The sequence below is a fragment of the Ambystoma mexicanum genome, chromosome 2p (assembly GCF_040938575.1).
Source record: "Ambystoma mexicanum isolate Mex_15411 chromosome 2p, UKY_AmexF1_1, whole genome shotgun sequence".
NCBI lineage: Eukaryota > Metazoa > Chordata > Amphibia > Caudata > Ambystomatidae > Ambystoma > Ambystoma mexicanum.
In genome coordinates this window covers 318,936,907-319,225,264 of record NC_090923.1, presented here as the reverse complement: position 1 = coordinate 319,225,264, position 288,358 = coordinate 318,936,907, and positions in this window count along the sequence as shown.

Below are 288,358 nucleotides of genomic sequence, written 5' to 3'. Positions count from 1 at the left end.
AACTAAACCCATCCAAGACTGAATTTGTCCTCATCCGTCCGACCGCTAAAAAACAACTTGTCCAGCAATGGTTCAATAATATGTGCCTAGAAGGATTTGATCGACAACTCTCTGACTCAGCAAAATCCTTAGGCTTCACCATTGACAGCAGCATTCCAGAAAGATGTATCCAAGAAGGCCCAAAGATCCTGGTTCAGACTCACCATCTTTTACAAAATCAAACCCTTCATCCGACCACAGGGCTTCCACATTGGTGGGGGAAATGCCATCTTGATGGGGCTTCCAGTTGCTCACTTGGCTTCTTCAAAAGCAGTCCACCATGCTGCATCACATTTTATTACGGGTGCATGGAAATTTGACTGAATCACCCCCATCCTACGCAAACAACATTGGCTTCTCCTCCATGATAGGATACTGTTCAAGAGTGCATGTATCATCTAAAAAGAAATCGGCTAAGCTCCACATGTCGGGTGACACATGCTTCTTGTGCGGCAAATTGACCAACTGGCTTGAATCACAACTCATCCACAAAGAAAGGACCTTCAAACAATCCTTCTCTTGTCACATACCCACTCAATGCTGGTATCGGTTCAGAATGCCTCAAAACATGGCTCTTCAACAACACCTGACCAAGAACTGATTCCAATGGACATACTTACAGACGCACAAAAAATTAACTCACAGTACTGCGTTAATTTTAAAAGAGGACAGTCCAAATGCTTTCTACCTGCTTTCTGAACAACGCTCTGTTGCGCTTAATGTAGGTCTGCATTTTAAACAATACAATAAAATGAAAATAAGGATAAAACTTCCACGGGGCACAACTAAGTCTCTGGTAGTATTGCCATGCTTTGTAGATTGAAAACATTCTGTCAAACCTCCATCTATTTGGACATTAATATCTTGCCTTCAAGCACCACCCATGTGGGTGACCATTTCCTAGATGGCACTCTGGCGTCCTAACAACTTCATGCAAAGGACCCAATAGTTACCGCACTCCCTTGATCAGACCATAGTCTGTTGAAAAGAAAACATTGGAATCTGAAGAGGTCTCATAACCCCACCCACATAACTGCCCAGACCCAAATGCAAGTTAAACCAATGAAGATGGCCTCTCCTAATTGAATGGCAGCAACCTTAAATGGTGCTCCTGAATTTTCAGTCTGACCTGTGTACCAGCTCTGTCCTCCATGAAGAACTCATTAGGATACTGGAAATCCTGCCTTTAATTAATAAGAAGCTCAAATCCTCTTTTAAAAAAAAGCACGGTTATGACTCTGAGCGGGTGCTAAGAACTAATTGAGTCTTAGAGTGACCATGTCAGAAAACAAAAAATTCAGTGCGTAAAGGACCTTGTTAGAGACAATTGAAAGGGTGCTATGCCATTTATTTATTTCTTTTATTTATTTAGCATTTGTAGAGCGCGCCTAACCCATGGGTATCTGGGCACTGGACAAGCATTTACAGACAGTTAAATAGCATGGAAGTGAACGAGTAAGGAAATACAATTTACTGTAAAGGCAAGGAAATATAGAGGCTGGGTACCACAAAAGGAAATACACCAAACATGGGCTATAAAAGATTCACAGGTCTTTTATTCTACTGATCAGTTACAAAGAAACAGAAATTCTGATAGCTATCTGGCTCTCAATACATCACAATGAGTACCAGCCCTTCAGAGTGAGGAGTGAGAGTGCTGGACATCTGGACATTTGCATATTCATACAATTCAGTAATAATGTCCAGCCCCTCTACAAGTTAATAATCTATAGTCTACAGTTCGTGCCGAGTTCACTTATGGCTCATACGACAACATGCACATGAATTACATTGGTTTGCATTTCGAAGAAGTTACAATGGCAAAGTGTATTCCTGGATTTAGCAGTAAGCCTTAGCACATATCCCATTCCAATGTAGTTCTGCCAGTGTCCACGTTCAACATTTGCATTACATTGTCCTTAGTGTGTATTTGTGGATGAGGCTTGTTAGTGCAGACAATCCTTAGACCACAAGTCATGCTTGGGACAAGGTCTCATTACCTAGTCTAAACATTCGGTCCTCAGACAGTCTAACCATTAACTAGGCTCAAAAGTCGGGAAGGCTTGGTTACAAGTTGGAAACACAGTCCACCATTTTAGAACACAGACTCACATATGAACATAAATCAAAATGGCGGATGATCCTAAAATGGCGGCAAAGTCGATCTATAATCGGAACTTTCCAACATGGTTTTCTTCGCAGAGCGACTGGGCTTAGGCCAATATATATGAAAAAGAGGCACAATATAATTTCCCGTTTATCATTACAGTTTACAGTATTTACAGAAATGTACAGGGTATTTACAATGTGCAGTAAACAATGTGTTGTTTAGGATCTGGTGGTGCTACCGTTTGCAGGTAAGGGGCCCGTTTTTGAGTTTACTGCGCAATGATAAGTAAGAGGGGCAGATCTGATGCCTAGAGGTAAGGTGTTCTATTCTTTTGCAGCAGGTACTGGAAAACTAAATCTCCCAGCCTTGGTTCTTTTGGATTTGGGTACCGTGAGGAGGATTGCTGTTGAGGCGTGTGTGAGTTTCATTGTTTCTGTAGGTGTAAACAGGTTGGTGAGGTATTTAGGGGCCGTGTTAATAAGGCATTTGTGAGTTGTAGCCAACGTTTTGAATCTGATTCTGTCCTGCATCAGCAGCCAGTGAGCTTTGCATCTCGTTTCTGAGATATGCTCTCTCCTGGGGATATTTAGGGTAGCTTGAAGGGTGTTGTTTTGTGTGACTTGGTGTTTTTTGATATTGCTGGTTGATGTGCCAGCCAAGAGGATGTTGCAGTAATCAAGTTTGGATAGTATGAGGGCTCTCGCTAGGGTTATACAGCTATCCGGTGTTAGGCAAGGTCTGCATGTGTTGATGAGCTTGGCTGTATAGGCTGCTGATAAGATAGTTGTGTTGACTTGTCTTGACAGGGTAAGTGATGAGTCCAGATTCACACCTAAGGTTTTGACCTCTTTCGAAACAGTGATGGTGTACCCATCAATTGTGAAGGTTTTGTATTTCAGGTCAAGTTTTTTTAGGCAAGATTGTTTGCCAACTAGCAGAAGCTCAGTTTTGTCGTCGTTTAAGCAGAGTTCATGCTGGGCCATCCAGATTTTGATAATCTGGTAAATGTTGTTGAGTATGGCGGAATCTTTGTCATAGTTTCCTGTGAGGTCCAGTAGGATCTGCGCATCGTCGGCATAGTTGATGTAGGACACTCTGAGTTCACCTAAGTGGTCGAACAAGGGCTTAGAAAAGATGTTGTAGAGAGTGGGTGACACTCAGGGTCCTTGGGGCACTCCACATAGAACTGGGACTGGGGCAGCATTAGCTATGTTAGAGAGGACTCTCATTGTGCGTTCTGAGAGGAAGGATTCTATCCAAGCAATGGCTTACAGGGAGAATTGGGCATCATCACCAAAAAGTGGACAACATTCCTACACCACACCATTGAACAAGCCACCAACACCTCTGCAGAGATCTTTATGATCTGCCATTAACTCAAATCCTCTTTAGAATGTGGTTACTCCCCTGTCACCTCTCAATCACTGAGTATCGCACCTCTCTGTTCCTATGTGAACAAATTGGCTCCCCTTCACAGCACACATTCATTTCAAGCTGATCCTCATCATTCACAAAGTCTTTCTCAATGCCCTTTCAGCTCGATCCCACTCCTCTCTCACCCTCTGCACATAGATATGTCTACTGTGTATGACATTCCTGTATTCTATTTTATCATTGTTCTCTGCACGTGTTGCCTAATCTTGACTGTGTTGTCCCCTCCCAGTGTCCCATTGCCTCCATACTTTTGTGTCCTAAGCCCATCCTTGGCTTGTGCAGAAGCCATGTGATTTGTGACACGTGGGAGCGGTGTCATCAAACTAGCAAAGAGCTGAGTGGCTTTACGCTCGGCAGTTAATTGCCACTGCAACTCGGACTGCTGTGTCTCATTGCTGTGCACGCTGCGTAACATGCCGTGGGCCTCCCTCACACGGCCCTTCACCATAGGGGCCCGGTAACACTGGACCCAGCCCCATAACACATACTATATCTGTCTAATGAATCTACTGCTGCTACTCTAGTACAATGTTAATGCATTCTGAAATGGGAATCTCTAGCTATATATATGTGCTCATGTACAGGGCTTCTTGTTGCAGCTCTCCTTGTTTTCTCAATAAATACAAATATAACACCTCTAAGGCTATTCAAATTAGTTTAATTTAGGTGTGATCTAACATATTTCCAAACTGTCAAGTGCTAACGATATTTAAATTTTAGCTTCTGTAAACATTTCCATTTTTGTAAAGTTGCTTGCTTGTCAAAGATTGTAATGATTGAGATGTCTATTAGCAATCTTTACTGCTCATTTGGTTGATGCACTGTTGCCAATTCGGACCCAGCATGGCTACAACGGTCTTGAATGTATGTTACATGGTTTGCTTTCACAGCAAGCATGCTCAGACTGGCCCACATGCCAAACCGGCAATCACTGAGGGATCATCCGGAAATGCATATATGGGAACATTTTCTGTGCCAATATGGGCCAATTTAATGCGTATTTACAGTGTCCATCACCTAGTTTTGACCACTGTTTCTCGCTAAAAGTGAAGAATTGCACATTTTCCCAAAATTGCCCTACAAGGTACTACTCAAAAAATGTGTCATGAAAAGTTACAAATTGCGATTCAGAATGTGGGGCTGTTTTTGAGTGCTGCAGAAGATATGCAGTATGGCCCCACCTTGTCAGGAGAACTTCCCACATGAACTACTTAAAGATCTCAAAAAGCAAGAACCTGAAACTCGCGAACAACTCGTCATCTCAGATTCTGACTGAGTAAAGGGGCCAGGGATCAATGGCCTAAGGGCTAGTGTGGGCCAGTTTGTAGGCCAACGTGATCCTGTTTCATAAATCACTGCACTGTGCAGCTGCTATGATTGACCGCTGTTACTGACCATTTGTGCTTGAAAAAGTAAAATGTTTATTAGATGCCCCTTAGCTAGTACTCAAACAACTTCTAAAGCAAAAGTAAAAAACTGTCATATGCCATTGTGGGCTACTTGTTGGCCTCTTTTATGTCTTAATCTCTGCTTGTGCGACTACCAAGAATTTGAATTAAATCCATGTGCCAGATTCTCAAAACTTTTTTGCGCCAAACTTCCCAAAGGGCATCTAAATTAACAAATAGTTTATATGCCTGTTATTTCCCCTTTTAACATTTACTCAAATAAGGGGGTGTTCCTGGGCATTTTAAAGTGCATCCTGAACGGGATGTAACTTAAAATGGCCAGAAATAAGGGCCATTTCCCTGCACCTATTCAGTACTAGTGCAGGGGGAGGAGCAAGTCATGGCAGTGTTATTTCTGAAATTACTGCGGCTCTCATGCTAGTTGGGGAAATGCAATTGTTTCTCTATCATTTCTCTGAGATGGGCCCTTTAATAACACCTCTCAGTAAAATGTGCTACCAGCAACCATTTGGTTGCTGGGAGCTTGTCATACACTTAAACTAATGTGTGCAAAGGGGATGGACCGTCCGTCTTTGAGTATTGGTCAGTCCATCCTAAAATGCTCAGGTCATACAGGAAAGCGTCCACACTCAGAACCCTACTTTGTCCACCATACATGTCAGAGATATCTAGGAAAAAAAAAACAATTGGTTAAAAACAAGTAAACCACAGTGATTCTTTAGCTGTGAGTCCTGTTTGATGTACCTGTTTGCTATGAATACCCATGTACTAGATCTCAATGAACTGGGACGGTGTTACATCAATCAATTTATCAATTGTCGCACAGAATGTGTTGTTTATTGCATTATTTGTGTTTGAAAACTTGTGTACATTGGGAGTACTAAAAGAGAACTTAGAACGTGAATCTGTAAACATCTCTGTATGCTGGTGTGGGATGTCCTAACCCACTAGTCTATGCCCTGCAACATCATTGTGCGTTGTTTGCATCAGAAACAACAGGACGGCCGCCAAAAAGATCTATGCGCCAAAAATCTTTGAAAAAGGCGCAGGAAAACCTGAAAAATAGGCCGCCAATCCATTTTGCCTATGTCAGTGGTAACACAGGAGACCACTGCCAAAACCTATCATTGGGCTGACCACAGAGTAAAATGAAACTACTTGAAAAAACAGTGCTGCATTGCAAGGGAAACCCAGAACTGCTTTAAAAATCTGTTTTTCCTTGGCTGTGGAAAGTGCAAAAATCATGGTGCCCAAACATCACAAAAGATCCAACATCGTTGTTGGGTGTTAAACATCACTTTATTTAAAGAACCCCCATAAGCACAAGGTCAGGAGAAACACCTTTCATCATAAAAAATATCCACATTCAAAACGTGCTTGCATGGGAAAAATATGTCAGAGATGGGCGCAGTACCGCCGCTCGCCTGTGTCAGAATCTGTCATTGACTTAAACTGTCATTTAAACTTGTACATTAAAATCAAAGTGTGGAAAAGAAGAGACTTCCTAACAAAAACAATATAGGTTGTACAATTCAATCTCTATGGGCTTTAAATGCGGCGGCAGCGCTATTACCACTGCATTTAAGGGTCCGCCAGATCATGGCTTTTGGGGATTTCCCCCCAGCTCTGAGCTGGGGGAAATCCACGGCAGAATTGTCGATTTTCGGTGCAATTACCGCCGTGGGAAATCTGCCGGCGGTAATAGCGCAAATTTTCCCCATTGGGCCCAATGGGGAATGAGGAATTCTCGAATAATAGCTAATAGCGCCGGAGGTTTGGCGGTAGGGCTATTAGCGCCGGCGCTAATAGCGCTGGCGTTACCGCCCAACTCATGATGAGGCCCTATGTTTTAGAAAGGCTGGAATTAAGATATTTGTGGCTATATTTGTTACAAATGTTAATTGTATTTTAGAAAAAGACTATTTTAAACATTGTTTTAAAAGTGAGTTAAAGCCAGCCACACTGAGCTTCAAAGACATTCCACAACTTCTCCCAAACAAAGGAATCTCCCCCACTGCTATCTGCTGAGGAACTGGCAGGGACCTGCTAATGGAAGTGGGAGGGGATGTTGGCCTGTTGCTCTGACCAGAGACAAAAGACTCCCTTGACTGAAAGGAGATGCTAATTCGGGCGTCAACAGAAACCAGCTGCTGGCAGGAAGAGGCTCAGGTTGCCCTTGGCTCAGCCAAACCTTGGAGGCGGGGCTAGACTGAATTGTGCATCTGGAACGGAAGAGAATATATTTCTGAGAAAAAGACTCACAGAAACTGTGCCAAACGGGGAAAAATCTGGAATGTATAGGTTGCTAAAATAAAAATGTTGCTCACAAGTAGAAACTACTCTGGAATTTGTGCGATGTTAAGAGACTGAACCACAAAAATGTTGATATTGTAGCAATTGTAATAGTGCTAGTAATATGAACATTTACAGGAGTATTCCCAGATGTTATACGCATGTATGTGGAAAAATGTGTACAGATCTGACACTGGGTAACCAACAAAAAGCGCAAAAAACTGTCAATTGTGAACCGAAACTCTTAAGAAGATGGGACTTGGACAGATACATACTTTATTAAATTGGGAATGTAAATATGTATTATTAGCAAGTTGGTGATATTGTAGATATGCTTTCTATGAAAATAGATTTTCTGTGTAGAAACAGAGGGAAGTTTTTTTCCCTGGACCATAAATACAGCGTCATCAGGACACATCATGACACTCTGGTTGCTTCTAAAATCAGGAGAGAGGGAATACTTTGACCAATCCATTTCCTAGAGGGTGGGCTTATGATAATCAGCCTATCCACCCCCTTGGGAAATACATAAATAGGGACTGTTGAGGACCTAGAGACACACACACATTCACCCATCAACTGATCTACTGGAGAAGCGCTCTGCAGGAAGAACCCAGATCCAGACTCCAGAACTCTGAAAGCAGAAGGCCCAAATCCAAAGCTGAACCCTTCTCAGCTGGCCTTTAAAATCTTGCAACCTGATTTTAACCCCAAACTTCCCAGGGGCACAACAAATTGAACAGCCGGGCTGTGCTGTTTTTCTGCTTCTTGCCATGAACCTTTGCTAGAACCCAGAGATCCAAACCAGTAGAGCAGAGCTGTAACCCAGAACAAACCCGTCTGATCAAGTCCAAGAGGCCGTGAAGAGACCAGAGTGCCTTGCTGAGTGAAGAACCAAGCGCCGGAAGCCTGTCTGGTGGCTAGCAGATTCCAGTCCAAAACCCTTTGACCAGATCCTGACGGGCCTATTCCAAAACCATAGTTGTGAGTATTTAGCATACAATTATCCATAGCCAATCTCTTATCCTTAAGTAATCCCATCCAACCCATTCCAACATATCCAGACTGCATTGTAGAATCTCTTTTGTCTGTCCTGAATCCTTCTCTCATCTATATAGTCCTGTGATAATTGTAGTGATAATCATCTTTGCGCTAATATATATTTGCTGAAGAAAGGCAAGTGTCACAGCGGGCAAAGATCAGACAGAGGCGCCTCTGGACTGGTGGCTGTACCGTTGGTATCTCGCATCTTCATAGCTCCTTAGTGTAAAGCCAATCCTTGTTTATAATCTTCAAAAGCGCATCTTTCATTTGAAATCTTGACTCTTTTTGATAAAAATCGACCTTTACTAAAACCTTCAGAACGAAAATTAAGTGTCGAATTGAAGCTAACCGCATGTCAACTCCTTATAGTTTTGCCGCAATCGCGCTTAACACGCGCGGAAAAGTTTGCTCCGATTCTGCATTTTGCTCAATTTCACCACGTGTAAAATAGCTATTTCTTTGCATTCAACCTCTGAATTGAGTTTCCAACCTGCTAGTTTTTCAATCATCATTGCCAGTATTTACCTGAAGCTACCCAAAGCAGCTTCCACTAGTTATGAATCCAATTTACCGAATTAAAGTCATTTTTCAGTGTTTTTCCCATTCATTACAAGCCACATTCAAAAGCATTTGACCTGTTTTGAAATCATTCCTGTTTCTTCTGCTTGCTGGGGGAATTGGGATTGAAACTGCATTTGTTGAGATTGTTTATTCCTGAAACATGTTTCCTCTCCTTCCATCTCTTGCATTTTAGGGGGGATTGAGTAGTATCAGGGGGGAAGAGTGATTACATTGCATTTGATTGAACACACAAAAGTATTATTTCTGTGCTGCCTTAATTTCCTATCATTGCATTTGACTGAACTCACACAAAGTTTTATTCTATGCTACATTATTCTTCTCATCCATACTTCTACTGATTAAAGAGATTGTTGATTATTGTAATATCACCCATTGCTGATCATTGTATAAATATTGATAGTGTGATATTTAGATATTGTTCATATTCATAAAAGTGTGATATATATATATATTGCCCAATTCATCAAATACATCTTTTAACTTTGCAAAACAACCTACTTCTTGGTTCAGTGAGACCGGGGGGGATTCAAAAAGAGGGGTGTGATATAAGGGTGATATAAGGGTACATCATTCAGAAATAAAATAACTTTAGACATAAAAATATACAATTAAGGGTTCCAGCTGGGCATCACACGCTAGGCATTGACTTAGGTGGTGTGCTGGGTTGAAACCACTTACAGATTGGGGGCTCGTTCGGGATTTCTGAATTAGATATACCACTTGTGACAGCTTAATACAGTGTGCTAACTGACAGGGTACATAAATCCTGTTGGGCTACCACGCTGTGTTACACTGTGAAAAGCACCCCTCAAAAGGGAATGCTCTAAGGAAACGGTCTGTTTTGCAAAAATAAAATAAAACTTCTGTAAGTCAGGAAGGACATTAATATTTCCAGAATGGTGACATTGGTAGAGATCAACATGGCGAGAGAACACCTATTGCATAAGTTATTTGTGAGAGATGAATGGACAGAGCAGGATCAGAATGTGTGGTTGCAGGCAATCCCACAACAGATCACTGCAACAGGGTTAGATATATGGCAAGATAGGGTCCCTTACATATGGCCCTGAGTGAACTATATATGGCCCCTAAGGCAAAGGAAGAACAAAACAAGATTTCCAAAATAGCAGCATATCTATACTTATATATTGTAGCCATACAGGATAAATGTGCTGAAGGCCAAGGTCTGGCAAGTAAGCAACTGCAGGCGTTAGGAAAGGCCCAAACTGACCTGGACTCTTCTGAGCAGAGGCTACAGAGGAGCCAGGAGTCAAAAAATGAAAGTAGGCAATATATAGTCAAAATAAAAGAAGACATGGGTATCCTGCAGCAGGAAAAAGCAGAAAAGGATACCAGAATTCTGGCCTTGCAGAAGGAGTACCAAGAAAGTTTGGACTCTCTATGCAGAGCGAGAAAAAGCTGGAGCAACAAATAAACTTTAACAGTGCATGCGCAGAGCAGGTAGTCACCCTGCAAAACCAATTAGATAGAGAGAAAGAGGAGAGCAATACATTGATTTTGAAAGACCTGGATACCCAGGCAGAATTTGATGAAGAGCGCCAGAAAGCTGGTGCATTTCAAAGACAGAGGGACGACCTGGCGGCACAGAGGCAGGCTCTTGCTCAGGAAAGGGACACCTTAGGCCAGGAAGTCTCATAAAAAAGAAACTGGAAGAAAATCACCTGGCCCTTCAGGGACTGGGTGACCTCCAAAAATACCATCAGAAATGGTTAGTGCATACCAGGAGGGTGGAAGAGGCTCTGGCAAGGAAGGAACAGGCTAATACGGACAGGACTCAGGAGGTAAGCCTCCTGCAGCAAATACTGGTCCAGTACACAAAAACAACCCAGAAAGCACAGAGAGAAAATGAGGCTCTCTGTGAGAACAATGACAGGCTCCACAGACAGGTAGCCATGCAAGAGAGACTGATAGAGACTAGTAAGGCCTTCATTGAGGAACAGAAAGCTCAGGTTCTTGCATGGCAACAGGGAGCAGGGGCTGATAGAGATGAGGTTCGCTGGGAAAGGGAAACACCTTAGCATAACATCAGGAAGGCTAGTACCAGAGGCCTTCATCTCTACCAATCCCTGGACTCTGCCACCCCCATGTCCACTGGCGCATATGTGCCCAGGGCCACGGGGATGGCAGATTTCAATCCAATCAGAAATATGAGGCTCTCAGGAATGGATGGGCGGGCATCTGGGTATGGGTACCCAAGTACTATGGAATTTAGTGGGGAACTCCAGGAGAGTAGGCCCACTAAGGGCATCCTGAAAACCTCTGCCCAGCTAGGACAGTGGGGGGGTACCCATCAAATCCTGGGAGCAAGGAGGAATCAGAAGAGACCTCTGAGCGACGCAGGACACAGGAGACTAGGTCCCCACATTCTGCCAGCCATTCCCAGGCTCGCAGAATCTGGGAGAACCTAGAAGACCAGACGGGCACCTCTGGCAGCAGTGCCTCTGAGTCAGAGGAGGAGTGGACCAGGGTTACCCGAACCGAGAAGGCCAATAAGGCAAAAAGGGCCTTGCTTAAGGACCCCTTAAAGCAAATCAAAGCGATAAGAAGCGTCATCACGTATTATCATAAGTACGCTAAGTATTCTGTTTGGGAGCACTTAGAGCTCTTTGAGCAGATGATGGAAACTTTCGATTTGAAGGACAGCAGTAGCTGTATTCAATATGTGAAATGGACGTTCTCACCAGAATACTCCAGCTTCTTTGTGGGGCTGGAGGACCAAAATCATTCTAGATGGTCCACCTATAGGGCGACCATCTTGAAGCATTTTTCTGTACATAGAAATCATCAGGAGGCTCGCAAGGCAGCCTACAACTTGCAATGTGGGGAGGATCAGGGCCCACAAGAATTTGTACAGGAATTAAAGCATGCCTTTGCGGAGACCACCAGAAGGGTGCGCACGGACAGCAAAGAATTTGTCAACACTTTTTTCCACACTCTACCAAAGTACATCATGACCCAGCTAGTGAGAGATTTTCATGAGAAAAGATCACTAGACTGGGTCATTGAACAGGCCACCCGAATTTATGAGGTGCAAAAGCCCATAGAAAACAAGAATAATCCTGAAAGCCCTAAACCAACCAACACCCCTGCTGCTGCTAAGGTGGCAGAGGTGAAGGTTGCTCCATTTTAGATTTGGAGGTGGGGGGGGGCTAAAAACCTGCCTGCACAAAATCAGAGCAATCCCAAGCCCAGAAGGCCCTCGGGCCAGTCACCGATAGGGAGCCAAGGAGGTAGTCCCACAAATGGGATCCCTCACTCCCCTGACTATATAAATCCCCGCTATAAGGGGAACTGACCCATCCTGGGTTATGTGTGGACTCTTCCAGCCCAAGGGGGGGGATCCAACCAAGCACCAGCTAACTCAGGGAACTTCCCTCCTCACTTCCCACAGGAGGGCAGAAATTCCCCAAATCCTGGACAGAATTTTTTCCCCAGGCAACCCAATCCGGGAGAGGGAAGGCCAAGGGTGGAGGGGTACCCAACTTTTCCAAACCCAGGGTATTTTCAGAGAAGGGATGGCTACCCTTCCCGGGATCAGCCCAGGGGAGACAACAGAACTCCTTATCAACTTGAGCGGATGTCACAGCTAGAGCGCCAGGTCCAAAACATGGCACAGGATCTGGGTCGCATGCTGAGGTTTCAACAGAACCCTTAGATGAGCATGCCGACGCAGAATGCCTCATAATCCGGACCTGGTGCTCCAGAGCAATGACGGGGGAAGAACCCCGACAACCCACCGGTTCCCAGGGAGGATGCACAAGGGGTGTAAAGCCTTGGAGGAAGCTTCCTTCCCCACTTGTAGAAAGCCCCTGGAAACCCAGGAACTGAAACCAAAATATCCTACCCCTGAAAGTCTGCCACCCAAGGAGCAGAGGGAGAGTAGGAGAAACAAAGAACCCAAACAGACCCATTTTGTGGAGGAGGTACAAATCTTCCAATTTGAAGGAGAGGGATCCTCAGAGGATCCTGGGAAAAGGATCTTCTCCTTCAGAGATGAGGGAACTCCTCCCAAAGAAAAATGGGTCCCAAAGGATTCAAATCCAAACTGGGGAGATTTGGGGACTGAGCTAGCGCCGCCCATCATCAAACCCCAGAACCAACAGCATCAAAATCCCCTGGTTCAAACCCATCTTGGTGACTGCCTCCAAAAATGTTGGGGGCAGCCCAGCACCAGAACTAGGGGAACCCAAAACGTCTCCCATATCTAGTTACCACCTTTTCCTTTCAGATTCCCACAACTCCCCACAGAATTCTGCCCAAATCTCTTCTCTCTCAGTGTCCAAAACTAAAAAACGAACCCACCAGTTGTCCAAAAATGTACATTATCTGTGCCCCCTTGCGGAGAAGGAGGGAAGGTTCTATGCCACGGTACAAATACAGGGGCAAGGTACAATTTTGGCACTGGTGGACACTGGATCCCAAGCTACCCTTCTGTCCAAAAAGGCCTTTGATCAACTGAATTCGGGAATGGGGGAGAAATACCAAATTCCTCTCACCCCTCTTCCTGGACAACTTCAGAACTTTGACAGAAAGGAAATTCCCATTGAGAGGACTACAGATTTGGACATTAAAATTGAATTGAGCAACACCAGGTGAAGCACCCGGTCATAGTTGTAACTCCAGAGGGCACCACTTGTTTACTAGGGAATGACCTCCTGCAAAGGTTGTAAACAAGGTCCTCTGGACCCAGACTAGCAGACCAATCAAACAAAAAAAGAGTGTCAACGATGTTAGTTTAAACAGCACCTGCCACATGGTTGAACAAAAATCTGACCAAGTAGAATTTCACTTCGAGAACAATCAAATCCCAGACGTGACAGTAATAGCAATAGGACAACAAACTGGTGATGTGGGGGTCCTCTCTATTTCTGAAAATCAACCTTCCTTTCAGTTTAAGGTGGTATTCCACACTGGAAGGAAACACTCTGAAATGCTTTACCAATCCACAATCAGACATTCCCACTCCTATAGTCCAGAAAGTTGAGAAATCAGCTCAGAGCCTGGCTGATATTCAGCAAATTGGAGAGCAATTGTTCATCCCTCTTCAGTCAAATGAAGGGAAGGACTCTGTTCTCGCCCGAGTGTGTGTGAACAACGGTAAGAGCTTCATCAGTGAAGCAATGTTCTGCCAACTCCCAAAGGATCCAGCCATTCCCACATTCAAACTGATAGACAAATGGGAAATGGATCTGTAAACACCCAATTCCAAACATCTCCTGCCAAGCAGGTGTATGCTCAAAATCTCCATAGGCAAGAAGAGCATAGTCCATAATTGTTGGGTCATGCGAGACGTCACTGCCGCCTTTTACTTAGGCAGTGACATTCTCAATCGCTTTGCCATTAGTTTGAACCTAATAAACTTCAAAGCTTGGTCCCGATTAGCAGATAATCCCATGGGCTTTGATGATCCAGAGAAAGCATTTAGGTCACCTCAATTGCTTCCTTATGCAGTTGAAATTCAGATTGGAGAGGAAGTCACCATCCCAGAGAGGACCCGACAATTCTCCCTGGAAGTGAAAGTTAAAAGAGGACAGAAATTGAAAAACCCTGATGCCTATGTTCATCTAAATGCTTCTCTCCAACAGCAAGGGTTGGGGGTAAACCCAACACCACTAGTCAATATATAACATGACACCATTCCAATAGAGGTGGATAACAGTGACTTAAAGAGTATCAGTCTGGCCACAGGCACCATTATTGGAATGGCAGTTGATGACCAACATTTTTCCATAGATTTAGGAAATGAACTGTTAGGACCAATCTCCAAGGACTGTTTTGACAGTGACAGTGATAACATCACAACACCAGACAGGATCTTTACCCGGCATTGAGGGAACGTCCCGGTGTACACTTCCTGCCCTTATGGTAAGGAAAATGTGACTTGTGACTTCAGGAGGGATGAATTGATTTTACAGGTCCGCATGGACTGCCTTCCCCACCTAAAGCCACCAGTCCAAATCAGCACTTTGACCAGGGACTTCTCCACCCAGCTGGAGGAGGCCGCTGAGATAGCAAAACCAGAAGTCTTTCCAGGCTTCATGCAGATGGTTGAAGAGAGAGTCAACCTAGCTGATGCCTGTGAGATTCTGGAGCAGGGGCAAAAATTGAAACAAGTTTTCTTGGATTTTCAAGATCAATTTGCGGTGGACTCATATGACTGTGGTCGCACCGACATCCACACAACAACAATTCCCACGGACCCTGGCATGACTCCAGTGTTTGTGAAGCAATATCACTTGCCTCTCGCATTTATGGAGTCCCTTACTGAAATAATTAAGAACCTTGAGTCCCGTGGGATAATCCGTCCAGTCTACAGCACCTTCAATAATCCGGTGCTGGGATATTGAAGCCAAACGGCCAGTGGAGACTCTGCGCCGACCTGTCATGATTCCTGCCCCTCATGTCCCCAGCCCTCCAAGATGTCAGGCTGGAGGCAGGCCACAATCACCTACATGGCCCTCAAGGGCCTCTCCATCCCTCCAAAGACCCACTTGGAGTCAGACTTGGCGCTTATGGCACCAGACTCACTCACTCCCATAGGATAACATTGGGGATTGGACTTGCAGTGCATTGATGGGGACAAGATGGGTGCCCCCACATATTTCGGTTCCCAAAACTGCATCTGCGGTCTAGTCTTTTGGGTGTGGTTCAGCCCAGAGGCACCTGGGATACCCAGAGACTATTTAAGCCACACCCAGGCTGAGAAACATGCTTTGCGTTTTCTGCGCCTGCAGCGTGACACTAACCATGTTCGGATCGGTCTCCAGTAGGCCTGCATCTTTCTTCTGCGCTCAGCTCCTGCAAGATCAAGAACACCATTAGGAAAAGCCCTACCTTGCGGCGCTTCTGCCCATCAGTCATCGCTCCTTCTGTTCTGCGGGCATCTTCGGCGGTGTCATTCATATCCCAGCACGCCGCTTCCTAAGGAAAAGGGAAAAGAACAGAAAAAAGGCATTAGTAAGCATTCTGCAAATCTTCTCTTATTTTTAAATACTGTACGAGCTTCAAATGCTTACCTGAATCCCAGCCGCTCTGGGGGAACTCTGTCTCCGGAACTTCTCATCCATCTGCAAGAGGGAAAAGACACTCCAGGTTAGCGTGGAAACATCTAGAGGCGCCGCATACCACGCTTACCCACCGCATTTGTTCTTCATAACCGGCATCCATGCTGAAAACATCGCAGCACCTAAAAGACAAAGAAAAATAACTCAGTTCAATGCAAATACGAAAGGGGTGCATCGCGCATCGCGCTCTCACGCACCTTCAGCACTACTCATCTCAGCAGCACGCTGCCATCCCCGGACGCCGGCCATCATCTAAGGAAGGAAAGGAACAAAGTTAGAGAACTGTTCAAAAGACTCATTATACTTACCTGTCGGACTCTTGCCAGTGAAGTAACTAGGCAGCAACGAGCTTGCATCGATCAACGCGCCCCTCGGCTGAAGGGAGGATGGAGAGCACACTATCCAAGAAAACAAGGTGAGCTGAGGATCAAAGGGAAGGGTTGGACCCCGGGGAAGAAGGGGTTCAAGCACACAGAGACAATATGGAGTTAAACTCTACCAATCCTGTGTTTCAGGCCCAGTGTCCAGTCGAATAGCCTCCTGGGAAGGGTTTGAGGTCGTAAGACGTCAGAACAGGCTGAGTGACGCCCCGTGGATACCAGGTGAGCGTTACACGACCTTAGGGAGCTCAACAAACAGGTCCATACTTCCTGATGGCCTCTTCCCTACATTGAGCAAGGGCTGGCCCAGATCCAGGGGTCACAGGTATTCACTGCAATAGACCTGACCAATGGATACTGGACTGTACCTGTCAGTATGGAGGACCAATACAAGCTGACCTTTACCTTTGGGGGGCAGCAGTACACATGGACCCGGACTCCCTTCGGATACATAAACTCCAGCAACTAATTCAACATTTTTCTACATAAGGCCATGCCCGACGAGGGTGAAAGGGGTAACCTGGCCAATGTAGATGATGTTCCCATCAAAAGCTCGACTGTGGAGGAACACATAGTGGAGATCCGTATGTTCTGACCCAGTTGAGGGCAGCCGGAGCAAAACTTTCCTTTCAAAAGGCACAGTGGTGTAGAACCTGTGTAAATTTCTTGGGGCATGAGATTACTCCTCAGGGTCTCTGTCCCCAGGAAAAGAAAGTGAAAGCACTCCAGAAATTAAAAGACCCCACAACTCTGCGGGAAATAAGGAGCCTCCTTGGACTGACTAATTACAGTACAAAGTTCATTGAGGACTACGCAGAGATCACAAGACCCCTGATTCATCTTTTGAAGGGAGGGTCAAGTGGGAATGGGGTCCAGAACAAGCCGAGGCAGTAAGACAGCTCAAAAGCAGCCTCTCACAAGTGCCTTGCCTAGCTTACCCTGTCAGAAACTAGGAGTTCTTCTTGGAGACAGGGTTCTCAAATACATGCTTGACTGCAGTATTATACCAAAAGCATGACAAGGTCAATAAAGTATTCTCCTATGCGAGCAAAACTTTATCCTCTGTGGACGAAAAATTCAACGATTGTGAGAAGGCACTCCTGGCAACGGTGTGGGCATTGAAGAATTACTGCCCGTTTATCCAGGGGCAACACATCATAGTTGAGACTCCACACCAGCCTCTGCAATATCTCCAAAGTGACAGAATCTGGGCCGGAAATGTGAGTAATTCCCGAATTACTTCCTGGATTCTGTCAATGCAAGGCTTTCCTGTGGAGGTCAGATATGGCCAAAACAAGAAGAGTCCCCTCGCGCAAGGTCTGGCTTACTTGCATGATTGTGCCAGAGAAAACTGTCTCAAGGACGAGAGTCTAAAATTAAGGACAACATGGAGGCATACCTCAATTCCCCAGACCAGGTCTTTGAAGAAGACAAGTGTGAGGGAATGCCGACTGTCTATGTGGATGGATGCTCTTACTATGTTGACAACAACGGGGAAAAAGAACTTGTGACTGGCGTAGGGAATGCATGGGTGAAGAGACCCCAGAACCCTTCGCTGGGTACAAGATTGGCCCCCGAAGTAGTCAAGTGGCAGAGTTGATGGCTGTGCATCAAGCCATCCTCACTGCTGTCCAACATCAACTCCACAAACTGGTCATAATCACAGATTCAGATTATGTACGGAACGGGTTTGTGGAGCACCTGGTTAACTGGAAAACCAGAGGCATGTTCTGTGCTAACAACAAACCATTGAAACATGGGAAATTAATTCAAAATATTGATGATCTGGTCACCTCGAATGGGATGACCATCTACTGGTAGAGGGACCAGACAAAACTGGAAATGACTTAGCTAATCAGCTGGCCAAAACCAGAGCCATCCAAGGGGATCTACTTGAGATTGAGTCCCTGTTGGGGGAGATCCAGGTCACTGCTATCACTAGGCCCCAGACAAATGCTCACAATGAATTCTCAACTGCACAATGGAGTAAGGAGACCCCAGATGCTGATTTGATTGCGGCTCAAAAAGGGGATCCAATAATTGGTAAGTTTTATCAACACATTGAGGACCTAGAGAACTTTCCCCTGATGGATACCAATTACATTGGGAAAGAGGACCTCAGAGTGTTGATGAAATGTCCAAAAATGTTCCGAATCCAAGACGGTTTGTTGGTAAGGAGATCCCTAGCTGGCCATGATCAGTGTGTGGTCCCTACCTCATTCCGAAGCCTGATGTTAATTCACGCCCATGATGCGGCCACAGCCGGTCATAGGGGGTTTCATACAACACTTGAAATCTTGAGATGTTGCATACTGGCCACACATGGGGCAGGACTTCAACCAATACTTGAAGGGGTGTCTTGTGTGTGCACAATTACAGCCAACATCCCTCACACACCGTGCGTCTCCCCAAAAGAGGGGGATGACACTGCCATGGTCAGATTTGCAAGTCGATTATATCGGACCTGTGATTCGCTCCTCTAGGGGGAACAAGTACATGTTGACTGTGACATGCTTGTTTACTAAATGGGTGGAATGTCTCCCGGCCTCAAACTGCAAGGCAGAAACAGCAGCTGCCCTGATGATCAACCACATCTTTTCGTGTTTTGGACTACCCCAAAGGAGCGAGTCAGACCGAGGGAGCCATTTCACCAGCGAAGTAATGACAAAGATATGGGAGATACTTGGCATCAAAAGGAATTTACACATTGCTTACCGGCAAGCCTCTAGTGGTTCAGTTGAGAGATACAACAAGACAATTGTGAGCATATTAAAAAAGTTTGTGGCAGATTCTGGGCCAAGTTGGGATATTCGATTACCTCTTGTCCTAATGGCCATCAGATCTACCCCTTCATCTGCAACTAAAATGTCACTGTTTGAGCCGATGACTGGACGTAAAATGGTGCTTCCACAGCATCTGCTCTACAGAACCCAAGAGCAGACATTGATCAATGCCTCCACAACTCATGAGTATGTTGAAAATCTAAGAAAACACCTTCAACATGCTTTTGCCTATGCTGAGCGAAATCTAGAGAGATCTGCAGACGGCATGGAGACCCACTATGACTTAAAGACTACCAGAAAAGAATACAATGTAGGAGACCACGCCAAACAGCGCACATTTTTGCCTAACTGGAGGGGTCCTTTTGAAATTGTAGGCAAAATCTCACCAGTCGCCTACAAAATAAGCATCCCCAAAGGAAGTTTGGCAGAGGGGAAGATACGTGGGTCCATATTAACCAACTAAAGTGTTGCCATCCTCGGCACACTCTGGAGGAGTCTTAAGGAACCCCAGAGGGGGTCACTCCAGCTCCCTAGAATTCCAAATATAAAATATTCCATGTATCATCAATAACTTACAATAGAAAAATGTGTCCTGATTTATCAAAATGTATGTGTCCCTCCCACTACATTAATAGTGGTGGGGAAATGTCTACAAATAGATTTTTGCTTTGTCACCATAGTTTTAATTGGAAGCCATGGAGACTAACCAAGGAGGACCACCCAGGGACCGGAAGCAAAGATCCAAGGGGCCCGGGGTATCGCTCCATACCCACATCAGGACTTGGCGAGGAGAACTGGTCGATCCACCCCTGATGGAGGAAAAGATGATGAACTTTGCCATTTTTGGAACCAAAGGAAAAGAGACAGATCATCCCAGTCTTGAGACTTTCCATTGATGGAAAATCAATGCCAAATCGCAAGGGGGGGCTTGTGGGATGTCCTAACCCACTAGTCTATGACACGCATCATCATCGTGCGCTGTTTGCATCAGAAACAACAGGATGGCCGCCAAAAAGATCTATGCACCAAAAATCTTTGAAAAATGCGCAGGAAAACCTGAAAAATAGGCCGCCAATCCCTTTTGCCTATGTCAGTGATAACACAGGAGACCACTACCAAAACCTATTATTGGGCTGACCACAGAGCAAAATGAAACTACTTGAAAAAAGTTGAAAAAAGCAGTGCTGCATTGCAAGGGAAACCCAGAACTGCTTTAAAAATCCGTTTTTCTTTGGCTGTGGAAAGTGCAAAAACAACAAAAGATTCAACATCCTTGTTGGGTGTTAAACATCAGTTTATTTAAAGAACCCCCATAAGGTCAGGAGAAACACCTTTCATCATAAAAAAAACCACATTCAAAAGGTGCTTGCATGGGAAAAATATGTCAGAGATGGGCGCAGTACCGCCGCTCGCCTGTGTCAGAAACTGTCATTTACTTAAACTGTCATTTAAACTTGTACATTAAAATCAAAGTGTGGAAAAGAAGAGACTTCCAATCAACAACGATATAGATTGTACAATTCAATCTCTATGTTTTAGAAAGGCTGGAATTAAGAGATTTGTGGCTATATTTGTTAAAAATGTTAATTGTATTTTAGAAAAACACTATTTTAGACATTGTTTTAAAAGTGAGTTAAAGCCAGCCACACTGAGCTTCAAAGACATTCCACAACTTCTCCCAACCAAAGGAATCTTCCCCCCTGCTATCTGCTCAGGAACTGGCAAGGACCTGTTAATGGAAGTGGGAGGGGATGTAGCCTGTTGCTCTGACCAGAGACAAAAGACTCCCTTGACTGAAAGGAAATGCTAATTCGGGTGTCAACAGAAACCAGCTGCTGGCAGGAAGATGCACAGGTTGCCCTTGGCTCAGCCAAACCTTGGAGGCGGGGCTAGACCGAATTGTGTATCTGGAACTGAATAAAATATATTTTGGAGTAAAAGACTCATAGAAAACTGTGCCAAACTGGTAAAAATCTGGAATTTATAGGTTGTTAAAATGAAAATGTTGCTCACAAGTAGAAACTACTCTGGAATTTGTGCGATATTCAGCGACTGAACCACAAAAATGTTGATATTGTAGCAATTGTGATAATGCTAGGAATATGAAAATTTACAGGAGTATGCCCAGATGTTATGCGCATGTATGTGGAAAAATGAACTTACACACACACATTCACCCATCATCTGATCTACTGGCGAAGCGCTCTGCAGGAAGAACCCAGATCCAGACTCCAGAACTCTGAAAGCAGAAGGCCCAAATCCAAAGCTGAACCCTTCTCAGCTGGCCTTTAAAATCTTGCAACCTGATTTTAATCCTAGACCTCCCAGGGGCACAACAAATTGAACAGCCGGGCTTCTTTCTGCTTCTTGCCAAGAACCTTTGCTAGAACCCAGAGATCCAAACCAGTAGAGCAGAGCTATAACCCAGAACCAACCTGTCAGATCCAGTCCAAGAGGCCATGCAGAGACAAGAGAGCCTTGCTGAGTACAGAACCAAGCGCCTGAATCCTGTCCGGTGGCTAGCAGATTCCAGTCCAAAACCCTTTGACCAGATCCTGACGGGCCTATTCCAAAACCATAGTTGTGAGTATTTAGCATAGAATTGTCCATAGCCAATCTCTTATCCTTAAATAATCCCATCCAACCCATTCCAACATATCCAGACTGCATTGTAGAATCTCTTTTTTCTGTCCTGAATCCTTCGCTCATCTATATAGTCCTGTGATAATCATCTTTGCGCTAATATATATTTGCTGAAGAAAGGCAAGTGTCGCAGCGGGCAAAGATCAGACAGAGGCGTCTCTGGACTGGTGGCTGTACCATTGGTATCTCGCATCTTCATAGCCCCTTAGTGTAAAGCCAATCCTTGTTTGTAATCTTCAAAAGTGCATCTTTCATTTGAAATCTTGACTATTTTTGAGAAAAATCGACCTTTACTAAAACCTTCATAACCTCTGAACCGTACATGCTAGGAATGAAATTTAAGTGTCAAATTGAAGCTATCATCCTCAGCTTTCAACACCTTATAGTTTTGCCACAATCACGCTTAACGCGCGCAGAAAAGTTTGCCGCGATTCTGCATTTTGCTCGATTTCACCACATGTAAAATAGCTATTTCTTTGCCTTCAACCTCTGAATTTAGTTTCAAAAATGCTAGTTATTCAATCATCATTGTTAGTGTTTACCTGAAGCTATACAAAGCAGCTTCCACTAGTTCTGAATCCAATTTAGTGAATTAAAGTCATTTTTCAGTGTTTTTCCTATTCATTACAAGCCACATTCAAAAGCATTTGACCTGTTTTGAAATCATTCTTGTTTCTCTCTGCTTCCTGGAGAAATTGGGATTGAAATTGCATTCGTTGAGATTGTTTATTCCTGAAACCTGTGTTCTCTCCTTCGATCTCTTCATCTTGCATATTAGGGGGGGATTTAGTAGTATCAGGTGGAAGGGTGATTACATTGCATTTGATTGAACACACAAAAGTATTATTTCTGTGCTGCCTTAATGTCCTATTATTGCATTTGACTGAACCTACACAAAGTTTTATTCTATGCTACATTATTCTTCTCATCCATACTCCTACTGATTAAAAAGATTGTTGATTATTGTAATATCACCCAATGCTGATCATTGTATAAATATTAATAGTGTGATATCTAGATATTGTTCAAATTTATAAAATTGTGATATATCTATATTGTTCAAATTCATAAAATAAATCTTTTAACTTTGCAACACAACCTACTTCTTGGTTCAGTGAGACTGGGGGGGGGATTCAAAGAGAGGGGCATGATATAAGGGTACATCATTCATAAATAAAAGAAATTTAGATATAAAAATATACAATTAAGGGTTCCAGTTGGGCATCACACGCTAGGCATTGACTTAGGTGGTGTGCTGGGTTGAAACCACTTACACTGGGGAGTCAGGGTTCCAAATGCCCCTTGGCCAGGCAATGGCAAGAAAAACACCAGCTTGACAAAAAGGACAACATTAGATTTGTTGGGTTGGAGACTGTGTCATGCAGCATCTGAGGAGGTGAATATGAACTTAAACTCAGACAACAAGAAGTGAGACTCATATGCAAACACTGGAGTGTGACCACAGGGATCAATACAGATCATGAATTAGATGTGTTTTTGTAATCTCGCACTAACTGTGGTGCACCATGTTCAGTACATTTGATACCATCTGTATTTCTCTCATCTTTGTTCAAGAATGATGTCACTAACTAGTAGATATTGTTGAAGAGGAGTGAAGATAATCAGCACAGAATCGGGCTATATTACTGATTCCCTTAAGACTTGTAGCCGTTGCCCAATGTAGCAATTTTAATAATAGGTTATCAGTACAGTGCTATTTGTATGTGTTCTGTAGCTCCCCTAACTGTTGAAGGGATATACATCCCTTTCTTATATGCAAATCTATCAGTGATTCTTTTAGTGTGCAGGCTCTGCCTGGGGTTGGCAAATGGAGGCATTTTGCCTGCAAGAATAATACTTAGAGATATGGACTATGGAGACTATCCCTGTCCATGCAATGTGGTCCACTGCCATACATGGTTGCCTTATATTTAGATGTTGACCTTTGGAGCCATCAAATGGTCAATTGTCTATAGAGGGTCATCAGACTGAGTCCCAGTGTACATTGAGATTGGGCCCTGGACTTACAGTTAGCTATAGGGGGCTCTTTTAATGTAAATGTTTCTCTGATTGCTCTTCTGCTAAATGCTTAGATGTTTATAAATTGACTTCTTGATGCTACCAAATGGTTATATATTTACAACAGCGTCATCGGACTGAGCCTCATATTATACTAGGATCGGGTCTCACACATAACGTTAGCTCAAAGGTGTTATTTTAATGGAAAAGGTTCTTAGATCGCTTTCATTCTAAATGAACTATTTACATATACTGTCCCTCAAGACATGTGGCTGCTGGTTTTATATAGTAAAGACGTTAATTCACACGTCTGTACATGCCCTTATCAGGCCCCCTCGCAGAATTGTTGATATTACCTTGCACTGGTCAACAGACAAGTTATGAGTATTGGCAGTGTTGCTGTGGATCATAATTGAAGAAGGACACTGGACTGCATAATACGTTCAGAGACCGCTGTGATAGACGTGAGCCCTTTGTTTACATAGTGACACTCACATGTAGGATAAACACGCTGCTAAAATGGCAGCTGAAGGCTCACCATAACGGTGAAGGGCAGCCATGCACGGCTGGAAACGGCTGTAGCTAGGTAACAGTATCTGCCCTTGCAAGTGATTGTTTACCTTTATCTGGAGCGTGGCCCCTGTGCCCTAACTAGATTCTTCCTGTCCTTCTCTTCCAGATAACTCATAAGTAACTCTCATCCGGACCTTGATATTGACATGTCACATACAGGTATAGCGTGCTATGTTTTGGACACTTGATCCACTCTTCATTAGAAAGTGTTTCCCTTTTCACACTAACTGGGTATTTCCATATCTTCGTCCATTTCGGATACTTTACTTTGAAATTTACTTATCTTCAGTGGGGAACGGCCCAGCACACAAGGTGCCTTTAATTAAACGGAACTTGGGAGTTCGATTGCGAGCGACTTTTTACTATTTAATAGCGACGCCAATTAGACGTCATTGATGCATTGGGTTAGGAGGCTCCCCTTTTTGTGTAAAAATGTTGGCATAAAATTGCCATGTTTTATTGGACTTTTATATACTGACTGATTTCCTGTTAATTGTCCACTTAATCTCTTGCACTCCTATACTCGAATTCATGTGCTGACTTGAAACTTTTCCAATGTTATTTTAGAATGTCATAAATGAACATACTGTTGGCTGTGTTGTAATTTAATTTGAATTACTACTTTGGCCTCTATGACTTGAGATTTTCTTTTTCGATTGATGTTGTTTTTGCTAATGTAAAAGTGCTATTTGAAATGCATGTACACCCTGGAAAAAGACTCAGAGGGTCGAAACACTTGATGCCTTTTTGAAAATTCTGTAAACTTCTTGGAACAAAAATACCTAATAAATTAGCTGGCCTTTCAAAAACCTCTTTGCGTAAATACATTTGTGTTAATATTTAGGGGCCGATTCATGGAAATGTGCACAGAAAACCTGCAAGAGCCACATGCCGAGAAGGACAATAAGAAATGCGCACCCCGCATATTCATGGAATTTACTGCGCAAAGTAACCCTATTCCCATGTCGCATGTTGTGTCCAGCCCGCCCTCACACACCCACATGCGAAGCTAAAACAACCAGAACAGCTACCTTTGCTACCTTTGCATGCTCCCCTTGGTGTGAATACACACATCCTTTAAACAGTGTGTGGGGTCTACTGCATGCAGGCCTGCATCTCGGTGACCCTGCGCAGGGTCCCCCATAACTGTTGCCGGCACTTCGACAACATGCGTATGAAAAATCGTAATTTGGTCTAAACTTGGAAAATCTGCGTGCAAACCCCCCGTAAACCGTTCCTGCACCCTGCCACACTTCTGACATGCACCCCTAAGTTAGATCAGAACCCTGTTTGCATACAAGCACCCCTAAATCCGACATGCAAACCCACCTCTGCGCTGCGAATCCTATGTGCAAGTGTACTTACGCCTGCCTTCTGGAGGCGTAGTGATCGAGGCTGTGCCGGTGTCTCCATGAATATGTGTCGTTTGGTGCAAATGTGGGCCTCTGCCTTCGGGCCGTCACGTGTAACGCCCTTTTTAGTGCATGTTCTTCCCCATTTTCTGAGTTTCGCCCCCTTCCCAGCTCTCTGCGCAAGCCATGCCCACACTCTGCATGGTGTCTCCCACAAGGCTCCCGAAGGCTTGCACAGACTTTCCCGGCCTGCGCGACCTCCACACAAGACCCAAAACAATCCCGTGCAGTTGTTTCAGTTGAACGCAGATTTGCATGCAATTTGGCGCGCAAGTCACACATTTCCATGCAAATAATTCCATGAATCGGGTCCTTAATTGGTTTTAACCATAGTCAGCTCAAGCTCAATTGTTTCCAAGGATATTTCGCACTATCACCTTTGTGAATAAGGTGACCTGAGCATTTCGGAAAATAGCGCTAATGAAAATTAGGGCCTTCTCGGCACTATTTCCATTTGCGCTATTATTTGAGAATCTGGTCCATGACCTAAATAGCTTCAAAGTGTGCTTTCAGACCTAAACATCAGCATCGAAAGCGTGAACCGCTCATGACATGGTGCCTTCTACCAGCGCCCTTCATAATTTCTTATAAGTGCTGAATATTCGAAACGTGAGATACCTTGCACTGTATTTTCTATCCCTTACTTTGCTGAATAATTCCTAAAAATCGTGTTTTTCTTTGTTAAAAACGAATGTTACTTGAACAAAACCATGTTTCTCTTGAATATATTACTCCATAGTGCTCTCTGCAAGATGCATTAAATGATTTGTATGGAGCTCAGCTATGTTAACACCTCCCACTGAGACATTATTGTACAGTAAATGCTGTGTACTCAGTGCTTTATTGCTAAAATATAAAGCACGCTTGTTAATGCTTGCGATATAGATTTTCAGTTAAAAATAAAAATGCAGCATGTGTTTGACTTGAATGGCAGTCATCAAATTTCCAGCAGAGAGTGGGAAAAGGCGAGAAGTAAGAAATTCAACAGCTGCTAAACTCTGCGAAGTAAAAAGGCTCTTGGCAATTTTCAAGCAGGCACAAAGGCATGAAAACAATAGCGCCGCTGCTAGCTGATTGGGAATAGAATTGCACCCTAGATGGTTGATTGAGAGACGAGGTGCACCCTTCACCTTAAAAACTATGACAACTTGCATACAAATCTTAAACCTTTGGCTTGAAAAAATGAAAAAGAGAAAGTATAAATATAAATATATATACACAGATCGCTGGGCCTGAGCAAAAGCATGGTGAATGCAAATGTGAAATAATTATCTGCTACCCATCTATAGGACATTTCAATGTACTATTAAAATCCTTACTTGATCGCTGTAAATTAGCATAGTACTTGCAGCATCAAACCTACGGGTGCGATGAACTCCTCCCAGCCAATTGCAGCTAGAAACGAATGCAGCCCTCTATCTTCCGTGTTCCCGCCGTTTTTCCCAGGACATGACACTAACCATTGATAGTAACAGAACTCTTGATGTGGGAAATTATGTTTGGTCGGTCATTCAGATGGACCAAATCTGCAGTGAGTTTAGGTGTTCTGAGGCGGATTTGTGAGCCCTATAAAAGTACCAGCTCACTTCAATTTTCTCTTCATGGATTTTGTAGAGGAGAGGACGGGCAAACCCCAACTTGTGTTTGAGAGGAGTTTTACCAGTGCCTTAGATTTAATGCCTTTTGATCTGCATTGCTTCCTTTTGCCTGCTTGGGTGTTTGTTAGGCCCCAATATTAGTTTGGGCTATTAGGTGTCCCTTGCGTTGAGTACAGATAGGGAGGCATGGCATATGAGGAGGGACACACAGCTTGTAGGTGTGTTTTGTTATTTGTCCACCCATTGACTGCCCATGGTCATGCTTATCCCTATGGCCATGCCCACCCGGTTCCTGCCACTCCCCACCCAAAACAGCTCATCTGAACTCTTTGAGCTCGCTTTATTGAAGCCTTCCCATCAAACTTTATGCTCGAAAGGCCAGACAGTGTTTTTTCAAAGTAGTTTTATAATAGTTAGTTGGCCTCATTGCAAGTTTGCCTTAAACATTAAAAGTGCTGGTAACAATGTTTACCAGCACTTCTAATGTAACAGCAAATAATAAGTAGGTGGAAACACCTTTGCCAGTAATACCAGCGATGGATACCGAACCTTCTTGTATTACCAGCACATCGGTGATACTGGCAAGGTATGAGTATGGATTTGCCAGTAATACCAGCAATAATTAGCTGGTAATAAAAATCTCAGGCAGAGATACCAACACCTCTGAGCAGCCAGTAAATGGACACAGGTAATGTTGAAAAGGCCAAAGTTGCACCCAATGCACACAGGCAGACTGTTAAAGGGCCATACCTTCCCAAAGCACACTTACCAACACAACCATGCTGCTACTCATTGCTGGGAACATGGACCTGGAGCGGCTATCTGCTGAGATTCAGCTGCTCGGGCTGGAGAACCAGCAGTAGCTGCAGGAGGCCAGGGAGAGATATTTTTACAGCGATAGTGATGTTAGGGATGAAAGATCACTGGCCATGGCCCGTGACTTGATTGCTATCCAGGTCTCCAATCGATGCAGTAACCAGGACAGACGCTTTTTAGCTTTAAAGAGATGAAGGGGCGGTCTCCTCAGGCCATGTTGCCCTATAAAAGAGCCAAAGTTAGAGGTCACTTAGAGAAACGGTCCTGCCCATTCCTTGTTTTGAAGCTAAGCAGGATGAGCCCCACTTTGAAGCTAAACAGGGTCAGTCCTGGTTACTGTATGGATGGCAAACAGTTCACACTCCTGAATGTTGTGTGCTTTCTTAGTTTTAAATAGCTCATAACACACAGCATCCATATTATTCTTTTTTAAACCATGCTACTGTCAGTCCTTGATATGTGTGCACTCAGAGACAATTGTTTTGCCTTTTGCTGAATTGCATTCTGTTATTTGTAGTCTCACAGTGAAGGTGGGGGGGATAATGCCACAATTGTACACTTTTCCCTAACATAGTTCTGTAAGGATTTATGTATTTGAGTGACACTAGGGTATGTGTACTTTTCAAGTTAGCTTTATGAAGCAGAGTATTGTTGAAAGCCAGACACGGGGGTGAGGAGGGGAAATGATGAGAGGGCAAGTAAGTCATGAGTATTTGCCCACGATGCGGCCAGAGAGTTCACAATCCTGGACACTGGTGCAGTTATTTTCCCATGATTGTGGCTGCTTTTCAGGACACCAGTAAAGGAAACTGACCCACAAGGCCAAAAGCACTTGTTTCATATTGGCATTTTGTTTTCCATGGAATATTGCATTACAGATTGCTGGGATTAAAAGGTGAGCACCTTTTATACCTTGCCAGCATATTTATTGGAAGATTTCCTCTCTCAGTTTATTTTTTGGTATTCATTACTTTTTTTTAAAAAAAAGTGTCTTCCGCACTTTCTTGTAAGGAGAAGAACAACATTTGTATATTTCACTTTAAAATATATGGTCATTTACTGTGCATATATTCATGGGTGCCAGCTTTTGATTTTCGCTATGGGGACAAACGTACCTGGGCATATGTTATTTTTGCAGGTGATATTCTGTGCTGCTTTAATGTGGTTAGTTGGGGTTGTGCGATGTATCACAACAGTCACCAAAAGTCCAGCCATAAAACAAGGGGCTTGTAACATGCTGCTTAACCAAAGTATGTGATCCTCTGCAAATATTGTAATCTCACTGGGCATTGTCTTAAAACATTGTGACTTCTCAAAGCCTGCAATCTTTTATACATAATAAAAAAAAAAGATATGTTTACAGCTACAGTGGGTTTCTCACCCATGCAGTAATTGTGACCGACCCTGCTTAGCTTCAAACAGAGGAAGCGGCCATTCACCTCATGCTGTGTCACCTAATAAATAAGCCCACCTTATAAGACCACTTAGAGCAGCATGGCCTGAGAGGGCCGGATCCTTCCTCGCTTTGCAGCTGGGCATATGTTATTCTTGCAGCTGGTTATTTTCTTCCCTTTTCATGGTGCTTAAATGTGGTTAGTTTGGGCTGTGCAATGTTTAACAACAGTCACCAAGAAAACAGCCATAAAACATGGGGCTTGTAGCACGCTGCTTAACCAAAGTGTGTGATCCTTGGCAAATAATGTAATCGCACAGGGCATTAACTAAAATAATTGGAACTTCTCAAGGCCTGCAATCTTTTATACATAATAGAAAACATAGATATGTTTAAAGCTAGAGTGACATTAGGGGTGAAAAATCATTTGTGACCCGTAATAATTGATGTCATCAGTGATGTGATCTGTGATGTCATCATTATGGTCATAGGCTGCACAACAGGGGCATGAAGTTACTTTGGCTTTAGCTGAATTTCAGGGGTTTTGTTGCATTAAGTTATCACCTTAACGTCCCTGCAACTAAAGTGTTTTCCTTGAATATAGATATATAGAAGAATCAGCCCAACAGAGTGGTTATAAACATATAAAAAGGATTCTTCTTTATTGAAATATATTTAAAAAACCAACAGGTTTCGCCCTACACAGAGGCCTTTCTGTTAGGTGCACTATGATCTCACATATTGGCCTTCCTTAATGATTGTTAAGGGGAAATTGGCAATATGTCATGGTATAACCTTTCGGCCATCTTTTAAAATAAATTGCCATCTATGAAGTTTGAATACACATGTTCCTACATTATCATGCATTTATGTTTGGACCTATTGCTCTCCAACATATTGAGAAAGTGACCATTATGAATGTACTAATTTCTATACCACAGCTTCATAACATGTTGTTATTTGATTGGTTTGATAGGTATAAGTAGAAATTAAAATAATATAAATATTTATATGTTCACTGAACAACGTTTAGTTTGGAAGAAATTAAGCTGATCAATAAATTATAACAAACCTTTGAAATTCAGGGAAAAACTTTAGTTGCATGGATGTTAAGGTGAAAATGTAATGCAACAAACCCCTGAAATTCAGCAGACAATTCAGGTAAAGCCGCCTTAACTTCTTGCCCCACCGACATCATTAATTACAACATGTATGATATCACTGATTACATCACTGGTGGCATAACTGATGACATCACTGGTGATATCACTAATTCTATCATATATAACATTGCTGATTAGATATGATCTTTCCCATTTTGTAATGGCTTGGCAGGTGAAGAACGATGGTTGGAAGGGTTGCCCAGAGCAATGCCAGAGATTAAGATTCATTTAAAACCCCACCAGCCATCACCTTTTTGTTTTGCTAAATTCACCCTGAGTGGGATGGTAAGTCCAGACGTTGGTCCCGTGCCTTCTGGGCCTAGAGACCCAAGCCATTCCTCACTGGGAATCATTGTAGTGCCAAGTAACTCATTACATTGCTAAATATGAACAAGTGTTTACTTCAAAGTCAAGAGAATATAAGTGTGAATAAACAGAGAATCATTAAAGTACTGAGCTAACTCATTACATTACTAATCATGAGCAAGAATTAACTTCAAAGTCATGAGAATATGAGTGTGAAGAAAGATAGAACCATTATAGGACTGAGCTAACTCGCAACAGTACTAAAATTTGAAAAGAGTTAACTTCCAAGACAAAAGGATGTAATTAGGGAATAAGCCCCTCACATGCGGCTCATTACCACATAATGTAATGCCCCCGGGGCCCATAGTACAGGCCCGAGTGGAGCCAGGGCCTTGACGAAGGCCCTGGGGGTATTGCCTTAAGTGGTAATGGCCCGCAGGCGAGGGGCTTATGGCTATTAGTATCCCGGCCTGTTAGAACGGGGGTACTAAGGGCATTTCGGAACAGAACAAAAAATGGCAAAAAGAATGGCTGAAGGGGAAGGGAAGACAAAGTCTGTTTACTATTTCCATGGCGGCCATTCAAAAAATATGTAAAAAGTCAACGAAAATAATGGCTGCCATGGAAAGAAAGAAGGGACTATGTGTAGGTCCTTCTTCCTCATGATGGCCTCTCGCAGATCGGGAGCCATCCAGGGGATCTCTTGAAATGGACAGAAAAGAAGGTAAGTGGGGGGGATGGTGGGGAGGGAATTCTGTGTCTTGGAGTGTGGGGGGTAGGAGAAAGACTTATCTGATTGCACGGTGAGGGTAGATGGCGGCCGCCCACCCTGAGGAGGCTCAGGGCAGCAGGATTACTGTGTGGTAACAGCCTGCATTCTAAGCCTCCCCATTGGTTGGGAGGTCACCATACCCTCCTCGCTGGGTACTAATACACATGAAGAGAGAATCGCTATAACAATGAGTTATTCATCACAGTACTAAATATGAAAAAGAGATCACTTTCTTCTTTATAAAATGTATAGAAGAAGCTCCAACAACATCAGCAGAGGAATGGTGGTCTATACTACGAAAATGAAAAAGAAAACTGACTGACAATAGCAGCTATTACATTTTAAAAATAAATCCTTGGGAATCATTGACAAGAGGGACAAATGGAAGCCTCTTAAAACCTCTAAAAGATTTAAGTAAATTGCTAAAGGTTTTAAATAAACAAAAATGCAATTAAAAAAAAAAGAGACAACTTTGAAACCTGAGGGATATCAAGATTTTGGAGTAAAACAGAAGCCTGATCAGACACAGTAACTGGTTAGTGAAAGAAGTAACAGACCGTTAACTTGTAAACCAAATAGATTGTAAGTGGTTTCAACCCAGCACTCCACCTAAGTCAATACCTAGCATGGAATGCCCAGCTGGAACCCTTAATTATATATTTTCATGTCTAAAGTTCTTTTATTTCTGAATGATGTACCCTTATATCACGCTCCTCTCTTTGAATTCCCCCCCCCCCGGTCTCACTGAACCAAGAAGTAGGTTGTTTTGCAAAGTTAAAAGATTTATTTGATGAATTGAACAATATATATATATCACACTTTTATGAATATGAACAATATCTAAATATCACACTTTTAATATTTATACAGTGATCAGCAACGGGTGATATTACAATAATCAACAATCTCTTTAATCAATGGGAGTATGGATGAGAAGAAAAATGTAGCATAGAATAAACTTTGTGTGGGTTCAATGAAATGCAAGGATAGGAAATTAATGCAGCACAGAAATAATACTTTTGTGTGTTCAATCAAATGCAATGTAATCACTCTTTCCCCCTGATACTACTCAATCCCCCTTAATATGCAATATAGAGATGGAAGGAGAGAAAACAGGTTTCAGGAATAAACACTCTTAACAAAGGCAGTTTCAATCCCAATTCCCCCCCAGCAAGCTTAGAGAAAAACAGGAATGATTTCAAAACAGGTCGAATGCTTTTGAATGTGGCCTGAAATTAATGGAAAAATGCTAAAAATTGATTTAATTCTCTAAATGGGATTCACAACTAGTGGGAGCCGCTTTGGATAGTTCCAGGTAGACACTAGCAATGATGATTGGATAACTATGGTTATAGGTTAAAGGATCGAGAAAAATGGGTCGAATGGTCAAAGGATCGACTCAAAAGTACCGAAAACAAAAGGATCGAATTTTTATTTTATTTTTTAACATTTTTTTTTTGGGGGGGGGGAATCCAACCATTATTTTTACCTATCCGAAAACCCAAAAAATATATAATTAAAAAAAAATGTGTCCTTTTGTTTTCGGCCCTATTGTGTCGACCCTTTTGCATTCAATCCTTTTTCATTCGATGATTTAACTTGACAGCAATAACTATCAGGTTGGAAATGGAATTCAGAGGTTGGATGCAAAGAAAAGATGTTTTATATGGGATGAAATTGAGCCAAATGCAGAATCGCGGCAAACATTTCCGCGCACGTTAAACGCGATTGCAGCAAAACTATAAAAAATGCTTTGGATCAGTTTGAAAGCTGAGGACGTTAGCTTCGATTTGACACTTAAATTTCGTTCCCAGCATGTACGGTTCAGAAGCTATGAAGGTTTTAGTAAAGGTCGATTTTTCTCAAAAAGAGTCAAGATTTCAAATGGAAGATGTGCTTTGGAATATTACAAACAAGGATTGACTTTCCACTGAGGGGCTATGAAGATGTGAGATACCAACGATACAGCCACCAGTCCAGAGGCGCCTCTGTCTGATCTTTGCCCGCTGCGACACTTGCCTTTCTTCAGCAAATATATATTAGCACAAAGATAATTTATCACTACAATTATCACAGGATTATATAGATGAGAGAAGGATTCAGGATAGACAAAAAATATTCTACAATGCAGTCTAGATATGTTGGAATGGGTTGGATAGGATTACTTAAGGATAAGAGATTGGCTATGGACAATTCTATGCTAAATACTCACAACTATGGTTTTGGAATATGCCCATCACGGATCTGGTCAACGGGTTCTGTACTGGAATTCTGCTAGCCACCGGACAGGATTCAGGTGCTTAGTTTGGCTATCAGCACGGCACTCTGTCTCTGCACGGTCCTCTGGACTGGATCTGATGGGTTGGTTCTGGGTTACAGCTCCTCTCTACTGGTTTGGATCTCTGGGTTCTAGTAAGGGTTCTTGGCAAGAACCGCAAAACAGCACAGCCCTGCTGTTGAATTTGTTAGACCCCTTGGAAGTTTGGGGTTAAAATCAAGTTGTAAGATTTTAAAGGCCAGCTGAGAAGGGTTCAGCTTTGGAATGGGCCTTCTGCTTTCAGAGTTCTGTAGTCTGGATCTGGGTTCTTCCTGCAGAGCGCTTCGCCAGTAAATCAGTTGATGGGTGAATGTGCGTGTCTCTCTAGGTCCTCAGCAGTCCCTATTTATGTATTTCCCATAGGGGTGAATAGGTTGATTATACTATGCCCACCCACTAGGAAAATGATTGGTCAAAGTATTCCCTCTCTCCTGATTTGAGAAGGAAACAGAGTGTTATGATGAGTCATGATGATGCTGTGTTTATGGTCCAGGGAAAAAACCGCCCCTTTGTTTTTACACAGAAAATCTATTTTTCATATAAAGCATATTTACAATATCACCAACTTGATAATAATGCATATTTACATCCCAAAAGTCCCATCTTCTTGAGAGTTTTGGTTCACAAATGACAGTCTTTCACGCTTTTGGTTGGTTACTCAGTGTCAGATCTGTACACATGTTTCTCCATACATGCCCATGACATCTGGTGATACTCCTGTGAAGTTTCATATTTTTAGCATTATTACAACTGCTACAAAGTCAACATTTTGATAGTTCTGTCTCTGAATATCGCACAAATTCCAGAGTAATTTTAAAACGTGAGCAGAAATTTCTTTTTAACAACACTATATTTACAGATTTTTACCAATTTTGTTCAGTTTTCTATGAGTCTTTTTCAAAAAGATATTTTCTCCAGTCTCAGATACACATTTTCAGTCTAGCCCCGCCTCCAGCGGTTTGGCTGGGCCAGAGCAGTCCCAGGCTTTTTCCTGCCAGCAGTTGTTTTCTGTCGACACCCAAATTAGCATTTCCTTTCAGTCAAGGGAGTCTTTTGTTTATTGTCAGAGCAACAGGCCAAAGTCCCCTCCCACTTCCTTTCACACCTCCCTGCTAGTTCCTCAGCAGAGAGCAGGGGGGAAGATTCCTTTGTTTGGCAGAAACTGTGGAATGTCTTTGAAGCTCAGTGTGGCTGGCTTGAACTTACTTTTAAAACAATGTTTAAAATAGTCTTTTTTTAAAATACAATTTACATTTTTACTCATATAGCCACACATCTCTTAATTCCAGCCTTTTTAAAACATAGAGATTGAATTGTCACCCTATATTGCTTTTGATAGGAAGTCTCTTCTTTTCCATACTTTGATTTTAATGCACAAGTTTTAAAATGACAGGTTAAGTAAATGACAGTTTCTGACACAGGCGAGCGGTGATACTGCGCCCATATCTGACATATTTTTCCAATGCAAGCATCTTTGAATGTGGATTTTCTTCTGATAAAATATGTTTCTGCTGCCATTGTGCTTAGGTGAATTCTTTAAATTAAGTGATGTTTAACACCCAACAAGGATGTTGGATCTTTTGTGATGTTTGGGAACCATGATTTTTGTACTTTCCAAAGCCAAGAAAAAAAGGATTTTTAAAGCAGTTCTGGGTTTCCTTTGCAATGCAGCGCTGCTATTTCATGTAGTTTCATTTTACTCTGTGGGCAATCCAGTGATAGGTTTTGGCAGTGGTCTCCTGTGTTATCACTGACATAAAGCTTTTCGGCGGCCATTCTGATGTTTCTGATGCAAGCAGCGCACAGTGATGTTGCAGGGCATAGACTAGTGGGTTAAAACATCCCACAAGCCCCCCTCTTGCGATTTGGCGTTGACCGTCCATCAATGGGAAGTTGCAAGACTGGGATGTCAGTCTCTTTTCTTTTGGTTCCAAAATGGCAAAGTTCATCATCTTTTCTTCCATCAGGGTGGATCGACCAGTTATCCTCGCCCAGTCCTAATGTGAGTATTGAGCGATACTCCCTTGGATCTTTGCTCCCGGGCCCTGGGTGGTCCTCCTTGGTCTTAGTCTCCATGGTTTCCAATCCTAGGATGACAAAGCAAAAGCATATTTGTAGACATTTCCCCACTACTTTTAATGTAGTGGGGTGGACACATACATTTTGATAATCAGGACACATTCGTCGATTGTAAGTTATTAACTTTATATGGAATTTTTTATAGTTGGAATTCTAGGGAACTGGAGTGACCCCCTCTGGGGTTCCAGAAGACTCCTCCAGTTGCTGCAGAGTGTGCCTCGGATGGCAACACTTTAGTTGGTTAATATGGACCCACTTATATTCCCCCTCTGCCAAACTGCCTTTGGGGATGCAGATTTTGTAGGCGACTGGTGACATTTTGTCTACAATTTCAAAAGGTCCCCTCCAGCTATGCAAACATTTGCACTGTTTGGCTTGGTTCCTTTGGAAATTGTATAAATAGACCCGGTCTCCTACATTGTATTCTTTTCTAGTAGTCTTTAAGTCATAGTGGGTCTTCATGCTGTCTGCAGATCTCTCAAATTTTACTGAGCATAGGCAAAAGCATGTTGAAGGTGTTTTCTTAGATTTTCAAAATACTCATGAGTTGTGGGGGCATTGATCAATGTCTGCTCTTGGGTTCTGTAGCGCAGATGCTGGGGAAGCACTATCCTGCGTCCAGTCATCAGCTCAAATGGTGACATTTTAGTTGCAGATGAAGGGGTAGATCTGATGGCCATTAGGACAAGAGGTAATCGGATATCCCAACCTGGCCCAGAATCTGGCACAAACCTTTTTAATATGCTCACAATTGTTTTGCTATATCTTTCTACTGCACCACTAGAGGCTTGCCGGTAAGCAATGTGTAGCTTCCCTTTGACCCCAAGTATCTCCCACATCTTTGTCATTACTTCACTAGTGAAATGGCTACCTCGATCTGACTCGATCCTTTGGGGTAGTCCAAAATGCGAAAATATGTGGTTGATCATCAGGGCAGCTGCTGTTTCTGCCTTGCAATTTGGGGCCGGGAGACATTCCACCCATTTAGTAAACAAGCATGTCATGGTCAACATGTACTTGTTCCCCTAGAGGAGCGAATCACGGGCCCGATATAGTCGACTTATAAATCTGACCAAGGCAATGTCATCCCCCTCTATTGGAGAGGCGCACGGTGTGTGAGGGATGTTGGCTGAAATTGTGCACACACAAGACAGCCCTTCAAGTATTGGTCCAGGTCCTGCCCCATATGTGGCCAGTATGCAACCTCTCTTAAGACTTCAAGTGTTGTATGAAACCCCCTATGACCGGCTGTGGCCGCATCATGGGCGTGACTTAACATCAGGCTTCGGAATGAGGTAGGGACCACCCACTGATCATGGCAAGCTAGGGATCTCCTCACCAACAAACCGTCTTGGATTCAGAACATTTTTGGACATTTCATCAACACTCTGAGGTCCTCTTTCCCTATGCAATCGGTATCCGTCAGGGGAAAGTTCTCAGGGTCCTCAATGTGTTGCTAAAACTTACCAATTATTGGATCCCCTTTTTGAGCCGTTATCAAATCAGCATCTGGGGTCTCCTTACTCCATTGTGCAGTTGAGAGTTCATTGTGAGCATTCGTCTGGCACCTAGTGATAGCAGTGATCTCGATTTGCCCCAACAGGGACTCGATCTCAAGTAGATCCCCTGGATGGCTCCGGTTTTGGCCACCTGATCAGCTAATTCATTTCCAGTTTTGTCTGGTCCCTCTACTTTAGAATGACCCTTAATCTTTTTCCAGTAGATGGTCATCCCATTTGAGGTGACCAGATCATCAATGTTTTGAATTATTTTCCCATGTTTCAAGGGTTTATTATTAGCACATAACATGCCTCTGGTTTTCCAGTTAAGCAGGTGCTCCACGAACCCGTTCCGTACATAATCCGAATCTGTGATTATGACCAGTTCGTGGAGTTGATGTTGGACAGCAGTGAGGATGGCTTGATGCACAGCCATCAACTCTGCCACTTGACTACTTCGGAAACCAATATTGAACCCAGCGGAGGGTTCTGGGGTCTCATTCACCCATGCATAACCTACGCCGGCCACAAGTTCTTTTTCCCTGTTGTTGTTAACATGGTAAGAGCCTTCATCCACAGAGACAGTGGACATTCCCTCACACATGTCTTCTTCAAAGACTTTGTGTGGGCAATTGAGGTATGCCTCCATGTTATCCTTGATTTTTAGACTTTCGTCCTTGAGAAAGTTTTCTCTGGCACAATCATGCAAGTCAGCCACACCTTGCCCGAGGGGACTCTTCTTGTTTTGGCCATATCTGACCTCCACAGGAAAGCCTTGCCTTGACAGAATCCAGAAAGTAATTCGGGAATTACTCACATTTCCGGCCCGGATTCTGTCAATTTGGAGATATTGCAGAGGCTGGTGTGGAGTCTCCACTATGATGTGTTCCCCCTGGATAAACGGGCGGTAATTCGTCAATGCCCACACCGTTGCCAGAAGTGCCTTCTCACAATCGTTGAATTTTTCCTCCTCAGAGGATAAAGTTTTACTTGCATAGAAAATTACTTTATTGACCTTGTCATGCGTTTGATATAATACTGCAGTCAGCATGTATTAGAGAGCCCTGTCTCCAAGAAGAACTTCTTGTTTTTGACAGTGTAAGCTAGGCAAGGCTCTTGTGAGAGGCTTCTTTTGAGTTGTCCTACTGCCTCGGCTTGTTCTGGACCCCACACGCACTTGACCCCCTCTTCAAAAGATGAATCAGGGGTCTTGTGATCTCTGCGTAGTCCTCAATGAACTTTATACTGTATTTAGTCAGTCCAAGGAGGCTCCTTAGTTCCCGCAGAGTCGTGTGGTCTTTCATTTTCTGGAATGCTTCCACTTTCTTTTCCTGGGGACAGAGACCCTGAGGAGTAATCTCATGCCCCAAGAAATTGACACGGATTCTACACCACTGTGCCTTTTGAAAGTAAAGTTTTGCCCCAGCTGCCCTTAACTGGGTCTGAACATACGGGTCTCCGCTATGTGTTCCTCTACAGTTGAGCTTTTGATAGGAATATCATCTACATAAGCTAGGTTACCCCTCTCACCCAGGTCGGGCATGGCCTTATGTAGAAATTTGTTGAATTCATTGCCGGAGTTGATGTATCCGAAGGGAGTCCGGGTCCATGTGTACTGCTGCCCCCGGAAGGTAAAGGTCAGCTTCGATTTGTCCTCCCTACTGACAGGTACAGTCCAGTACCCATTGGTCAGGTCTATTGCAGTGAATCCCTGTGACCCCTGGATCTGGGCCAGCCCTTGGTCAATGGAGGGAAGAGGTCATCGGGAAGTATGGACCCGTTTGTTGAGCTCCCTAAGGTCAGCGCAGAGTCTCCACTGGCCGTTTGGCTTCAAAATCCCCAGCACCGGATTATTGAAAGTTCTGTGGACTGGATGGATTATCCCACGGGACTCAAGGTTCTTAATTATGTCAGTAAGGGACTCCATTGATGAGAGAGGAAAGCGATATTGCTTCACAAACACTGGAGTCATGCCAGTGTCCGTGGGAATTGTTGTTGTGTGGATGTCGGTGCGACCACAGTCATATGAGTCCACCGCAAAGAGATCTTGTTTCAATTTTGCTTCTGCTCCAGAGTCTCATAGGCATCAGCTAGGTTGACTCTCTCTTCAAACGTCTGCCTGAAACCTGGAAAGACTTCTGGTTTTGCTATCTCAGCGGCCTCCTCCAGCTAGGTGGGGAAGTGCTGATTTGGACCGGTGGCTTCAGGTGGGGAAGGCAGTCCTCGAGGCCTTGGAAAATCACCTCATCCCTCCTGAAGTCACAGGTCACATCTTCCTTAGCATAAGTGCAGGAAGTGTACACAAGGAAGTTCCCCCCATAAAGGGTAAAGATCCTCTCTGGTGTTGTGATGTCATCACTATCACTGTCAATACAGTCCTTGGGGATTGGTCCTAACAGTTCATTGCCTAAATCTTTGGCAAAATGTCGGTCATCAACCGCCATTCCAATAATGGTGCCTGCGGCTAGAGTGATACTCTTTAAGTCACTGTTATCCACCTCTATTGGAATGGTATCATGTTCTATGTTGACCCTTGCTGTTGGAGAGAAGCATTTAGATGAATATAGGCATCAGGGTTTTTCAATTTCTGTCCTCTTTTCACTTTCACTTCCAGGGAGAATTGTCGGGTCCTTCCTGGGATGGTGGTTTCCTCTCCAATCTGAATTTCAACTGCATAAGGCTGCAATTGAGCTGACCTAAATGCTTTCTCTGGACCATCAAAGCCCATGGGAGTACCCGCTAATCGGGACCAAGCTTTGAAGTTTATTAGGTCCAAACTAATGGCAAAGCGATTGAGAATGACACTGCCTAAGTAAAAGGTGGCAGTGACGTCTCGCACGTCCCAACAATTATGGACTATGCTCTTGTTGCCTATGGAGATTTTGAGCATACACCTGCTTGGCAGGAGATGTTTGGAATTAGGTGTTTCCAGATCCATTTCCCATTTGTCTATGAGTTTTAATTTGGGAATAGCTGGATCTTTTGGGAGTTGGCGAAACATGGCTTCGCTGATGAAACTCTTACCGTTGTTCACACACACTCGGGCGAGAATAGAGTCCTTCCCTTCATTTAACTGAACAGGGATGAACAACTGCTATCCAATTTTCTGAATATCAGCCTGGCCCTGAGCTGATTTCTCATCTTTCTGGACTATAGGAGTGGGAATGTCTGATCGTGGATTGGTAAAGAATTTCAGAGTGTTTCCTTCCAGTGTGGAATGCCACCTTAAACTGGAAGGAAGGTTGATTTTCAGAAATAGAGAGGACCCCCCATCACCAGTTTGTTGTCCTACTGCTATTACTGTCACGTCTGGAATTTGATTATTCTGGAAGTGAAATTCTACTTGGTCAGGTTTTTGTTCAACCATGTGGCAGGTGCCGTTTAAACTAACATGGTTGACACTCTGTTTTAATTTTATGGGTAGGTTGGTCTGTGTCCAGAGGACCTTGTTTACGCAATCTATTAGGGGTGACAACCTTTGCAGGAGGTTATTCCCTAGTAAACAAGGGTTGCCCTCTGGAGTTACAACTATGACCGGGTGCTTCACCTTGTGTCACCCAATTTTAATGTCCAAATCTGCACTCCCCTCGACGGGACTTTCCTTCCCGTCAAAGTTCTGAAGTTGTCCAGGAAGAAGGGTGAGAGGAATTTGGTAATTCTCCCCCCTTCCTGAATTCAGTTGATCAAAGGCCTTTTTGGACAGAAGGGTAGCTTGGGATCCAGTGTCCACCAGTGCCAAAATTGTACCCTGCCCCTGGATTTGTACCGGGGCATAGAATCTTCCCTCCTTCTCCGCAAGGGGGCACAGATAATGTTCATTTTTGGACAACTGGTGGGTTAGTTTTCTAGTTTTGGACACTGATAGAGAAGAGATTTGGGCAGAATTCTGTGGGGAGTCTTGGGAATCTGAAAAGAAAAGGTGACAACTAGATATGGGAGAAGTTCTGGGTTCCCCTGGTTCCGGTTCTGGGCCACCCCCCCCTTTTTGGAGGCAGCCACCAGGATGGGTTTGAACCAGGGGATTTTCATGTTGTTGGTTCTGGGGTTGGATAATGGGCGGCGCTAGCTCAGTCCCCACATCCACCCAGTCTGGATTTGAATCCTTTGGGACCCATTTTTTTTTGGGAGGAGTTCCCCCATCTCTGAAGGAGAAGATCCTTTTCCCTGGATCCTCTGAAGAGCCCTCTCCTTCAAATTGGAAGATGTGTACCTCCTCCTCAAAATGGGTCTTTATGGGTTCTTTGTTTCTCCTACCCCCGCTCTGCTCCTTGGGTGGCAGACTTTCAGGGCAGGAGATTTTGGTTCTGGTTCCTGGGTTTCCAGGGGCTTTTTACAAGTGGGGAAGGAAGCTTCTTCCAAGGCTTTACACCCCCCTTCCCCTTGTGCCTCCTCCCTGGGAACCGGTGGGTTGTCAGGGTTCTGCCCCGTCATTGCTCTGGAGCACCAGGTCCGGAGTTTCGGGCATTCTGAGCTGGCATGCTCATCTGAGGGTTCTGTTGAGCCCTCAGCATGCGACCCAGATCCTGTGCCATGTTTTGGACCTGGCACTCTAGCTGTGAAACCCGCTCAGGCTGATAAGGGGATCTCATTTCTCCCATGGGCTGATCCCGGGAAGGGTAGCTATCCCTTCTCTGATAATACCCCGGGTTTGGAAGATTTGGGACCCCTCCACCCTTGGCCTCCCCTCTCCCGGTTTGGGTTGTCTGGGCTCAGGAAAGTGGGGAAAGAAGGATGGATTGTTCGGGGGTTGAAAGTTTTGTGGGTACCTCGGGAAAAAGTTCTGTCCAGGATTTGGGGAATTTCTGCCCTCCTGGGGGAAGTGAGGAGGGAAGTTCCCTGGGTTAGCTGGTGCTTGGTTGGATCCCCCCCTTGGGCTGGAGGAGTCCATACATAACCCAGGATGGGTCAGTTCCCCTTGTAGCGGGGACTTATATAGTAAGGGGAGTGAGGGATCCCATTTGTGGGACTACCTCCTTGGCTCCCTGTCTGTGACTGGCCCAAGGGCATTCTGGGCTTGGGATTGCTCTGATTTTGTGCAGGAAGGTTTTTAGGCCCTCCCATCTCCAAATCTAAAATGGGGGCAACCTTCACCTCTGCCACCTTAGCAGCAGCAGGGGTGTTGGTTGGTTTGGGGCTTTTAGGATTATTCTAGCTTTCTATGGGCTTTTGCACCTCGTAATTTCGGTTGGCCTGTTCAATGACCCAGTCTAGTGATCTTTTCTCATGAAAATCTCTCACTAGCTGAGTCCTGATGAACTTTGGTAGAGCGTGGAAAAAAGTATTGACAAATTCTTTGCTGTCCGTGCGCACCCTTCTGTTGGTCTGCGCAAAGGCACACTTTAATTCCTGCACAAATTCTTGTGGGACCTGATCCTCCCCACATTGTAAGTTGTAGGCTGCCTTGCGAGCCTCCTGAGGATCTCTATGTAAAGAAAAATGCTTCAAGATGGCCGCCCTATAGGTGGACCATCTAAAATGATTTTGGTCCTCCAGCCCCGCAAAGAAGCTGGAATAATCTGGTGAGAGGTCCATTTCACATACTGAATACAGCTACTGCTGTCCTTCAGATGGAAAGTTTCCATCATCTGCCCAAAGAGCTCTAAGTGCTCCCAAACAGAATACTTAGTGTTCTTATAATAAGGCATGACAACGCTCCTTATCGCCTTGATTTGCTTTAAGGGGTCCTTAAGCAAGTCCCTTTTTGCCTTATTGGCCTTCTTGGTTCGGGTAACCCAGGTCCATTCCTCCTCTGACTCAGAGGCACTGCTCCCAGAGGTGACCATCTGGTCTTCTAGGTTTTCCTGGATTCTGCGAGCCCGGGAATGGCTGGCAGAATGTGGGGACCTAGTCTCCTGTGTCCTGGGGCGCTCAGAGGAGTCTTCTGATTCCTCCTTGCTCCTAGGATTTGATGGGTACCCCCCACTGTCCTAGCTGGGCAGAGGTTTTCAGGATGCCCTTAGTGGGCCTACTCTCATGGAGTTCCCCACTACATTTCACAGTACTTGGGTACCCACACCCATATGCCCGCCCATCCATTCCTGCGAGGTGCTGGTCTATGATCCCCATATTTCTGATTGGATTGAAATCTGCCATCCCCGTGGCCCTGGGCTCATGTGCGCCAGTGGACATGGGGGTGGCCGAGTCCAGGGATTGGAAGAGGTGAAGGCCTCTGGTACTAGGGTTCCTGAGGTTATGCTCAGGTGTTTCCCTTTCCCAGCGAACCTCATCTCCATCAGCCACTGCTCCCTGTTGCCATGCAAGAACCTGAGCTTTCTGTTCCTTAATCAAGGCCTTACTAGTCTCTATCAATCTCTCTTGCATGTCTACCTGTCTGTGGAGCCTGTCATTGTTCTCACAGAGAGCCTCATTTTCTCTCTGTGCTTCCTGGGTGGTTTTTGAGTACTGGGCCAGTCTTTGCTGCAGGAGGGTTACCTCCTGAGTCCTGTCCATACTGGCCTGGTCCTTCCTTGCCAGAGCATCTTCCACCCTCCTGGTGTGCTCTAACAATTTTTGATGGTCTTTTTGGTGGACACCCAGTCCCTGGAGGGCCAGGTGATTTTCTTCCAGTTTCTCTTTTAAATGACAGACTTCCTGGCCTAAGGTGTCCCTTTCCTGAGCAAGAGCCTGCCTTTGTGCTGCCAGGTCGTCCCTCTGTCTTTGAAGCGCACCAGCTTTCTGGCGCTCTTCATCAAATTCTGCCTGGGTGTCCAGGTCTTTCAAAATCAATTTATTGCTCTCCTCTTTCTCTCTATCTAATTGGTTTTGCAGGGTGACTACCTGTTCTGCGCATGCCCTGTTAAAGTTTATTTGTTGCTCCAGCTTTTTCTGGCTCTGCGGTAGAGAGTCCAAACTTTCTTGGTACTCCTTCTGCAAGACCAGAATTCTGGTATCCTGTTCTGCCTTTTCCTGCTGCAGGATACCCATATCCTCTTTTATTTTGATTATATACTGCCTACTTTCATTTTTGGACTCTTGGCTCCCCTGTAGCCTCTGCTCAGCAGAGTCCAGATCATTTTGGGCCTTTCCTAATGCCAGCAGTTGCTTACTTGGAAGATCTTGGCTTTCAGCATATTTATCCTGTATGACTCTAATATATAGGAATAGATATGCCGCTATGTTGGCAATCTTGTTTTGTTCTTCGTTTTCCTTATGGGCCATATATAGTTCACTCAGGGCCATATGTAAGGGACCCTGATCTTGCCATGTATCTAATCCTGTTGCAGTGATCTGTTCTGTGATTACCTGCAACCACACATTCTGATCCTGCTCTGTCTATTCACCTCTCACAAATAACTTATGCAAAAGGTGTTCTCTAGCCATATTGATCTCTACCAATGTCGCCATTATGGAAATATTGATTTCCTTCCTGACTTACAGAAGGTTGAGGGGTGCTTTTCACAGTGTAACACAGCGTGGTAGCCCAACAGGATTTATGTACCCTGTCAGTTAGCACACTGTATTAAGCTGTCACAAGTGGTATATTTTATCCAGAAATCCTGCTACGAGCCCCCAATCCTGTAAGTGGTTTCAACCGAGCACTCCACCTAAGTCAATGCCTAGCAATGGATGCCCAGCTGGAACCCTTAATTATATATTTTTATGTCTAAAGTTCTTTTATTTCTGAATGATGTACCCTTATATCACGCCCCTCTCTTTGAATCCCCCCCCCGGTCTCACTGAACCAAGAAGTAGGTTGTTTTGCAAAGTTAAAAGATTTATTTGATGAATTGAACAATATACATATATCACACTTTTATGAATATGAACAATATCTAAATATCACACTCTTCATATGTATAAAATGATCAGCAATGGGTGATATTACAATAATCAACAATCTCTTTAATCAATAGGAGTATGGATGAGAAGAATAATGTAGCATAGAATAAACTTTGTGTGGGTTCAATGAAATGCAAGGATAGGAAATTAATGCAGCACAGAAATAATACTTTTGTGTGTTCAATCAAATGCAATGTAATCACTCTTTCCCTTGATACTACTCAATCCCCCTAATATGCAATAAAGAGATGGAAGGGGAGAAAACAGGTTTCAGGAATAAACACTCTTAACAAAGGCAGTTTCAATCCCAATTCCCCCCAGCAAGTTTAGAGAAAAACAGGAATGATTTCAAAACAGGTCGAATGCTTTTGAATGTGGCCTGTAATGAATGGGAAAATGTTAAAAATGGATTTAATTCTCTAGATGGGATTCACAACTAGTGGGAGCCGCTTTGGATAGTTCCAGGTAGACACTAGCAATGATGATTGGATAACTATCAGGTTGGAAACTGAATTCAGAGGTTGAATGCAAAGAAAAGCTGTTTTATATGGGATGAAATTGAACCAAATGCAGAATCGCGCCAAACTTTTCCACGCAGGTTAAGCATGATGGCGGCAAAACTATAAGAAATGCTTTGGATTTGTTTGAAAGCTGAGGATGTTAGCTTCAATTTGACATGTACATTTCGTTCATAACGGTTCAGAAGCTATGAAGGTTTTGGTAAAGGTCAATTTTTCTCAAAAAGAGTCAAGATTTCAAATGGAAGATGCGCTTTGGAATATTACAAACAAGGATTGCCTTTACACTAAGGGGCTATGAATATGCGAGATACCAACGGTACAGCCACCAATCCAGAGGCGCCTCTGTCTGATCTTTGCCCGCTGCAACACGTGCAAATATATATTAGCGCAAAGATGATTTATCACTACAATTATCACAGGATTATATGGATGAGAGAAGGATTCAGGATAGACAAAAGAGATTCTACAATGCAGTCTAGATATGTTGGAATGGGTTGGATAGGATTACTTAAGGATAAGAGATTGGCTATGGACAATTCTATGCTAAATACTCACAACTATGGTTTTGGAATAGGCCCGTCAGGGATCTGGTCAAAGGGTTCTGGACTGGAATTCTGCTAGCCACCGGACAGGATTCATGCGCTTAGTTCGGCTCTCACCACGGCACTCTGTCTCTACACGGCCCTCTGGACTGGATCTGATGGGTTGGTTCTGGGTTACAGCTCTGCTCTACTGGTTTGGATCTCTGGGTTCTAGCAAGGGTTCTTGGCAAGAACCAGAAAAACAGCACAGCCGGGCTGTTGAATTTGTTATACCCCTTGGAAGTTTGGGATTAAAATAGAGTTGTAAGAATTTGAAGGCCAGCTGAGAAGGGTTCAGCTTTGGAATGGGCCTTCTGCTTTCAGAGTTCTGGAGTCTGGATCTGGGTTCTTCCTGCAGAGCGCTTCGCCAGTAAATCAGTTGATGGGTGAATGTGTGTGTCTCTCTAGGTCCTCAGCAGTCCCTATTTATGTATTACCAAAAGGGGTGCATTAGCTGATTATACTATGCCCTCTCACTAGGAAACTGATTGCTCAAAGTATTCCCTCTCTCCTGATTTGAGAAGGAAACAGAGTGTCAGGATGAGTCATGATGATGCTGTGTTTATGGTCCAGGGAAAAAACCTCCCCTTGGTTTTTATACAGAAAATCTATTTTTCATATAAAGCATATTTACAATATCACCAACTTGCTAATAATACATATTTACATCCCAAATTAAATAAGGCACGTATCTGTCCAAATCGCATCTTCTTGAGAGTTTCAGTTCACAAATGACAGTTTTTCGCGCTTTTGGTTGGTTACCCAGTGTCAGATCTGTACACATTTTTCTCCATACATGCGCATGACATCTGGGCATACTCCTGTGAAGTTTCATATTTTCAGCATTATCACAACTCCTACAAAGTCAACATTTTGATAGTTCTGTCTCTGAATATCGCACAAATTCTAGAGTAATTTCAAAACATGAGCATAAATTTCATTTACAGATTTTTACCAATTTTGTTCAGTTTTCTATGAGTCTTTTTCAAAAAGATATTTTCTCCAGTCTCAGATACTCAGTCAAGGGAGTCTTTTGTTTCTTGTCAGAGCAACAGACCAAAGTTCCCTTCCACTCCCTTTCACACCTCCCTGCCAGTACCTCTGCAGAGAGCAGGGGGGAAGATTCCTTTGTTTGGGAGAAACTGTGGAATGTCTTTGAAGCTCACTGTGGCTGGCTTTAACTTACTTTTAAAACAATGTTTAAAATACTCTTTTTCTAAAATACAATTTGCATTTTTACAAATATAGCCACAAATCTCGTAATTCCAGCCTTTTTAAAACAGAGAGATTGACAGGCCAATTCATGGAATTAATGTGCGCTGAAATTTTCGTGCAAAAGCGTGCGAATCGCAGTGCAAGTGCGAAAAATCGCAGCAAAACCCACGCACAGCGATTCCTGGAAGTCTGTGCACGTGTAAATCCCTGAATGTGCGCTAAAATTCCACGTCTCCAAACAGCGTGCACTAAGCGCACAGCGAAAGCCCACATAGCGCATCGCACACAACAAAAGTAGGCGGAACAGGGGGGTAACACGCGGAATGGGGAACAACGCATGAAAATGTGGGCGTCATGGGGGAAGTACAGGAGGCAAAGGCACGGAACGCCCACATGCGCGTCTACAACACGTATTCATAGAATCGAACGGGGCTCATGCGTGCGCCAAAAAAGACGTGCCAATCCAGAAACACGTACGCCAGCAGGAAGCAGGCGTATGTGGACCCGCACAGCATAAAAGTGCACACAAACAACAAACAAGCTCAGACGCCAAGATGAATATACCATTCCTATCAGCAGTGGTCGTGGGATACCGCAGGAGGAGGAGGAGGATAGTCAAGCCCAGAATTTTTACACCCAGAACCAGCCTTTTTGGGATGCCTGATGACCAGGTGTATGGGAGGTACAGGTTTCCACCTCACATAATACTCGAACTGGTGAGTGGTGAGTGAGTGGGAGGATGACCTCACATCACCCACCCTGTGCTCCCAAGCACTCAGCCCCCTGGAGAAGGTCCTCAATGTACTGCACTTCTTGGCCACTGGATCATTTCAGCGGACAAGTGCTATAGTGGGGGGGGTGTTACAGGCCACGCAGTCACGCTGCCTACACCATGTGTTGACCATCATGACTGCACGCCCATCAGTCCGCAGGCACATATACCTGCCCAGAACACCTGCAGAAAGGCATGCTGCCATCCAGGATTTCTACGGGGTGGCACAATTTTCCAAAGTGCTAGGTGCCATTGATTGCACCCATGTGGCTCTACGTCCCCCCAGGGCATCTGAGCACATCTATAGAAACCGCAAGCACTAGCATTCCATCAACGTGCAGGTAGTATGTGATGCCAAGGGAATCATCACCTCAGTATATGCCAACTATTCAGGGTCCACCCACGACAGTTTCATTTACAGAATGTCAACCCTAAACCGGGACCTAGAAGCTGGGCGGCATGGCGATACATGGCTGCTTGGTGAGTATGAATGCCACTGCACATGCATGCATGTCAGATACTGAGTAATGTCACAACCCCACTAATGATACCCATCACCACCTCCCCAGGGGACAGTGCCTACCCTCTGAGCACCCACATGATGACGCCAATTCGGAAACCCACCACGCCACCCGAGGTAAGATACAACACAGCCCATATTGCAACCTGGGGCATAGTGGAGCGCACATTCGGAGTGCTCAAGTCACGCTTTTGCTCCCTTGTCCGTTCTGGTGGGCAGCTGTTATACGCTCCCCCAGTAGTGTGCAGGATCATAGTGGCAGCATGTGTCCTGCACAACGTTGCAACACGCTGGGGCCTGCCGGTGGACATGGTGGTGCCCCCACATCCCCAACCACATGCACGCCCGCTGCGCATGGGAGGGGAAAGGGCACGTGGTGAGGCAGCCCGTACGCAGCTGGTGGCTAATTACTTCACATAAAATCACACCCTTGTGGAGTGCACACAGCCCAGGCACATACCAGCTGACAATCAATGATGATGACATAAGGGACAGTCAACTGTCACAACCATACCAGCCTGAGATTGGTCACCTGGAAGTGTTACATTGTGTGCATCCCTACCTACCCTAACACCACCAATACTGTGTCATCAAAAGACATACATCTATGCTGCTAAATTCATTACCCCCTTGCTATATACAACATGAGAACAGCGCCATTTCACCCAACCCCTCCCCAGCTCCACCACCAAACGCACCATGGCATGTTATGCAATGTGAAAGCAAACTAAGCAATGCACAAGACCTGACACAAGTGTCACAAAGTACACTATCCCTAATGGAAACTGCCCACACACAATATGCTCCCAGTAATGTATAACAGCACACATTACCAAATACTTACCACCAACAGAATACTGCAACACACCATGTAAAATGCAAAAACATGACAGTACTAAGTTCAAGTAGTGGTAGTCTTACAACCGGAATATGCCAGCACATCGACCCCTTCCAACTGTAGAGTGTTGCTGCCACGCAAATGTTTCAGTGTACTGCATACAACATGAACTGCATCTGCAAAGTAGATGGCCTTGTGAAGACATGAGGAAGGAACCTGCGAATTAGGAGGAAGACATGGATGCACAAGCATATATCAATACACCATGCAGTGTACAATACAACAACAATATCTACTAGGGGTGTCTACACAGTATTGACTACAGACTGCCCACACAGCTCATGGGAGCCCAACGTCACTGTGTAATTCACTGTCACTTGGTCACACCCTTTGCAAGACCATGGAAATGGGAGGCAGGAGGGGTGTGTGTCTCACGAACCCAAGCATCTAACCCAAACTCAGGACAAGCCTGCATGTGCCCAGCCGGAATACAGTGGATGCCCACGGGAGCCACACAAGGCAACACACTGTAAAAAAAAAATCAAAAATCAAAAAAGGCCACGTGGGGGCATGCAAAGGGGGGTGGGGGAGGCCACCCAGGAGGTTCGAGGACAGGGTGCACACCAACACCCACCTGCGTGGATGTTGCGAGAAAAAAAATACCTCCTTGGGCTCATGGCCTGCACGGCTATGCCACTGTGGGAGAACTGCTGTCGGTCTGCTCACCCTCTGCTGCTGCATCAGGAGGTGGTGGCACTATGGGAGGCAGCCCACGTAAAGCCCTGGTATGGTCCTCCATGGCAGCAAGCATGCGATTCTGGAAGGTCTGATTCTGGGGGATTAAAGTGCAGAGATCTCCATGCAGCACCTCACGGGTTGCCTGCATTTCTGCACGCATGGCCTTGCGTGATGCTCGGATCTCCTCACGTGTTGCATGCAGCTCAGCTGAGAGCAAACGTGTGAGCTGCTCCAGCTGCTGTTCTGCCCTTAAATTACTAAAAGCCTCAAGTTCAACCAGAGTCTGCCTGAGGTTATGTAGTTCTACCCTCAGGGCTTCCCTGTGGCCCTGGGACTCTATTGATATGGATTCACGCAGAGTCTCCAGTTCCACCCGTCGGTCCCTGTTGGACGCCAACATGTCTTCCCTGTGTGATTGGCAAATGGAGTCTGTTGCCTGCTGTTGTTGCTCCATCTGCCTTTCAGGGGGGATAATGGAAGTGGCCACCCTCTCCATTGCCTGAGCTATCATTTCTACTGATGCTGCCTGTTGGGTTGCCATACCGTACATGGAGTTTTCCCATACAGTATTGCCTGGTGGCACACGGCCATCGCGTCGATGGGTACCACACCTGTTTGGGGCAAGGGGATCTGTACCTTGCTGTGCTGACACTGCCTGAGGCTGCAGGACTGCATTCCCCCTCTGATCTGCTGGCCCAGGAACAGGATCAGATGCTGTGGAGTGTGACCCTGCATCCGTAACCGCCAAAGGCGGACCTACCAACACTGACATCCCCATAGAGGGTTCTACCCCTGGTGCAGGTGGGTTTGACAGAACAGAATCCCTGCCAGAAACGCTTACCTGCGACGGCACATAAGTTTCATCATCCGATTCAGCACCTGAATAGAAGTCTGGGGAGGTGCACCCAGATATACCCCTGGACAGTATGGTCTGCAGTAACATTGGGTTTTTACCCACCACCACACCACATCCCCCACTGGTGCCCGGTCGTGCCTGAAATTCCTCCTGGGTCTGCACCATCGCCCAACCTCAACAGCATCAAGTGCGTCATCACCTGCAAAAACACGAAAGACAACAAATGGAAACAGGCATGAGCACCATAGCACACACATAGGCCGTGACAAGCAAGAGATCCAGTACATGATTTACACATGCCCCACATGACTATAACCCTGCCATGCATGCACTGTCAAAGAGTTGGAAGTGGAGTCAAATAGGCAGACACTGGGGAGAGCAAGATGGAAAAGCAACACATTTGCAGCATCTTGGGTAGCACTGGCATCACACATCAGGCTGTGAGTGGCATATCCAATACACATACATGACACATGCCACCACACAGATGTCATTTAGCATACCCACGGTAAATTACAAAACTACAGCAATATGTCAGTGAATGAGTACTGTCAAACATCCATGCCACATCGACATGATGCGAAGATTAATGCTGAATAGTGTTGATAAATATGCATGTGCCACACACTGAAACACATCCAGTGTCCAATAATACAGTAATTGTGGGCTGACAATGGTTGGTCACTTTAACATTACAGGAAACATCTGTCATGTTCCACATGCAAACAGGCCCTAATAAAAAATGTCTGCAGCCCAATACTCCATCGGCCTGAAAGGTGTAATCATTAACATAACCAGGTAAAAATAGTGGCCCATTGTGGGCTGTACAATGACCGAAGCATATCATATATGTTGCAAAAGGGCAGAAAAATGCGTAGTAAAAATGGTAGAGTGGAAAAAATCAGGCTGAATGAACACTTACAAAATCTGAACAATGTAGTTGCAAGATGACAGTTCAAGGTAAAGTGCACTAATGTGGGCCTAATTGGCAACTGTGGGCAGAAGCGATACAGTCATACCCAACTCCAAGGCACGTGAATGTATGGGAGGAAGCAAATGGGTGACCCATAACACTCAGGCGTACACACCCTCACCTGGCACTCAATCAGAACCCGTCACCCAAACAACATCCACATGGATTACACACACACGCATGGGCACTCACCGGACAATGCGTCATAATCAGGTAGATCTCCCACACCTTGGATCTGTTCCTCTGTGATGAAGGTCCCAGCAACAGACTCATGTTCAGTGAGTTTGTTGTCCTCTTGTGGAGGCCCAACGCCAGTCACTAGGGTTGCGGCATGATTTGAGGCCAACTTGTTCTTTGCTCTGCGTTTCAGGTCATTCCACCGCTTGTAGCAATCATCAGCTGTGCGCCTCACAAATCCAAGGGCACTTATGCGGTCCGCGATGGTCTGTCAGTGTCCCCTACGTTGACCAGGTGTGGTCTTGCACCCTGCAGTCACCAACATTTCACAGCTGTGTGCCGACACATAGGTCACAAGTGCATCAAGTTCGGGGTCATTAAAGCTAGGCTTGCTTGACGTGCCGGACTGTGTAGCCGTGTCTGGGGTCTCAGCCTGTAGTGCCAGAGCACCCTTCTTCCTCTTCTTCAAAGGTGGAGCAGAGCCTGAGTGGCCTGCGCTGCTCTGGTCAATAGGGGCAGAAGCGCAGGTTTACTGGGTACTGGGAGTGTGCGAATGCACAATGACCATATGTTAAGCGGAAACCTGTGCAGTTCCCTCTGGGACCACTGCAAAAGATTTAGGCCTACATGTGTTTGGCAGTAAACCCACTTGGTAGCAGTCTGTACCACACAGATCAACTTGGTAGCTGTGGCTGAGCAGTCGGACTTCCCTCAAGAAGAGTAAGGCAGTATGTGGAGTATACAAAATAGGGCAATTTACACAGTAGAACAAGCAGACACGGAACAGAGCTTGGGTGTAAAGATCTATAGTTATTTATTTATAAAAACACATCTATGAAAAACACACTGGCACTAATACGGCAAACAACTTCAATTACAATTACTATAAGTATATCACTCCTCTAACAATAGTTGGACAAGTCTAGGTTCAACTGCACCACTTATTTGCAGACAGAGGTGAATGCTTTAACCTAAATGGCACTCTAATATTCGTTAGAACGGGAGAGAAAAGGCAGGGTATGAAACCAACTCGGTACCAACTCTTTTACGAAGCAAATGCAAGGCAAGTAAGGCAGGGTCTACTGTGGATCACAAAGTTCAGAGGCCAGGCCCACTCGGAGAGAGGCAAGGCGATATGTCCCAAAAAAAGTATCACAGTGGAAATGCACTTCGAGTCTTTGTAGCAAATTGTCACAGAAAGGTTGGACCAGTTTAGAACAAAAAGTTAAGAAGGTCTGGAGGCAACCCGATGGAGAGGCAAGGATTAAGACACCTCACGCTCACCAGCACCAGGGAAGCCAGGCGGACACGGTACCTTGTATGTGGAGAGACAGCTCCGGCGGGGGCAGTTGTACCTGGTGGAGGATGCCAGTTGGGGCTTTGCCAAGAGATGAGATGATCTCGTTGTCGAAGGAAAGTTGAAGATCATTGCACCACCAGGGAAGAGACCAGCCGCGGAGTGCTCCGTCACAAGGCACCACCTTTTGGTCGTGGGATGGGCTAGTGGCTATCCGGTTGCCGGGGTGCTCAGCACGTGCAATTCGACCACTACTCCCTGGAAGCGAAGAAAAAGCAAAGGGACTGGTTGTTCCCACCAGTCAGGGGAAGAAGACTCTCCAGCCGGGAGATCTCCTCTGTCGTTGGGAAGTGGTGAGTCGGTTCAGCAGGGCTCCACCGGAGGTGTCGTCGTTGCAGGTCGGCTCAGCTTTACCCTCGTCGGATTCTTAGGTCCTGTGGTGACTTCTGAAGATCCAGTCCCAAAAGCCCTGCTTTTATGCAGCAAACCCCCATTCATTCAGCGTAGCTGTCAATCAAAGCATGCTAAGTGGTGAGCGGGGTGGCTCGCCACTTGGGCCAATCACACCAGAGTGCGACTTGAGTTGGCAAGGCAACTCAGTCCAGGGTGCCTAAACCCCCTCCCACACCCCCTGTGGTACCCAGACAGAATGGCACCACTTTGGAGGGCTTCTGTGTAGAAGCCCGCCAAAAGTGGAACAAAGGGCTCAACCTTTGGTTCGGAGTTACAGAGGTGAACACAGAGGCCATTTTACAAACCGAGTTCTGGCAGAAAATACCGACTGGTAGATTTATTTAAGACAAATAAACCGGCTGTATGTTAGAGACTAACGGAAAAAAGTATTAGCCTCCAACAATGGGAAGAATCCCATAGAGTTATATTCGGGGTCGAATATAACAAGTAGTTTCCACTGCCACCAGCCAAAACTCGACGAGGGGGGACGGGACAGTGCCCCCTCGAATAACAGACCCAGGGGTAATCAAATTACTCCTACTAGTACGTCCACAATAGGATGGTTTGTACTAGTTCTGTTAGTAAATTTAGGTCTAGCAAAGCCAATGGTGACTTTACATGCCCTGGGAGACAGTAGTCAGTCCCAGGGTATGGAGTCTATGGTGGGGATCCTCTAGGACGCCCCAGTGTTACGGCACGGAGGGTGCGGTGTAACACACATAGCAAAACACATGAGACCCTATGGAGTAAAAGACCCCATAGCCCATGGAACACATTGACATTCACAGGAATCAACCACATTCATGTCCAAGAGTGGGAGAAAAGAGTCTCACTCTTGGCAGGATGGAAAAAACAAACTCCAGAAATCCAGCAAAGCTGCTGGGGGACTCACTAGGCTAGGAAATTCAGCCTAAACAGAGAATTCTCCCTAACACCATAGGTCTTGGTGCAGGCATTGGCTGAAGTGTGATGTTGGCAGGAGCAACGTCAGTTTGATGGACCAGGACCGACACTGTCCCGGCTGGGAGACTCAGAGCTGGGGTGGATAGAGCTGCAGCTGCCCCTGCAGCCTCCCCACCCTGCCTACATGGGGCAGCAGATGACATTGCTGCCCCAGATCCACGTGACCTGGTGACACCAACTTGCACCGGCACACGTGGCTTAGACTTGCTGACCTGGAAGTCAGCCTGGGAGTCATCCTGTGCCGGGTCAGGTGCCACAATGGGCTGGTCCAACAAGGGCTGAGCTCGGATGGTGTCAGCCACGTTTCCCTCAACCATGGGGGGGCATGGGTGTCCCTGATTGGTCCTCCACACATGGGGGTCTAGGGGCACCCTGCAAATCATGGCCACGTCCCCTACCGCGCCCACCATGCCCACCTTTTGGAGGTCGGCCATCTTTGCCTCCCTTACCGCTTGGTCGCCCCCCAACCATGGCACTGATGTTGTTGTGCGTATGGGAGTTGCAGTAAACAATTGTCCTGGGCAATTGGGGGTGAAAGGGGTAGGGTACTAGATGGAATTCGTACCCTAGTGCTCTAACAAGGCTGTCTGTGACCCTGGGGGAAGATGACGGGTCACGCAACACACAGGCACCCCAAAAACAAAAAGTAACGTGCACGCAACCACTCGTAGACCACGTGCGTGGAAAAATGAACCCGCACTACGCTGTGGAACCCAGAAACACAAAAATAAGCGTACGCATGTTAAACACAGCCTACAATGACCTCTGAAGGGGTACGCGACACACGGGGCAAGCACTTTTGGTAAATGCGTGCGCGCCTCACCGTCTGCCTGGAAAAAGAATGTGAAAAAAACGCACGTGTGCGTGTAGGCAACACCCCTGCCAAAAGAAGAACTGTACGCTGTCTGAGGAGACAGGACAAAAGAAGAAGTGAACACTGTTTGAGGAAACAGGCCCAAAAATTAAAGAACGCTGTCAGAGGTAACAGGGAGTACGAACTTGAAACGCTGTGAAGTAATCGCGTGTGAACCGACAAGAAGTACAGAATCAACCCACTCGCTCTCCACGAAAAGCACGTACAAGGGAATGAGGCCCTACACATACCTTTAAAGCGGCCCACACGTACAGCGTCACTTACGCGTGTACGCGCAAAGGCCCTTTCCTCCAATTACACAAGCTGACACTCAGACGTGCAGTTTTTGGACGTGTACGATGAACATGCACCCGTGTTGATGGAAACGGCCATGCGCGTCACATCACTTATGTGCGTAGGCCCTTTCCTTGGATTACACGCATTCACACGCAGACGTGCAGTTTTTTCACGCGTGCTGAACCACTATGCCCACGTCACGAGGGAAACGCCCGCGCGAGTCATGTCACAGAAGAGCTTACGCGCTAAGGGCTTTTGGTCCAATGAAAGCGCGTATGTGTGCTGATGCGCTTACGCGCGAAGGGCCTTTCCTCGAATTGCACGCTGACGTGTATGATTTTCACGTGCCAAATCACTCCATATCAAGCTGGCCACGCAACAACACACGGAAGACCACGCTCCTGCCCAGAAGGCCAAATTACTGCCCCCCAGAGCCCCGAGCACGCTCCCACCTGCCATCTGCTGCTGCCTAACTGCCTGCTACCCACGTGCCCTGCTATTTGCTGCCAGCACGTCAGCCAGGGGTGCAGTTGCTGTGACCACCCCTGCTGGAACCGAAGACTCCCGACTGGGATACCATCGCTCGACAGCCCAGCCCCAGGACCCAGTTACCCACCCACTCCTGCCTCTGGGGTTGCCATGTCAGGCACAACACCATCTGGCACCACTTGCAACCCCCAGCCAGAGAAGCAGAGGGCCACCATCTTCAGCGCCAGGGAAGTTGGTGTCCTGGTGGAGCAAGTCCTGGGGCAGTATGATGCCCTCTTTGGAAGTTCGCGCGCCGACAATGAAGGATGGACCAGGATCTGAATGGACATCGTGACTGCCATCAACGCGGAGGGGGTGGCAGTCCGCGACTTACAACATGTCAAGAAGCACTGGGAGGACTTCCGGTCCAGGACCCTCAACAAGGCCCGGCGCCTCTTGTAGGCAGCGGATGCCAAGGGGTGCCGGGGCCACCTGTCCGACCACCAAATGAGGGTCCTGGAACACATATGCCCAGCGCTCCACATCCAGGTCCTTGAGAGGCAGACCCGTCTGGAGTCAAGCGGTAAGTGTAGATGCATACTGATTGGACGCTGTGCGTGTGGTGGTGTGCCAGTAGTGTGCAGGTTGCACATGTGTTTTCATAGGGCCATGTAGGGATGTGTATGAACAGGGGCGTGAGGCTGCCACATGTGAGTCCTCTTGGATGTGAGATACATCGATGATGTATGTGTCGGTAAGCATGCTGTGCAAATGCAGGTGTTTGAATTTCTGTGTATGTACGTTGGCATGGTTGTGGTGTCACACATGAATGGTGGTTCCTGCTGCATGTATCTGCACTGTGTGCATGTGCATGTGTGTGTATTTGACAAGTGTGCAACTGTGATGCAACTGTGATGCAACATGGATGCACGTGACACTGATATGTAGAAGGCTGAATGCCAGATGTGACATGTATGGTGATCGCATCACTGCGACAGTTGGAGGAGATGTAGACATGCATGTAAGTGTGGTGGCGTGTGTGCATGTCTAGTGCACTCCCTGTGCTTCATGTGATGTCAGGCTCACCTTCGGCTGTTCATGCTGTTGTATGTGTATGGATGTTGCTGCCTGGTGGAATATTGCTGTGGAAAGGCTCATGTGTGTGAGTTGAAATGACATGTGTGTGGTGGAGTGTGATGCCATGTCTGAAGTTTGATACTGCCACTCATGTGCAACTGTCATGTGTGTATCAGTCCATTGTACAGTGCCCTGATGTCTGTGTTTTATCTCTCCCCGTCAACTGATGAAGAGGGCGGAGAGGGTGCTGTGGAGCACAGCGGCAGGGATCGCACCACCAGTGGGAGACGCAAGGCCCGGCTCCCCTCCCAGATTGTCATCTCGTCGGGGAGTGAGGAGTCTGGTGCCGCGTCCCAGGCTGCAGCTGCCGAGGGTAGGTCCAAGAGGCGGAGATCGGAGGTGGGCTCCTCGGCAGCAGAAGGGGCAGCTGCGACCCCACAGGCTCCAATGGAGGAAGATGGCACGGAGTCATCCATGTTGGTGGGGGGTTTGGTGGAGGAGGAGGCCGTGGAAGGGACACACACGGGTTCTGGAGGTGGGAATTCCACTGGTGCTAGTGGTGCAGTGCAGGGGCAGGAGGCAGTACAGGCCGCCGCGGAGATGCCTGTGTGCAATCCTGTCCCTGATCCTGTCATTGCATCATCTGGCACCAGCAGGGATGCCTACGTCCAGACCTGTTTTCAGGGAGGGGATGAGCACACAACAACTGGCCTTCCTCTCCCTGCGGACGTGGCTATCCGGGACCATGTTGAGCCTGTCCTGGCCGGTATAGCGTTGCGTCAACGGGGCATGCGAGGTGACCTGCGGTCTTTTCGTGAAGAGACTGCACGTCATCTTGGCTGCCTCTTTGACCACGTTGACCTTCTGGGACGGGTCACCGGTGCTGGATTCCTCCGTGTGCTGGACCTTCTTGCGACCCCCTCCTCACCTGAACCCCCCTACGCGCCAGTCACCCTCCATGCCATCTTCCCACCCATGTATCACCTGGGTACCTTGTGGAGCTGCCTCTGACACAGCGGCCAGGCTGGTGGAGGACACATGCCTGCCACAGTCGGGAGTCGGACTCCAGCAGGGATGGCCACCACGACAACTGCACCCCAGCCGGAGGAGGACGTGCAGGCAGCAAGAGCCAGGGCGCAGGCACATGCACAGCAGCAGCAGCAATATGGTGGGAGCAATGATGGCTTGGGGCCTTCAACATCGGAGGGGCAGGCATCGGCCAGAGGGCAGGAGGACCCAGGATTCCAAGTTTCTTCCATGTGGCAGCGGTTGGGCCACGCCATAGATGTGGAGCAGCAGTGGGCTGAAGAGGCACGGCTCACAATGGTCAGGGCGGAGAACTCCATGTGGAGGGCAATGAGGTGGGCCAAGTGCCTCGAGGCAATTCGCAGGGAGTTGGAGGTGAACATGTCGTCGTCCCTGCGAACCCTCAGGGCCATGGAAGAGGACCGCCTCCAGGACGTTGAGCGGCAGTTCAATGATGCCCAGGCCCGGGACATCAAAAAGTGAGCCGTCACACTAGCCCGCTGCCATTGTAAATAGTTAGATAGTGTTAGGTTTCCTTTCTGTTTTTGTTTATTTTGTGTCGCTTGGACAATGCACCAAATTTTTGTATATAGTTCTTTATTAGGTACTGTTTTTTGTAGGTTTCATTTCATTTATTAGTCTCATGGACCCTGGATTACATTCATGTTGTGTTCAATACATTTTTGTTTCATACTTCGATGTGTGGTATTCTCTCATTGGTTTCATGCATGTCATGATATGGGTTTTCACATTCACTTGCACCCATTGTGTGTGTGTGACGGACATGTGTTCATGTACATACTTGCCATTCGGGTTGTATTATGTAATGGCCATTTCTCTGTGGGTGGATGCAATACTTGGTTGGGATCTTTTGGCTGGGGTGGCGTGGGGTGTGATGTGGATGGCCATGAGGCCCATGATTGAGGATCGTCATGACGTGGGTGCTGGGGGACATGAGTGGGGGCCTGCTGGCAGGTGCCCCTGACTGCTGGGGGGTGGGGGTGCTGGGGGACATGAGTGGAGGACTGCTGGCAGGTGCCCCTGACTGCTGGGGGGTGGGGGTGCTGGGGGACATGTGTGGGACATGAGTGGAGGCCTGCTGGCAGGTGCCCCTGACTGCTGGGGGGTGGGGGTCCTGGGGGACATGAGTGGGGGCCTGCTGGCAGGTGCCCCTCACTGCTGGGGGGTTGGGGTGCTGGGGGACATGAGTGGAGGCCTGCTGGCAGGTGCCCCTCACTGCTGGGGTTTGGGGTGCTGGGGGACATGAGTGGAGGCCTGCTGGCAGGTGACCCTGACTGCTGAGGGGTGAGGGTGCTGGGGGACATGTGTGGGACATGAGTGGGGGCCTGCTGGAAGGTTCCCCTCACTGCTGGGAGGTGGGGGTGCTGGGGGACATGGGTGGGACATGAGAGGAGGCCTGCTGGCAGGTGCCCCTGGCTGCTGGGGTGTGGGGGTGCTAGGGGACATCTATGGGACATGAGTGGGGGCCTGCTGGCAGGTGCCCCTCACTGCAGGGGTGTGGGGGTGCTGGGGGACATGAGTGGTGGCCTGCTGGCAGGTGCCCCTGACTGCTGAGGGGTGGGGGTGCTGGGGGACATGTGTGGGACATGAGTGGGGGCCTGCTGGCAGGTGCCCCTCACTGCTGTGAGGTGGGGATGCTGGGGGACATGAGTGGGACATGAGAGGAGGCCTGCTGGCAGGTGCCCCTGGCTGCTGGGGGGTGGGGGTGCTTGGGGACATGAGTGGGGGCCTGCTGGCAGGTGCCCCTCACTGCTGGGGGGTGGAGGGGTTGGGGGACATGAGTGGAGGCCTGCTGGCAGGTGTCCCTGACTGCTGGGGTGGGGGTGCTGGGGGACATATGTGGGACATGAGTGGGGGCCTGCTGGCAGGTGCCCCTCACTGCTGGGGGGTGGGGGTGCTGGGGGACATGAGTGGAGGACTGCTGGCAGGTGCCCCTGACTGCTGGGGGGTGGGGGTGCTGGGGGACATGTATGGGACATGAATGGAGGCCTGCTGGCAGGTGCCCCTGACTGCTGGGGGGTGGGGGTCCTGGGGGACATGAGTGGGGGCCTGCTGGCAGGTGCCCCTCACTGCTGGGGGGTTGGGGTGCTGGGGGACATGAGTGGAGGCCTGCTGGCAGGTGCCCCTCACTGCTGGGGGGTTGGGGTGCTGGGGGACATGAGTGGAGGCCTGCTGGCAGGTGCCCCTGACTGCTGAGGGGTGAGGGTGCTGGGGGACATGTGTGGGACATGAGTGGGGGCCTGCTGGCAGGTTCCCCTCACTGCTGGGAGGTGGCGGTGCTGGGGGACATGGGTGGGACATGAGAGGAGGCCTGCTGGCAGGTGCCCCTGGCTGCTGGGGTGTGGGGGTGCTGGGGGACATCTGTGGGACATGAGTGGGGGCCTGCTGGCAGGTGCCCCTCACTGCAGGGGTGTGGGGGTGCTGGGGGACATGAGTGGTGGCCTGCTGACAGGTGCCCCCGACTGCTGAGGGGTGGGGGTGCTGGGGGACATGTGTGGGACATGAGTGGGGGCCTGCTGGCAGGTGCCCCTCACTGCTGTGAGGTGGGGATGCTGGGGGACATGAGTGGGACATGAGAGGAGGCCTGCTGGCAGGTGCCCCTGGCTGCTGGGGGGTGGGGGTGCTTGGGGACATGAGTGGGGGCCTGCTGGCAGGTGCCCCTCACTGCTGGGGGGTGGAGGGGTTGGGGGACATGAGTGGAGGCCTGCTGGCAGGTGTCCCTGACTGCTGGGGTGGGGGTGCTGGGGGACATATGTGGGACATGAGTGGGGGCCTGCTGGCAGGTGCCCCTCACTGCTGGGGGTTAGGGGTGCTGGGGGACATGAGTGGAGGCCTGCTGCCAGGTGCCCCTGACTGCTGGGGGGTTGGGGTGCTGGGGGACATGTGTGGGACATGAGTGGAGGCCTGCTGGCAGGTGTCCCTGACTGCTGGGGGGGTGGGTGCTGGGGGACATGAGTGGGGGCCTGCTGGCAGGTGCCTTTGACTGCTGGGGGTTGGGGGTGCTGGGGGACATGTGTGGGACATGAGTGGGGGCCTGCTGGCAGGTGCCCCTCACTGCTGGGGGATGGGGTGCTGGGGGACATGAGTGGAGGCCTGCTGGCAGGTGCCTTTGACTGCTGGGGGTTGGGGGTGCTGGGGGACATGTGTGGGACATGAGTGGGGGCCTGCTGGCAGGTGCCACTCACTGCTGGGGGGTGGGGGTACTGGGGGACATGAGTGGAGACCTGCTGGCAGGTGCCACTGACTGCTGGGGGGTAGGGGTGCTCGGGACATGTGTGGTGTTATACAAACAAGGAACTGACCATATCCCATCAAAAATATTACTCTTTTTACACACACTGTTTTTCGTGTGGTGCTCTACGAACAAAGGCTGAAAACTAGTACGCCTATAAAACAATAAATGTTGGACCCAAATGCTCTGGATATCTAATTAATTTGATATCTCAGGCTACCCTGGAGCATCGAGTGTTACTACCTTGGAGCAAAAGAAAATATATAGAAAAAATATAGAAAAAACTGCTGTGATAGCTTAGTGGCTATTTTTAATTGTACAGTTGTTGTTTAACAAATAAACATGATCTCCCAAAGGAGCATTTACAAAAAAATGGTACTTTCAAAAATCGAAACCATGAACATTAAAATGCACAGTGAATTACATCAAATACTATGGAACATACATTCTGGTATTTGACAAGAAATAAACATTTTCAAACCAAAAAACCATCCACACAATGTGTGATTGAATCCACAGCCTATATGATGAGTTGAAAAAACAAAATGAAGAAAATAAAACAACAAAAAGAAAAATCCTAACACATCCTGATTTTGTGTGATAGGGCAAAGCAACCAAATGCGACCCCCACCAGAGTCTGATGTATTGGTGGCCTCGGCCAAAGGACCGATTGTAAAGTCCTCGGGTTTGGAGCCCAGGGCATGTGTGGTTCCAAACTAATGCCAGAGGTCAGGTCCTCCTGATGACTTGGAGGGTCAGCTGGTGAGAGTTTATCAAGAGACCAATCCTAGGTCAACGTCGGTGGTTATATTCCTGCTGATTTGAAAAATGGGCCGTATAGCAATTACGTGTCCAATAAGACGTTTCGGCGGGCAGTGAAGGCTACCTTCATCTGGACCTGCGGATGTCGCTCTACATGGGAAAACAGAGCAAAGGAAAGAAATCAGAAGGGTAATTGCTATACGGCCCATTTTTCAAATCAGCAGGAATATAACCACCGACGTTGACCTAGGATTGGTCTCTTGATAAACTCTCACCAGCTGACCCTCCAAGTCATCAGGAGGACCTGACCTCTGGCATTAGTTTGGAACCACACATGCCCTGGGCTCCAAACCCGAGGACTTTACAATCGGTCCTTTGGCCGAGGCCACCAATACATCAGACTCTGGTGGGGGTCGCATTTGGTTGCTTTGCCCTATCACACAAAATCAGGATGTGTTAGGATTTTTCTTTTTGTTGTTTTATTTTCTTCATTTTGTTTTTTCAACTCATCATATAGGCTGTGGATTCAATCACACATTGTGTGGATGGTTTTTTGGTTTGAAAATGTTTATTTCTTGTCAAATACCAGAATGTATGTTCCATAGTATTTGATGTAATTCACTGTGCATTTTAATGTTCATGGTTTCGATTTTTGAAAGTACCATTTTTTTGTAAATGCTCCTTTGGGAGATCATGTTTATTTGTTAAACAACAACTGTACAATTAAAAATAGCCACTAAGCTATCACAGCAGTTTTTTCTATATTTTTTCTATATATTTTCTTTTGCTCCAAGGTAGTAACACTCGATGCTCCAGGGTAGCCTGAGATATCAAATTAATTAGATATCCAGAGCATTTGGGTCCAACATTTATTGTTTTATAGGCGTACTAGTTTTCAGCCTTTGTTCGTAGAGCACCACACGAAAAAACAGTGTGTGTAAAAAGAGTAATATTTTTGATGGGATATGGTCAGTTCCTTGTTTGTATGACAGCAGTTTTGATGCCCTTAACCTGACCTTCCCAACACTTAGGGTTTTCCCTCCAGTTTACTTACTCGGGACATGTGTGGGACATGAGTGGAGGCCTGCTGGCAGATGCCCCTCACTGCTGGGGGGTGGGGGTGCTGGGGGACATGGGTGGAGGCTTGCTGGCAGGTGCCCCTGACTGCTGGGGGGTGGGGGTGCTGGGGGACATGTGTGGGACATGAGTGGGAGCCTGCTGGCAGGTGCCCCTCACTTATGGGGGTGGGGGTGCTGGGGGACATGAGTGGAAGCCTGCTGGCAGGTGCCCCTGACTGTTGGGGGGTGAGGGTGCTGGGGGACATGTGTGGGACATGAGTGGAGGCCTGCTGGCAGGTGCCCCTGACTGCTGGGGGTGGGGGTGCTGGGGGACATGAGTGGGGCCTGCTGGCAGGTGCCCCTCACTGCTGGGGGGTGGGGGTGCTGGGCGACATGAGTGGAGGCCTGCTGGAAGGTGCCCCTCACTGCTGGGTTATGGGGGTGCTTGGGGACATGAGTGGACGCCTGCTGGCAGGTGCCCCTGACTGCTGGGGGGTGGGGGTCCTGGGGGACATGTGTGGGGGCCTGCTGGCAGGTGCCCCTCACTGCTGGGGGGTGGGGGTACTGGGGGACATGAGTGGAGGCCTGCTGGCAGGTGCCTCTGACTGCTGGGGTGTGGGGGTGCTGGGGGACATGTGTGGGACATGAGTGGAGGCCTACTGGCAGGTGCCCCTGACTGCTGGGGGGTGGAGGTGCTGGGGGACATGTGTGGGACATGAGTGAGGGCCTGCTGGCAGGTGCCCCTCACTGCTGGGGGGTGGGGGTGCTGGGGGACATGAGTTGGTGATCACTAGTGCAAGTTGACATGTGGCTTGGCTGGGGGGCATGCCCATGGTGGATGGGCTGCCTGCGCAACATGACCAGGGGTGCAGGGTAGTCCCCTGTGGTGTGGGCTGCCTGCAGGGGCCGTGGAGGGTGTAGAGGGAACACCTGGGAGGACCCACACTGCCAATTCACGTTTAGGACTCCCCACGCACTCCCGAAATTCACGTACCCCGCTCTGACAGCAAAATCGCATGTGAAACTTCCTGCGAAGCCCAGTTATTCACGTACCCCACTCGCACAGGGCCAATCGCGTGTGAAAATTCCTGCGCACCCCAGGAATACACGTACCCCACTCGCACAGGGCCTATCGCATGTGAAACTTCCCGCTCACCTCAGGAATACATGGACCCCACTTGCACAGGACATTTCGCGTGTGAAACTTCCCGCGCACCCCCTAAATACACGTTCCCTTCTCCAATCGCGTGTGAAACTTCCCGCGCACCCCAGGAATACACATACCCCACTCGCACAGGGCATTTCGCGTGTGAAACTTCCCGCGCACCCCCGAAATACACGTTCCCTGTTCCAATTGCGTGTGAAACTTCCCGCGCACCCCAGGAATACACATACCCCACTCGCACAGTGCCTATCGCGTGTGAAACTTCCCCCGCACCCGAGGAATACACGTACCCCACTCGCACAGGGCCTATCGCGTGTGAAACTTCCCGTGCACCCCATGAATACACGTACCCCACTCGCACAGGGTATTTCGCGTGTGGAACTTCCCGCGCACCCCGAAATACAAGTTCCCCACTCCAATCACGTGTGAAACTTCCCGCTCACCCCAGGAATACACGTACCCCACTCACACAGGGCCTATCGTGTGTGAAACTTCCCGCGCACCCCAGGAATACACATACTCCACTCGCACAGGGCATTTCGCGTGTGAAACTTCCCGCGAACCCCTGTTATACACGTACCCCGCTCCAATCACGTGTGACACTCCCCGTGCAGCCGGGTACGTGTATTCAGAGGGGTGCGCGGGGAGTTTTAGAGGCGTTTTCGTGGTTGGGGCCTGTACGCCACGTGCGGGAGTTGTGCGCTGTGCATGGCGCACGGGGAGGGGTTGGGGCGTAACTGGCGCTGCTGCAGGATCTCTGCGCCACTCTGCGCCACGGCTGGTTTTGGAAGCTAAAATCCATGAATGCGCTGTGCGCGGAAATGGATTTTAGCGCACGCGGCTGGCGCAGAAATTCGCAGGCGCACACTGTGCGCCAGCCGGGTGCGCCTTTTTGTGCGCTGAATTCTATGAATTACCCCCTGAATGTCACCCTATATTGCTTTTGATAGGAAGTCTCTTCTTTTCCATACTTTGATTTTAATGTATAAGTTTTAAACTGACAGGTTAAGTAAATGACAGTTTCTGACACAGGCGAGCGGCGGTACTGTGCCCATATCTGGCATATTTTTCCAATGCAAGCATCTTTGAATGTGGATTTTCTTCTAATAAAATATGTTTCTGCTGCCATTGTGCTTAGGTGAATTCTTTAAATAAAGTGATGTTTAACACCCAACAAGGATGTTGGATCTTTTGTGATGTTTGGGAACCATGATTTTTGCACTTTCCACAGCCAAGGAAAACAGATTCTTAAAGCAGTTCTGGGTTTCCTTTGCAATGCAGCGTTGCTTTTTCAAGTAGTTTCATTGTACTCTGTGGGCAGCCCAATGATAGGTTTTGGCAGTGGTCTCCTGTGTTATCACTGACATAGGCAAAATGGATTGGTGGCCTATTTTTCAGGTTTTCCTGCGCACTTCTCAGATTTCTAGCGCATATAAGGCTTTTTGGCGGCCATTATGATGTTTCTGATGCAAGCCGCGCACAGTGATGTTGCAGGGCATAGACTAGTGGGTTAAAACATCCCACAAGATACAAAGTTCATGAACAAAGAGAAAAGTACAAACAGAGATTGGCCATTAAGAAAGAAAATCAGTGTCAAGGAATACACTGGGAAAGGGGAAATATAAAGAGTTATCCTTTACAAGAAAACTATGGTGATAAGGAGAAAAAAGGATGCAATCCTGACATTAAAGACAGAAGTCAGATATTAAAATTAAAAGGTGGAGCCAAAGAGAATTCAAGACAAAGAGGGAACATTCAGCATGCCCCTTGTGGAGATGAAGACATTGATATCAAAATGATACCCCAAAGACGTGTCTGTGATAGCGCCTCTCCTTCTCCAATTCCACTACTGCATACCTTTAAATAATTTTTAAAAATCTAGCAACATTTCTGTGTCCTTCCCTTAGATAGTTTATTCATTTTCTTTTGCCAAAATGAAAATATCCTGTGCTCCCAGTCTAAAATCTCTGTACACACCTTGAACACATCATCTATGACTTCAGCCCATCCCACGGCCCTATACCGTGCAGGTGAGAACTGCTAGTCACTTAGGCAACCATACCGCCCTTATCCCAGGAAAGTACAGCAGGATTTGGACACAATCTGAGCTAAAGATGCCAACAGTAATAAAACTAACGTTGCAACAATACATGTGCATGCATTAGCCACAAAGCAAATGTGCACTCAACATGAAAAACATATACATAAGGTAACATATGCATTTATACAGGAAGAATATTTACAAAGCATCCATAAGACATGAATAATACTAACATAGGTTCAGTCATTTGAGGTTGTAGATCCTCCGTGCCGATTTATTACTTGGCCTCCGCAGAGACAGCAATATGGTTACCAATGTGGTACTACATGTAATAGTGAATGTAGGAAAAGAAAAACAAAGTAACTATTGAATACATTGATGAACGCAGTGTTTGAAAGATAAATGATGTCCTGCAGAATGGAATGGAGAAAATGGTTCTGGCTGGTAAAGAGTCCAGAAGGAGTAGGAATATTGTGTTCCCGTCTAACAGAGTACATTAACTGTATGGAGAGTGCACACCACATTAGCATACGACATATCTGAGTCTGAAACTCTGCCAAGGAGTTAGTAGGTCGATGGTCACACCTAGCCTAATGGACGAAGTAAAGGGCCATCCAGCCTTAAACCTATATCTTTGAGCACATGAGGACTCTATTGGGCATGAGATGGCTGTAGCTAAGCTTAAGGCATCATTAGGTATATGATACTTCTTCACGGGCATATCAAACAACATGTATCCAGTCTTGACTACAATATACGAATATTAATGATGCATGGGTCTGTGACGGGCCTTAATGTTCTTCAGGCAACATCTGGCTAGATTATGTGAGTACATGTGCCCCTTCCCTCATCTCTCCTCTCCACACTCAACCCTTCACTGGCTCTTCTTCCCACACGGCCACCTTTCTCCGTGCCATCCCCAATTACAGCTGCTTCCTACCCATGTAGCCTGTACATCTTCTCTGTGCTGCCTAAACCATATTTCTCTTACAGCAAATTCGCCATACCCCTCCTGCCCTTATCCGTGCCCCTTCCCCTTTCTTGCACCCCTCTCGTTGCCTTTCCTGCGTCCTGCTCTGCTTTGCTGCCTATGCTCCGCCAGAGTCTTCCTTCTGCTGTGCTGTTCTCTCTGTGTTCTTACCGCTGCATCGCTTCTGCTGCTGACTGATTCACACAGGTAAGTGCTCTGCAATACAAAAGCCCACGTTATTGCCTATGACAATGTGTTATTCCGTATTGTGTTATGATACAGCTACTTTATCCGTTTCACATATTTGGCACACTATTTAGAATGAGTTTCTTATTGACAGTGACTGCGTTGATATTATCAACCATAGTTTTAATTTATTTATTTATTTGCATTTTTAAAGCTCACACAGACCGGGGGCATCGAGGCGCTGATACAGAATTTGCAACAAGTTGTTGTTGTCTTAGTTGCATATGCATAATGCGCATAATATCCAGAGGTTTCTAAGCGTGGATCCAGGGATCGAACCTGTGTTGCTTCATGTCGTCTTGCTTCCAAGGCGAGCACGTTGCCACTGAGCTATCCTGCCGGATTATAACAAATAGATAACTAACACAGGAACTATTCAGCGTCTAAAATGTAATGCATTAACAATACATGCGACATGAAAGATAAAAAGGAGCCGTGGGGGCAATACTGAAAGATTTTTTATTCTACTGCTCGTTAAAGTAATCCATGTTCATCCTCTTATCCGAGTGAATGTGAACACCGTGATGCATTGTACGTTTTGACAGTACTAATTCCACAACTGAAGTGACATGTGTCTCAAAGCAGTGCTCTTGATGGTTTATTTATGGACCTGCCCTCTTGTCTACTTGATAAGACGTCCTGAATATGTTTTAATGCGCCCAGTGCGTGTTTCAAAAGTCCAAAGCATACTCTCATCAAAAACATCACAGAACTGCAAGAGTTCCACTGAAAATCAAGGAATATTGAAAAGGCATTTACGGCAGCAGCTTCAGGCTGTCTCCAAGAGAACTGCATCAAAATCATTCCATTAAGGATGTCCTGCGAAGCAGAGAGCAGCTGAAAGCATGTTACTGTGGTTCTTTTCCCAAGTGGGAATTCAAAATCCTTTCTAAAACATCTCAAGAACGATGTAAGATGGAACAATGACAGGGAAGTCAAATTGTGAATGGCTTGCTGCAGGAGACCTGGAAACAGAACGCCATCTTGGATTCACATTTTAAAAGGAAGTGTGTATTATCTACCAGGCTTGAAAAACAGGCACACGAAGAGTTGGAAACTGAGAGCCCACTCAGCAAACCATCACCATGTGTGTGTCCAGTGCTTCTCTTCATACTTTCAAATACTTATTTCACTAGGAATATTTTAGAGATCCTTTCAATGCACACTGTATATTTCAAACTAAAGATTTTTCTGGTTGTAAAAACCATCAAGAGATGCAGAGCAGACAGCCTCTAACGTAACGTTTAGTTTGTATTCTGAAGACCCGCTCAGAAAGCCTGAACTTGAAGCCAATCAGGATATGTCAGTAGCATGTTGGAGAAGCTCATATGCAAATGTGATTAGCAAAGATTTTCTCAAAGGAATCCCTGAGATGCTGCAGACATCTCCAGGTGCACTCAAGTTACAGGCATTATAAATTAGGCACGAGGAAGCAGGTGCAAATCTGAGATGCTCACGCACATCTCATGGTTTGCTCCGGTGCAATTCTTTGAGCATCGGGTCCACTATATAATGGATTACCAATGATCATGGGCGCAAAGTTATAAACATTTTCAGAAAATGTAAAACCACACAGATCTTAAAACTATAACCTGAGGTTTAATAAGAATGCCCTTACCTCGTGACACACATAAATCATGTAAAAACGATTTGGAAACATTTGTGAATCGTCTGACTTCCAAAAATTTGACGTTAGAAAAATAAATAATATAAGAGATCAGACAGATATGTGTGTCTTTTGTAGCCCCAGTGCTGTATCAAAAACGAACAACTTATTACATATATAAAAGGCAGATAAGCAGTAATAAAATTGATATAGCATACTTTTGCGCTTTCATTAATGCGATAAACAGCGTTAACACAATCAGCATATCTGATATTTACGAAATTCCTGAGACATCATGTAACAGCTTGTATTTTAGTAAAATTATTTTATTTTTATTTATTTATTGTGTGCTTTGGTTACACAGCTGAACCTTTTACACAGACAATAAACAGTGGAGTCGGCTGCAGAGTCTTTTGTTGTGCGAAGGAGAAGGAGAAGGTTCTATTGACTTTGCTGCTGACTTTCAACTTCTCACTGAGAATTGTATCCAGTCCTATTTTTATCTCTATCATCACCGACTTCAAAATACCCAGCTACCCGCAGAGCGGGCCGCGGAGCGGGCCACAGAGTCTTTTGGTGTGAGAAGGAGAAGGAGAAGGTTCTATTGACTTTGCTGCTGACTTTCAACTTCTCACTGAGAATTGTATCCAGTCCTATTTTTATCTCTATCATCACCCACTTCAAAATACCCAGCTACCCGTGGAGCCGGCCGCGGAGTCGGCTGCAGAGTCTTTTGGTGTGCGAAGGAGAAGGAGAAGGTTCTATTGACTTTGCTGCTGACTTTCAACTTCTTACTGGGAATTGTATCCAGTCCTATTTTTATCTCTATCATCACCCACTTCAAAATACCCAGCTACCCGCGGAGCGGGCCGCGGAGTCGGCTGCAGAGTCTTTTGGTGTGCGAAGGAGAAGGAGAAGGTTCTATTGACTTTGCTGCTGACTTTCAACTTCTCACTGAGAATTGGATCCAGTCCTATTTTTATCTCTATCATCAACCACTTCAAAATACCCAGCTACCCGCGGAGCGAGCCGCAGAGTCGGCTGCAGAGTCTTTTGGTGTGCGAAGGAGAAGGAAAAGGTTCTATTGACTTTGCTGCTGACTTTCAACTTCTCACTGAGAATTGTATCCAGTCCTATTTTTATCTCTATCATCACCCACTTCAAAATACCCAGCTACCCACGGAGCGGGCCGCAGAGTCGGCTGCAGAGTCTTTTGGTGTGTGAAGGAGAATGAGAAGGTTCTATTGACTTTGCTGCTGACTTTCAACTTTTCACTGAGAATTGTATCCAGTCCTATTTTTATCTCTATCATCACCCACTTCAAAATACCCAGCTACTCGCGGAGCGGGCCGCGGAGTCGGCTGCAGAGTCTTTTGGTCTTTGGGCTCTGCGGGCTCTGCGGCACCGCTCCCACATCCCCCTTGCCTGAATCGTGTCTGCTCGCATAATCCTCAGCCTCCTCAGCTCACCCGTTCTGCTTCCTGACAGTCACACCTACAAGCGGATACTGATAAGAGTTTCAATGAGCAGCTTTGAACCCTCCACTGGTGAGTGATGCCCCCTGCTCACCTGCTCATCATCTGCTATGCAACGCAGCCCCCAGCTCCTCCCGCTCACCCCCTCCCTCCGCTCTGTAACTAGTTCAGACGCGAGTGAGGCAAGGGTCCCGCTCGCGCTGTTTACCGGCATCCTAACACACTGGTGACGTGTGCCGCCTCTGTTCGCCCTCCCTTTCTACTCTGCAAGCCCTGCTTTCATTGACCTCTTGGGGCTGCCTGTCCCTCGCTGCCTCTGGCCGCCGAACTGCCTGGTCCCAACGATGCTCCTCCTACCTGCAACCCGCTGGCTTTACTTACTAGACTCCTAGAACTGGGAAGCACGTCGCACCCCCGGCTCAAGCTTTCGGTGCCTCCACATACGGGTTGTAGGAGGCTGCCCCTCCTACAACCCGTATGGGATCGCCCAATAAACATCTGAGGCTCGAGACAAGACTCCCACTTCTTGAGACTGACGCTGATTTCCTCTCATCTCCCTCTGCTCGCAGACTCAGGACCCGAGCGGACAACCCCCAGCAACCTCCACCTGTCTGTCTATCCTGATTACTGCAACAACCTGACTCTCTCTACACGACCTCGTAGCTCGAGTGCAGCTACATTTTACTAGGCTTCTACCACCGCCCGTCACAGAAACTTGTACAACCTAAGCACGCTCTAGCAACAAGCTAATCTCCATCAAGTATTGACAACAGTATTCTATTAGCCTTTAACACCACGTGCTAGCTGAACTTTAGCCCCATTATTTTAAACAGATACGAAGCACCCAAAGCACCTGTCAACCTCTACCTAAACCTGCTGCCTTACAAGGAAGGTCTCCTAGACCACTCAGACCTTCTTAAAACGAAACCTACCTCAACTTGCAACTCCTTCTCTGCAACCTTAGAAAGAGACTGAAAGGACCTCCTCTGAATCTCGTGTACCGCTTCCTGCCGTGACACCTCTACACACTTCCGCAGGACATCACTGCGGCTTAAATCTTGGACCAACCCACCAACGCTGATCGCCATTTGGAACAGAATCAGCTTCAAAAGACTGCCAGGAGACCGAAAGGGCTTGTCCATTGGATCCTGTCATACTTCCAAACGACATAGACTCAGCAGACACCCCGGCTGGAGACCGAAGGGTACTTTCCTTGGATCCAGTCCTCATCGGAGAACTCTCCCCTGCAGAATGTTGAAATACCGAAAGGTCTCCCGGGAGACCTAAAGGGCTTGACCCTTGGATCCTGACAACGCAGAAATAGCATACAACTGGACTGGAGGCCGAAAGGGTAACCCCCCTGGATCTACCCCACACCGGAGAACTCTCCCCTGAGCAGTAAACCATTGTATAAAGGATTTGCAAGAGACTGAAAGGGTTTGACCCTTGGATCTTGCCATGCCCCCAGCAGAGAACATTCCCTTGCTATACCCAAAGCCGCAAACAAAAGTATACGATCTACTTCAACAATCGTAAAGCGAAAAAAGAGCTAACCTAATCTGGAGTAACAGTGATATTTGTACCTGAATCTGACGAAAATAACAAGCACCTCTGGTAACTGTGAAACACATAGAAAACACAACCAAACTAGCGACGAAATACTAGATCAAACTACAAACTCAAACAAACGGAATCCAGCTCTCCGTTCCTGCCTTACACACAAAGAAGTGAGCAGTTTACAGGGACCCACCATCTACCGAATACCATGTCATCAAGTCGTGCCACCAAAACCACATTGCATGGCGGTCCCAAGACAAGACTAAGATGCAAACAAAATTCTGCCACCGCATATCAAGTAGACTCCTCGCAACTAACCTTGGAGCAGACTTTATTAAGACCGTTCAAAAACAAAAGTAAAGTTTTCTAGACACCCGAACGCTTCTAGACACCCAAGAGTCAAACCTCCCGGATCTCTCCTCCACCTCACCCTCTAAACAGAACGCCGCTCAAACACTGCTTGAACAACCTATCCTCTCCACCGGAAGCAGAGCCTCCTCCACCTCACCCTCCAAACAGAACGCAGCTCAAACACTGCTTGAACAACCTATCCTCTCCACCGGAAGCGGAGCCACCTCTGAGGAGACCCACGAGACCCGCATTCAAATGCACACCCAGATCCACACCCCCGCAGAACGGAATCACCAGGAAAATCCTTCCCCACACAGAACGGAGCAAAGTCCGACCATGGACTCACAGAGATCAAAGCAAAGTCCACACAGGGACCCACAAAGAAATAAACAAACTCCCACCAATGAACCAACAGCAGTAATAACTGATCCACAATCAACTACCACGATGGATCCCCAGGAAATATATAGTATGACCTCTCGACCAACAGATAAACCTCCAAAGCAGTTAGTATTCACTGAGACCCAATAACAACGTTTAGCCATTCCGTCCGATCGCACCATGAAACCAGAAGTAAGAGCTCTAACACAAGTATTCGGAAGGCAAAATAAAGAAGTACTAACCAACAATAGCGAAAACCGGATACAACATATGTAAACTGTACCCACAAAGAAAGAAAAGGCCAGATTTGCCAAACTCTCCTGGCTACAAACTCATAACTCTCTCAAAATCTCACAAACTATAGCAACCGAACCTACTCTTGAAGCTACAAACTTCGCAAGACTATCAATGGACATTACTGAAATTGAGTCAATCATGACCAACATTTAAAAAAGGAAGGACCTATTTGGTATCTCAATTGGCAAACAGCAACCGAACATAACATCTACCCCTTGCATAAAACCCTCGAACAATGACAACCCATCACAGTCCCACGTCAAAACTGAGAAAAGAAACTCCAACCTCGCACCACAACCAACAATGGCATACTTCACTTATGACTCAGAAGAAACGTTCAACACCCCAAAAACCCAATACTGAAGAAACTGTCAAAAAACAAGATTACAAATATCCCACCGGAAAATACACTCCAGAATGACTGTAATTATACGAGGCTACCAACGAACATGCAAGACTTGCAAAATATGCTAATCACAGTGCTATCGCAATCAATGATACCAATTCTCAAGCTCCAAGAAAACATGAAAGAAAACATCTGTGATCAAGCAACTCTACTAGCCATGACCCACACAAGACAAAGCTACATAGAAAATTTCATCACTAACATCGAAAAACACCTAAATATAGAAGCAGAGCAGTCAATTTGCTGGCAGCAAAGACTGTCTGAACTTGCAAGAAGCGATTGGCAAGAAAAATCTCACTTCACATCAGAAGTACTTGCCCTCCTAAAGGCGCATAATCAACAACAAGCACTTAAAGACTCACCTCAAGTTATTGACCTACCTAGACCACCTCTTCTAATCCCGCATTTGGCCCAACATACGACAACGCCGCCTTTACATACTCAAAGATGCCCCCCGATCGAAACCATCGAGAACTTTTCCATAGTTCAACCTACACCCATCAATGCTCTGAACAACCTGTTGACAGATTCATACCAAATCTTTTCACATTCGAAGAAAACACATGATAATAAACCACAATTGCTAAAAAAACAAAACAAGAAGCAAACGGGATCCAGAGCTTTTCTACGCACAGTGAAAAAATCAGACGAACAAAAAGCTCCTCTTAAGTAAACCTTACAAAAATCCCCGGTACCCCCCAGCCCCGGCGCGCAAAAATGAAAAATCCCACCGGACCATATACCAGAAATCGTTGAAGCAAATAGCATACCCCACGAGATATCTCAGATTGACGAAGATCTACTCAGTCTAACCACTCATGAAGATCCACAAACAACAGGGCACACCATGCCACAAATTCCGGCGTCGGCCACAAGTTTCATAATCATAGATGAATACTGCCCAGAATCCCCATCTTCCCAAGGGAATACCTATGAAGATATCTCGGACTCTCCCTTGAGCGTCACAACAGTAGACGAAACACAATCTGACCAATTAACTTATGACCAATATCCGTCAACACTATGGGATCAACTTCTAACAGCGAAATGGAAGAGTCTTGCATCCACCCATCATTCATAAATCCGCTACAGCAAAAACAATTGCACATAATCTGCATAGAAAATACATGGGAGCGAGGAGTTCTGCTTATTATAAACAGAACTAATGTGTTACGCCTGTTCCGAGTGATTCCGCAACTCAAATTACTAGTCAAGACATCAAATTGGTAACATTTAAAGACGAACTGCACCTGGATAAAATCTACATGGAGCTGGAACATCCAACTACGCTAGAACTAATACTCACAATGCATACCCAACTAAGAAAGCTGGGTTTCTCTTGCCAGTCAACCATGGAAAACATCTCAACCAGTAGATGGCCCCCTTACATCAAGACAACCAGTGAAAGCTCTGTAATACCCCAAGAGGCGAATGCAGATCCCAAGATAGGATTTCAACATCTTGAACGACCGACCAGCTGCGACCGGCCATTTAAAAGATACTATGATACAGATTTATCATATGCAAGAAATTCCTCTACATGTAGCTCATAACCATTAATCAATTCTGATTCTACATGGTCATTGTGCTCATGGAACACCAGAGGCAACTCACATCTCTTCAATAACTCTCCACGTGGATTTGATAACATGCAAATCATATGCCTACAGAAAGTGGCTTAGTGCAACACCTGCTTGCGAGGAATTTCTTACTCTTCTAAACCCAGCAATAACAAAAAATCAAGGAAGACTGGCTTCTGGTCTCTTAACCCTGATTAAGATCAATCCATACTGGACCATACTCAGGACAGAAAACATCAATCCCTGGATACAAATCACCACAATACAAACCACAGGAATACAGACTATGCCCCAAATAAATCTACTACCTAAAAGAGACGGGATCATACTCATAATACTGAACCTCTACTGGAACCCAGAGGCCATCACAAATGAAACTTTCATTGACGGGGTATTCTTGGCAATCGACAGACTTGCCACCAACCATCAATTAATTGAACTGATAATATGCAGAGACCTACATTTTCATCTATACGATCAAGAAGACTCCCATATAAACTAAAAGAAGTTATCAGTTCCAGCTAGAAGATGGATGAAAGAAATCTCCAATCGGAATCTCAAATTGCTCAACCATGCCACTGACAACTCAAACCAATTAATCCCAACATGGTCAAGAGGCAACTCCACTGCGATAATTGATTATATATTTATGTCACAGAACTTACATAGTCTAATAACAAAAGTAGAAACAATGCTCTCTGACAAAAGTGACCATAACCAACTGATCATACATGGCTCTGGAACACCAAGACTTATTAAGCCTTCCCCGCAATGCGCTCTGGAACTGATCAGCGCTTCAACAAGACTACGCATTTCGCATCAAGCAATGTCCACACTACCGACGACCTTCCAAAATACCAACCTGAAAGATCAAGACAAACTCAATTATCAATGGATATTGCTGCCTTTTCAAAAGCCAGGTCAGTCTCGACCCCAGACCCACCACGAACATGCCTACAACCAGGAAACGTCGGAAAGGAAAAAACAACTAGCAAAAGCTCTACGACAACTGAACAAAGACAAAACCAATGAAAACAGTGTTATGGCAAAACAATTTAAACAAAAATACTCAAATTGGTGGAAATCCCATAAGAGACTCCAACAGCAATTAGACGCAGAATCTATCCTGAACACCTACAAATCGCACAACACGAGAGAATTATGGAATCTACTCAACAACAACTCGCAGAACCAACCAAATTAACGGCTAATGTCTCCCAGGAAACTTCGACTCTTCACAAGTAGCCAGCAGCATCAGCCTTATCAAATCAAAATGGCATGTCATTGCAGACTACGACGATTTTCTCCAAATGATTAAAAACCTGAACACATCAAGAGCACCTGGACCTGATGTACTACCAATGCCACCATCAAAGACGATCCTCCCGTGTGGGCAAACCTGATGTGCAAACTGATAACTCGGATTAACGATATTAACCAAATCCCGAACTCATGGAAAACCGCAATTATCGTCCCAATACACAAGCAAGAACCACGAGAAGACCCAGTGAATTTTCGCCTGATCGCCCTCCTCGATCCCTTGGGGAAACTATTAGCATCCATTCTTCTAAAACAGCTAACCAAGTGGGTGACAGAAATAGGCAGATTTTGTGCCAGACAAACGGGCTTCACCAAGAATGTGGGAACCAACATCAACCTCATTTTACTAAACTTAATCAAGTATAAGGCTATCAAAAGCCATACCACAGTGCACACTGCCTTCATAGTCCTACATATGGCCTTTGACGCAATATCCAGAGACAAACTTTGGTCCAAACTGAGAACATGGGAGTACCCTACAACCATCTTGGAGCCAATTATACTTCTATATTCTGAAACGTCAATCAAAATCAGACTGTCGAAAGAAGGCGCCACCACAAACTCCATCCCGACAGTAAATGGCTTAAAGCAAGGATGCCCACTTGCCGCAAACCTCTACAATCTCTTTACTGCTGACATCGAAAAAAGTATAACAAGTAATCAGACAAATCCGCCTAAAATAAATTCCATCCCTGTTCCAATTATGCTTTACGCCGATGACATCATCCTTCCTGACAAAACACCATCAGGACTCCAAACAGCCTTGACAGCACTGAGCAAATACATGTCTGTGAACGAACTTGCCATCAACACCGGAAAAACAAAGACAATGACGTTAGCCAAGATCCCATATAAGAAGCAAAAACAGTCTACATTCATACTAGACGGAACACGACTAGAAAACGTCACCTCTTTCAAATACCTGGGTGTTCAGATAAACCAATCAAATCCAGAAGAACAATGGCTAGATAAAATAGAACAAAAAGTGCAATCACTAGCACGACAACGTTGTCTGATACACCACAAATATGGCAAATTCTCCTTTAAATCTATCGTGACATTCTACAGACAAAAATTCATCCCAATCGTCACCTATGGGTCGGAAGCAATACTCAATGCTAAATCAACAAACTGGATGAAGTTTGAGTCCATCTTCTGGCGAAAAATCTTACACCACCATCATTTCCGATGCCAAGAATCATGTATGAGATGGTAACTCAATCATTAGCATCCATTCTACTGTGGAAACAACTTGACATTTTGCGGAAACTCCTCACAGACGAAAAACTCCAGCCATTCAAATCTTGAGACACCATCCTAACACCCTAAATAACACAGTACTTCAAAAATGGATGCAGGATATCCGACAGGAAATGGCAAACAAGGACATTTCACAAGATCTTCTAACGATGCACCCTCAACATGCCAAAATCAACCTCCAACTTAATGATTGGATAAAAACCATACCAAAAAAAATAACTACGAGCAGAATCTGAACTGTACGGCAGATACCCGGAAAATACATGAGCTACCCAAATATCTCGTGCTCTTTCCAGATGCATCTATAAGATCAACTTTCCTCAGAATACGTCTGAATACGCTCCCAACAAGATCACACCTCGCCATCATCAAGCAGATCCCAGTCAAGGACCAATGTTGTCGCTTTTGTGATGCCCAAAAATCCATTGAAACCTTATTCCACCTTGTAATGAAATGACCTTCCCTTTCTATCCAAAGGAAACAATTCGGTGCCTTCTTCGAATTCTCTGAACAACAGATGACTACAGAAGAAAGATGGTCTACATTCCTAAGTGGGCAGAACAACAAATACACTTACACAATAACCCTATTTCTTCAAGCCATTCTGGACCTTAACAAATGAAATGATATTTTTTTTTCTCTCTCTTTTTTCTTCTAATCTCAACCCTGTTTTAAGTATCTCTATACAATGAAAAACTTTACAAATAAACTATATCATTTTATATTAAAAAAAAAACAGTGAAAAATGCATTCAATGCATTACAATTTAATTACAAACAGATAATACAAATCCTAAAGACAATTCATAAAGATTAACGACCCAATACAAAAAACAGACTAAATTGCGTGCTGAAATCAGTCAAAACCATTTCAACAAATTCTAAAAGGGCGATTAGCAATGGCATGTCATTAGTGTTTAAAATACGAAATCACAACTGATACATCCCAGTCACTTCACGAAAATGCATAAATCTATTCAACTTCACGTAGCGGAGATCCACAAGTGCGGGACACTCTATGTCTAAGAGTCTCAGTATCAAGACCTCAATGATGACATAACTTTTGGTCGGCAGGAAGCTTCTGCTAATGCCTAACACGTCCAATGACGGTAACAAGCTCAGTTTTAATCTTAGAACTTTAGCTCTAAAATCCAGTGATGGATGTTTGATCAAATAGGGATTAATGACATTACAATTGTTTACATTCCATTTAAAATGATCATTAAAACATCGATGTCGTAAAATCTCCCTTGTCTTAATCTGTTCATGTCTATTAAGTTTTAACTTCACTTTGTTGGGATTAGAACTAAGATTTTCAGAGAAGGGCTCTATCCTTTCTATCAGAGCTTTGCACTTGCATTTCTACTTCAAAAGAGGCTTACTTGTTCCTCCACCCATTTCAATTCCCAATTTCACATAAAGATCGACTGAAGGGGAGATAGTACTGAGGCATAGAGTTGTAACTCCTTCCACTCCACAAACATTCCCAGAGGTAGTAAGCCTAGTCCATATCTAATACCTATCATGGACACCAAGCTCGGAAGGTGCTGCACTTTTCTCCACAGGAGTGCCTCTAGCTTAGACCAAGGAATGTCCCCAGAAGTGGTCTCAGCACCAAAAATTAGTTTAGATACCACTTGCTGGCAGTTTAATCATTGGCAAAACTGAATACCTTCCAAATTTGCAATCAAACTGTATCAACTGGGAGGCCGATGCTAGCAATATTGTTATTTTCTCCCTATACATTGCCAGTTTGGTCTTGCCCCAATGAATACAGCTTCCCAGGTATTTAAAATCATTTGCCACCTCCAGGACTTGATTTAAAATACTCGATTTAAAAGATTTCCTTTTGGCTTCACCTGTGTTGAGGATCAATATTTTTGATTTTACAATGTATATGTTATGATCCAAGTTGACTAAATAGACATTAATACCGTCTAATGCCAGCTGCAAGTCAATTGGAATCAAATCGAAGATAATGGTATCATCTGCATGATTCAGATCCTGAATTTTTGTATGCCCAAACGAGACGAGTTAATAAGTTGTAGATCCCAGCAAGAGCACATGTCTTTAATGTAAAAATTAAACAGAAAGGGAGCCAGGATGGAGGCTTGGTGGGCCCCCAGTTTGTGCCAATTCATTGCATGCATATCCCTTATTTGTCCAGCCTAACCTTTATTTTCGTGTGCCTATGCAGAGCCCCTAGGATGCAAATATGAGAGGCTGAAAAGCCACAACTAAACATCTTTTTCCATAGGATAGCTCTGTTTACTCAGTCGAACACTTTACTACCGTCTAGGAACGCAAGATACAAGGACTTTTTCCGCACCCTTGCTTGCCTTTGCAACAATGAAACCACAAGATTATTCAGACCTGTTACCACTCCTATATTAAACTCAGCTTGATAAGGGTCCGCATTTCCAGATTTCATACCCTAACTTTGAACTTTGACAGGTGCATTTTGGCAAAAATGTGTTGCATCCAACAGCTAAATAGGTCTATAATTTTACATAAATACAGTTTTGAGAAACAAGGCTGAGAGGATTTTTGCCCACAGGAGCACATCCAATTTTAATGTCATTGTTGATAGCCCATTGAGCCCTGTTGCATTTGATTTTTTACTTCGATTAATCAGGGCAATTATATTGTCCAATCCCAATGTATTGCACCACGCCAGCTTGACCACTCATAATACGTAATATCCATCAGTAGAAGTGTAAAGCTCCTCGAAATGCGCAACCCAGATCTTCTTAGCTATTGCCTGTGCTTGCAAAAAGAACTCTACTCCTCGTGATTTAATCAAAAATCCAAAACATATCTGAATGAGTCCCGGAAAGACAGCACAACATCTAATCAGAATCCTTAATCCACATTAAGACTTTATGTATTTGCAGCTAGTTTTTAAATTTCAATTTCATGTTCCTTGTCTCAGCAAAAGGGAGAGGTTTTCTAATTTGTAGCATTCTTATATTCCTACACAAAGCTTTCTTGAGATTCTGCGCCTCGACATCAAAAGCATGTTTGTGTGAGAGAAAGTGAACCCCTTTTAACAGAAGCCTTGAGGATGTTAACTCACCCAAAGTAGTATTAATTGCATGCTCAAATTCCAGGGGGTCACATAAAAATGTTTTGGTGTTGTAATAGTGACTCTCAATTAAACTATGAAATGGGCCAACTATTTTATGACACCACCTCACACTCTGGTCTCTAGGATTAATTGAGACCTTCAAATGAGCAACTGGTCTTAATGTCAAGCTCTTTATTGGTACCACATACATCAACACTAAATGATCACTTAGGGCTGAGCGAAAAATCCTCAAGGCACTACCCTTAGCTTGCAGAGATGACAAGGCAAATATATAGTCCAGGATCGACCTTCATTGCCTATTGTACCATGGAATATTTTGGGGAACATCACGCTGGATTATGCCACTAAGGGGGACTTAATCCCATGTCGCAAATTGATGCGTAATCAAAAGACCATTTGTTCTCTATTTGCTTATGACATCCAGCCTATCAATTTTCAAATACCATTTATTGTTCAAACATTCAGATTTGTAATCACCTACTACAATTGTATAGGCTCCCTCTTCAGTGGTCTCACCAAGCATTAAAAATGAGAAATCTGCTAAAAGTTCATCCAAGACAACACTACTGAGATTAAAATACATATTAAACAGTAAGTATTTTTGCCATATCTTCAATTCAGGATCTTCTCATGTTAGCCGAGTCAACAGCACATCAGATCTCGCATTTTCTATTTGTCTCCCACTGTGAGCAGCCCATCCTATGGTCAGCTCTTCAAACCCTGCTTGGCACTAATAGCATATATTTTGTACCCTTTGATTTTGGGAGCATCTAAGATAAGAGTTTCCTGCAAACAGATAATGGTATAAGCTCCCATAATGTCCTTACCTTCAATAATATTTACATATGCTCTTGAATTCCAAGATAGTAAATGCACTTGAGAAGCTCATGCATCCTGGACAATATATGCTGATAATCTCTGCAAGAAGTCTACAATCTTATGCCAGCCATAGCTAACTTTTCTTTTTGGAATGTCATTACTTACTTTTCTGCTTGACTACGGGAAACAACCTGACTTGAGAGCCTTATCATCAGATGTTTGGCAGGTTCCTCCTCTAGAAACTTTACCCTACAGGACCTGCTGGGGGGATTATGAGACTCTGACCCAAGCTTCCAAAAACACTTTGTAACCCAAGGATGGTAAAGCTTTGCCTTCGGGCAGGATAGCATTCTTGATACTCTTTGTAGGTGTGCAAACATTAACCAGATCAACACATTAATCATAGACAAAATTAACCAGCTGAATATCTCTTGAGTTTACTAACCATAAGCTTGGACTTTCAGAAAAGAGCGATAGAATATGTTTACGATTAAGGGGATTTTTCCCAATTTTTCAAAACGACAGCTCAGATATAATTAGTAATACTCGTCCTCTTCCTTAACTCTCACCTTCCCCCCAACTTATATAGCCTCATTCAAATTAGTCCTTCCAGAACCACATTTGATATCATTAGAGCGCAGGGTATTTCTTGGTGGACTGTGACCCCATGGATGTTTTTTTCTGATTAAGAGCCATTCTCTTTTCCTTCATTGACCTAAATATTGGGAAGATCTGCTGTGGGTCTTCCCTCATTTTAAATGGATCAGCTGTAGGAATTAACACCCTCTTGGGCTGTGAGCTGAGGGGATAATCAAGATTACATTTTCCCTTACCCTTATCCACTTTAACCCGGCTTACATCCACATTCATCTCCCTGTGCTCTTCTTAACATTGATTGTGTATCACTACAGCACTCAAACTTGAGTACACCAAAATATTACTCATTTCTAAAGATCCCTCTTCCCCCATAATTGGGGTCATGTAGTTTGTGATAGTACCCAGACATTTTAAAAGACATCCCCCTTTGATAAAGCCCCTTGAACAGTAATTGCTTTGCTCTTTCCCATCCCAGCATGGCGGCCATCTGTTTTCACATGGGAGTGCCTGCCCTCCCCTCCCAGCTTGTACTCTGATTAGCCAGCCCTCCAACTAAGGGCTAATCACGGAAGCCGGCAGGCGGTGAAGACGGCACCCCACAAAGGCACAAAACTAGGCCCCATCACCAGTTGCTCCTGGCTCTTCTACAATTTAGCAGCAGCGCTCGCATCCTGCAACAAAGGTAAGCCCCCGATGGGCTCAGCAAAGTAGTTAGCACGCATTAAGCGATCTAAGTGTGCTAGCAAGACCTTTGCTACCACCTGCCTGACTTTCTTTGTACATCTCCAGGCAGTGCTTATTTCATTTTTATTTTGTATCATCTGTGTGCGATTTGTTTGAGAAGCCCAGTTGGGCTGTGTGGGCCCTGTCCCTGTTGCACCTCCAGCATGGCGGACATCTGTTTTCGAATGGGAGTGCTTACCCTGCCCTTCCAGCTGGTGCTCTGATTGGCCAGCTCTCCATCTAAGGGCCAATCACAGAAGCCAGCCAGCGGAGAAGGCGGCATCCGCAAAGGTCCACAACTAGGCCCTGTCCCCAGCTGCTTCTTCCTCCATTTTCAATACCGGTGCCACCGGAGCCTCACCAATTGCTCCTTGCACTTCCGGGAGGCAGCAGAAGCAGCAGTCGTATCCTGCAGCAAAGGTAAGCCCCTGATTGGCTCAGAGAAGCAATTACAACGCATTTAGTAATCTAGGTGCGCTAGCACGCCATCGCTAGCACCTGCCTGACTTTCTTTGTAGTTTTCAGGCAGTGCCTGCACTTTGTTTGTGAAGACCAGTTGGGCTGTGTGGGCCATGTCCCTGTTGCACCTAAGTGTGCTAACACCTGCCTGACTTTCTTTGTACATCTCCAGGCAGTGCTTATTTGATGTTTATTTCGTATCATCTGCATGCACTTTGTTTGTGAAGTCCAATCGGCTGTGTGGGCCCTGTCCCTGTTGCACCTCCAGAAAGGTAGCCATCTGTGTTCACATGGGAGTGCTTGCCCTCCCATTGATTCAAACAAACACTTACTCAAGGTTTTTTGGTAAAAGAATATAAATTTATTTACACAGTCAGTTTGAAAACATACACTAGCAAAAGCAGCTCAATATCATACACTAAGAAACCACAATTACACAACCGGTAAGTAACTGAACAAGTTTAGCTCCCCTGAATTGGGAGCGAAATGGCACTTCAGATACTTAACAAAGGGGTAAAAAGACAAGGTCATAAGAATAGACAGCACAAATACTTTCATAGGCACGGCAAAGGGTTTCAGTAAACTACAACCAGCAATTCAGTTCATAGACCTGGGCCAAAGTCAATGGTTCAGAGTCTTTGTATGGGATAGCACAGTTCTGGTAGTAAACGGTTAAGTCTTTGCCACAGAGTTTATAAAAGTTTGACGAATGTTTAGGGAAGGACAAGCCTTCAAAGTTGAGAACGTTTCCAAGAACTTTCGCAATGGCCGAAAAGATTTCTGGACCGCGTTTACACAGTATCTTTATATTGAAGACGAGCTGTAGCTGAGGCAGTTGTTCCTAGCAGTTCGAGCAGATCTCCATGTTCCTGAGCTTCAGTCATGGGGACAAGAAGAAGGATGTAGGAGGTTCCTGCACTGCCCAGGGATGAGGCCAAAAGCTTAGCAAGACATTGTTTTAAGGTATGAGTGCCTAAAAGTCCACAAGCTGGTTTCCTTCCCTCTGGCTATCCGGTTTTCAACAGCACTCTGATGAAAATTCAACCAGATGGGGACGGTGTCAAGGAGGCTTCGCGAGTTGGTTGTTTCCACCAAACTCAAGGGAAGAAGTTAACCTTGAAAGGCTTCTCTGTTGATGAAGTTTGAGGCAATTCGGACCTGCAGCAGGACTTTACCGGTCATCCAGGAGTTGCAGCAGTCGTCTTGCTTCAGCTCGTCTTCAGTTTTTTTGTTCCAGTGGTCGACTCTGCTTTCCAAGTCCCAGAGACCTGCTTTTAAACAGTTTTCCCCCATTAATTCCAGCCTGGCTGTCACTCATACAGCAGGGTGGCTATCCTTGCCAGACAGTCAGCCAGCCAATCACGCCAGAGTGCATTCAGGTCTCTGAGGAGACTAAGCACAGGGAGTTTCGAGCACCTCCCTCACATCCTGTCCACCCCAGACACTCAGGCGCCAGAGGAGGGTTTCAGCACTGAAGCCCGCCAAAGGCCAATGAACAAAGGAACCAAACCGGGTTTGGCACGTAGAGAAAAACACAAGAAGTACTTTTCCTAAAAGAAATGGCAAAAAAAGATGACTGGAGTCTGTTTCTACAGACAGGTCTGGGGTGCCATATTGAAAAACATGGCTGACCCGATTTTTAGCTAACGTTGTTAGCGGTCAGGAAAAATCATAGTAGTTTGATCTAAACCAGTGCCACCAGACATTTAAAGTAAGAAAAGGTAACATTTGACTGTTACATGAGTGTTTTGACTCAGGGGAAGCTAGGCAACACCTCCAGCACTCTGTTGGAAGATAGTGTGTGCTGGGTCTGTAAATTTAAAGATACCAGTAAAGTCAATTTAACTTTACATGCTCTGGGAGACAGTAGTCAGTCCCAGAGAAGGTATTTAAACCTTGGGAAGTCTGAAAGACATCACTGTGTCACAGCACTGAAGGTGCTGTGTGACACACAGAAAAGATGATGCCTATGGAGTTGTTTTAAAACTCCATACCCAAAGAACACAAAAGTAAAAGACACATCAAAATACATGAAAGAATGGGAAAAAAGGCTCACACTCTTCCCAGGTCAAAAAATCAAATCCTAGAAATCCAGAAAAGTTGTTGGGGGTCTCAAGAGGTAAGGGAAATTAACACATGTTGAGAATTCTATGTAACACCGGCAGGCAGAGAAGCCCCCCAAAAAAAGGCCCACAACTCGGCCCGTCCCCTGTTGCTTCTTCCTCCATATCCATTACCAGCACCACCAGACCCTCACCAGTTGCACCTGGCATATGCACGAGGCTGCAGGAGCAGCGCTTGCATGCTGCAACAAAGGTAAGCCCCGATGGGATCAGCAAAGTAATTACCACGCACTTAGTGATCTAAGTGTGCATACACGACCATCGCTACCACCTGCCTGACTTTCTTTGCTCATCTCCAGGCATCTTATTTCCTTTTTAATTTTGTATCATCTTTGTGCACTCTTTTTGTGAAGCCCGGTTGGGCTGTCTGGGCCCTGTCCCTGTTGCACCTCCAGCATGGCGGCCATCTGTTTTCACATGGGAGTGCCTGCCCTCCTCATCCATCTAAGGGCCATTCACAGAAGTGGGCAGGCAGAGTAACCGGCTCCCACAAATGCCCACAACTAGGCCCAGTCCCCAGCTGCTTCTTTCTCCATTTCCGATACCGTCACCACCAGATCCTCACCAGTTGCTCCTTGCACTTCCACAAGGCTGCAGGAGCAGCGCTTCCATCCGGCAGCAAAGGTAATCCCCTGATGGGCTCAGTAAAGTAATTCCCACGCATTTAGTGATGTAGGTGCGCTAGCATGCCATCGCTAGCACCTGCCTGACCTTCTTTGTAAATTTTCAGGCAGTGCTTATTTCATTTTTATTTCAATTTGTTTATGAAGACCAGTTGGGCTGTGTGGGCCTTGTCCCTGTTGCCTTGTCTAGTATGACCATCGCTATCACCTGCCTGACTTTGTTTGTACATCTCCAGACAGTGCTTGTGTTAAGGAGAATTCTCAAGAATGTGCTAATTTCCCTTACCTTTTGAGACCCCCAGCAACTTTGCTGGATTTCTAGGATTTCAATTTTTACCTGGAAAGTGTGTGAGCCTTTTTTCCCACTCTTTCATGTATTTTGATGTGTGTTTTACCTTTGTGTTCTTTGGATATGGAGTTTTAAAACAACTCCATGGGCATCATGTTTTTCTTGTGTGTCACACAGCACCTTCAGTGCAGTGGCACAGGGGTGTCTTTCAGACTCCCCAAGGTTTAAATACCTTCTCTGGGACTGACTACTGTCTCCCAGAGCATGTAAAGTTAAATTGACTTTACTAGTCTTTTTAAATGTACAGACCCAGCACACACTATCTTCCTCTAGAGTGCTGGAGGGGTTTCCTTGAATCCTCTGAGTTTAAACACTCATGTAACAGTCAAATGTTACCCTTTTATACTTGAAATGGCTGGTGGCAGTGGTTTGTAACAAACGACCATGATTTTTCCCGACTGCAAACACTGGTAGCTAAAATCGGGTCAGCCATGTTTTTCAATATGGCGCCCAAGACCTATCTGTAAAAACAGACTCCGGTCGACTTTTTTCACCGTTTCTTTTAGGAAAGTTCCTTCTTGTGTTTAACTCTGTGCGCCAAACCAGGTTTGGTCGCTTTGTTAGTTGTCCTTTGGCAGGCTTCAGTGCTGAAGGCCTCCTCTGGTGCCTCAGAGTCTGGGGTGGACAGGATGTGAGGGAGGTGCCCGAACCTCCCTGTGCTGAGTATCCTAGGAGCCTTGAATGCACTCTGGCGTTATTGGCAGGCTGGCTGTACGACAAGGACAGCCAACCTGCTGGGTGAGTGACAGCTAGGCTGGAATGAATGGCAGAAAACTGTTTAAAAGCAGGCCTCTTGCACTTGGAAAGCAGAGTCGACCACTGGAACGAGAGAACAGAAGACAAGCTGAAGGAAGAGGACTGCTGCAACTCCTGGATGACCGGTGAAGCCCTGCTCCAGGTCCAAATTGCCTGAAACTCCATCGACAGAGAAGCCCTTCAAGGATAACTTCTTCCCTTGAGTTTTGTGGGAACAACCAACTCGCAAGTCACCTGGACACCGTCTCTATGCTGGTCGAATATTTTTCAGAGTGCTGTTGAAAACCGAATGGGCAGTGAGAAGGATACCAGTTTGTGGTCTTTAAGGCACTCACACCTTAAACCGACGTATTTACAAGCTGGTGGCCTCTTCCCTAGGCAGTGCTGGAACCTCCTGACATTCTCCTTCTTGTCCCCATGACTGAAGCTCAGGAACAGCGAGATCTGAAGGAACTGCCAGGGACAACTGCCTCAGCTACAGCTCTTGTTCATTTAAAAGATACTGCGCAAACACGGTCCAGAAATCCTTTCTGCCGCAGTGAAAGTTTGTGAAACTTTCCCAACTTGGAAGGCTTGTCCTTCCCTAAACCGACTTATAACTTTTCGTCTGACCAACTACTTCTAAAAACCATGGCAAAGACTTAACCGTATACTACCAGAACTGTGCTATCCTATCCAAGACTCTGAACCATTGACTTTGGCCCAGGCCTATTGAATTGAATTGCTGGTTGTAGTGAACTGAAACTATTTGCCCTACCTTTGAAAGTATTTGTGCTTTTGATTCTTTTAACCTTGTCTTTTTACCCCTTTTTAAAGTAACTGAAGTGCCATTTTGCTACCACTTCAGGGGAGCTGAAATTGTTCAGAAAGTAATTGGTTGTGTATTGTGGTATATTAGATTGTGAAATTGAGCTGCTCTTGCTAGTGGAATGTTTTCCAACTGACTGTGTAAATAAATGTATATTCTTTTATCAAGAAACCTTGAGTAAGTGTTTGTTTGAACCACTGTGATTGCTAGTCCTTTCTGTAACCTCTTGTACTGCTCTCTTTACTGTTGAGATGCTCAGCCACTGCTACCACATTACTGTGTAGAACAGGCGTGTACCAAAAGTGAAATTGTACTGACACTTGTAGTCTGAATTTTGTGTAGTGTTCCCAAAGGGTACTGCATGTGATTCTGCCTAACAGCTTATTTGATTTTTATTTTGTATCATTTGCGTGCACTTTGTTTGTGAAGTCTAGTTGGGCTGTGTGGGTCCTGTCCCTGTTGCACCTCCAGAATGGCGGGCATCTGTGTTTACATGGGAGTGCTTGCCCTCCCCTTCCTGCTGGTGCTCTGATTGGCCAGCCCTCCATCTAAATGCTAATCACAGAAGACAGCAGGCAGAGAAGCCGGACCCCCACCCCCGAACTTGTACATCTGGAACTTTTCTCTCCCACCAAGAATACTTGTGAGTCATATCCTGGACATTTTCATGCCTTTTTACTAACTAATGCAGTTGTTGAACCTGCCTTTTTTTGTTTACTATATCCCTTCTCCCTAGTGCATTTCTGTGCTTTTTGGTACTGGTGTGTTTGTAACCACTCTTCGACCCCATTTTGCATTGCATTTCAGTGCTTTTGGGTAATTCGAATCCTGGTGTGCTTTTAACAACTCTTCACTCCATTTTTGGTACTCAAGTGTTTCTATTGCATCTGTTTTCGAGCTCTCTCTGGCTACTAGGCCACCGGGTGAGTTTGTGTTTATGCTGTGCAATCTCTCCTCTAACAACCATCCTATATCTCCACCACCCCTATGGCACTCACCATCTCCCCTATCTATTCTAGTTGCTATACTATCACTTATCCACCCTCTGTCACGAAGTCTGGAAGGAAGATTTTTAAAAACATATCCTGACCACTACCCATTTCAGACCCCTACGTCAGCACAACTTCCAGACAGATTGTCACTGATACCCTCTTTTCTGTCCCCTCTCAGAATCTTGGGACTCCTCATCTTATCTCTACAATCTCTCCTTTCTTATGCTCACCCATTAATGGTGGATACCAGATGGGAAGTACTCTTGGTAGGATTCTCATTATCCAGGTGTATCATTGATGTCTACGCAATGGCACTATCATGGCTCAGGATCCTCAACCCAACCTCCTCCTAATCGACCACTGCTTTCCATCCCTCATCAACTTCCTTCCCTCACTTACTACTCCTTCTTCCTCTCTCTCTCTGTACCTCCTCCTCCAACTGGTGTACCACGCCCCTATACCCCTCATTGGAAAAAACCTCTGAAGGCAGTGACCAGGTGCATCTATGAATGCTTACTGCTCGCTCTGCCATAAAACACTCAGCTGACAAATGCCTCCTCCTTGAAGACCTTGAACTCGATATCCTCACTCTTGCCGAGATGTGTTTCAATGTCAGCTCAGTCACTGCTTTTGACTTCCTTCTCCCTGAAAGCCTTGCCCTAATCGTGCTGGCGTGGGGTCACCCTCTCAGAATGGGCTGGGTTCTCCTCTCTTCTCACATCTAGTTCTAAACTCCTTCTCATGGAGGACTTCAACATCCACCTTGACTTCTCAATCTTGCCATCCACTCTCTTCCAAGACCACTACACCTCACACCCCTTTTCCATTCTCTGCTCTGGCCCTACCTACGTGGCTGGACACACGCTTGATGTCTTGATCCACACTGATCTTTTGCTCTCGACCCCACTCACCACCCCACTCTCCTGGTCAGACCACTCCCTCCTTTCCTCTCACTTGAGTCCTTTCTGCATTCTGACCGTCCCTCCCCAGCTCTGCCAACCTCGTTCATGGACATCTGCCTGAAGAATCGAGTGTCAGCTGCTGACTTTGCATCCCCCTACATCCTCTCCTCTCGCCACACTGCAGACTCTACCTCTGGCTCTGCTCTCAGACAATCTCCATCGTGCTATCACTGATACTCTCAACATTCTTGCCCCAGTCATGAGGATCCACCTGAATCAAGCCTCCAAGCGTAACATCTATTATGAATCTGAACTTGCAGCCCTGAAACGCCGGTGCAGAGCTGCAGAGTGGAAGAAGCAGACCCCAGGCTCACCCTCTGACACACTGGCCTGTTGCCTCCTCCAAAGGCAATACCAACACTCCATTTATGCAAGGAAAAGGGCCCTCATCCAGGCTGGTGTCTCTGGTGCATTCAACAACACGGCAGAACTCTTTCAAATCTGCAAGGAACTAGCAACCCTTTCACCTCACCTCTTTCCAATCTGTAATGCATTGGCCACACACTTCACTGCAAAAACCCAGGACATCCTGAGCACTCTCTCTTCCCTTTTCCTCTCCCCTCCCATCTCCCTTTCACCTATGGCCTCCCATCCCCCCTTTTCCTTCTCTACTATTACTCTCCTATCACATCCGATGAGGTCACTAGAGTTGTCCTCTCCATGAAAGTTACCACCTTTTCTTCCAGAACTATTAAGGACAACATTGGCTCTCTTGGCCCTGCACTTGCTGATTTCTGCAATCACTCTTTTCTACTTGGTCTTTCCCCTCTACCCTCAAACACTCTCTTCTGTGTGTCCTCCTGAAAAAACCTTCCACCAACCCTTTGTGTCCGGCTAACTACTGTCTCATCTCGATCACCCCCTTCCTTGGGAAACTCCTGGAGAAGCTGGTCTTCCCCAACTGATACAGCATCCAAAGGCATGGAAACTGCTCTCCTGAACACCCGTGAAGAACTGCTTGCATCTGTTGATTCTAACACCCCAGCTGTTCTCATTCTACTTCATATCTCCTCTGAATTTGATAAGGTCAACCACTCCATACTCATAAAATGGCTTCACAATACCCTTAGCATCGCAGAGCAGGCGCTGCACTGGCTGACCTCCTTCCTCAATGATCGTCCCTCCCAGGTTATCCTGGGCTCTTTCTCCGGCCCACTCCTATCTCCACCTGTGGCATTCCCCAGGGATCCAACCTATCTCCATGGCTCTTTAACATCTATCTCGCTCTGCTTGCACACCTAATTTCCACTTTCTCCCCTCACTTCCACCATTTTGCAGATGACAAATGTCCCTCTGAACCCCTCCTTAGTTCCTCCATCATTCCTGACTGCCTATCTGCCATCCAGTCCTGGTGTGCCTCCAAGAGACTCTGTCTCAATGCCAGCAAGACTCAGATCCTTCCATTTGGACTCCTGCCCCCTCTTTTTCCCCCTAACTCTGGCCACCCTCTTTGGGGTCTCCCCCTTCACCAACATCTGAAGCCAGAAACCTTGAAGTCATCTTCGACTCTTCTCTTGCCTTCCTCTCTACCATCCAGGACCTTGCCAAGAAGTCCCACGTTCAACTTCACCTCCTCAAATGAATCCTTCCTTTCCTCACTTTCCCCAAGAAGCTCAATGTCTCTATAACACTGTTACTCTCTAGGCTGGACTACTGCAACAGTCTCTTCCTTAATTTACCATCTTCCTCTCTACGTCCCCTCCAACTTATACAGAATAGGGCTGCAAGTCTTATCCTTTGCATCAAGCCCAGGGATCGCATCTCTCCATCCCTAAAATCTCTCCACTCGCTCCCGGTTGCTGTAAGGATCAAATTTAAATCCCTCTGCATCAAACATAAGTCAGTCTGGGGTGGGGGATCATGCTATATATAACTGCTTCTCACTAAATACTCTTCCTCAAGATCTTTACGCTACTCTGGTGCCAACTCTTTGCATGTCAAGCGCTTCTCTATGCAGCAAGCTGGTGGTCGATTACTTTCCTCGGCTAGCTCCCTCCTCTGGAACAGCCTCCCCCTTCCTCTCATCTTAAGCCGGATGTCATCAAATTCTGGAAGCGCCTCAAGACTTTCCTTTTCAACTCATCCTTCCCCCTCTCCCTCTCCATCCCTTGCTAAACCCTACAGTCACTCTTACCAAGTGATCTCTGCTAGGCACTTAACAGCACTTCCCCTCGTGGTGCTCCTAGCACTTAACCCCTCCCTCATCCCTTCTCTCTCTGAACTTGCACGTTCTGAATGCTCACAAGGCCTCTCTCTTTCCTCGTTGTTATTATATTTGCCTTGTTCCCCCCCTTTGCCCTGTGAGTGTCTTGAAACACAATTTACTTGATGTATAAATGCCTTACAAATGCACAATCAATAAACAACTAAATAAAAATAAGGGGGGGGGCTTTACAGATTTTGATACAATAATTTGCTTTCCAATTGTTTCATCCACCCTTAGCCTCAATTGGTGCAAGAATGTTCTGGACCCTGTATATTGCTGTTTTCGTGGCGCTTTACAGTTTTTTATTTTTTACTTCTTTTGCCTTTCCCCTATGTTATTCTCCTTTATCAGATGTTCTTCTCATATCCGGGCTAAGGGTAACTCAATTATACCACTACTAAGAAGAGGTGGCTCAGGAGCTCCTTTTACTATCTGGAATCTCAGACCTAAAATTTATACCAAAGGTAGCACTTCTCTTTGCTCTGCAATCTGTGCCTGCGTGGACTCTATTTTAACAGGGACAACCATTAAACTAGATTGGGCCTCATTCCGAGTATGGCGTTAAGGGATAGCGGCCACCGGTAACGAGACCGGTGGCGGTAATCCCTTACCGCCATACTCCGAGTTCCCTTTGCGCCCTCGTCCTTAACGCCTGCTTTGAGCAGGTGTTAAAGTCGAGGGCGCAAAGGGGCATCCGAGCCAATAACGGTGACCGTAATGAACGGTCACCGTTATTTGCATCTTCCCCCTTCCCATTGAGCCCTATGGGGGCTCATTTGGGAATGGGGAAGTGCCTTGGTGAATGGGGAATTACCGCCCCGCCGACCTTGGAATGGGGCGGTAATTCCGCCATCCACCAAGGCGCTGCCGGTCCGGGTACGGCGTCAACCAAGGTATTAATAGCGCCATTGGTTAGCGCCGTACTCGGAATGAGGCCCATTGTCTGCTATCAGCCGACAGGGGGACTGTGAGCCAATCAATAATTTCCAAAGGTGTATTCCACGCTACATCCTCACCAGGAATTTTGCCCAAGAACCCCCTATGTTCAAGAGGAACCTGGGTAACCCCTTCTCTCTGCGCGACTTCATTTTGATGGCTGTAATAAACCGCTCGATAAAATGTATCTTTTGCACACATTTCTTTCAACGTCAGGTGCACCACCCCCATTTCAAAGTTTAAGGTGTCGTACCCTCCAGCCATTTTATCCAATGTTTTTTCTATCTTTCATTTGCAGCAAATAGATGATGGTGATGCATCTAAGCCAGGAAAAGGAATAGTGCAAATAAAAAAAATAAAACAACATGAAAATGGGAAAAAAACTGAAATCAGACGGTTCCAGGCTTTTTTGAGAAACCTGCAAACCCCTCCACCTGTACCCCCTCCCGCAAATCTAAAATGCCCCAAGAATGTTGTCTCGGTGGCTTCCAAACTGATGGGGATTGCCCAGATCATGGCTTAGTGATCTCTGCTAACAATCCCCAAAACCAATTGGAAGGAAATGACACAGAATTGATTTCGGAGTCTTGCCTGAGCGATCTAATTGATACGATGGCCAGACAGGAAGAACTTGATGAATGGGGAAATTTGATTTCCTCAGAACTTGTTGAAATAGATAGACAAGTGACACAGATATCAAGCAAACACTTGGTTCAACTATCGTTAAATAAAGAACGTGATGACAAATTGCGACCTAGGGGTCTGGACAACCTCCCCTTCAGAATTATGGAAGAAAAGAGGAAACGTCTCCCCTCCGTGAAAATACCAGAAAATATTCTATAATACGATCTGAAGTTATTCTCACAGAATCCTGTAAGAATCAATTTGAAATAAAAATGTCTCTTTTGAGACTGGGATTGCGGCAACATGGAAGTCGACTCATGAATGATCGTATCTATCTGGGCAACCAAATCTACTTGGAAAATCTATTCCCAACAAGGGATCCATCCATCTTAAATCAAAGCAATGTGATGAATTTATTTCAACATATTCCAAAACTGCGCTTTATTATTCCTGAGGACATCCGCATAGTGCAGTTTGTGAAGCAGAAACATTTGGATTGGGCTGTTCTTCACTTGAACTCAGCTCTGATAAAGACTTCTCTATTGAAAGTGTGTGACCAACTGCTTCCTTTTGGTTTTGAGCTTAGTGACTACTCTGACTCAAAAGAGATTTCTGCTAACAAGGAATGTAGAAGGTCAGTAATGAGGGGGTTTGTGTCTGGTAAACATGGCTCTAAACTGAAGATGACTAAGGGGAATCTTGCTCCTCAATCTACTGGCGCTGAAATATTGCCTTCAGTCACAGTCACAATTCATCGAGCATCAGGTGAAAAAACTCAATGATGAGCAAGGGTACAGGAGGCAGTGGTCAGAACAATTCCTTCTAAGGACTGGTCCTGGCTGCCTTGGTGGAGCTGTGTCAATGCAATTTCCAGACGTTGGCTAAAAAGGAAGCTGTTATAATTGGATCATGCAACTCGAGTGGCTTTGCAGACCTTTTTTCTAACAACAACTTGGGCCTGGGTCAGTATGGCAATATTTGCCTCCAAGAAACATGGCTGAGATTCACACCCGTGTGCGATGGCTACCTGCCACATTTAAACAAGGCTTGCAAAGGACTACTAGGGAGACCCTAGTCAGGTTTATTGACGTTGGGGAAAATGTACAGCAATCTGAGGATTAACAAGGTTATCCAGCCAAATCCCTTTATTCAAATGTTGTTGTTGGAATGGCTAACTGCTAATAAGAATGATGTGCTGATGATTTTACTTATTTACATGTATTGGAGTGTGAAGATGGGTTTGGCTGAGGGACTTATTGATTGTGTGATGGAGCTGTTAGATGATCATCTCATTGCCATAACTAATCCACATATTTTCATCGATAGGGATTTTAACTTGCATTTCATGGGTACCAATGGAGAGATATTAAGAGATTCATCTCTATCACAGGGAGTCCTCTCCTGGGCCACTGAGTCAAAGGAGCATGGCTTATCAATGTTAAATTACCAGATGAAAGGGGATGTCCCAGGAGCGTGTACTTGATTTAAGGAGTTTCATTGGGCATGTCTGGATTATTGCTTTGTCTCAGAGAATGTGTTAATGGCAATTAGCAAATTTGAGGTTGTAGAGATGCCGGTAAGTGACCATAACCTGCTAGCTATTAGCTGGGAAGTGGCCCGCGGTGAATCCAACAAATATATGGTCCCGCGCTGTGGAAGCATCCTCGGGTAGAAACAGAGTGAAGATCAAATCTAGCGAGGTCCAGGTGGTTACTGGGTCATTCACCCAGTTTGTGTAGAATAATCCTAACAGAGTGGATTTTGAATGGATACTCTTTAATTTTAGGGTCAATAGAGGCCCGATGGGCGAAGCATCCTTCAAACCACGACATACAAATATTGGGGAGGTGGATGAGGCAAATTAACTGTTGCCAACAGATATCAGGAAACTGAAGAAGTTAAATACCGTCTTGGGCGGTTTGTTAATTAAAACGAGGAAGCAACAGTATCGTAACTGGCTCCTGTCTTCTAGAGCTGGTAGACTGCAACATGATGCCAAGCAAATGCTAAGGGTTTTATGTAAAAGAAATACACAAAACCCCTGGGAACTAATCAATGATGCTAAAACCTTTCAACTGGCTACTACCATCAGCCAAGTCTCGGAAGATAGGTGGGTGGAGCATTACACCAATCCATTTGATGCAGGGACCAATATAAAAGAGGGCGATACTGCAATTGAAGGAGTCAAGTGGTCCCTGACATTTAATCTGGAGGTTATCAAAACTGTAGTAGGGAAGTTAAGCAGTTCTAGGGCAGCGGGGCCGGATGGTCTCCCGAATTCCCTGATAAAAGAAAACATAGATTCCTGGGCAGAATTGACCTTTAAGATTTTTACTCAAATAGTGGCAACTAAGCAGAGCCCGGTATCATGGAGAGAGGCAGTGATAATAACGATTTTTAAAAAGGGTGGCTGGGGTGACCCAAAAAACTATCGGCCAATAGCTTTATTGAACTCTCTGGGTAAGGTTTTTGTATCGGTCCTATTGTAAGAGCTAAGTGATTGGGCGGTTAGATCGGGGTGCTTCGACCCTTGCCAGACTGGGTTTGTAAAGGGAGTGTGTACCTCATTACATTTTCTCCTTCTGAATCTATTGAAGCATCAAGCTATTGGGTCCAAGTCTAACATCTACCTAGCATTCATGGACTTAGAGCAAGCCTTTGATGGGGTTTGTCAGAAAAGGCTATGGGGGAAACCTTTGAATTGGGGATGTTCCTCAGGACTGGTTTATGCAATTAAAGCACTGTATTGTAATACTTATATCCAGGTTAGTTATCAGATAAGGGTACTCTCGCTAGGAGAATATTGACATATCCTGGGTTGAAGCAAGGTTGTTCATTGGCCCCTTTTCTGTTTAATCTTTATAAATCATATACCGAGCAAATACCCGATTGGACTTCAGCGTTGGCTAGACTCCTTTATGAGTTTCCCTATATGAAATCATTTGAGACTGAAAGTAAAAAAAGTCGAAGGTCTTTGTTTTGTCATCTGCTCATAGGAAACCTAAGGGAACTTTCTCATGCAGGGTCGGTGAGGAAAAACTAGAAAAAATGGAAGTGGTAGAATCCATTATATATTTGTGTATAGTGGTGAATAAAAACATCAATGAGCAACCACACTGTAAAATGCTCCGATTCAAAGTTAAGAGGTTAGAAGCTCAGAGAGTTGCTCTTCATAGGAGATACAGGTCCTTTTCATTACTCCCAGTAATAATCTTCTATAAACAAAAAGCAATGCAAATTGTAACCTACGGGCCTGAATAACTTTTAAGCCTAACCTGCAAAGTATGGGGGACATCAGAGGGCTACTTTTGGAGGAAGGTATTGTGATTACCTAATTAGCTCTCTGTGGTATGTGTCCGTATGTAACTAGGACTCCAATCGATGGAGTCAATCGTAGCCTGGAAAAGTATTTCACTTCTTAGAACGTGCCTCCTGGTGGATAATACACTCCCTTTTGATATCTTGAGAAAGAAGGACCAGTTACCATGGGCTTGGAGGTTTGTAATCTGGAAGGCTTGTTCTTTGACGCATTTGGAGCAGTGTGATATCCTGTTAGATATGATCATTGCAAATCCATTAAAAGAAAAACAAAGAATGAAAGAGAGGGATTGTATAACAACGCAAGATCCTTACGCCAACAATAATTTGGTGTTAAATTCCATCCAGGTAGTAAGAGGTTTAAATCTTATCCCTCCCTCCCTACAAAAATTCCCCTCAGCCCACTATTGAGAAATATTAATGAGATGTCGCCTTAACATTCTTCCCACTAGAGAAATTCAACTAGCCCTGGGGATGTTATTAGAAGTGAACTCATTTTGCAGGATCTGTGTGTGTTGAAAGTGAGGACACACAAACATTATTTCACTTGGTGAGTCTTTGTAGTTCTTCAAGGGATGTTCACACACGCCATTTAGAAATGTGGATTGAGACAATATTGGCATTGAATGGTGGGAGATGTTTTTAATTGGTGAAACATTAAGTATGGTTTTAGCCACACTGAAATTCATTGAATGTATTTTTAAGGAGTGATTGGAGAATTTGAATTGATACGTTCTTCCATTTGTATTTATCTTCTTTGAGGAAGGTTTGGTTTTTACTGTTTATTCATGAAATTGATGTTTGAATTGTGAGTATCAACACTTATTAGGTTAGACATTTTGGAGGATTTTAATTGGTTTGTGGAATTAAATGTAAATTGTAAAAGGTTTGTTTCTTTGTTTGATCAAAATAAACCAAAAACAATTTAACAATGTAAAACAGTTTAAGAACACCTGGTGTTGGCCTAAAATGGCTTCACCAATAGTCAGCCAGAAGGAGGACGTTTTAATACCAACTACTTTATTTTTTACAACAAATGCACTCTGACAAAACGTCAGACAGTAGATCAAAAGCAATTATTATCCCAAAAGTTCCATTGTCGTTCACTGATACAAAAGGTTTAATGACATGCAAATATATTCAGGTCACTTTTGGGGAGAGGAGACAGGGGTGAAGACCATATCTGTCCTTCCAACTTATCCACTTGACCAAATTGTTAAAACATGTAGTTTGTGAAGTCTCCACTCCGAAAGATTTCATGAGTACTGAAAGAGTATTATCTGAAATAACCTGACTGTCCTTGACTGGGATGCCTAGGAGTACCAGGTCTTGGTGTGAGGTAATAGTGGGGTGGTATCAGTTCTGAGTGAACTTGATAAATGCTTTCTCGATGAAAACATAGACTAATTATGTTTATTTAAAGAAACAATGTACATAAATGTGATTGAAGTAGCAGAAGAAATTCTGATGGAAGTAGCAAAAACAACCTATTTCTCTGAATTTGTATCTGTTTTTTTAAGTATATTGGTGTAATTTCATAAATGTCATAGGGGTAGCAAAATATACTTGTACAACCTTTGGCTCGTATGATATCTCAGGAAGTGGTGCCTCATGCTCTTGACTTGCTCCAATGTATTTTAAAGAAATTAGGCTAATTTATATTAACAACCATAGATACATGGTAGAGGTGTAGCAATACTGAACTGAAGGCATACTAAAACTAGCAAGAACTGAATGCAGTCTTATTTTTTTATAAAATGAATACTTACCCATTACCCAGCATTATCATTTTTACTAAAATCTTTCTAATGCAAAATAACGTTTTATTTCAATGTTTTTTTCACCAGTGCAAAGTTTGCACTAGTGCTAAAACCATGCACAATTGCTTTGAAACCAGGGCACACTTTCTGGTTTCTTTAACATCACACCCATCCGTATCCTATTTTTAAAGAATATCTATATTTATAAAAGTGAAAATGTGTGGGTTTGCGGCTTGGCGAAGCATTGTCCCTTATACAATTCCACACCATTTCATCAGTCTGCACCAAATTTTGCTTAGTTACCTAGTAGTACCCTCTGGACATTAATGGAAACATGACTGTGGACACCCTGCCCCTTTGTTCTCTTGATTTCAGCAAAAATCAGAATTTGTTTGTGAGTTTGTGGCTTGGCGAAGCGTTGTTCCTTATACAATTCCACATTGTTTCACCAATTGTTTCACCAATCTGCACCAAATGTTGAATTGTTACCTATTAGGAACCTTTGGCCATTATTGTGTACATGATATTTGGACACCTTGCCCCTTTCCCCAGATTCCAGCAAAACTCTAAATTTGCTTGTGTTTGTGGCTTGGTGAACTTTTGTTCCTTATACAATTCCATATAATTTCACAGATCTGCCCCAAATGTTACATAGCTACCTGTTAGGACAATTGCATAACATTTGGACACCCCACCCCTTTCCCCAGATTTCAGCACCTTCACACATGAGACCGTTGCCTGAAATCAGCAAAACATCAATGTGGTCGCAGAAGGACCGGTCCTCAACCCTACAATGCACCATTTTTGGGACATTTGCACCACAATGCACTGCAAGAAACTGCACCAACCCAGGGTGAGGCAACCGGTGGGGAAGAGAGCACAGTAGGTCCCAGTATACAGCAGCATAGCAACTCACACCTCCCCCCAACATTTGCTCTGGGGTATGTCAGCCAGCCACACATTCTCAGCTCAGTTTGCTTCAGATTGCAAAACAATTGCAAAAATCAAGCGATAAGCGAATCGGAACAGCGAACTACAAGATCATTGATTTTCAACAATTGTTGAGAGTGTTGTCATGTGTGTCCACAAAACCTGTCGGGAGGTACTTTTTGCTAGCGCGTCTGAAAAAATGTGTTGCTATCAATCCACCCAAACCACAACGCAAGGAGCCATTAATGGGTCCCACTAAAGTGGCCATTGAAGACATACAGACCCTCACGGATTTGTTACATCTGGAGTCCGGTTCTGAAACTGAAGAAGAAGCTCTCGAAGAAGAATGGCCTTCCCACAACATATATACAGATTGGCCAAAGAAAAGCACTCTCAAACTAAAATCGAGATTTAATTCTACTTTCCAACCAGGCGGACACATGGAAGCATTTCAAGATCTGGTAATTTATGATCTAAAGAAAGCTAGGAAAAAGAAATACAAGACCAGGCAGAACTTGAATATCCATGAAAGGAGAATGTTACAGGCACTTCAAACTTTGACAGACTGTATCATTAAACCATCTGATAAAGGCACAAACACTGTCATACAAAACAGACATGACTATATATAGGAAGCTAAGAGACAGTTGTCAGACAATAAATGTTACCAAAAATTGGAGGTAGACCCATCAGAAAGCATGAATGTCAAACTTGCTAATTTTCTTCAAACATGGAAAAGCCTAGGCATCCTGAATGATGAAGAATGCAAATTCTTACAACCTAAATTCCCCATTATGCCGACAATTTATTTTCTGCCCAAACTGCATAGGAGCACCACAAAACCTTGTTATTCTTTGTGGGGAACTCCTAGAGAATATTTTTAAATATGTGGATGAAACTTTGGTCTCTTTTGTTACCACACTTCCCTCTTATCTTAGAGACACAAAGGATTTCCTTAATATGATCAATGGCATTCCATATGAATCATCTTTTCTACTAGCTACTTTGGACGTCGTGTCTTTATACACTTCTATAAAGCACTCAGATGGTTTAAAGGCATGCAAATCCTTCTTGAACATTATATCTATGAACTACCTCAAACATGGCAAAATGATTATTGAGATGATTCACCTTTGTCTCACAAATAAAATGTTTCTATTCAACAAAGATTATTACATCCAACTTAAAGGGACAGCCATTGGCACCACATTCACGCCGTTGTATGACAATCTCACCATGGGCTGGTGGGAATAGTTTATTGTCTGGCATCCCAACAATAACCAACACACAGACAAAATTGTGCTCTGGCTGCTCTGAAAGTTCTTAATGTAAATATGTTGAACATGAAGTTTACAGAATGCCATAGCCAGCATTCCATCGTCTTTTTGGACGTCTGTGTGAAAACGGATCAAGGGGAATTTATCTCAGAAATATACAAGAAACCCACCAGCTCCAACACTCCTTTACATGCTTTCGGTAACCATCCTACATCACTAAAATGGAGCATACATTGTGGTGAGTTTATACGCATTCGGCAGAAATGCACAAGGATTGAAACCTTTGATAATGAATGTCTTCTCATGGCACAAAGAATTCTCACCCGAGACTATCCAAAACATGTGCTTGAAAGGGCATACATTAAAGCACGTTAACTAGACAGAGTTTCACTATTGGTCTCCAATGCTAATCAAAACATGGCCGTCAAAGTCATCCGTCTGATTCTCACATATGGAGAAGGGTCTACCAACACCCGTCAAATAATGAAACTTGATGAACATTTGGGGATTCCATCGGTGATAAAATCAACATCACCTTCGGAAATCTGCATCCTTGCAAGATGATCTTGTCTCTAGTTACATGAGCCCCAGGCTTAATATCAAGTCGGATGATTGGTTGAGAAAGGCCACTGCTGGTTTTCATTGATGTATGAAGTTAAAAGCTTGTCAATACGTAACCAATTTATCAAACTACCCTCACCCAATTTTGGGTAAAGACATCAAGATTAACTCTCAGATAACATGCAACACTGAATACGTGGTATACATTTTGTCATGTCCATGTAAACGATGGTATGTGGGCGGTACTATAGGTAAACTGAAGTTGAGGATTCTCCAGCATATTCGAGCTATCGAGAATACAGATCCCACGCATCCCATTGCTCTACACTTTAAAGACATACATGAAGGAAAACTGGATGGTTTCACATTCTTTGGCATACACACAGTGCAAGAATCACCCAGGGGAGGGAATCGTGAACTCCAGCTATGACAATAGGAAACCAAATGTATATTAGATTTAGAGACCAAAAAACCAAAAGGACATAACTTGGACGAAGAACTGTACAACTTTTTGGGGACATGAATAACTAGTTGGATCTGTATCTCTGTATTATTGAATTTCTCGCATTAAGTATGTGCTAGGCCCCTTGTTGTGTGTTTGATAGGTGGCCTGCTATACGCTGTCTCTCATACTAAACTCCCAGTGCGTTTCTTTCCTTCTATATTTTTCTTTCTCCCTGCTCTCTGGCTTTCCTTCTTCTTTTTCTTCTCTCCCTCCCTTTGCTCATTCTTTCCTGCCTCTTGAGCAGGTTCTTCTTTCCCTATTTTATTTTCTGATTTAGGAGGAACAGCACCAATACCGTCCTTGCTATATTCTTATAATTTTTATATTTCTTATTTTCATATGTGCACGGTTTATATTTTCATCGATTCTAACTGAGAGGAGTCCTGATCCAGTTTCTATTTTGTTTACGATCAATGATCTTTTCTGCTCTTTTTAATGGTCATAACATCTAGGTACTATAACTAGATGTAGGCTTTGTTTGTGGTATAAGGGAAGTTATGACACATAACTTGTTGATACATAAAGTATCAAACTAGACCTGACAGAGTTAATGAGTTCAGATCTATACCTTTAAATACTGTACTAACTTTACACATTATATGCAAGAGGTGGTGGCATTGCTGTACTAGCCAAAGACACCTTAAATATAACGATATCCCCCGATCTCCTCTCTAGTGCTGGGGAAGTCATCACCTTAAAAATACCCCTTACACCCTCCGGCACACTCACCCTTCACATCGTACACAGGCCCCCTGGAGCCATCTCCACCTTCAAAGATGATACTACAACACTCCTGACACACAATATGAAACCACATTCCAAAGCAATCATCATGGGCAACTTCAATTTAGGCCTGAACATGGATCAGACATCCATGCAGACCTCATAGCCAAATCTATGCAAGCCCTAGGGTTCACTCAAAGGATCCTTGCCCCTACCCACGAAAAAAGACATACTTTGGATTGTTTAGCGGACTCTAACTGTACTACTAACATACTATCTAATATCCCCATGCCCTGATTGGACCATAACACCATCATCTTCACTTCCACCATCATCACGAAAAATTAGAACCTTCCCACTCCTTTACCGTTGGCTCTGTCGAGAAGCTTCAAAAATATGAATAAAGACAATATGCTACCTGTATTAACACCCTTTTTTAGACTCAAGTCAGTCAGACAATGACCCATCAACTCTGATATGTCAATACAACAAAATCATGCAAGAAGTTATCGAAAAAGTTGCTCCTCTAAAAGGTAAGAAAGCAAAACGCTCAGCACACATTAACCCTTGGTTCCCCCCAGAACTCAGAACAATGCATGCTTCTAAAAGATCTGCTGAAAATAACTGGCGTAAATCACGAACTACAGCAAACAAAAGCCTTTTTCAGGCAGCAGCCAATAATTACAAAAAATAAATTATTTGAGCTAAAAGCAAAGTATATAACCAGAGAATAACTAATTCTCAATCCAATACTAGAGAACTATTCACAATGCTCAGTGAATTAGAATCTCTAGCACCAACTCCAGACTATACTGGTAAAGATGAACAATGGTGCTCCAACATTCAACATGCTTTAGCAGATAACATTACCTCACTTCAATGGAAAATAGAACTAAAAAAAGTTTACTCTGCCTCACCCAAACTCGGCTAACATCACCTCCCCTAGCTGAGACTAATACATTCTCATTCTCACCACTTTTAATCTCTGACATGATCAACATCATTAATAGTTTAAAACCTTTGAGATGCAAAGGCGATATCTGCCCAGCAACACTAATAAAAGGATGCACATCAGAATTTGCACCCTTTCTCACCAGTCTCATTGACATCTCATTTGCTTCCAACACAGTACCGAGCAACCTAAAAACAGCTTGGGTTCTACCCTTACTTTGGAAACCAACACTAGACCCTAACATCCCTACACACTTCTGTCCTATCACTACCATACCATTTTTATTAAAAATACTCGATCGTACAAATGCAAAAACATTTGGAATAGAATAACCTCCTAGGCCTAAGACAATCAGGCTTCAGGCCAGGTCTATGCACAGAGACTGCCCTATTAGATTTGAAAACGCAAATGGATCCATATAAAGACAAAGGGGAACTGTGCATCCTCCTTCTCTTAGATCTCTCTGCAGCCTTCGATCTGGTCAATCATGCCATTTTTGCCAGCATCTTGAGACCGCCTCCCAATTCTCAGCAGACCCCATCAATTGGATGAAACCTTTCCTTTCCAATCAAACCATGAGGGTTTTATCTGACAACTTGGCAGCCCCTCCAGTCCCTGCAACCTGTGCCATACCACAAGGCTCTTGTGTATCACCCACACTATATAATGCCTTCACTATGCTACTGTTCGATAAACTTGACAACATGGGTATCACGTACACAAACTATGTGGATGTTACGCAAATAATCATACCCATTACCGGATGCCACAACACCACTTCCAAAAACCTAAACAAGATATATCTTGCCATCCATGCGTGGATGTTTCTTAACGAATTGTGTCTTAATGATGACAAGACCAAGTTAATCCTCATTGCCAACAATACCAAACTCAGTAACCTCTCCCAGACATACAAATTGTTCAATATCGACGACAACAGTATTACAGTCTCCAAGTAAATTAAAACTTTGGGGGTGTATATCAACTCCTCCCTTACCTTAAACAGACAGGTCAATGCTGTCGTCTCTTCAGCAGCTTACACTGCCAAATTATTAAGAGCCAGCAGACCGTACCTCTCCTCTGACAAAAGCTGTCGCCCTAGCCAGAGCCTTGATATTATCCAAGATAGATTACTGCAACTCACTATTTGCAGGAACTAGCTCAGGAAACATCAGAAAACTACAGGTTGTTCAAAACAACGCCATCAGAGCTGCCCTAAACATTCCTAGACACAAACACATTTCTACCATCAGGTGGAAGATTCATTGGCTCCCTGTCCAGGGCAGAATTAACTTCAAAATCCTGACTCTCAATCACAAATGCACTACAAACATAGCACCCCTATACCTCAGTAACCTCATCTGCAAAGACCACTCCAACAGACCAACCCGCTCCCAGTACACTAAACTCCTCACCATTCCCAAATACAAAAGACAGAAAGCTGGAGGAGCTAGCTTCCCTACTATAGCTCCCAAATTGTGGAATGCCCTTCCTACTCATCTCAGAAAGGACACCTCCTTTTGGTCTTTTAGAAAACACCTAAAAACCTTACTCTTCAGGACAGACCTCCCGTAATAGTTGCTTACGCACCAGCCGATTGATTACCTGTACAACATGTGTATATAATTGTACTTAAATGTATATTGTATTTTATGTCAAAATTTTATTGTGCAACCTTGATGCTATGTTTCAAACAAATGTTAACATCTTCTTAAGTATGTAGTAACAGCGCCTGGCTGCCTCTGGGCTTTGAGTGCTTTAGAAATGACTAAATAAATAAATAAATGCATAGAGTTTACCATTGTTGTTACTCATCGTTATTACAGTCCCTCATTGGATGTGCATAATTATGAAACCTTTTCCACATTATGGTTTTCATTTTGATTTGAAGTTTATATAGCTATACATTATGCCATCTTAAATTGCATCGAATTGGATTTGCACTACGTACTTTACACCATCATGCACAATGCACTTTAATCTCTGCGCCTTTTAACAAAGAGTCAGACTTAGCCCTAGTATTTTATTACGCAAACATGGCATATACGTCATGTTTTTCCATACTTCCATGCACCATACACTCGCCCTGAAGTTTACATGCTGCTCCTCGCATATTTATATAAAATCAAAATATGCGCTTTGCACTTTAATGAACATGCTGCTGATCATTACAATTTCATGTTGTTCTGTATTATACATTTTGATGTTACGAAATAAGAACTAACACTATGGGCCTCATTACACGGTAGGTGGTAAGGGTTTACCGCCTTACTACGAGGTCCCTTTGCGGGTTGGGGAATTTAATGCCTGCTTTTTGCAGGCGTTAAAAACCAACCCGCAAAGGGACCAGTGGAGCTAATTACGGTACCGCAATTTGCGGTACCGTAATTAGCGCCTTCCCCATTCCCATAGAGCCCTATGGGGCAAAAATGGGAATGGGGAAGGGCAATGGTGGAAGGGGGAATTACCGCCCCGCCAACCTTGGAATGGGGTGGTAATTCCCCTTTCCACCAAGGCGGTGCCGGTATATTACCGGCATGAACCATGGCGCTAATAGCGCCATGGTTCACCGCCTACCGTGTAATGAGGCCCTATGTATTTCATTGGTCAAAAGGATGTGCTTGGGAAAAGTATATGTGCATCGGTATTATTACATTAACGTTGCAGATTCATTCAGCAATAGCCTTCTGATATTGTCCATTACTAGATTTCCCTACTCAATCAAAAGGCTGACAGGGGTTTTCTTTGATCGCATTCCATAAACACGTTCTTCGTTGTTTATGCTGTCACAGGTTATATCCCTACAGAATTATGACGGTGTTTTCTTTCCTTCTTTAACACACACGCGTGCATCTCCCAGTTTTATTACGAGGGCAAACGCCAATGGGTGCTCGGCGGGTTTTACTGCCGCACTAAGCATGTCACACGTGTTTCTTCGCATAACTTTCAGAACCCCATCCAAATACAAAACATGCAAATTGTGAAAGCAAAATGATACATTTTAATGTCGAGCAAGGCACAACAGCATTTGCATGCATTCTGGTATAGGCAAATCAGCAGCAGGTATACATCACAAGATGTCCGGACCTTTATAGCAGAAAACAATGGTCTTCTTCGATCATGACTATTGTCTATCATGTTGAAACCATAGAGCTTTGTAACATACTAATGCCCTACATTTGTGTCCGTTCTCATATACGTGAACAGACGGTCTGTTTACGGTGAAACGCGTCGTGTTGTGTGCTACCCTGCTAGAGGATAGAAAGAGGAGAGCAAGGTCAAAAAATCAGAAGTCTGTTAAGCCAGTAATGGCAACTCCAGAGTAAAAGATGTCTACTTAAACACTGAACCTTGAACTGGCAGAACCTTTTTGTAAAATGTGTAGCGGTCCATTAAAGAGACCATTACAAGGCTCTATTCTTTTGAAAAAACAGATCTCTTTATTGATACTACGACCATAAAAACACATTACATTTCAAACAAATGTGTCCAGTAAAATGTTCACAAACGAAAATCACTGACAAATTATGAAATACATCATCTGCATTATTTTTGAACCTTTTGCTTAATTTAATGACCAAAACTGTATTTGAATGCGCGCAGCGGTCCCTCTCACATCCATTCACAAATTTAAATGACTCCATTATTGATTCAGCTACAGAAACATAAGGGGAGTTTCTGAATTCAGAATGTTCTTGGAATTCTGAATATGTAGATCATTTTAATAGTGCAGGTCCATACAAGGCATTATAACAGAAAAAACATATTGCTGTCCAATTTGACCATAATCTCTGATTAAGGGTCAATTCATAGCTGAATGATAAGAGGAATTCTTGTGGGCATGCGTAAGTAAAGGGAATCTATCATAATCTCTGTCGATTCCAAAATGTCTTTGTCACATGATGATGCATGTGTGGAGTTGTCTTGTTATTTAAAATGAAACAAATAGGAAGAGGGGAGAGTTTTGGGAAAGCAGCAAAGAAGGAAAACACCTGGATGACAGAGGAAACACTGATTGTGGTTCCGCCTGGATTAAGCAGATGGAAACCTTCATAGGGAGGCCTTTTCAAGAGGGAGATGAAAGCAGAAGCGTTTTCCAAAATAGAACCACATTATCTGAGAGGGATTTAGGATCAGGGGGACAAAACTGTATGAATTGTAAGGTTGATCTTGATCAGCTAAATCAATCAATAAAAAAACAAAAAACACATTTAAGAGCATACTTTTCTGAGTTGCTTGAGCTGTTGACATGCGTACCTGTCCCTGGCCTGTAAAATGCAATCCAAAAGTCACTTTAATAACCCCAGAGCATTTTGATGAGTGTCCCAAGAATTAATTGAATCCTAGATAGCAATTGAAGGTAGTTTCGGGAGAACCTTGATTACAAGCAATCTCACTAAAGGGGAACTTGTAGAAGTATATTTAGAATATATTGTCAGTGAATCAAAAATTGCACAGGGCATGTTGGTCGCTAACAGCAGCCATGTATTAATTATTTCCCAGAGTTTTGCCAGGGGCAAAATATATCTTTTTTGTGAGCCTGGTGTAAAACATGGCTCACAGATTTTCAGAGATTGACACACTTCCTGACCTGTGATCATAAACCATAGTTTAATACTCCACAAATTGGAATAGGAAGAAGGTTTGTTTATTTTCTTTTTCAAAAGAAAATAATATCAAATTCACTAACCAATGTCATTTTTCCAGATAGCACTGCACAGTAATACAATGATTCTGCCTTAAGTGGACTCCTGATGCCAATTAAAGATAACTTGCTTATTTATTTTCTATTTCAAGGATTGTATGGCCTTTCAATGCATCAAGATATGTTGCTCTCCAAAATAAAAGCGTATACACTGAGCTTAACCTTACGAATTTTTGTAACCAAATCAATCCTATCAAACATTCATATAGTCTTATATCTATGTCCAATCCAATAGCAGCCAGCATTTTAGAGCACTATCATAAAATAGTCATCAGTGAACCCAAACTCGTTCCCCGATGCCAACATTTGTTGATAGTTTCAGAGTAAAATAACTATATTAATTTGTACAATTTATTCCAATAATGGCTTTGTCTTTTCAGAAATTGGAGGCAGGCGCACAATTGTAATGTTTTCAACATTAAAGAATGTATTAAAATGAAAAGGGTTTGGGTAAAGGCCTTTCTGTCCCTGTCCTAAACAGTTTCACTGCCTAAGAAATAAAAGCTCAAAATCAGTCTGTGTCTCATCATGAAAATTAAACAAACTGTACTTGTGGCCAAAACGTATCTGCCCTCACACTAGAAATGAACAACACAAGGTGCAACGTAAATGTTTCTTCATATAATTCAGCAAAAAGTGTCCAAAAACTAAGTATGCAAATCCAACAAAACAATGGTAATGGTAATGTTTATTTATAAAGCGCCTATTCACAGGCAAGTGTTTCAAAGCACTCAAGGAGGGTGGGGACATGGGGAAAAAACAACAGTCGCTCAGAGCCCTTGAAATTCTAATAGTCTGCATATGCAGAGTAAGTGCAAATAATACATTTAACAGTTGAGACACAGCAAATAGGCCTGAATGGTGATTCAGAAGTTTTTACCTAGTGCATTGAGGGGTGAAGACAAGGGAGAGCAGGCAGACGATCTTCAGGCACAGGGCATTCAGAACGTGCATCTATGCACTCCTTGCATCTGTGGGATGATTCCCTTCCCCTGAACTGTCTCGGGTAGAACATTGAAAATGTTTTGTTCAAACAATGATTCTTTAGGATTAGTAGAAATGTTGCGTATGCATAACACTTTCTTAAGGGTTATGAAAAGTGTCTTTTCCAAGCAATGGTGTTTGAAAGGATGGCAAAAGTGTCTCTTCTGCACAGCAACTTAAGTAATGGTGTTTTAACACTTTCTTAAGGATGATGAGAAACATTACTTTGGCAAACAATGGTTCCTTAAGAGAAGTAGAAATGTCTCTTTACACAACACATTCTTAAGAATGATGAAAACATATCTTTTCCAAGCAATGGTGATTTAAAGATGTCAAAAGTATCTCTTCTGCACAGTAACTTTTAAAAGATGATCTCCTGATATACTCTCCTGCCAGAAACCTTTTTACAATGTATTTTCCTTTCACAGGTGGAATAGATGGTATACTCCCCTGCCAGGAATCCCCCTCTGGTCTTTGTAGATCTCTGGCATACTCTCCTGCCATGTATCTTACCCCAAACGGCTCACTGCCTGATGTACATCTTTCACCAGGTCTTCTTATAATCTGTTATTTATATTTTAGTTTTCTTTCTCTTTAAGTATAACACAGTTGTACTCCCTCTCTGTTTACATTGTATTGGCACCAGGCATTACTTGTTCCAACGTTCCCATATTGGCATTTCATATATGGAGACTTGTTCAGGTTGTGTTTGTTAATTTCATTGTTAGTATTCATTGGCTTGTGGCAATGTTTGTTCAAATCTTCCCCATATTGACATCTCATATATGAAGATGTGTATAGATATTGCCTTTCAACTTCTTCATTAGTGTTCAATTCCTTATGATAAGTTTTACTCCACTTTTCCCCATATACACATCTCATATATGGAGACTTGTGTACATTCTGTCTTTCTGTATTAATTGGTTGATATTCAAAATAAGTTTGCAATTGTTTGTATGCCTGTCGGTATGCCCCGGGATTCCCAATACTTCTAGGCAGACTCACCAGTGTTTGCCCGTGTTTTGACCTGTGGCATATGGCTGCAGCAAATTCCTTGCTTCGGGAAAGTGTTTCCCACTCTGCAGGCACTTTTGCAGTTCTCCCATCAGCTTCACATTCGGTTGATGCTGCACTTTAATGCAACCATGTCCACCACAACCTCTCCACCCATGGCAGGGGTTCTAAAACCCATCCCACACATCCTGCCTACTCACATTTTGAGGTGCCTAAGGAGGGCTTCTGCAGAGAAGCCCGCAAAAAGACAGTGAACAAAGGAACCAAACCTGGTTTGGCGCACTGAGTAAAACATGAGAAAAACATTTTCAAAAAGAAATGGCAAATAAACACAGCCAGAACCGTATAAAAACGTATATGGTCCAGTGGGTTTAAGTTCGAGGCTACCAAGATAGCCTAAACAGTACCAAGGTTATTTAAGATAACCGCAGTAGGAAAAATAGGGTAGTTACCACTGCCACCAGCCAAGTCTTGATGAAAAGGGAGCGAAACAATGCTCCAAGAGAAACAGACAAAAAGGGATAAGTATTAGCCCTTTCCAGTACTCTATGGAAGATAGTTTGCACCATGTCTGTGGATCTTAAAGAGACTAATAAAGTCAATGGCAACTTTAAATGTACTGGGAGACAGTAGTCAGTCCCAGAAAATGGAGTCTGATTTGGGAAGTCTAAAAGACAACCCTGTGTCACTGCCCTGAAGGTGCTGTGTAACACACAGTAAAAAGATGATGGCTATGGTGTGGGTAAGGCTCCACAGTCTATGAACAGAAGAATGTTAAAACACACACAGCAAAACACATGTAAGAGTGCGAAAAAAGGCTCACACTCTTACCAGGTGAAAAAAATGAATCCTAGAAATCCAGCAAAGCTGCTGAGGGACTCAGTAGGTAAGGGAAATTAGCCATTCTGGAGAATTCTCCCTAACTGAACATCATGCTTTTTTAATAAAGTGGCATTATAGACTGCAATAAGAGGAGGGAATAAAACATTGATTCTCATAAACAACAGTCATGCTTCGATCAAAAAATGAACACATTGAGCTCTTGCTTTTGAATTATTTATGTACTACATTGGGCTAATGTGAATAACAGGCTATTAGAGGTTTATGCTATTGCAATAATCTTTTCCTCTGGGAATCAAGACAATCAAATGTTTAACAGACCAATGAGAGCCATATTTCATGTAGACAGTGGAATAATAGTATGGTGAAAAGTTATGGTTTCTCAACAACGGTCATATTTCAATCATAAAATGTATTCACTGAGATTTTACTTTTTTAATTATTCAAGTACTACATTGGACTAATGTGCATACTATGGACTATAAGAAAGCTATTTTACTGTCATAATTGCTCAATGAGAATAAATAAATAAAAAGCCGATATACTAACAATGGCATGTATTATATTTTTGGGTATTAGTCTGAAGGACAAAATAATATTAATAAGTAATTCATTCCAATGCTGGATTATGAGCAGAATAAGATCTGAAATATTATCAATAGAGTTCATGTGTGATATAATACTGGTTTGTTGAAATCAGTTAAATATGTAATAATGAATTTGGATAATTGCAAATAAATAAAGACTTATTGCTGGTAAAAACTATGAAGAGACAGATACATCTTTAGGTTTTACATAAATTAGCAAGAACCAACCCTGCCATGAATTCAAGAACCAGACGTCGAGATGTGAATTCAAGATGGAGACTGGAGTTAAGTGAGCTTCGTTGAGGCCGGTAACATCCTGTTAGACAACATTCTGATTCTCCTGGTATGAACCACAAACAATCTGCTGTGGGGTAATTGGAAGTGGTTCCCGACTGGCTGATCTGCCACCAACGGAAAATGGAGCCGAAAATCCTGAGATACGGCTCTTCCAGAAAAGACGCCTCGAGAGGCTGGGTGCCATCTTCCCGGCAGCGTGCACAGCCAACTTGGCGGTCTCTGTCAGACATTCCAGACCTGGAAGGAGGGGAGAGACCTGGATGTGGGCCCTTGAGAGAATCCCCTTAGCTCTGACACTTCTGACCAAGTAATCAGTGAGGGACATATGACCTGGGTACAAAGCAGCAGTGGATCTTTCACATGGTGGCGGCTGCTCCTGGGTCCTCTTAGGGCAGGCTGCTGTGGGGTGCCCACTGCAACTCTCAGGCGCCAGCTCTGCATACCCTCCATCAGCCAGGGGTGTTCTGTCAGAATAGCAGGAGAGGCTCAGTTGGCTGTCCATAGGATTTGAGGGGGTCCAAGGATGCGGCGTGGCCCATGCGGTGGCAAAGGTATGCCCACCAACATAAACATACAGTCAACATAGGATAAGCTGTGAACAGCCGTTTTGGGCTATTCCTAAGGATGTGGTGGAGTGAAAGGAAAGAGCTCTGAATTAGCTCTTATTAGAGGAACGGATCAGAGGTTCCCCTCTTGCATGACTTCAGCTAGTATACTTGGTAGGTGTGGAGCCAGTTGAGCAGCATAAAAGTGCCATGGTGCAACAGAGAGATCGCTCTGGGACGAAAGCTGATTTGGTGGCAGAGCTTCAATGTTTCTGCTTCTCTTGCCACTGCTGCAGTAGCTTGTGGGCTCCAACATTTTTTCTCCCTGTGAGTATTGCAAATTGCATTCATCATGGGGCTGTATTGTTAAACCTGGCCCTGATTTAGATCCTATATCGGAAACTCTGATCCGTGAGGGCTGGAGTCCCAGAGACACTTTGGAGGCATAATGGTGTGCAGAGTTGTCAGCTCTGACCTGGCCCTGATGTTCCTGGCTGTTGTGCTGCTGGTGATTGTCAGTCACAGCCTATCTTGCAACACAACAGCTACCCATGCGTATTATACAAATCGATTTATCAGCCAAAATCTGGAGCACCAGAAGGGGGTGTCTGTACTGATGGCCTGCTGTTGCACTTACTTGTTGGGATTGTGATGGATGTCCCATTAAGACTGCTCTGCTGCTGCCTTATGGTGATTTAAGGCATTATGATCATATTCCAGTGAAGGATCCTTCCCACCTGATTTGCCCTCCTTCCTCCACTGCTGCCTCTCAGTAACCTGTGAAACATCACCTGTCTTGCTGCTAGGCCACCTGCTGTCGCCTCATCCTCTGTTGCTGGAGCTGCACAATACCCCGCTGCAAACTAGTTAACGTCATGCAACTGATTCGTCTGCACATTTCTTGCTGCTAGGCCGCCTGGTGAGTTAATCATGCTCTGTGCTGTCTCATTTCTCTGTCTCTGCCCCACTGCCATCTCCTTGCCCTCTCCCTCCGTGGCGCTCTCCATTTCCCCAATCTACTCTGTTACTCTATCACCTTCCCTACCCCTCTTTTGAAGCCTGGAAGGAAACAGTTCAAGAAAGATCTCCTGCTCTCTAACCCATTCCTGCCCATCGCTGATACCTATGTCAATGCTTCTTCTAGGCAGACTGTCACTGACATCCTCTTTGTCGCTCCCTCTCCGAACATATGGACTCCCCACATGGTCTCTGTCCTCTCCCCTTTCTCTTTGTCACCCATTAATAGTGGCAACAGATGGGAAGTACACTTGGCATGCTTCTCATCCTCTAGGTGCATCATTAATGTCTATCAGAATGGCACTGTTTTGGGCCAGGGCTCTCAGCCCAACATCCTCCTTCTTGATAGGCATCTTCCATCTCTCATCAACCTCCTCCCTTCCCCTGCCTCTTCTCTGTCTGCCACCCCTTACCCCTTCCCCATCACTGATGGGCATACCCCATCCCTGTACCCCTTCTCAGAAGACCTTCAAAGGTAGCAACCAGCTACACCTAGCTACCCCCAACTCTCTCTTGCTCTGCTGTATCCCTCCTCTGATAGCTGTCTCCTTCTTGAAGACTTTGACTTTGAAGTTCTCACTCTTACTGGGAAGTGGTTCACTTCCAGATCTGTCACTGCTTTCGACACACTCCTCCCTGGAAACTACAAGATCCTCTCCAAACCCAGGCCTAACCGGTCTGGAGGCGGAGTGGCCTTGGTCTTCCCTGATTGGGTCCCTGCTATTATTATTCCCACTCGGACCTACTCTTCCTTCAAATACCTCATCTGCAGGCTTAGTGTCTCTCCATCCCTCTTGTTGACTCTCACCACCATCTACATGACCCCTGGGCCGGTCTCCCTCTTCCTCTCAGTGTGGTCTGACCTCTCCTCTTCTCTTCTTCCCTCCACCTCCAAACTTCTCCTCAGAGACTTCAATATTCACCTTGACTTTCCTGATTCGGACACTGGACTCTTCCACAGCCTCTGTGACTTCCTTTCCTTCACCATTCATCCCTCCAGTTCGATGCAGTCAGCAAGACATACCTTGGATGATCTCATCTCTGCAGACATCGCCATCTCCAACCCCCTCACTACACTTCTCTCCTGGTCTGACCATGCTACCCTGTCCTCTCACCTGCATCACTTGGCTAAGCCACTACCTGTACCGCCAGTCTCCTTCTCCTTCATTGACCGAAGAAGCGAGGGTCAGCTGCTGCTTTTGCAGCCACTTTCATTCCCACTCCTACCACGGACTCCCACACTGTCTCTGCCTAGGGGTGTTGTTAGGCCTGTAAAATACCCGGGGCCACGCTAATGTCAGGACTGTCAGGACTCAGGACTAGCTAGCCTTATGGTTGTAGCCCCTGAGCTTCTATCCGGGCTTACAACCAAATGACCAGGGCTAAAGCTCCCTCAGCCCCCCTGGCAACGCCTCTGACTCTTGCTAATCTTCATCTCTCTATCACCAACACACTGGTCATCATTGTCCCTGTCATGAGGATATGAAGCCTGCCTCCAAGTGCAGGACCTGGTATGACTGTGACCTAACCTCTCTGTAACGCAAGTGCAGAGTTGCTGAGTGGAAGTGGTGGGCATCAGGCACATCCTCTGACAGACTGGCCTGCCCCCTGCTCCAAAGGCAAAACAGACTCTCCATCTGCTCAAAGTAGAGCGCCCATATCCAAGCCTGCATCTCTGAGGCCACTAATAACATGGGTGAATTGTTTACAATCTGCAAGGAACTCCTAATAAAGTATTCACTTCCACCATGTCCCTCTGTACTTTAATGGCTTCTGACTTCTTAACCAAAACCCAGGACATCCTGTCCTCACTCTCCTCTACCCCCCTTCCTCCCTCCACTGCTCGCAGGCCTCCCTTGGCCACCCTCTCCCCTTCCCCCCTACTCTCCTGTTTCTCACCCATAGCACTGGATGAGAACGCTAGACAAGTTCTCTCTATGAAAGTCTCCTCCAAACAGGTGCTCCTCTGCTCCTCCAGAACCATCAAGGACAACATTGCCTCCCTTGCTTCAGCCTTGGACGAGTTCTGTAATCACTCCATTGCCACTGGCTCCTTCCCATCTACCTCTCAAGCATGCCATTGTCTATCCTCTCCTCAAAAAGCCCTCTGCCGGCCCCCCCTTCTCTGCTAACTACCGCCCTATGTCCATTACCCCCTTTCCTGGGAAAACTCCTGGTAAACCTGATCATCACCCAATTAATCAACACACTGAATCTGTTAGGTTGTCTCTATGACCACCATTCTGGCTTCAGAGCAGCCAGAGGCACGGTTACTGCTCTACTGAACACCCGTGAAGACTTTCTCACAAATCTCAACTCCAACTCTCCATCCGTTATTATCCTGCTGGATCTTACCTCTGTCTTCGACACAGTCAATCATGCCACCCTGACAAATTGGCTCTGTGACACCCTGGGCCTCATGGGCCTGACACTTCACTGGTTGGCCTCTTTCCTCTCTGACTGTCCTTCACAGGTTCAACTGGGCCCTTTTCCCTCTCCTATCACACTCTCCATCTGTGGCATCCCTCAAGGCTCTATCCTCTTGCTGTGGATCTTCAACATCTATCTTGCCCCTCTGGCCCATCTTATCTACTCCTTCTCTTATCCCTTCCAGTATTATGCAGACAACATGCAGCTCTCCTACAAGATTCCCTCTACTGCCTCCTCTTCCTCCTCTCCCATCCCTGACTGTATGACAGCTATTCAGGCATTGGGTGCTGCCACTGATCTCTGCCTTAATGACAATAGGACCAAGATATTTCTCATTGGACCCCTGTTCCGTCCTTCCCCCCTACCATATGACCGCCCTCTATGGGCCTCCCTCACCCTCTTGTGAGGCAAAAAATATTGGTGTCATCTTTGACTCCTCTCTTTCCTTCTGTCCTCATTTTGCAGAAGGCCCACTTTAAGCTGCACCTCCTCAGAGGCATTGTTCCTTTCCTCACCTTCCCCCAGAAACCCCCCCAGAAACCCAGAACTCTGGTCGACACTAGGCTGGACTACTGCAACAGCCTCTTCCTCAATAATTCTTTATCACCCTTTTGCCCCTTCAACTAATCCAGAATAGGACTGTGAGACTTACCTTGGCCTCAACGCCAGGGACTGCATCTCTCCAGCCCTAAAATCTCTCCACTGGCTCCCGGTTGCTGCTACCATCAAATTAAAGACTGTCTGCCATCATCCAGAAGGTTATCTGATGCCTGGGACCCTGTTACATCCAACTCTCTCTCCCTAAATACCTTCCTGTTAGAGGCCTTCGGTCTTCTAGCTCCAAATCTTTGCAGACCAGGCGTTTCGCTAAGGAAAGTATGGGGGTAGATCACTCTCCTCCACAGGAACCTCCATCTGGAATGGTCTTCCTACCCCTCTCAGGCTTCAGCTGGATCTCTTTAAGTTCCAGAAGCTCCTTAAGACCCTCCTTTTCTCTTCTTCCTTCCCTCTCTCCTGCTAACAACCCCAACTGCCACAGTGACTGGTTGCCTGGTTTCCTCTGAGTTTTTGTCTCCCCTCCTTCATGTCCACCCCTCATCCTCGCACTTAGCATTTGGACCCTCGCCACCTGCACCCCATGCAATTCCCAGGCACGTGCCCCCCTTGCTAAGTTTAACACTCGCCTAGCCTCTGTTGCCCTTCCCCCTCATTCCCACCCCCTTCACTTGCACTATCTATTCTTTACCCTGCACTTCCCTTCCCACCCTAGCACTCCTCATTCCTGCAGACTGGCACTTCCCCCAACCCTCTCCCTTGCACTTCTAGTTACTGCAAATGCATGATCTGAATGTCACAAGGCCCAGAAGGACCGTTATTGTTATCTTTATCCCTTGCACTCTCCTTTTTTTGTCTTGTGGCACCTGGAAATTTGTTGTGTAGGCGCCGTAAAATATCCAATAAAATAAAATAAACCATTCAAAAAGAAATTATATCAGTAAGATTGTCCAGATATATAGATTTCTCAATGTAATGTACACACTGACATCATTTGATGACATCACTCACCCACATGATGACATCAGATCCAAACAATCAAATAAATAGAAACAAAATGGCTACCACATTACATGGGGAACTCCATTAAAAACATGGGCCAAACATGGCAAGAATGTAGAACAACCCACAATAATTTGTAAGTTGACAAATTCACCTGTCTTTCTCACTAAACAACCAGACATTCAAAGCACTATCTAAAATGATTAGCCGTTCACTTTAAAATGTGATGTTTTTTACCAGGAGGCATTTATGCAAGGGATGCTCACCCATGAACAAAGGGTTTTCTATGGAAAAGGAAAAGGAAAAATGTATTCAACTGAAAAATATACAATTGGAATGAAATAAATGAAGCATATCTCTTATAAATGAGACCTAATACTGAATTGGTCTAATTTCAGAAATATATCAACATGATTATTGAAAGTAACCAAGGATATTTGTATCCTTTAGGTTATAAGTAGTTTTTGTGGAATTATTAGAAGGATGCAACTTTCCTATCATGAATAATAAGGAAAATATCTTTAGTACATTAGTGAGTGAATATATTTAAATTAATTCACTAGAAAGAATATACAAAATGTACACTTTATCTCAATTAGCTCGTTACTAAATTTCTGTTACTTCAAATGTTGAAAAAAAAACATTTTAGGCAAGACATTTCTTTCATTGTGTACATCTATGTAGAATGTAATGTGCAATTACAAAAACACTATTTATAGAGAAACAACACGATTTTACAATATGTCCATTTATAATAGCAATTAGGATAGATGTTACCTTGTTGATAAAATAACTAATTCTTTTGTCATATTTCTCTTCATTTTCCCCTGGTATCTTTTCATTACTTTCGTTTTTTATATTTTTCATATTATAATAATAATATTGTTTAATGGTATGATGACGTCCTGTTTTGGGAACGGATTACATATTGAATTCTAGATAATTAATTTAACATTGTTATACTTTTCTTAATGCTGTAAAAAACAGATGTGTTGCTCGCTAAACCTTGAACAAAGACCCGTAGAGGCGAAACACATGTTGGCATGCTTTGCATTATAAATACATTTTAAGCATTTGGTGTTTTTGGAAGCTTTTGCTTGAATCCTTTTTATGTTTTAAATGATGGTAGGCAAAACACATTCTTCTTTGAGAATGGTTTGAGGTACTTCATTTATGGAAGAGAATAATAATGAATATCAATGATTAGATGATGATAGGCAAACCGAGTTGTACTTTGAGTATGCTCTGAGGTTCTTTATTAAAGATGACAATGAATAAAAATTATTTTCAATGATTAGATGACTTGGCACAACACTTGTTTGCAAATGTCTTTCTTTAATTACTTGTAGATATTGGGCAATTCAGCTTGTTTGGTAACTTGCATTTCTAGCATTATGGACAAGGCTCCTTACGTGGCAAGTACTTAACAGTGGTATGTTAGCAATATTATAGGTAAAGGCAGTATTGGCCCATGTTGCATAGGGCCATAATGGCTTCAGGCAGAAAACTGGTTGTAGAACAGGTGCAGATAAGTGGTCTTATATAGTGCCTAACTATCAATACCCTTGGCATCCCTGCACATAGGACCGGAAAAGAAGGATATAGGAGATATTAGTCGGATAGCAGGATGGCAGATGTGGAAAAACTGTGGGTTTTATTAGTGCAGTCCAGATGTACAAGTTACCTTTGTGCAGCTATGAAAACTCTGCATTTGATGTGACTATTTTTTTCCTTTCCTTTCCTGCACATATGTTAACGATACAGACAACACAGTGAAAGGTTGGGTGCAGATGTCTACGCATGCATATAGGCTTTGAGCTAGGTATGGTAAGTCAGAGACTAAACTTGACGGGTATGCCTAAATTGTGGCATGGTGTGATGACTTAATGGAAGCAGCATTGTATATTTTCTGATATACTGCTTTGATTATGTATGTTTTCATGGTTAGTGTCACATTTGTTTGTACACACACAACATAATGAGACTATTTAGTTGTTGGTAGTGCTATGTATTGCACACCCAGGTTCAGCTGAGCCATGGACAATTCTCTGTCATTATTTCTCTTGCAGGTGGTGTAGGGGAGGCATGGTATCACAAGTATGACACTGACACAATGGGTGCAATTTGTAAAACCTTTATTCAAATTGTTGTGTTTGGAGAAGCTACTTTGCGCTATAACTAAGATGGGAGTAGTCGCCACCAACATATAATAAATAATGCAGTCCCAGTGGAGACCGTCAAATCAAAATGGCCTATGCTAACAAAACCTAATGCCTGCCCTATCTCTCATACAAAATGTGTAAAAAGGAGACATGTATGCAAAAGGGAAAAAAAGTGATTAAATGAATACATTTGGTTGAACCAGCGCTCCTCCCCACACTAGAACTCACTGAGTAAGGAGGTCACTGTAGGCAGGATGACACACTCTGGCTCGGTTTCCAACACAATAAACCATTCAAAAACGTGGAACGAGGCATGCCTGGCCTTCCACGCTATAGTCTATTTTCCTGACTTCCATGCTCTTGTGAAGAGGTAAGATCCTGGGGGAGAAATATTATGGTTTAAAAGCACATTTGGTTGTTTTGGGATATATGGACACGCTTGAGGAAAAAAGTAACTTTGGGTTTTCCTCTAGGGCCCCCCATTTAAGAAAAGAGACTTACCAGAACAAGCACAGTGGAAAAGCATCAGTACAGCAACAACCTCCTTTCAAGGGTTGGAAAGTGAGAACCATGTGTATCAGAGGGGTCTATACCTAGTCCGACAAGTAAGTGCTGGACATAGTCTTCCAGTTAACTTATGGTAGGGTATAGTGAGTACTTTGTGGGATACAATCCTGATCTCATGCATTCTGTGTTTCAGCTAATACTGACATAGAGTTCAGAATGAGAAATATCGACAGCAAGAAGACACAAAACAGCGGGTAATTCAAGTGGTTGTGAGAGGTAAAAATATAAAATAAATTAAAAGGTTGATTTTCGTTTTTTTCAGGTAGCAAAAGGCTTTTACCCTTTGAATCAAGAAGGCTGCTAATGGCTTCACACATGGTTGCAGGTGGTTCTTAAAAGTTTATTCAGGACAACCAGCCAGGTATATTATTATTTAGTATACTCATGTACCATTGGGGAAAGGCTTAATGTTGAGGTCAATTAACAAGACCATGTACAGTCAAATTAAAGACATGTGTGTCTTTGTCCCACTAGGTAGTGTCATCAATAATCAGGGAGAGAGAGCTTCATGACAGGTCTCCACCCACCACATGATATATACAATGAATTTCAGAATGCCCCTGATGAATGTCTGGCAGATTTGAGCCATCAGGACAGAAACTTGTACAAGTTGGGCTACTAATACAGCATGTTAATAGCATTTTTTTTAAAAAGAAAAATATTTTACGCTTATGTCATACTAAACTGAAGTAATATTGAATATTTTGTTGTTTTTAAGTATTGGTGAGCACATTATTGATTTTTGGAGTATAGATTTTATTAATGTATTTTTAGTATGTTATAAGATCATTATTGGGAATGAATTGTAGTCATATGATTTTGTAATAGAATTGACAAATATTATTGATGTATGTGTGGTGTGGTGGTAAGTCTGTTATTTTCTACCCATACTCCACTAATGAGGAACATTTTGACACACATTAATGCACCTTCCTTTGGTTGTGTAATATATATTTTGTATATATTTTGTCCCACTAAGTAGGAAGGCTGTTTACCCCCGTGCAGGTCCAGCCATAGTGAGACAGATGTATCATAGATGCATAGACATCATAAATGCAACATACATCACTTATGATTTGAATACATCACTGAAAAAAAAGAGCACACTGATGCCATCACAAATTACATCGCATATGTATTGACATAAGATACCACACTTACGATATAATTAAGTGCTGTCATCAATGGTGTATGCAGCAGAGTAGCTTATAATATCTAAGATCCTCAGGTGTGAACCCCAAGGCCCATCTGCTTAACTGAGTTACACATGACTAGATTTCGGGTTTGTGCCAATTAAATGTAAGCCTATTCCTAAACATTCATGTGCTGATCAGAATCATAAGTCCCCTCTCCTTGATGGTTATCAGCCCTATATCTCTCTCCAGCTTGAGAACAGATTGCGTAGTTCCAACATATGTATAAAACTCTGGACAAAATCGATTTAAGCCATTTATGCCATTACTTGTTCAGATTACCAAGAAGGATGGTATGCTGAACTCTGTCAAATGCAACTGACAGAACGTATAAGATGAATGCTATGAAACTGTTCCCATACACCAAACATTATATATAATCAGTCATTGACAACACCATCCCATTCACACTGAGTTCTGACGGGAAGTCCACCTTCTGTAAATGGTGTTCTGATAATGCTGCTCATGTTAATGTTAATCTTAAAGGATATTTATACCACACACTACCACCACCGGAGTGGCCCCCTGGCGCTCTAGTGGATCTGAAAAAAGGGGGTTGGTTAGGGTACTTTAGTAGGACAAAGTTTGGAGAAAGAGCAATAGAGCTGTGATGTGCTGATGGCAGCTTCAGTTCGGTTGACACTGTTCGCTGAGCTTTTTGGTGTGGTATCGGGTCGGTATCCATCATGTGCTGTTGTGTAAGGCTATGTGTGGTTTGTTGCAGTGTAGTGAGATGCATGCGGTTTGCTGTGGTTTTAGAGGTATGGTTGTGTTTAGTTTGAGAGGAGTATGTAGAGGGGTGAGGTTTTAGTAGGGTTGGTTATTAGCATTGTTGTCTGAAGAGACGCACACTATTTTTGTGGGTCCTCTTTCGGTGTGACACTAGGTAATATTCACAATCTTCTCTGGATGCGATGCAGGCTAATATTCACATTTCTATCCTAAAGTGGCACAGGCTCACAGTCCTCTCTAGATGTAACTCAAGGCAATATTCATAATCCCCTCTGGAGGCAACGTAGGCCAAAATTCACAGCTATATCCTAATGCGGCACAGGCCAATATTCACAGCTCTACCTTAGTGTGGCACAGGTCAATGATCAGAGTCCTCTCTGGGAGTGAATCAAGGCAACATTCACAAACCTCTCTGGATGCGACACGGGCCAATATTTGCAGTTCTATCCTAGTGTGGCACAGGCTAACAATCACAGTCCTCTCTAGGTGTGGCTCAGGGTAACATTCACAATCCTCTATGGATGCGACGCAGGCTAATATTCATAGTTCTATCTTAATGTGGTACAGGTTAATAATCACAGTTCTCTCGAGGTGTGACTGAAGGCAACATTCACAAATATCTCTGGATGCGAGGCAGGCGTCATAAACACACCTATGGAACTGCAAGACAAAATAGGAGCATTGCTGTCAGTCGGAAGCTCTGAAAAAGGTCTTATAATCAAAGGGTTTGAACCTCTCAGTTTTAATCAAGGGATTAAACACAGAATATTTTAGTTATGAGGGTAACACACCTTTGGTGGGTTGAAAGATTTTTGATCGTTAATATTTGCTGGAAACAAAAAGATCATATACTATGATGAATGACGCTGGGCAGGGTAAAATGGGTGTCCCTTTTGACCTGGCTTTATATATGATCCTAGTTAAGTCACCTAAATAGAGAGGGTGCAATTCCCCCAGGTTCTTGACTGCTGGGCCTCTGATATGGGCCTTTTAGCCAGGATTCCACACATGTCCTTGAATCTGTTTGCAAAGAAGTCAGCTAGGATATTGCAAAGTGCTAAACATGATAGAATAGCTTTGGTCAGAGCATTTCTCTCGAAGCCAGGTGCCTGCTCAAATACCCTAATAATAGTAATAATTATAACTGCGGATAAAAAACACAGAGGCATCCGCTTCTAACCTATGTTTACACCCAATAATGATGTCAACATTTCAAGTGGGTATGGAAGAGATAAGCATTCTGGAACTTCATTTTATTTCTGCGGGCGTCTCGTCGAGCAGTACAGCTTGAATGCAGATCTTAAATTCCAATAGGCAGCCACACATCTTGGGGAATGTGCTTGAGCAGCAAATTGGAAGCCTTGGATTCCTTTAAGGCTATTTGAGGCCCTGTACAAAGACCATCCCACTTCCAGTTACTTTGCATGTTTTATTAGGCTATAGGAGAGTAGTTTAGATATGTGGTTTAAAGAGGAGGATATGTGCTGGGCTCTGCAACGTTCTAGTTGTTGTGGTGTATGCATTGTGCACCCTTAAGGTGATTTGTGTTCTTCTTTGTGTATTCAGTAAGGCCTCTTTGCATTCATGTTTTTTGTTATCTGCACCCTTCCTTTAAAAAAAGAAAAATAAATGCTGCTCATTTCGCTCTTCCTTTTCTCTTTGTTTCTTTCTCCTTTACACAAAAAGAAAACATATTTTCTCTGTTCCCTATTTATCCCCCATTGTTTGCGTGATGAGAGAATACTTCCCAAATGATCTTGTATCCCTAGAATTCTTCCAATTTTTGAGTCCCTTCAACCGACCCTTTGCCTAACTCACCATAATTTGTCATTTTGGTTTTGTGTTGTTAACTTGTTTGTATTTTAACACATAATATGTGTGTACTGAGAAGGCGAAAAAGGTGCCAGAAAACATCACAGCAACGATGAAGCAACAGTCAATTTGGGAGAGATGATGAAGAGGTGGAGTAGCACTTTTCATCTCTGGCTGATGATTTTGCAACGATTGCTTGGATCAAAGTGGTGAGAAAGTTGAGGTTGTGGTCCTTGGTTGTCTTCCTCGACTCCTACAGAGACATCGGATATTGGTGGAGGAGGCTGAGCCGTTGAAGAATGGCTAAGCAGTGGAGCGGAGACAGAGACAGTTATTGTGATCTTTCCAGAGATGGGAGAGAAGGCAGGATCTGGGGGGGGGGAATCTTTGATTCAGAAAAGGGAGAAGCTGTCACTACATATGTGGCTGCCTTGCATCTGTAGACAGGATGTGGCAGTAGCTATATTGCCCCCCAGGGAGGTCCTGCAGAATGTTTCTTCTGGATGGAGTCTGTTGGAAAGAAAATGTTGGAAACCCAGCAAAGTGAAGACCTACAAGCGAAAATGACTCTTTCGATTTGACACAGCCAAGACAAAATGTGTGTGCATTGAGGCTTACCTTGCATAAGGTCCTTCCTTTCCTCTTTTGATTACCACAGCTTTGAAAATACATAGAGCTGCTACTTGTCACCCTTCGATGGCAGTCTCGTAAAACTGCAGCTTGGAATAGGTGTCATGCAGGACTGGGCAGCGACCTGATCAAGAGCACATCAAGGTACATTATACTATGGCATTGCAACAGGGAAGACATGATGGAGAGTCTGTGGGCGTGGCACTGTGCGATATGTGCCCCCACAGGGAACTCCTGTTGAGAGGGCTTCGGAACCGTCCCAATGTGACAAAGAAATATTGCATACAACGCAGGAATGAATGGAGAAGATGTTGGAAGAAACGGCTGATGCAATTATTCACCAGCCTATTAATTAATTAAATAATCAGAATAGAGATAGTGGACTTGAACACCAGATACAAATAACAGATGCAGGAGATATAGTGCAAGATCTTAAAGAGAAAATTACATGTTTCCTATACAAAAGACAATCAATCTGCTACATCTAACAATTGTGACAATCTAAATGCAATCATGGACGCTGTAGGTGTATCCTCCCTGGAGTTAAGAGAAGAGGGAATCCCTAATGATAATACTCTGAATATACAATGGGATATTAATGGCCTACTGATGATGTTTTGCCTGAAGAATCAGGAAAAGACCAACAAGTGTCTGATGAGTAGGATAGAGCGAGAGAAACATCATATGGATGTTTATAGAAAAAGGTAGATGTGTACAATGTCTAATGCATATTAGAATTCCAAATTGTGGAAACACAAAGTGAACACTAATTGGTGACGAGCTAAGTCTCACGAAGTAACGCTGAACACACCTAAGAGATTTGTTTAGATCTAGAATCACATAGAAATGAGGTATCACACTACACTGGCAGAAATTCAAAAGGTGATGTTTGAAAACTAGAGTAGAAGTAGGTGTAGAGGAATGATTCGGTTAAATTTTCCATTTCATGGCATCTAGGGAAGATGTCATGTGGTAGGACCCATTCTGCCGCAGCAGGGTAACAGTACTACATGAGATACCATTTCATGTCAGCATTGCCTTAATACAAGTGAACTAGCATTGGCTTGTCAAAGCCTAGTTGCCAATAGTGCTAGAATATAGTGCTTTGAAGCAGGTAAGCAATCAATGTGCTATGTGCTTAGAAATAGCACTCTAGTGCTTTATACAGCAGAGGACACTTAACGCGTTAGAGGCCTGTATAAGCCTTAGATTGCAAGGCAGACACATTTATGTGTTACTTTCAATTGAATATATGTTGCCATTCGTTATAGAAAAGCACTTTGTAGTTCTAAACAATAGGAACATTCATACATGCATGCACGCAAACATGCTATCATGCATATCAAAGCTAAGAACTGATAACACAGACACTTACCAAAGGGGATGTGCTCCTCCATTCATTTACCTACATCATAAAGATGGGTTAGGGAACTAGCATCCATGTTGCACAGCCTAGCATTAGAAGCTGGGATCGGCTCACCAGATGACAGCTTGTTCGATGGTAAGGAGATTTCGAGAAGACCCCTATACATATGCCAGGGAGCGTGCATTCAGGGGCGGGCTGTTTGTTGGTTTTGATGAGATCCTGATGTCCTGACGTCCTAGGGTTTTGAGACCCTGCTACAAGGGGTACTTGCTTTTTGGCTGCACCTTATTTCCAATGGGTTTTGCTTGCTTGAACAATGTACTTTAAATATGGTTTTCTTTTTTTATAATGCATTAAAAATGTCCCTGCATTATTTGTGATGAAGATATATTGATTACTGTATTGGTCTAAGCTTTAGGATTAGTTTGGAAACGACAGAGTAGGTTTTGAAATGCTTTTTAAAGTATTACATTTGAATTGTGATTCAAATTGAGAAGAGTCTTTGGAATTGAACAGGGGTTTTGTGTCACTGTTAACAGTCATCTGATTGAGCCCGTGCTGGGTTGGCTGGACTGGACTGTTTGTGTTGAAACAGCTCATATGTTTTGAAGCCCCATGTTCGGGAAATTATAGATTTAATAAAGTACAGGGGTATGACTTAATATCCTCAATCAAATGTGATTGATTTTATGTGTGGATAAAGAGAAATTCGGAGGGTCATTTGATAACAGAAAATATGTGTTGGAACAATATGATTATTATTTATTGAAGAGAGAGGTAATTGAGGTTTTAATATGCAAATAAAACTCCCTGTTTTATACAAAGTGGTTATTTGTGACTCTGGTACGTTAATAAGATGACATGTTAACTAACCACCAAGTGTTATGTGATACAGATTATGCTTCTCTCCCTTTCTGCCTCGTTAACTATCTGGTGAACTGTTCTAAATCTGCAAGGAATTTGCCAATCCTATTGCAGGCTCTACTTCTCATCTACCATCCCTAACCCTCTGTACTGCACTGGCCTCTCACTTCATAACCAAAACTCATAACATCCTGTCCTCACTCTCCTATACATCCCTCTTTTCTCCATCACCCGCTGTCAGGCCTCCCTTGCCCACCCCCACTCTTTCCCCCCTACTTTCCTCTTTCTCGCCCATACCACCGGATGAGGTCTCTAGACAATTCCTCTCTATGAACGTCTCCTCCAAACAGGTGCTCCCTTGCTCATCCAGGATCATCAAGGACAACATTGCCTCCATTGCCCAGCCTTGGCTGATTTCTGCAATCACTCTTTTACCACTGGCTCCTTCCCTTTACCCCTCAAGCACTCCCTTATGCACCCTCTCCTCGAAAAGCCTTGTGCCAACCCCTCCTGCCCGGGTTACTAATGCCCTATCTCCATGTAAGAATGCTTCTCCGCAAAAGTCAAACATTTTCAGGAACTTTATTGCAGTTATGTATGCGCAGACCCGCAGCACTGCCTTCCTCAGTGCAAGGACAGCAGCAACTGAAAAAAGAAGTTAGTTCAATAAATAACACTCCAAACAGTCCCGGGCTACATCACACAACATAACCTATCAACATTCCAATCAATATTCAATATTCCATAAGGAATCCTAACTACATCATACAGTACTGTAGAGACGGAGCCAAGTACCCCTACCTCAACCACTTCGTCCATATTACCTATATGTTGGGAACCAGAGTGTGAGACACTTGCAATACCAGTGAAAATGCTGATACCGAAGAGAGTCCTGGAGGAAAGGTTCCCATTAAGAAAGTCATACATGCATATGAGACAGTATGATGGCCATTTGAATGAAATCCCAGAAGAAGCAGGACCAATGAATGAAAGAGCAGATTGGTGATGTCACATGAAACAAGCTCACATACATGGAAGAGATACAGAGACAAGAGAATGAAGATATTCTATAAGGCATCAAGAAAATATCAAATATAAGTGATATCTTGGGATCAAGGTGAAGAAACATATGCTACAGAAATGATGAAGATATCAAGTTATTTACACGTGTACAGATGCGAAGAAACGCAAGCAGACAAAATATTCTTGAGGCTAGCTTTATAGTGAATAGATTGCGGCATGCGCCAACATATATATATATATTTGAAGTGAGTAAAGAATGGAAGTTTCCACTACGTATTATAGCAGAGCTGGACTTAAAAAGGAAGGCCTCTTTTCAAGTTTGTCGCAGTTAAAAAAAGCAATTGAATTACAGAAGCAGAACTCAGAAAGGCAAGGCTGGATAAGCACCAAGAAGCCAAGGTCTTATCAGGCTGGGTGAGCAGACATTGGATACAAATCGTTTGAAAGAATGAAACTCCTGTTCAGAAGACATGGACAAAAACAAGGAAGACATCAGAGGTCTATTAGAAAATAGTATTTTAAATGCACTGGAGCTCGATTTTGTGGTATTCAGTCAGCAGCAAGCATAAAGTTGGACGAACATCACAACCACACCTACACAGAGCATGCTTTCACTCCCCTCAATTCTCCAGAGCCAAAGAACACTCCCAAGGACAACTTCAAAGCCTTAATTGACAGCAGAACACTGAGGTGATGATAGATGAATATGCCAATTGGTGGGAAGCTATGGTTAAGACTAGCTCACCAGTACCTGGAAGATCAGCCTGCGTGCTGCTGACGCAGGTGGAAAAGTACTTACGAAGGTTAGAGTGCCAACCAATTGTAGGGGGCCGCGTGACTAAGGGTCCTATAGTTCATGTAACCAATGGGACATTGTGTATTTCGTGACATTCATAGTGACCTGTTTAAGGGGAGGGCTTAGTTGCCCCACCTGATGTTAAGAAACCTATCACTTTTCTTCAATCTCTTAGACAAGTATGGATCGTATGCTTAGAGGCTCCATTAGAACCTATCACAATAGCTACTAGGTTTTTGTAGTTTGCCACGTAGGATGACGTTAGTAAATATGTAGGTTGACGTCATCAATGATGATTTTTTGCTATAGAATGCTTTTTTTTAAGATGCATTGAGAGATCTTACGCTGAGATGTCTGCTGATGTCCGTTGTACTCCCTGTTTTAGATAATTGACATTAAAACAACTGCCTTTTTGCCAACTACCTGAGTTGTTTTGATTATTGATGTTTGAGTAACTTCTGCATCCCCATCCATCTCAAGGGTATTGCTACCTCATCAAAAAGGGTTGGGGTCCACCAATTCAGTACCTAATACCTAATAAATACACAAGCTACATTATACCACTCCATTACCCCCTTCCTGGGTAAACTCTTGGAGAAGCTGGTCATCTCCCAGCTGATCCACCACACTGAATCTGTAGGCGCAGAAACTGCACTCCTGAAGACTTGCTCTCAAATCTTGATTCCAACTCTCCTTCCATTCTCATTCTTCTTGACATTTCTTCTGCCTTTGATATGTCAATCATGCCACCCTTCGATATAAGCTCTGTGATTCCCTTGGCATAATGTACCTGGCACTGGACTGGTTGACTTCTTTCCTCGCTGACTGACCATCCCAGGTTCAACTGGGCCCTTCCTACTCCCCCATCAAACTCTCTACCTACTGCGTCCCTCAGGGCTCTATCCTCTCGTCTTGGCTCTTCAACATCTATCTTGCCCCTCCAGCCCATTTGATCTAAGCCTTCTCTCCTCACTTCCAGTGTTATGCAGATGACACCCAGCTCTACTTCAAGCTCCCCTCCACTGCCTCCTCTTCTTGCACTCTCATTCCTGACTGTCTGACTGCCATTCAGGCACAGTGTGTTGCTAACGATCTCTGCCTTAATGCCAATGAGACTGAGATCCTTCTTATTGGAATGCTAGCCCTCCCCTTCCCTCCTACTCTCTAACTGCACTCCATGGGCTCCCTCCCTTCACCCTCTTTGAAGCAAAAAACCTTGGTGTCATCTTCGACTCCTCTCTCCTTTTCTCCTCATATTTTGGACCTTGCCAAGATGGCCCACTTTCAGCTACACCTTCTCAGAGGCATTTTTTCTTTCCTCATCTTGCCCCAGAAAGTCAATGTCTCCAGAGATCTGGTCCTCTCTAGACTGAACTACTGCAACAACCTTTTCCTGAATCTTCCTAAATCCTCCCTTCGCCCCCTTCAACTAATCCAGAATAGGACTGCAAGACTTATCCTTGGCCTCGAGCCCAGGGACCGCATCTCTCCAGTCCTGAAATCTCTTCAGTGGCTCCTGGTTGTTGCGAGGATCAAGTTTAAGACCCTATGCATCATCCACAAGGCTCTCTGGGGCAGGGGACACTGCTACATCCAGCTGTCGACCCCTAAATATCTTTGTCTTCTATCTCCAACTCTGCAGGCCAGATGTGTCTCCAAACAGAGAGTGGAGGGTAGATCGCTCTTTTCCACAGAAGCCTCCTTCTGGAATGGCCTCCCTGGCCCTCTCAGGCTTGAACCAGATCTCCTTAAGTTCCTGTATCTCTTCAAGATCCTCCTCTTCTCTTCTTCCTTCCTTCTCCCCGTCCCCTGCTAATGTCCCTCCCTGCTGCAGTGACTGGCTTCCTGCTTCCTTTTGAGTCTTACAAGGCACGAGGCCCTCTTCACCCAGTCTACCCAAGCACTTTGTTCTCCCTTGACCCCCCCAAAACTGCACGTACCCTACCAGGCTCCATCTCCCTGTACTAGTCTGGAAGGGCCTACACCCCTACTTAGCCCATCCAGTCCCATCCTCACACTTAGCATGTGGACCCTCACACCCTGCTTTCTCCTGGAACTCGTCCACCTGTCTTCCCCTTAGCACTCGCCTAGCCCAGGGGCCCCTGTCCCCGTCTCTCCTTCCCACCTTAGCTGCTCTGACTGGCACTCCCCTTCACTTCTTGTTTATGCACTTGCACGATCCAAATGACACAAAGCCTAGTAGGTCCACTTTTGTGATTCTTCATCCCTGTCCACCTCCCTCCCCCTTTGTCTTGAAATGCCTTGAAACACAATTTGCTGTATATGCCCATCATATCTACACCCATTTCATAAATACATTTTTTTTTAAAATACGTCATGAAGGGTGACAGAATCCTTCCTCCAATTGGAGTAAGAAATATAATTGTAAAATTGCTCATGAAGGGCATCAAGGTATTACCAAAAGTAAACAAGCAGTCTATGTGTGGTATTGGTGGCCAGGATGTGATTTAGAGGTTGAGTGGTGTTAGGGAGAATTCTCATTTATGGCTAATTTCCCTCACCTAGTGAGTCCCCCAGCAGCTTTGCTGGACTTCTGGAGTTTATTTTTTTTCCACCTGGTAAGAGTGAGAGCTTTTCCCCCACTCTTACCTGTGTTTTGCTATGTGTTTCCATCTGTTTTTGTGATTGTGGACTCTGAAGTACACCACTTCAGTAGCCCCCTTCTTAGTATGTGTCACACAGCACCTTCAGTGCCATGGCACAGGGTTGTCTTTGAGACTTCCCTCGACTCCATTTCTGAGGCGACTACTGTCCCCCAGAAAAGGGTAAAGTTACCATTAACTTTACTTAGTCAATCTACCACAGATCCAGTACACCCCATCTTCCATGGAGTACCGGAAAGTGTTAAATCGTATCCCTTTTTATCTGTACCTCCTAGAGCATTGTTTCTCTCTTTTAACATTTAGACTTGGCTGGTGGCAGTGGTATCTACCCTAACTTTTCTACCGCGATTATATTAGATATAAACGTGGTACTGTTCTTGGCTATTATATTAGCCTTGAACATAACCCTGCTTGACCAAATCGTCTTTCTTTTGGCTCTGGTTGGGTTTATTCACCATTTCTTTTTGTTAAAGTCCTTCTTGTGTTTTACTTTGCGCGGCAAACTAGGTTCACCTTCTTTGATCACTGTCTTTTGGCGGGCTTCTGCCCAGAAGCCCTCCTCAAGGCGCCTGGGTGTCTAGGTGGGCTGAATGTGAAGGAGGGGTGTAGTCACCCCCTGCACAGGGTATCCTAGAAAACCCAAGTCGCACTTTGTCATGATTGGCCAGGGTAGTTGTCCGGGCTGGACAAACCCCCTGCTGGGTGGTTGACAGCCAGGCTGCGTGAATGGGGGGTTTTTCGCATAAAAGGCAGGTCTCTTGGGCTAGAAGTCAGAGAGTCGCCACTGGAACTACAAGGACCCAAAGAGAAGCAGAGAGAACGATGGCTGCTGCAACTACCCCGTCCCGGTGAAGCCCTGCTGCAGTCCTGAGCTCCCTGCCCTTCAATGACTCAGAGAAGATCCAGTCCGGAGTCTTCTTCCCTTGAGCTTGGTGGGGATAACCAGCTCATCTTCTACAGCCAGAGGATCCTCTTCCGTGCTCGAAATCGATGCACACTGCTGTAGTGGTCCGGATAGCCATCTGAAGAGCCTTTCCGGTTTTTAAGGAGCGCACCTTTTATTCTGTGTCGCTGCTGCCGGTCTCATCCCTGTGTGGTGCAGACCGTCTTCAGACGTCCTCCTTCTCGACGAAGCTCCAGGAATCGTAGGTCTGCGGGAAACCAATAGGAACAACTGCCAGGGCACCAGCTGCACCATTGGAACAAGGTACTGTGTTCTGTTGAGGAAACTGGGTGAATCCCTTTTTCTTCCTTTCTAAGGCTTGACCTTGTCTTCCCTCCTTCTTATAACCTTTGCTTCCGAACATTGACAATATTTAAGTACTTTTGGCTCAGTTGAATCGTGAACTGTTAGACCGTGTGATCTTCGGCAACTGGCCCTGGTGTCCTTCGACCCTGGCTCCGGCCCTTTGACTTTTGAACTCCTGTCTCTGAGCGTTTCTTGATTCTGCATGCCTAACCAAAATATTGCCTGTGATTTTTGCCTCCAACTCCCTCTCGGTATCTCAGGTGCTAAGTGTGTTTTTACCCCGTTAGCATTTCATGTCACGGATATGCGTTTGTTTAGTAGACCGAACTGTCAAAAAGTGATCGCAATCGTATTCGTGGTAGCGTGTTTTGTGCCTAACACCGGTTCATTCAAACACAGGGTACTTACCCTGAGACTTACTGTACAAAGTGAATTGGTTAGTTGTAGTATATTTACCGTGTGTTTTTTTATTGAAGTTTAATAGAAGTGTTGTGTTTATAACGAATGGTTTAAAAATAAATGTACTTGTATTTTTCTACCTGAAACCTTGAGTCAGTGTTTGCTTGAGTCACAGTAATTATGGTCCCTTTGTGTAATCTCTGCTACTGCTCATATACTCTTGAGATAGGCCTGGCTGCTCCACCACTGCTACCACTATGACATAGTAGTACAGGCTTTTACCAAAGGTAAAACTTGTATCACCACCTGTAGTCTTAATTGTGTGTAGTGGTCCCTAAGGGCACTGCACGGGATTCTGCCTAACACTGGTGTACAGCGGTGAGGATTTGGAAGTAGAGTGATTACACTTAGAGTGCTGCTGTTGCTTGGGTTCAACTAACCACAAGGATAACACCACTAATTCTATTTAACTAAGAAATAATGTCAAATATGGAAACTACACTGAAGAGAGTCTTTTACTCTATACTGCTGAGGTTCTGAGGACTATGTGTAGGGATAAGAATATCTCTGGTAAAGGAAAGAAATCTGAACTGGTTGCAAAGTTAATGGGAAAAAAGTCTGGAGAGTGGGTCAGAAGGACCTACCACTCCAGCAAATGTGGATTTTGATGTTTCTGATTCGGAGAGTGTTAATTGTGAAGAAGTAGATGAGTCCTTGCTAGGAAACCCTGCAACTCCCTTGCCTACTCAGAATGCACAACCTCTGTCCACAGGGACCCCCACAAGTCCTACACTTACTCCTGAGTTTATTGCACTTGAGAAAATGAGACTTGAATTAGAAGTGAAACGTATTGATGCACAAACTGCCATGAAACATCAAGAGTTAAGGCTCAGAGAAATGGAGCTGAACCATGAACTAGAAATGAAGAAACTGTCTCTAGAAAATGCTTCTCTCCCAGAGTCCTCTAGGTCTTCAAGCCCTAAGAGACCCCGTATGCCAAAGGAAATGATTGGTATGTATGAGACTAAACTTGATATTTTGGATTGGTTAGCAATGTTTGAGTACAATCATGGGATTCAAGGTATCTCAGGGAATCCTTTGATTCCTTGGCTTTTCTCTAGGCTCCCCCCTGTTGCAAGTGATGCTGTAATGGAGTTGAGGGAGGAGGATAAGCAGGATTATGAGTGTGTGAAGCTAGCATTAATAGCTAGGTTTGGGAAGACCCCTTCCCAGTATCTTAAGAGGTTTAAAACCCTCAAAAAGCATGATGGTACCCCTTGGGCTACCTGGGTGTGTGAATGTTTGAAAAACTTAGATGGTTGTCTTAAGGGTTACAAAGTGAACACTTATGAAGGTTTGAGGAAACTTGTAATGTTGGAGTCTATTTTTGATGTCTGCTCTCCTGAGCTTAGACAGCACTTGGCTGATTCAATGGAGATAGATCCTGAGAAACTTGCTAAGGCTGCTAACTTGTGGGTTGCCAACAGGGCTACTCACGAGGATTCTGGGGCTACTCAGAAGAAGGATGAGGGGAAGCAGCCAAAGAAAGACAACAAAGAGAATTCCAATAATTTCAATCTAAAAGAGGGCTCCAAACATAACCAGGGTAAGCCACAAGGTAAACCGAATCAGGCTAGTGTACCAACTGGTTCCACACCAGATGGACACCAGGGCAAACCCCCATTCCAGAGAGCATTTGGAAAATGCTTTGTTTGTGGGTTGCCTGGCCATGTGAAAGGAGATCCCAAGTGTAAGAGTAAACCTTCAGTGATCAACACTGTCTCCTTAGCCTTCTCCCTGGTGGATGAAATACCTATGACCAGTGGAAACTTTCAGCTACTAGCTGATGAGCCCATGAGAGTCTCAGCTAGTGTTTCTTTAGTGTCCTTGGGTCTCTGGGAACAACAAAACCTAGATGTCTATAACTCAATCCCAGATAATACTAAAGAGTATTATAACGATAGTGTTCTTGTGAATGGTCAGGAGACCCCTGCCATCAGAGACACTGGAGCCAGCATAACTGTGGTTGATGAATGTTTTTTCAAAGTGGAGGATGTTGCTAAGGCACCCAAACACTTAGCCAAGTTAACTGGAGGCCCTGTGCAAATGGTTCCCCAGTTACCAGCTCTCATCCAGTGTAATGAAATGACTGTCAGAATACCTGTAAGTGTACAAAATAATGTACCTGGGAGGGTCCTGTTGGGTAATGACTTTAAAACTCTTGGAGTTGTATCCAGCACCCCCAGGCCCCCCAACAGAAGGAAGCAGGAGCTCACAAGTTCTGCAAGGGAGAGAACCTTAAGAGGCTCTCCTGGGGACATGATAGAGGAAACTATCACCCCAAGTCCACAGGACTTACTTACTGCCATTGCAGGGTAAGAAAAGACAAAGGGGAAACCTAAGTCTGCCAGCAAGAAACCAGCAAGCACTCCTGTGCCCAGAAGGATATCTCCGAGACTGTCCAAAGTCACACCTGTGACTCCCACACCAGCTGAGCCTGAGTGTGAGGTTCAACCCTGTATGGTCAAACTAGATACTGAGGAATCAGATCTAGAAGAGGATCTTACCTTGGTAGGAGATCTTGACCCTGTTGACCATGCTGAGCTGCAGTCTTTACTGGCAGAAGGTGGACCCAACAGAGAAGATTTCAGTAAGGGACAAAGAGAGTGTCCTACCTTGGAAGGTCTTCGCCAACAGGCAGCTTCTCAGCTCAGTGGGACTGAGCCTGGGAAGTATAGGTTGCACTGGGACGATGGCCTCTTCTACAGTGAACCAACTGAGTCAACCCCTGGAGACTACAGAAAACTTGTAGTACCTCTAGTGAACCGACTCCAGTTTCTGCAGTTAGCCCATGAAGTACCATTGGCTGGTCACTTAAGTTTTAAGAAGACCAAAGAAAGACTATCACTGCGCTTCTACTGGCCTAAGATGAGTACAGAAGTAGACAAGTTCTGCAGGAGCTGTCACACTTGCCAAACCTCTGGCAAGAGTGGATCCAAGAATGTGGCACCCTTAGTGCCTCTCCCAGTGGTGATAATTCCTTTTGAGAGGGTCAGGATTGATATTGTTGGTCCTCTTGACCCTCCCACAACTTCAGGCAACAGGTTTATCCTGGTTGTAGTGGACCATCCCACTAGGTTTCCTGAAGCTATACCTATGAGGACTGTTACGGCTCCGGCTGTAGCAAAGGCCCTACTTGGTATTTTTACCAGAGTAGGTTTACCTAAGGAGGTGATATCTGACAGGGGATCAAATGTTATGTCCCACTACATGCAAACCATGTGGAAAACCTGTGGAGTTACCTACAAGTTCTCAACTGCCTACCACCCCCAAACCAATGGATTGGTAGAGAGGTTTAACAGAACTATGAAGAGCATGATAGGTGCTTTATAAGAACCCCTTAGAAGAAAGTGGAACCTTCTACTGCCATGCCTTCTCTTTGCATATAGAGAAGTCCCTCAGGAGGGAGTAGGATTTAGTCCCTTCGAACTTCTTTATGGCCATCCAGTCAGAGGTCATTTGGTCCTGATTAAGGAGGGGTTGGAGAGTGCTCCTTCCCCCAAGCCAGTCAGAGTGACTGACTATGTGATAGGTCTCCGGAGGAGAATGTTATTCATGATAGCATAGGCAAGTGATAACTTGAAGGCTGGTCGAGCTCTGGTCAAACATTGGCATGACCAGAAGGCTAACATGGTTGAGTTTACTCAAGACCAGCTTGTTCTTGTTATGGTCCCCACAAGGCAGAGTGCCTTGCAGGACAAATGGATAGAACCCTTCAAGGTTGTGGGTAAACTTGGAGAGGTGAGCTATCTGGTGGACTTAGGCAATCCTTAGGAGGCTCCCAGAATCTTTCACACCAACCGTCTAAAGGCTTATGTCTCCAGACCTGACATAGGAGCTTTGCTTCTAGCTTCAGCTCAGGAGGAGGAGAGTGAACCTCTGCCTCACCTCCTCAGAGGCTTACCTTTAGATGAGCAACTGGAAGGAGTTGATCTCTCTTCCAGTCTCACATCTGACCAGCAGGATTTGTGCAAGTTACTGTTAAATCAGTTTGCCTCCCTGTTCTCACTTTCACCAGGCTTGACCGCTTGGGGCCAGCATGACATACACACTGGTGACTGTTTGCCTGTCAAAAGCAAGGGGTACAGAATGTCAGACAATTTCAGATCCCACATAAGGAATGAGGTCAACAAGATGCTTGACCTCGGGGTAATAGAACTCTCTACTAGCCCATGGTCTAGCCCAGTTGTGCATGTACCAAAGGCAGGATCCAAGGAGTTGAGATTCTGCGTGGACTATAGAGCTCTAAATGCAGTCACCATGACTGATGCCCATCCTTTGCCTAGGACAGATGAGCTGGTGGACATTTGCAAATAGCTCTGACAGACTATGTCAAGGAGAAAACTACATTCTCCACCCCAGCTGGCCTCTATCAATTCAAGGTAATGCCTTTTGGATTAAAGAATGCACCTGCTACATTTCAGAGGATGGTCAATCAAGTTTTGAATGGGATGGAGGACTTCTGCATGACATACTTGGATGAAATTGCAGTGTTCAGCCCTACATGGAATGAACATGTTGAACACCTAGATTATGTAGTGCAGGCTCTTGAACAGGCCCATCTGACCATAAAGGCAAGCAAATGTCAAATTGGTCAGAGTTCAGTGGTCTACCTTGAGGTAGGAGGAGGTGAAATAAGGCCACTGCCTAGCAAAGTACAAGTGGTACAAAACTGGGCCACCCCTACTAGTCAAACCCAAGTGGCAGCCTTCCTAGGTCTCACTGGGTATTATAGGAACTTCATAGAGAACTATGGGACGATAGCTTCTCCCTTGAATGTCATCTCCTCTCCCAAATTTCCTAAAAAGGTCAGGTGCAGTGAGGAGAGCTCCTGACTATCACCAACCCTTCATTGTACAAATTGATGCTTCTAATGTAGGTATAGGTGCAGTCCTTAGTAAACTGGATGAGAAAGGTAGGGAACACCCCATTTGTTTCATCAGCAGGAAGTTAAAGGATCCTGAGACAAGGTGGGCAACAATAGAAAGAGAATGGTTTGCTATTGTGTGGGCACTGAAGTATGAGTATCTGGGTGTCATCCGCGTAATTAGTGTAGGTGACACCCAGATAGTCAAGCACATCAAACAGAGGTTTAGTAAACACATTATAGAGGGTAGGTGAAACGCAGGGCCCTTGCGGAACCCCACAGGAGACTGGCGCTGGGTCGGCTGATGAGGTGGGGGAGAATACTCTCATGTGTCTGTTGTCTAGGAATGATCTGATCCAGTTGGTGGCGTTGTCAGAAAAATGTGCTGCAGATTTCAAATGTTGACAGAGGATTTGGTGGTTGACCAAATGGAAGGCAGCAGATAAATCCAGTAGGAGTAATAGTGCCAGTTTGCCATTGTCTTTTCGATCTCTATTTAGGTTTTGAGGTCCAAAAGGGCTGTTTCAGTCCCGTGTTTGGGTCTGAAGCCGGATTGTCTTGTACCCAGCAGACTGTTTGTTTCCAGATAATTCAGTATCTGTAAGTAGGCTGCCCTGTCTAGTATTTTTAGGAGAAATGGGACAGTAGTGATGGGCCTGTAGTTGGACGGAGTCTCTGGATCTAGGGTAGGTTTTTTTAGTAGGGGGATGACCCAGGCATCCTTCAAATTGTTAGGGACAACTTCGATTGAAATGAGGAATTGATGAAGGAGGTTATGAAAGGCACGAGGTCATGGGCCGATTCCTTAATGATCAGTGCCGGGCAAGTGTCACCTTGACAATTTGAAGGTTTTAGGGGACTGATTTTTTCAACCTCACTGATGGTGAGTGGTGTAAAGCTGAATGGGATATGGGAAAATGGGGTAGTCATTTTCGGAGGCATAGACTTAGTTAGGGGAGGAGTGAGAAGGGTATTTTGTTTGGCCTTAATATTGGATTACAGGGTAGCAATTTTGTTAAGCAGCGCGTTTTGGATGTTATTACACCACGTACTGTCTTTGATGCAGGAGTCGGGGACGGGTGAAGGAGATTCTAGTTCTTTAAGAATTTTATATAGCTTGGTGTTGGATTTGGCTTTCAATAGACGTTGGTTGTACGTCTCCTTTTTGGCTTGAAGGATAGCTTCCTTATAGTTGAGTAGGTGATGAGAAGGGAGTCTTACACTGGCACCGACCTACCCATAATATTTACACACACACACTCACATTCCTACTCACTCACTATTCCCTCACCCATAAACCTCTCAAGTCCACTTGCACTGCATTCTCTGTCAGGAACTCACCCACCCACCCAGAGCATTCAAACATACACTATCACATTCCTACTCATTCACCTACCACTCACTGACCCATATAACTTCTCTTGCGTCTGCTCACACTGCATTCTCCACAAAGACACGTACCCATCCAGAACATTGAAACACACTATAACATTCCTACTCATTCACCTACAAGTCACTCACTCATACATATTCTCGTAAATCCACTCTCACTGAATTTTCTACACAGGTACACATCCACCTAGCCACCCAGAACATTCAAACACACACTATCACATTTATACTCATTCACCAACTAGTCACTCACTCATACACCTTTTCTTACATCCACTTTGACTGCATTCGCCACACAGGCACACAATCACCCAGAAAGTTCAAACAGACACACTATCATATTTCTTCTCATTCACCCACCACTCACTCACCCATAGCACATAAATCTGACATGCACTTTGCACATGCAAAAAACACATCACATTTAAAAATTAAATCCTTCTTAGCTGTTTTTCCAGCCTGGTCCGTCACTCAGGCCACCCTCGGCTACTCTGTGCTGCTCACAAACAGGAACCAGGAAGCTGGGAGAGCTCCCTGGTTCCTGTACATGAGCCCCAAGGAAGCCGGAGGAGAAGGGGTTGGAGCTGAACATGGCATGTGACACATGCCACATGTCACGGTCAGCTCCAACCCCTACTGAGCACTTCCTTCTCGCGCTTCAAGCCTGGGCCCAGCCTTCACCCTGATGGATGAGGACTGGGCTGGGCTCCCACAGCTGGTGTGGCAGGCCCCCATGGAAGCTCCTGGCCACTAGAGTAGTGGCGGGCGCTACTCCAGTGACCAGGAACTTCCATTTTTAAAACAATTTTTTAAAGTTATACAGCAGTATCAAGGGACACTGCAGGGGTAGCAAGGGAGACTGCAGGGGTCATGGTTGCAACCTCTGGTGATGCCCAAATGACATCCTTGCAAGCAATGCGGTTTACGCACTGGTGATCTGGTAATAGTGAAGCTAACTGAGTCATTTAGACAAGGACTATTGAAGTGGTCAAAACCTTGTAGAATAGAATGTATTTTCCATAAGGCTATCATGACTGAGGATGGTAGGACCTGGACTGTGATTAGAGTCGCGAAAGTAGAAGTCCAAAGTGTTCTTGCTAGTTCCACTGGAGAAAAGAGCAAAGAAATGTTTAAAGTGGTGAGAAATTGTGGATTTCCTGGCTGGCCCCCAATCCCTTGAGCCTCTTCGTTTTTTTCTACTCAGATCGAGACACTTCTTTGATACATATGAAATATACATTTGCGGCGACTGCTCCTGCACATTTGCCTCTCCCATATCCCACACCAAGATGGTGGATAAAGCTACGTGGCACCGGCGCGCATGCGTGCCGATGCCATGGCAGCTACATACACTTTGAGGGAGCGGGCCGTGCGTCTTGTAGTCAGTCGGCCCTGATCCCTCGCAGACTACAAAGTGGTAAAACATTGATTTCAAATTATGGTATTCGGTAGGATTCTAGGGAGATCTGTAGATACTGAGACTGGGCGAACAGCTCATTTGGTCGCTTACTCTGTAGATACACTACGTTGCTATAGGGCTCTGCACGCTGCGATTGTGGCTGCATGACATACAACGATTGTGCATATTTATCTGACCCGTGATGTAAGACGCGTAACGATTATAAATAAATATCTAATCCACATTGCCCATATGTGGACACCAGTATTCGGTACAGTATATGCCGCAATAGTGTTTATAAAAGTGTAGTACTTTCGTTTGCACGGGGCAGCTGACCGGCCAATTTAAATATATTCCTCTTGTAACAGTATGCTGCTCAACGCTATCGGGCCGTGTGCTTATTGATCGGGAATGCTTAAGAAGTTTCTAGAGGACACCCCCTTTACCCGTCCTTCTTTGTTTTATCAGTGTATACACTCTTCAAAATACCGGCTGGCTACACATCTCAGACCCGGCCAGTGCAACTGAGAGAATAGTCGGGTGAGTAGCTTTTATTCTCACAGCATGACGTTCGCTACATTGGAAGCATTTAGATGATCCCTTTGACTCATGACTTATATACATGTTTTTATAAACAAGGTTCTACATCCACTACTGTCCCTTAGACACAAGGTTAGTACCTGTAATCATTGGTTATACTATTATCTTGAATAATTCTCATTTAATTGGACTAAGTAAGGTCACCTATTGCCTTTCAGGTGATTACGTGTGTAGATAAGTAACTTTTGGAATGTCATGGAACTGGGAGCTCCAATGCCCTGATGATGGATTATCCATAAACCACTGTGTGAAGAATGTAACACAATTTGATGATCTATTGAATTTGTGAATTGTGTCTTTCTTTATAAACATTGATATGTATTTGACTATCATTTTGTAACACAACGATTATTGATGTTTTTCTGCATTATCTATTGTTGTTTGATGAATATTGTTGATAAAAAAATCTCTTTCTAAAGAATCTTACTATTGAAATGCCACAGTACAATTTTAGTCAGTTTGACTGTCTGCTATTCTTTTGCTCTTTGAAATCAGAAATAGTACAGGTCCATCAGGTGAGTCCCAGTCAGTTGGGGCTACTGGTCAAGACCTTTTAATATATTTGGGACTTTTTGTCCCCCTAGGAGTGCATATTAGGGTTAGCAGCTGGCAACAACTGATTGTGTTTTTTGTAAAGTGGTGAGAAAGTCAGGAAGAAAAGCTAAGCATCCTGAAAAGTTCAAAGACTATGTAGTTGACATGTGCAACAATAATGAATAAGAGTGTTAAGAAAAAGGCTGTTCATTGGTTCAATGTTCCTGGTTTTTCTTTCTTGTTTTTATCCCTGTCTCTGTTTTTCCTTTTTTTTCGGTAACCCTTCTCTTTTTATTGATTGGGGAAGGGAGGAGTGTAGTATGCTTGATGACGTGAGTGTGTGGAATGTGATGGGTGGATGCATGGAATCTATATGTTTGAGGAAGTGCTAGAATGAGAATGCATGAGTGACTGTTACAGAGAAACCTGGTGAGAGGTTGATGCTCTGCTCGTGGGCAGTTATTCTGAGACTCCAATACACGTATAAGTGTCACCCAATAGCCGCCTCTGCATGGTACTTAAGGCATGCAGCAGAACATCTTGCTCCCAGTGCTTCTCACAGCTTTTCTTCTTTGTAGCTTTTCTTTTGGCTTCTCCACTGAATCTTGACTGTTTTCTTGTGATGCTGCCCACCCAGCCACACCTACCACAGTCACCAACGCTGGCCTCCCTTCTGCTTTGCCTGCTCCAGAAGCATGGTGTCCTTTCGCTGTTGCCCATAGAGCAACGCCTCTGCACTGCATACGCACCAGGACGGATGGACATCGACTGGAGTGTCATGCAATTTTACTATTCACAGTGGAACCTCCGGGAATGCCCAACACACTTGGACCAGCTGCTGCCGCACTCAGCAACAGCTGCAATATAGCCCGTATCCCTGCCTTCAAATAGGATTCCCACAGGAATGGCTTTCTATCAATGAAACACTTGTGTATAGGTGCGTTATAAATGCCATATCATATCAATGATGAAGCAAAGATTTCACCTGCCAAATCCCAAGCCGAAGCAACAGTTTTTAACTGCAACTAACGTTGTTTGTTCCATCACATGTAGAGTGTTATGTCACATGTAGAACCAATGTAGTGTCATGGAATCGAGTGCTGTCAGCCAAAACCTATTCTTCACAGATAGCTCAAACATATTGACAAGAAACTATGTAAAATGCTTTTTTGCTATGTCATTTTTTAATTATACATGGATTGAGAGTGTCATCTCTTAGTTTGTTATCAATAAATGATCTTTAAATAATACAACTATTTGCAGTGTTAGGGCCTCATATCAAGTTTGGCGGCAACAGTAAAACATGCAGTATGGGATATTTTAACACACGCCAAATAGTGAATGTTGAGCGATTGTACTTAATGCATGATACAAATACCAGATGCAGAAACCCGGCAATAACACATCTGGAAATGGTCTCATGTTTTAGAGCGCAGACACGGCCAACAATAATGGCAAAATACTTTTACCATTTATCTGTTAAAAGGAGGTGATAATGAGTGAAGTTTCGTGATACACAGGTGCACCCTATCACCGCCAAAAGAATAGAAATGTAAAAAAGGCACACTCAGACCTCACAGAACACAGAGAATACCATACAGGACCGGTATCTGGTCAATCCATCGAATACTATGCAGAGGTGGGATTCACATCCACAAAAGCATGGAAAGCAATACAAAACAACAAAAAAGAATTGTAATCTACAGGTCTTCTTTACTATACCATAGGAAGCCAAAAAGGCTAATGATAAAAACAACTCCTCAAAAACTGCGAAGTCCCTCGGACACGTAGGAACACAGTTTCCTCAAACTCTCCTGGGATCACCAGGGAGCCAGAGGTCAAAATGAAAGCACACTGCCTGATATTCTCACACAAGTATTTCAAAAACTAGGCTTGGGGCCACATAATCTTTAGGCAGGACAAATTAAATGTGGTAAACTGGAACACCCGCGGCCCAAAAACCTTTACAACTAAAACACTGAGAAACACCTTCTTTTGTAATACTGACATTGTTCTCCTTCAAGAGACTTGGCTAACTCATCCCACACAAATAGAGGGCTACACAATCTTCACAATACCAGCAATTCAGAAAGCTAAGGGTCGCCCATCGAGGGGGCTCTTGTTGGGAATTAGCAATTCATTAAGTAAAGATGTTACACCAATATATAGCAACAAGAATGGTATCCTGGCATGTAAAGTTGGTATACAATTTTCGGTGGGACGTGCACAGCTTATAGTAGTGAACGGAGATTGACCTTCGGGCCTTCCACTCCTTATTATCAATACTGATGGAAAAGATAGCCTTGGATTGTGGGGAGGCCTATGTGATCCTGGCAGGGTATTTCAATGCACAGTGTACCCAACTTCAAAATCACAGGAACAACTCAAGATGGGTCAAAAAATCCAAGAATGGGGAACAATGGGTGAACTATTTGAATTCATGGGGCCTCAACATGTTGAATGGGGCTGTGCTAGGCGACAGCCCGTCAGGCCCAACGTGGTCGTGCGGCAATTCCTTCTCCGTTTTGGACTATATTTTTGTATCTGAAGGCATCTTGGCAAAAAATATATACATGGAATCCATCTGGGGGGAAGGGAGTGACCACGCCTGCCTAAAAATAGTAATTTCAGACGTCAACATCACACAAGTCGAAAAGTATGCCTATGACTTGGCTTTAAGAAAAGGCAAAGCAACCCTGGTGAAGTACAAAAGAGAGGGGAAGAAATTAAATGACAATCTTGCTGCTATTACCTCGAGAGAACAAAAGGAAAACTGTCACCTTGAAAATGTTAAGAAATTCATCTGGTCTGTTTACCCGCCTAGCTCAGCTGGGCTGCGAATAATCACTCACCACCAACACTCGTTTGATGAAGAAAGGTGGGCCCAAAAAAAAAATATATAGAAGGGAAAGTAGACATTTGAGAAAACTCAACATTGATCAGATCACACTATGAGGAGAGCTACAAAAACTGACAAGGGCCTACAAGCAAGTGGCGTGTGAGTCTTCTTCGATAGAAGACTCACACGCCATCAACAAGATAATGAGCAGATGTTGGAGGCTCTTTGCAAGGATAGCAGCAGAAACTTCTGGTCCATTATTAATAGTTTGGACAAAAAAAATAACTACAACAACACTCAACGTAATCTGGTTTCAGAAGAAAGCAGCGCCAAATGGGAACTCACTTTCGACACCCAGTCAATAGTGGACTTAATAACAAAAGCTTCATCCTCTAAGGCATGCAGTCATAATGGCTTAACTTACCAGGTCCTAAAATACAACTCTAAGACCTGGGGGAACTTACTGTGTCATATATACAAAGAGATTTTAGTAAGCCATACTTTCCCTTCCTCATGGAAGCAAGAAATTATAGTTCCATTCTATAAGGGGGGCGATCGATCACAACCAGAGAACTACAGACCAATCGCCCTCCTCGATATTGAAAGCAAGATTTTCATGAGGATTTTGTTGAAGGATCTGGAACGATGGGCCAAGAAAGCAAATATATTATCAACATTTCAAACAGGCTTTAGAAGTGGTTTGTCGACATCCCTAAACGGATTGACACTGAATCTACTGACTGAGCATTCGAAAGAAGCGGGAGAGGGGCGTATCTATGGATCCTGGATAGACTTCTCCAGAGCCTTCCACCTGATGATAAGAGAATGCCTATGGGCCAAAATGAGGGACTGGGGTGTACCAAGCGGTCTGCTGTCTTTGCAAATAGAACTTCATAAAGACACCTCATTGATGGTTTGGCTAGACGAGGCCGGTCACCTCACCGATCCGATCATGGTGGAGAAAGGGGTTAGCCAAGGATGTCTGGGTGTGCCCTTTTTCTTTAATTTATATTTGGCAGATTTAGGACCTTTTCTGCAGTCCTGGATATTGGCAAGTCCAGTGCTCAATACAACCAAAATACACTGACTCGCCTATGCCAACAATGTCATTCTGATTGACAGGACTGCAGTGGGGTTGCAAAATCTACTGAACGAACTGAACGAATACGCCAAAATAAATGGCCTTTTAATAAACCCTAAGAAATCAAAGATTATAGTGTTTAAAAATCCAAATAAACACATAAACTTTGCAGGCTGGGTATTAGAAGGTGAAGTTATCCCAAGAGTAGAGAAGGCAGTATATCTGGGCTATGGAGTCTATGCCTCCCCATCAATTTGCAAAATGGAACAGGACATAAGGTCGAAAATAGAGAGAACAGTTCTGCCGATGAAGAAGATCTTTTGTGAACTCTGCAAATTCTTCTTTATACCCTTAATGAAATTTTATGTTGTAAAAATAGTCCCGGTAATTTTGTACAGCCTGGAGACCAAACCAGTACTTTGGGATTTGAACTGGCAAAAAGCGGAAGGACAGATCTGGAGCAGGTCCTTAGGCTTGCCAATTTGCCTCCCCATGCCAGCCCTTAGGTTCGAATTGGGCCTACAATCTCTAGAATCACTATCAGAATGGAGGCTTCTTTCCCTGTAAAGGCTAATAGTAGAGCCTCAAAAAGATTCATTATATGAAGATATCAATCTACACCTACAATCTCATAAATCGAAGATATTAGAACACCTGGAACAAAAGGCCTCGAGAGTTCTGATTGAGGAAGATTCTACCATCGAAATTCTGATTACCAACCCTCTGAAAGCAAAAAAAACTATCAAAATTACAGACTGGATCAGAACTGGCGAGAAAATGCGTCAATCTAAACCCTGGAACAGCTTCCTAGTAGTGGACAAGAAATTGGGCCAACTGCCAAATTACCTTACGAAATGCCCGGATTGGGAATCGAGAAATACATTCTTAAGGGACCGCTTAAACATTATCCACACAGGAGAAATACTGAACATCAGAGGGCAAAATCAAAACGCAATCAAGTTGTGTAAAATCTGTACCGATCCAGTCATCCAAAGTCTGAGCCACTTACTCCGGTACTGCAAAGGCACATGGGATCTAAGAGCAACACATTTCTCCAAATTCATGGACAAAGAGGACTGGTTGCTCTCAGAAAACATTTGGAACCTGCTAATCTCAGGGCACAACATGGGCCTAACAATAGCAGTAGGCCAGGTTCTTTTGAGGGCTGGACTTATTCACGATCACTCTTCACAGAGCCTCTGCACTGCCATTCTAAATAAATAGACCTGGCAAAGAAGTGGTTATGGATTGTCACTGGCATATGGATTTTAACTAGAAGAAAATGTGGCTGAAAGTTCACAAGACAAGGGCAGTAAGAGGCTGTCAAAAGACAAGAACACCATACCGGTTTGGATGGTCACTATTCTTCTTTCTTTCTTTTGACTCTAACTACTTTGTTTACCTCTTAATTCCCTCTGTCAAATGACATTTTTAAATTCTGTTATGAAATGCACTTACTAATTTTTTATGATTGAAATAATGAATATAAATGCATAATTTCATTTTTCATTTTAATGTTGCTATTTTGTAAAGGTCAGTTACGACCAAAAAAAAATGCATCTATCACCATACCATCGAATTCGAAGCAACGAAATGCAATTCCATAGAATGTTCATTTTCTTGAATATAATTCGAGGATCCATCAAAATTACTAATATAAAACTGTGGGTTAGATTAGGGTTAGGGTTAGGGTTTGGGTTAGGGTTAGGGGTTAGTGTTGGGGCTAGGGTTAGATTAAGGGTTAGATTAGTGTTAGGGTTAGGGTTTGGGTTTGGGTTAGGGTTAGGGGTTAGTGTTGGGGCTAGGGTTAGATTAAGGGTTAGATTAGTGTTAGGGTTAGGGTTAAGGTTTGGGTTAGTGTTAGGGCTAGGGTTAGATTGAGGTTTGGGTTAGGGTTAGGGCAAGTGGGGTGGGAGTAGGGGTTGGGACCCCCTAATATACAAAAAAACATTTAAACGTTACACGGAGCTGTTCCATGCCGAAATTCCAGCACTGGACAGCTCCATGTAACGTTTAACGTTACAAAAAAATTCTATCTTTTACATGTAAAAGTGCTTTTCCATTGAAACCAGTCCATTTATATTTTCGATGAACTGGTTTCGATGCAAAGGCACTTTTACTTGTAAAAGATGGCCTGTCAACGCTTTTATAGTCGATGTATCTTTTTCGATTCGTTGGTATGTCGATGCATCGATTTCGACGCATTGACTATAAACTTACAGGACCATACTGCAAGGTGGAGCCCTGCCACTCCTTCACACACCATTTTATTGACACATATGATGCTGCTTAAATACATGCATCACAAGGAACCTCCAACGACTAGCCCAACCCTTCCTCACCAACCTCTCGATCTTAAGAACCCCAGCACACAACTCAACACTGCCCCCACCCAATTAACTACTTCTACTAACTCCTCCACACGCCCACAGTGACCTACCCCAAAATACCCCTCCACCGCATCCCACTGAAATACCCAAACACACCCTCCTCCCACAGCTATTATACTAGTGCTCTAATCTATTCATAGGTGATGTAGCCTGTTTTCCTAGACCAGGTGTGCTGGGGTGAGACATTGACAATGACTATTATTTAGAGCTAGCTAGCATGGATATCTCTGTTGGTGTGGCAGTGGTGGTCAGGGCTGGGTCTTCATTGATTGCAGATCTTAGGTGGATAAGGCACCGCCCGACCCTCTCAATGATGCCTGACAACCTCTGGAAGTTATGTGATGTTCCCTCCATGGCATCCGTCTGGTTCAAGCTTGAATCTTTGGCTAGGGTGGCATTGGAGGCATACTGATGGGCACTGTGCTGGCTTACCTCACTCCCAAAGCTTGCTATGGCCGGTTCTATGTGATTTTACTGAACATTTTTTACCAGAGCATTATTTAGAGAAATAAAATCATCGAAGATATCACAGATTTCTTTCAAAAATATTTGGGGGGGTCCCCCCCCCCCGCAGGCCATATTTTTCCATATGTCAATAACCCCGCTGCAACCGCCTCCCCACCCATTTTCACCTTTTACCCCACCCCCATATATATATATATATTTTTTTTTTTTTAAATCTGTTTTTTCATTGTTTTGGTTTCGATAAAAAATGCTTCATTGAAAATGTTTTCGTTAAAATCACTCAATACCCTTATGGCCTTCCCTATATACTTGAGGTCTGTCAAGTGGCTTGTGGCAAGCTAATTTTGCCGCTTCTATCTCGACCCCAAATTGCCAGAGGTGCATGGGGAATTATCCCTTGTCGTGCCTCATTCATAACAATCTGTTCCCTCCCAGCAGCCCTAGGGGATAATAGCCATCATGGAATGTGTGTCATTAGGATTGTGATTCCTATGATCCAATGGGGATTCTGAAGAATGAATGGCACCTGTAGCAAACCCATTGGCAAAAGACAAAAATTCTACTGCTTGAAAGTGCGTGTATCACACTATTGTACTTATTGGACCAATGATTAATGTGGGTGATCATTTGTGAAGTCTGGGCATAAATACACCTTGGGTACAAGCTTCCTCATCTGCCCTTTCCTCCACAATGTCTAGTGACCCCAGCTCTGCTGATATATTTGCCTCAATACATGCTTGGACACTTCGACTTGGTGCTGAGCAAATGTCCAAATGTGTTTATCAGTAGGGGCTGAACAAGCTGAGTAAAAGACCCAGCATTACGCTTCTCCCCTTTACCAAAATGTTGAATAGCAGATGATATGTTCATGCTTCATGTGCTACTCAAAGCAGAGATTGCATCGGAGAAGGTGGTACTAGGAGCACTGCTACCTGCAGACGGGCCGCAGTTGCAGGTCCTTGGGTTGTAGGTGTTCTTCCTTATCATTTGAGGACTCCAGTGTTGGTCTAAACTGAAATATGCTCCGTAACATTGCACCAAATAGCTGAACAGGTGCATACAGTAAATGTATCTTAATGGCAGACGATTGATCCAGCCTTGGATGGCGATGCAAGAGTGTGTTTTGGGCATGAGACTTCCCAATCCATAGTGCCTGAGATCATGTCATGAGCTGCATGGCCGTGCTCACAAGGGGCTAATGTTATAAATAGTTGATGTTTGTGGGATCCCGCCAGATAGTGCAATATGTGGGTACCTTTATTTCTTTGGCATACGTCTTACGCCAATGTGAGTGTTGCATTTGGTAGTCGTTGGTCTTTGCCTTCACTACTATGCTGTGTTACTTCAGCAAAAATATCGCGTTCTGCACTGCTACCTTTGGGTCTCTGCAAGAGTTACACCAGACGACCACTATATATGTACCAGTACATTGGTGGTAGGGTGTTTTTATTCTTTCAGTACTCCATAGCGTCACTCTGTGAGTCATCTACGACCTTCCCATCAGTTGTCACTCCCATGATGATTACTACACTTTCCACCCTCACCTCCCGTGAGTGCATGAACACGTTCAAGACCCTGCCACCTCCTATTGCAGATCTTTGAGGTCATCCCCACTTTTTTACAGTATTTAGTGCTTTTGAAATGTGAAACCTATTGCAAACCTGGCATGGCTACTGAGGGAAGAGTCCTCGCCCTCCTGGGTGCCTTCTTGCCAACCATCTCTGCCAGGATAGCGATATCTTACTCCGTGAAGTTAGGTTTTTGCAGCAGCCCTTCCTGCCTTTGCCACCTGCTTGTTCGCCTGATTTATATCCAGTACCCTTATTTGCTGGATGGAGTCCAGATGCAGAGATTAAACCAGGATTGTGGGCAGTAAAATCCCCCTTGTGCACTTTTGCTGCACATGTGCAGGAATTCCACCTCTGGAAAGAGTATTTTCTGCATGCAATGACGCATTTCCAGTGTCATCGCATGCAGTATACTGACATCTGCTAATGACCATTACCACATGCATGGAGGGAAAGGCTGAATCATGTGGTGTGCCTCATATCACGGCATGAGGAAATGAGGCGATATTACATGAGGAGGTGGGAAGCGGCCCTGCCAGTAATGGCATGCCGCCCAAGCTACGGGCCGAGTGAAGTAAAAGCCCATCAGCCCGGTCATTCCATCGTGTGGTGTTCCCAAAATGCTCTTTGATTTCACAATCAACAGGAGACCCTCGTTTGTGCAATTTTTAGATTCCCATTTCTCGTACAGCTATTTAGAAAGAATACAATAGGAGTACTCCAGACAGTCCAACTTGGAATGGAAGAAAAACCTCTTTCAGAAAATAGTTTGCACGCTTATTCTAGGTTTTGATATCGCCCTTCGGTCAGTAAGGCAAGTGTAATGTTCTTATCATGACACCAACATATAATGAAAGTGATAATTGGAAACGGAGATTGAACATTTTTAAAAGGGCGAGTTTACAATTTTAGTACAATTATTTAATAATTGCATTTGTTACCAAATATACTCACACTATTGTCACTTCTTCCTGGAAAGGGTTACACTCACATTAAACCCAATGATCTCTTTCTTCTGTGAGCCCCAAGGAATGTTTTAATTGTGCATGTTGGCTACAGACTTTTTGGTAGTGATGTTGCAAAAACATTCACCATCGTTAAAGGGTGCACACACATTAATAATTAACAAACAAATGGAAAGAACATCAGTTGTTGGCCCTGCAGAATGGTCCTATGGTCCTCTACAATCTGTCAGAACATCCGGGCCACTGCAGAGCCTATAAACATCCCTTCACCCGCTTGCACATGGACAATGCACCCTCAGTCTGATGGAAATAGTTCTGCAAGATATAAACAATGACAACGTAAAGCACTTCAATACCTCTTTGCCGGCAACACCAACATAGATATATAGATAAATAGATAGATAGATAGATAGATAGATAGATAGATAGATAGATAGATAGATAGACAGACAGACAGACAGACAGACAGACAGAGAGAGAGAGAGATAGATAGATAGATAGATAGATAGATAGATAGATAGATAGATAGATAGATAGATAGATAGACAGACAGACAGACAGACAGACAGACAGACAGACAGAGAGACAGAGAGATAGATAGATAGATAGATAGATAGATAGATAGATAGATAGATAGATAGATAGATAGATAGATAGGTAGGTAGACAGACAGACAGACAGACAGAGAGACAGAGAGAGAGATAGATAGATAGATAGATAGATAGATAGATAGATAGATAGATAGATAGATAGATAGATAGATAGATAGGTAGACAGACAGACAGAGAGAGATAGATAGATAGATAGATAGATAGATAGATAGATAGATAGATAGATAGATAGATAGATAGATAGATAGATAGATAGATAGATAGATAGAGAGACAGACCTAGTCATGGCTTTTTCAGTTCTTTGATGAGTCACAGAATATGTCTAAATACACTTCGTGTGGGATATGGGATGCTGCATACTCTTTAACAAATGCTCTGAGCATGAACATTTGTTAACCCTGAAACCTGGTCCTCGGGTCCCTTTTCGGTCTTACATAATTCGCACAGCCTTTCCACAGTAACCCCCCCGCCCAATCTTGGCAAAGTACACTTTGTGTGATTCCACCATTCCTGCAGGACATACGCAATTACAATGTATGTCCCAAAAAAACATGCTGGTCACCACCTCAGGGATTCTTATGTCTTTGTTGCTTACTATCAAGATATCAATGTGTTTTCTCTGGTCACTTTGCAGTCAGCAACAGCTGTGGTAGCTCTAGCCAACTCCCACCTGGCAATGCGACTCTTGCCCAGAGAGAGACAGAGAGCGGCACAGAGTTGAAATGAGAGAGCGACAGATAGCTCAGATAGAGAGAGAGGAAGACCCAGGGAGAGCGAGGGCTAGATTGGGGTTATTGTATTCTAGTCACAGCTAGTTACAACTATTTTATTTATTGAGTGCCTCATATAATATGCTTAAACCCTTCCTGTGGGATGCAGCTTCCTCTTCCAGTATCATTTTAACCACTCAAAACGTATATTCTTAAATGTGTATGCATGTTTTTAAAGATTGCAGTTTCTTTGAAATAAAATATCGGTGCTCTCAAATTTACAGAGTCTGAATTACCCCAAAGTGATGGATTTACGCATCGGTTTTTGGGACCCTATGAAAACTCTCTCCTTGTTCTACCTACTACCTAATTTCTTTCCAGGGGAACATTCTAACCATGGGGGCCTCTGACCCCAATACAGTAATATCCTAATTAAAATGTATTTTAGTGTATTTTTGCATGGCTTATAATATGGCAGAGGCACTTAGCCACAGCGCCTACTCTCATAAAGATAATTTTGTAGGAAACATGACCCATTATTTTGAGGGAAAACCAAACTATGCATTGGCATTCAGAGAGTCATGGGGCCTCACTACAAGTATGCCGGTCCGGAAATAGCGGTGCTGGTCGCCTTGTACCAGCAACTTTTTCCGGTCCAGCATACTCTGAGTTGCGATGCTGCCAACACCGTCACCGCAAGTGACCCACTCTATCCGGCAACACCGTGCCCGGAATCTGCAGAGAGACTTGTCTGCTATGCCTGAGACACTGGATGGCATTAGTGAGTGCACATTCCGGGCTCCATGCACTTGCAAACACTGGCATGGACATGCGATAGCACTGTGAACCCTGTGCTGGAAACACTGGCATCGCGGACTAGGCATTACGTAGAGACAGGTGTGTAGAAACATGCCGCAGGTGTCCAAAATCAGCTCCAATGAGCACTGCTAAAGCACAAAAAGGACCACTCGCACACCCTACACCCATTCCAACACTACCATGGATACAACGCCAAAGCCAAATCCACACCCTGTACCAGCTGGACAGGGACACCATTACTTCCATAGTGGACCTGATCCATGACGACCTGGTCAGCCTGATACAGATCCGTACAGCCATCCCCTCTTGCTCAAGGTAGTGTCTGTGCTACACTTCCTAGCCACAGACACATACCAACACACTGTGGGTGAATTGCATGGGCTATAGCAACCCTATTTCTTGCGTGTGCTGTTTCAGTTCATCAATGAACTCGTGTGTCATGTTCGAGATCACATCAGCCTCCCCAGGACAGCTGACCAGGTCAATGCCACTAAAACCGCCTTCCATGCCCTGGCAGGCATGCCCAACATGATAGGTGCATTGGACTGCACACATGTGGAGCTGGTGGCCAGGCATGCCGTTGAGGCCATGTACCAGAACAGAAAGCTCTACCACTCACTGAATGTGCAGGTGGTGTGTGATGCCCACCACCTTATCACCCACTGCTGTGCCAGATTTCCCGGTTCAAACCCTGACTCCATGGTGCTGCGCAACTCCAAGCTGCCAGGTTACATGGCAGGTCACAGTGGACAACATACATGGTTGCTGGGTGAGTGTAACTCCCAGGGCATGTGCACTCTTGAATTGGGGGGGGGGCAGAAAACACCATAGCATACCTGGCTGCTGGGTGAGTGTAAGTAGCAGGGCATGTGCACTCTTGAATTGGGGGGGGGCAGAAAACACCTAGCATACCTGGCTGCTGGGTGGGTGTAAGTACATGGGTATGTGCACTGTTGAATTTGGGATATGTACAACACCTATCAGCAGTGGATGTGTGCAATTAATGTATTCACTTAATAGGCCCTTATACAATTAGCAAAAGTGGAAGGTTAACAAAATGAATTATAGCAAGGATAAATAATTGTAATAATAGTACAACAAGTAATGATAATAAAAGGAAGGGGAAACAAACCTACTATGCCTTGTGAGTGTACTGAACCTGCAAGTGTAGAGGGGGAATGCAATGTGCAACACAGCAATGCTGTACAGATGTGATGTTGCTATGCATGCACATGATCAGTTTATTCAATTGAGACACGCCTGTCAAGGCCTTGCACTCAGGCATGCTTGACAGCCGTGTCTCAATTGAATAAACTGATCATGTGCATGCATAGCAACATCACATCTGTACAGCAATATCAAAAGCACTGCATGATACCAGAATGCATCACACCAAAGTGACAAATCAAGCACTAACAGTCACCGAAACCCACACCACCTGATGCACAGACTGATTATACTTATGCATTCAAATACCCCACATACATACCCTTGGTGTTCCGCACAACAATTAGCCAGGTCCCTTGCCTGTTTGCAGTACATATACACATATGCATGTGATCTGAAGTTGAAATGATTAACCACACATATCTATGATTCAGACACTTGGCCATAATAGCATTACTGCATTTTACCACAATAATAACACACACCTCAGTCTCATTTGTGTGTGTTGTAGTGAAAGGGTCAGAGGTCATGGTCACTGTGAATGGGGCATGTCAAACTCATTGCGCACCACACAGCAACTATGCATATTCACAATGCGCATTTCTAGTATCCAAAATAGTACATATGCTATGTAAACAGCATTTTGAATGTGCAATTTTGCATTGTTTAGTGAACACCTTACAGACTCTAGCAACATGATATGGGTAGAAGTATGACATTCCACACTTTATGTTGCTCCCGTGCAGGTGATGCTGGTGCGATGCTGGTTATCCCCTGATGCCATGGCTGATGACCCTCGTGAGGCAGCCACACAACCAGCATGAGCAGGGATACAACCGTAGCCATATCCATACTCGCTGTACAATTGAAACGACATTTGGTCTGTTAGAGGCGAGGTTCTGCTGCCTGAGCAGATCGGGGGCGCACTTATGTACAGCCCAGTGAAGGTGGAAAAGATAGTTCTTGCCTGTGCCATGTTGCACAATATGTGTATCAGGTGCAACGTCCCACTGCCCCCCACCTTGGACATGCACCCACCAGAGGCAAAGGAAAATGTGAGTGATGATGAGCTGCGAATTGCACATTGCTGTGATGGCATGGATGGCTGTGTTGCACAAGAGGAACTTATTCACCACTACTTCTGATCACTTGACACACACACACGTGGCACAGGCCAGCTAGCGCACTGGGAACTGCACAGTAAATTAATCACTCACTTTCACTGAAAAAACGATGTCCAGTTCTCATTTTTATGCAACACCAACTGTAATTTGTGCTATGAAAATATTTACAAATGTGTAACAAAATAACTGCCTATATTATCGCTCCCCACTCCCCCTCTCCAACTATCCATCCCCACTCCACCTCCCCAACTGTCTCTATGCAACTCCTGTCATGTTCGGAAATTATGACTTTCACAAATCACAGACAGGGCATATATGTGTCCATGGCCTATTTTCATCCTCTTTTCAGGCCAGGCGTGCGGCTGTGTGCTGAGTGGGCTAGAAGCACTGAAAGCCACCTTGGACTGCTCTGCATCGGACTAGCAGGCATTGTACTTGTTGATGGTGCGTGGGGGAGTGCTGTGTGCCATCAGTCTAGGAAGGCCTGGAGGAACATGGCCATTGTCTCGGCTATAGAAGACATTACACTGTTCCCCTCCCATACCCCCTGGACATCTGTACGATAGCACATGTACAGCGGCCAAGTGCATGGGCATTATGGCATCCACTGGCCTGGACGCTCTCACACATGAGCTGCACACCTGGAAGTGGTGCTGCACCAGGGCTGTCAAGGCATCCAGGCGTTGTTCCATGTGGCTGAGTCGGCCATCTATTTCCCTCACACTGGGTAAGGGTGGGTGTTGAGGGCTAATTGGACCCATGGGGCTAAATATCATGGGTTTGTCAATGCTGTGGTCGGTAGTATCCCCTGTGTCCACTGCACCATCATCATCTGTGTTCTCTACAATGCACAGACATTCACAGGGGTATGGGGGTGGGTGTTGGCAAATAGACACTCAAGTGGGGCAGGGGGTGGATGGGGCACACAGACATTCAAGGGGGGCATGGGGTGGGTGGGGGACACACAGACATGCAAGGGGGGAAGGGGGTGGGCGGGGGATCACACAGACACTCACGGGGCGAAGCAGCATCTGTCGTGGACAGGGGTAGACAGGGCATTTGTCCAGACAGCAAGATCCTGGCAATAGAGAAGGCAGAAGGTGAATGTAAGCGGCCTCGTCGTGGGCCTTAGTTGGTTGCCGGCTCCCGCCTCCCAGTGGTGCTGACTGGGCTATCAGGGCCCAGTCAGCCAATGAGGGAAGGGCGAGCAGGCCTGGCAATGGAGCCTTAGCAAGGCAAAAAAGGAAACAGCCATCTTGGAAGGCTTCAGTCCAATTGAAAATGTAAGTAGAACATGCAGAATGTCACGATTTTGGTGTCAAGATGGGAAAAGGTTGCTGTTTAGTATCTCATCAGCCTGCCAGCAGCAGAATCGAATTTTAAGGCATGAGGTTGAAAAACATACAGGTGCGATGCGCACAGCGAAAATGTAGCGCTTACCCTCGCAAAACACGTGCTCCATTCTGGAGATGTTGTAGGCAAGATGAGGGCTGCAGAAGTCCAGACAGCAAGATACTGGCAATAGAAAAGGCAGAAGGTGTATGTAAGGGGCCTCGTTGAGGGCCTTAGTTGGTTGCCGGCTCCCGCCTCCTGGTTGTGCTGATTGGGCTATCAGGGCTCAATCAGCCAATGAGGGAAGGGAGAGCAGGTATGGCAATAGAGCCTTAGCACAGCAAAAAATGAAACGGCCATCTTGGAAGGCTTTCCAAACAATGAAGACCATGGGTGTAGGACATGAGGGCGGACAGGGGGGACAAATCCCCCCCCCAATTTTAAGTGGGGGGATGTAATGTCATTTATCCCCTCCAGAATATGTGTTTGGTGTGTCATGCAGGAATCTGTTTTTGAAGTGGGGGGAGGGGCTGCTTTCTATGTAAGCTGCCCTCTCCCCCTGGCCCCCAAAGCATGGGGGCAATTCCCTGGGGGCAGATGGGTGATCATCTGCCCCCAGGGAAGTGGGCAAACAAAAAAGATGTTTTTTTAAACGTAGATTTGGGGTGGGGTGGGTGCGGGTGAGACCACTGTAAGAGGATTCAATCCAGCACTACAGCTAAGTCAATGCCTAGTCTGGGATACTGAATGGAAACCCTTATTGATATATCTTTATGTCCAGTTCATGAGTTCTGGATGACTACCCCTATATAACACCCCTCTCTTGGAACCCCCCTGACCCCACTGAGCCAAGAAGTAGTTCTGTTTTGCAAGTTTAAACGGTTTATTTGAGAATGTAAACAATATATATATATCACACTTTATAATAAATTAATCATTAATATCACACTTCAGAACATGAGCAGTTAACAACAATGGGTAATGTTCTACTAATAAACTGATTTTATTACCCCGGAGTAGTATAAAAGAGGCGGTAGCACGCTTGGGAATAGGAACAGAAGAATAAGGTGGTAGAGAATGCTTTATCTAGTTTCAGATGGATGCAATGTTGAATGAAAATGCAATACAGAAAATACTCAATATGATTTCAACAAAACAATGTAATCACTTTTCTCTGGCAATCCACCGCCCCTTATGCAATGTAAGGAAATGAAGAGGAGAGCACACAGTTCTTAGAAATGCAATCAAATAGAATTCAGTTCAATCCCCCTCAGCAGCTTATACAACAATAGGAGTTTTGAAACACAGGCAAAATGCTTTGAATATGGTGACAATGTAGTGAGAAATATGCTGAAAATGCTTTTAATTCCCTTCAGGAGGTTCAGGGTGAGTGGTATCTAGTTAATATGAGTTCAGGCTCACTCTAGCAATAATTCAGGGATGGTTCTTAAGAGGCAAACGAAATTTGAGCAGTTCAGGCAAAAGCTGCTGATTTTTACAGTAAAGAAATCGGGCCAAATTGCAAATCGCGGCAAAATTCGCGAATGCGTGAATCGTGATTGCGGAGAAAGTAGAGGAAAGTTAAACCAAGTTCCTAGCCCAAACGGTTACGGAGTTATGAAAGATTTTGTGAAGGTTGTTTTTCGGATTTTAAATTTTAAAAGTTCAAAGCGACAGGTTACAGCTTGCAGCTAGAAAATGACAGGTGACAGCTTTGCAAAATAACAAGTGACAACTTCTAGGAGGCAGTTCTGGTTAGATTAAAATAGTTTGGATTAGATTATTTTAACTAAGTTCTGCACAGTTCTGCTAGGTACTCACAATATATTTTTGAAATAGGCCTCGCCACGGATCTGTTCAGGTTTTGGACTGGATTCCGGTTCTGGTCTCGGCACTTCACAGTGATCTGGATCAGCTCTCTGGTTCTGCTAACAGCGGTCTGGGTCACTCTGGATCTCTGGCCTCTGGTTCTGGATACTGCTCTGCTTTCTCTGGGTACAGCACTGCTTCTGGATTTTTCTGGCACAGGGTTTTAGGCCAGAATCAACAGCTGGGTCCGGCTGTGAATAGTCTGCAAATGGTTTTTGGGCCTGCTGACAAATACTTTTGCTTGCAGTGGGACTTCTTGGTTCAAAGTTCTGTAGTCTCTGTTTAGCTTGGAAGTCTAAGTGTAGGATCTCTGGATGTGAAGTCGTCGGTCAGCATGCAAATGGAATTGAATGGAATTGAATGCCTCTACCTGTCCCAGCAGTCTCTTTTTATGTGTTTTGAAAGTGGGTGTGTGCCTGGGCCTAGCTAAGCCTGCACCTTTCTACTTGTCATTGGCCAATTCTCCCCTCTCCCATGATTGGGGGAAGGAAATGTGAGTCAGAGTGATGCTGTAGGTTTTATGGGTAGGAGGATCCTCCCCTGGTCAGTTTGCCCACAAATCTATATTTGACCTAAAGACATATTTCATAGATACACAGTGGTTTGAAATTACATGCACCCATCACGTATCACATGAGGTATACTCTGTCCAAACTCTGATGTTCTGATGTTCTAAGAGCTTGCATTCAGAAACGGCAACATTTTGCGTTTTTTAACTGGTTTTGCAATATTGTTTTTTCATTAAAAATTATACACATATACACGGCCTGTCCATACATACTCCAGTAAATTCCCATGTCTCTAGCTTAAACACAGAGTCTGTAGTATCCATAAATAGTGGGGTTTTGCCCCAGAACATCACACAAATTGGAGTTTGGGCTTGAATCGAAGGTACATTTTTTAAATTAAGGCTCTCAAAGTTATACATTCCTGTCATTTGATTACAAAGAGTTATCAGTGTTTCTGTAAAATATATATTTTGCTTTCAATTCAGTTCTCAGAGTGTTGGAGTCCGCCTCCAAGACTTGGGTGGGTCAGTGATCACATGTGTCTTCTGCTGGGAGCTCTTTGTGTACAGTCAACAGTCAATATCAGCATATTCTATTCAAGTGCAAGAGCCTATTGTGTGGTCTCCAGGAGGCTGCCAGCCAGTCTGCCTTCTATCAATCAAGAGGTCATGTGAGATTCTGACTCCTGGTGTGAATCTCTGGAGGTGAGAGGTTTCCCAGCCTTTGGCCTGTTAATTAAATCAGATTCTCTTCTGGGAACAGCATGTGGTTAAGATTTTAATTAACTCCCAGCCTTTGATGTAAAGGCCTCTCCTGCAATTCCTGACATGCAGTTTCCCTGTCAGAGTTTAGACCGCTAGCTCCGCCCTCAGTCAAAAGCGGGTACTGCATGCATTTTTTTGGATCAGTCTTGAATTCAAGCATTTCAAACAAGAGATATTACATGCAAGTATATTGTCCAGGTTCATGAAATGGCATTGGTGTAGTTCTGCAGTAAAATAATGTTGTGCCCATAAATTGGCCATGTTTGACCTGAAGAAAACGAATTCCCAACAGTTATGGGTTGCTTTTGGCAATCAGCATTGCCCCTTTTACAATGGTTTTAGGCTCTGTGCCCTTCTGTGCTCACAACATAGGCAAAAATGGGTGGCACCTTGGGTGACCATCTTGGTGTGCGCACAAACTGCGTAGTTCTCCTGGATTCTGGCGCACATCTGGGCTTTTTGGCCATCTTGGATTTTCTAAGCTCACAGCACAGGACACCCAACAAAGCCCCCCCACCCGACTGCACTTTAAATCTGAGTCGATGGGGAGTCGGGTGCAAAGAGTGTTTTGACCCATGTACTGGTATGTCCGCATAATCTTCTCCCATTTCTGCAAATGGCACAGTTCAGCATCTTTTCCTCCATCCGGTACTGATCGATCGGTTCTCCTCGCCGGTCCTGATGGGAATATTGGGCGGTACCCCGGGCCCCTTGCGTCTCTGCTCCCGGTCTCCGGATCGTCCTCCTTGGCCAGTCTCCAGGTTTTCTTTCTCCTAGGACGACAAAGGAAGAGCGGCAATACCTATTCATAGACATTTCTCCCCCACCACCATTGATATAGTGGGGTGCATATATATTTTAGAACTCAACAGATATGAACATGCACATTTTTTTAAATTAAGAGACAGGAAAACATAAACTTGAGAAACACAGAATTTGATAGGCTATATGTAGGATCTTTTAGGGTTGGAATTGAATTACTCTGGAGCGGTACCCTCTGGGATTACCGAGGACTCCTCCAGTTGCTGCAAAGTGTGCCTGGGATGGCAACACTTCAACTGGTTTATGTGTACCCACTTGTCTTCCCCCTCTGCCAAACCGCAGATGGGGATGCGGATCTTGTAGGCCACAGGGGAGATCTTGTCTATAATTTCAAACGGTCCCTTCCATGTAGGCAAAAGTTTTCGCTGTTTGGCCTGGTTCCTTTGGAAATTGTATAAATAGACCCGGTCCCCCACCTGATATTCCTTCCTGGAAGTTTTCAGGTCATAGTGGGTCTTCATACTCTCAGATGATCTTTCTAGATTCCGCTGAGCATAGGCAAAAGCATGTTGAAGGTGTTTCCTTAAATTCTCCACATACTGATGAGTTGTGGAGGCATTTATCAACGTTTGCTCTTGGGTCCTGTAGAGCAAATGCTGAGGAAGCACCATCTTGCGTCCAGTCATCAACTCAAATGGTGACATTTTGGTTGCAGATGAAGGGGTAGATCTGATGGCCATTAGGACCAGAGGTAATCGGATATCCCAACTTGGCCCAGAATCTGCCACAAACTTTTTTAAGATGCTCACAATTGCCCGGTTGTAGCGTTCTACTGCTCCAGAAGAAGCTGGCCTGTAAGCAATGTGTAGCTTTCTCTTGACCCCCAGTATCTCCCACATCTTTGTCATTACTTCACTGGTGAAGTGGCTACCCCTGTCTGACTCAATCCGGGAAAAGATGTGGTTAATCATCAGGGCAGCTGCTGTTTCTGCCTTGCATTTTGGGGCTGGGAGACATTCCACCCATTTGGTAAACAAGCATGTAACGGTCAACATGTACTTGTTTCCTCTAGACGAGCGAATCAGAGGGCCTACAAAGTCGATTTGCAAATCTGACCATGGCAGTGTCATTCCCCTCTTTTGGAGAGGTGCCCGGTGTGTGAGGGATGTTGGCTGAAATTGTGCACACACAAGACACCCCTTCAAGTATTGGTCGAGGTCCTGCCCCATGTGTGGCCAGTATGCAACCTCTCTTAAGATTTCCAGTGTTGTGTGAAACCCCCTATGACCGGTGGTGGCCGCATCATGGGCGTGACTTAACATCAGGCTTCGGAATGAGGTAGGAACCGCCCAGTGATCGTGGCCAGCTTTGGATTTCCTTACCAGCAAACTGTCTTGGATCCGGAACATTTTTGGACATTTCATCAACACTCTTAGGTCCTCTTTCCCAATGTAATCGGTATCCGTCAGGGGAAAGTTCTCAGGGTCCTCAAGGTGTTGGTAAAACTTACCAATGATTGGATCCCCCTTCTGAGCTGTAATCAAATCAGCATCAGGGGTCTCCTTGCTCCATTGGGCAGTTGAAAGATCATTGTGAGCATTTGTCTGGGACCTAGTGATAGCAGTGACCTGGATTTCCCCCAACAGGGACTCAATCTCAATTAGATCCCCTTGGATGGCCCCGGTTTTGGCCAGCTGATCAGCTAAGTCATTTCCAGTTTTGTCTGGTCCCTCTACTTTGGAATGACCCTTGATCTTTTTCCAGTAGATGGTCATCCCATTCGATGTGACCAGATCATCAATGTTTTGGATCAACTTCCCATGTTTCAAGGGTTTGTTGTTAGCACATAACATGCCTCTGGTTTTCCAATTAACCAGGTGCTCCACGAACCCGTTCCGTACATAATCAGAATCTGTGATTATGACCAGTTTGTGGAGTTGATGCTGGACAGCAGTGAGGATGGCCTGATGCACAGCCATCAATTCTGCCACCTGACTACTTCGGGGACCAATTTTGTATCCAGCGGAGGGTTCTGGGAACTCCTTCACCCATACATTCCCTACGCCAGCCACCAGTTCTTTCTCCCCGTCGTTGTCAACATGGTAAGAGCATCCATCCACATAGACAGTGGGCATTCCCTCACACTTGTCCTCTTCAAAGACTTTGTGTGGGGAATTAAGGTATGCCTCCGTGTTGTCCTTGATTTTTAAACTTTCGTCCTCGAGACAGTTTTCTCTGGCACAATCATGCAAGTCAGCCAGACCTTGCGCGAGGGGACTCTTCTTGGCCATATCTGACCTCCACAGGAAAGCCTTGCATTGACAGAATCCAAGAAGTAATTCAGGAATTACTCACATTTCCGGCCCGGATTCTATCACTTTGGAGATATTGCAGAGGCTGGTGTGGAGTCTCCACTATGATGTGTTCCCCCTGGATAAACGGGCGGTAATTCTTCAATGCCCACACCGTTGCCAGGAGTGCCTCCTCACAATTGTTGAATTTTTCCTCCACAGAGGATAAAGTTTTGCTCGCATAGGAGATTACTTTATTGACCTTGTCATGCTTTTGGTATAATACTGCCGTCAAGCACGTATTAGAGAACCCCGTCTCCAGGAAGAACTCCTTGTTTCTGACAGAGTAAGCTAGGCAAGGCGCTTGGGAGAGGCTTCTTTTGAGTTGTTTTACCGCCTCGGCTTGTTCTGGACCCCATTCCCACTTGACCCCCCTTCAGGAGATGAATCAGGGGTCTGGTGATCTCTGCGTAGCCCTCAATGAACTTTCTGCTGTAATTAGTCAGTCCAAGGAGGCTCCTTAGTTCCCGCGAGTTGTGGGGTCTTTCAGTTTTTGGAGTGCTTCCACCTTCTTTTCCTGGGGACAGAGACCCTGAGGAGTAATCTCATGCCCCAAGAAATTAACACGGGTTCTACACCACTGTGCTTTCTGAAAGGAAAGTTTTGCTCCGGCGGCCCTCAACTGGGTCAGAACATAACAGATCTCCGCTATGTGTTCCTCTACAGATGAACTTTTGATGAGGACATCATCTACATAAGCCAGGTTACCCCTTGCACCCAGGTCGGGCATGGCCTTGTGTAGGAAAATGTTGAATTCATTGCCGGAGTTGAGGTATCCGAAGGGAGTCCGGGTCCATGTGTACTGCTGGCCCCCAAAGGTAAATGCCAGCTTGTATTGGTCCTCCCTACTGACAGGCACAGCCCAATATCCATTGGTCAGGTCTATTGCAGTGAATACCTGTGACCCCTGGATCTGGGCCAGCCCTTGGTCAATGTAGGGCAGAGGCCATCGGGAAGTATGGACCCGTGTGTTGAACTCCCTGAGATCGGCGCAGAGTCTCCACTGGCCGTTTGGCTTCAATATTCCCAGCACCAGGTTATTGAAGGTTCTGTGAACTGGACGGATTATTCCCCGGGACTCCAGGTTCTTAATTATTTCAGTAAGGGACTCCATTGATGCGAGAGGCAAGCGATATTGCTTCACAAACACTGGAGTCATGCCAGGGTCCGTGGGGATTGTTGTTGTGTGGATGTCGGTGCGACCACAGTCATATGAGTCTACCGCAAAGAGATCTTGGAAATCCAAGAAAACTTGTTTCAACTTTTGCTTCTGTTCCAGAGTCACACAGGCATCAGCTAGGTTGACTCTCTCTTCCACCATCTGCCTGAAGCCTGGAAAGACTTCTGGTTTGGCTATCTCAGCGGCCTCTTCCAGCTGGGTGGAGACGTCCCTGGTCAGAGTGCTGATTTGGACTGGAGGCTTCAGGTGGGAAAGGCAGCCCTCATGGACCTGGAAAATCACCTCATCCCTCCTGAAGTCACAAGTCACATCTTCCTTACCATAGGGGCAGGAAGTGTACACCAGGAAGTTCCCTCCATGTCGGGTAAAAATCCTGTCTGGTGTTGTATTGTCCTCACTGTCACTGTCAAAACAGTCCTTGGGGATTGGTCCTAACAGTTCATTTCCTAGATCAATGGAAAAATGTTGGTTATCAACCGCCATTCCAATAATGGTGCCTGCGGCTAGAGTAATACTCTTTAAGTCGCTGTTATCCACCTCTATTGGAATGGTGTCATGTTCTATGTTGACTAATGGTGTTGGGTTTACCCCCAACCCTTGCTGTTGGAGAGAAGCATTTAGATGTATATAAGCATCAGGGTTTTGCAATTTTTGTCCTCCTTTAACTTTCACTTCCAGGGAGAATTGTCGGGTCCTTTCTGGGATGGTGACTTCCTCTTTGATCTGAATTTCAACTGCATAAGGTAGCAATTGAGCTGACCTAAATGCTTTTTCTGGATCATCAAAACCCATGGGATTATCCGCTAATCGGGACCAAGCTTTGAAGTTGATTAGTTCCAAACTAATGGCAAAGCGATTGAGAATGTCACTGCCTTAGTAAAAAGCGGCATTGACGTCTCGCACGACCCAACAATTGTGGACTATGCTCTTGTTGCCAATTGAGATTTTGAGCATACACTTGCTTGGCAGGAGATGTTTGGAATTAGATGCTTCCAGGTCCATTTCCCATTTGTCTATCAGTTTGAATGTGGGAATGGCTGGATCTTTTGGGAGTTGGCGGAACATGGCTTCGCTGATGAAGCTCTTACCGTTGCTCACACACACTCGAGCGAGAACAGAGTCCTTCCCATCATTTAACTGAACAGGGATGAACAACTGCTCTCCAATCTGTTGAATATCAGCCAGACTCTGAGCTGATTTCACATCTTTCTGGACTATAGGAGTGAGAGTTTCTGATTGTGGATTAGTAAAGAATTTCAGGGTATTTCATTCCAGTGTGGAATACCACCTTAAACTGGAAGGAAGGTTGATTTTCAGAAATAGAGAGGACCCCCCATCCCCAGTCTGTTGTCCTACTGCTATTACTGTCACGTCGGGAGTTTGGTTGTTCTGGAAGTGAAATTCTACTTGGCAGATTTTTGTTCAACCATGTGGCAGGTGCCGTTTAAACTAACATGGTTGACACTCTGTTTTAATTTTATTGGTCGGCTAGTCTGGGTCCAGAGGACCTTGTTTACACAATCTATTAGGGTTAACAAACTTCTCAGGAGGTCATTCCCTAATAAACAAGGGGTGCCCTCTGGAGTCACTACTATGACCGGGTGTTTCACCTTGTGTCGCCCAATTTTAATGTCCAAGTCTGCAGTCCCCTCAACGGGAATTTCCTTCCCGTCAAAGTTCTGCAGTTGTCCAGGAAGAGAGGTGAGAGGAATACGGTAATTCTCCCCCCTTCCTGCATTTAGTTCATCAAAGGCCCTTTTAGACAGAAGGGTAGCTTGGGATCCAGTGTCCACCAGTGCCAAAATTGTACCCTGCCCCTGTACTTGTACCGGGGCATAGTATCTTCCCTCCTTCTCCTCAAGGGGGCACAGATAATGCACATTTTTGGACAACTGGTGGGCTAACTTTCTGGTTTTGGACATTGCTAGAGAAGAGATTTGGGCAGAATTCTGTGGAGAGTCTTGGGAATCTGAAAGAAAAAGTTGGCAACTGGAGATCAGAGCCATTGTGGGTTCCGCTGTTTCCAGTTCTGGGCCGCCCCCCCCCTTCTTGGAGGCAGTCACCAGGATGGGTTTGAACCAGGGGATTTCGGTATTGTGGGTTCTGGGATGAGATGATGGGCGGCGGTAGCTCAGTCTCCATATCTCCCCAGTCTGAATTGACATCCCTTGGGACCCATTTTTCCTTGGGAGGAGTTCCCCCATCTCTGAAGGAGAAGATCCTTTTCCCAGGATCTTCTGAGGATCCCTCTCCCTCAAATTGGAAGACCTGTACCTCCTCCACAAAGTGGGTCTGTTTGGGTCCTTTGTTTCTCCTACCCCCCCTCTGCTCCTTGGGAGGCAGGCTTTCAGGGGCAGGAGATTTTGTTTCCGGTTCCTGGTTTTCCAGAGGCTGTTTACAAGTTGGGAAGGAAGCTTCCTCCAAGGCTTTACACCCCCCTTCCCCCTGTGCCTCCTCCCTGGGAACCGGTGTGTTATCGGGGTGCTGCCCCCGTCATTGTTCTGGAGCACCAGGTCCAGAGTTTGGGGCATTCTGCGGTGGCATGCTCATCTGAGGGTTCTGTTGAACCGTGCCATATTTTGGACCTGGCGCTCTAACTGGGAAACCCGCTCAGGCTGATACGGGGCTCTATTTTCTCCCCTGGGCTGATTCCGGGAAGGGTAGCAATCCCTTCTCTGGTAGTACCCCTGGTTGGGAAGATTTTGGTACCCCTCCACCCTTGGCCTCCCCTCTCCCGGATTAGGTTGTCTGGGCTCAGGAAATTGGGGGAAGAAGGGTGGAGGATTTTGGGGCTGGAAATTGGGTGGATACCTGGGGAAAAAGTTCTGCCCAGGATTTGGAGAATTTCTGCCCTCCTGGGGGAAGTTAGGAGGGAAGTTCCCCGGGTCAGGTGCTTGGCTGGACCCCCCCTTGGGCTGGAGGAGTCCACACATAACCCAAGATTGGTCGGTTTCCCTTGTAGCGGGGACTTACATAGTCAGGGGAGCGGGGGACCCCATTTGTGGGACTACCTCCTCGACTCCCTGTCTGTGACTGGCCCGAGGGCCTTCTGGGCTGTGAATTATTTGGTGCAGGCAGGTTTTTAGGCCCCCCCATCTCCAAATCTAAAATGGGGGCCACCTTTACCTCTGCCACCTTGGCAGCAGCAGGGGTGCTGTTGGTTTTGGGGTTTTTCGGCGCGTTATTTTTATTTTCGATAGGCTTCTGCACCTCATAGATCCGGGTAGCCTGTTCAATAACCCAGTCTAAAGATCTTTTCTCGTGAAAATCTCTCATGAGCTGGGTCATGATGTATTTGGGCAAGGCATGGAAAAAAGTATTGATAAATTCTCTGCTGTCTGTGCGCACCCTTCTGGTGGTCTGCGCAAAAGCACGCTTTAATTCTTGCACAATCTCTTGTGGGGCCTGATCCTCCCCACACTGCGAATTGTAGGCTGCCTTGCGAGCCTCTTGGGGATTTCTGTGAACAGAAAAATGTTTTAATATGGCCGCCCTATAGGTGGACCACCTTGAATGATTTTGGTCCTCCAGCCCCGCAAAGAAACTGGAGTACTCTGGGGAGAATGTCCACTTTACATATTGGATACAGCTTTGGCTGTCCTTCAAATGAAAAGTCTCCATCATTTGCTCATAGAGCTCCAAGTGTTCCCAAACAGAGTACTTGGCGTTCTTATGATAAGGCGTGATGACACTCCTGATTGCCTTAATCTGTTTCAATGGGTCCTTAAGCAAGGCCCCTTTTGCTTTATTGGCCTTTTTGGTTCGGGTAACCCTGGTCCATTCATCCTCTGACTCAGAGGCACTGCTCCCAGAGGTGCCTGTCTGATCTTCCAGGTTTTCCCGGATTCTGCGAGCCTGGGAATGGCTGGCAGAATGTGGGGACCTGGTCTCCTGTGTCCTGCGCCGTTCAGAGGAGTCTTCAGATTCCTCCTTGCTGCCAGGATTTGATGGGTACCCCCCCACTGACCTAACTGGGCAGAAGTTTTCAGTATGCCCTTAATGGGCCTATTCTCCTGGGGTTCCCCACTAAATTGCACTGTGCTTGGGTGCCCATACCCGGATGCCCGCCCATCCATTCCTGGGAGGTACTGGCCTATGAGCCCCATGCTTCTGGCTGGATAGTAATCTGCCATCCCTGTGGCCCGGTGCTCATGTGCGCCAGGGGACATGGAGTTGGCAGAGTCCAGGGACTGAGAGAGATAAAGGCCTCTGGTACTAGGGCTCCTGAGGTTATGCTCAGGAGTTTCCCTTTCCCAGCGAACCTGGTCTCTATCCGCCCCTGCTCCCTGTTGCAATGCAAGAGCCTGAGCTTTCAGTTCCTCAGTTAAGGCCTTACTAGACTCTATCAGTCGCTCCTGCATCGCTACCTGTTGTTGGAGCCTATCATAGTCCTGACAGAGAGCCTCATTTTCTCTCTGTGCCTCCTGATTGGTCCTGGAGTACTGGGCCAGTCTCTGCTGCAGGAGGGTTACCTCCTGAGCTGTGTCCATATTGGCCTGCTCCTTTCTTGCCAGAGCATCCTCCACCCTCCTGGTGTGCTCTAACAAGTTCTGGTGTTCTTTTTGGAGGTCACCCAGTCCCTGGAGGGCCAGGTGATTTTCTTCCATTTTCCTTTTTAAGTGGCAGACTTCCTGGCCTAAGGTATCCCTTTCCTGACTAAGAGCCTGCATCTGTGCCGCCAGGTCGTCCCTTTGCCTTTGGAAGGCACCAGTTTTCTGGCGCTCCTGGTCAAACTCTGCCTGGGTATCCAGGTCTTTCAAAATCAGTTTATTGCTCTCTGCCTTCTCCCTATCTAGGTGGCTTTGCAGGGTGACTACCTGCTCAGCACATGCCCTATTGAAGTCTAACTGTTGCTCCAGCTTTTTCTGGCTCTGCAGTAGGGAGTCCAAACCTTCTTGGTACTCCTTCTGCAAGGCCAGAAATCTGGTATCCTGGTCCGCCTTTTCCTGTTGCAGCACCTCCATATCCTCCTTTATTTTAGTGATGTACCGTCTGCTGTCATTTTCTGACTCCTGGCTCCTGAGCAGCCTCTGCTCAGAAGAGTCCAGATCAGATTGGGCCTTCTGTAATGCCAGCAGTTGCCTACTCGCCAGATCTTGGCCTTCAGCACATTTGTCCTGCATGGCTCCCATATGTATGTATAAATATGTCGCTACCCTGGCAATCTTGTTGTGCTCATCCTTGGCCTTAGGGGCCATGTATAGTTCACTCAGGGCCACATGTAGGGGACCCTGATCTCCCCATATATCTGACCCTGTTTCAGTGACCTGTTGCGCGATTGCCTGCAACCAGACCGTCTGGTCCTGATGAGTCCACTCACGTCTCACAAATAGCTTATGTAAGAAGTGCTCTCTGGCTATTTTGATGTCTACCAGTGTCGTCATTCTGGAATTTGAGTTCCTTCCTGACTTACAGAAGTTTGTATTTTATTTTTGCAAAACAGACCGTTTCCTTAGAGCATTCCTTTGAGGAGTGCTTTACAGCATAACACAGCGTGGTGATCCGACCGGATGTATGTCTCCTGTCAGTTAGCACACTGTATTAATCTGCACAAGTGATAAATCTAACCCAGACGTCCGGCTCAAGCCCCCACTTTGTAAGAGGATTCAATCCAGCACTACAGCTAAGTCAATGCCTAGTCTGGGATACTGAATGGAAACCCTTATTGATATATCTTTATGTTCAGTTCATGAGTTCTGGATGACTACCCCTATATAACAACCCTCTCTTGGAACCCCCCTGACCCCACTGAGCCAAGAAGTAGTTCTGTTTTGCAAGTTTAAACGGTTTATTTGAGAATGTAAACAATATATATATATATCACACTTTATAATAAATTAATAATTAATATCACACTTCAGAACATGAGCAGTTAACAACAATGGGTAATGTTCTACTAATAAACTGATTTGATTACCCCAGAGTAGTATAAAAGATGAGGTAGCACGCTTGGGAATAGGAACAGAAGAATAAGGTGGTAGAGAATGCTTTATCTAGTTTCAGATGGATGCAATGTTGAATGAAAATGCAATACAGAAAATACTCAATATGATTTCAACAAAACAATGTAATCACTTTTCTCTGGCAATCCACCCCCCCCCCTTATGCAATGTAAGGAAATGAAGAGGAGAGCATACAGTTCTTAGAAATGCAATCAAATAGAATTCAGTTCAATTCCCCCTTAGCAGCTTATACAACAATAGGAGTTTTGAAACACAGGCAAAATGCTTTGAATATGGTGACAATGTAGTGAGAAATATGCTGAAAATGCTTTTAATTCCCTTCAGGAGGTTCAGGGTGAGTGGTATCTAGTTAATATGAGTTCAGGCTCACTCTAGCAATGATTCAGGGATGGTTCTTAAGAGGCAAACGAAATTTGAGCAGTTCAGGCAAAAGCTGCTGATTTTTTACAGTAAAGAAATCGGGCCAAATTGCAAATCGCGGCAAAATTTGCGAATACGTGAATCGAGATTGCGGAGACAGTATAAGGAGTAGGAAGTCGGTTCTAGGCTTGTTGGAAAGGTAGGATCCTAAGCTTTCAGAGGAAAGTTAAACCAAGTTCTTAGCCCAAACGGTTACGGAGTTATGAACGATTTTGTGAAGGTTGTTTTTCGGATTTGAAATTTTAAAAGTTCAAAGCGACAGGTTACAGCTTGCAGCTAGAAAATGACAGGTGACAGCTTTGCAAAATAACAAGTGACAACTTCTAGGAGGCAGTTCTGGTTAGATTAAAATAGTTTGGATTAGATTATTTTAACTAAGAGATTGGTTCTGCACAGTTCTGCTAGGTACTCACAATATATTTTTGAAATAGGCCTCGCCACGGATCTGTTCAGGTTTTGGACTGGACTCCGGTTCTGGTCTCGGCACTTCACAGTGATCTGGATCAGCTCTCTGGTTCTGCTAACAGCGGTCTGGGTCACTCTGGATCTCTGGCCTCTGGTTCTGGATACTGCTCTGCTTTCTCTGGGTACAGCACTGCTTCTGGATTTTTCTGGCACAGGGTTTTAGGCCAGAATCAACAGCTGGGTCCGGCTGTGAAGAGTCTGCAAATGATTTTTGGGCCTGCTGACAAATACTTTTGCTTGCAGTGGGCCTTCTTGGTTCAAAGTTCTGTAGTCTCTGTTTAGCTTGGAAGTCTAAGTGTAGGATCTCTGGATGTGAAGTCGTCGGTCAGCATGCTCCGCAGCAAATGGAATTGAATGCCTCTACCTGTCCCAGCAGTCTCTTTTTATGTGTTTTGAAAGTGGGTGTGTGCCTGGGCCTAGCTAAGCCTGCCCCTTTCTACTTGTCATTGGCCCAATTCTCCTCTTTCCAATTATTGGGGTCAGGAAATGTGAGTCAGAGTGATGCTGTAGGTTTTATGGGTCAGAGGATCCTCCCCTGGTCAGTTTGCCCACAAATCTATATTTGACCTAAAGACATATTTCATAGATACACAGTGGTTTGAAATTACATGCACCCATCACGTATCACATGAGGTATACTCTGTTCAAACTCTGATGTTTCTAAGAGCTTGCATTCAGAAACGGCAACATTTTGTGTTTTTTAACTGGTTTTGCAATATTGGTTTTTCATTAAAAAATTATACACATATACACGGCCTGTCCATACATACTCCAGTAAATTCCCATGTCTCTAGCTTAAACACAGAGTCTGTAGTATCCATAAATAGCGGGGTTTTGCCCCAGAACATCACACAAATTGGAGTTTGGGCTTGAATCAAAGGTACATTTTTTAAATTAAGGCTCTCAAAGTTATACATTCCTGTCATTTGATTACAAAGAGTTATCAGTGTTTCTGTAAAATATATATTTTGCTTTCAATTCAGTTCTCAGAGTGTTGGAGTCCGTCTCCAAGACTTGGGTGGGTCAGTGATCACATGTGTCTTCTGCTGGGAGCTCTTTGTGTACAGTCAACAGTCAACATCAGCATATTCTATTCAAGTGCAAGAGCCTATTGTGTGGTCTCCAGGATGCTGCCAGCCAGTCTGCCTTCTATCAATCAAGAGGTCATGTGAGATTCTGACTCCTGGTGTGAATCTCTGGAGGTGAGAGGTTTCCCAGCCTTTGGCCTGTTAATTAAATCAGATTGTCTTCTGGGAACAGCATGTGGTTAAGATTTTAATTAACTCCCAGCCTTTGATGTAAAGGCCTCTCCTGCAACTCCTGACATGCAGTTTCCCTGTCAGAGTTTAGACCGCTAGCGCCACCCTCAATCAAAAGCGGGTACTGCATTCATTTTTTTGGATCAGTCTTGAATTCAAGTATTTCAAACAAGAGATATTACATGGAAGTATATTGTCCAGGTTCAACAAATGGCATTGGTGTAGTTCTGCAGTAAAATAATTTTGTGCCCATAAATTAGCCATGTTTGACCTGAAGAAAACGAATTCCCAACAGTTATGGGTTGCTTTTGGCAATCAGCATTGCCCCTTTTACAATGGTTTTAGGCTCTACGCCCTTCTGTGCTCACAACATAGGCAAAAATGGGTGGCACCTTGGGTGACCATCTTGTTGTGCGCACAAACTGCGTGGTTCTCCTGGATTCTGGCGCACATGTGGGCTTTTTGGCCATCTTGGATTTTCTAAGCCCACAGCACCAAATGTTGCAGCATGATAGCTCAAACGTGGGTCAGGACACCCAACACCACTAGCCACCAGGGATGTATGTTTTGACCCTCCCGGGAGCAGATGGCCACACACATGTGCCCATCTGCCCCTAGGGAAGGGCAAAACAAAAATATATATATTATAACTTGTTTTGGGTGGGGGCAGGGGGGTGTGGTGGCCCACTAGACCACCAGGATTTTTTGTGTTTGGAAGGGGGGTGGCCCTCTTCCCCACCCTAAATGGATGGGGCACCTTATGTAGCCTTCCCTGGGGGCAGATTTCTGCCCCTAGGAAGGTGTACATGAGATGCCCCCATCCATTTGGGGCGGGGGAGGCCACTGCAAATATTGGCAGAGCCACCCCCCAAGCCTGGGGCAGTATATTTTGCCCCTGGGGCAGATGTCCACACACATGTGCCCATCTGCCCCTAGGAAAGGGGCAAAACAAAAATAAAACAAAATTATAACTTGTTTTGGGTGGGTGTGGGTGTCACTAAACTATCATGGATGTTTTTAGTAGAAAGGGGGTGCTCACGGGTGTCCTCTTTTTGGAAATGCATGGGGTTCTCTGTTTTCCTTGGTGGCTTCAACACCCTAGGCCCAACTCTGTAGGTTGTCCACATGGGCAAAATCTGCTTTGCCGAAAGGCTTGGGGTTATCAGTGGGTTACCCTTTTCCCTTTGCACCGAGGTAGGTGCATCCACACATGTGAGGTACCGTTTTTGTCAGGACACCTGTGGGAACGCAGGAAGGTAGGACATCTGTTGTTTGGCAGCGTGTTTCGGTGGGTGGGCAGAGGGAAATGTCTCTGAAATTTGGTGGAAAAAAACACAATTTTCAGACATTTCACTCTGGCCACCCACTGAAACACACCGCCAACAACACATGTCCTACCATCCTGCGTTCCCACAGGTGTCCCGACAAAAATGGTGCCTCACCTGTGGGGGTGAACCTACCTGGGCTCAAAGGGAAAAGGCTAACCCACTGGTAACCCCAAGCCTTTGTGTCAGTGTTTTAGGCTTTTCCCTTTGCACACATGTAAGGTACCGTTTTCATCAGGAAACCTGTGGGAATGTAGGAAGGAAGGCCATGTGTTGTTGGCTGCATGTTTCGGTGGGTGACCAGAGTGAAATGTGCGGAAATTGTGCTTTTTTTTCCTATCATTTTCCCGATTTCCCCCCAAACTATGGAATCTTTCCCTACATAGTTGTTGCCTGACCTGTGCAAATCACCCCTTCCTAAACATGGAATATTGTCTACTTTTCAGAAATGTATGCCTTTCTGGCTTCCCATTCAGCTTTCCTACCCTTTTCTCCCATTCCGTCCACGCATGTCCTATTGGACAAAAAACACCAAAATCCCCTACCTCTCACAAAACGGCTGATTAGCATATCACAATATGTTATTTTGGTTTCCACTCAATCTGTTCTTGAAAGCCTGGGAAATCGCGAATCCAGCACAGCAAACCATTTGTTCCTAGCTCTTACAAGGAAAACACCACAGGCTTCTTTGTACAACATTTTATTGGCATTTTCTGAAAAAAAAACAAATGTTCTCCTTTTTGGTTATTTTCTCTCACCCCCCTACAGCAAACTAGGATTCCTGGGTGGTGTTAAGACCGCCTACATGTGGGGAAGAAGGGGGCCAACTTTTGCCAAGATATCTCATGTAACAAAGAAGTTACAAGGGATTGAATGGCGACATACCGAAATCACCAAAAAAGGACTTGGCACTGGGGGGAAATACCCATGGCAGTTAAGGGGTTAACACAGTAAAGCCCCAGAGGAGATATCATTTGTAAGGTAGCTCAGTTAGTTAATTCTCCAAATGCAGATTGTGCACAGGAATATGTAACACCTGTGTTCAGCACCTGGCTTAATCTTCCGGTGGGATAATAGGCAGAGTGAATGCATTCAGCTTCCGATGCAACACAGCATTTTCCAGGTCAATTGGTTCATAAAAAGTGGTGGAGAACACTATTACTGTTGCCTTTTCTAATTGGCCAGATTTTCATGCATTTTCTTGGTGGAGTTTGGGAGTTGAGTGGACACACCAGGACCCCCTGTATTTCCCGCTCCACCAGACAAATGCGGCCTTTCTGCCAGCATGAATTCTCATGCTGGAAAAAAGGAAAGGGATTCCTCTGGGATCTGCTTGGAAATGAAACCTGGTAAAAGCAGGCGGAGTCAAGAGGAAGACATTGTCAATTCTGCCAGCAATCGCTAATTGCGTGAGGTATTCACACTCTTCCAAAGTGGAAAAGCAATGTGATTTCACCTGCCTTTTATGCTAAAATCTTCCATTTTGTGGCGGAAAAATAAAAATGTGGCCAATGGAAGTGGTCCACTCCATGCAGTTTACATTGCGCCTTGATGCTTGGGGATTATGCGTGATGCTACACATGTAATAAATAAATAAATACATTTAACATGACCCCAGATAAATGCCAATTTGTGATCAGAATGAGTGTGCATGGCATGTCGCTGGTAAGAGGGTGTCCTTTGCTTCTTGAGTGTGTTGGTAAATGCCCTTAATTGCCATCTCGCGTTAAGCAGGTGCTGAAACCCATCAGTGTGGATTGCGCAATAATAAGTCGACAGAGGTATTTCAAATGGCCAATTTCGCTCTTTGGGTGACATTGTCAAAGTGGAAGAATGTTGCCCAGCATGTTCCACTTTCTCTGCGGAGTGAATTGTGCCCACCCCGAGGAAGAAGTGTGAAAAACCCACAAGGGCGACAGATGCTGACTCAGACATGGGTAAGTCTCAGGTGGCAAGCCTGTACCCTAGTTGATGTGGCAACGGGTTCCAGACTTCTGAGGCTGATAACATTAGCAGTATTGAGTTACATGCCACCTGACAGGTATGTGTGATAAAGTTGCAAAGCAGAGCTGTTAGTGGGCTAAAGCAGGAGGCAATGTCTGCCCAACCTCAAAGGGTACTTACAACCAAAAGTAATAGGCCCCTTGCCCCATCATGGCTGTAGGGGGCAGGCTCCAAAACAGGGCAAGAATGCCCTCCAATCATCCATGCCCATGAGTAGGGTACCCATCTTGCTCCAGGAACCCTGTTGAGCAACCCCTGAGCTTTCCAGGTGATACTAACGTTATTTAAAGCCAGATGTCTAAAAGGTAACCGCTTAATTGCAGCTGGAAATTAGCTCCTGGCGTGATCAAAATGTCTTAACCAAGTGTGACATCATTCCCTTCCTTTATGAGCAATATGTGTGCTCTTGCGTTTCTTCATCCACTGAATTACTATTAGAAACAACGTCAAGAGTTGTGTCTCTTGTGTAGGCATTTGGAAGGCAGTTGGCAGCCTCTGGCATAATATGCCCATGTTCTTCCAATATTGGCTAGCTGTTGTCCTCTTATGGCCAGGTAGAACCATCATTGCAGTGATTGGCAAATGACTTTCCCATGCAGACAGAAAAGCGGAAATAAGAGGCCAATTCAAGACACGGAACCAATAGAAGTTAAGACAGACTGCAGCTGCCTTTGCTGTGTTAGGGAGAATATGTTGAGTGTTCCAGCAAGGAGGTATGTATTAAGCAAGCAACAGGGAGACAAGGGAGAGGCAAGGAAAGGCCAGAGGGGCTCTTTGAATAATGTAACAGGGCAGAGGACCCATGCTCTGCCGTCCTAGTAACATATGAGAGAATCATATAGATCAGGCTTTGCAGCAAATGTTAAACGAGAAAGGAACAGAGTCCAGCTCTGCATTCAGAATAACAAAGGCAAAGAAAGGCTAGGCTGTGAAGCCAGCATGAGATGGAATAAGAGGGACCAGACTCATCATGAGAGGCTGGCCTGGCCCTCGCAGGGGCGCTAGAGAGGCAGCCCACATAACGAGCTGTCCCTCTGACTACCCCCTGGGTCCTCATACACCTCACCTACTAGGAACCACCGGGTCCGACACATCCGGCGGCGGACCTGGGGTATGCTTATAAGGGGGTCGGCTTGCAATCCTCCTTGTTTGCTGTACCCCACAACCCCCGGAGGACAGTCAAAGCAGCAACATCACACAGCTGGTCCCTCTACTTCCATAACAGGGCTTACTCAGAGGTACAAACAAGATTCCCTCTTTCTTTGAAACACCCATCTTTCCATTCCAAGAGACACACACGTCTCCTTGCCCCACACAAAACAGTAACAACTTGCAGTTGGTAGAAAAGGCTTCAACTCCTTTATTTGGCAGGAGTCCACTTACAGGTGATCTGCCTCTTAAGGAGCTGGTGTCCTAGCTGTGGCCCACTGGAAGTAATTGTTATTTCCTCTCTCTCACCATGAGCTCATAGTCAGATGAAAAATACAGAAATGCTACATACAAAGACATGTTCTTTGCTGCTGCATCCTTTAATTTTCTTCTGCTTTCTTTTCTTCTTTTCTCTTGTTTCATACAGTGATATTTGTAATTTAATACGTACTGCTATTTTAATTCTAATTTTGTGAAAAGTCGAGTTCTTTGACTAAAACAAAATAAATAAATAAAGCAAAGTCCCCAAGATGTCTCTGTCCCCCCCAGATTTTATGTGTCTCCTACGCGCCTGATGAAGACCAATTGAAAATGAAAGTAGAAAATGTGAAATGTCACAATTTTGGTGTCAAAATGGAAAAAGGTTGCTGTTTAGTGCCTCATCAGCCCCGCCAGCAGCAGAATCAAATTTTAAGGCATGAGTTTGAAAAACACGCACAGGTGCGATGTGCACAGCGAAAATGCAGAGCTTACCCTCGCAAACACATGCTTCATTCTGGAGATGTTGTAGGCAAGATGAGGGCTGCAGAAGTCCGACAACATGTTCAATTCCTCCTCGCTGAAGTGTGGCTTGCACCTCCGGGTCGCATAAACTCTTGATGTCATGTTCAGGGTTGCAATGGATTGTGTTTTATTAAAGGCCGCCAGATGATTTCTTGTTCTGGCGAACAGTCTATTTCCATTGACGGTAATTGCCACACCGTTGTTACTGGTACTGGTGGCTCTGGAACCGTTTTAACCGGAATCAGAGTCACAGGCACTGAGGACGCTGGTGTTGGCATTTTGGGGGGGTGTTGGTATTTCCAGCATGCCAGTACTGTTGTTTCTGGCATGCCAGAATGCACGTGTACGCCAACACGGAATCAGCCAGAGTTTACGGCATCAAGGGTTGCCAGTCACTGGGGCACTGGCATGATTTCATACAGCAACCTTGTAATGAGGCCCATGGTGAGCTAATAGCATTTTTTTATTTTTTTTATTTTTAAACACACAAAAACGGGGTTTGGAGCACTCACGAGTACACCATTATTTTCTTTTCGGAATCAATCTTCAAAACACTAACATTGTCCCTAAGTAGAAACACACACTATCCTTGTCAGGGGGTGTTATCCCTAGGACGACAGTGATGTCCCACTTATCTCAAAGGAAAGAGGGAGAGAATTGTCCCTGCTAAAAACACACCAAAGTATTTTGGATATGGAATTAGCTAATAGCTATACCAGTTGCCTTTGCCATTTCCATTATTCTTTGACCCACAAAGGTGGCATCTATAAAGGTGAAATTCTGTGTTTGAATTGTCACAGTTAAAATGCCAGAGAAAATGTTTACTCATTTGTTCGACATCTAATCAAATGCATGAAAAAACATTCTGGGTTTGATCTATTGGTGATAGTGATAGATAACACTGTCTGGACATTTTGCAGTCCTTTGAGAGATCACTTTCAAAAGTAATGTTTAAGATCATAGCTTCAAGTTGCACTATTATAAACGTAGGTAATATTCCGTTTTATATTCCCTATTAGGTGAAAATTTGCTTTGATGTGACAATTCTTCAGCTCCTCTACCAGAATCTAAAATGTAACACAAATAAACTCCTTGACCATTCACTTAAACTCAATAATGTCCAATTACTGGCCAGAACCAGGGCCATCTTAACAGTTTTGGGGGGCCGGGGCATAGACAGCCTTGCCCCCCCCGAACACCATGTTGCCACCCGAAACCCATGTCCTACTCCCACCCCCCTCCAAACCCATGTTGCCCCCCGCAACACGACACCCATGCCCCCTCTATATCTCGAGTTTAATTTAACAGATACTCCTCTAAGCTTTAAATGGATTATCTAGTTGTTAATAAAATATAAACATTATACATCTGTGATCTGTTTCCCCAAGAGGATGCTATATTAAGGACATTCCTGTGAGGCTGTGACCCCAGTGAAAAGGTAAATATGCAATGCTGGACAAGCCAGTTGATTGCACCGTGGAGTGGGGCAAGGAGCTGCAGCCAGAATTTGACTCTGATGTTCACGCTTATCTTCAGTACGTGCTTGAATGCCATTTACACAAAGAAGGAGGACATTTGTGTGCCCACAAAAAAAAGCCAGCCACATGCTTTTTAGAATACAGAGGTTTGCCTCAGACCTATGGAGCCAGAAGTGGCAATATTGCCTCATAAGTGCACAATGAGACTGGGACGATGCAGAACAGGTTCAGCTACAAGATTGGTCTCTATTGTGTGAAAGATGTATAATATATCATCAAGGAACAACATCAATATTATATCATCAAGGAACAACATGAGCTTAAGGAGCAAAAGACAATGATATGCGCCGTATGCGCCAATGATATGCGCCATATGCGCCATAGCATTCCATTAATTGTATCCCAGCATCTTCAGCTGCCACTCCCTGTGCTCTTGGCATTGCCACCCCTTACACACTTCTCCATCATCCCAGTGCTTCCTATACTCTCCTTGACACCCACTGGCATGCCTGTTGCTCCTTTCATGTTCCGCTTCATGTCCCCCTCCATGCCACCTATCCCCTTGATTGACAGGTCCACCAGTGGCAGTTCCCACGCACCGTCACAACCCTGTGTACTGGATATCTACACACCAATAAACCCTACACCTCTTTTCAACCTCTTGTCCTGGTTAATCTCTGTGGCAGCACAGATCCATTGCACCCACCTCATAGTGCACCAATGCCCATTTGCCAATGTGAGATATTACCCCCAGAGAATGAGAAGTACATTGTTAGCAGTTTCAAATGTACCACCCTGGGTGAGATGATCAGTGATGCGTTCATGCACCTGGACAGTTTTACATTTGGTATAACATTGATGGGCTGGAAACCAAGGCAATATGTGGACCACAATACTCTACATTGTGCATGTGTGATTTACTGTGGATCACACGCCAAACTCATTCTTGCCGATGCACCACCAAAATGAATGGTAACTTCTGTGGCCCCACTGCCCTGCTTCCTCCCCCGTCGCATTTAGGTGTGGGGGGGGGACAAACCTGCAGAACATAAAATAAAAGTCACATCAATGAACATTGATAATTTTCAGGGAGTGAGTTGCTAGTTTATGCTGACGTAACCATACCAACCGAATTGAGGGCATGGTTTGCATCCAGAGGCACTCAATATTTTTCAAAGGTCAGACTACAAGTCCCATAATCCTACACATTAACTGTGCTGGGTAGTGATTTGGGAGATTTTGAGTAACCAATTAGAAAACAAATAGCTTTTCTGATACTTCAGAGACACCCATGAAAAGACCCCTCGCCCCCCTCAGTAACCTATGACTGTGCCAGGGACAGAATAAAGGATTAATTTTGGAAGACTATTGGCTGCTCTGTGTTCATTTATAAATTAGAAAGGCGATTGGAAATGTGCACACGATTCAAAATGAACGGAAGAACAAATGCATCTTTCCAAAGCAACGAAAGATGTGAGCCCCTGTTTCCGGGCATGTACACGAGTGTGGGATGGATAAAGACAAAATGACTATAACATGGGTTATTTTCCCAGATAAGCTGCATGTGAGAAACCTTCTGTGGAGCAGATGCGTTTGACAACTGCCTGCATTTGCTGCGTCCCCTGATTCTTTAATCTGCCTTTCCCCTGTTCAAAAGGCAGGGTTTGCATGTATGAAATCAGAGGTACATTTTCGGTGTCGGTGCATGAAGTGGCTCCTGCCTCACTGCCACAGCTGACCACAGATGAAATCCTCAAGAGGTCCCATACACAGGACCTCGTGGCGTAATGGTAGCGCGTCTGACTCCAGTTCAGAAGATTGCATGTTCAAATCACGTCGGGGTCAAGTGAGTCTCGATTTTTTGAGTGATTAAAAGTAACATTTTAAATCCTGTGGTTGTTTTGCCAAATACTTCGCAGAGAAGATGCAGAGTTAATCCTTAACTGTTTGATAAACCTATGTGTTCACTCAGAGAAGGACCCCCCAGTGTCCGGCGGTTGATGGTTTTTGTTGTGCACTTGGGGCTATCCTGCTGCACACAGTGGCGGCGGAAAGGAGGGAGTTCACAGCACCGCTAACAGCCACGTTACATGTTGAGGGAACTTGCTGTGATGTCAGGGCGCATTGTGGCCTTCACAGAAACAGCCCCACCCCACTCATGCCAACATGGGCATGTTCACCCATATACCTTTAGGGAGAGCGCTGGGTGTGCAGAAATGCACTGTACAAATAAGACTCTTTTAGCTGTTATATGTGTTTGGGAAGCAAGCAGAGGAACCTGCTGCTATTAATACTGGGGACTGCGCCCGCCGCCTTTGTGGGCCATCTCTGTTCTCTGCATCTGAGGTGGCTGTATAATGGGGTGAAGAGCCATCATCAAACAAAATGGAAGATGAAGAAAAGAAATGTTATCCCGGGTGAGCTTGAACCAGCAACATTGCTCCACAGAGACGGCTGATAACATGATCTTCTATGAGGAAATGCCACAGTCTAATGGCAGAGTCCTGGTCAACACTGCACCATTGCCAACCTACCTGAGACAGAGAGAGCTGAGCAGCAGACAATCAGTCTTCTTCTCACCGTCCTTTGTCACCGTCAAGAGCCTCCACAGCACGCATTGCTGCCTGCTGGCTTGGCTTCGGAAGATGAGGGAGGCTGGCAAGCTGCGCAGAAATGCACTGCGCACTCCAGCCCAGCCTGCACTGGCACGTGCCGTATTCCCTGGGGGTGGGGGAGGAGGGGAACTGCATTGTCCTCTTCCCCCTTCCCCACACTGTTGTTGTACAGTGTGTTGGGTGTCCTGACCCACGTTTAAGCTATCATGCCACAACATTTGGTGCTGTGGGCTTAGAAAATTCAAGATGGCGGAAAACCCACATGTGCGCCGAAATCCAGGAAAGCTGCGCAGTTTGTGCGCACACCAAAATGGTTGCCTCACTTGCCACCCACCAGTGCGAGAATGAAAGGCCGGGTTGCTATGAGGGAAATGGGTTGCCAAAGGAAAAACAGTAGCGCCGGTTAGCTTCAAAGCGCTTTAAAACCACCATTGGACTACCCGCACAGTAGTCTGAAACCATTGGGAATGGCAATGCTGATTGCCAAATGCAAACCCATAACTGTGGAGAATTCATTTTCTTAAATCCCAAAAATGGGTGCAGTACCAGTACTCACCACTATCCAAAAGCCGGCAGTTTAAAACCACCCTGTGTTTCTCTGAAGGCAGGCTCAAAATGCCTATTTTCAAACATTGCAATATGTGCAAAATATTCACTGAACACCAGCAGACATTTGGCAGAATGGAGTTTTGTGTGCTTACAAAATCGGGGAAATGAAGAGCCCAAAACAATGCTTATAACAAAACTGCTATGGAGTCAGCAGTTTAAGTTGCACTGGATTTAAAGACACTAAAATCGAAAATGTTTAGATTAAATGAGTGACCTATGTTTGGTGTCACATGCCTTTGTAACTGTTGAAATGTCATAGTTTTGCACTTAGAATCAGCATTCTAGCTGCATGTGTAAAATTGCAAGTTAATTTAAAAAGCAACAAAAAAAACATGACAGTTAGCTGAAAGTCTGGCTTAAGGAACTGAATTCTGCCTGGCAACTACCCCCATCAGGAGTGAAACTTGAGTCACAGCTGTGTTCCCAGGCCTAGCTGCCCTTTTGCTGCTCACACCAAAAGGGATATGACACTTCCCTGATTGAATTACCTGGGCTCTGCAGGAAATTGAACAAAGCCCTGTCCTGGCTCAGGCAAAGGTTTTATTGGCAGGAGTCGTAAATGGTCGTAAAAAGTGGCTTCCTCCTGAGGAAAGGGGAGGGGCACTGCCTGTGAGAGCAAGCTGGCTTGGCAGAACTGGATAAACCAGTATTTCCACCATGTGACCTGGGAAACCACACCCCTTTGTAGCCAGAATATTGTTTAGAAAAAGATGAATAACTCATGGTGCGGACATGTGAACATTTTATAAATTATACCATAATTCTTGTGATTTTTCTGTGTTCAGCACCTGGCTTAATCTTCCGGTGGGATAATAGGCAGAGTGAATGCATTCAGCTTCCGATGCAACACAGCATTTTCCAGGTCAATTGGTTCATAAAAAGTGGTGGAGAACACTATTACTGTTGCCTTTTCTAATTGGCAAGATTTTCATGCATTTTCTTGGTGGAGTTTGGGAGTTGAGTGGACACACCAGGACCCCCTGTATTTCCCGCTCCACCAGACAAATGCGGCCTTTCTGCCAGCATGAATTCTCATGCTGGAAAAAAGGAAAGGGATTCCTCTGGGATCTGCTTGGAAATGAAACCTGGTAAAAGCAGGCGGAGTCAAGAGGAAGACATTGTCAATTCTGCCAGCAATCGCTAATTGCGTGAGGTATTCACACTCTTCCAAAGTGGAAAAGCAATGTGATTTCACCTGCCTTTTATGCTAAAATCTTCCATTTTGTGGCGGAAAAATAAAAATGTGGCCAATGGAAGTGGTCCACTCCATGTAGTTTACATTGCGCCTTGATGCTTGGGGATTATGCGTGATGCTACACATGTAATAAATAAATAAATACATTTAACATGACCCCAGATAAATGCCAATTTGTGATCAGAATGAGTGTGCATGTCATGTCGCTGGTAAGAGGGTGTCCTTTGCTTCTTGAGTGTGTTGGTAAATGCCCTTAATTGCCATCTCGCGTTAAGCAGGTGCTGAAACCCATCAGTGTGGATTGCGCAATAATAAGTCGACAGAGGTATTTCAAATGGCCAATTTCGCTCTTTGGGTGACATTGTCAAAGTGGAAGAATGTTGCCCAGCATGTTCCACTTTCTCTGCGGAGTGAATTGTGCCCACCCCGAGGAAGAAGTGTGAAAAACCCACAAGGGCGACAGATGCTGACTCAGACATGGGTAAGTCTCAGGTGGCAAGCCTGTACCCTAGTTGATGTGGCAACGGGTTCCAGACTTCTGAGGCTGATAACATTAGCAGTATTGAGTTACATGCCACCTGACAGGTATGTGTGATAAAGTTGCAAAGCAGAGCTGTTAGTGGGCTAAAGCAGGAGGCAATGTCTGCCCAACCTCAAAGGGTACTTACAACCAAAAGTAATAGGCCCCTTGCCCCATCATGGCTGTAGGGGGCAGGCTCCAAAACAGGGCAAGAATGCCCTCCAATCATCCATGCCCATGAGTAGGGTACCCATCTTGCTCCAGGAACCCTGTTGAGCAACCCCTGAGCTTTCCAGGTGATACTAACGTTATTTAAAGCCAGATGTCTAAAAGGTAACCGCTTAATTGCAGCTGGAAATTAGCTCCTGGCGTGATCAAAATGTCTTAACCAAGTGTGACATCATTCCCTTCCTTTATGAGCAATATGTGTGCTCTTGCGTTTCTTCATCCACTGAATTACTATTAGAAACAACGTCAAGAGTTGTGTCTCTTGTGTAGGCATTTGGAAGGCAGTTGGCAGCCTCTGGCATAATATGCCCATGTTCTTCCAATATTGGCTAGCTGTTGTCCTCTTATGGCCAGGTAGAACCATCATTGCAGTGATTGGCAAATGACTTTCCCATGCAGACAGAAAAGCGGAAATAAGAGGCCAATTCAAGACACGGAACCAATAGAAGTTAAGACAGACTGCAGCTGCCTTTGCTGTGTTAGGGAGAATATGTTGAGTGTTCCAGCAAGGAGGTATGTATTAAGCAAGCAACAGGGAGACAAGGGAGAGGCAAGGAAAGGCCAGAGGGGCTCTTTGAATAATGTAACAGGGCAGAGGACCCATGCTCTGCCGTCCTAGTAACATATGAGAGAATCATATAGATCAGGCTTTGCAGCAAATGTTAAACGAGAAAGGAACAGAGTCCAGCTCTGCATTCAGAATAACAAAGGCAAAGAAAGGCTAGGCTGTGAAGCCAGCATGAGATGGAATAAGAGGGACCAGACTCATCGTGAGAGGCTGGCCTGGCCCTCGCAGGGGCGCTAGAGAGGCAGCCCACATAACGAGCTGTCCCTCTGACTACCCCCTGGGTCCTCATACACCTCACCTACTAGGAACCACCGGGTCCGACACATCCGGCGGCGGACCTGGGGTATGCTTATAAGGGGGTCGGCTTGCAATCCTCCTTGTTTGCTGTACCCCACAACCCCCGGAGGACAGTCAAAGCAGCAACATCACACAGCTGGTCCCTCTACTTCCATAACAGGGCTTACTCAGAGGTACAAACAAGATTCCCTCTTTCTTTGAAACACCCATCTTTCCATTCCAAGAGACACACACGTCTCCTTGCCCCACACAAAACAGTAACAACTTGCAGTTGGTAGAAAAGGCTTCAACTCCTTTATTTGGCAGGAGTCCACTTACAGGTGATCTGCCTCTTAAGGAGCTGGTGTCCTAGCTGTGGCCCACTGGAAGTAATTGTTATTTCCTCTCTCTCACCATGAGCTCATAGTCAGATGAAAAATACAGAAATGCTACATACAAAGACATGTTCTTTGCTGCTGCATCCTTTAATTTTCTTCTGCTTTCTTTTCTTCTTTTCTCTTGTTTCATACAGTGATATTTGTAATTTAATACGTACTGCTATTTTAATTCTAATTTTGTGAAAAGTCGAGTTCTTTGACTAAAACAAAATAAATAAATAAAGCAAAGTCCCCAAGATGTCTCTGTCCCCCCCAGATTTTATGTGTCTCCTACGCGCCTGATGAAGACCAATTGAAAATGAAAGTAGAAAATGTGAAATGTCACAATTTTGGTGTCAAAATGGAAAAAGGTTGCTGTTTAGTGCCTCATCAGCCCCGCCAGCAGCAGAATCAAATTTTAAGGCATGAGTTTGAAAAACACGCACAGGTGCGATGTGCACAGCGAAAATGCAGAGCTTACCCTCGCAAACACATGCTTCATTCTGGAGATGTTGTAGGCAAGATGAGGGCTGCAGAAGTCCGACAACATGTTCAATTCCTCCTTTCTGAAGTGTGGCTTGCACCTCCGGGTCGCATAAACTCTTGATGTCATGTTCAGGGTTGCAATGGATTGTGTTTTATTAAAGGCCGCCAGATGATTTCTTGTTCTGGCGAACAGTCTATTTCCATTGACGGTAATTGCCACACCGTTGTTACTGGTACTGGTGGCTCTGTAACCGTTTTAACCGGAATCAGAGTCACAGGCACTGAGGACGCTGGTGTTGGCATTTTGGGGGGGTGTTGGTATTTCCAGCATGCCAGTACTGTTGTTTCTGGCATGCCAGAATGCACGTGTACGCCAACACGGAATCAGCCAGAGTTTACGGCATCAAGGGTTGCCAGTCACTGGGGCACTGGCATGATTTCATACAGCAACCTTGTAATGAGGCCCATGGTGAGCTAATAGCATTTTTTTATTTTTTTTATTTTTAAACACACAAAAACGGGGTTTGGAGCACTCACGAGTACACCATTATTTTCTTTTCGGAATCAATCTTCAAAACACTAACATTGTCCCTAAGTAGAAACACACACTATCCTTGTCAGGGGGTGTTATCCCTAGGACGACAGTGATATCCCACTTATCTAAAAGGAAAGAGGGAGAGAATTGTCCCTGCTAAAAACACACCAAAGTATTTTGGATATGGAATTAGCTAATAGCTATACCAGTTGCCTTTGCCATTTCCATTATTCTTTGACCCACAAAGGTGGCATCTATAAAGGTGAAATTCTGTGTTTGAATTGTCACAGTTAAAATGCCAGAGAAAATGTTTACTCATTTGTTCGACATCTAATCAAATGCATGAAAAAACATTCTGGGTTTGATCTATTGGTGATAGTGATAGATAACACTGTCTGGACATTTTGCAGTCCTTTGAGAGATCACTTTCAAAAGTAATGTTTAAGATCATAGCTTCAAGTTGCACTATTATAAACGTAGGTAATATTCCGTTTTATATTCCCTATTAGGTGAAGATTTGCTTTGATGTGACAATTCTTCAGCTCCTCTACCAGAATCTAAAATGTAACACAAATAAACTCCTTGACCATTCACTTAAACTCAATAATGTCCAATTACTGGCCAGAACCAGGGCCATCTTAACAGTTTTGGGGGGCCGGGGCATAGACAGCCTTGCCCCCCCCGAACACCATGTTGCCACCCGAAACCCATGTCCTACTCCCACCCCCCTCCAAACCCATGTTGCCCCCCGCAACACGACACCCATGCCCCCTCTATATCTCGAGTTTAATTTAACAGATAGTCCTCTAAGCTTTAAATGGATTATCTAGTTGTTAATAAAATATACACATTATACATCTGTGATCTGTTTCCCCAAGAGGATGCTATATTAAGGACATTCCTGTGAGGCTGTGACCCCAGTGAAAAGGTAAATATGCAATGCTGGACAAGCCAGTGGATTGCACCGTGGAGTGGGGCAAGGAGCTGCAGCCAGAATTTGACTCTGATGTTCACGCTTATCTTCAGTACGTGCTTGAATGCCATTTACACAAAGAAGGAGGACATTTGTGTGCCCACAAAAAAAAGCCAGCCACATGCTTTTTAGAATACAGAGGATTGCCTCAGACCTATGGAGCCAGAAGTGGCAATATTGCCTCATAAGTGCACAATGAGACTGGGACGATGTAGAACAGGTTCAGCTACAAGATTGGTCTCCATTGTGTGAAAGATGTATAATATATCATCAAGGAACAACATCAATATTATATCATCAAGGAACAACATGAGCTTAAGGAGCAAAAGACAATGATATGCGCCATATGCGCCATAGCATTCCATCAATTGTATCCCAGCATCTTCAGCTGCCACTCCCTGTGCTCTTGGCATTGCCACCCCTTACACACTTCTCCATCATCCCAGTGCTTCCTATACTCTCCTTGACACCCACTGGCATGCCTGTTGCTCCTTTCATGTTCCGCTTCATGTCCCCCTCCATGCCACCTATCCCCTTGATTGACAGGTCCACCAGTGGCAGTTCCCACGCACCGTCACAACCCTGTGTACTGGATATCTACACACCAATAAACCCTACACCTCTTTTCAACCTCTTGTCCTGGTTAATCTCTGTGGCAGCACAGATCCATTGCACCCACCTCATAGTGCACCAATGCCCATTTGCCAATGTGAGATATTACCCCCAGAGAATGAGAAGTACATTGTTAGCAGTTTCAAATGTACCACCCTGGGTGAGATGATCAGTGATGCGTTCATGCACCTGGACAGTTTTACATTTGGTATAACATTGATGGGCTGGAAACCAAGGCAATATGTGGACCACAATACTCTACATTGTGCATGTGTGATTTACTGTGGATCACACGCCAAACTCATTCTTGCCGATGCACCACCAAAATGAATGGTAACTTCTGTGGCCCCACTGCCCTGCTTCCTCCCCCGTCGCATTTAGTAAAATAAGTATCTCTCACATCCTCATCAAGCCAACACCTAATGACACTACCCTACAGACCACAAGACTACCCACCTTATTTAGAAACGCCCCCTGATGAACACAGATGAATTTATTCATGCATTCCTTTATATTTCTTTATATACTTATTTAATTATGCTTTCCTGTTGAATTAATATCTGCAAAAAAAGATGCCAAAAACAAGCTGCCCTTTACAGGTGTGGGGGGGGGGGACAAACCTGCAGAACATAAAATAAAAGTCACATCAATGAACATTGCTAATTTTCAGGGAGTGAGTTGCTAGTTTATGCTGACGTAACCATACCAACCGAATTGAGGGCATGGTTTGCATCCAGAGGCACTCAATATTTTTCAAAGGTCAGACTACAAGTCCCATAATCCTACACATTAACTGTGCTGGGTAGTGATTTGGGAGATTTTGAGTAACCAATTAGAAAACAAATAGCTTTTCTGATACTTCAGAGACATCCATGAAAAGACCCCTCGCCCCCCTCAGTAACCTATGACTGTGCCAGGGACAGAATAAAGGATTAATTTTGGAAGACTATTGGCTGCTCTGTGTTCATTTATAAATTAGAAAGGCGATTGGAAATGTGCACACGATTCAAAATGAATGGAAGAACAAATGCATCTTTCCAAAGCAACGAAAGATGTGAGCCCCTGTTTCCGGGCATGTACACGAGTGTGGGATGGATAAAGACAAAATGACTATAACATGGGTTATTTTCCCAGATAAGCTGCATGTGAGAAACCTTCTGTGGAGCAGATGCGTTTGACAACTGCCTGCATTTGCTGCGTCCCCTGATTCTTTAATCTGCCTTTCCCCTGTTCAAAAGGCAGGGTTTGCATGTATGAAATCAGAGGTACATTTTCGGTGTCGGTGCATGAAGTGGCTCCTGCCTCACTGCCACAGCTGACCACAGATGAAATCCTCAAGAGGTCCCATACACAGGACCTCGTGGCGTAATGGTAGCGCGTCTGACTCCAGTTCAGAAGATTGCATGTTCAAATCACGTCGGGGTCAAGTGAGTCTCGATTTTTTGAGTGATTAAAAGTAACATTTTAAATCCTGTGGTTGTTTTGCCAAATACTTCGCAGAGAAGATGCAGAGTTAATCCTTAACTGTTTGATAAACCTACGTGTTCACTCAGAGAAGGACCCCCCAGTGTCCGGCGGTTGATGGTTTTTGTTGTGCACTTGGGGCTATCCTGCTGCACACAGTGGCGGCGGAAAGGAGGGAGTTCACAGCACCGCTAACAGCCACGTTACATGTTGAGGGAACTTGCTGTGATGTCAGGGCGCATTGTGGCCTTCACAGAAACAGCCCCACCCCACTCATGCCAACATGGGCATGTTCACCCATATACCTTTAGGGAGAGCGCTGGGTGTGCAGAAATGCACTGTACAAATAAGACTCTTTTAGCTGTTATATGTGTTTGGGAAGCAAGCAGAGGAACCTGCTGCTATTAATACTGGGGACTGCGCCCGCCGCCTTTGTGGGCCATCTCTGTTCTCTGCATCTGAGGTGGCTGTATAATGGGGTGAAGAGCCATCATCAAACAAAATGGAAGATGAAGAAAAGAAATGTTATCCTGGGTGAGCTTGAACCAGCAACATTGCTCCACAGAGACGGCTGATAACATGATCTTCTATGAGGAAATGCCACAGTCTAATGGCAGAGTCCTGGTCAACACTGCACCATTGCCAACCTACCTGAGACAGAGAGAGCTGAGCAGCAGACAATCAGTCTTCTTCTCACCGTCCTTTGTCACCGTCAAGAGCCTCCACAGCACGCATTGCTGCCTGCTGGCTTGGCTTCGGAAGATGAGGGAGGCTGGCAAGCTGCGCAGAAATGCACTGCGCACTCCAGCCCAGCCTGCACTGGCACGTGCCGTATTCCCTGGGGGTGGGGGAGGAGGGGAACTGCATCGTCCTCTTCCCCCTTCCCCACACTGTTGTTGTACAGTGTGTTGGGTGTCCTGACCCACGTTTAAGCTATCATGCCACAACATTTGGTGCTGTGGGCTTAGAAAATTCAAGATGGCGGAAAACCCACATGTGCGCCGAAATCCAGGAAAGCTGCGCAGTTTGTGCGCACACCAAAATGGTTGCCTCACTTGCCACCCACCAGTGCGAGAATGAAAGGCCGGGTTGCTATGAGGGAAATGGGTTGCCAAAGGAAAAACAGTAGCGCCGGTTAGCTTCAAAGCGCTTTAAAACCACCATTGGACTACCCGCACAGTAGTCTGAAACCATTGGGAATGGCAATGCTGATTGCCAAATGCAAACCCATAACTGTGGAGAATTCATTTTCTTAAATCCCAAAAATGGGTGCAGTACCAGTACTCACCACTATCCAAAAGCCGGCAGTTTAAAACCACCCTGTGTTTCTCTGAAGGCAGGCTCAAAATGCCTATTTTCAAACATTGCAATATGTGCAAAATATTCACTGAACACCAGCAGACATTTGGCAGAATGGAGTTTTGTGTGCTTACAAAATCGGGGAAATGAAGAGCCCAAAACAATGCTTATAACAAAACTGCTATGGAGTCAGCAGTTTAAGTTGCACTGGATTTAAAGACACTAAAATCGAAAATGTTTAGATTAAATGAGTGACCTATGTTTGGTGTCACATGCCTTTGTAACTGTTGAAATGTCATAGTTTTGCACTTAGAATCAGCATTCTAGCTGCATGTGTAAAATTGCAAGTTAATTTAAAAAGCAACAAAAAAAACATGACAGTTAGCTGAAAGTCTGGCTTAAGGAACTGAATTCTGCCTGGCAACTACCCCCATCAGGAGTGAAACTTGAGTCACAGCTGTGTTCCCAGGCCTAGCTGCCCTTTTGCTGCTCACACCAAAAGGGATATGACACTTCCCTGATTGAATTACCTGGGCTCTGCAGGAAATTGAACAAAGCCCTGTCCTGGCTCAGGCAAAGGTTTTATTGGCAGGAGTCGTAAATGGCCGTAAAAAGTGGCTTCCTCCTGAGGAAAGGGGAGGGGCACTGCCTGTGAGAGCAAGCTGGCTTGGCAGAACTGGATAAACCAGTATTTCCACCATGTGACCTGGGAAACCACACCCCTTTGTAGCCAGAATATTGTTTAGAAAAAGATGAATAACTCATGGTGCGGACATGTGAACATTTTATAAATGATACCATAATTCTTGTGATTTTTCTGCCCACAGTTTAAGAGGTTTTTAGAACCGGTGGTATGTTCAGGGGGGTGTTAGCGGAAAAGTGGATATTACTCTAAATGTATGCATGTTAAAAATCTGAAACTTCATCAGTTAATGTCCATACTCCCTGCGCACATGTATGTAAAGTTGGGTCAATGTCAGAAATTGAAAAATCAGTTAAAAAGTCAATTATGTGCCATTTCTGAATGCAAGCTCTTAGAAACAGCAGATTTGGACAGAGACATGGCTAAATTCAGCCACACCATGTATATGTAATTTCAAGCAACTGTGTAACTGTGAAATATGTCTTTTGTTATCAAATATAGAATATGTGCAATCTGACAGGGGAGTGTCCTATCTGCAAGCCATAAAATGACATCACTCTGACTCACAGTTCCTTCCCCAATCAAGTGTGGAATGGAAATTTGACCAATGACAAGTGAGAGGGGCAAGTTTAGTTATGACCAACACACACACCCACTTGCAGAACATATAAATGGACCACTGAAACTTAGGTAGAGACTTTCAAATCCATTTGCAGCTGGAAGCTCTGCCGGAAAAATCCATACTTACCTCCATCAAACTTCAAAGAGCCAACACTTAGACTCCAAGATAAACAGAGACTTCAGAACCGTAACCAGAAAGGCCACTGCCAGCAAGAGTATTTGTCAGCAGGCCTCAAAATATTTTTGCAACTGAACTCTTCAGACAGCCGGCTGACGCCGTCTGAATTTTGCCAAGAACTTTTGCAAGAACCCGGTGACAGAAATATCCAAAGAGAAGGCAGGACCCGACCCAGAGAACCGGTGCCTAGCAGAGACCATGCCATTGTATCCAGAGTGCTGACCCCGATGCTGTGAGCAGTTCCAGAGACCAGATGCTGTGCCCAGAGACCGTCCGAAGTCCAGACCTGTTGACCAGATCGTGACAAAGCCGCCTTCCTGTTTAAAATCTCTTGTGAGTACCGCCAAACTGTACCAAACCAAAGCTCTTAGTTTAAATTCATCTAATTCAATCTATTTAACCTAAGTAGAACTGCCTGATAGCTCCAAATCTGTCACCTGTCATTCTAGCCGCAAAATCTGTCACTTGTCATTTTCTAGTTGCAAGCTGCACTTGTCATTTTGAGCTTTTAAAATTTCAAATCTGAAAAACGACCTTTATTCAATCGCTCATATCTCCGCAACCGTTTGTGCTAGAGACTTGCAGTAACTTTCATCTGAAAGTTGAGAATCTAAGCTTTTAATCGCACTAAGAACGCATTCCTACCCCCTATAGTTTTGCCGTAATCGTGAAACACGCATCCGCGAATTTTACCGCGATTTGCAAATTTCTCCTCGTGTAAAAACAGCTGCTGCTTGCCTTCCATCTGCCAGAAATTCGTTTAACCTGCTAATCATTCCTGAATCATTGCAAGAGTGAGCCTGAGCTAATATTAACTAGATACCATTCACCCTGAGCCTCTGAAAGGGAATTAAAAGCATTTTAGCATATTTTTTTAATTCATTGCCAGCACATATCAAAGCAATTTGGGCCTGTGTTTTCAAACTTCTGTAGTCTAAGCTTGCTGGGGTGAACTGAATTACAGTTGATTGCATTTCTGAGAACTGTGTGCTTCCTTCCATTTCCTTGCATTGTATCAAGGGGGGGAGGGGATTGCCAGAGAAAACTGATTACATTGTTTTGTTGAAATTATATCAAGTTATTTTCTGTACTGCATTAATTGAATATTGCATCCACCTGAGCTTACATAAAGCATTCTGTACCACCTTCTTCTTTTGTTCCTATTCACCTGTGTGCTACCTTATCCATTTCATGTCAACTCATTAGTGATTATAAGAAGTGTGCTAGTGCCAGATTCTCTGTTGTTAATATTTATCATATCAGATTAAGTGTGATATTCAATTATTAATTTATTATAAAGTGTGATATATCTATCTATTGTTTAAATTATCAAATAAACCTTTTAACTTGCAAAACAGAACTACTTCTTGGCTCAGTGGGGTCAGGGGGATTCCAAGAGAGGGGTGTTATATAGGGGTAGTCATCCAGAACGCATGAACTGGACATAAAGATATATCAATAAGGGTTTTCATTCAGTATTATAGACTAGGCGTTGACTTAGCTGTAGTGTTGAATTGAATCCTCTTACAAACTGGGGGCTCGGCCGGACGTTTGGGTTAGAATACCACTTGTGCAGCTTAATACAGTGTGCTAACTGACGGGATACATACATCCGGTCGGATCACCACGCTGCATTACGCTGTGAAGCATTCCTCAAAAGGGACACTCCAAGAAAAGTTCTGTTCTGCAAAAAATAAAATACTAACTTCTGTAAGTCAGGACAGAGACCAATCTCTAGAATGACGACCTTGGTAGATATGAAAATAGCCAGAGAGCACTTCTTACATAAACTATTTGTGAGAGGTGAATGGGCTGAGCAGGGCCAGGATGCCTGGTTGCAGGCCATCACGCGACAGGTCACTGAAACAGGGTCAGACTCATGGAGAGATCAGGGTCCATTACATGTGGCCCTGAGTGAACTATATATGGCTCCTAAAGCCAAAGAGGAACACAATAAGATTGCCAGAATAGCAGCATACCTGTACCTATATATGGGAGACATGCAGGATAGATGTGCTGAAAGCCAAAATCTGGCAAATAGGCAACAGGTGGTGTTAGAGAAGGTCCAATCTGACCTGGTCTCTTCTGAGCAGAGGCTGCAGGGGAGCCAGGAGTCAGAAAATGACAGCAGGCAGTACATCATTAAAATAAAAGAGGATATGGGCATCCTACAACAGGAAAAGACAGACCAGGATACCAGATTTCTGGCCCTGCAGAAGGAGCACCAAGACAGTTTGGACTCCTTACTGCAGAACCAGAAAAAGTTGGAGCAACAGATCAATTTCAACAGGGCATGCGCGGAGCAGGTAGTCACCCTGCAAAGCCAGCTAGATAGAGAGAAAGAGGAGAGCAATAAACTGATTCTGAAAGACCTGGATACCCAGGCAGAGTTTGATGAGGAGCGCCAAAAAGCTGGTGCCTTTCAACGGCAAAGGGACGACCTGGCGGCACAAATGCAGGCTCTTAGTCAGGAAAGAGACGCCTTAGGCCAGGAAGTCTGCCATTTAAAAAGAAAAATGGAAGAAAATCACCTGGCCCTCCAGGGGCTGGGTGACCTCCAAAAAGAAAACCAGAACTTGTTAGAGCACACCAGGAGGGTGGAAGAGGCTCTGGCAAGAAAGGAGCAGGCCAATAGGGACACAGCTCAGGAGGTAAACCTCCTGCAGCAAAGACTGGCCCAGTTCTCCAGGACCAACCAGGAAGCACAGAGGGAAAATGAGGCCCTCTGTCAACACAATGATAGGCTCCAACAACAGGTAGCGATGCAGGAGAGACTGATAGAGTCTAGTAAGGCCTTAACTGAGGAACTGAAGGCACAAATGCAGGCTCTTGCATTGCACCAGGGAGCAGGGGCGGATAGAGATGAGGTCTGCTGGGAAAGAGAGACTCCGGACCATAACCTCAGGAGCCCTAACACCAGGGGCCTTCATCTCTCCCAGTCCCTGGACTCTACCACCCCCATGTCCCCTGGCGCACATGAGCACAGGGCCACAGGGATGGCAGATTACTATTCAGCTAAAAGTATAGGGCTCATAGGCCAGTACCACTCAGGAATGGAGGGGTGGGCATCCGGGTATGGGCACCCAAGTACAGTACAGTTCAGTGGGGAACCCCAGGAGAGTAGGCCCATTAAGGGCATCCTGAAAACCTCTGCCCAGTTAGGTCAGTGGAGGGGGTACCCATCAAATCCTGGCAGCAAGGAGGAATCTGAAGACTCCTCTGAACTGCGCAGGACACAGGAGACCAGGTCCCCACATTCTGCCAGCCATTCCCAGGCTCGCAGAATCCGGGAAAACCTGGAAGAACAGACGGGAACCTCTGGGAGCAGTGCCTCTGAGTCCGAGGACGAATGGACAAGGGTTACCCGAACCAAAAAGGCCAATAAGGCAAAAAGGGCCTTGCTTAAGGACCCCTTAAAGCAGATTAAGGCGATCAGGAGCGTCATCACGCCTTACCATAAGAACGCTAAGTATTCTGTTTGGGAGCACTTAGAGTTGTTTGAACAAATGATGGAGACTTTCCATTTGAAGGACAGCCAAAGCTGTATTCAATATGTAAAGTGGACCTTCTCCCCGGAATACTCCAGTTTCTTTGCGGGGCTGGAGGACCAAAATCATTTAAGATGGTCCACCTATAAGGCGGCCATCTTGAAACATTTTTCTGTTCACAGAAATCCTCAAGAGGCTCGCAAGGCAGCCTACAATTTGCAATGTGGGGAGGATCAGGCCCCACAAGAATTTGTGCAGGAGTTAAAGCGTGCTTTTGCACAGACCACAAGAAGGGTGCGCACGGATAGCAGAGAATTTATAAATACGTTTTTCCATGCCTTGCCCAAATATATCATGACCCACCTCGTGAGGGATTTTCACGAGAAAGGATCTTTAGACTGGGTCATTGAACAGGCTACCCGGATCTATGAGGTGCAGAAACCGATAGATAGCAAAAGTAATGCCCAGAAAAACCCCAAAGCCAACAGCACCCCTGCTGCTGCCAAGGTGGCAGAGGTAAAGGTCACCCCCGTTTTGGATTTGGAGATGGGGGGGCCTAAAAACCTACCTGCACCTAATAATGCTAGGCCCAGAAGGTCCTCGGGCCAGTCACAGACAGGGAGCCAGGGAGGCAGCCCCACAAATGGGGTCCCTCGCTCTCCTGATTATGTAAGCCCCCGTTACAAGGGAAACAGACCCATCCTGGGTTATGTGTGGACTCCTCCAGCCCAAGGGGGGGGATCCAGCCAAGCACCTAACCCAGGGAACTTCCCTCCAAACTTCCCACAGGAGGGCAGAAATTTACCAAATCCTGGGCAGAACTTTTTCCCCAGGTATCCACCCAACTTTCAGCCCCAAAACCATCCATCCTTCTTTCCCCAATTCCCTGAGCCCAGACCACTGAATCCGGGAGAGGGGAGGCCAAGGGTGGAGGGGTACCCAAATCTTCCCAACCCGGGGTATTACCAGAGGAGGGATAGCTACCCTTCCCGGGATCAGCCCAGGGGAGAAAACAGGACCCCGTATCAGCCTGAGCGGGTTTCCCAGTTAGAGCGCCAGGTTCAAAACATGGCGCGGGATCTGGGTCACATACGGAGGGCTCAGCAGAACCCTCAGATCGGCATGCCGGCGCAGAACGCACCCAACTCTGGACCTGGTGCTCCAGAACAATGACGGGGGAAGCACCCCGTTAACTCACCGGTTCCCAGGGAGGAGGCACAAAGGGAAGGGGGGTGTAAAGCCTTGGAGGAAGCTTCCTTCCTCACTTGTAAACAGCCCCTGGAAACCCAGGAACCGGAAACAAAATCTCTTGCCCCTGAAAGTCTGCCTCCTAAGGAGCAGAGGGGGGGTAGGAGAAACCAAAGACCCAAACAGACTCAGTTTGAGGAGGAGGTACAGATCTTCCAATTTGAGGGAGAGGGATCCCCAGAGGATCCTGGGAAAAGGATCTTCTCCTTCAGAGAGGGGGGAACTCCTCCCAAAGAAAAATGGGTCCCTAGGGATGCAAATCCAGACTGGGGAGATGTGGAGACTGAGCTACCGCCACCCACCATCTCATCCCAGAACAAACAGCAAGAAAACCCCCTGGTTCAAACCCATCCTGGTGACTGCCTCCAAAAAGGGGGGGGCGGCCCAGAACCGGAACCAGGGGAACCCACAATGGCTCTGATCTCCAGTTGCCAACTTTTTCTTTCAGATTCCCAAGACTCTCCACAGAATTATGCCCAAAATTCTTCTCTCGCGATGTCCAAAACCAGAAAATGAGCCCACCAGTTGTCCAATAATGTACATTATCTGTGCCCCCTTGAGGAGAAGGAGGGAAGATATTATGCCCCGGTACAAGTACAGGGGCAGGGTACAATCTCGGCACTGGTGGACACTGGATCTCAAGCTACCCTTCTGTCCAGAAGGGCCTTTGATGAACTGAATGCAGGAAGGGGAGAGAATTACCAAATTCCTCTCACCCCTCTTCCTGGACAACTGCAGAACTTTGACGGGAAGGAAATTCCCGTCGAGGGGACGGCAGATTTGGACATTAAAATTGGGCGACACAAGTTGAAACACCCGGTCATAGTTGTGACCCCAGAGGGCACCCCTTGTTTACTAGGGAATGACCTCCTGAGAAGGTTGTCACCCCTAATAGATTGCGTAAACAAGGTCCTCTGGACCCAGACTAGCCGACCAATAAAATTAAAACAGAGTGTCAACCATGTTAGTTTAAACGGCACCTGCCACATGGTTGAACAAAAGTCTGACCAAGTAGAGTTCCACTTCCAGAATAACCAAATTCCAGACGTGACAGTAATAGCAGTAGGACAACAGACTGATGATGGGGGGTCCTCTCTATTTCTGAAAATCAACCTTCCTTCCAGTTTAAGGTGGTATTCCACGCTGGAAGGAAACACTCTGAAATTCTATACTAATCCACAATCAGAAACTCCCACTCCTATAGTCCAGAAAGATGTGAAATCAGCTCAGAGCCTGGCTGATATTCAGCAAATTGGAGAGCAGTTGTTCATCCCTGTTCAGTTAAATGATGGGAAGGACTCTGTTCTCGCTCGAGTGTGTGTGAACAACGGTAAGAGCTTCATCAGCGAAGCCATGTTCCGCCAACTCCCAAAAGATCCAGCCATTCCCACCTTCAAGCTGATAGACAAATGGGAAATGGACCTGGAAGCACCTAATTCCAAACATCTCCTGCCAAGCAGGTGTATGCTCAAAATCTCCATTGGCAACAAGAGCATTGTCCATAATTGTTGGGTCGTGCGAGACGTCCCTGCCGCCTTTTACTTAGGCAGTGACATTCTCAATCGCTTTGCCATTAGTTTGGACCTAATAAACTTCAAAGCTTGGTCCCGATTAGCGGATAATCCCATGGGCTTTGATGATCCAGAAAAAGCATTTAGGTCAGCTCAATTGCTACCTTATGCAGTTGAAATTCAGATTAAAGAGGAAGTCACCATCCCAGAAAGGACCCGACAATTCTCCCTGGAAGAGAAAGTTAAAAGGGGACAAGAGTTGAAAAACCCTGATGCGTACATACATCTAAATGCTTCTCTCCAACAGCAAGGGTTGGGGGTAAACCCAACTCCATTAGTCAACATAGAACATGACACCATTCCAATAGAGGTGGATAACAGCGACTTGAAGAGTATTACTCTAGCTGCAGGCACCATTATTGGAATGGCGGTTGATGACCGACATTTCTCCATTGATCTTGGAAATGAACTGTTAGGACCAATCCCCAAGGTCTGTTTTGACAGTGACAGTGATGACAACGCAACACCAGACAGAATTTTTACCCGGCATGGGGGGAACTTCCTGGTGTACACTTCCTGCCCCTATGGTAAGGAAGATGTGACTTGTGACTTCAGGAGGGATGAGGTGATTTTCCAGGTCCATGAGGGCTGCCTTTCCCACCTGAAGCCTCCAGTCCAAATCAGCACTCTGACCAGGGACTTCTCCACCCAGCTGGAGGAGGCCGCGGAGATAGCCAAACCAGAAGTCTTTCCAGGCTTCAGGCAGATGGTGGAAGAGAGAGTCAACCTAGCTGATGCCTGTGTGACTCTGGAACAAAAGCAAAAGTTGAAACAAGTTTTCTTGGATTTCCAAGATCTCTTTGCGGTAGACTCATATGACTGTGGTCGCACTGACATCCACACAACAACAATCCCCACGGACCCTGGCATGACTCCTGTGTTTGTGAAGCAATATCGCTTGCCTCTCGCATCAATGGAGTCCCTTACTGAAATAATTAAGAACCTTGAGTCCCGGGGAATAATCCGTCCAGTCCACAGCACCTTCAATAATCCGGTGCTGGGAATATTGAAGCCGAACGGCCAGTGGAGACTCTGCGCCGACCTCAGGGAGCTCAACAAACGGGTCCATACTTCCCGATGGCCTCTTCCCTACATTGACCAAGGGCTGGCCCAGATCCAGGGGTCACAGGTATTCACAGCAATAGACCTGACCAATGGATACTGGACTGTGCCTGTCAGCAGGGAGGACCAATACAAACTGGCTTTTACCTTTGGGGGCCAGCAGTACACATGGACCCGGATTCCCTTCGGATACCTCAACTCCGGCAATGAATTCAACATTTTCCTCCATAAGGCCATGCCCGACCTGGGTGCGAGGGGTAACCTGGCTTATGTAGATGATGTCCTCATCAAAAGCTCAACTGTTGAGGAACACATAGCGGAGATCCGTTATGTTCTGACACAGTTGAGGGCCGCCGGAGCAAAACTTTCCTTTCAAAAAGCACAGTGGTGTAGAACCCGTGTTAATTTCTTGGGGCATGAGATCACTCCTCAGGGTCTCTGTCCCCAGGAAAAGAAAGTGGAAGCACTTCAGAAACTGAAAGACCCCACAACTCTGCGGGAACTAAGGAGCCTCCTTGGACTGACTAATTACAGCAGAAAGTTCATTGAGGGCTACGCAGAGATCACTAGACCCCTGATTCATCTCCTGAAGGGGGGGGGGGTCAAGTGGGAATGGGGTCCAGAACAAGCCGAGGCAGTAAGACAACTCAAGAGAAGCCTCTCACAAGCGCCCTGCCTAGTTTACCCTGTCAGAAACAAGGAGTTCTTCCTGGAGACAGGGTTCTCTAATACGTGCTTGACGGCAGTATTATACCAAAAGCATGACAGGGTCAATAAAGTAATCTCCTATGCGAGTAAAACTTTATCCTCTGTGGAGGAAAAATTCAACGATTGTGAGAAGGCACTCCTGGCAACGGTGTGGGCATTGAAGAATTACCGCCCGTTTATTCATGCTGAACACATCATAGTGGAGACTCCACACCAGCCTCTGCAATATCTCCAAAGTGACAGAATCCGGGCCGGAAATGTGAGTAATTCCCGAATTACTTCCTGGATTCTGTCAATGCAAGGCTTTCCTGTGGAGGTCAGATATGGCCAAAACAAGAAGAGTCCCCTCGCGCAAGGTCTGGCTGACTTGCATGATTGTGCCAGAGAAAACTGTCTCGAGGACGAAGGTCTAAAAATAAAGGACAACATGGAGGCATACCTTAATTCCCCCCACAAAGTCTTTGAAGAAGACAAGTGTGAGGGAATGCCCACTGTGTATGTGGATGGATGCTCTTACCATGTTGACAACAACGGGGAGAAAGAACTGGTGGCTGGTGTAGGGAATGCATGGGTGAATGAGTCCCCAGAACCCTCCGCTGGATACAAAATTGGTCCCCGAAGTAGTCAGGTGGCAGAATTGATGGCTGTGCATCAGGCCATCCTCACTGCTGTCCAGCATCAACTCCACGAACTGGTCATAATCACAGATTCGGATTATGTACGGAACGGGTTCGTGGAGCACCTGGTTAATTGGAAAACCAGAGGCATGTTATGTGCTAACAACAAACCCTTGAAACATGGGAAGTTGATCCAAAACATTGATGATCTGGTCACCTCGAATGGGATGACCATCTATTGGAAAAAGATTAAGGGTCATTCCAAAGTAGAGGGACCAGACAAAACTGGAAATGACTTAGCTGATCAGCTGGCCAAAACCGGGGCCATCCAAGGGGATCTAATTGAGATTGAGTCCCTGTTGGGGGAAATCCAGGTCACTGCCATCACTAGGTCCCAGACAAATGCTCACAACGACCTTTCAATTGCACAATGGAGTAAGGAGACCCCTGATGCTGATTTGATTACCGCTCAGAAGGGGGATCCAATAATTGGTCAATTTTACCAGCACCTTGAGGACCCTGAGAACTTTCCCCTGACGGATACCGATTACATTGGGAAAGAGGACCTAAGAGTGTTGATGAAATGTCCAAAAATGTTCCGAATCCAAGACGGTTTGCTGGTAAGGAAATCCAAAGCTGGCCACGATCAGTGGGTGGTTCCTACCTCATTCCGAAGCCTGATGTTAAGTCACGCCCATGATGCGGCCACTGCCGGTCATAGGGGGTTTCACACAACATTGGAAATCTTAAGAGAGGTTGCATACTGGCCACACATGGGGCAGGACCTCGACCAATACTTGAAGGGGTGTCTTGTGTGTGCACAATTTCAGCCATCATCCCTCACGCACCGTGCGCCTCTCCAAAAGAGGGGGATGACACTGCCATGGTCAGATTTACAAATCGACTTTGTAGGCCCTGTGATTCGCTCGGCTAGGGGGAATAAGTACATGTTGACCGTGACATGCTTGTTTACCAAGTGGGTGGAATGTCTCCCAGCCCCAAATTGCAAGGCAGAAACTGCAGCTGCCTTGATGATTAACCACATCTTTTCCCGTTTTGGTCTACCGCAAAGGATTGAGTCAGACAGAGGTAGCCACTTCACCAGTGAAGTAATGACAAAGATGTGGGAGATACTGGGGGTCAAGAGAAAGCTGCATATTGCTTATAGACCAGCTTCTTCTGGGGCAGTAGAGAGATATAACCGGACAATTGTGAGCATATTAAAGAAGTTTGTGGCAGATTCTGGGCCAAGTTGGGATATCCGATTACCTCTGGTCCTAATGGCTATCAGATCTACCCCTTCATCTGCAACCAAAATGTCACCATTTGAGTTGATGACTGGGCGCAAGATGGTGCTTCCTCAGCATTTGCTCTACAGGACCCAAGAGCAGACACTGATAAATGCCTCCACTACTCATGAGTATGTGGAGAATTTAAGGAAACACCTCCAACATGCTTTTGCTTACACTCAGCGGAATCTAGAAAGATCAGCTGATAGCATGAAGACCCATTATGACCTGAAGACTTCCAGGAAGGAATATCAGGTGGGAGACCGGGTCTATCTATACAACTTCCAAAGGAACCAGGCCAAGCAGCGCAAATTTTTGCCTACATGGAAGGGACCCTTTGAGATCATCGACAAGATCTCCCCTGTGGCCTACAAAATCCACATCCCCAAAGGTCCTTTGGCAGCGGGGGAAGACAAGTGGTTCCACATAAACCAGTTGAAATGTTGCCATCCCAGGCACACTCTGCAACAACTGGAGGAATCCTCTGGAATCCTAGCGGGTACTGTCTCAGACTAATTCAGTTCCAATCATAAAACATACCACATCTAGTCTCTAAAATATTGTGATTTGCATGAAACTGTCTCTTAGTTATACTGTTTTTTTTTTCAAAATAAGAATGTAATGTTTCGTGATGATGAAATGCATATGCTGCCCCACTATCTCAACAGTGGTGGAAAAACGTCTATGAGTAGGTATTGCCGCTCTTCCTTTGTCGTCCTAGGAGAAAGAAAACCTGAAGACGGGCCAAGGAGGACGATCCGGAGACCGGGAACGAAGATCCAATGGGCCCAGTGGACCGCCCAATATTCCCATCAGGACCGGTGAGGAGGACCGATCGATCAGTACCGGATGGAGAAGAAGATGCTGAACTGTGCCATCTACAGAGTAGGAAGAAGATTATGCGGACAGACCGGTGCGTGCGTCAAAACCCTTGGGCACGCGACTCCCCATCGACTCAAATTCAAAGTGCAGTCGCGTGGGGGGGCTTGTTGGGTGTCCTGACCCACGTTTAAGCTATCATGCCACAACATTTGGTGCTGTGGGCTTAGAAAATTCAAGATGGCGGAAAACCCACATGTGCGCCGAAATCCAGGAAAGCTGCGCAGTTTGTGCGCACACCAAAATGGTTGCCTCACTTGCCACCCACCAGTGCGAGAATGAAAGGCCGGGTTGCTATGAGGGAAATGGGTTGCCAAAGGAAAAACAGTAGCGCCGGTTAGCTTCAAAGCGCTTTAAAACCACCATTGGACTACCCGCACAGTAGTCTGAAACCATTGGGAATGGCAATGCTGATTGCCAAATGCAAACCCATAACTGTGGAGAATTCATTTTCTTAAATCCCAAAAATGGGTGCAGTACCAGTACTCACCACTATCCAAAAGCCGGCAGTTTAAAACCACCCTGTGTTTCTCTGAAGGCAGGCTCAAAATGCCTATTTTCAAACATTGCAATATGTGCAAAATATTCACTGAACACCAGCAGACATTTGGCAGAATGGAGTTTTGTGTGCTTACAAAATCGGGGAAATGAAGAGCCCAAAACAATGCTTATAACAAAACTGCTATGGAGTCAGCAGTTTAAGTTGCACTGGATTTAAAGACACTAAAATCGAAAATGTTTAGATTAAATGAGTGACCTATGTTTGGTGTCACATGCCTTTGTAACTGTTGAAATGTCATAGTTTTGCACTTAGAATCAGCATTCTAGCTGCATGTGTAAAATTGCAAGTTAATTTAAAAAGCAACAAAAAAAACATGACAGTTAGCTGAAAGTCTGGCTTAAGGAACTGAATTCTGCCTGGCAACTACCCCCATCAGGAGTGAAACTTGAGTCACAGCTGTGTTCCCAGGCCTAGCTGCCCTTTTGCTGCTCACACCAAAAGGGATATGACACTTCCCTGATTGAATTACCTGGGCTCTGCAGGAAATTGAACAAAGCCCTGTCCTGGCTCAGGCAAAGGTTTTATTGGCAGGAGTCGTAAATGGTCGTAAAAAGTGGCTTCCTCCTGAGGAAAGGGGAGGGTCACTGCCTGTGAGAGCAAGCTGGCTTGGCAGAACTGGATAAACCAGTATTTCCACCATGTGACCTGGGAAACCACACCCCTTTGTAGCCAGAATATTGTTTAGAAAAAGATGAATAACTCATGGTGCGGACATGTGAAAATTTTATAAATGATACCATAATTCTTGTGATTTTTCTGCCCACAGTTTAAGAGGTTTTTAGAACCGGTGGTATGTTCAGGGGGGGTGTTAGCGGAAAAGTGGATATTACTCTAAATGTATGCATGTTAAAAATCTGAAACTTCATCAGTTAATGTCCATACTCCCTGCGCACATGTATGTAAAGTTGGGTCAATGTCAGAAATTGAAAAATCAGTTAAAAAGTCAATTATGTGCCATTTCTGAATGCAAGCTCTTAGAAACAGCAGATTTGGACAGAGACATGGCTAAATTCAGCCACACCATGTATATGTAATTTCAAGCAACTGTGTAACTGTGAAATATGTCTTTTGTTATCAAATATAGAATATGTGCAATCTGACAGGGGAGTGTCCTATCTGCAAGCCATAAAATGACATCACTCTGACTCACAGTTCCTTCCCCAATCAAGTGAGGAATGGAAATTTGACCAATGACAAGTGAGAGGGGCAAGTTTAGTTATGACCAACACACACACCCACTTGCAGAACATATAAATGGACCACTGAAACTTAGGTAGAGACTTTCAAATCCATTTGCAGCTGGAAGCTCTGCCGGAAAAATCCATACTTACCTCCATCAAACTTCAAAGAGCCAACACTTAGACTCCAAGATAAACAGAGACTTCAGAACCTTAACCAGAAAGGCCACTGCCAGCAAGAGTATTTGTCAGCAGGCCTCAAAATATTTTTGCAACTGAACTCTTCAGACAGCCGGCTGACGCCGTCTGAATTTTGCCAAGAACTTTTGCAAGAACCCGGTGACAGAAATATCCAAAGAGAAGGCAGGACCCGACCCAGAGAACCGGTGCCTAGCAGAGACCAGGCCATTGTATCCAGAGTGCTGACCCCGATGCTGTGAGCAGTTCCAGAGACCATACGCTGTGCCCAGAGACCGTCCGAAGTCCAGACCTATTGACCAGATCGTGACAAAGCCGCCTTCCTGTTTAAAATCTCTTGTGAGTACCGCCAAACTGTACCAAACCAAAGCTCTTAGTTTAAATTCATCTAATTCAATATATTTCACCTAAGTAGAACTGCCTGATAGCTCCAAATCTGTCACCTGTCATTCTAGCCGCAAAATCTGTCACTTGTCATTTTCTAGTTGCAAGCTGCACTTGTCATTTTGAGCTTTTAAAATTTCAAATCTGAAAAACGACCTTTATTCAATCGCTCATATCTCCGCAACCGTTTGTGCTAGAGACTTGCAGTAACTTTCATCTGAAAGTTGAGAATCTAAGCTTTTAATCGCACTAAGAACCGCATTCCTACCCCCTATAGTTTTGCCGTAATCGTGAAACACGCATCCGCGAATTTTACCGCGATTTGCAAATTTCTCCTCGTGTAAAAACAGCTGCTGCTTGCCTTCCATCTGCCAGAAATTCGTTTAACCTGCTAATCATTCCTGAATCATTGCAAGAGTGAGCCTGAGCTAATATTAACTAGATACCATTCACCCTGAACCTCTGAAAGGGAATTAAAAGCATTTTAGCATATTTTTTTAATTCATTGCCAGCACATATCAAAGCAATTTGGGCCTGTGTTTTCAAACTTCTGTAGTCTAAGCTTGCTGGGGTGAACTGAATTACAGTTGATTGCATTTCTGAGAACTGTGTGCTTCCTTCCATTTCCTTGCATTGTATCAAGGGGGGGAGGGGATTGCCAGAGAAAAGTGATTACATTGTTTTGTTGAAATTATATCAAGTTATTTTCTGTACTGCATTCATTGAATATTGCATCCACCTGAGCTTACATAAAGCATTCTGTACCACCTTCTTCTTTTGTTCCTATTCACCTGTGTGCTACCTTATCCATTTCATGTCAACTCATTAGTGATTATAAGAAGTGTGCTAGTGCCAGATTCTCTGTTGTTAATATTTATCATATCAGATTAAGTGTGATATTCAATTATTAATTTATTATAAAGTGTGATATATCTATCTATTGTTTAAATTATCAAATAAACCTTTTAACTTGCAAAACAGAACTACTTCTTGGCTCAGTGGGGTCAGGGGGATTGCAAGAGAGGGGTGTTATATAGGGGTAGTCATCCAGAACGCATGAACTGGACATAAAGATATATCAATAAGGGTTTTCATTCAGTATTATAGACTAGGCGTTGACTTAGCTGTAGTGTTGAATTGAATCCTCTTACAAGTGAATCAATCATGCCATGGCATGGATGGGAATCGAAACCACAGCGTCGGTCCGCGCCTGCTGCGTGCAAACTTCAGACAGAGTATGAAGTTTGCAAGCATCAGTGCACAGACGGACACAGGACACACAAACTGGGGGGGATATTGTATCCCTCCCACTTAAGATTGTGGGGGATTTGTCCCCCCATTCCTCTATGTCCTACACCCATGGCCACCAGGATGGGGGGCCAAGGGCACGTGACCCGTTTGCCCCCCCATAGAGACGGCCCTGGCCAGAGCATATCTTTTTCTCCTCAAGCCTACAGACCTTGTATTGTAAATCACTGATGAATGATTAGTACCACTGACCGGTACAGCGACAGGGTGGGAGATCCACAGAAAGGCAGCAGCCAGAGCTACACCGGCGCAGCTTTTTCAGTATAGCACTCTCGGGCTCATGCATAGGCATCAGACCTGCCAAGGTTTCATGATGGAAAACTGGACTTGTAAATGATCAGTCTAGGGATCACAAGAGGCCCCTGTCGATAAAATGAAAACACCTGAGGCAGAAAATCAATTTGGAGATAGCCAATCTCACACTATCGACTCAATCATACACAGAGTCTGGCACAAAATGGCGGAAATGCTGATCTTAGAGGAAGCCCGGGAGAGAGGAAAGGCTGGAGATAGAAAAGAGGTTGGCGGTTACGGAAAAAGCAGCAGAGGTGATAGGCTGATCAAAGGGGAGGCAAGGTAGCAAGAGGTACCAAGGAGGAGCATACCAGAGAAAGATCTTATGAAGAGGTGTTGAATAGAGGAGCAGAGGAAGAAGTGGTGAAGTGAAGATCAGAGGAGGAGGTGGCGGGGAGACAAGCAGAGATGGATGTGGGAGTAATACGTCCAACAGAGATTGGAGCAAAAGAAGGAGATGGAGAGAAAGGGGGATATGGGGAAGGAAATGCCCTATACCAACTGGGTCTGTGAGTGAAGTGGGAGGAGGAATGGGTATGTGGCAAAGCATCAATAGACACAACACAAGCCAGTTAATTGTGATGAGGGAGAACAGAGTGCCTGGGAAATGTCACTGGAATGTGCCAATGTTGAGGCGAGTGGCTATAAGACCAGGACTCTTTGGCAGTGTGTTGGTCAGGAGATCAGAATCCAACCTGTAAGGTCCTCCAAATCAGCCTCACCATTGTTGGAGATGGTGGGACAGGTGGACTCCATGGCCCAGAAGGAGCACGAGCAGGGATTGATGCAACCAACGTCAGAGTGAAGAAGATCAAGTTGACCAAATTGGAACCTATCTGCCAACTGAAGGAAAGCCCTATGTTTACACATTAAACTCTGTAACGCCAGCGAGAGACTGTGACAGACGTTTGAGAGACCTTTGAATTTGACCCTGAGGACTTTGTGCAACTGGAAAGATTGCTATTCTTAACCATTGCTTTAATTGCTAGTTCGCCAACTTTTGTTTGTTCCAATAAATCACTGGTTTCGATATTATTATGGCTTCATGTCCACTGTGGAAACAAATGAAACGCATGAAAATCACTTGGCCTTTGGTTACAAGTGGTATGTTAAGTTCAGTTTGATTTGCAACAAAGGGTATGCGTTTCCTCACCTAGAAGATATGTTAAATGTAACCCTTTTTATTGCTAAGGGTGTGTATATATATATGTACTTTAGGACTTGCACGTAATTACATTCATGTGAGCACGTTAATTGATGACTAGTTGATGGCTACACACAGCAATGTAGCAAACAAGATTGAATAGTATGTTAAGAGTCAACACTTCTTAATGTACATCTTTGAGTCTCCTTTAGTTGGTGCAAAGTAGTGTAAATGTTCCCAAATGTGCCCCAAATATTGGAGTGATAGCAAATAGTGCTGTCCATAAAACAGTAGTACTTCGAATGTTATAAAGTATAAAGTAAGGTCATAAAGCAGATTGCAACTGACAAAGGGAGAATATCTCATAAATAGCATTCAAAGCACTTTTTCTTCGAATTTTAAGTTGAGAATGGTGTGTGAGTTTTCAAAACTGGAAAGTATTGGCGCTTCAGAGGCTGCAATTAAATCTGCAAAGCAGAAACATTTGAGCATATTGATGCAATGTAAATAAATGGAAAACTAATGATATTTAATTCTCCAGGTCCATTAACTCCTGTGTGCGAAAACAACAAAAGCAAACAGTTTTACGACCACTGTTCTTTTCTGCTACTGTTTGCTAAAGTGAGTTCCGTTTGTTCAGAATCAAACTTTGCTCAAATATATGTATACAGCTGACACATTTTGTCAACTTGTTTGTGCACATAGACCCGACGTGGTGTCTACTTGTTTGGTGTACTTCTTTCATTTGCAAAAGTAAATCAGTAATCGCACATTGTGAATTCCCTAGATGCTGCCAGTGGTGTAGCACAAAATGTGGCGCTCCCCTGTGAACGATGCTTGCCTCCTCGGCAATAAATCATGGGAAGCACCACACTCTAGGCCAGCCACAAACGTGCGGGTGCATGGGTATGCCACACACTGCACTAGGAGAAAGATATAAATATGTATTTGAATGCATTGTACAGTACACTTTCTGAGAACAATTGGCCAAAAAGCCAGAGCACTTGCAATTGTTTTGTAGGGTAACACCATTTCAAAAATCCAACACATGCAAGTCACCAACAGTAATGCTTTAATCAATTTAATGTAATGCTTTGTTATTAAAAATGCAATGCCTCAATGAAAACATGTCCAACTGGCCGCATAATGTAGATCAGTCTAGAGATGTAATAACATATTACAGTAAAACATTCCAGTCCACATTTAGACATACCTAGGGTAATTGCAATAAAATGGCAGTCAAAGCAATAACACTTATCATGGTCATTTTATCACAGATACCCACAAAAATATACAATGCCACATTAAGAAACGGCTAGACTGGCAGCCCTCAAATGCCAGTCTAGCCAGTCAATTACACTTAACAGGACTGCTTTATCAGAGTTGCCCAGTTAAAATCAAGTCAAGCCAAACTCCATGTCCCTCTTCCTTGTCACAGTGCTTTATAGGTAAGTACTGAGACGAGGAAGAGTGGGACTAGGTGTAATGAAGATTTCAGGTAACTAAACCTGTCATTATCTCCTGTCCCACGTCAACCAGGCTCACCAGGACTGCTTACGCCAACAGGATCTCCCTGCCTAAAACCCAAAAAGTGCGTGCAGGCGGTACGAGTTTCACCTCCCTCACGGCATCTCACTGGAACTCTCTACCACCACACGTCAGGCTCATCGACTCGCACTTTGCCTTCCGGAAAGCAATCAAAACCTTGCTATTCGTCTGACTCCAGATCTACCTGCACCTGGCACCCCATTGTTTAGTCTGACCCCCAAGCGTGTTGTAACCATGGGGCCAGATGTCTCCTGTTTTTGCTTCTCGATAACTGTATGCAATTTCTGTTAATGTCTTGTAACTAAGAAACTTTGGGCAGCTTTTTGTAACCCTTAATCAAGCTTACGTTCATTTTCCTGTGACAGGGCCTCGATGCCCCTGGGCTGTAGTGTGCTATACAATGCCAAATAAATAAAATAAAATATCTCATCCAAGTGCAAAGTGCCTCATACACAATGGGACGGGGAAGAATAGGGCTAGGAGTAGTGAAGATTACCAATAAGTATTCAAGACATTAAACACAAGCGGTGGCGCAACACCATTGAGCTAACTGGGCTTCAGCACCCCCGCCCCCTTGAAATTGTGCCCTATGTTGACTCGACCTGACTAACCTACAGAGGAGTTGGCGGACAGAACAGGACACAGATTGTAAAAGGCACCTGGGTTTCGCTGTTAAACTATACCCGGAAATTACTAATGTAAAGCATGTCACTGTAAGTACTTGCATTCAAATGCATCATTTTTGAGGAAAATTAAATTGTGATGTGGGTTTAGTACTTGCATGCCAGGGGAGTGATTGGAAGCGTAGAGTTAACTGCTAGTAACATTGAAGCTGATCAAGAATAGCCTCCTTAGAATGTGTAAAGAGGTTAGATGCCCCCATACAAATACATTTGTCGCTCCCACACACTCCCCCACACTCCTGAAGTTCGAGCGTCTTCCAACATTTGAAGGGTTAGCTCCCCGAAATGTAGGTTTTGTGGCACCCCTGAACACAAGCACACAAAACATTCACCACACACACACACCCAGCCACCCATACATTTAAATGTGTACTCTTTCACCATGCGCTCACACAGGCACACCCATGCACCCACCCATACATGTAGGTGTGCACCCTTTCACCATATACTCACACAGACACATCCATTCAGCCACCCATACAACATGCACTAACTCATTCACGCATATTACATTATTTATGATATGGCATTTATAATGCACCTGTACACAAGTGTTTCTAGGTGCGACAATACAAGCAGGGGGAAACAGAGAGAGGACAAAACAACAATCTTACTAGGCTCTGTTTCAATCATATCGCACAAGTGCAGGGAAATGGAAGGGTAAAAGTGCAGAGGGGGTGTAGGTAAAAGAGAAAGTGCAGCAAACGGGTGGCTCATAGGTGCAAAGAGAATGGACTGTAGGGTTGCAGATAAAGACCACAAGCGCTAGGGGAGCCAAGAGGCAGTGCGAGGTGCAACTGGACATGTAGGGACCAGGGCCCAAGTTCAGAGGGTGGCCAGGTGACTAGTGCGTGGAGAAGTCGGGACATCAGCAGGGGAGAGGAAGAGAGCAAGTCGATGCAAATAGGAAGATCTGGAGTTGCTTCCGAAACAAAGGTGGTTCTGCCCAAGTTTGAGAGAGGCAGGGTGGCTATTCCAGAGGGAGGCCCCAGACGAAGATAGAGACCTGCCCCCAACTCTCGTCTTGGACTGACTCTCAGAGAGTTGGAGGTGGATGAGCGCAGAGCTTGAGAGGGGAAGAGAGAGTTGGAGGTATTTCGACCCCAGAAAGCCTTGTGGAAGATGCAGAGGGTCTTGAACTTGAGCCTTGCCACCATTGGGAGCCAATGAAGAGAATTCAGAGCTGGAGATATATGATCCTTGAGATTGAGGCCAAGGACAAATCTCGCAGTCCTGTGCTGGATAAGTTGTAGAGGATGGAGAGTAGAGGCAGGATGATTTAGAAAGGGGCTGTTGCAGTAGTCCAGCCTAGAAAGGCCCAGAGCTCTATAGACAGTGAGCTTTTGGGGGAAAGTGAGGAAAGGAAAAATACCTCTGGGGAGGTCCAGCTGATAGTTTGACTTCTTAGAGACATCAGAGATGTGAGGAGAGAAAGAGAGAGTGGATTCGAAGATGACCCTAAGGTTCCTAGCCTCACAGATAGGAGCAGGAAGAGGGCCCAGAGTGTGCAGCCAGAGAGAGAGAGAGGAAAGGAGGGAGCTAGTGTTCCGATGAGGAGGGTCTCAGTCTTACTGGCATTAAGGCAGAGCTCATTGGTGGCCCACCATTCCTGAATTACGGCCAGACAGTCTGGAATGAGAGAAGAAGAAAAGGCAGCCGAGGGGAGCCTGAAAGAGAGCTGGGTGTCATCCGCATAACAGTGAAAGTTGGAGCAGAGAGCAGTGATGTGGTGGGCAAAAAGTGACAGGTAGTGGTTGAACAGCCAGGGAGAAAGGTTAGACTCTTGGGGAACACCACATGTAGGGAGATAGAAGAGATGAAAGACCCCAGTCAGACCTAAAAGGGTAGATCAGTGGCAAAGGAGGGCAGCCAGGCCAGGGCCTGATCAGTGATACCCAGGTTATCACAGAGGTGATTGAACAAGATGGCATGGTTGACTATATAAAAAGCAGAAGAAAGATCAAGGAGAATAAGGAGAGAAGGATGGTTAGACTCAAGGTTAGAGAGCAGGTTTTCACGGATGTTCAGGAGAGTAGTTTCCGTGCTTCTGGCCGCTCTGAAGCCAAACTGGTGGCCATGGAGACAAACCAACAGATTCAGTGTGCATATTAAGCTGGGAGATGGACATCTTTTCCCAGAGTTTCCAAGAGTTTGCCCAGGAAAGGAGTGATGGAGATCAGGCAATAGTTCGCCGGAGAGGAAGGATTGGCAGAGAGCTTTTTTAGGAGGGGGTGCACAAGGGAGTGCTCCAGGCAGGAGGGGAAGGTTTCAGAGGCAGAAGAGGGATTGCAGAAATCAGCCAAGGCTGGAGCAAGGGTGTCAATGTGGTCCTTGATGGTTCTAGATGAACAGGGAAGAACCTGTTTTGACGAGACTTTCATAGATCAGACTTGTCTAGAAGAGAGGCGGCCACAGGCAGGCCAGGAGGGGAGGAGGAGGAAGAGGAAGAGATGGTGGACTGGATGTTCTGAGTTTTATTGATGAAATCAGAAGCCAAGGACATACAGAGAGCCTGGAAGGGAACAGGAGAGGTAGAGACTTCAGCAGTGTTGGCCAACATCTTGCAGAATTTGAAGAGCTTGGCCGAGTTGTTATATGCCGCAGAGACACAGACGTGGTTGTGGGCTCTCTTCTTGGCAAGGACAGAGAGTCTGTATTATATTTGGTGCAGGCGGCAGGCCAGTTTGTCAGAGGGTGCACGTGATGACCTCCACTTCCTCTCAGCCACCCTGCACCTGTGTTTGAGGGTGATGAGGACAGAGTCCTACCAAGTATATATCCTTCTCAGCTACCCTGCACTTGCATTTGAGGGTGACGAGTTCAGAGTCCTACCAAGTATATATACATATACACACACACACATTTAAAGAAAACACATTTTCTTACCTTTAAGCTGTTGGTCCTGAAAACAAGGCCTTCAGCTTCCTGCAGCAGCCAGGAATGCTTGTTCCCTTCAACTGCAGAGGATATGGGGGCCTCCATGTCATGGGGTGAGCAGAGCCCTATTACTTAAGAAATAAATGGTTTCTTTTTTAAGTCACTCTGACTTCATAAAGAAATTATTTCCGTTACAGAAATAATTTCTTTATGAAGGCAGATTGACTACAAAAAGAAATGATTTCCTTTTGAATGTATAGGGCTCTCCATACCGCATGTCATGGAGGCCTTCAGCCTGGAGGCTTCTATTTCATGGGGACGGGCAGTCCTCAGACTCCAAAAAGAAATAGTTTCTTTTTGTACTCACTCTGCCTTCGTGAAGAAATGATTTCTACAAAAATAATGTCTTTATCAAGTCAGAGTGACTTAAAAAAAAAACAATGGGCCTCATTACGAGTCCGGCGGCAACCAGCCGGTTTTTCCGGCTTGGTTACCGCCGGACTTGTATTACCATTCCACCTCAGTGACTCCCGGAATTACCAGGGCATTACGACCCTGGTGTCCCGGGAATTCCGGAGGCAGAATTCGTTAAATCCCCATTCCCATTGAGTCCCATAGGACACAATGGGAATGGGGAAGTGGAAACACCGGCACCATCTCGTGATGGTGCTGGTGTTTCCACGTCCGCCTGCAGACGGGCAGTGTTAAACCCGCCAGGTTAGACCTGACGGGAACACCACCTCCCGCCTGCAGGACTCGAGATCGGGCGGTCTGGAATTAACAGTGGCGGCGGGTTTACTGACTCTGTTATTTCCGGACCGCCCGAGCCGTAATGGTGCCCAATTTCTTTTTGAAGTTCGAAGGAGCCATCTTCCAGGACATGTGGTTGCATGCCCCCCACACTGGATGGGCCCCGTTAGGTCAGTGTATACACCCACTTACATTTAGGATAAAACATCAATCATATTTAAATAATTGAAATGTTCAGTGCTTGTACACCAATTGTATCTAAGAAATGACTTAACATCTACAACAGATTAATCGAAACTCAACACAAATATTACTACATTGAATTGTTTCTGGAAATGTGTATGACTGCTTCAATAGCCCTCAAAGTATGCAGCATTATTCTTGTATGAAAATATATGCTGTTCAAATGTTGTGCACTGTTACTTACATGGGCATATCAAAACAAAATAGTTGGTGTGGGTGGATAGTTCACAAATTAGGCAGTTGCTCTCAAATGTGGACGTCCTGCACCGTGAAGGTTGAAATCTAGACAGACTAAGCCCTTCTTACTTAGAAGGTCTAAAAACTGAGCACAATTAAATTGTCAAAATACCATCAGTCATTAATGTTATGTTTAGAAGTGGGGGCAATCTGTCATAAATCGCTCTATAAAACACACATTATTGGTTTGAACTTACAAAGTGCAGGACGTGGCCCTTTTGTTGTAGCATACGCCATTGCAGAGAACATGGTCAAATTATGTTCATACATGTGTGGAGCTGCAATACAGTGTGGGATTTTACATTGATTCTTCTCTCTCTTACTCCTCTCACATCTCTCTTACTGCTCGTAAATTGTCATTTTCTTCTTTTCAATCTTTGTCATGCTCATCCTTTACTATCGTTTCTTGCCACTAAACTTCTTATTTCTTCAGGAATGTTTTCTCGTATTGACAACTGTTCTTCTCTCTTGATTGGACTTCCTGCATCTCATCTCATCCTTCTACATTCTATTAATCACTCTGATATTCACCTATTCTTCGGTTTACCTCCCCACTCTTCAATTTCTTCCTCACTCATTGCTCAGTCTTTTCTACCATTCGAATCCTGACTCCATTTACATTTCCTCTATATATTTTTTTAAATTTCTCCATGGCCTTGCTCCACGTTAATTTGCTTCTCTTATGTCCTTCTATTCCTCTACACAAGATTTACGTTCTCAATCCACTTATCATCTTGTTCTAAAAAAACCTTGTTCCAATTCTCAGTTTTGTTATTTTACTCTTAGTGCTCCATTTCATTGGAATTATCTTCCCCCTTACTATTCATTCTTCTATTTCCTCTAATATGTATTTATTTATTTATTTATTTAACAAGATTATATGGTTATACATTTGACAGCCTCTAATCACACATTTACACTTCAACGAATAAAATAAGATTAAGAATGAATACATCATGAATAAAAAGTACAAAAATATGGTAATTACGTCTAATTTGCAACTGGGAGCTGTCCCTTTATAATAATTAACAGTTTGACCTGAGCCAGAGTTATTGGTGTCTTCTCATTGGCTAGCAATATTTTCCACCATAGGTCCTTCGATCTGTGGCCATACTTTTTGACGAGATCACACATTATGCCTGATCTCTGGCTCTCAGAGACTGTACAATCCATCATCAAATGTTGTAGGTTTTCAATGGAATTTTCTTCATTACATAAACGACATGTCTGCTGGCCTGCTTTTAGAGTTTTACAACAGGTAGTTTCTTTAGTTTGGATCAAATTTAGTCTGAATCGTAAGAACTGGTCTTGAAAAAACCAATGTGGGAAAGTTTTTAGATAGTTTGGGATGGAGTACGGTTTTTGACTGAGCTCCCATAAATTTCATATACCTTGTATTTGCGTCTTTCGTCTTCAGTATTGAACCAGTCTAGCAAATAAAGTTTTCTTTTGATCTTATCAGGATTATTCATCAGGGTGTCACTGGTTTCCTGCAAGCGATGTAGAATGATCAGACACTTATCTTCCCATTTAGTCAATATCGGCTCTGACTGCTTCAATAGGGCCTCTTTCAAACATACAAAGCCTCCTTTCGGCTGATCATCTCTGCATTTCCTGTAAAAGGCAAGCATCTCCCATTCGGCAATTGCTGCCAATGACATCAGACCCAATTCCATCCTTATTAATTGGATTGGAGTTCCCTTCGGTAGTCTCAATGTTGCTTTCCAGAAGCGCCCTTCCAATAATGACCAGTTCTTTACATCAAAATTGAATGAAGTTTACGCTCCATATGTCAGGATGGGAACCACCTTAGCTTTATAGATTTTTATTAATGGTATGAGACTGAAATAGCAATATTTTTAAATCAAAATGTTGGCTAGATTTACTAGATTTGTTGTTTTCCTAATCATAGCCTGTTGTCTTGGTGCATCTACCTTGCTTGAGTTCAGGCAGATTCTCAAATAACAAACGACTGTACCACTGGGATGTTTGTCCCCAATAGCGACCAGCTTAGACCTTTAGCTTTTATTCGATGTTGCGCAAGACCCAGAGGCAAAATGGGCAAGTTCTTTGAATTGATGGTGAGGCCATTTGTGTTCAGATAGTTGTGTAGAGCATTTAATGGTCTCTGAAGGCCTACTGGTGTCTGGTCTATTAGGACCACATCGTCAGCATACACGAGCCTGCCCACTTTCATGTTTGCTATTGATTGAGGAAAGTGCCTGATATCCTGAAAGGCATTGCCAGCATCTGAGGTGAAAAGATTAAATAGTTCAGATGCCATAGGGCATCCCTGCTTCAATCCTCTGTTTGTCAATATAAATTGCGTAAGCAAACCTGTTTTATTGAGCCATATTTGAAGAGTAGTGTTTTGATGAAAGGCTTGGATGGGAGCTAGTATGGAAGATGGGCATTTCCATTGTGATAATTTTGCCCAAAGTTGAGGTCCTGTAGTGGATGATGTGTAGGAAACACACCAACCTGAATTTGATTTGAGCATAGAGAGTTTGCCATTGTAAATCCGTGATTGTATGGGTGATTTAGTCATGTTTGCACTGGCCTGACTGCAGTGTGGGCCTCTGTCTTAGTGCGATGACGTAGAGGTTGGGAAGCTATGAGAGGAGGTTGGTGCCCTTAAGTGTGGTCACAATAGCAAGAGATTGTACTGTTGAATACAAGTTGTTGGGTGGGAGGAAAGTATTTACTCTGCAGATTAATGTAATTCAATTCCAATCGATCTGTGCTTTAATTTTAATATTCTACTTGAAAGAGAACTATCCGTCAGTGTAGAAAGCCACCGCGTTGACAGAAGAGTCATGGAAATTCGATGTTACATAGAGCTTTTAATGGTCTCTGAAGGCCTACTGGTGTCTGGTCTATTAGGACCACATCGTCAGCATACATGAGCCTGCCCACTTTCATGTTTGCTATTGATGGAGGAAAGTGCCTGATATCCTGAAAGGCATTGCCAGCATCTGAGGTGAAAAGATTAAATAGTTCAGATGCCATAGGGCATCCCTGCTTCAATCCTCTGTTTGTCAATATAGATTTCGTAAGCAAACCTGTTTTATTGAGCCGTATTTGAAGAGTAGTGTTTTGATGAAAGGCTTGGATGGGAGCTAGGTTGGAAGATGGGCATTTCCATTGTGATAATTTTGCCCAAAGTCGAGGTCGAGATACACTATCGAACGCTTCCGTAAGATCAATGAACGCAATGTAGATTTTGTAATCTTTATTTCGTTCAGTTCTGCTCTTAAGTAGGTTTAAGATAAATATATTAAGAGCAGTCCTAATCCCGTGAATAAATCCTGCTTGCCACAAATCTACATGGTTGGAAGTTTTGGCAGAATGTCATAGCGCTTTAAGAATAAGGGTGCCAAAGATCTTGCCGTGCGGCATCAAGCAGCGCTATGGGGCGATAATTAACAGGTTCTGCCCGGTTACCTTTTTTGTGAATTGGGACTATTATAGACTTCTTCCAGGATGGTGGTATCTGATTAACTCCTCTCTAATATTTTCCACACTCATTTGAAGGCCAATTTTATGTTTTCTTGGTCCTCATAATCACATGATGTTTTCTTTTCAATTTGATCTGTAACTGTTGTACCATTTTCTTTTATGTAAAGGTGGTTTGGTGAAAGCGTGTTTTAAATGTCAGTAAATACAACATACAAATACATAGTAGAGTGAGAAGGTTCACAAATATTTTAATGGTGCTACTGAGATTAAATATGGAAGGAGAGTGTTTTGTAAAAGGAGGGTTTCACTTATTTCCAAAAAGTCTGTAGAGAGGAAGCAAACCATAAGCATATGAGCACAGAGTTACAGAGAGTTGAGATGTAGAAGCAGAATACTAATCTCCTAGTTTTCTATTTGGTGGCATTTGTATTTTGGGTAGCACTGCATTGGTGTTGTGTGTGGTACATAATGATGCGCAAAGGTGCAGCTTCAAATCCACATAGTTTGGTTTACTGTAGTGGTTGATGTGTAGGAAACACACCAACCTGAATTTGATTTGAGCATAGAGAGTTTGCCATTGTAAGTCCGTGATTGTATGGGTGATTTAGTCATGTTTGCACTGGCCTGACTGCAGTGTGGGCATCTGTCTTAGTGCGATGACGTAGACGTTGGGAAGCTATGAGAGGAGGTTGGTGCCCTTAAGTGTGGTCACGATAGCAAGGGCTTGTACTGTTGAATACAAGTTGTTGGGTGGGAGGAAAGTATTTACCCTGCAGATTAATGTCATTCAATTCCAATCGATCTGTGCTTTCATTTTAATATTCTACTTGAAAGAGAACTATCCGTCACTGTAGAAAGCCACCGCGTTGACAGAAGAGTCATGGAAATTCCATGTTGCATACCCAGGCTGAGATTAGGGTCTGGCTTTTTCCTTAGTCGATGAATTCTGAATTTATGGAATTCATTTTGAGGTAAACTTCAGGCTGTGTATTTCACAAGCAGATGAGAACTTGACATGAAGCTTGTATTGTCAGAGGATTGATGACTTATTTGAAAGTGCCAGCCAAGGGCCTATGTGAAGTTATCATAGATGGTCTGATGGGACCTTACAAATGACAGGAATGGGTGTGAGTTCTGGGAGAGTGAATATTTATTTTTACTGCCCTTGTCAAAACAACTAAAAACTGACACCACAAATGTACACCCACACAACCAGTTCTCATGCACAACTCTACTCCTTTAATATTGTTCAAGAATTTGGCATAATACATCAATGTCTCTCAAGTTAAGTATACTATTGTTCCATTATTGCTGCAAGATCGACTGGTGGATGTGACATGAATGAAAATTCATTTGTGCAGTGAAGAATGCAAGGCCATGTCCTGTACTCAACTCAAGTGAATGGTGGCACTGTGGCAGTTACTACTGTACAAAGGTGGCATGAAGCAATGTTAGTTGGATTATAGATATTTTTAAACAAAAAGTAATACTAAGTCCATGTATGCAACTGTACATAATCAAACATTGAGTATCCTCCAAACATGAACAGATAGTGAGACATGGTGTGTGTCCAAAGTGTTAGGGAGAATTTTCCAGAATGGCTAATTTCCCTTACCTACTGAGTCCCTCAGCAGCTTTGATGGATTTCTATTTTTTTCACCTGATACGAGTGTGAGCCTTGTTTACCACTCTTACATGTGTTTTGCTGTGTGTTTTATATGTTTGTGTTAGTAGACTGTGGAGTCTCACCTACTCCATAGGCATCCTCTTTTTACTGTGTGGCACACAGCACCTTTAGTGCAGTGACACAGGGTTGTCTTTTTTAGACTTCCCACTTTAAACTCCATTTTCTGGGACTGCCTACAGTCTCCCAGAACATGTAAAGTTGCCATTGACTTTATTAGTCTTTTTAAATTCACAGACCCAGTACAAACTATCTTCCATAGAGTACTGGAAAGGGTTAATAGTCATCCCTTTTTGTCTGTCGCTCATGGAACATTATTTCGTTCCCCTTTTTTTAAGATTTGGCTGGTGGCAGTGGTATCCACCGTTTATTCCCTACCGCGGACTATGAAAATAGCCTTGGTACTGTTTTAGGCTATGTCGGTAGCCTCAAACTTTAATCCGCTGGACCCCTTTTCATTTTATTTGGTTCCGGCTGGGTTTATTCGCTATTTCTGTTTGTAAAGGTCTTTCTCGTGTTTTACTCTGTGTGCTGAACCAGGTTTGGTCTGTTTGTTTGTGGTCCTTTGGCGGGCTTCAGAATTCATTGTGTGATGTGTAGTGTATTAAGATTGTGATTTTCTGCTGCTTTATAATAGTGAACTGTTTTATAAATGATGGTGTAAATAAATGTATATTCTTTTACTCAGAAACCTTCAGAAAGTGTTTGTTTGAACCATAGTAATTGCTGTCCTTTGTGTAACTTCTAATACTGCTCACATTTCTCTTGAGATAAGTATGGCTGCTCAGCCATTGCTACCACTTTACTGTGTAGTACAGGCTTGTACCAAAGGTGAATTTTTACTGTCACTTGTAGTCTTAATTGTGTGTGGTGTTCCCAAAGGGCACTGCATATGATTCTGCCTAACACTGGTGTACAGCGGTGAGGATCAAGTATAAGACTTAGAGTGCTGCTATTACCTTGGATCAACTAACCACAAGGCTAACATTACTATAAACTATATATTAGTATATAAAGCAACATTTTAATCATGTCTGATATGGAAAGCTACAGTCAGGAAAAATCTGTGTAGAGAAAGGAATCTCTCTGTTAAAGGCAAAAAGTCAGAATTAATTGAAAAGTTTTTAGAGAAACAAAGTCTGGAGAGTGGGTCTGAAATACCTAACCCTCCAGCAAATGTGGAAATAATGAGGATGATAATGTGTCAGATATTATTGATGAGTTAGATGAGGCAGACGTGTCCCACAATGTAGGCCTTACTGCTCCTCTACCTGCTCAGCAACCTCAACATTTGTTCACTGGGACCACATCAGCTCCAACACTCAGTCCTGAACTCATTGCTCTAGAAAAGATGAGGCTTGAATTGGAATTCAAACATATTCATGATCAAACTGAGCAAAAGCATCAAGAACTTAAGCTCAGAGAAATGGAGATGAACCATGCCTTAGAAATGAAAAAAAGTTGTCTACTGAACCTGCTTCTCTCCCAGGTCTTCCAGTCCTAAGAGACCCTGTATGCCTAAATAAAGTGTGGGTATGTATGAGGCTAAGCTTGATATTTTGGATTGGTTGGCAATGTTTGAGTATAACCATGGGATTCAAGACATTACAGGGAATCAGTTGCTTCCTTGGCTCTTCTCTAGACTACCCACTGTTGCATTTGATGTTGTGATGTAGTTGGGGGAGGTGGATAGGATTGATTATGAGTGTGTAAAGCTAGCTTTAATTGCTAAATTTGGCAAGACCCCTTCCCAGTACCTTAAGAGGTTTAGGACCCTCAAAAAGCATGATGGTACCCCTTGGGCTACCAGGGTATGTGAATGTTTGAAAAACGTAGAGGGCTGGGTTAAGCGTTACAGAGTAAACACTTATGAAGGTATGAGAAATCTTGTTATGTTATGATGTCTGCTCTCCTGAGCTCAGACAGAACTTGGCTGGTTCTAAGGCGATAGATCCAAGGAAATTAGCTAAAGCTGCTGACTTGTGGGTTGCCAACAGGGCTACTCACAAGGATTATGGGGTAACTCAGAAGAAGGATGAGGGAAAGCAGCCAAAGAAAGATAAAAAGGAGAATTATAATACCTCCAATCCAAAAGAGGGCCCCAAACAAAACAATAAGGGTAAGCCACAAGGGAAACCAAATCAGGCTAGAGTACCATCTGGACCCAAACCAGATGGAGGTCAGAACAAGCCAACATTCATCAAAACATTTGGGGAATGTTATGTTTGTGGGTCAACTGACAATGTGAATCCCAGATGTAAGGGTAAACCTTCAGGGGTCCATACTGTCTCCCCAGAGGAAGAAGTACCTACTGCAAGTGGAAACTTTCACCTACTGGCTGATGAACCCATGAGAGTCTCAGCTAGTGTTTCTTTACTGTCCCTGGGTTTGTGGGAACAACATAATTTAGATGTCTATGATTCCATCCCAGATAATACTAAAGAGTATTATAAAGATAGTGTTCTTGTGAATGGCCGGGAGACCCCTGCATCAGAGACACTGAAGCCAGCATAACTGTGGTTGATGAATCATTTTTCAAGGTAGAGGATGTTGCTAAGGCACCCAAACACCTACCCATGTTAGCTGGAGGCCCTGTGCAAATTCGTCCCCAGTTACCAGCTCTCATCCAGTGCAATGGCATGACTGTCAAGATACCTGTTAGTGTGCAGAGTGAACTGCCTGGGAGAGTCCTGTTAGGTAATGACCTGAAAACTTTTGAATTTGTGTCCAGTACCCCCAGGCCTCCCATTAAGAGAGGACAGGAGCTCACTAGGCCTTCGAGGGAGAGGACCTTGAGAGGCTCTCCAGGGGAATTGATAGAGGAAACTATCACCCCCAGTCCAGAGGAGTTGCTCACTGCTATTTCAAGAAAGAATGAGGCAAAGGGGAAACAACCTAAGACCTCCAAAAATAAATCAGATAGCACCCCTGTTCTACCAACAAGGACATCCACAAGAGTGTCCAAAGTCACACCTGTGACTCCTCCACCTGCTGAGGCTGAGTGTGAGGTACAACCCTGTGTGGTTGAGCCAGCTTTTGAAGAGCCAGATCTGGAAGAGGACATTACTACATTTGGAGATCTGGATCCTGTTGACCATCCTGAGCTGCAGTCTTTACTAGCAGAAGGTGGACTCAAAAGGGCAGACTTCAGCAGAGGACAAAGAGAGTGTCCTACTCTTGAAGGTCTTCGACAACAGGGAGCTACTCAGCTTGATGGGCAAGATGCTGGTAAGCATAGGTTGCACTGGGAAGAGGGCCTCTTCTACAGTGAACCGACTGAGTCTATCCCTGGGGACGGCAAAAGACTTGTAGTGCCCCTAGAAAACAGACTCCATTTTTTACAGTTGGCCCATGCGATATCTTTGGCTGGTCATTTGAGTTTCAAAAAGACCAAGGAAAGGCTCTCTTTATACTTCTACAGGCCTGAGATGGGTTCAGAAGTTGACAAATTCTGTAGGAGCTGTTACACTTGCCAAACCTCTGGCAAGAGTGGAACCAATAATGTGGCACCATTGAGGCCTCTCCCAGTGGTGGGAGTTCCTTTTGAGAGGGTGGGCATCGACATTGTTGGTCCCCTTGACCCTCCCACATCTTCAGAAAACATGTTAATCCTGTTTGTAGTAGATCATGCTACTAGGTATCCTGAAGCAATACCGTTGAGGACTGTTACGGATCAGGCTGTGGCTAGAGTAGGGTTTTCTAAGGAAGTGATATCCGACAGGGGATCCAATTTTATGTCCCACTACATGCAAGCCACGTGGAAAAACTGTGGTGTCACTTACAAGTTCTCTACAGCCTGCCATCCACATACAAATTGACTGGTAGAGAGGTTTAATCATACTATGAAGAGCATGATAGGTGCTTTATAAGAACCCCTCAAAAGAAAGTGGGAGCTTCTACTGCCATGCCTTCTATTTGCTTATAGATAGGTCCCTCAGGAGGGAGTTGGATACAGTCCCTTTGAACTTCTTTATGGCCATCCAGTCAGAGGTCCTTTGGCCCTGATTAAGGAGGGGTTGGAGAGTGCTCCTCCCCCAGCCAGTCAGAGTGACTGACTATGTGATAGGTCTCCAGAGGAGAATGTCACACATGATGGCAGAAGCTAGTGATAACTTGAAAGCAGGTCAGGCTCTGGTCAAACATTGGCATGACCAGAAGGCCAACATGGTTGCGTTTACTCAAGACCAGCTTGTACTAGTTATGATGCCAACAAGGCAGAGGTCCTTGCAGGACAAATGGATAGGATCCTTCAAGGTAGTGGGCAAACATGGAGAGGTGGCCTATCTGGTGGACTTAGGCAGACCTAAAGAGGCTCCCAGAGTCTTTCAAACCAACTGTTTGAAGGCATATGTCTCAAGACCAGACGTGGGAGCTTTGCTTCTAGCTTCAGCTCAAGAGGAGGTGGAGAGTGAACCTCTACCTGACCTACTCAGAGGTCAACCTTTGGATGAGAACATAGAAGGAGTTAATCTCTCTTCTAATCTGACATCTGAACAACAGGAGGAGTGCAAGTTCTGTTAAATCAGCTTGCCTCCCTGTTTTCACTATCATCAGGCTTGACCCCTTGGGGCCAGCATGATATTCTCACTGGTGACTGTTTACCTGTGAAAAGTAGAGGTTACAGAATGTCAGGACATGTAAGAACCCACATAAAGGAAGAGGTCAACAAGATGTTTGATCTCAGGGTTATAGAGCCATCTACAAATCCATGGTCTAGTCCAGTTGTTCTAGTACCAAAGGCAGGACCCAAGGAGTTGAGATTATGTGTGGACTATAGAGCTCTAAATGCAGTCACTAAGACTGATGCCCATCCTTTGCCCAGGACAGATGAACTGGTGGATAGACTTGGTTCAGCCATGTACCTCAGTACATTTGACCTAAGCTCAGGCTATTGGCAAATAGCACTGACAGACCATGCCAAGTAGAAAATTGCATTCTTAACCCCTACAGGTTTCTACCAGTTTAAGGTTATTCCTTTTGGATTAAAGAATGCACCTGCTACATTCCAAAGGATGGTCAATGAAGTTCAGAATGGGATGGAGGACTTCTGCATGGCATACTTGGAGGACATTGCAGTCTTCAGCCCTACTTGGAAAGAACATGTTGATCACTTAGGATATGTTTTGCAGGCTCTTGAGCAGACCCATCTGACCATAAAGGCAAGCAAATGTCAAAGAGGTCAGAGCAAAGTGGTCTACCTTGGTCATGAGGTAGGGGGAGGTGAAATAAGGCCATTGCCTAGCAAAGTACAAGCTGTTCAAAACTGGGCCACCCCTACTACTCAAACACAAGTGAGAGCCTTCCTAGGTCTCACTGGGTACTAGAGGAATTTCATTGAGAACTATGGGACCATAGCTTCTCCTTTGAATGTAATCTCCCCTCCAAAATTCCCTAAAAAAGTTAGATGGAATAAGGAGTGCACTCAAGCCTTTGAAAACCTGAAGACAGCCCTTTGTCAAGCTCCAGTTCTAAGAGATCCTGATTATCACCTACCCTTCATTGTGCAGACAGATGCATCCCATACAGACAGATGCATCCCATACAGGTATAGGTTAGTCAACTGGATGAGAAAGGTAGGGAGCACCCCATTTGCTTCATAGGCAGGAAGCTGAAGGAACCAGAAACAAGGTGGGCAACCATAAAGCTGACGTTAAGGGTTACAGAGTAAACACTTATGAAGGTATGAGAAATCCTGTTATGTTGGAGTCAATGTATGATGTCTGCGCTCCTGAGCTCAGACAGCACTTGGCTGGTTCTAACTGTGAACCGTTTTACAAATGATGGTGTAAATGAATGTATATTCTTTTACTCCGAAACCTTGAGTCAGTGTTTGTTTGAACCATAGTAATTGCTGTCCTTTGTGTAACTTCTGATACTGCTCACTATACACTTTTGATAAGTCTGGCTGCTCAGCCATCACTACCACTTTACTGTGTAGTACTGTCACTTGTAGCCTTAATTCTGTCTGGTGTTCCTAAAGGGTACTGCATATGATTCTGCCTAACAAAAAGTCACAGACAGAAGGGATGGAACGTGGGTGAAATCACCAGTCAGTAGCTGATGTGATATCCAATGGAGCGTACTACACAGCAGTGAAAATGTGACGATTGGCTGCAAACACATGATCAACATCAACATGTAACTTTGCTCGTTGGTCAGCTACACGTACACTGTGTATTTCAGGATGCATGTTACAAAACGTGCACATCAGACAAGGACATCAAATGGCATGCATGCATTGGCTTATCACCATTGTGCATGAACTTGCAGTTACAGTGTCAGGGACAATTCCAGTCCACGGGTGACACAGCAAATTTGTCTGCACTCATACACGTATATCCATCATTTAGTGTACATATGTTTAACATCATTATACACTTTGCTAAGTCTAGGGATGAACAGTATACCCACCTTACACGCATGACCTTGTCATGCAGTGCTCCCTGTTGGGATGCATTTGCAGATTCGCACCCCTCCCAGACGACTCAGATTCATAAAACTATATTAAAACATGGAGAATAGATGTAGTGTGGTGTAGGGGGCAGGGAGAAAAATTATGGATAAGACTAACTGGTGGCAGGGGAGACTTACGGGTAAGCCTGGATCCTCGCAGGCAGTGTTGAAAACACAGAACAAACAACGAGGCCTCATTCCTTGTCCAATCATTCCCTTTTGATTCCCAACACAGCGAGGAACATGCACATACACCCACACCAGCGAGACCTTTGAATAATTAGGCAGGAATATGTGTATCTGATTAGGCGAGGGGCTGCAGCCTAGCACAAAGGTAATATTCCTGGGAAACGAGGCAGAGGTCCTGGAGAGCAAAACCTTGAATTAAGATTTAGGACAATGGCGCCCCCAGAACTATAGGCATTATTTTTGAACTAATAGATGTGAATCTTTCGGGAACTAGGTTGATTAGTGGGACACTAGGTTTATTCTTGGGGAGGGGAAATGATAAAGGGGAAAGCAGAGAACAACATGATCTATGCTTCGTGCCAGGGGGAGCCAAGAATGATGTCCATGCAGTAGGGAGGGCACGAGGGGGGCGCCAACTTGTCTGGGATGAGAAAAGGGCTGCTTTGTTTGCCGGGACCAGACTGACCTTGAAATTGAGTTCATGTTGATAACCAGGTGTATATCAGGTGATTAGGATTGAAGGTAGAGTGGTGCCAGTTGAATGTAACCAATTGCCTTGCAATCTCAAGAGGGACAAGGACGCTATATATGTGTGGTGAAGATTGAGAGTAGACAACAGAACCAATTGAAGAATGGGCTATATGTAATTTTTATTTGTTTTATTTTTTATGCTTTTATTAGTCTAATACAGAAACATTTTAGCACAAACAGATAGCAGCAAGAGAGTCAATCTCATGAATAGATAAACCCATAATTAACTGTCAATTGTTTCCCTCTAACCTTTTAACTGCTGCAATAATCAGTGCAGTTTGTTCCCTTCTTAGGGTCACTTTCCACACATTTTGCGAAATAATGTGCCCAGAGTTTGGTTAGGTTTTCCTAAATTCCTACCAACTTCCAGAATCTGTATGTAATTATTAGCATATATATAGGTGGTAGCCAATGCAGAAGGGGGATTACCACTGTAATTCCAGTGTGTCACATGTGACGCTTTGTGTGTGCGAAGAATGAGAGAGCTCTTTGTCAGTGCGCTTATAATGCCATTGTCGCCATTTTCTTTTGTATACAAAAGAAACTCTTGTCTTTCTCAAAAAAGGGTGCAACTAGCCTTCTTCCCTAGTGGGGTGTATTTTCCTGGTCTGATCGCTGGGGAGTTGACCTACACCACACACATGAGCAAGGATCCTGTAGGGAAAAGTATCTTATCTCTTCGACTTTGCTAATATTACATTATTATTCTGGACCTTCAGCTATACACTAGTCGACTTAGTAATGAAATATGATCACATCAATGTACTCACTTCTAAAGGCACATAAAGACTGCAACACACTTTTACAATTATGCTACTAAGCTAAACTACACGGGCAAATCAACATTTACTTTGGAATGGCATTCATAACATGAGTCATGTGTTAGATTTTTGCATTTATTGGATATATTAACAATATAAAAAATAGTTTTTGGAATTTCTGTGTCTGTCTCTTGTTCATTTATCATCAGATGGCTTGTTATATTATCAAGATTATTCATTAACCTTTTGGTACTGTAAAAGATAATAAAATGCTGCTTTGTGTCAAATTTGATATCTTGCCAATTATTCTGCAGGTGGTAATTCATTTTTTAATTCATTGCATTATACTCACCATCTGAATAAATTGCGTGCCTCCCTGTAACTTGGATGGGCCATCCCACCCTCAAGGTCTTTCTCTCCCAGGCTCGCAGCCAGCAGGCTCCTTTCAGGGAACTTGGTAGGCCTCAGCTCGTCCTTGTCAGACCAACGCCTCTGAGTTGTCCCTAAAATCCTCCCGAGCCACAGATGTCAGCAAACTCCAACCACTTAACTCCAACCACTTCCTTCCTTTTTTCCTCAATTTTCCACCTTTTCCATTTATCTATGCCCTCTATACATTTTCTTTACATTTCCCCACCATCACCATGTAACGTCACCTCTCATATCACGTGACAACTTGTGTAGTTTTCCAGTTCCTACCTCGACCAATAGTGACCTTTGAACATGACTCAGCTTGGAACAATTTCATGCTGCTCGCGAAAGTTTTGTTATATTTACATCCCTTTACTTCCCTTCTGTCCTAACTTGCATAAACAATTAGTGATTTTTATCAAGGCCAATCTCACTTCTGCTACATCCTTGGCACACTATGAATCTTTTTCTTCATGAAGCACTGCTGTTCATGTTCAATTTTACTTGGGTTTTTGAAACACCTGCACATATGCTAGAACTTGCTTGGCCTGAGCAAATCTAACCTTACTTTACTCACCTCCCAATTCTAAATGTTAATGTACCTACTGCACACATTCTTTATCTCATAAATTATGTAACAATCCCCTTGTAATCATATCTTTGATTTCCACACCTTTAATGTGTATCAACCATGCCATGTTGGATATGCTTTTCAGTACTTGGCACAGTTACTAGAGCATGATTCTTGATAGCAGTCATACCTTGATCATACACATCATGGCCACATTGTTGCACTGTAGCTAGTGTACTTGGGGGAATGCACCTTGCTCTATTAGCAGATTCAGTCACTTGCTATGCCTGTACAATGAGTGCATATGGTTTGGTGTAGCTTGCTGCAAGCCATGAGCATGCCAATACAAGAACAAATGTGCAGATGGGAACCATAACACAGTATAGCCTAAATGAGAGTGTGCAAAATATAAGACAATACCACTATGTACAGAGACCATGATCTATGTAACGGGTCCCTCTGTGCTTGAGTCAGTGACCTCACAAGACATTGCTGACATTTGACCACTCCACATTTACTTGTAAGGAGGCATGCATGTGTTGGTCTGGCACATGGAGTATCTTGGCCTGATACAGCTCACATATGATTAAGGCAACTGGTTATTATGTCTGGCAATACCTCTGCACCTGTGAACATGTGGGCACTTCACTGGCTTGCATGGTCAAAAATCCTCTAATTGGGGTGTCAACTAAAGGAATCTTACCCTTTACACTGCAACGCAAGTGAAAAGACAAGACTCATGTCCAGGCTGTCCCGTGCCAGCAATGCTGAGTAATCCTAAAGGCATTCCTGGGCTCCTATGTGAGTTCAGGGGTACAAGGCAAATGCAATCATATTCATGTGCAATGGGTGAAGTGAAATAGCAGAAAACGAAAGCATGTTTAATGTATTGTCTTCATGGAACACTTAAAAGGGGACATTAAACCCCAGAAATAATAGAAGTGATACACGGCACATGGGCAGCAAGAATGTTGTTATTGTAGCTTGACTGTGCGGCATGTATGTAGCTACAATACAATGATAGAGTTCCCTTCTGCAGTAATCAAGTGGTACACTCATAGTCTGTGTTCCAACTCAGAAACTGCCAAATATTTAGCATGGGAATATGAGCCAGAAAAGGCATCTATAGGGGTCACAATGCAGTGTGACCTACCATAGACAAATATCCCTATAGACACATCACAACTGAAAATGTAGTAGTCCTTGTGGTAGAAGGTGTTTGATGTCATAAACTGATGGTTCTTGGCCCAGTGGTCATTATCAGATGATATTCAGCATGAGGAATTATACCCTTAGGGGCTGATTAGCACTGGCATTGATGGCATTTGGACTTTGCATCCCCTCCTATCAGATAAATATGTCAGCATGTGAAACGCGAAGTACTGAAAACTCCAGAAAGTGTTTGTCTGTGGGATGTAACAGGAACTACACACTCACCTCTTCACATAGTTAGTGTAAGATGCACACCAACCAGCATTGGCTCCTGGCCTTCATGAATGCACAGGCAGTGGGTGTATACCCTGCACTAACCATGTGAAGAGGTGTTTGTGTGTTTGTGTGTTTGTGTGTGTGTGGTCCCTGTCTCATCCCATCCATGGACAAATGGCTTGTGTCCTTTCCTTGCAATTAACATTCCGTGTACATCCAGTACCTGCCCGTGCCCAGCTGCAACAATTTCTCTATGGAAGGAAGAAGGTAGACATTTGAGTCCACAAAGCACTCTGAAGGGGAAAAAGAGCAGCAAGGTGAATAGGCACAGGGATAGTCCTTCAGCAGAGTCAAAGGCCACAAACTCAACATTTACCAGGGCCCATGAGGATGGTTCACCAGGGCAGTGCCAGTTAGGTTCTGCTACCATCACCTCCCTGCCCAGGTGCATCCTGATTAGGGACTAGCCCAAACACTGCTGGCAACACTCCCAGGGCCTTTGGGCTAGAGAAAAAAGGCCAGCGGAGAGGCCAGAAGGGGAGTTAGACATCCCACAGGAGGCATGAGGAGTGGTAGGATGGGCACCACTGAGAGGCTATTGGTCCAGCCAACCATGACAAGGAACCCCCTGATGCAGGGACAAGCCCACCACTTCCCACCATCACCAACACCTGGGGAGTTGGTGCTCAGCAAGTATCAGCACCTTACAGGTTCTTGCTCAACCCACACTTGCTTTATGCTAGGGTGTACCATCATCAAACCAGGTAAGTAAAAATGACTAAGAGAACCTCCGACACCTCGCTAGACAAAAGCCATAGAATTCCCTTCATGTCGCGCACCAGAGAGCACTGCATGGATGTATGCCGTTCTGCATCAGCCCTCTGAAGATCTATGTAAGAAAGAGGATTAGTAATGAGTAATACCAGAGGGTTGTTTTGTTGGAGAATCCCCTGTCGGTGTCTTGTAAGTGCCATTTTGTCTGTCATGCAATATTGCATTGCTCTGCTAAATCAAATGTGCACCATATCAGGTGTCCTATGGTGCTATCATTGGTGTAATGGATACTTTTATGTTCAGTGTCAGCAGAATGAGGTCACATACAAAACTGCTATGGTAAGTCTGGTTGCCTATGATGTTTGTTTCCATACACATATTCTTCCAAATTAAATGTAACGGGAGTGTAATGCACCTTTTTATGGAACTTGCATGCATTCTGTTGTGGTAGGGTCATCCAACTAACAATTGCTGTTCAGAAGGCAAGTAGCATTGTATATATTTGGCATCCTGTGATTACCAGTTGCATTATACAACACCCAGAAATAGCGTTCACCAATGTTAGTAATGGATAATATCAGTGAAATGATATGACATGGTAGGATTGCATCATGTGGTGTGCATCAGAGCTTGCTGTTCATTGACTACTAGCACATTCCCATCAACCCTTTTGCTGGTGTAGCTGGGTACCAGACCTCCTCCTCTCTCAAACCGAGTACAGATAATATGATAGGCTGATCAATGGTTTCATTATTGTAGAAATTAGAATTATAGTTATTTTTGAAGACAAAGAGTGCATATAGGGCGATGTGTATTTCTGGGATCAGAATGACTCAGGCAGTGAAGGGTGCCTCAGGTAATAAACGCACATCATGAATATGTAGAAATATAATCAGAAAACTGGATAGAAAATGAGTTATGCTCAAAAGTAAATAATAACTCACCGTTGCTAGCCGAGCATCTAGGGTGAATCGACTGAGATATTTCTATAATGGATGCCAAAATAAAAAATGGTGTCTTGGGAGCATGTGTCAAAAGTCCTTACTTATGCAAGATAATGAATATTCCTTGGCAGTTGTTCACTGTAGATAAGCACATCTGGGATGGTATATTTATCATTTCTGGCAGAGAGAGTAGACATGATACCAATTAGACAAAACAACTGCTTACTTAGCAACAAATAAGATGAGCTCATGAAGTTTTTCACAGTATAAGTTGACAAGTAAATTTGGCAGGGCCTCGAGAAGTAGATAAGGGCTGCTTCTTAGCAGGCATTAATGGATGTGTAATGTTGTCTGGCTGGGCCTAAAGCAAGCTTATCTGTCTATGTGTCAGTCAGCTGATGCTTGCCAAAATGAGCTAATGTGGGCTTTGTGAGTGACAAATAAACCAACCAATCAAAGACAAGGAGGGTTTATATTAAAGCATTATGTCGTTGTGAAAATACCTATATAAGCAAGCTGATTGTAGGAGCAGTCTCCAGTGTCAGATTCCATAGATGTCAAAGCTGATGAAGTCTACCCTATACACATGGCAAACACTTTTTAAGGGACCCTGACGATCTTCCAGTGACAAGAACCCAGAATTATGCTGACAGAGATGGGGAGATGCCCAGGAGAAGTGACAGGGTAAATGAATCTGCAGTGTGCCCTCATTTTGTAAGGGAAAATCTCCCTATAGCTGTCAGCATGGCATGGCACAGTTTGACATCTGTGTATTATGGTATGTATTGAAAGGGGACAAAGGCAAAGAAGGAAAAAAGAACATGTTTTATATATATTAATGGGATTTTGGTAACATTAAAAAGTAACTGGCGTTGTTTAAAATATAACAAAGAGCGTTTAAAAGAAAACAAGCGTTTTGTGAGCCTTGTTTCCTATTTCAAGGCAGGTTTAGAAGGAGTCATTTTAAACCCCAATCAGGGTATAAATAAGCGGCACATAAACAGGTTTATGATAGGGAATAACTCAAACCCATATCGGGGTATATTTAGGGGCAGAGATAAAGTGAAGAGAGCTGAGGATTAATGTGAAAGTCGACTAGTCTGTCAGTTTTTTATGTGTCTGTTTTAAAATGAAGGTCTTGAAGAACGACAATGAGTTGTGAAAGGTTGAGACAAGTCAATAAATTATATTATTTATTTAAGGGAGCTGATTTTCACCAACCCAGAAATAGGTAGAGACCAGAGGAAAATATAGGGATTTTGAGAAAGCCATTGATGGGCGAGCTTACATTTGTTGTTTTTGAAAAAAATGTTAAGGCTGTTGGTAAATTGATAGTCACAATTTTGACAACATTTTTTCTAACTTTGCACCCTTGGGGTGGGCTGGTGATGGCAGCTAGAGGGTTACTTTTTTACATACCTACATAGTTGACATTCTTAGTGCACCAAAAGGCTTTCAATGTTAAAATTCTGTCAAACGCATCATAGAAACAAAGGTGAAAGAAAATTGCACATAAATCAATTTCTGCTGATTACAAACTACGTAGTTAAAACAAGAAAAAGTCATTAAAACATTTTTTAACACAAAAACAGACATCAGATTACTTTTCTCCAGCAAAAAGTGAAGGAAATATGATACATGACATACTTTGAAAGTGAAGCAACACAGAGAGATAAGCAATTTTGTATGCGGTGCACCGCTAACAAAAGCCAGCGCTAGCAGTGCACGATGAAGATTTATGTTCAAAATTGCCCTCAGAGTAGTTAAAAGCTCTTGTTCAAAGCTAAAAGGTAACAAGCTGATGGAGTCGGAGGGTATTTAAAATAGTTGCAGGAATTCAAAGCTACGCAGAGCTTTAAAAAAGATAGCTTTTCAAATCAAAACAGCAGTGAACTAGTTTTATATACAGAGCAGTTTGCTGTTCGTGTTGTGAGGAATGACAACATGTGGGTGTATGTATTGAACTATAAAAACAGAAAAATGAATGAAGATTCATGGAAGTGTGACTAAAATCAGTACGGTCGACACTAATATATGTATAAGTGTGCAAGGAAAATGTTTAGGGAGTAATTTGAGTCATTTTGAAAAAATTAGTTTTTTTGGTGCCAGGCTGAAAGTGGCCCAGGAATGTCCCTGACTCTTATGCAAATGTGAAATTGAACCAGAACTCAGCAAATTAATGTGTTCCTTTTGAAATTTTTATTAGATAGATATATAATGTATGTGTTCTGGAGTAGGGACGCTCAATTAGGGATTTATGTGATTGACACCTGCTGAGAAAGTGACTAATGAGTTTTGAAAAAACTGCATTTTTTTGTTGATTTTTGACAGGAAAATTATATGTGGTTGAACTTTATTTTTGAATATACTGTTTTTGAATGAGAGGCTACTCCCAGTTATTGTATGTTTGTGAGCTGGGGAGAGTCAATGTTTAGGATCACACAGGTCACTTCCCATTGTAAAGGGGGTTGGTTGGTAATTTTGGGGTTGGATGTTTCTCTGTTGGGCACACATTGGATCACCCCTGATTTATTGATTTTATGTTGGGCAAGTAGCCATTTTTTGTTGGTGATTGATGGGACATTTTTGAAAGAGTATAGTTCGTAAAGCATGCATGGGCCAGTTGCACAGATGAGGAAAAGAGGGGGGATGTTTTGTTAAGTGGCTCTCAGTGTGCTATAAAAAGAAAGACAGATTGCAAACAAAAACACTAGAGAGTGCTGTGGGTGACCAGAATGCTGAAAAAATTGTAATTGGGAAGAGATAGAAGGCATGGGATATGTATCACAATACAATGTAGAGTCATGGAAATGTTATACATGCACATACAAGCATGTGCACCAAGGCCAGAGTAGATAGGAGAGGCTTTCAAGAGGTGGGACAGTGTTTACCCCACTATAAAAGTATAACCATACAATATGGGGGCATTTGGAAAAGAAAAGAAAAACATATGTCCAAGATCACACAAATTGTGAAGCATGGCACTAAGAGTAAAAAATGCAATTATGAGTGCAAATTACAGTAAAAAGTATATTAATGCATTAATTAATGCAATTAAGCTACGCACAGTGAATATGTATGGGGACTAGCAAGAATAAATGAAACAAAACCACCTTTTGGGGAAAAATATTGGGAAGGCATGCACTAATGTATAGATGTGTATTTAGAATGAGGAAGCAGTGGGTAATGAGGGGAAGTGCTCGCAAAGTGCACTCGGACTAAGGGCACACACAATGTGGACAAGGGGCATGATATATTTAAAAAGTTGTAGTAAGAAAACATTAGGTTAAAAAGTATTTTAATAGAACCACACACACACATGTAAGCGCACACACATATGCACACACACACACGTACACACACACACACACACACACACACACAGATGCACATGCACACACACACATGCACACACCCATGAAACATGCGCACACACACAGGCACACGCACATGAGTAGGCACACGCACACATGTACACATGATCTTGTGGAAGTACAGGCAATCAATGGATTTCAGGATCAATGCACACAAAAGACACACACAGGCAGTCAGAAGAAGGAATTCAAAACTGCAATAAGAGCACATACTTACATACAGGATGTGTTTGCTTTATATTAGAAACACCAGTTCGGTATATTATGGTGTGCTAAAAATATGATGTAAAAGAAGTTAGATTTCCTTTTTAGGGAGGATGGGGATCTGCTTGCGTATATTCAGGAGCAATGTACTCTTGAAGTGTTCAAGCAGAGGTGAAAACAGTGGCGGTATTTTACCACATTTTATGCCAGGTTTTGCCTGAGAAGGTACAGAGGCACATAAGAAGCAAGTGGGAATGAAAACGAGACCATGGCCTGAGATACAGTTGACTACAGTATATCACTGTTGGCTGTTACAGGAGAAGAATAAAAAGACAGAGGCACATAAGAAGCAAGTGGAAATACAAACAAAACCGTGGCCTGAGATGCAGTTGACTACAGTATATTACTGTTGGCTGTTACAGGAGAAGAATAAAAACAAAAATAATGCTAGAGAAAATGGAGGAAGTCAAGTTAGTTCAGAAAAAATTGTCAAAATATGCCATAGAGGGGGCAGTATCGAAGAGTGGAGGATTGCGGATACAACAAGCAGTGGGTACATCGCAGCCAAATAATCAATGCCAGATGGACCAGGGAGGGAATGGATTTGTGCCACAATGCAGAAGAATAGGAAATAGAGGAAGAGGTGGGTTTTGGAATAATCAAAGCGGGTTTCAGAATATGCAGAACAAGAGTCAGAATATGCAAGGATGATTTATCCAAGGGGGACTAGTTAGAAGGGCTCCTCCTGTATATTGGACATATGAATGACAGGGCACATTGTGTGCACATGCAGGAGCCAAGGACAGGTATAAAATTTATAATTCTCAAGCGGGGGACAACTTATCCTCCAGCATATAGCTCACAAGATAGGGAAGGGTTCGCCCAGGATCAGACATTGTATCAGAAACAAGCAGAGTACAACAGTTACAGCGGCTAGACCAAGTGCAAATGAATTCACTGCAGGGGCAGTTGTAGCATGCCCCCATGCAGATTCAACGATATGTAAATACAGAACAGGCATTGACACCCAGAATATGAGGTGCCACTGTGGTAGGGGGAAATCCTCTCGCAGGAATAGGGGTATGCATGCACCCACAATAGGACAGTTCACAGGACGACTTGATGTGTCCAAAATTTTCAGTGATGCTATACCTTCAAGAGAAGCCATGGGTAAATGGGATGGTAGGAGGCAAAATCTTGTGCTTGATTGGTAAACACTGGGGCCACACTTCCATGTATATGGGAGGAAAGGCATCCAATGGTGGGAAGTAGCTGAAGATTGATGGTTCTTTGGAGCCACAAGTTGAGTTTCATTTTATTGATGAATTACCAGTGTCTATAGGATAGTGTGGTATGACTGATATTTGTTATATTTGCGAAAAGTACATGTCAATATTCTGGGAAGGGATTTAATGGCAAAACTGAACAGGATGAGTGTATTTATTGATCAAGGGATAGTGTGTTCCGCTCTTGGAATACACTATTTAATTGTGGCAAATGTAAACTGGCACTCACAGGGCAAATGGCTCTGTGAGATGTTTCAGTTGAGTTGGAGGTTTTTCGATTTATAAGGTTAACAGTCTATTAACATGGCTGTCTGGCCTAGTGGAGAAAATGGTGAGAATCTGTGTTTAAAATCACAAATACCCATGGATGAACAAGGGGGATAGACAATCCCTGAAGAATTAGATACAGCCATAGTATGAGGGGAAATGACAAGTCTCGAAGGAATGGATGATGATGAGAGCAGACAATGGACAATGGAGGGCAGTGATGGCTTTTGAAGAAAGGTCTATGTTGATTGACATAACTGATGATGACATATTTAGAGAAGAATAAACAAATGATGAAGTGGTGTTTCTTTAGGAGCATCACACACTGAAAAAGAAAAGGCAAAATCTTATAGCGTATGGTAAATGATGCAGCAGTGCCCAGTTTATTTTCAGGAAGACTCTGAGAGAATGCCAAATGTCCTTTGGACCACAGGCCCTCATGACATGTGTCTATTGAAATGAATAGGGGAACAAAATAAAAGTATACACATGTAAGGGATTATAATATGAAGCACATGAGGGTTTGCGTTGTGATTAGACTAATTAATGTAAAATAATCATAAATAGATAAGGATAAAAGCGCAAAAGTGAGAAGTTCAAAATTAAAAGATTGATGACAATTCAGGGGGTTAAATAAATAAATAAATAAGGAATGAATTAATGGATATTAAAGCAGCAAAAAGTAAAAGTTAATAGAAGAAAGGAAGAAAGAGTAACATTATGAGACAAGGGTGATAAGATATCCAGATTTGTTAAGAATGAGCACACTGGATGGTGCTGGTTGCAATTAATAAAAATGAAATATGATTAATGAGAGGCCAAAGGAGTCTGGATGGCCAAGATTGCTCTAATAAATATCAGAAAAACCTTTAGTAGAACTTTACCAAAGAACATATGAGAGTAAGTAACAACATATTGTTTGTATGTATATGATGATGTTGATTTTTGTTTTAAAGATGAAAATTATTGTTATTTTGAGTATGGGAGGAATGTCTACATGGCCTTAGCAGAGTATAGCAATTTAATGGGAAAAGAAACATTATATCAAGACAGAGGTAAGTGCTAGTGGACAAGTAAAGATAGAAGAGATAAGTACAAGTTTACACAGCAGGTGTGTGAACAAACTACTGATCATTATTAGGAGTAAGAAGACCCAGGTGAGTACAGAAAAAGGCAGTAAGGTATACAGTCTTTTAAATAAATAGCATTTTCCCAAGAGAGGTGCAGTCATGTGTGATCATAGAATAAGCATAGATAAATAAGTATGGCCATATCTAATGACAAAAACGAAGAACACTTTGGATAGAAGGTGGAGTCACCTTTTTGCAATTCTGGTAACAGAGAAGTGCCAACTAGGTATATTTGGCAACCGCACAAGGCTTTGAGGATAGGCAAAACAATGTATGCCTATATGTTAGACTCACATGCATAATAAACACAGCAAAGAAAGAAGAGACCTTGGACCCACGCCATCAGCAGGAGGACTTCAAAAGTACAGAGAACATTTTCAGCATAGCAGAAAAGATTAAAACACAGGACATGTACGGAAAGGTTGAAGGAATTAAAATGTGCACCAACGTGTCTTTTGGGACAGAAAATTAGGCCTACATTTCAGTGGAGTGAGAGTGTTATGAAATAACCTCAGTAAGCATTTTTTGACTGAAAGGAAAGGGCAAAGGTTTAACTTGAGGAAATAACTGTTCGCTCTGCCAACGTAATACATGACTGTACTTCTATTTCAGTTTTCTAAAGGAAGCAGGGACCCATACCAGTGTCTTCTTCTTCATCTACGGATTCACCAAGAAGAAAGGGGAGCGATTGAAGAAAACACATCCTTTTTAAAAAATGTTTTTATTTGTCATGTTGTTTGTCTTGTTTTTTATTACTTGTATTATAAAGAAGGAGACTGCATGACTCGCTGGTTTGAGAATGTCAACCACAGAGGAAATGTTTCCTTTAGTGCACTATGCAGTTGTGGAAAAAGAAAGAAGCCCATGAAAAATAGGGCAATGCAGAAAAAGTAAAAAAAGGAATGTATATCTTTTATGACCTCAGATCATAGCAAGTCCCGGTATCAGCCAGTATGTATGAAGTATAAAGTGACACCAACATGTGCAAAAAGATAGAAAGGAGCAGCCATCCTATTATATTAGAAATGGAGGAAATTCAGTAGAAATTAGTTTAGGAGGCAGGAGTGTTTAAAAAAAACTTGTAGGTATTTTAAGGGTTGGGTATGAGAAAGCAGTACTGACGATAAAGATACACTTATTTTTCGAAAGAAACTCTTTCCGTTTTATATTTCAGATGGACAGGAGATACCTATACACCAGGCGATTGACGACAACCAATACTGCAAGCCTGGAGAAAAGATCGAGGGACCCTGCCAGATGCCCAGTTGCAGTCACTTCCTTTTAAACAAGTGTGTCCAAAAGAGACTCTCCCATCTTTGTGTCCCCCAGAAACAATCAAATGCCCCTACCCACTGACTATCTGACTTCAAATAAGAAGATTGAAAATTCAAGTACTTTATGATGAAATGAACAATTAACTCAAAAGGACTGACCTATAAAAAAAGGCTCTAAAACCTGCTGCAAAGCAGCCCAAAGGACAAATAAAATGCACTGATCGTCAAGAAGGTCTGTGAATGCGGAATAAGCTAAAACAAGATGAATTGAGTGGAAGATGTGTCGATGGAAGAAAATGTGCATGGAGAGAGAACGGGAAATAAGGAAATGTTGTGGGGTGGGAGGAAGGAAATAGTGTACTTTAAAATTTGCACATGGACCGAATAAGTGAAGATGGGTTGGTAGGTTCCCTCAAGGAATTATTTCTCTCGATTCTCGTAGTGGCTAGAAAGTAACATGTTATGTATGTTATGTTTATATTTAATTGGTTAATGGAGTGACATCCAGATAGAAGCAAATAAAGTTGTTCTTGAGGATACATGCATAAAAGTCCAAAAAGCGCAAAACGTTGCAAGTGCAAGATCATTTGAAAAATGGAGATGCGTATATGTTTTAGATTGAAGACACTGTTGATTCTGAAGACATGTTTTTATGATAGTTCCCATGTTGAGATAAATCACCACACTGAGGGGGGTGACTGGGACAGGGATGCAGAGTTACATTGAATATGGGGGGTGGACAATGGTTATAGTGCTCCTGTATTAAACAATGGTCAAATACAGACCAGAGGGGGGTATGTAGAGGGGTACCAGACCCCCCTCAAACTGAGTACAGATAACATGACAGGTTTCAGTATTGCAGAAATTAGAATTATAGTTATTTTTGAAGATAAAGAGTGCATATAGGGTGACATATATTTTTGGGGTCAGAATGACTCAGGAAGTGAAGGGTGTCTCAAGTATTAAAAGCACGTCATGAATATGTAAAAATATAGTCTGAAAACGGGATAGAAAATGAGTTATGCTCAAAAGTAAATAATAACTCACCGTTGGTAGCCGAACATCTAGGCGGAATAGACTGAGATATTTCTAAAATGGATGCCAAAATACAAAATGGCATCTTCGGAGCAGGTGTCAAAAGTCTTTACTCATGCAAGATAATTAATATTCTTTGGCAGTATTTCACTGTAAATAAGCATGTGTGGGATGGTATATTTAGATTTTTTGGCGGAAAAAGTAGACATGATAGATAGCAATTCAGATAAGCACATGGGAAAGCTACCAATTAGATAGAACAACTGCTTACTTAGCAACAAATAAGATAAGCTCATGAAGTTTTTCACAGTCTAAGCTTCCAAATAAATTTGGCAGGGACTCAAGAAGTAGAGAAGGGCTGTTTGTTGGCAGGTATTAAAGGATGTGTAATGGTGTCCGGCTGGGCCTAAAGCAAGATTATCAGTCTATGTGTCAGTCAGTCGATGTTTGCCAAATGAGCTAATGTGGGCTTTGTGAGTGACAAATAAACCAACCAATCAAAGACAAGGAGGGTTTATATTAAAGCATTATGTCGTTGTGAAAATACCTATATAAGCAAGCTGATTGTAGGAGCACTGTGTGCTTCCAGTGTGCCTTTGTTAACCTGTATTTAAGATGGTTGTGAACTTGCATCCGTGTGTCTGTTCCTTCTTTATACAGTCTCCAGTGTCAGATTCCATAGATGTCAAAGCTGATGAAGTCTACCCTATACACATGGCAAACACTTTTTAAGGGACCCTGACGATCTTCCAGTGACAAGAACCCAGAATTATGCTGACAGAGATGGGGAGATGCCCAGGAGAAGTGACAGGGTAAATGAATCTGCAGTGTGCCCTCATTTTATAAGGGATAATCTCCCTATAGCTGTCAGCATGGCATGGCACAGTTTGACATCTGTGTATTATGGTATGTATTGAAAGGGGACAAAGGCAAAGAAGGAAAAAAGAACATGTTTTATATATATTAATGGGATTTTGGTAACATTAAAAAGTAACTGGCGTTGTTTAAAATATAACAAAGAGCGTTTAAAAGAAAACAAGCGTTTTGTGAGCCTTGTTTCCTATTTCAAGGCAGGTTTAGAAGGAGTCATTTTAAACCCCAATCAGGGTATAAATAAGCGGCACATAAACAGGTTTATGATAGGGAATAACTCAAACCCATATCGGGGTATATTTAGGGGCAGAGATAAAGTGAAGAGAGCTGAGGATTAATGTGAAAGTCGACTAGTCTGTCAGTTTTTTATGTGTCTGTTTTAAAATGAAGGTCTTGAAGAACGACAATGAGTTGTGAAAGGTTGAGACAAGTCAATAAATTATATTATTTATTTAAGGGAGCTGATTTTCACCAACCCAGAAATAGGTGGAGACCAGAGGAAAATATAGGGATTTTGAGAAAGCCATTGATGGGCGAGCTTACATTTGTTGTTTTTGAAAAAAATGTTAAGGCTGTTGGTAAATTGATAGTCACAATTTTGACAACATTTTTTCTAACTTTGCACCCTTGGGGTGGGCTGGTGATGGCAGCTAGAGGGTTACTTTTTTACATACCTACATAGTTGACATTCTTAGTGCACCAAAAGGCTTTCAATGTTAAAATTCTGTCAAACGCATCATAGAAACAAAGGTGAAAGAAAATTGCACATACATCAATTTCTGCTGATTACAAACTACGTAGTTAAAACAAGAAAAAGTCATTAAAACATTTTTTTAACACAAAAACAGACATCAGATTACTTTTCTCCAGCAAAAAGTGAAGGAAATATGATACATGACATACTTTGAAAGTGAAGCAACACAGAGAGATAAGCAATTTTGTATGCGGTGCACCGCTAACAAAAGCCAGCGCTAGCAGTGCACGATGAAGATTTATGTTCAAAATTGCCTTCAGAGTAGTTAAAAGCTCTTGTTCAAAGCTAAAAGGTAACAAGCTGATGGAGTCGGAGGGTATTTAAAATAGTTGCAGGAATTCAAAGGTACGCAGAGCTTTAAAAAAGATAGCTTTTCAAATCAAAACAGCAGTGAACTAGTTTTATATACAGAGCAGTTTGCTGTTCGTGTTGTGAGGAATGACAACATGTGGGTGTATGTATTGAACTATAAAAACAGAAAAATGAATGAAGATTCATGGAAGTGTGACTAAAATCAGTACGGTCGACACTAATATATGTATAAGTGTGCAAGGAAAATGTTTAGGGAGTAATTTGAGTCATTTTGAAAAAATTAGTTTTTTTGGTGCCAGGCTGAAAGTGGCCCAGGAATGTCCCTGACTCTTATGCAAATGTGAAATTGAACCAGAACTCAGCAAATTAATGTGTTCCTTTTGAAATTTTTATTAGATAGATATATAATGTATGTGTTCTGGAGTAGGGACGCTCAATTAGGGATTTATGTGATTGACACCTGCTGAGAAAGTGACTAATGAGTTTTGAAAAAAACTGCATTTTTTTGTTGATTTTTGACAGGAAAATTATATGTGGTTGAACTTTATTTTTGAATGTACTGTTTTTGAATGAGAGGCTACTCCCAGTTATTGTATGTGTGTGAGCTGGGGAGAGTCAATGTTTAGGATCACACAGGTCACTTCCCATTGTAAAGGGGGTTGGTTGGTAATTTTGGGGTTGGATGTTTCTCTGTTGGGCACACATTGGATCACCCCTGATTTATTGATTTTATGTTGGGCAAGTAGCCATTTTTTGTTGGTGATTGATGGGACATTTTTGAAAGAGTATAGTTCGTAAAGCATGCATGGGCCAGTTGCACAGATGAGGAAAAGAGGGGGGATGTTTTGTTAAGTGGCTCTCAGTGTGCTATAAAAAGAAAGACAGATTGCAAACAAAAACACTGGAGAGTGCTGTGGGTGACCAGAATGCTGAAAAAATTGTAATTGGGAAGAGATAGAAGGCATGGGATATGTATCACAATACAATGTAGAGTCATGGAAATGTTATACATGCACATACAAGCGTGTGCACCAAGGCCAGAGTAGATAGGAGAGGCTTTCAAGAGGTGGGACAGTGTTTACCCCACTATAAAAGTATAACCATACAATATGGGGGCATTTGGAAAAGAAAAACATATGTCCAAGATCACATAAATTGTGAAGCATGGCACTAAGAGTAAAAAATGCAATTATGAGTGCAAATTACAGTAAAAAGTATATTAATGCATTAATTAATGCAATTAAGCTACGCACCGTGAATATGTATGGGGACTAGCAAGAATAAATGAAACAAAACCACCTTTTGGGGAAAAATATTGGGAAGGCATGCACTAATGTATAGATGTGTATTTGGAATGAGGAAGCAGTGGGTAAAGAGGGGAAGTGCTCGCAAAGTGCACTCAGACTAAGGGCACACACAATGTGGACAAGGGGCATGATATATTTAAAAAGTTTAAAACACAGGACATGTACGGAAAGGTTGAAGGAATTAAAATGTGCACCAACGTGTCTTTTGGGACAGAAAATTAGGCCTACATTTCAGTGGAGTGAGAGTGTTATGAAATAACCTCAGTAAGCATTTTTTGACTGAAAGGAAAGGGCAAAGGTTTAACTTGAGGAAATAACTGTTCGCTCTGCCAACGTAATACATGACTGTACTTCTATTTCAGTTTTCTAAAGGAAGCAGGGACCCATACCAGTGTCTTCTTCTTCATCTACGGATTCACCAAGAAGAAAGGGGAGCGATTGAAGAAAACACATCCTTGTTAAAAAATGTTTTTATTTGTCATGTTGTTGGTCTTGTTTTTTATTACTTGTATTATAAAGAAGGAGACTGCATGACTCGCTGGTTTGAGAATGTCAACCACAGAGGAAATGTTTCCTTTAGTGCACTATGCAGTTGTGGAAAAAGAAAGAAGCCCATGAAAAATAGGGCAATGCAGAAAAAGTAAAAAAAGGAATGTATATCTTTTATGACCTCAGATCATAGCAAGTCCCGGTATCAGCCAGTATGTATGAAGTATAAAGTGACACCAACATGTGCAAAAAGATAGAAAGGAGCAGCCATCCTATTATATTAGAAATGGAGGAAATTCAGTAGAAATTAGTTTAGGAGGCAGGAGTGTTTAAAAAAAACTTGTAGGTATTTTAAGGGTTGGGTATGAGAAAGCAGTACTGATGATAAAGATACACTTATTTTTCGAAAGAAACTCTTTCCGTTTTATATTTCAGATGGACAGGAGATACCTATACACCAGGCGATTGACGACAACCAATACTGCAAGCCTGGAGAAAAGATCAAGGGACCCTGCCAGATGCCCAGTTGCAGTCACTTCCTTTTAAACAAGTGTGTCCAAAAGAGACTCTCCCATCTTTGTGTCCCCCAGAAACAATCAAATGCCCCTACCCACTGACTATCTGACTTCAAATAAGAAGATTGAAAATTCAAGTACTTTATGATGAAATGAACAATTAACTCAAAAGGACTGACCTATCAAAAAAGGCTCTAAAACCTGCTGCAAAGCAGCCCAAAGGACAAATAAAATGCACTGATCGTCAAGAAGGTCTGTGAATGCGGAATAAGCTAAAACAAGATGAATTGAGTGGAAGATGTGTCGATGGAAGAAAATGTGCATGGAGAGAGAACGGGAAATAAGGAAATGTTGTGGGGTGGGAGGAAGGAAATAGTGTACTTTAAAATTTGCACATGGACCGAATAAGTGAAGATGGGTTGGTAGGTTCCCTCAAGGAATTATTTCTCTCGATTCTCGTAGTGGCTAGAAAGTAACATGTTATGTATGTTATGTTTATATTTAATTGGTTAATGGAGTGACATCCAGATAGAAGCAAATAAAGTTGTTCTTGAGGATACATGCATAAAAGTCCAAAAAGCGCAAAACGTTGCAAGTGCAAGATCATTTGAAAAATGGAGATGCGTATATGTTTTAGATTGAAGACACTGTTGATTCTGAAGACATGTTTTTATGATAGTTCCCATGTTGAGATAAATCACCACACTGAGGGGGGTGACTGGGACAGGGATGCAGAGTTACATTGAATATGGGGGGGTGGACAATGGTTATAGTGCTCCTGTATTAAACAATGGTCAAATACAGACCAGAGGGGGGTATGTAGAGGGGTACCAGACCCCCCTCAAACTGAGTACAGATAACATGACAGGCTAATCTATGGTTCCAGTATTGCAGAAATTAGAATTATAGTTATTTTTGAAGATAAAGAGTGCATATAGGGTGACATATATTTTTGGGGTCAGAATGACTCAGGAAGTGAAGGGTGTCTCAAGTATTAAAAGCACGTCATGAATATGTAAAAATATAGTCTGAAAACAGGATAGAAAATGAGTTATGCTCAAAAGTAAATAATAACTCACCGTTGGTAGCCGAACATCTAGGCGGAATAGACTGAGATATTTCTAAAATGGATGCCAAAATACAAAATGGCATCTTCGGAGCAGGTGTCAAAAGTCTTTACTCATGCAAGATAATTAATATTCTTTGGCAGTATTTCACTGTAAATAAGCATGTGTGGGATGGTATATTTAGATTTTTTGGCGGAAAAAGTAGACATGATAGATAGCAATTCAGATAAGCACATGGGAAAGCTACCAATTAGATAGAACAACTGCTTACTTAGCAACAAATAAGATAAGCTCATGAAGTTTTTCACAGTCTAAGCTTCCAAATAAATTTGGCAGGGACTCAAGAAGTAGAGAAGGGCTGTTTGTTGGCAGGTATTAAAGGATGTGTAATGGTGTCCGGCTGGGCCTAAAGCAAGATTATCAGTCTATGTGTCAGTCAGTCGATGTTTGCCAAATGAGCTAATGTGGGCTTTGTGAGTGACAAATAAACCAACCAATCAAAGACAAGGAGGGTTTATATTAAAGCATTATGTCGTTGTGAAAATACCTATATAAGCAAGCTGATTGTAGGAGCACTGTGTGCTTCCAGTGTGCCTTTGTTAACCTGTATTTAAGATGGTTGTGAACTTGCATCCGTGTGTCTGTTCCTTCTTTATACAGTCTCCAGTGTCAGATTCCATAGATGTCAAAGCTGATGAAGTCTACCCTATACACATGGCAAACACTTTTTAAGGGACCCTGACGATCTTCCAGTGACAAGAACCCAGAATTATGCTGACAGAGATGGGGAGATGCCCAGGAGAAGTGACAGGGTAAATGAATCTGCAGTGTGCCCTCATTTTGTAAGGGAAAATCTCCCTATAGCTGTCAGCATGGCATGGCACAGTTTGACATCTGTGTATTATGGTATGTATTGAAAGGGGACAAAGGCAAAGAAGGAAAAAAGAACATGTTTTATATATATTAATGGGATTTTGGTAACATTAAAAAGTAACTGGCGTTGTTTAAAATATAACAAAGAGCGTTTAAAAGAAAACAAGCGTTTTGTGAGCCTTGTTTCCTATTTCAAGGCAGGTTTAGAAGGAGTCATTTTAAACCCCAATCAGGGTATAAATAAGCGGCACATAAACAGGTTTATGATAGGGAATAACTCAAACCCATATCGGGGTATATTTAGGGGCAGAGATAAAGTGAAGAGAGCTGAGGATTAATGTGAAAGTCGACTAGTCTGTCAGTTTTTTATGTGTCTGTTTTAAAATGAAGGTCTTGAAGAACGACAATGAGTTGTGAAAGGTTGAGACAAGTCAATAAATTATATTATTTATTTAAGGGAGCTGATTTTCACCAACCCAGAAATAGGTAGAGACCAGAGGAAAATATAGGGATTTTGAGAAAGCCATTGATGGGCGAGCTTACATTTGTTGTTTTTGAAAAAAATGTTAAGGCTGTTGGTAAATTGATAGTCACAATTTTGACAACATTTTTTCTAACTTTGCACCCTTGGGGTGGGCTGGTGATGGCAGCTAGAGGGTTACTTTTTTACATACCTACATAGTTGACATTCTTAGTGCACCAAAAGGCTTTCAATGTTAAAATTCTGTCAAACGCATCATAGAAACAAAGGTGAAAGAAAATTGCACATAAATCAATTTCTGCTGATTACAAACTACGTAGTTAAAACAAGAAAAAGTCATTAAAACATTTTTTTAACACAAAAACAGACATCAGATTACTTTTCTCCAGCAAAAAGTGAAGGAAATATGATACATGACATACTTTGAAAGTGAAGCAACACAGAGAGATAAGCAATTTTGTATGCGGTGCACCGCTAACAAAAGCCAGCGCTAGCAGTGCACAATGAAGATTTATGTTCAAAATTGCCCTCAGAGTAGTTAAAAGCTCTTGTTCAAAGCTAAAAGATAACAAGCTGATGGAGTCGGAGGGTATTTAAAATAGTTGCAGGAATTCAAAGCTACGCAGAGCTTTAAAAAAGATAGCTTTTCAAATCAAAACAGCAGTGAACTAGTTTTATATACAGAGCAGTTTGCTGTTCGTGTTGTGAGGAATGACAACATGTGGGTGTATGTATTGAACTATAAAAACAGAAAAATGAATGAAGATTCATGGAAGTGTGACTAAAATCAGTACGGTCGACACTAATATATGTATAAGTGTGCAAGGAAAATGTTTAGGGAGTAATTTGAGTCATTTTGAAAAAATTAGTTTTTTTGGTGCCAGGCTGAAAGTGGCCCAGGAATGTCCCTGACTCTTATGCAAATGTGAAATTGAACCAGAACTCAGCAAATTAATGTGTTCCTTTTGAAATTTTTATTAGATAGATATATAATGTATGTGTTCTGGAGTAGGGACGCTCAATTAGGGATTTATGTGATTGACACCTGCTGAGAAAGTGACTAATGAGTTTTGAAAAAACTGCATTTTTTTGTTGATTTTTGACAGGAAAATTATATGTGGTTGAACTTTATTTTTGAATGTACTGTTTTTGAATGAGAGGCTACTCCCAGTTATTTTATGTGTGTGAGCTGGGGAGAGTCAATGTTTAGGATCACACAGGTCACTTCCCATTGTAAAGGGGGTTGGTTGGTAATTTTGGGGTTGGATGTTTCTCTGTTGGGCACACATTGGATCACCCCTGATTTATTGATTTTATGTTGGGCAAGTAGCAATTTTTTGTTGGTGATTGATGGGACATTTTTGAAAGAGTATAGTTCGTAAAGCATGCATGGGCCAGTTGCACAGATGAGGAAAAGAGGGGGCATGTTTTGTTAAGTGGCTCTCAGTGTGCTATAAAAAGAAAGACAGATTGCAAACAAAAACACTGGAGTTTGCTGTGGGTGACCAGAATGCTGAAAAAATTGTAATTGGGAAGAGATAGAAGGCATGGGATATGTATCACAATACAATGTAGAGTCATGGAAATGTTATACATACACATACAAGCATGTGCACCAAGGCCAGAGTAGATAGGAGAGGCTTTCAAGAGGTGGGACAGTGTTTACCCCACTATAAAAGTATAACCATACAATATGGGGGCATTTGGAAAAGAAAAACATATGTCCAAGATCACACAAATTGTGAAGCATGGCACTAAGAGTAAAAAATGCAATTATGAGTGCAAATTACAGTAAAAAGTATATTAATGCATTAATTAATGCAATTAAGCTACGCACAGTGAATATGTATGGGGACTAGCAAGAATAAATGAAACAAAACCACCTTTTGGGGAAAAATATTGGGAAGGCATGCACTAATGTATAGATGTGTATTTGGAATAAGGAAGCAGTGGGTAATGAGGGGAAGTGCTCGCAAAGTGCACTCAGACTAAGGGCACACACAATGTGGACAAGGGGCATGATATATTTAAAAAGTTGTAGTAAGAAAACATTAGGTTAAAAAGTATTTTAATAGAACCACACACACACATGTAAGCGCACACACATATGCACACACACACGTACACACACACAAACACACACACACACAGATGCACATGCACACACACACATGCACACACCCATGAAACATGCGCACACACACAGGCACACGCACATGAGTAGGCACACGCACACATGTACACATGATCTTGTGGAAGTACAGGCAATCAATGGATTTCAGGATCAATGCACACAAAAGACACACACAGGCAGTCAGAAGAAGGAATTCAAAACTGCAATAAGAGCACATACTTACATACAGGATGTGTTTGCTTTATATTAGAAACACCAGTTAGGTATATTATGGTGTGCTAAAAATATGATGTAAAAGAAGTTAGATTTCCTTTTTAGGGAGGATGGGGATCTGCTTGCGTATATTCAGGAGCAATGTACTCTTGAAGTGTTCAAGCAGAGGTGAAAACAGTGGCGGTATTTTACCACATTTTATGCCAGGTTTTGCCTGAGAAGGTACAGAGGCACATAAGAAGCAAGTGGGAATGAAAACGAGACCATGGCCTGAGATACAGTTGACTACAGTATATCACTGTTGGCTGTTACAGGAGAAGAATAAAAAGACAGAGGCACATAAGAAGCAAGTGGAAATACAAACAAAACCGTGGCCTGAGATACAGTTGACTACAGTATATTACTGTTGGCTGTTACAGGAGAAGAATAAAAACAAAAATGATGCTAGAAAAAATGGAGGAAGTCAAGTTAGTTCAGAAAAAATTGTCAAAATATGCCATAGAGGGGGCAGTATCGAAGAGTGGAGGATTGCGGATACAACAAGCAGTGGGTACATCGCAGCCAAATAATCAATGCCAGATGGACCAGGGAGGGAATGGATTTGTGCCACAATGCAGAAGAATAGGAAATAGAGGAAGAGGTGGGTTTCGGAATAATCAAAGCCGGTTTCAAAATATGCAGAACAAGAGTCAGAATATGCAAGGATGATTTATCCAAGGGGGACTAGTTAGAAGGGCTCCTCCTGTATATTGGACATATGAATGACAGGGCACATTGTGTGCACATGCAGGAGCCAAGGACAGGTATAAAATGTATAATTCTCAAGCGGGGGACAACTTATCCTCCAGCATATAGCTCACAAGATAGGGAAGGGTTCGCCCAGGATCAGACATTGTATCAGAAACAAGCAGAGTACAACAGGTACAGCGGCTAGACCAAGTGCAAATGAATTCACTGCAGGGGCAGTTGTAGCATGCCCCCATGCAGATTCAACGATATGTAAATACAGAACAGGCATTGACACCCAGAATATGAGGTGCCACTGTGGTAGGGGGAAATCCTCTCGCAGGAATAGGGGTATGCATGCACCCACAATAGGACAGTTCACAGGACGACTTGATGTGTCCAAAATTTTCAGTGATGCTATACCTTCAAGAGAAGCCATGGGTAAATGGGATGGTAGGAGGCAAAATCTTGTGCTTGATTGGTAAACACTGAGGCCACACTTCCATGTATATGGGAGGAAAGGCATCCAATGGTGGGAAGTAGCTGAAGATTGATGGTTCTTTGGAGCCACAAGTTGAGTTTCATTTTATTGATGAATTACCAGTGTCTATAGGATAGTGTGGTATGACTGATATTTGTTATATTTGCGAAAAGTACATGTCAACATTCTGGGAAGGGATTTAATGGCAAAACTGAACAGGATGAGTGTATTTATTGATCAAGGGATAGTGTGTTCCGCTCTTGGAATACACTATTTAATTGTGGCAAATGTAAACTGGCACTCACAGGGCAAATGGCTCTGTGAGATGTTTCAGTTGAGTTGGAGGTTTTTCGATTTATAAGGTTAACAGTCTATTAACATGGCTGTCTGGCCTAGTGGAGAAAATGGTGAGAATCTGTGTTTAAAATCACAAATACCCATGGATGAACAGGGGGGATAGACAATCCCTGAAGAATTAGATACAGCCATAGTATGAGGGGAAATGACAAGTCTCGAAGGAATGGATGATGATGAGAGCAGACAATGGACAATGGAGGGCAGTGATGGCTTTTGAAGAAAGGTCTATGTTGATTGACATAACTGATGATGACATATTTAGAGAAGAATAAACAAATGATGAAGTGGTGTTTCTTTAGGAGCATCACACACTGAAAAAGAAAAGGCAAAATCTTATAGCGTATGGTAAATGATGCAGCAGTGCCCAGTTTATTTTCAGGAAGACTCTGAGAGAATGCCAAATGTCCTTTGGACCACAGGCCCTCATGACATGTGTCTATTGAAATGAATAGGGGAACAAAATAAAAGTATACACATGTAAGGGATTATAATATGAAGCACATGAGGGTTTGCGTTGTGATTAGACTAATTAATGTAAAATAATCATAAATAGATAAGGATAAAAGCGCAAAAGTGAGAAGTTCAAAATTAAAAGATTGATGAAAATTCAGGGGGTTAAATAAATAAATAAATAAGGAATGAATTAATGGATATTAAAGCAGCAAAAAGTAAAAGTTAATAGAAGAAAGGAAGAAAGAGTAACATTATGAGACAAGGGTGATAAGATATCCAGATTTGTTAAGAATGAGCACACTGGATGGTGCTGGTTGCAATTAATAAAAATGAAATATGATTAATGAGAGGCCAAAGGAGTCTGGATGGCCAAGATTGCTCTAATAAATATCAGAAAAACCTTTAGTAGAACTTTACCAAAGAACATATGAGAGTAAGTAACAACATATTGTTTGTATGTATATGATGATGTTGATTTTTGTTTTAAAGATGAAAATTATTGTTATTTTGAGTATGGGAGGAATGTCTACATGGCCTTAGCAGAGTATAGCAATTTAATGGGAAAAGAAACATTATATCAAGACAGAGGTAAGTGCTAGTGGACAAGTAAAGATAGAAGAGATAAGTACAAGTTTACACAGCAGGTGTGTGAACAAACTCCTGATCATTATTAGGAGTAAGAAGACCCAGGTGAGTACAGAAAAAGGCAGTAAGGTATACAGTCTTTTAAATAGATAGCATTTTCCCAAGAGAGGTGCAGTCATGTGTGATCATAGAATAAGCATAGATAAATAAGTATGGCCATATCTAATGACAAAAACGAAGAACACTTTGGATAGAAGGTGGAGTCACCTTTTTGCAATTCTGGTAACAGAGAAGTGCCAACTAGGTATATTTGGCAACCGCACAAGGCTTTGAGGATAGGCAAAACAATGTATGCCTATATGTTAGACTCACATGCATAATAAACACAGCAAAGAAAGAAGAGACCTTGGACCCACGCCATCAGCAGGAGGACTTCAAAAGTACAGAGAACATTTTCAGCATAGCAGAAAAGATTAAAACACAGGACATGTACGGAAAGGTTGAAGGAATTAAAATGTGCACCAACGTGTCTTTTGGGACAGAAAATTAGGCCTACATTTCAGTGGAGTGAGAGTGTTATGAAATAACCTCAGTAAGCATTTTTTGACTGAAAGGAAAGGGCAAAGGTTTAACTTGAGGAAATAACTGTTCGCTCTGCCAACGTAATACATGACTGTACTTCTATTTCAGTTTTCTAAAGGAAGCAGGGACCCATACCAGTGTCTTCTTCTTCATCTACGGATTCACCAAGAAGAAAGGGGAGCGATTGAAGAAAACACATCCTTTTTAAAAAATGTTTTTATTTGTCATGTTGTTTGTCTTGTTTTTTATTACTTGTATTATAAAGAAGGAGACTGCATGACTCGCTGGTTTGAGAATGTCAACCACAGAGGAAATGTTTCCTTTAGTGCACTATGCAGTTGTGGAAAAAGAAAGAAGCCCATGAAAAATAGGGCAATGCAGAAAAAGTGAAAAAAGGAATGTATATCTTTTATGACCTCAGATCATAGCAAGTCCCGGTATCAGCCAGTATGTATGAAGTATAAAGTGACACCAACATGTGCAAAAAGATAGAAAGGAGCAGCCATCCTATTATATTAGAAATGGAGGAAATTCAGTAGAAATTAGTTTAGGAGGCAGGAGTGTTTAAAAAAAACTTGTAGGTATTTTAAGGGTTGGGTATGAGAAAGCAGTACTGACGATAAAGATACACTTATTTTTCGAAAGAAACTCTTTCAGTTTTATATTTCAGATGGACAGGAGATACCTATACACCAGGCGATTGACGACAACCAATACTGCAAGCCTGGAGAAAAGATCGAGGGACCCTGCCAGATGCCCAGTTGCAGTCACTTCCTTTTAAACAAGTGTGTCCAAAAGAGACTCTCCCATCTTTGTGTCCCCCAGAAACAATCAAATGCCCCTACCCACTGACTATCTGACTTCAAATAAGAAGATTGAAAATTCAAGTACTTTATGATGAAATGAACAATTAACTCAAAAGGACTGACCTATAAAAAAAGGCTCTAAAACTTGCTGCAAAGCAGCCCAAAGGACAAATAAAATGCACTGATCGTCAAGAAGGTCTGTGAATGCGGAATAAGCTAAAACAAGATGAATTGAGTGGAAGATGTGTCGATGGAAGAAAATGTGCATGGGGAGAGAACGGGAAATAAGGAAATGTTGTGGGGTGGGAGGAAGGAAATAGTGTACTTTAAAAGTTGCACATGGACCGAATAAGTGAAGATGGGTTGGTAGGTTCCCTCAAGGAATTATTTCTCTCTATTCTCGTAGTGGCTAGAAAGTAACATGTTATGTATGTTATGTTTATATTTAATTGGTTAATGGAGTGACATCCAGATAGAAGCAAATAAAGTTGTTCTTGAGGATACATGCATAAAAGTCCAAAAAGCGCAAAACGTTGCAAGTGCAAGATCATTTGAAAAATGGAGATGCGTATATGTTTTAGATTGAAGACACTGTTGATTCTGAAGACATGTTTTTATGATAGTTCCCATGTTGAGATAAATCACCACACTGAGGGGGGTGACTGGGACAGGGATGCAGAGTTACATTGAATATGGGGGGGTGGACAATGGTTATAGTGCTCCTGTATTAAACAATGGTCAAATACAGACCAGATGGGGGTATGTAGAGGGGTACCAGACCCCCCTCAAACTGAGTACAGATAACATGACAGGCTAATCTATGGTTCCAGTATTGCAGAAATTAGAATTATAGTTATTTTTGAAGATAAAGAGTGCATATAGGGTGACATATATTTTTGGGGTCAGAATGACTCAGGAAGTGAAGGGTGTCTCAAGTATTAAAAGCACACCATGAATATGTAAAAATATAGTCTGAAAACGGGATAGAAAATGAGTTATGCTCAAAAGTAAATAATAACTCACCGTTGGTAGCCGAACATCTAGGCGGAATAGACTGAGATATTTCTAAAATGGATGCCAAAATACAAAATGGCATCTTCGGAGCAGGTGTCAAAAGTCTTTACTCATGCAAGATAATTAATATTCTTTGGCAGTATTTCACTGTAAATAAGCATGTGTGGGATGGTATATTTAGATTTTTTGGCGGAAAAAGTAGACATGATAGATAGCAATTCAGATAAGCACATGGGAAAGCTACCAATTAGACAGAACAACTGCTTACTTAGCAACAAATAAGATAAGCTCATGAAGTTTTTCACAGTCTAAGCTTCCAAATAAATTTGGCAGGGACTCAAGAAGTAGAGAAGGGCTGTTTGTTGGCAGGTATTAAAGGATGTGTAATGGTGTCCGGCTGGGCCTAAAGCAAGATTATCAGTCTATGTGTCAGTCAGTCGATGTTTGCCAAATGAGCTAATGTGTGCTTTCTGAGTGACAAATAAGCCAACCAATCAAAGACAAGGAGGGCTTATATTAAAGCATTACGTCATTGGGGAAAAACCTCTATAAGCAAGCTGATTTTAGGTGTTCTGTGTGCTTCCAGTGTGTCTTTGTTAAACGTGTATTAAAGATGGCTGTGAACTTGCATCCAGGCTTCCCTTCCTTCTTTATCCAGACTCCTGTGTCAGTGTCCATAGATGTCAAAGCTGATGAAGTATAGGGTTCCATATTTTATTGGTAATTGGGAAATGATTGCGTCCACATGAGCCTTGGGCCTGAGTGGGGAAGGGAAGTATCAGGTGCCAGTGTGACAGAAAGGCATCTGGTGAGGGTAGGATAGCCTGAGCTTTTTTGATTTTTATTCACTTATATGGAGGCGAGTAATTCAGTTTCTGAGTGTGACGTCTGTTAATCAAACCCATTATTCAAAATTATAGAGCAACCATGTGCCTTTCTGTAGCCAGTCTACTAGCATAACCGTGTCAAACTATGCAGTGGCAGGGAACATGTTCAAAAGTCAGTTTACCTGTGCATCCCTGTCAGATGCATTTTGGGATTGTGGTAGCTTTTCTGTTTTGGTTGCTACTGCTATCACCTTACACAACTCCGGAAGATATAGCTTGCCCACAGCCTACACTATCACATGAGGCAAATGAGGTGTACCTTTTTGGATTGTGCCTGGTTCACCGTTATGATTGGGATCACTGCTGGTTTAGTAGTAGTAGGGGGACGTATAGTCAATTGAGCCACTGACTATCCTATGTCACAGATGACTTAAAGAATACTCCCTTGCTCTCAGTCAGTTTAAGGGTTTTATTCAAAATTCTTGAAGGGGCTGGTGGCTGTCCCTCTCCCTCTTTTCTAAAAAGTGCATTCCTCCCTAACCCAGGCATCCGTCTACCCCAGGTTAGAACATACTGCAGATTTCACCCTCCTCTCCTGGTTCTTACTCATCCTAAGCATGGAGTCCTAAAGGAGGTTTGCCTTCTCTAGCTGAGCATCCTCAGGGGCTGCCTAACTTTTCCTACACTATCCAGTAGTTAGTGTTCTAAAGAGGTTATTTGGTTATGATGTATAGACACTCTGTCCTATTCAGCCTCTTTCAGTCCAGCCCACCTAATCCTCTTCCTCTCATTTCCTGATGGTCTTTCCATATAACTTTTCTTCATCAAAATTCATCCAACTTACTCGTCTATTCCTTCTCTCTACCTTCAATATCTCTCACTCCTTCTAAGCCTTCCCTTCACCATTTGATGTTACCAGTCCATTTTCCATACTCCCACCTCCACACAACTCCCTCTTCCACTCTAGAACTCCCTTGTCCACTCTACAACTCCCTCATCCACTCTACAACTACCACTCCACCCCACCTCTCACTCACACTCTCTCCTTTCACTCACGCAATCACTTCACATTCACTGTTTACAGTCCTTCTCCTAACCATACTTTGACACGTTCATGTACACTCACAACACAGTACTACTTGCACTCACAAACCAATGCTTCACTTTCTCCAAATATTTCTTCCACACCCTGCTGCTCCTTCACTCTGCCTGATGGTCTCTTGGTCTGCCACCTCCCCCTCATCTAACCTCACTGGAATTACCGAACCTGCCTTAATCTTCCTGCCCTCTGTTATCTTCCCTCTTCTCCTGTGATTGGTGTACTTGCCCTACAAATGTCTGAGTTTTTAAAGAGCGGTTTAAACTCTCTGAGTAAGGCTGAGTAATGGTGATGGGAGCTCAGGGAACCCAATGTCCCAGTTTGTGTCAGGGATCCTTGCTATGGGGTCCCCTTGGAAAAGTAAATCTTGGATGGGGATCTGTTCCCTGTTGTTTCATCACTGGTGGTCTAGGGTACCAACTTCCCACTGGGTGCGGCTCTTCCTGCAGATGGGTAGGCTTGCCGTACTTAGCTCCCTCATGCATTAATGAGTTTCTGCCTCTGGCAGTGGGGGGGGAATGCAGCAGGGTTGTTTCCAGATACACTGCTTTTGGTCTCTACTTTCTCACTGTGAATGACATGGTGCTCTGAATGGCTGTTTTATCACTGCTTGCCATTTCCCAAATCTTGATGGAAGTCTCTAGAAGAAAGAAAAAGACACTGGAGAGCAATTTGCTCTGGAGGTATGTGTGAGACACAGTAGTACTGCTCAAGTACAGCTTGGCACAGGGAACCCGCTTGGCACTATCCTTCTCAGGGGTAGGACTGGCTGTGGATGTCTCCCTGGTAGGCCTCCTATCCCTAGCTGAAAGGAGTTACTATCCCCTCTTGACAAGTCCAGGATACTACCTTGATACACCATGTACTCCTGCAGAGCAGTAGTCATGTTGTCACTGCAAGTCACATGTGGCATTTATTCTCCTTTAAAGTAAGGGTGCTGCTGGTTCTGAACCCCTTGAGGACTTGCTCAGACCATCTCCACTACACTGCTCTTTCCGCATATGGATGTACCATAATTAGTTTGACAATACATTTTCTGGGCATAAAGTTGGCAGACATTATTTCCTTTGGGTATGGCCTTCATTTATCTACAAATGGCATAACAGCTGAGAGGGAGAAAGAGGTTTTGAGCATATACAATTGGTATAAAATGCAGCATGTTAGTCAAACATGACTTAATGTACCAGGTACATAGTGACAAGTCTATATGTGTCCATTTTTGCAGTGATTTTAGCATGGGCGGGTGTGCTGATGTAACCCAATGTGACTGGTGTTGTGATTCAAATGTCAATTTGTTATTGATTAAAGTGGTTAAGATTACCAGAGTTTGGCGTAGATAAGATCGCCAATATTGACACATATGTTAACCCTGCTGATATATCAACCTCTTGCCAAGAAGAGAAGCACTCACTTCAGTTTGAAGAGTATGACATATTCTTATTTATCAGGGGCATCTAACTCTGACTTTGTTAAGGATTTCAATCAGCCGACGTACACCTTAGTTTCCGCCCAGTATGCAGCACGCGATTGAAATGCTTATGATAGATTAGATTCAATATTGAGATGATATACCACTCATATCCCACCCTCTTTTCAAATACCCGGGTCACAATGGACCATGAACCAGGCTGGTTGGTAAAATATAGTATTTATTTATTTATTTGAAAATTAAAAGAAATCATACAATTTTTAATATGGGGCAGCAATCACCAATGGGGTGATACGAACAACATGAATGTAAGCAATGCACTTAGTTTAACCTTCTATTGACTCGACTACAAAACACAAGGGAATAGAGGCACTTTTTGGTTTTAGGTAAGCTAGCACTTGAGTTAGAATTTCCCCCTGTCGTGTTCCCTCAACCCACAAATAATAAATTCTAAGTGGATAAACAGAAGCAGCAGGTAATCAGGAATTACAAATGGAAAACAGAATAGAAATTCGACTTTCCCTCCCCAAGCAAGAGAGAAAAACGGATTTTAAACCCTGGCAATGCTAAAAATGACACTCGGAAATGGATGAATAAATGAATGAATGTGTATAAAATTCTTGAAACAAAAACAATTCTTTACTGGAGCAACACTGGAAAAATACTAGCAATCAAAAGCAATGGATTGAGCAAAAGCATACAATTCAAAATTGAATGGAAGATTTAAAACAGTTTATAATCAAAATGACACGTTGTAATATTAGCAAACTTTTGCCATTGTCGCCTGCATTTACCAAAAAGGTTTTTAATAAAAATGGGTGAAATATGTGTTGGGTGTAGCAATGGATCATATTTACAATATGGAAGTGAAATGAGGTCTCTAGCTAGTTATGCAAGATCTAGTGAGGTGCGTTTTGAGAAAATGAATGCGCGTAAAAGGAAAATAAATCAATTTGGACAGGACAGTTTTACTCTACACTAGAGCATTTAGGCTAGGCTACCAGATTGAGACACAGTAAGCTCTGTGGTTGACTCGCGAGTTTAACCCTAGCACCTCCGCGCCCGCCCTGGCTGACCCAGTCTGATCACTCCTAACAGGATCAATAGTTTAGGATTTTACTAGACAAATTATTAAAGATGTTGGCGCTAGCAGATGGAATCAAAGTCAGCGTTTCACGAATGATTTTGACAATATTACAAGTTATCAGGATAAGTATAGGATGACTTAGAGATTGGGATGGAACAAAGCAAGGCAAGGTATACTATGTTTTCTATGGTTCCTATTGATACAGTCCACTTTTTAGTTTTTGGATTTTGGACAGTCAGCGCTCGGTCCCCCACGGATCTGGTCTAACAAAGGACAGACGGACAAAATCAGCAGGACAGGATCAGCTGGGCATGAACTAGTTACCGGATGGCACTGGACTGGCACTGGATACTACAGATCCGCTGGATGGCAGGTTTGCAGCAGGCATGCATTTAGTGAGCAGCAAGCCAGGTTAATTCAGGATGCTTCCCAAAACACCACAGCGTTTCCCTTGGTTACTGGGATTATTTTAGAATTGAGGCCTAGCTGAAGCAGGGTCAGCAAAACGTGGCCTTGTGGTTGGGATCTGGAGTCTAGATGGATAAAATGCAAGATGAAGACAGGAACAGGACGCTGGCGTATGAAATCAGGAATCAATGTGTGTGTGTGTATCTGTCAGGGACCCTTATTTATAATGCAAAATGACATCATCAAGGTAGAGGCTGGGCAGGGTTAACTACGCCCGCCCCTAAACTACTTGGATTGGGCAGGGGAGCTAGTCTCTGCCTCACTCTCAGTTGGTTGGATTTCTAAGGGGATGGTGTCAGGTTTATGAGGTGAGGTTTACAATGTCCCAACACTCCCACATTTATTTTACTTCAAATCCTATTTTGCCAAAAACATACATTTATTCACTTGCAATCTCTTGGCAAATTATACACTCAGGTTACATATTATATGCATCACATTTCAGTCCAATCCTCAGGTCTGTGTGGCCTTGTTTCACCTTTCTGACACATGTTAGTAATTTGAAACATTAAAGATTTGGCCGAAAATTCCACAATTTTATACACAAATGTGAATTGTCAACAGGGATGTATGTACAAAATGTTATGTTTGACATGTTAATACTTTCCTTGGACTCTGTCATATTTCATAACTTCTGTTCCCCATGCAGCAATGAGTTCTACCAAGTTTTAAAAGATAGCCCACAAAATTTGATTTAACACTGCAAACTTTTACAATTTTTGCTAATTCTTTCTACAGAAATAAAAGTCTTTAAAATGTCTTTATAGCCTAAACTACTTGGATTGGGCAGGGGAGCTAGTCTCTGTCTCACTCTCAGTTGGTTGGATTTCTTAGGGGATGGTGTCAGGTTTATGAGGTGAGGTTTACAATGTCCCAACACTCCTACATTTATTTTACTTAAAATCCTATTTTGCCAAAAACGTACATTTATTCACTTGCAATCTCTTGGCAAATTATACACTCAGGTTACATATTATATGCATCACATTTCAGTCCAATCCTCAGGTCTGTGTGACCTTGTTTCACCTTTCTGACACATTTTGGTAATTTGAAACATTAAAGATTTGGCCGAAAATTCCACAATTTTATACACAAATGTGAATTGTCCCCAGTGATGTATGTACAAAATGTTATGTTTGCCACGTTAATACTTTCCTTGGAATCTGTCATATTTCGTAACTTCTGTTCCCCATGCAGCAATGAGTTCTACCAAGTTTTAAAAGATAGCCCACAAAATTCGATTTAACACTGCAAACTTTTACAATTTTTGCTAATTCTTTCTACAGAAATAAAAGTCTTTAAAATATCTTTATAGCATAGTCTCTGGCACCAAAAGGCAGTCTAGATGCTGTTTTTTTATTTTTTGTCTTCCTCCAACTGCAAGCAGCTGTCATTTCCTTCCAGGCAAGGGTGTTTCCAGTCTTAATTGAAGGTTTTATTGCCCCTTTACACTTGATGGGTGAGTGTCCCAGGACTGCTATTGTCCCAGCTTGGAGCACAGACGAATGTCTGATGAGCATGTGAACTTTCATTGTCCTATCCCATTCAAAGTTTTTCAAGCTGGCACTTCACACCTATGTGTCCTTGATTTATTGTGTATCTCCCTTCCTTGGAGGAGTTTCATGGCTGGCAACAGGAATAAAAGGTTTTTCTGAGAGCTTGCAACACCAGCCTAAGTGTTTTAAACTATTTAATTTCTTACTTTGGATCTTGAATTGAACAAACCTATGACAGAAGATATCCTATGTGTGTATTGTCACCACTAACATAATTCCTTTACATTGCTAAGTAAGCAGACTTTCATTAACAATTGAGTTTTAAACAGGTCATTTTTCTCTCATCAGTCAGCACAGCCCATTTTTCCACATGTGTTAAAAACTGCTATAATTTATATCTTTAATTCGGTTTACAGCTCCTCAGATTTCCACTATCTTTGCAGCTGTAGTCATTTTCCTTGCAGCAGGACTCATATGTAAAGTATAGATACATTTATCCTTGACATGGCTCAGAGAGTAAAAAGTCTCTTTGAACTGCTGTACATTGATACATTTTGTCAAGAAATAAACGTGTGTTCCTGTGCGAGTCTAAAGAAAGTTGCTTGTTGATTTCTTTCAAATCTACTTTGACAGGACCTGTCATTCAGGAATTCTGCCTAGTTTTTCTGAGGCACAATGACTTATCCTGGGCCTGGCACAAAATGCACAGATGGAAAAAGCATAACACAGCATTTTGAAAGGGTGAAAAGGTTTTCCTTTTGAAGGGGAATGTTTGGCTTTTGCAGCAATGCAGTGCTGCCTGCTCACTTGATTTCATATATATGTCTCAGAACACACTGGCATACTTTTTCAGTGTGTCCCCTTGTTCCATTTTGCCTGAAGTGTGTGAGGCAAGATGGTGCAGCCATTTTTCTGTTGCCGCCAAAACGCAGTTTTGAGGTCCTGGTGCGCACAGGAGACAGCGCAGCCAGGTTGCTGTTTCTTGCGCAAATTTAGCTCAGTGATGTGGCGCAATGCGTTGAAGGGTTCAATATATCGCACAACTTCATCATTTCTGACTTCTCTGAAAGCTTCAATTGTAAAAAAAAAAGTCCTTTCAAGTGTAAAAGGCAACATTTGGCTAATACAACTGTCAAAGAAATAGATAAATTGAGTAAGTAATCAATTGTTGTAGCCACTCAAAGTATGCATTACCATTCACTTAGCTCCACATCAACCCCTTCTGAATGAATGTGGCAAGCTCCTATTCTGAAAAGGCATGCTCTGGTTTTCTTCTGCACATCCCACCAAAAAGTAACACTTTTGAGCAACAAAAGCGTTGCTGCAAATAAACTGTTTTAAGTGTGGCGATTCCCATCTGCCAAAACAAGGAACATGTAAAAAGCTACCTACCAGCATTTCATAATCTAAGCACAAGGTCCAGCCACAAGCAAGAACACCTGGTGTGCGTTGACCATCTGAACTGCAAAACCTATTTTTAAGCAAGCCTTGAATGAAGTAGTTGGTTTGAAACGTAAATAAGGTCACTGCAGTGTTAGTATGATATGATATGATATGATATGATACGATATGATATGATATGGCATTTATAACATGCTTATACACAAGTGTTTCAAAGCGCGACGAGGCAAGGAAGGGGGTACAGAGGGAAGACATAGACAACAATCTGCAATTAAATACATTTTAGCGCACACCTGATACCATTTCTATTTTTTTCTAATTGATTTGGCATACTTTTACCACAAATTAGCTGCAGTTTTGTTATATTGTTTTTGTGTTTTTGTTTGGTGAAATCTAAAAAAAGAGTTTTTGAAATAGACCTATAGACGAAAAAGTCCTTATGCTTCCAGCAGAAATGGAAAAAACAAGCTGGAAGAACACATCTAGAGATTGTTTCTTTTGTAATCAAATTGGATTTCTTGACCAGCAAATGGCGAAAACAAAAGACAATCAACAGCAAATAAATTATGAGAATACCCCAATTTTAGTTTTGTGCAAATACAGAGATTATATTTAAAAACCTCTAAATACAACAGCTACATTTTTGAAAAAAATATGTTTAATTGGAAATATTTAAATCCTTTTTTTAAATGTTTGGCATTTGAAGAAAAAAAACACTGACCTTTTTTGAAAACCAAATGTAATCTGTACATGCACATGCTACATGTGAATTACATGCACACATATACCCACACTAAAAATGCCTGCTACATGCTACATGCATGCTACATGAACAACCTGGTTTGCAAATTGAAAGGTAACCAGTGATGGAAGTGAGTGAAATCTACACATTACTGTTTAATCTCTTCTAGGAGTATTTACAAAACATATTCTGCAACACTGAATAATGCATATTTTAATTCACAGGTAACTAAGCTGGAAAATATGTGTTAAAACAAAGATAAGTTGTTGACCCTGAGAAAAATTAAGCATAGATTTGGCATCAATAATCACAATACAGTACAATTTGGTTGTGTTAAATATAAGGAGTTTAGATGCTGGTTGAGATACCTCCTCTAACATCTATCCACCTAGTCTCTCTTCCTCTGTGACTCCTCTTCTCTTCCTTACTGCATCACCTGAACATTACATTCTGGAATGCTCAGTCTGTATGCAACAACACTTCCTTTATCACTGACTACTTTCAGTCCAGCCCTCCTCCTGTAGACCTTCTTGCTATCACTGAAACCTGGATTTCTCCATTTCACACTGCCACTCTGGCAGCCCTACATGACTCCAAACTATCCTGCGTTCACTCTCCTCGACTGACTGACAGAGGTGGAGGTGTCAGATACCTACTCTCTTCCTGCCTCAATTCCTTACACATCCCCAATGCCACATCCTCTTATACCTCTTTTGAATTCACCATCTATACTGTTGCTCTGCTTTACTTGGTACACATGATCTCCATCTATCGCCCTTCTGGACCCACTGGACCATTCTTTGATGACCTTGGGCAACTTATTGATTCTCTTTCCACTAAACATCACCTCATTCTTGTAGGTGACTTTAACCTTCCCTCTCCAACCACCTCTCAGAAATCTAAGCTTCAGTCTTTTCTTAGTGACCACACTCTCTACTCTATCCATACCCTACCTACCCACAGAGGGGATAACTCTTTGGATCTCTTATCAATCTCCACCTCTCTTTAAGCCACTAATACTACAGATCTCTTAATTTTTTCAACCAACATCTCCTTTCCACCCTCTTATCTTTCCTCACCACTAGTGTATCCTATTACTAAAAGGAAATGTAAACCTTCTGTCATCCACCTTTCTCTCCAACCTACAGTTCTCGCTCTCCTCCTTCACAACTGATACCTGTTCCACCAACACTGCCTTCTATAGCTTCCAATCCCTACTATATGACTCATTCTCCTCTCATTTTCCACTGCTTACTTGCACCTCTAAGTCTTAGCATCCTCAACCATGGGTCACCCCATTCATGCGCTCTCTCTGCACAGACATGCGCCGGCTGCTGTGCAAATGGAGGCGCCCCAACTCACATGAGGACCTGCAACTCTACCTCTGTGCCCTGAACTCTCTCAAGTCCACTCTAGAAAGATCTAAAAGGGAATTCTACCTAGCCCTCATTCATTCACACTCCAACCATCCTCGTCGGCTACAGGGCACCCTGAACTCACTCCTCACTCCTCCAAAGTCTATGACTATCAACTCCATTCTCACAACTAACGACCTAGCTGAATACTTTTCTGCAAAATTACCACAATTAGAAACTCTCCACTGACCTTCCTCACTCTCTCTCTCCTCCTACATTGCATACTTTGCCTACTATACCATCATCCCCTGCCTCCATCTCCCCCTTTCATTACACTAATGCTAATGAAGTGCTATCACTATTGCTAAACCCCTATTGTGCCCCATCAGACCCTCTTGCTCCTCAGCCATTCAAGCCTATTGTCCCTGTAGTGGCATCTCACCTTGCTGAAGTCTTCAACCTGTGCTGCGACTCTGCTTTCTTTCTCTCTGTTTTCAAAACAGCTACTAGAAAAGTAAGGGGCTCACCTGAAACTACTGCCCTGTGTCTTTCTTCTGCACTACTCTAAAGTGCTCGAAAGGGATGTGTTCGAAAACCTTACCAATTTCTTAGACAGCGACAACCTTCAAGACCCCATACAAGCACTGTAACTCCACGGAAACTGCTCCCATGAATGTGTCCAACTTCATCGCCTCTGCTAAGCACTGAAACCTATCCTCTATCCTAATCCTCCTTGACCTCTCTGCTGCCTTTGGCACTGTTGATCACTCTGAACCCTTTAATTCTCTCTTTCTTCTTGGGATTCGCAATCAAGCCCTTGCCTGGTTTGTATCCTACATTTCACTTCACTAGTTCTCTGTCTCCTGCAGCAACAACACCTCTCAACTCACTCCTCTAACTGTTGGTGTTCCACAAGGCTCTGTCTTGGGTCCACTCCTCTTTATACTCTATATCTCTGTTCTTTGGGCACAAATCTACTCCTTTGGGTTCTAGTGCCAACTCTTTGCAGATGACATTCTTATATTCTTCTCTTTTCCTGAACTCGCCTCTGTTCACTCTATCGACATTTCCAACTGTCTTTCCGCCATTAAACTCTACCAAAATAGAGGTACTCTTCTTCCTTGCCAACAGCTCTCTATCATATCTTCCAATGCTGGTACAGTTATTACCTGACACTCTTCCCCTACTCTTCTTCAGATAGGAACCTCTGTAACATCTATGACCCTTCTGACACCTTCACTACTTTCACCTCCAAAACTGGAACAGCAGCTCGCCTCATCCTCCTAAATATTAGGAAAAACAGGCACCTCCTTCCTTTCAAAACTACCAAGCATCCCTTAACCACTCTTGTCATCTCTAAACTGGACTACTGTGCGAGTGTACACTTTGGTCTGCCCAGCTATGCTTTCTGTCCCCTCGAAAAGATCATTAACTTTGCTACCAGGACTCACTATGAACTCCCTCACTTCACACCTACTTCCTCGTACCGTCACGAGGCTAGATGACTGATGTTGCAAAAAAGGGTCAGATTTAAATTTCTTCTCCTGGTTCTCAAATCTATCCACAGTAAGGCGCCATTGTATCTACCCTCCTCTCTCCAACTCTTTAAGTGTTATCGTAATCTTCGTTCTTCCTCCTCAACTACCATTGTGGCTCCTCGCACTCCCTGTGCTTCCTCTCACTTCCTCTCACTTCCGCGCTTTCTCTCTTCTTGCTCCACTTGCATGGTGTTTCTCTTCCCCCAGACATCCGAGCAGTCCACACGGATTTGTTCAAAAACAAACTAAAAGCCTACCTCCTCGCTTCTTAGTTACACACTTAAATTGCCTCTCCTCTGCCTGCTAACATTTTTCCTTTGCCTCTAACTTGCCTCTGTCTCTCACTTCCTCTGCATCCATTCTAGCACTTCCCATCATGTTCATGTCCAGAGCACAGCTGGCCGTACCGCCTACCTGCACTTAAAATGTCCAATGTTAATTGTCCTTAATCTATGTATGTCTACTTATGTATTGCCCTGGTGACTGTTCCATTTACTCCCCTCCACAACCTGGTCAGAATGTCCCTCAAACTCACCCAATTGTAAGAGGCTCACTGCTTCCTGTCAAATCTGATTTCTTATCTATTGTATATTCTTTTGTGATCAAAAGACCTTTATTCCTCCTTTATATGAAATAAATAAATAAATACAATTAATACATAAATAAATGCATTGAAAATACAATTTTGATTGAAGATTATGGACGTGTGTGCAACACATAATGCTTACATTTAGCAAAGGCAGCACAATACAAAAGTTCTTCCACTTTTGCTTGCTATCATTATAACAAGGGAAAACGCATAATTCTGCACCAGCCAGCACAACGCCTGTTTTATTTCATTTGAGTTTTTACTTTTTTTCACTACAAAAGGGAAGAAGTAAACAAGCATTATGTGGACCCCCTATTTATTTCTATTTGCTGCCCACCAACATCCGATTTTTCTGAATTGCACTTATAAACACAAAGCATTACTGCTTCATAAAAAATGTGCGGAGCAATAGCATAACAGCATGCTACCCTTAGGCTTTCAGCACAACAATCCTATTGCCCTGAATGTGATCAATTTGTTCTTGGTGCTTATTGTACACCTGTAGAATACTGTAATAATTAATACACATGGTCCTTTTACAAGGACAAGTGAGGGTTTTTTTTTTCTTTTCATTTCACATGCCCTTGTCCCACAAAGTCATCAATGTATGGCAATGGGTAGTGAAGCGTACATACAAGTAATTTTTGTTTTATCACCAGCAGAAGATCACAGGTTCTGAATTTTGGGACTCACAACTTACATAAGCACCTGCAAAGTATGTCATCAGTGTGCACTAACACAAACAGGGCAGATAATTGTCTGCCTTATATCGCAGATTGCACATGGTGTTATTCAGCCATATTGTTTTGATGTTTCCTATCTTCCACAATCATGAAAGAAGATATAAAGACTCATTTCATTATTTATGAAGTCTCTTCCTGTCATAGATTGGTTAAAGGCTACCCATTGTTTTCCTTACACATGCCTGTGTGATACAAGAGAATTCAATCACCATACAATATACTCTAGAGCAGTGGTTCGAAACCTTTGACTTCCCAAATGTTTTGAACTACAACCCCCGTCATCGGTCACCATAAACTGTGTTGTCTAGAGCTGATGGAAGTTGCAGTCCAAAACATCCGGAGAGCCAAATATTGAAGACCCGTGCTCTAGAGACGGCATTGGCACCTGCCAAGTTACATGCCAAGTAATAACCAGTACAAAACCCTGGAAATTGAATTGTACTTTACGTTTTGCACAATGACAGAGGTGTAGACAGGGTAGGGCCTGAGCGGGCAAGGTCCCCACCAAATCTTAAAATGCCCAATCAGTAGCGCTGTGTAGGCATTTACAGATGAACATATCACTGTGGGGGGCCCAACTACATTAGCTTCTGGCCCCACGTTTTAGGCAATCCTGGCTAAGCCTCTGCAAGGGTTAAGAACGTTGTCAGCATCTCTTATTAGCTACCCAATTGTTGCTACATCATCCTGTCAAATGCTGTTTGAAGTGGTGTGCCTGTGGGAGTGGCCAGCCTGAGCATCATCAACCAGTTAGCCAATTGCTGTGAAATCATAGTCCTAGAAACAGTTCATGCTCAGCAGTGCAAATGCAAAGGCCTGAATTAAAGCCTGGGCATATCCAGTCTCCACTGCTGTCATTTAGGTTGCTTCACATGGACAGCATTAATCAACCGCTAGGTGTGTACATTGACTTCTTTCTCCAACTTTTGATTCAGAAGACTTCCACTTACATCAGAGATACCACACATTTTCTACAGAAGCTCAACACCGTCACTTTTCAACCAGTAAACCTGTTATTCACCATAGATGTCAAGAGTCTGTACATATCCATACCCCATGATATAGGAATGGAATCAGTAGAATGGCTATTATTGGAAACACCAGAGGTCCGTGCACAAAAATAATTCATAATGGCTCTCCTCAGTTTGTAGTGGAAAATTCATATTTTCAATTTCACAACAAATTTTTCCTACAAGTCTCCAGAACATCTATGGGTGCCACTATGGCACCGTCTTATGCGAATTGCTTTATGCACAAATTCGAAATGGACAACATGCTACAAAAGCCTGATTGGAACAAACACATACATCTATGGACACGATACATAGATGATGTTTTTGGAATTTGGACAGACACAGAAGCTACTTTTGATGTTTTTTTTCAAATATTTGAATAGCATTGACCGTCGTATCCAATTTACCAGTGAAATATCCAAACATAAGATCACATTTCTGGATGTCCAAATAACCAAGAGGAATACCGGTTATAACACTACACTTTTCCGTAAACCAACTGATCGGAAGAATTTAATACACAGATTGAGTTTCCACCAACCAAGTCTCTTGAGGAACTTGCCTTACAGTCAATTACTGCGTGTTAAAAGAATTGTGAGTGATCCTGAAGACTGCCTAGCCTAACAATTGATAATGAAGGAGAAATTCCTTGCTTGTGGTTACAAAGCATCAGAACTAGATTCAGAATCTCAGAGAGTGAACGCGTGCGACCGCATTACCTTGTTATCTAACAATGATAAATCTCCAAGAGAGCTTAAATCATGAGTATATGTTTCTAAATTCTCTGTCCAGAGCAATAAAATTAAAAATTCAATCAAGAAACATTGGAACATCTTCAAAAATGACATTAGAGTACAGAATTTGTTTGACCAACATCCGGTTTTCGCATACCAGAGGAGCAGGAATTTGCGAGACGAACTCGTTCACACACGACCCAGATTGTACGAACCTATTACCCAATGGACTGGGACATATCCCTGCCTTCACTGTGCCAACTGCAACCTGATATTGAAGGGCAACACAATACACCATCCACGTACAGGCCACAAAATCTTTTTGAGAACATTTGGAACTTGTGATAGTACTAACATTATATATGGCATCAAGTTTCCCTGTGGGAAGTATTATGTAGGTCAATCCACCAGAGCAGCAAAAGCATGCTGGAATGAACATCACTCTTGTATCTGTAACTCCAATCCTAATTCTGCGGTGGCTCGCACCTGGAGTGAAAACAGACACAACTTAACCCAAATCAAGTTTCTGATCCTAGAGGCATTGAACAAAGTAAACCCACATGAGGATTTGGGACTGCGGCTAACAGGAGAGAAACCTTCTGAATAGACAAACTTAGGAGCCTGTCTCCAAATGGGCTCAATGAAGAGATTAACTATCATTGCTGCATCTGATCATGTTATTGTGACATGATATATTGTTTCTACAATCACTCATGGCTCCGAACATTGCGGATCCACTGTATGAATTTTGGACCTGATGTATAATGGTATCATTCTTTGCGTATGACAGTATTTCACTGTTTTTTGCCACTCTAGTTGCTTCAAAAGTTGTTTTTCCGTGCTTGTTGTCTGTGACCCCAGGTGACATCTAATCTATGCTACCACTTGTGATAGGTCTGCATGCCGACCATGTTACATTAAGCTGGTTATTTGCCTTTTGATTTTGATTTTTATTTCTACTTGTACACTCAGTTTGTTGCACACACATATCTGTACACACTTTGTTGTCGCACCACTCGGACATTTAGTCTGGGACCCAAGGTGGCATTTCCTTAATGTTACCCCTTGTGACATGTTTCAAGTATGTTTTATTTATTTATTTTTCCATTTATTTCTCCATGTATGCTATCTTATTCTTTCATGTATATGCATTATTCTTGTACCGCTTTTGTTATGCTTCATCTGCGCAGTATTTCTTTAATTTCTATGTTTTTTTCATTTTCTGAGAGTATGCATTCTATAATTCCCTATGACCACCATTAGGCTACACATATATTTGGTTTGCCTAATAGGGGCTTCAATACGGTGTTAGCAGAGTTGTTTTGAAGCTACCCGCATCGCACCATTCTACAGACGCGATGCGGTCACGTGGTTATTTAAATAAGCGTTCCCTTAGCAAAGCCATAACACGGTCATTGCACAGCAGCGATCGGGCGGCTTTTCAGATGGCTGTGCTGCACATACAGGTACTTCCGCGTTCTAATACGATCGCTTTAGGTAATTTGACTTACTTGAATCTATTCAGCCATCTGATTACTCTAACTTTCATGCTTCTAGAAAGCCGCTTGATCATTGTCCTTTAATGGACTGCGTGTGCTATTGAAATGAACACACCTGACATTGCGAAAGCTTACATTGGCTACACACCATTGTAGAGGTACTTTTTGTCTCTTTATTTCCTAAGCACCATTTTGTTTTCCGTTTTCTTTTCACTCATTGCATTTTTCTGTTGTTCTTTCTCCAATATGCACTTCTACGTTTATTCCAACATTCTACACTCTGGTATGTGTCTTGAATTTTCAATTTTATGGTTTTGTATTTGCTTATGTGCATTTGTATTTGTGTTATGTTGTTATATTATTATCATTTAGACTTGCCCTGACAAAGGAGTTGTAATACTCCGAAATGCATTGGCATATTAAGTCGATACTCACCAAGAGATGTGTAGCTGCATCCTCACTAAGACTGTATTAGTGTTTGGTTTCCATTATTATTTTGTTCATAAAACTCTATTCAACTTATCTTAAACTTGGATTCTCTCTGAGCATTATTTTGAAATTAGATATAAGTAGTTCCTTTGAACACAGAAACTTTTTGGAAGAAGATTCTACTAATTTCATAACCCAGATTGGGTACAACGGAGAGCGGCTGCGTGACTAAGTCGGCCAAACTTAGTCTTCTGCTCTACTGCTTCACATGAAGAACCTCACATTTACAGCATGAAAAGTCAGATCATTCAGGAAAATCTTGGATAGGGAGGTATCTGATCAAGTCCATCCTGGAGGCCATTCTGAATTGGTCCGATAGCATTTGTATGATCCTGAAGAACTCTAACTTGTCTGAAGTCACTTCAATTGTAGAAAGAACTACATATTGGGGCACACATCTTTGCATTCCTAAGGTGCAGGAACAGATGCTGGAAAATCCAGGAAAAACAGAAAAAGAAATGGTTCTGAACAAGGCCACAATGCCTGAGAATTAAGGCAATTCTTCTGCTGCCATGCAACACAGTGGGTTGAAGCAGCCTTTGGAAACTTCCTGGTTTGGAAATCCGAAAATTACTGCCGTGGGAGAATGTGTTACATCGCTTGCCCTGCAGCTACTGGACAACAGCATAGCCACCCCTTCAGTATAAATTCCAGACTGCCTTACAAATTGGCAAGACAATGCACATGCAGGGTACCAGAGTCTTAAACCTTTTTTGGCAGAAGTAAGGACATTTGCAAGTGGATCTCCTCAATTGCGCTTAAAAGGAGGAACCCAACTCACAATCTGCATCTGAATGAGCGTATCTTAGATGTTTCAATCAAATTCTCTTATCTGCATCTGCATGAGCGCATCTTAGATGTTTCAATCAAATTCTCTTTTACACCCATTTGTGCATTTTCAAATAAGGGGGCATTTCCGGGCAATTAAAAGCATATCCCGAATTCACAAACGGTATGCACTTTTAAATGCCCTGAAATGAGGGACATCTGCGCCTTGAAAATCTGGCCACTGGAGTTCAACCACCAGGAATAGCTCGGAGCTATTTGTTTTCAAGTATATTTTTTAGGTACAGAAATGCTTTGCAGAACAGTTAAGGAATCCATAATTTCTGGAACCTTTGCCGAACTGCATCTTTTAGCCTGACAGAAAAAGGCACTGCTGTTTTCCTTTAGTGATGTTAAAAGATGCTCTTTTTGTTCTTCCCTTTTTAGTAACTCTGATCTTGAGAAATGTAACATCGGCCGAGAAAACATTTAATAAATTGTGATTTTTGAAATGGTTTAATGCTTATGATATAATTAGATTTTTCAGTTGCAAAGAAAATGTGGTGCTTCAAAAATAATGTTTTGATATGAAATGGAAATTGCCTTATGTGAATAATGCCCCTCTAAGCATGAGGTTCAAATTCATCAAACAACGTTCTAGATGTCCTGTTTAATATGCCATGCCATTAATTTATGGAATGTGGTACAATAGTTGAACATGTATTTCCTGTGTCTTTCCAATTAACATGATTAAGACTTACTTGTCATTAACATGATTAAGACACTGCAAGCATGAAATGTTGTTTTAGAATAATATGAATGTGTTGATTTTTGAAAAGGCAATATGATGTAGGGCCTGGGATTTGTCCTACCCAGAACTTCTTGGATCATGTCTTGTTTGGGAGGAGACATGAATTGTTCTATTTTTGTGGTGAAAACAAACCATTGATGGGTCTACATACCACTTTTGATAAAGCAAAGAGTTACATGGAATGCCTGAGTGGGGCTAGGACACATGGGTGTGATCCTGGATTCAATTCACATGTACGGATTAGCAAGGCTCAATGGGACGGGTATGGTTAATATAATTAGCGCATAGTGGTAGAAAACCTATAAAAGCTACACCACCTAATGCAAAAATGAACCTGGCTCTTAAAAGTCAGGGGGCCTCATTACGATCCTGGCGCAAATGGGTTAACGGCGCCGTAAAAGGCTGCAGCGCTGTTAGCCCATTAGCACCTTACTACGAGGTCCGCTTTGCGGGACCCGACCTGAACGGCTGGTCTAGACCAGCTGTTAAAGTAGGGACCCGCAAAGGGACCTTGGTGCTAAGTACGGTACCGCAATTTGCGGTACCGTACTTAGCGCCTTCCCCAGTCCCATTGAGCCCTATGAGAATGGGGAAGGGCCAATGTTCAATGGGGAATTACCACCCCGCCAACCTTGGAATGGGGTGGTAATTCCCCATTGAACATTGGCGGACTCGTTACGATACCGGCACCAACCATGGTGCTATAGCGCCATGGTTTAGCGCCAGTATCGTAATGAGGGCCAGTGCCTGCAGCGTTCATTCGGTTTTCATCCTTCATCTGAGAGATATGCAAGGCCAGAGCTTAACCGAAAACATCACAGCGGTATATCAACATACTCTTGAAGGAATAACAGGCAGGCCAAACACTTTAACACAACAAAAAGGAAAAAGCCATTGCGTTGGTTCACATGTGTACTTTGGAGAAAAAAACACAGCATGATGGACACATTGCATAGCCATGCTTTCTGAAATAAACACAAAACATGTCAAACTGAACATTCAACTCGCACATGATGATAAGTTAGGATAAGAAATGGAGTATATTTTGGCCAAGAGAAAGAGATTGGAGAATGTGTTTTCAAGGGCACAGTTCAAAACACACACCACAATAAGACACAGTTAAGCAGACTCGGGTTTTATATATAGCGCAAAGTTGATGCCAAGATTGCAGGTGGCATTTCAGGTGCTGGGCAGGCGACGCAAGATTCCGTTTCAGAGCTGGCGGGAGTACAGAGTATGATGTATTTCAAACTTAAAGCGTCAAGCAGCACAAGAGGGACATTCCACGGTCAGCTACGTTTTTGGAATGTTACATTAAGCCATATCAAAGCCAATTTTAAATTTTATATCACAGAGTTCAATGGCAAAGTATAAACATTCAGGATTCCTAAGGTTGAATCAGGCAAGCCCATTTTAATTGTATTACAAAGTACAGTAAGCTGTTGAAAGGCAAACCATAAAGATTTTGGTTTCCTAAGTCTGAGCCCATTTTAATTTTTAAAAGTATTAACTGTACAGTAAACTGAGAGAGAATTAGCCTAATGTTACACAAGTTGCTTAACTATGGGTATAGTCATTTTAATAAGATGACCCAAGAAGGAGTGATCTAAAGTGAACTGTGAGAGAACTAATGTAACGTAACTATTTGTAAAGTAATTTTAAAAGCTAACCCGGGCAGGGGTAATGTGATTTGACTATAGCATGCACTTGTTGATGCCATGGATTTTGAGAAATGTTTTTCATTTAGAAGCTGATGTATTTAATGAGCAGAAAAAACGTGCTTTGAACTTTGATGTTCAATGAAAGCACTAAGGTTGGGTTTTGATGCTGGGAACAACTAGCAAGAATATTTTTCTGAGATGATTAAAAATGGCAACATATTTGTATTGGAAATCAATGCTATGGTACAAGGATGGGAATCACATCTCTGGGTAGAATAACAAAGCATTAGTGAATTAATTCATTTGATTTCACTGATGCTGGTGATGTTCAGTGCTGCTAAATTGAACTATTCTGATTTCTATGTTTAATACCAATTTGTGAATCTCGAAACATTTATGATCTAGTGACTAAACAAAGAGAGTTGAATAAGTATTTTATTTGTTAGCAGTAAATTACAAATGAAAGTGTGCCCATAATATAAGACGGATTAAGAACTTCACTTGCCCTGTGATGTGGGGGGATGCTTTGAGAAGGGAGACAATAGAACAGTTTATCATGTACTCAATGTCTTTATTTTATAAAAATTGAATAAGTATTCCACTCTTGAGTAGACATTTTCTCAAAACTGATGCTTTCAGAGAAGTCGGATAGGGTGAAGAGGGGAAAAGCCCATAGTAAATACAAATGTCCATGCTCTTCCACCTGCAGTTGCAAAAGGTTGGAAAACACCAGGGTTAAAATGCATGTCGCCATGCTTGCTAGTTGTCTCCAATAATGCCACATTGACTGATGCTACAGAGGAGTTTGGTGCAGGTGGTGGACGAGAAGTAGGCATAGGTGGCGGATGAGGAGCGGAGGAGCAGCAGCTGCTGCTTAAGGCAGGGGCACCTGACCCCCAAACAACATCATCATCTCTACATCATTAGGACAGCGCCACTGGAAGGCACGACCCAGCCTTCCTCTGAAGGCCCACTCTTAAGGTAAGTTGCCTGTCTGAGCATGTCCGAGATGCTGCACGCCCCGCCAAAACCCCATGTCCAACTCAGCCTAGCCACAGTCTTTCACCATTCCCAGGAACTTTACTCAACTAATACAACTACCAACCACCGAACTTCACAATTTCCCCAATGCTCACTGTGATAATACTTGCAACACCCAGTCTCATTCCTGCCATATAGTCACTCAACATTATAAAGTAACATGAATGCCTTGCATATAATCCTGAATGCATTCAGTTTAAATATTTGCTCTGTCTCTGGTCACAATCTACACACAAAGTAACGCTCTATATATGTATAATGTGCCAATGTTGTTTCCTGCTATGCACTGTCTTTACTGCCTTCTTGTAAAGTAATTAGTCAAACATTGTCAACATATATGCCCCGTGTAGCATTGTCATTTGTAGCCACTCTAGCAATCAAGATTGTTTAACCAGGCACTACTGCTTATTACAAATTAGTGTTGTTAGCTTGACAAACACACTACCTATACCATCCAGTAAAAACTACTTCAGCCCAATGCCACCCATGTAATCGCTCTCCCTAGCATTCAGCCTCCCTCCAGCAGCTATTAGCGAATCTATATACCATCGCACAACTGCACGTACTTGTTTATACTGTGAACGTCTGTCAAAGGCTGGTCTACCCACCTAAGCACCCACTAAACACTACTGTTGTTTTGCCTTTGCATTGCTTGCCCTTGTAAGGTCCACACGTGCTTCTGTTCTGGTACTCCTCAACCCTCTTATCTAGACCGTATAAACTGTATTGGCCAGGTCCGCATTAGTTAGCGTTACCTTAATACTCGTATGACAGTGATACATAGTGCTTCCGGGCGCTCTACTATGTTTGTACCATTCATTCTACTTAATGTACTTGCCTACCTACTACCGACACTACAACCCATCTCCGGACATGCTTGTATACTAATAGAATATTCATGCCAAATGCACCATGCAACTGCCAAATCTATAGATACACCAACTTGCGCTGAGACACACTCACTTTCATTTTTACCGCATGACATTCATACCCAGTGCACCAACAAGATAGCAGTAGCCGCCCAGCAACACCAACTCATTACGACCCACAAACCCAATACAAACAACACTGACTCCACACCCTGCACCAAGGGTGCATTCATCAAGATAGGATTAGGCCTAGCACTCTTATACTGTCCCAGACAACACACCCTACCTTGCCCACACCATTTCTGCCCAACACACCAGCATTCAGCACATCAACACACTCCACTCCATCTACACAAACCTCCATTCCCCTGCGAGGCATAGCTCGTTGCTCTAGGCTCTCCTCCAGGACCTACACCCCCCTTCCAGAACCTACACCCCCTCCACACGCACCAGACCTATACTAGGAACCATAAGAAAAACAAGGCTATCATCCCACACGTCTAAGAACCACATCAACCCCCCCCCTTTACCGGAATCTTAAACACTCACAAAACGCTTGGTCGCCACAAAACCGCTAATTGCAGTTCTGCACCACATTCCAAAACCAAAGACAATCTCCAGGTAACCCAATGCAGTACCCCACCATCACGTACAACGCAAACTAGTTGCTCACCATCAGTCACAGAACCATTAAAGGGTGCTCTACTGAATGTCATATCCTTAGGTGCACACGCCACTGACATTCACAACCTTATTCTTCAATACAAACTAATAGAAACTGAAACCTGGCTCCACGCAGCATCAGGCCCATTGCTCACCTTAGCGATACCACCCAACTATACTATACTTAGATCAGATCACCAGGAGGCCACTGGAAGAGGAGTTGCCATTATCTACAAAACTCCTCTCCAGTTCAGAGAATGTAAATGGAAATGCTAACGGGCTATGAATTCCTAGCTCTTAAACTAGCCACAGACCCCAAAACCACCATTAATTTCTTAATAGTGTACAGAGCTCCTAGTTCAGCCAACAACCCAGATATCGATTTACACCTACTCATCTCTCCACTCCTCAAACCCAATACTAAACTCATCCTATTAGGAGACATTAATCTGGGTTACAATGACCAATCAGACCTTAAAGCTACAGCATTTCACAGTGCATTCCTAGAAATGCAATTTAAACAAATAGTTAACGTCCCAACGTCACACAAAAGGGCAAATCTTCGATTGGATTCTACCTCTAAACTTCTTAGTCCCTCTAGAAGACATCACAGAAATGTCCTGGACCGATCACTTCCTCATTAGATTCAATATCAACACAATGAGGGACCCCACTCCTCCCACCACCACTGCGGCACCCACCCTGATGAGAAACTCAAGGAAACTCACCATTGAAAACCTAACTCCATTGCTAACTAAGTTAATCAATACTCAACCACCATTAGACCCTAACTCAGATGATATCTCATCACACTATCATTCTTGCATAAAGAAAACTATTGATGAAATAGCCCCTCTCAGATTTAAACAACCCAAGCTTAAGCGCATTAACACCTGGTTCAATGATGATCTCATTGAACAAAAAAAGAAAAAAAGAGCTCTAGAACACCTCATTAGAAATAACCACACAAATGAAACTAAAACAGAACTTCAGCTAGCATCCAAATCATATAAGCGGGAAGCGAATTCCCTAAACTTACGCATCACTAACGCCACCTCAAATAGCAAAGAACTATTCAACATCATCAAAGAATTGGAAACTCCCTTTCTTCCACCCAGCATAATCAAAGAAAGAAAAGCTTGGTGTACCACCATCGAAGATGCATTAGCAACTAAAATGAACACTCTGCAAAATAAAATCGAATCGCAAAAAAAGATACAATGATCTACCACAGATCCAGCCCCATAACATCTACTCCCTCCACTTTCAACATACCAGAATTTCATTTTACCCCAGTCATCACAGATCAAGTATTAAAAACTATAGCCGCACTCAAACCCTCCAACTGTAAAGGAGATAGTTTTCCTGCCAAATTAGTCAAGGACTGTGCTCCCACACTAGCACCCACCATTACTAATTTTGTTAACGCCGCATTTAAGACTAATGCCATCCCAACCAATATCAGACAAGCCTGGGTTACCCCCTTTCTCAAAAACCCTACCTTAGATCCCACCATCCCTACCAACTATAGACCCATTACTACAGTCCCCTTCCTACTCAAAATCATAGATAAAATTGCATATTCCCAAGTCCAATGTTTTGATATGATATGATATGATATGGCATTTATAACGCACCTATACACAAGTGTTTCAAGGCGCGATGAGGCAAGGGGGGGGACAAAGGGAGGACAGACAACGATCTTACTAGGCCAGGTGCCATTCAGATCATGCAAGTGCATGGGAAGGGGGAAAGGAAGAGTGCCAGGGGGGAAAGGGAGGGGGGAAGTGCAGTACATGGGAAGTGGAATAAATAAGATAAATAAAATACATAAAGAACAGGCAAGTGCAAGGAAGTGCGGACAAAGTGCTGGAAAGGGATCGGAAGGGATACAGAAAACAGTCCCCAAGTGCAGAGGTTTCCAGGGAGGCAGTGCAGGTGGGCAGTTGACAGGGCCTGGGCCAGAGATCAGAAGGGTTGCCAGGTAGCCAGTGCAATTTCAGTCATGATTTCAGCAAGAGAGGGGAGGAGAGAAAGCAGAAGCAAAGAGGAAGGTTTTGAGGTGTTTCCGGAACCAGAGGTGGTTCTCCTCAAGTTTCAGGGAGGCAGGAAGGCTGTTGCAGAGAGAGGCCCCTGCCGAAGAGAGTAATCTGCCAAATACTCGTTGCTTGGAGAAGCGACTGACCCTGATGGAGTTGGAGGCAGATGAGCGAAGAGCTCGAGAAGGAAGGTATTTAGGAAGAGAGAGTTGAAGGTGTTTCGGCCCCAGACCCCAGAAGGCCTTGCGTACAATGCAGAGGGTTTTGAATTTAATCCTTGCAGCCACAGAGAGCCAGTGCAGAGATTTCAGTCCAGGAGAGATACGATCCCTTGGCTTGTGGCCAAGGACAAGTCTCGCAGTCCTGTTCTGGATAAGTTGCAGAGGGCGAAGAGTGGAGGCAGGAAGATTTAGATAGAGGCTGTTACAGTAGTCCAGCTTGGAGAGGACCAGGGCTCTGGAGACAGTGAGCTTCTGGGGGAAGGATAGGAAAGGAAGAATACCTCTAAGGAGGTGCAGCTGGTAGTGTGACCTCTTAGAGACGTCAGAGATGTGAGGGGAGAAGGAGAGTGCAGAGTCGAAGGTGCCCCAAGGTTTTTTGCCTTGCAGGTGGGAGTGGGAAGAGGGCCAAGAGAGGCCGGCCAGAGAGCTGCAGGGAAGGAGGGAGTGGGTGTGCCGATGAGTAGAATCTCAGTTTTACTGGCATTAGTGCAGAGGTCGTTGGCGGCACACCAATCCTGGTGGCAGACAGACAGTCAGAGATGAGAGAAGGAAAGGAGGAGGAGGAGGCCGAGGGTAGCCTGAAAATGAGCTGGGTGTCATCCGCATAGCACTGAAAGTTGGGACAGAGAGTGGCGATGCGGTGGGCAAGGAGTGCCAGTATTGGTTGAACAGCCAGGGAGAGAGGTTAGATCCCTGGGGGACACCACAGGTAGAGAAAAAGATTTCAGAGAGGAAGGACCCAAGTTGGACCTGGGAGGGCCGGTCGGAGAGGAAAGAAGTCAGCCATGCCAGAGCCAGACCAGTGATACCCAGGTTGTCACGGAGACAGTTGAGCAGGATGGCATGATTGACAGTGTCAAAGGCAGAAGAGAGATCAAGCAGGATAAGAATGCAAGGGGTGTTAGAGTTGAGGTTGGAGAGCAGGTCTTCACCGATGTTCATGAGAGCAGTTTCCGTGCTTCTTGCAGCTCTGAAGCCAGACTGATGGTCATGAAGACAACCAACAGATTCAGTGTGGAGATTGAGTTGGAAGATGGCCAGTTTCTCCAGGAGCTTGCCCAGGAAGGGAGTTATGGAGATAATGGGTGATAGTTAGCCGGGCACGAAGGGTCGGCAGAGGGTTTCTTAAGAAGAGGGTGCACAAGGGAGTGCTTCAGGGGGGAAGGGAAGACTCCAGTGGCGAAGGAGTGATTGCAGAAATCCACCAGGGCAGGAGCTAGGGAGTCGAGGTGATCCTTGATAGTTTTGGAGGAACAGGGGTGAACCTGTTTCGACAAGACTTTCATAGATCGGACTTGTCTAGCAACCTCGTCTGGAGAGAAAAGGGGAAAGGTAGAGAAGGAGGGAAGAGGGGTGGCAGCAGAAGGGCCAGAGGAAGAGCAGGGAATAGCAGGATGGGGGTGAGAGGAGGAGAGTGAGGACAGGATGTCCTGAGTTTTAGAAGTGAAGTGAGAGGCCAATGCCATGCAGAGGGCTGGGAAGGGACAGGAGAGGTAGAAACTGCGGCAGGATTGGCCAGTTCCTTGCAGATTTTAGAGAGGACGGAGAGCAGGTATTGCCTTTGCAGCAGGCGGCAGGCCAGTTTGTCAGAGGATGAACTTGAAGCACGCCATTTCCTCTCCGCGACCCTGCACTTACGTTTTAGGCTGACGAGGTCTGAGTCGTACCAGGAGTTGCACTTGGCTTTGGGCTTCAGGCAGATTCTCATGACAGGGGCAAGGATGTCAAGAGTATCAGCTATAGCAGAGTGGAGAGTGGAGAGGGCTGCGTCAGGATGAGAATCAGCCAGGGGGGGAGGAGGAGGTGAGAAGGTGGCAGCGAAAGCCTCAACTGACATGCGCTCCATGGGTCGGGTGACCGAGAAGGTGGGTGGCAGTGACGGAGGTGTCTTAGCCTGCGGAGTGGGAAGGGTGAGGTGGGAGGAAAGGATAAAGTGGTCACTCCAGGAGAGAGGAGTGGAGAGAGGGTTGGAGAGGGGAAGGTCTGAAGAGATCAGAACATCGAGAGTGTGCCCTGCAGAGTGAGTCGGCCAGAGGGGAGAATAGTGAGGGAGAGGGAGTCGCAAAGGTCGCGAAAGAGTTCAGAGGGGGGGACAGGAGGCATCCAGGTGGATGTTGAAGTCTCGAGGAGGGGGAGTTAAGTGGTTGAGGCCAGGAGTGAGGAGGAGAGGTCCGCCCACTCAGAGAGGAAGGAAGAAACCTGACCAGGTGGCCGATAGATAGTAGCCACAGTAAGGGAATGGCTAGGCGAGAGAGAGAGCCTGCAGACGAGGCATTCAAAAGAGGAGTAGGCCTGCGTAGGAATGATAGAGGCAGGAATCCACTCAGGGAAGATAAGGGCTACGCCCCACCAGATCGGTTGGGCCTGGGCGCGGAGAGGACCTTGTAGCCCACCATGAAAACAATCATCTGCTAGGGGAAAGACAATCAGGCTTCCGCCCAGGTCACAGTACTGAGACAGAATTATTGGACCTAAAAAATCAGATGGATGCTGTCAGGGACTGAGGGAAACTATGCATTATCCTACTATTGGATCTATCTGCAACATTCAATCTAGTAGATCACAACAAACTATGCCTAACTTTAGCCAACAATTTCCACTTCTCCGAGGAAGACACGGCATGGATAAAATCATTCCTCTCTAACCGCACATCCAGAGTAGCTATAGGTGACGTAGCAGCAGATCCCATCTCAGTCCCAAAAGGAGTTCCTCGAGGATCCTGTCTCGCCCCAATCCTCTACAATGCGTACACCAAGCTACTATTTGCAGCACTAGATGCAATAGGAGTAATTTACACCTACTTCGCGGATGACACACAAATACTTATCCCAATATCAGGCAACCTGGAACAGGATACTATTTGTTTGAATAAAATCTATTCCATCATCCAGAACTGGATGGCGGCAAATAATCTTTGCTTAAACCGAGAAAAAACTGAAATCCTGATTGCAGGCTCGCCCGCCCGACTAGCCAAACTTCAACCACAATACACAGCTATAGTCATCGATGGCACCCCCATCACCATTTCCAAACAAGTAAAAACTCTGGGGGTCTATCTGGACTCTAGTCTTACTATGTGCAAACATATCAGTACACTTGCCTCATCCACAGTCTATACCGCCAAATTCATTGCACTGAGTCAACCCTTCTTTTCACAAATAAACTGCATTACCCTCGCAAGAGCACTCATTCTAGCTAAGATTGATTATTGCGATATGCTACTATTAGGAACCTCAAACAAAAACATAAACAAAATGCAGCTATCCCAGAATAGAGCGTTAAGAGCAGCATTAGGCAAAAAAAAAGGGATCACATATCTCAACACAGGAGAGAAGCACACTAGATACCTATTCAAGCGAGCATACTCCACAAAACTCTCACCATTACACACAAATGTGTCTCAGGCAACCCCCCAGCTAACTCAACAAATGTTTAAGCATTAAAACCAGAACTAGAACTCTAAGATCTAACACACACACACTCAACTACTTATCCCTAGATTCAAAAATGTAAGGACAGGCAGTTTCAGTTTCCCCGTAGCAGCCCCCAGGGTTTGGAACTCACTCCCAGCTAACATAATTAACAAGCCTTCGCATAAGACATTTAAGACACTACTCAAAACTTGTTTATTTAACAAATACTAAGCTCCTCTGATTATATATTTAGCTTTGTATATTATGTCAGCGAACAGTGTTGGGGAGAATTCTCAATATGTGCTAATTTCCCTTACCTTTTGAGACCCCCAGCAAATTTGCTGGATTTCTAGGATTTGATTTTTTTACCTGCGAAGATTGAGAGCCTTTTTTCCCACTCTTCCTTGTATTTTGAGGTGTGTTTTACTTGTGTGTTCTTTGGTTATGGAGTTTTAAAACAACTGCATTGGCATCATCTTTTTCTGTATGTTACGCAGAACAGGACATTCAGTGCATTGGCACAGGGATGTCTTTCAGACTTCCCCAGGTTTAAATACCTTCTCTGGGACTGGCTACTGTCTCCCAGAGCATGTAGAGTTAAATTGACTTTACTAGTCTCTTTAAATTTACTGACCCAGCATCCCCTATCTTACTATAAAGTGTTGGAGGGGTTGCCTATCTTCCCCTGAGTAAAAACACTCATGTAACATTCAAATTTTACCTACCTACTTTAAATGGCTGGTGGCAGTGGTTTAGATCAAACTACCAGGATTTTCCGGGTCAGCCATGTTTTTCAATATGGTGCCCAAGACATATCTGTAAAAACAGACTCCGGTCAATTTTTTTTTGCCATTTGTTTTAGGAAAGGTCCTTCTTGTGTTTGTCTCTGTGTGCCAAACCAGGTTTGGTCCCTTTGTTTGTTGACCTTTGGTGGGCTTCCGAGCTGAAGCCCTCCTCTGGAGCCACGGTGTCTGGGGTGGACAGGATGCGAGGGAGGTGCCCGAAACTCCCTGTGCTCAGTCTCCTAGGAGACCTGAATGCGTTCTGGCGTGATTGGCTGGCTGGAGGTACGGCAAGGACAGCCACCCTGCGGTGTGAATGACAGCCATGCTGGAATGAATGTGGGAAAACTGTTTAAAAGCAGGTCTCTGGGACTTGGAAAGCAGAGTCGACCACAAAATAACCGAAGACGAGCTGAAGGAAGAGGACTGCTGAAACTCCTGGATGACGGGTGAAGCCCTGCTGCAGGTCTGAATGGCCTGAAACTCCATCGACAGAGAAGCCCTTCAAGGTTAACTTCTTCCCTTGAGTTTGGTGGGAACCACCAACTCGTAAGACACCTGGACACCATCCTCATCTGGTCGAATTTTCATCAGAGTGCTGTTGAAAACCAGATACCGGATAGCCAGAGGGAAGGAAACCAGCTCATGGACTTTAAGGCACTCACACCTTAAACCAACGTCTTGCTAAAGCTTTTGGCCTCATCCCTGGGCAGTGCAGGAACCTCCCGATATGCTCCCTCTTGTCCCCACGACTGAAGCTCAGGAACAGCAAGATCTGCTCGAACTGCCAAGAACAACTGCTTCAGCTACAGCTCTTCTTCACTAACAAGGTACTGTTCAAACGCGGTCCGGAAATCTTTCGGCCATCGCGAAAGTTCAAGGAAACTTTCTCAACTTCGAAGGCTTGTCCTTCCATAAACATTCGTTAAACTTTTTTCCTAGCCAAATTCTTCTAAACTCTGTGGCAAAGACTTAACCGTTATCTACCAGAACTGTGCTATCCTATCCAAGACTCTGAACCATTGACTTTGGCCCAGGCTTATTGAGAAGAATTTCTGCTTTTAGTTAACTGAAACCCTTTGCCCTGCCTATGAATATATTTGGGCTGTCTATTCTTATAACCTTATCTTTTTACCCCTTTATTAAGTATCTGAAGTGCCATGTTGCTCCCACTTCAAGGGAGATAAACGTGTTCATTTACTTACTGGTTGTGTATTTGTGGTTTATTAGTGTGTGATATTGAGCTTCTCTTGCTAGTGTAATGTTTTCAAACTGACTGTGTAAATAAATGTATATTATTTTACCAAGAAACCTTGAGTAAGTGTTTGTTTGAATCACTGTGTTGGTTGGTACTTTGTGTAACTTTTGCTACTGCTCACTAAACTCTTGAGATAAGTCTGGGTGCTCAGCCACTGCTACCACATAACTGTGTAGTACAGGCTTGTACCAAAGATGAAATTGTACTGACACTTGTAGTCTGAATTGTATGTAGTGTTCCCAGAGGGTACTGCATGTGATTCTGCCTAACAAACACTAATTTGTAACTTCTTTGTAACGACCAAGATGTATGCCTGTCGATCAGTAATCCAGCACCACCGAAAGGATAAACAAGCCAATGTACCATGCAACAAAGTTTCTTTTTTTAATGTTTGCCCATGTAACCAGTATCAATAAATGGAAAAACGATGTACATGTTCCCTCTAAGACAAAGTATACTGTAAACCTACACCGTGATTCCCATGTGTTTGGGTGTACAACAAATGCAATAAATAAATACACAAATAAATAAATAAAATAAACATCTTGGTCAGTAGCTTCTGGGGTTGTACTCTGTGCACACGGACAACCAGTATAGTCATCTGAAGAAGGACACATTGCCACCCTTGGCCTGCCTCAGGCACAGCATCCCCTGCAAGTGCTACCTTCCTTCATGACATTGTGCCAGCACCAGGCACTGCAGGAGACCTCTGTTGAACATGTAATCCCTGCAGGATGGGAGACCACCAAGAAGATGCCATCTGTTATTCTTTCTGTGCTGGCAGCACCTCTATATAAATTCAATAAAATACAAATACAAATACCTCAGTTCATATTGAGCCTACCCTGCCAACCGTAGCAGCACCAGCCCTAGCATCTTCTATGGACATAAAAGAGATCATTACGAGTCCAGCTGTAACCGAGGTGGTAAAACCGCCTGGTTACCGCCGGACTCGTATTACCATTCCGCCTCCGTGATTCCCGGAATTACCGGGGCATTACAACCCCGGTTTCCTGGGAATCACGGAGGCGGAATGGTGTTAATCCCCATTCCCATTGAGTCCTATTGGACTCAGTGGGAATAGGGATCATGGAAACATCGGCAGCATCTCGTAATGCTGCCGGTGTTTCTTCGTCTGCCTGCAGGCGGGCGGTGTTAAACTCGCCAGGTCAAACCTGGCGGGATCATCACCTCCCGCCTGCAGGAGTCGGGATCGGTGGTCCGGAAACAACGGTGGCGGCGGGTTTACCGCCACCGTTATTTCCAGACCGCCTGATTTGTAATGAGGCCCATCATCATGAGACAGGTCCCACCCCTTCATGGATTTATGGCATTCGCTTTTGGAGTTCATGCAGGCAGCCTCTGATGCCATTAGTTTATGGATGCTGGAGGTGGAAAGGGAAGTAAGGGAAGTAGAGGAGAGACAGGCTGCAGCTTTGAAGGAGCTATAACACTTGGTGGCATAGGCAGCAGTGTCAGTGAGGTAGGCCCAGGGATTAGGGGAGGAAGGATGGCGACTGGAGTAGAGTAATGCAGGGGTGAGTATGGTGTTACATGAGATAGAAGAGGCTGGCAGAGGCATTAATCTACAAACGACATATTTTGATGCCACGGACATCTTCTGTCCCTCACATGTCCAGTGCAATATTTCTCCAATTCATGCCTCCTTCAGGTGGACATGGCGCTCCAGTTGAGAGGTTGATTTTAAGACACCTCTCTACTCCACCCCTGTAAGGCCTCTGCCACTTGATGAGGTGAAGGAGGATGACCTCAATGAGATGTTCGTGGGAGAATGCATCAGTTAGGAATTAGAGGGCATATGAGCAATGCAGTTGAGGGCACCCAACATACATGTGTCCTCATAAAAATGCAAAAGTAAAGTTAATACGCCCCATTAGGGAATAAGACCAAGAGATGAGTTGCAAGGATGACAAGGTTTATGTAATAAAAAATGCCAGCAAAGAACTCTGCTGCCCGAGAGCACTCTGCTAAAAATTACATGAGCAGAATATTATAAGAAACAATTTCATCATGAATGGTGTCATAATATACAGTAAGAAATCACAATACGGATTGGAAGGGCGGTATGGCACAGCCTGCTCTATAGCGGGTGCAAGGCTCCAATTGGCCACTGCTTCCCACTTGATCGGGTGGCACGTGGGTTAGGTGGGCTCATCTCCGTGGTGAAGGTCAGGATGAATGTGATACATGGCTAACTGTCTAAGATAAACAACAGGAATTGATAATACGAAAATAATGGCATATATAAAATCCTTGAATGAATGGGGGTACTTAGAGAAAATGAACTAATATTTTGGCATTACGACCTCATTGATCCCGGGGTCCTGCTCCCAGGTGCCTCCCCCTTGGGGTTTGATCTACTGTTTACTTTCCCTGGTGCCTCATGATACGATCAGACGGGTATTGCTTTAGAGAGAATATACTGCTGCACAGGATTAAGTATATGATGGGTGTTCTGGAATGTTCATTGCGAG